The sequence below is a fragment of the Carcharodon carcharias genome, chromosome 31 (assembly GCF_017639515.1).
Source record: "Carcharodon carcharias isolate sCarCar2 chromosome 31, sCarCar2.pri, whole genome shotgun sequence".
NCBI classification, from domain to species: Eukaryota; Metazoa; Chordata; class Chondrichthyes; order Lamniformes; family Lamnidae; genus Carcharodon; species Carcharodon carcharias.
The window spans coordinates 20,580,099-20,868,456 of NC_054497.1; the positions used below are offsets into that span (position 1 = coordinate 20,580,099).

Consider the following 288,358-nt stretch of genomic DNA (forward strand, 5'->3'; position numbering starts at 1 on the left):
GCAGCACTCCCTCAGTACTGACCCTCCAACAGTGCAGCGCTCCCTCAGTACTGACCCTCCAACAGTGCAGCACTCCCTCAGTACTGACCCTCTGACAGTGCAGCACTCCCTCAGTACTGACCCTCCAACAGTGCAACGCTCCCTCAGTACTGACCCTCCAACAGTGCAGCGCTCCCTCAGTACTGACCCTCCAACAGTGCAGCACTCCCTCAGTACTGACCCTCCAACAGTGCAGCACTCCCTCAGTACTGACCCTCCAACAGTGCAGCACTCCCTCAGTACTGATCCTCCAACAGTGCAGTACTCCCTCAGTACTGACCCTCCAACAGTGCAGCACTCCCTCAGTACTGACCCTCCAACAGTGCAGCACTCCCTCAGTACTGACCCTCCAACAGTGCAGCACTCCCTCAGTACTGACCCTCTGACTGTGCAGCACTCCCTCAGCACTGACCCTCTGACAGTGCAGCACTCCCTCAGTACTGACCCTCCAACAGTGCAGCACTCCCTCAGTACTGACCCTCCAACAGTGCAGCACTCCCTCGGTACTGACCCTCCAACAGTGCAGCATTCCCTCAGTACTGACCCTCCAACAGTGCAGCACTCCCTCAGTACTGACCCTCCAACAGTGCAGCACTCCCTCAGTACTGACCCTCCAACAGTGCAGCACTCCCTCAGTACCGACCCTCCGACAGGGCGGTGCTCCCTCAGTACTGACCCTCCAGCAGTGCAGGACTCCCTCAGTACTGACCCTTCGACAGTGTGGCGCTCCCTCAGTACTGACCCTCCAACAGTTTGGCACTCCCTCAGTACTGACCCTCCAACAGTGTGGCGCTCCCTCAGTACTGACATTTCGACAGTGCAGCGCTCCCTCAGTACTGACCCTCTGACAGTACAGTGCTCCCTTAGTACTGACATTTTGACAGTGCAGCGCTCCCTCAGTACTGACCCTTCAATTGTGCAACGCTCCATCAGTTCTGATCCTCCGACAGTGTAGCACTCCCTCAGTACTGACCCTCCAACCGTGTGGTGCTCCCTCAGTACTGACATTCCAGCAATGCAGGGCTCTCTCAGTGCTGACCCTCTGACAATGCAGCGCTCGCTCAGCACTGACCCTTCGATTATGCAACGCTCCATCAGTCCTGATCCTCTGACGGTGCAGCAGCCCCTCAGTACTGACCCTCCAACAGTGCAGCATTCCCACAGTATTGACCCTCCGACAATGCAAGGCTCCCTCAGTACTGACCCTTTGACAGTGCAATCTGCGGTGGGAGATGATGAGGGGTGTACAGAGGAAGGGGTGGGGAAGGAAGGATATGTCTAGCCTGGAGAGCATGGTACAGTCTGTAGGAATGATTGCAAGAAATTAACAATTGAAACTGGAGCAGCACAAAACAGATTTTATTTAAACCTTCAAAATAATGTTTCTCCCATTGACTCTGGAGACTGCCCTGTGTTAACATCATGGTGCCCACCTCGGGTGGTGTGAGTGCGCACGAGGTTGGGAGAGGGGCTTTGGACAGGAGTTTCTGAAAGAGCGGTGGGGAATATGGGGTTCAGTAATTTGGGGGAAAAGCAGTGTGTGGGGTGCAGGACAGGTCAGTTTGTGTGTGTCAGAGATCAGGTACATCCGTACGAGAGTCACAACATCAATAACACAGAGATAAAAACAAAAAACTGCGGATGCTGGAAATCCAAAACAAAAACAGAATTACCTGGAAAAATTCAGCACGTCTGGCAGCATCGGCGGAGAAGAAAAGAGTTGACGTTTTGAGAATATTGAGTTCAACAACTTTAGATCTTGAACTCCCTCCTCCATCCCCACCCCCTTTCCGTTTCTTCCCCCTTCCTTTTGTTTTTTCCCAATAATTTATATAGATTTTTCTTTTCCCACCTATTTCCATTATTTTTAAATCTATACCTTTTATGCCCTTTTAGTCTTATTTCACCCCACCCCCATTAGAGCTATCTGCATCTTGCTTATCCTGCCATCCATTCTTAATTAGCACATTCTTTTAGATAATATCACCACCTTCAACACCTCTTTGTTCTTTTGTCTGTGACATCTTTGGGTTACCTGCTCCTATCACTGCTTGCTTGTCCCTACAATCACCAACACCCCCACTTCTCTCCCCCCACCCTCCCCCCACCTTAAACCAGCTTATATTTCACCCGTCTCCTATTTTTACTTAGTTCTGTTGAAGGGTCATGAGGACTCGAAACGTCAACTCTTTTCTTCTCCGCTGATGCTGCCAGACCTGATGAGTTTTTCCAGGTATTTCTGTTTTTGTTATCAATAACACAAAGCCTCCTCTACACCGCACCCACCCCCCCTAAAGTGTGACCCAAGAGCACCCCCTTGTTAGTGCCTGGGAGACCAAGCTTTCAGATCATTCTGCAGCACTCTGTGTTCGCCATGCTGACTGATACAGTCCTTAGTGGTTTCCAGGATGGTGGATAGCCTGCGGTTAAGAGCGATGAGATGAGGCTCACTCAGGATGGGGGAGAGTGGGTCACTCAGCAGCGATTCCCGCATCACGTCACTGAGTTTATAGCTCTCGGTGGCTAAAAGCTGCAGCCGGAGAAATGTTCCCCTCCACATCCTGTAAAACAGCAACAAATATCAAATGGCAGAGCAGCATCAGCACAGAAGAAACACCAGAAATAGTTCAACAACAATATCTGTCTCCACTGTGGTCCTGGGCTTCAGGCTGTGGAATAGGTGTAAGAGCACAGATTCTCTGGAGCCAAAGGGCAAGGCCTGTGGACGGTCAAAAGGCAGTGACTATGGGGAGTCAAAGGGCAGTGTCTCCGGGGAGTCAAAGGGCAGTGTCTCCGGGGAGTCAAAGGGCAGTGTCTCCAGGGAGCCAAAGGGCAGTGACTATGGAGAGTCAAAGGGCAGTGTCTCCAGGGAGTCAAAGGGCAGTGTCTCCGTGGAGTCAAAGGGCAGTGTCTCCAGGGAGCCAAAGGGCAGTGACTATGGAGAGTCAAAGGGCAGTGTCTCCAGGGAGTCAAAGGGCAGTGTCTCCGTGGAGTCAAAGGGCAGTGTCTCCAGGGAGCCAAAGGGCAGTGACTATGGAGAGTCAAAGGGCAGTGTCTCCAGGGAGTCAAAGGGCAGTGTCTCCGTGGAGTCAAAGGCAGTGGCTATGGAGAGTCAAAGGGCAGTGTCTCCAGGGAGTCAAAGGCAGTGGCTATGGAGAGTCAAAGGGCAGTGGCTCCGGGGAGTCAAAGGGCATGTCTCCGGGGAGTAAAAGGGCAGTGTCTCCGGGGAGTCAAAGGGCATGTCTCCGGGGAGTCAAAGGGCAGTGACTGTGGGAGTCAAAGGGCAGTGTCTCTGGGGAGTCAAAGGGCAGTGTCTCTGGGGAGTCAAAGGGCAGTGTCTCCAGGGAGTCAAAGGGCAGTGTCTCCGGGGAGTCAAAGGGCAGTGTCTCCAGGGAGTCAAAGGGCAGTGTCTCCGGGGAGTAAAAGGGCAGTGTCTCCGGGGAGTCAAAGGGCAGTGACAGTGGGAGTCAAAGGGCAGTGTCTCTGGGGAGTCAAAGGGCAGTGTCTCCGGGGAGTCAAAGGGCAGTGTCTCCGGGGAGTCAAAGGGCAGTGTCTCCGGGGAGTCAAAGGGCAGTGTCTCAGGGGAGTCAAAGGGCCGTGGCTATGGAGAGTCAAAGCGCAGTGTCTCTGGGGAGTCAAAGGGCAGTGTCTCTGGGGAGTCAAAGGGCAGTGTCTCCGGGGAGTCAAAGGGCAGTGTCTCTGGGGAGTCAAAGGGCATTGGCTATGGGGAGTCAAAGGGCAGCGTCTCTGGGGAGTCAAAGAGCAGTGGCTCCGGGGAGTCAAAGGGCAATGATTGCGGAGGTCAAAGGGCAGTGACTGCGGGAGGTCAAAGGCCAATGACAGGACCTGATCATTCACAAGCAAAAAGGAAAGATGAAATAGGAATGAAAATGGTGGCTGAGGCTGAAGGAAGAAATTTGTTCATTTCGAGCCTGTTTGTGGTGGGAGAGAATAGATGGGCTGAAGGGCCTTTCTCTTTGGAGTGCCTGATGCAGGAACTATAGAGCAGGGAGTGCCAGGACAGGCTCATTCTGAGTTTGGTTCCCAGTATGTCAGCAATGAAGTGCACAGCCCTTGAATCCTCCTCCCTGGGCCTGTTGTAGGGTTACCAACTGGGATTAAGTGTATTCCTGGAGGTTTTGTCACATGACTTGACCCCACACTGCAGACATTAGTCGGCCAACACATCCATCCTTGTGACTTCACTGCCTTCCTACGCCAATTGGAAAGCAAAAAGACTCATTACCCAATTGGATGATGCTCGACTGTCATCCAAACAGTCCTTCTCTCCCATTTTCAATATTTTTATTCCTGGTGAAATGTTCAAAGAAAATGCCAAAAAAACCTATTTTTTTTTAATGTCCCGATGATTTTTCTCTAGGGTTGCACACGGTAATGTCCTGGAGATTGGTCTTCAATTCCTGGAGACTCCAGGCCAATCCTGGAGGGTTGGCAACACTAGTTGTAAATGATAGAGACTCATGTGCAAATGACAGGGGTTATTGTTGTCCTTACCTGCAACATTGCTGGAGAGGGGCCAAGATCGAGACCTCATCCTGAGAGTGTCTCCCAAACCTTGAAAGCAAGGCAAGAAACTGATCAGACACTTGCACCCACACACTCACATCTCTCAGCACAGATTATACCTTCAACTGTAAAACTACAGCAATAGAAACACAAAATGAGAAATTCAATTCACCAACTCTCAGTTGAAGGGCCACTTATGGGAATTTACGAAATGCTGAAAGCAGGGACATTAGGGGAATGGGGGGAGTTGGAATTCTGTCCCTTTATTACTGAGTTTTATAAAAACTACTCCTCTGTTAGTGATTCCTCTCTTTTTATTACTCAATCCCGTTGCTTAAATATTGAAATAAAAACCAAAAACCAAAAATACTCCGCATCTGTGGAGAGAGAAACAGATTTACAGGGTTTCGGGTCGATGACCTTTCAACAGAACTGGGAAAAGTTCACGACGTAACTAGTCTGGAGCAAGGGGTGGGTGGGACAAGGGCAAAAGGAAGGTCTGTGATAAGGTGGAGGACAGGAGAGATTGAGTAATGGAAGATTGGTCCTTAAAGGGCCAAATGGAAAGGAGATGGGGCAAGAAAAGGAACAAAGGAGGTGCCTAGAGCAGGCGTGCCTCTTGTCTGGAAGAAAAATAAGAGGAAAAACCAAAAACATGCAAAGAGAGAACAGAGTTTACAGTCTGAAATTGTTGAACTGGATGTTGAATCTAGAAGTCTGTGAAGTGCCGAATCAAAAGATGACGTGATGTTCCTCAAGCTGATGCTGAGCTTTATTGGAAGAGGACAGACCGAGGACAGAGATGTCAGCACAAAAGCAAGGTGGGGAATTAAAATGGCCAGACGGCTGGTGGTTCGGGTTTGTGCATGCACACTGAGCAAAGGTTTCGCAAAGCAATAATCCAATCTGTGCTTGGTTTCATTTCCATTGGCCACATTGTGATAATCCAAGCGATAATCCAATCTGCATTTGGTTTAATTTCCATTGGCCACATTGTGAGCAGCAAATACAGTTGAAAGAGCTTGTAAAGTGCAAATACAACAGCAAAGAATTGCAGATGCTGGAAATCTGAAATAAAAACAGGAAGCGCTGGAAACACTCAGCAGGTCATAACTTTTCTATTGAAAAGTCGTTGACCTGAAATGTTAATTGTTTCTCTCTCCATGGGTGCTGTCAGACCTGTTGAGTATTTCCAGCATTTTCTGTTTTTAATACAAGTAAAGTTACTGTTTCACCAGGAAGGAGTGTTTGGGTCTTTGGACAGTGACCACGGATGAAAAGTAATCATTTAAAATCTCACCGATGTCCTCCGGCTCAATACACAGATTGTCACTTTGGTCCCTTATGGGCCCTACTCTTTCGCTGGTTATCCCCTTGCCCTTAATGTATTTATAAAATGTCTTGGAATTTTCCTTTCTCTTGCCCATCAGTGTTTTCTCTTGCCCCCTCTTCGCTCTCCTAATTACTTGTTTTTAAGTACCACCCCTTCCCCCCCACACTTTCTATTCTTCTATTCTCCTCTAGGGCTTCCGCTGTTTTCAGCCCCTGTATCTGCCACAAACTTCCTTTCTTCCCTTATCCAATCCTCTATATCCCTGGACATCCAGGGTTCCCTGGACTTGTTGTTCCTACCCTTCACCTTTACAGGAACGTATTGGCCCTGAACTCTCACTAATTCCTTTTTGAATGACTCCCACTGGTCTGATATAGACTTTCCTACAAGTAGCTGCTCCCAGTCCACTTTAGCCAGATCCTGTCTTATCATATTGAAATCGGCCATCCCCCAATTCAGGACCTTTATTTCTGGTCTATCTTTATCCTTTTCCATAACAACCTTAAATCTTACAGAGTTATGGTCACTATCCCCAAAGTGCTCCCCCATTGACACTTATACCACTTGCCCGGCTTCATTCCCTAAGATTAGGTGTAATACCGCCCCTTCTCTTGTAGCACTTCCTACTTGTTGGCTCAACAAGCTCTCCTAGATGCACTTGAAGTATTCCGCCCCCTCTAAGCCTTTCCCAGTGACTATGACTATCCCAGTTAATACCGGGAAAGTTGAAATCTCCTACTATTATTATCTTATTATTTTTATACTTCTCTGAGAGTTGCCTACATATTTGCTCCTCTATCTCCCCCTGACTATTTGGAGGCCCATAGTACACTTCCAGCAAAATGATTGCCCCCTTTTTGTTTTTAAGTTCTACCCATATGGCCTCATTTGAGGAACCCTCTAAGATACCATCCCTCCTTATTGCAGGAATTGACTCCTTGATCAATAGTGCAATGCCACCTCCTCTTTTACACCCACCACCCCCATCCACCACCACCGCTATCACACCTGAAGATTCTATACCTTGGAATATTGAGCTAACAGTCCTGCCCTTTCCTCAACCATGTCTCTGTGATAGCAACAATACCACATTCCCATGTGTTAATCAACACCCTCAATTCTTCTGCCTCACTTGTAAGACTCCTTGTGTTAGAATCGAAGCAACCCAGCCTTGCATTATTCCCTTGTGCCCTAACAGGTCTATATTTGCTCTGCCTTCCAGACTGACTTGATTTCTCTTCTATATTTGGCTGTGCATCACCCCCTACTGTACCTCCATTCTGTATCCCATCCCCTGACAAATTAGTTTAAACCCCCACCCCCAACAAAACTAGCAAAACTCCCACAAGGATGTTGGTCCCGTTCCGGTTCAGGTGCAACCCGTCTGACTTGTACAGGTCCCACCTTCACCAGAAACTAAAGCCCTCCCTCCTGCACCATCTCTTCAGCCATGCATTCATCCTCTCTATCCTCCTATTCCTATACTCACTAGCACATGGCACAGTGAGTGATCCAGAGATTACAACCTTTGAGCTCCTGTTTTTTTAATCTGCTACCTAGCTCCCTAAATTCTTGTTGCAGGACGTCACCCCTCTTTCTACCTATGTTATTGGTATCAATGTGAACCACGACCTCTGATTGTTTGCCCTCACCCTTCAGAATGCCCTGCAGCTGTTCTGTGACATCCTTGACCCTGGCACCAGGGATGCAACAGACCATCCTGCAGTCACGTCTACGGCCACAGAAGTGCCTGTCTGCACCCCTCACTGTTGAGTCTCTTACCACTATTGCTCTGGCACTCTTACTCCTCCCACCTTATACAGCTGAGCCACTCCAGTGAACTTGGCTCTGGCTGCACTCTCCAGAGGAACCTTCACCCTCATCATTTTCCACATAGAAAAATGGTTCTTGAGGGAGATGCACTTTGGGACTTGCCTGACTACCTGCCCCCCTCCCTTCTTCTGACTGGTGGTCACCCATTCCCTCTCTGACTGCACTTCCTTAAGCTATGGAGTGACCACATCTAAAAACGTGCTCTCCATGTAACTCTCAGCCTCACGGATGAATCACTGTGTCTCCAGCTGACACACAAGCTCTGAAACCCATTGCTCAAGCTGGTCAAGCCGGTGGCTCTTCCTGCACATGTGGTCATCCAGACTGCAAGGAGTGTGTAAGAAACCCCACATGCTGCAGGTCGTACAACACACGGACTCAGCTCCCTTGCGATAGGTTTTGTTTGTTTTTAATTAAAAGACTTTCCTTAAATTTAAGCCAAGTAGAAAACTATTTAGTTTTTCTTAAAAAAAACAAATGCTGAGACTCTGACCCTCTGTAATGTCGCTTTAAAGTAGAAATAAAAATTTACCCACTACCCACCAATCAGCTCTCTCCCTGTCCTGACATCACTCCTTTCAAATTCCAGCACTGCCAAGTCCCTCACAGGTAAACCCCGCAACACTCCCTCACAGGTAAACTTCACTCCCTCACAGGTAAACTTCACTCCCTCACAGGTAAACCCCGCACCACTCCCTCACAGGTAAACTTCACTCCCTCACAGGTAAACTTCACTCCCTCACAGGTAAACTCCCCTCCGCTCCCTCACAGGTAAACTTCACTCCCTCACAGGAAAACTCCCCTCCGCTCCCTCACAGGTAAACTCCACTCTGCACCCTCACAGGTAAACCCCGCACCACTCCCTCACAGGTAAACTCCCCTCCGCTCCCACACAGGTAAACTCCACACTGCTCCCTCACAGGTAAACCCTGCACCACTCCCTCACAGGTAAACTCCCCTCCGCTCCCTCACAGGTAAACTCCCCTCCGCTCCCTCACAGGTAAACTCCGCTCCGCTCCCTCACAGGTAAACTCCGCACCACTCCTTCACAGGTAAACTCCACACTGCTCCCTCACAGGTAAACCCCGCACCGCTCCCTCACAGGTAAACCCCGCACCGCTCCCTCACAGGTAAACTCCACACCGCTCCCTCACAGGTAAACCCCGCTCCCTCACAGGTAAACTCCACTCCACTCCCTCACAGGTAAACCCCGCACCCTCACAGGTAAACTCCACACCGCTCCCTCACAGGTAAACCCCGCACCCTCACAGGTAAACTCCCCTCAGCTCCCTCACAGGTAAACTCCCCTCCGCTCCCTCACAGGTAAACTGCACCCCGCTCCCTCACAGGTAAACTCCGCATCGCTCCCTCACAGGTAAACCCCACTCCCTCACAGGTAAACTCCGCACCGCTCCCTCACAGGTAAACTCCACTCTGCACCCTCACAGGTAAACTCCCCTCCGCTCCCTCACAGGTAAACTCCACTCCGCTCCCTCACAGGTAAACTCCCCTCCGTTCCCTCACAGATAAACTCCACTCCGTTCCCTCACAGATAAACTCCACTCCGCTCCCTCACAGGTAAACTCCACTCCGCTCCCTCACAGGTAAACCCCGCACCGCTCCCTCACAGGTAAAATCCACACACTCACAGGTAAACTCCCCTCCGCACCCTCACAGGTAAACTCCCCTCCGCTCCCTCACAGGTAAACCCCGCTCCCTCACAGGTAAACTCCCCTCCGCTCCCTCACAGGTAAACTCCGCACCGCTCCCTCACAGGTAAAATCCACTCCGCTCCCTCACAAATAAAATCCACTCCGCTCCCTCACAGGTAAACTCCACTCCGCTCCCTCACAGGTAAAATCCACTCCGCTCCCTCACAAATAAAATCCACTCCGCTCCCTCACAGATAAACTCCACTCCGCTCCCTCACAGGTAAAATCCACTCCGCTCCCTCACAAATAAACTCCACTCCGCTCCCTCACAGGTAAACTCCACACACTCACAGGTAAACTCCACCCCACTCCCTCACAGGTAAACTCCACTCTGCACCCTCACAGGTAAACTCCACTCCCTCACAGGTAAACTCCACTCCGCACCCTCACAGGTAAACTCCACTCCCTCACAGGTAAACTCCACACCCTCACAGGTAAACTCCACACACTCACAGGTAAACTCCCCTCCGCACCCTCACAGGTAAACTCCCCTCCGCTCCCTCACAGGTAAACTCCACACCGCTCCCTCACAGGTAAACACCGCACCCTCACAGGTAAACTCCACACCGCTCCCTCACAGGTAAACTCCCCTCCGCTCCCTCACAGGTAAACTCCCCTCCGCACCCTCACAGGTAAACTCCACACCGCTCCCTCACAGGTAAACTCCCCTCCGCTCCCTCACAGGTAAACTCCCCTCCGCTCCCTCACAGGTAAACTCCACACCGCTCCCTCACAGGTAAACCCCGCACCCTCACAGGTAAACTCCACTCCGCTCCCTCACAGGTAAACCCCGCACCCTCACAGGTAAACTCCACACCGCACCCTCACAGGTAAACTCCACTCCGCTCCTTCACAGGTGAACACCGCATCGCTCCCTCACAGGTAAACTCCGCACCGCTCCCTCACAGGTAAACTCCCCTCCGCTCCCTCACAGGTAAACTCCCCTCCGCTCCCTCACAGGTAAACTCCGCACCGCTCCCTCACAAATAAACTCCACTCTGCTCCCTCACAGGTAAACTCCACTCCGCTCCCTCACAGGTAAACTCCACTCCGCTCCCTCACAAATAAACTCCACTCCGCTCCCTCACAGATAAACTCCACTCCGCTCCCTCACAGGTAAACTCCACTCCGCTCCCTCACAGGTAAACTCCGCTCCGCTCCCTCACAGGTGAACTCCACACCGCTATCTCACAGGTAAACTGCGCTCCCTCACAGGTAAACTCCACTCTGCACCCTCACAGGTAAACTCCACACACTCACAGGTAAACTCCACCCCACTCCCTCACTGGTAAACTCCACTCTGCACCCTCACAGGTAAACTCCACACACTCACAGGTAAACTCCACTCCCTCACAGGTAAACTCCACTCCCTCACAGGTAAACTCCACTCTGCACCCTCACAGGTAAACTCCACTCCGCTCCCTCACAGGTAAACCCCGCACCGCTCCCTCACAGGTAAACTCCGCTCCGCTCCCTCACAGGTAAACTCCGCTCCGCTCCCTCACAGGTGAACTCCACACCGCTATCTCACAGGTAAACTGCGCTCCCTCACAGGTAAACTCCACTCTGCACCCTCACAGGTAAACTCCACACACTCACAGGTAAACTCCACCCCACTCCCTCACAGGTAAACTCCACTCTGCACCCTCACAGGTAAACTCCACACACTCACAGGTAAACTCCACTCCCTCACAGGTAAACTCCACTCCCTCACAGGTAAACTCCACTCTGCACCCTCACAGGTAAACTCCACTCCGCACCCTCACAGGTAAACTCCACTCCCTCACAGGTAAACTCCACTCCCTCACAGGTAAACTCCACTCCGCACCCTCACAGGTAAACTCCACTCCCTCACAGGTAAACTCCACTCCCTCACAGGTAAACTCCACTCCCTCACAGGTAAACTCCGCACCCTCACAGGTAAACTCCACTCCGCACCCTCACAGGTAAACTCCACTCCCTCACAGGTAAACTCCACTCCCTCACAGGTAAACTCCACTCCCTCACAGGTAAACTCCGCACCCTCACAGGTAAACTCCACTCCGCACCCTCACAGGTAAACTCCACTCCCTCACAGGTAAACTCCACTCCGCTCCCTCACAGGTAAACTCCACTCCCTCACAGGTAAACTCCGCACCCTCACAGGTAAACTCCACTCCCTCACAGGTAAACTCCACTCCCTCACAGGTAAACTCCACTCCGCTCCCTCACAGGTAAACTCCACTCCGCTCCCTCACAGGTAAACTCCACTCCCTCACAGGTAAACTCCACTCCGCTCCCTCACAGGTAAACTCCACTCCCTCACAGGTAAACTCCGCTCCACTCCCTCACAGGTAAACTCCACTCCCTCACAGGTAAACTCCGCACCCTCACAGGTAAACTCCACTCTGCTCTTTATATAGCCGCTCCACTCTTGCTCCTTTTTGTTGTTTCACCTTTATCACTTATTTAATTTCCCCCATCCTTGAACTACTAATTTAAAAATAATAATCAAGTGATAGTTACTCAGCTGCTACTTTAAATCTAAAACAAAGCTCAAAGCTGAAATACTCACCAGCCAATCGCCTGCCTGCTCTCCTGTGACATCACTCTTTGTTTTCTTCAGTGTTGGTTTGAATCGCGGTTTGTGGGGGGGGGGGGTGGGGGGGTGGTCTCTTTCTCTCTCCTGCTCTTTATTCACACTCTCTCTCTTTCTCTCTCCTGCTCTTTATTCACACTCTCTCTCTTTCTCTCTCCTGCTCTTTATTCACACTCTCTCTCTTTCTCTCTCCTGCTCTTTATTCACACTCTCTCTCTTTCTCTCTCCTGCTCTTTATTCACACTCTCTCTCTTTCTCTCTCCTGCTCTTTATTCACACTCTCTCTCTTTCTCTCTCCTGCTCTTTATTCACACTCTCTCTCTTTCTCTCTCCTGCTCTTTATTCACACTCTCTCTCTTTCTCTCTCCTGCTCTTTATTCACACTCTCTCTCTTTCTCTCTCCTGCTCTTTATTCACACTCTCTCTCTTTCTCTCTCCTGCTCTTTATTCACACTCTCTCTCTTTCTCTCTCCTGCTCTTTATTCACACTCTCTCTCTTTCTCTCTCCTGCTCTTTATTCACACTCTCTCTCTTTCTCTCTCCTGCTCTTTATTCACACTCTCTCTCTTTCTCTCTCCTGCTCTTTATTCACACTCTCTCTCTTTCTCTCTCCTGCTCTTTATTCACACTCTCTCTCTTTCTCTCTCCTGCTCTTTATTCACACTCTCTCTCTTTCTCTCTCCTGCTCTTTATTCACACTCTCTCTCTTTCTCTCTCCTGCTCTTTATTCACACTCTCTCTCTTTCTCTCTCCTGCTCTTTATTCACACTCTCTCTCTTTCTCTCTCCTGCTCTTTATTCACACTCTCTCTCTTTCTCTCTCCTGCTCTTTATTCACACTCTCTCTCTTTCTCTCTCCTGCTCTTTATTCACACTCTCTCTCTTTCTCTCTCCTGCTCTTTATTCACACTCTCTCTCTTTCTCTCTCCTGCTCTTTATTCACACTCTCTCTCTTTCTCTCTCCTGCTCTTTATTCACACTCTCTCTCTTTCTCTCTCCTGCTCTTTATTCACACTCTCTCTCTTTCTCTCTCCTGCTCTTTATTCACACTCTCTCTCTTTCTCTCTCCTGCTCTTTATTCACACTCTCTCTCTTTCTCTCTCCTGCTCTTTATTCACACTCTCTCTCTTTCTCTCTCCTGCTCTTTATTCACACTCTCTCTCTTTCTCTCTCCTGCTCTTTATTCACACTCTCTCTCTTTCTCTCTCCTGCTCTTTATTCACACTCTCTCTCTTTCTCTCTCCTGCTCTTTATTCACACTCTCTCTCTTTCTCTCTCCTGCTCTTTATTCACACTCTCTCTCTTTCTCTCTCCTGCTCTTTATTCACACTCTCTCTCTTTCTCTCTCCTGCTCTTTATTCACACTCTCTCTCTTTCTCTCTCCTGCTCTTTATTCACTCTCTCTCTCTCCTGCTCTTTATTCACTCTCTCTCCGAGTCTTTATTCACTCTCTCTCTCTCCTGATCTTTATTCACTCTCTCTCTCTCCTGCTCTTTATTCACTCTCTCTCTCTCCTGCTCTTTATTCACTCTCTCTCTCTCTCCTGATCTTTATTCACTCTCACTCTCTCTCCTGCTCTTTATTCTCTCTCTCTCTCTCCTGCTCTTTATTCACTCACTCTCTCTCCTGCTCTTTATTCATTCTCTCTCTCTATCCCGCTCTTTATTCACTCTCTCCCACTTTTTATTCACTCTCTCTCTCTCCCACTTTTTATTCACTCTCTCGCTCTCCCACATTTTATTCACTCTCTCTCTCTCTCCCGCTCTTTATTCACTCTCTCACTCCCGCTCTTTAGTCACTCTCTCTCTCTCCCAATTTTTATTCACTCTCTCTCTCTCTCCTGCTCTTTATTCACTCTCTCTCTCCCACTTTTTATTCACTCTCTCTCTCTCCCGCTCTTTATTCACTCACTCTCTCTCCTGCTCTTTATTCACTCTCTCTCTCCCGCTCTTTATTCACTCTCTGTCTCTCTCCAGCTCTCCATTCACTCTCTCTCTCTCTCTCCTGTTCTTTATTCACTCTCTCTCTCCTGCTCTTTATTCTCTCTCTCTCCCGCTCTTTATTCACTCTCTCTCTCTCTCCCACTCTCTATTCACTCTCTCTCTCCCGCTCTTTATTCACTCTCTCTCTCCTGCTCTTTATTCACTCTCTCTCCTGTTCTTTATTCACTCTCTCTCCCGCTCTTTATTCACTCTCTCTGCCTCTCTCCCACTGTCTATTCACTCGCTCTCTCTCTCTCTCCTGCTCTTTATTCACTCTCTCTCTCTCTCTCCTGCTCTTTATTCTCTCTCTCCCCCACTCTTTATTCACTCTCTCTCTCTCCCGCTCTGTATTCACTCTCTCTCTCTCTCCCGCTCTTTATTCACTCTCTCTCTCTCCCGCTCTTTATTCACTCTCTCTCTCTCTCCCGCTCTTTATTCTCTCTCTCTCCCACTCTTTATTCACTCCCTGTTTCTCTCCCACTCTTTATTCACTCTCTCTCTCCCTATCCAGCTCTTTATTCACTTTCTCTCTCCCATTCTTTATTCACTCTCTCTCTCTCTCCCGCTCTTTATTCACTCTCTCTCTCCCGCTCTTTATTCACTCTCTCACTCCCGCTCTTTATTCACTCTCTCTCTCTCCCAATTTTTATTCACTCTCTCTCTCTCTCTCCCGCTCTTTATTCACTCTCTCTCTCCCACTTTTTATTCACTCTCTCTCCCGCTCTTTATTCACTCAGTCTCTCTTCTGCTCTTTATTCACTCTCTCTCTCTCTCCCGCTCTTTATTCACTCTCTCTCTCTCCCGCTCTTTATTCACTCTCTCTCTCTCCCGCTCTTTATTCTCTCTCTCTCCCACTCTTTATTCACTCCCTGTTTCTCTCCCACTCTTTATTCACTCTCTCTCTCCCTATCCAGCTCTTTATTCACTTTCTCTCTCCCATTCTTTATTCACTCTCTCTCTCTCTCCCGCTCTTTATTCACTCTCTCTCTCCCGCTCTTTATTCACTCTCTCACTCCCGCTCTTTATTCACTCTCTCTCTCTCCCAATTTTTATTCACTCTCTCTCTCTCTCTCCCGCTCTTTATTCACTCTCTCTCTCCCACTTTTTATTCACTCTCTCTCCCGCTCTTTATTCACTCAGTCTCTCTTCTGCTCTTTATTCACTCTCTCTCTCTCTCCCGCTCTCTATTCACTCTCTCTCTCTCTCCTGCTCTTTATTCACTCTCTCTCCTGTTCTTTATTCACTCTCTCTCCCGCTCTTTATTCACTCTCTCTGCCTCTCTCCCGCTCTCTATTCACTCTCTCTCTCTCCTGCTCTTTATTCACTCTCTCTCTCTCTCCTGCTCTTTATTCTCTCTCTCTCCCGCTCTTTATTCTCTCTCTCTCCCACTCTTTATTCACTCCCTGTTTCTCTCCCACTCTTAATTCACTCCCTCTCTCTCTATCCAGCTCTTTATTCACTTTCTCTCTCCCACTCTTTATTAACTCTCTCTCTCTCCCGCTCTTTATTCTCTCTCTCGCTCCTGCTCTTTATTCACTCTCTCTCTCCTGCTCTTTATTCTCTCTCTCTCTCCCGCTCTTTATTCTCTCTCTCTCCCGCTCTTTATTCACTCCCTGTTTCTCTCCCACTCGTTATTCACTCTCTCTCTCTCTATCCAGCTCTTTATTCACTTTCTCTCTCCCACTCTTTATGCACTCTCTCTCTCTCCCGGTCTTTATTCTCTCTCTCGCTCCCACTCTTTATTCTCTCTCTCCCGCTCTTTATTCTCTCTCTCGCTCCCGCTCTTTATTCACTCTCTCTCCCGCTCTTTATTCTCTCTCTCTCTCCCGCTCTTTATTCACTGTCTGTTTCTCTCCTGCTCTTTATTCACTCTCTCTCTCTCTCACTCTTTATTCACTCTCTCTCCGCACTGTTTTTGCCCAGGGCTGCTCTTGCTCCTGCCACTGATGGACACTTGGACGTTTACAGCACAAAAGGAGGCCATTCGGCCTATCGTGTCCATGCTGGTCAACAAAGATCTGACTGCACTGATCCCATTTTCCAGCGCTTGGCCCATAGCCTGTGAGCTCACTGTAACCCTACTGAACCATGCATTTCATTGCTGAACCCCATGTTTTATTACTGAGGCCTGTGTTTTATTACTGAGCTCTGCATTTCATTACAGAGCCCTGTGTTTTATTAGCAAACACTTTAGTTTATTACTGAGTCCTGTGTTTTATTACAGAGCTCTGCGTTTTATTACTAAGCCTGTGTTTTATTACTGAGCCTTGCATTTTATTACCAAGCCTGTGTTTTATTACTGAACCCTATGTTGTATTACCGAACCCTGCATTTCAGTACTTAGCCGTATCCATTTATTACTGAGTGACCAGGGTCTCAGAGAGACACACAGTGGGACTGTCTGATCCGGGCAATACTTAGGGTTTTCTCCTGTTACTCACCCTCGGCCATTGTCTAAGTGAAGGATAAAGCTCTCATTCTTAAATTTCTGGAATGTTTCAAAATGATGTCGGTCCATGTTGCCTACAGAAAGGACACAGAGACCAGGAGAGCAGTTAGTCCTGAATGGGAACTGAGGGTCAAATGGAGAAGTATCTCATTCACCACTCAGGGAATTTTTTGGTAAACACACAGAGACGGTGGGGGTGTGGGGGGGCAGGATTGGAGCCTGGGCAGTTTTTAAAGGACAACATCAGGGTGGCAGTAGCTCTTATCGTTGCATTCGATCGGCAGCCGTGCAGTGAGGCTTTTTATATTCCGGCTCGGGATGGAGCTGGGCATCCTCTGAATGGGGTCGAGGCCCCATCAGGGAGACCTGCCTACTGAATGTTCCGGGGCAAGGGTGGTTACTGGCTAGAGGATGTTGTGGAAGAGGTGGAGGTCACTGGCTGCTGGATGTTGTGGGAGGGGTGGGGGTCACTGGCTGCTGGAGGTTAGGGGAGGTCACTGGCTGCTGGATGTTAGGTGGGCTCACTGGCTGCTGGATGTTAGGTGGGGTCACTGGCTGCTGGAGGTTAGGGGAGGTCACTGGCTGCTGGAGGTTAGGGGAGGTCACTGGCTGCTGGAGGTTAGGGGAGGTCACTGGCTGCTGGAGGTTAGGGGAGGTCACTGGCTGCTGGAGGTTAGGGGGTCACTGGCTGCTGGATGTTAGGTGGGGTCACTGGCTGCTGGGAGGTTATGGGAGGTCACTGGCTGCTGGATATTAGGGGGATCACTGGCTGCTGGATGTTAGGGGGATCACTGGCTGCTGGAGGTTAGGGGAGGTCACTGGCTGCTGGATGTTAGGGGGTCACTGGCTGCTGGAGGTTAGGGGGTCACTGGCTGCTGGATGTTAGGGGGATCACTGGCTGCTGGAGGTTAGGGGAGGTCACTGGCTGCTGGATGTTAGGGGAGGTCACTGGCTGCTGGAGGTTAGGGGAGGGCACTGGCTGCTGGATGATAGGTGGGGTCACTGGATGTTAGGCAGGATCACTGGCTGCTGGAGGTTAGGGGAGGTCATTGGCTGCTGGATGTTAGGGGAGGTCACTGGCTACTGGAGGTTAGGGGAGGTCACTGGCTGCTGGAGGTTATGGGAGGTCACTGGCTGCTGGATGTTAGGTGGGGTCACTGGCTGCTGGAGGTTAGGGGAGGTCACTGGCTGCTGGAGGTTAGGGGAGGTGACTGGCTGTGGATGTTAGGTAGGGTCACTGGCTGCTGGAGGTTAGGGGAGGTCACTGGCTGCTGGAGGTTAGGGGGTCACTAGCTGCTGGATGTTAGGTGGGGTCACTGGCTGCTGGGAGGTTATGGGAGGTCACTGGCTGCTGGATGTTAGGGGGATCACTGGCTGCTGGATGTTCGGGGGATCACTGGCTGCTGGAGGTTAGGGGAGGTCACTGGCTGCTGGAAGTTAGGGGGATCACTGGCTGCTGGGAGGTTATGGGAGGTCACTGGCTGCTGGATGTTAGGGGGATCACTGGCTGCTGGATGTTAGGGGGATCACTGGCTGCTGGAGGTTAGGGGAGGTCACTGGCTGCTGGATGTTAGGGGAGGGCACTGGCTGCTGGATGATAGGTGGGGTCACTGGATGTTAGGCAGGATCACTGGCTGCTGGAGGTTAGGGGAGGTCACTGGCTGCTGGAAGTTAGGGGGATCACTGGCTGCTGGAGGTTAGGGGAGGTCACTGGCTGCTGGATGTTAGGGGAGGGCACTGGCTGCTGGATGATAGGTGGGGTCACTGGATGTTAGGCAGGATCACTGGCTGCTGGAGGTTATGGGAGGTCACTGGCTGCTGGATGTTAGGTAGGGTTACTGGCTGCTGGATGTTAGGCGGGGTCACTGGCTGCTGGAATTTAGGGGAGGTCACTGGCTGCTGGATGTTAGGCGGGGTCACTGGCTGCTGGATGTTAGGTAGGGTTACCGGCTGTTGGATGTTAGGAGGGGTCACTGGCTGCTGGATGTTAGGCGGGGTCACTGGCTGCTGGATGTTAGGTGGGGTCACTGGCTGTTGGATGTTAGGCGGGGTCACTAGCTGCTGGATGTTAGGCGGGGTCACTGGCTGCTGGATGTTAGGCGGGGTCACTGGCTGTTGGATGTTAGGCGGGGTCACTGGCTGCTGGATGTTAGGCGGGGTCACTGGCTGCTGGATGTTAGGTGGGGGTCACTGGCTGCTGGATGTTAGGCGGGGTCACTGGCTGCTGGATGTTAGGCGGGGTCACTGGCTGCTGGATGTTAGGTGGGGTCACTGGCTGCTGGATGTTAGGCGGGGTCACTGGCTGCTGGATGTTAGGTGGGGTCACTGGCTGCTGGAAGTTAGGGGAGGTCACTGGCTGCTGGAGGTTAGGGGAGGTCACTGGCTGCTGGAAGTTAGGGGAGGTCTGGCTGCTGGATGTTAGGGGAGGTCACTGGCTGCTGGATATTAGGGGAGGTCACTGGCTGCTGGATGTTAGGGGAGGTCACTGGCTGCTGGATATTAGGGGAGGTCACTGGCTGCTGGAGGTTAGGGGAGGTCACTGGCTGCTGGAAGTTAGGGGAGGTCACTGGCTGCTGGATGTTAGGGGAGGTCACTGGCTGCTGGCTATTAGGGGAGGTCACTGGCTGCTGGATGTTAGGGGAGGTCACTGGCTGCTGGAAGTTAGGGGAGGTCACTGGCTGCTGGAAGTTAGGGGAGGTCACTGGCTGCTGGAGGTTAGGGGAGGTCACTGGCTGCTGGATGTTAGGCGGGGTCACTGGCTGCTGGATATTAGGGGAGGTCACTTGCTGCTGGATGTTAGGCGGGGTCACTGGCTGCTGGATGTTAGGCGGGGTCACTGGCTGCTGGATGTTAGGCGGGGTCACTGGCTGCTGGAAGTTAGGGGAGGTCACTGGCTGCTGGAGGTTAGGGGAGGTCACTGGCTGCTGGAAGTTAGGGGAGGTCTGGCTGCTGGATGTTAGGGGAGGTCACTGGCTGCTGGATATTAGGGGAGGTCACTGGCTGCTGGATGTTAGGGGAGGTCACTGGCTGCTGGATATTAGGGGAGGTCACTGGCTGCTGGAGGTTAGGGGAGGTCACTGGCTGCTGGAAGTTAGGGGAGGTCACTGGCTGCTGGATGTTAGGGGAGGTCACTGGCTGCTGGATATTAGGGGAGGTCACTGGCTGCTGGATGTTAGGGGAGGTCACTGGCTGCTGGAAGTTAGGGGAGGTCACTGGCTGCTGGAAGTTAGGGGAGGTCACTGGCTGCTGGAGGTTAGGGGAGGTCACTGGCTGCTGGATGTTAGGCGGGGTCACTGGCTGCTGGATATTAGGGGAGGTCACTTGCTGCTGGATGTTAGGCGGGGTCACTGGCTGCTGGATATTAGGGGAGGTCACTGGCTGCTGGATGTTAGGGGGTCACTGGCTGCTGGAGGTTAGGGGAGGTCACTGGCTGCTGGATATTAGGGGAGGTCACTTGCTGCTGGATGTTAGGCGGGGTCACTGGCTGCTGGATGTTGTGGGGGGAGAGGTCATAAGAACATAAGAAATAGGAACAGGAGTAGACCATTCGGCCCCTCAAGCCTGCTCCACCATTCAACTAGATCATGGCTGATCTTCTTGTGTTTCAATTTCTACATTCCCATCTAACCCTGATAACCTTTGATCCCCTTGCCTAACAAGAATCTATCTACCTCTGCCTTAAAAATATTCAGTGACCCCCACCTCCACCACCGTCTGAGGCAGAGAGTTCCAAAGTCGGACAACACTCTGAGAAAAAAAATTTCTCCTCATCTCTGTCCTAAAAGGGCGGCCCCTGATTTTAAAACAGTGCCCACTAGTTCTGGACTCACCCACAAGAGGAAACATCATTTCCATGTCCACCTTGTCAAGGCCATTCAGGATCTTATATACTTCAATCAAATAACCCCTCACTCTCCTAAACTCCAGTGGAAACAAGCCCAGTCTGTCCAAACTTTCCACATAAGACAACCCACTCATTCCAGGTATCAATCTAGTAAACCTCCTCTGAACCACCTCCAACACATTTACATCCTTCCTTAAATAAGGAGATCTAAACTGCACACAATATTCAAGGTGCAGTCTCACCAATGCCCTGCATAACTGAAGCATAACATCCTTACTTTTATGTTCAATCCCTCTCGTAATAAAGGATAACATTCCATTAACCTTCTTAATTACTTGCTGTACCTGTATACTAACTTTTCGTGACTCATGTACTAGAACACCCAGATCCCTCTGCACCTCAGAATTATGCAGCAGTTCTCCATTTAAGTCATACTCTGCTTTTTCGTTCATCCTGCCAAAGTGAACAACTTCACATTTTCCCACATTAAACTCCATTTGCCAGATCTTTGTCCACTCACTCAACCTATCTATATCCATCTGCAACCTCCTCACAATATACTTTCCTACCTATCTTTGTGTCATTTGCAAATTTAGCTACCATGTCTTCACTCCCCTCATCCAAGTCATTGATGTAAATTGTAAAAAGTTGAGGGCCCAGTACAGACCCCTGTGGGACTCCACTCATCACATCCTGCCAATCAGAAAAAGACCCATTTATGCATACTCTCTGCTTTCTGCCGGCCAACCAATCTTCTATCCATGTTAATATGTTACCCACTACACCATGAGCTTTTATTTTCCATAATAATCCTGGATGTGGCACCTTATCAAATGCCTTCTGGAAACCCAAGTACAGCACATCTACAGGCTCCCCTTTATCTACTGTGCATGTTACTCCTTCAAAAAACTCCAATAAATTGGATAAACATGACGCTGACTCTTCCCAATTGCCTTGAGCTCTTCTAAGTGCCCAGCTATAACCTCCTCAATGATCAATTCTAATAACTTCCCCACGACAGATGTCAAGCTAACTGGCCTATAGTTTCCTGTTTTCTGCCTCCCTCCCTTCTTGTAGAGGGGTTATATTTGCTACTTTCCAATCCGATGGAACCTTTCCGGAATCTAGTGAATTTTGGAAAATTAATACCAATGCATCAACCACCTCATTAGCCACCTCTTTTAAGACACTAGGATGTAGTCCATCAGGACCCGGAGACTTGCCAGCCTACAGCTCCATCAATTTGCTCGGTACTGTTTCCCTAGTGATTTCAATTTCACCAAGTTCCTCTCTCCCGGTCACCTCCTGATTTGCAGCTATTACTGGAATTTTTTTTGTATCCTCTATAGTGAAGACAGAAGCAAAATATTTGTTCATTTCTTCTGCCATTTCCTTATTATCTACTATTAACTCCCCAGTGTCACTCTAGAGAGGACCAACACTCACTTTACTTACTCTTTTCTGTTTTAAATACCTGTAGAAACTCTTGCTACCCGTTTTTTCATTTCTAGCTAGCTTCCTCTCATACTCTCATTTCTTTCTCCTGATTAACCTTTTAGTCATTCTCTGCTGTTCTTTATATTCTGCCCAAAATCTGACACTGGCTCTGGATGTTGGTGGGGGTCACTGGCTCTGGATGTTGGTGGGGGTCACTGGCTCTGGATGTTGTGGGGTGGGGGGGCACTGGTTCTGGATGTCGGGGGGTTACTGGCTCTGGGTGTTGGGAGGGTCACTTGCTCTGGGTGTTGGGATGGTGCTGGTTGGTAGATGTTGGGGGGGTCACTAGCTACTGGGTGTTGGTGGCGGGGGACGGGGTCACTGGTTGCTGGATGTTGGTGGGGGGGGTCACTGGCTGCTGGGTGTTGGTGGCAGGGGAGGAGTCACTGGCAGCTGGGTGTTGGGGGTGGGTCACTGGCTGCTGGATGTTGGGGGTGGGTCACTGGCTGCTGGATGTTGGGGGTGGGTCACTGGCTGCTGGATGTTGGGGGAGAAGTCACTGGCAGCTGGATTTGGAGTCAGAGCCGGGGGCTGCAGTCTGGTCCAATCCCAGGCAGCTGCCAGGGACAGGGATGAAGTTGGTAGGTGAGGAACCAAAGTTTGTGGTCGGGTCTGAAGACAATGGCAGCCCCAATTGCCCTCACTCGTGTAGACTCACCCTCCCAATGCAGACACAGCCCCTCCACACAAACTCACCCCCCCACACACAAACTCACAACCCCACACAAACTCACCCCCCACACAAACTCACCCCCCCACACAAACTCACCCCCCCAACACACAGACACAGCCCCCCCACACAAACTCACAACCCCACACAAACTCACAACCCCACACACAAACTCACCCCCCCACACAAACTCACCCCCCCAACACACAGACACAGCCCCCCCACACAAACTCACAACCCCACACAAACTCACCTCCCACACAAACTCACCCCCCGACACAAATTCACCCCCCACACAAACTCACCCCCCACACAAACTCACCCTCCACACAAACTCACCCCCCAACACAAACTTACCCCCCCCAGACAAACTCACCCCCTCACACAAGCTCACCCCCCCACACAAACTCACCCCCCCACACAAACTTACCCCCCACCACACAAACTCACTCCCCCACACAAACTCACCCCCCCACACAAACTAACCCCCACCCACACAAACTCACCCCCCCACAGAAACTTACCCCCCGCAACACAGAGACACAGCCCCTCCACACAAACTCACCCCCCCCACACAAACTCACAACGCCACACACAAACTCACAACCCCACACAAACTCACCCCCCCACACAAACTCAGCCCCCAACACAAACATACCCCCCCACACAAACTTTCCCCCCCACACAAACTCACCCCCCAACACAAACTTACCCCCCCCACACAAACTCACCCCCCCACACAAACTCACCCCCCCACACAAACTAACCCACCCCACACAAACTCACCCCCCACACAAACTTACCCCCCCCAACACACAGACACAGCCCCTCCACACAAACTCACCCCCCCCCACACAAACTCACAACCCCACACACAAACTCACAACCCCACACAAACTCACCCCCCCACACAAACTCAGCCCCCCACACAAACTTACCCCCCCACACAAACTTACCACCCCACACAAACTCACCCCCCCACACAAACTCACCCCCCCACACAAACTCACCCCCCCACACAAACTCACCCCCCCACACAAACGTACCCACCCCCACACAAACTCACCCCCTCACGCAAACTCACCCCCCGACACAAACTCACCCCCCAACACACAGACACAGCCCCTCCACACAAACTCACCCCCTCACGCAAACTCACCGCCCCACACAAACTCACCCTCCGACACAAACTCACCCCCTCACGCAAACTCACCCCCCCACACAAACTCACCCCCCCAACACACAGACACAGCCCCTCCACACAAACTCATCCCCCACACAAATTCACCCCTTCACACAAACTCACCCCCCCCCCCACACAAACTGACCCCCACACAAACTCACCCCCCCCCACACAAACTCACCCCCCACACAAACTCACCCCCAAAACACAAACTCACCCCCCACACAAACTCACCCCCTCACGCAAACTCACCCCCCCACACAAACTCACCCCCCACACAAACTCACCCCCCGACACAAACTCACCCCCCCCAACACACAGATACAGCCCCTCCACACAAACTCACCCCCCCCACACAAACTCACCCCCTCGACACAAACTCACCCCCTCACGCAAACTCACCCCCTCGACACAAACTCACCCCCTCACACAAACTCACCCCTTCACGCAAACTCACCCCCCCCACACAAACTCACCCCCCCCACACAAACTCACCCCCACACAAACTCACCCACCCCACACAAACTCACCCCCCACACAAACTCACCCCCTCTCACAAACTCACCCCCCCACACAAACTCACCCCTTCACGCAAACTCACCCACCCCACACAAACTCACCCCCCACACAAACTCACCCCCTCGACACAAACTCACCCCCTCACGCAAACTCACCCCCTCGACACAAACTCACCCCCCACACAAACTCACCCCCCACACAAACTCACCCCCCCACACAAACTCACCCCCCCCAACACACAGATACAGCCCCTCCACACAAACTCACCCCCTCACGCAAACTCACCCCCCCACACAAACTCACCCCCTACACAAACTCACCCCCCCCACACAAACTCACTCCCTCACACAAACTCACGCCTTCACGCAAACTCACCCACCCCACACAAACTCACGCCCCACACAAACTCACCCCCTCGACACAAACTCACCCCCTCATGCAAACTCACCCCCTCGACACAAACTCACCCCCTCACACAAACTCACCCCTTCACGCAAACTCACCCTTCCCACACAAACTCACCCCCCCCACACAAACTCACCCCCACACAAACTCACCCACCCCACACAAACTCACCCCCCACACAAACTCACCCCCTCTCACAAACTCACCCCCCCACACAAACTCACCCCTTCACGCAAACTCACCCACCCCACACAAACTCACCCCCCACACAAACTCACCCCCTCCACACAAACTCACCCCCTCACGCAAACTCACCCCCTCTCACAAACTCACCCCCCCACACAAACTCACCCCTTCACGCAAACTCACCCACCCCACACAAACTCACCCCCCACACAAACTCACCCCCTACACAAACTCACCCCCTCACGCAAACTCACCCCCCCGCACAAACTCACCCCCTCACGGAAACTCACCCCCCGACACAAACTCACCCCCCCAACACACAGATACAGCCCCTCCACACAAACTCACCCCCTCACGCAAACTCACCCTCCCACACAAACTCACCCCCCCACACAAACTCACCCCCCCCCACACAAACTCACCCCCTCACACAAACTCACCCCTTCACGCAAACTCACCCCCCCCCCCCACACAAACTCACCCCCCACACAAACTCACCCCCTCGACACAAACTCACCCCCTCACGCTAACTCACCCCCTGACACAAACTCACTCCCCCCAACACACAGATACAGCCCCTCCACACAAACTCATCCCCTCAGGCAAACTCACCCCCCCACACAAACTCACCCCCTCAGGCAAACTCACCAACTCCACACAAACTCACCCCCCACGCAAACTCACCCCCTCCACACAAACTCAGCCCCCACACAAACTCACCCCCCACGCAAACTCACCCCCTCCACACAAACTCAGCCCCCACACAAACTCACCCCTTCACGCAAACTCACCCCCCACACAAACTCACCCCCCACACAAACTCACCCCCTCACGTAAACTCACCCCCCACACAAACTCACCCCCCACACAAACTCACCCCCTCACGTAAACTCACCCCCCACACAAACTCACCCCCTCTTGCAAACTCACCCCCCCCACACAAACTCACCCCTTCACGCAAACTCACCCCCCACACAAACTCACCCCCTCACGCAAACTCAACCCCCACACAAACTCATCCCCTCACGCAAACTCACCCCCCGACACAAACTCACCCCCTCCAACACACAGATACAGCCCCTCCACACAAACTCACCCCCTCACGCAAACTCACACCTCCACGCAAACTCACCCCCCCCCACACAAACTCACCCCCCACACAAACTCACCCCCTCAAGCAAACTCACCCCCTCACGCAAACTCACCCCCCACACAAACTCACCCCCTCACGCAAACTTAGCCCCCCCACACAAACTCACCCCCCACACAAACTCACCTCCTCACGCAAACTCACCCCCCCCACACAAACTCACCCCCTCACGCAAACTCACCCCCTCACGCAACTCACCCCCCCCACACAAACTCACCCCGTCACGCAAACTCACCCCCTCACACAAACTCACCCCCCAACACAAACTCACCCCCCCACGCAAACTCACCCCCTCACGCAAACTCACCCCCTCACACAAACTCACCCCCTCGACGCAAACTCACCCCCCACACAAACTCACCCCCCCACACAAACTCACCCCCCACACAAACTCACCCCTTCACACAAACTCACCCCCCACACGAACTCACCCCCCACACAAACTCACCCCCCACGCAAACTCGCCCCCTCACGCAAACTCACCCCCCACACAAACTCACCCCCCACACAAACTCACCCCCTCACGCAAACTCACCCCCCACACAAACTCACCCCCTCACGCAAACTCAACCCCCACACAAACTCATCCCCTCACGCAAACTCACCCCCCGACACAAACTCACCCCCTCCAACACACAGATACAGCCCCTCCACACAAATTCATCCCCTCATGCAAACTCACCCCCCCCCACACAAACTCACCCCCTCACGCAAACTCACACCTCCACGCAAACTCACCCCCCCCCCACACAAACTCACCCCCCACACAAACTCACCCCCCCACACAAACTCACCCCCTCACGCAAACTCACCCCCTCACGCAAACTCACTCCCCCACACAAACTCACTCCCCCACACAAACTCACCCCCCCACACAAACTCACCCCCTCACACAAACTCAACCCCTCACGCAAACTTACCCCCGACACAAACTCACCCCCCCAAACACACAGATACAGCCCCTCCACACAAACTCATCTCCTCATGCAAACTCACCCCCCCACACAAACTCACCCCCTCACGCAAACTCACCCCCCACACAAACTCACCCCCTCACGCAAACTTAGCCCCCCCACACAAACTCACCCCCCACACAAACTCACCTCCTCACGCAAACTCACCCCCCCCACACAAACTCACCCCCTCACGCAAACTCACCCCCTCACGCAACTCACCCCCCCCACACAAACTCACCCCCTCACGCAAACTCACCCCCTCACACAAACTCACCCCCCACACAAACTCACCCCCCACACAAACTCACCCCCCACGCAAACTCGCCCCCTCACGCAAACTCACCCCCTCACACAAACTCACCCCCCACACAAACTCACCCCCTCACGCAAACTCACCCCCTCACGCAAACTCACCCCCTCACGCAACTCACCCCCCCCACACAAACTCACCCCCTCACGCAAACTCACCCCCCACACAAACTCACCCCCCACACAAACTCACCCCCCACGCAAACTCGCCCCCTCACGCAAACTCACCCCCTCACGCAAACTCACCCCCTCACGCAAACTCACCCCCCGACACAAACTCACCCCCTCACGCAAACTCAACCCCTCACGCAAACTCACCCCCTGACACAAACTCAACCCCCAAACACATAGATACAGCCCCTCCACACAAACTCACCCCCTCACACAAACTCACCCCTTCACACAAACTCACCCCCCACACAAACTCACCCCCCACACAAAGTCACCCCCGACACAAACTCACCCCCCCACTCAAATTCACCCCCCACACAAACTCACCCCCTCATGCAAACTCACCCCCTCACACAAACTCACCCCCTCACACAAACTCACCCCCTCACGCCAACTCACCCCCCCCCACACAAACTCAACCCCCTCGCAAACTCACCCCCTCACACAACCTCACCCCATCACGCAAACTCACCTCCACCTCACAAACTCACCTCCACCTCACAGAGACACCCCCATGCAAACTCACCCCCCCCAAGCAAACTCACCCCCATACAAACTCACCCCCCCAACACAAACTCACCCCCCATACAAACTCACCCCCCCGCACAGATACAGCCCGCCCACACAAACTCACCCCCCTCACACAAACTCACCCCCTCCACACAAACTCACCCCCCACACAAACTCACCCCCTCACGCAAACTCACCCCCCCACACAAACTCACCCCCTCACGGAAACTCACCCCCCGACACAAACTCACCCCCCCCAACACACAGATACAGCCCCTCCACACAAACTCACCCCCTCAGGCAAACTCACCCCCCCCCCCACAAACTCACCCCCCTACACAAACTCACCCCCCCCACACAAACTCACTCCCTCACACAAACTCACCCCTTCACGCAAACTCACCCACCCCACACAAACTCACCCCCCACACAAACTCACCCCCTCGACACAAACTCACCCCCTCACACAAACTCACCCCTTCACGCAAACTCACCCCCCCCCACACAAACTCACCCCCTCACGCAAACTCACCTCCTCGACACAAACTCACCCCCTCACACAAACTCACCCCTTCACGCAAACTCGCCACCCCCCACACAAACTCAACCCCCACGCAAACTCACCCCCTCACACAAACTCACCCCCTCACGCCAACTCACCTCCACCTCACATACTCACCTCCACCTCACAGAGACACCCCCATGCAAACTCACCCCCCCCAAGCAAACTCATCCCCATACAAACTCACCCCCCCAACACAAACTCACCCCCCATACAAACTCACCCCCCCGCACAGATACAGCCCGCCCACACAAACTCACCCCCTCACACAAACACACCCCCTCCACACAAACTCACCCCCCACACAAACTCACCCCCTCACGCAAACTCACCCCCCCACACAAACTCACCCCCTCACGGAAACTCACCCCCCGACACAAACTCACCCCCCCCAACACACAGATACAGCCCCTCCACACAAACTCACCCCCTCAGGCAAACTCACCCCCCCATCACAAACTCACCCCCACACAAACTCACCCCCCCCACACAAACTCACTCCCTCACACAAACTCACCCCTTCACGCAAACTCACCCACCCCACACAAACTCACCCCCCACACAAACTCACCCCCTCGACACAAACTCACCCCCTCACACAAACTCACCCCTTCACGCAAACTCACCCCCCCCCACACAAACTCACCCCCTCACGCAAACTCACCTCCCCACACAAACTCACCCCCCACACAAACTCACCCCCCACACAAACTCACCCCTTCACGCAAACTCACCCCCCACACAAACTCACCTCCCACACAAACTCACCCCCTCACGTAAACTCACCCCCCACACAAACTCACCCCCTCACACAAACTCACCCCCTCCACACAAACTCACCCCCTCACACAAACTCACCCCCTCCGCACAAACTCACCCCCTCACACAAACTCACCCCCTCCACACAAACTCACCTCCTCCACACAAACTCACCCCCTCACACAAACTCACCCCCCCACACAAACTCACCCCCCCACACAAACTCACCCCCTCACACAAACTCACCCCCCCGCACAAACTCACCCCCTCACACAAACTCACCCCCTCGACATAAACTCACCCCCTCCACACAAACTCACCCCCTCACACAAACTCACCCCCTCCACACAAACTCACCCCCCCACACAAACTCAGCCCCTCACACAAACTCACCCCCTCCACACAAACTCACCCCCTCACACAAACTCACCCCCTCACACAAACTTACCCCCCCCACTCAAACTCACCCCCTCACGCAAACTCACCCCCCCCCCACACAAACTCAACCCCTCAGGCAAACTCACCCCCTCCACACAAACTCACCCCCCACGCAAACTCACCCCCTCCACACAAACTCACCCCCCACACAAACTCACCCCTTCACGCAAACTCACCCCCCACACAAACTCACCTCCCACACAAACTCACCCCCTCACGTAAACTCACCCCCCACACAAACTCACCCCCTCACACAAACTCACCCCCTCCACACAAACTCACCCCCTCACACAAACTCACCCCCTCCGCACAAACTCACCCCCTCACACAAACTCACCCCCTCCACACAAACTCACCTCCTCCACACAAACTCACCCCCTCACACAAACTCACCCCCCCACACAAACTCACCCCCCCACACAAACTCACCCCCTCACACAAACTCACCCCTTCCGCACAAACTCACCCCCTCACACAAACTCACCCCCTCGACATAAACTCACCCCCTCCACACAAACTCACCCCCTCACACAAACTCACCCCCTCCACACAAACTCACCCCCCCACACAAACTCAGCCCCTCACACAAACTCACCCCCTCCACACAAACTCACCCCCTCACTCAAACTCACCCCCTCACGCAAACTCACCTCCACCTCTGAGAGACACCCCCACACAAACTCACCTCCACCATGCAAACTCACACCCCCCACGCAGACACAGCCCTACCTCACAGACACACCCCCACGCAAACTCACCCCCTCCACACAAACTCACCCCCACCTCAGACACATCACCCCGACATAAGCTCACGCCCACCCCCCACACACAGACACACCCCCCTGATGACACACCCCACATGCAGAGTCATCTCCACCCGCCCCCAAAGACATGCCCCTCCCAATTCCCTCCCGCCCATATACACTCACCCATCAAAAAGTCCAGGATGGTCATGTCTATCACATCGAGCAGCCGGGTTCCAGTCTTGTATGGTGGGGTTTTCTTAATTTGATCACAGTAGCTGGGGTCTATCTCCCACCTGAAATACAGAGTGAGAACTGATGAGAGTGCGAGGGAGGGGGCGGGGTGAGGGAGCAGGGAGGGTGAGGTAGAGGCACGTGAGGGTTAGTGGGAGGTGTGGTGGGGGAGGAAGAGGCGGGGAGGGAGGGAGAAGTGGGGAAGGGGAAGAGTGGGGAGGGGGGAGGGAAAGGCACAGGAGGGAGAGGCAGGTGAGGAAGGGTGGGGAGGGAGAGGTGGGGATAGGAGAGGTGGGGAGGGTGAGGTGATAAAGTTGGGTGTTGGTGATTTGGGGTACAGGGAGTGTTGGTGTCCTGGGGTACAGTGGGGTGGTTTGGGGGTAACGGGGGTCTTTGTCTTTTGGGGGCAGTGGAGTTGTTTTGGGGTAGGGTATAATGCTTGTGGGGTACAGGGGGGCTGTTGTTGTTTTGGGTACCAGTGATGGTCTGGTGCATAGGAGGTCGGTTTTGAGGTACAGGGGATGACTTTGGGGCGCAGGGGTTGGTTTTGGGTGAAGGGTATGGTTCTGGGGTGCAGAGGGTGATTTGGGGTACAAGGGATTGGTATTGGGGTACAGGGGGTGGTTTTAGGTGAGGAGTGTGTTTCCGGGGTGCAGAGGGGTGTTTGGGATATAGGGGTAGTCGTTTTATTATGTTTAATTCATTTACAGGATGTGGCCGTCCATCACTGGCTAAGCCAACGTTTATTGCCCATCCCTATTTGCCCTTGAGAAGGTGGTGGTGAGCTGCCTCCTTGAACCTATGCAGTCCATGTGGTGTAGGTACACCCACAGTGCTGCTAGGGAGGGAGTTTCAGGATTTTGACCCAGCAATGGTGAAGGAATGTCGATATATTTCCAAGTCAGGATGGTGAGTGGCTTGGGAAGATCTTCCAGGTGGTGGTGTTCCCATGCGTCTGCTGCCCTTGTCCTTCTAGGTGGTCACAGTTGCGGGTTTGGAAGGTGCTGCCTAAGGAGCCTTGGTGAGTTGATGCAGTGCATCTTGTAGATGGTACACGCTGCTGGCACTGTGTGTTGGTGATGGAGGGAGTGAATGTTTTTGGATGGGTGCCAATTAAGCGGGCTGCTTTGTCCTGGATGGTGTCAAGCTTCTTGAGTGTTGTTAGAGCTGCACCCATCCAGGTAAGCAGAAAGTTTTCCATCATACTCCTGATTGGTGCCTTGTAGATGGCGGACAGGTTTTGGGGAGTCAGGAGGTGAGTTACTCACTGCAAGATTCCTAGCCTCTGACCTGTTCTTGTAGCCACTGTGTCTATATGGCTGGTCCAGTTCAACTTCTGGTTAAACAATTCCCAGTTGTTAGTGGGGGATTCAGTGATGGTAATGCCATTGAATGCCAAGGGGTGATGGTTCAAATCTCTCTTGTTGAAGATGGTCATTGCCTGACAATTGTGTGGTGCGAATGTTATTTGCCACTTGTCAGCCCAAGCCTGGATATTGTCCAGGTCTTGCTGCATTTGGACATGGACTGCTTCAGTATCTGAGGAGTCATGAATGCTGCTGAACATTGTGCAAATCAGCGATCATCCCCACTTCTGACCTTATGGTGGAAAGAAGGTCATTGATGAAGCAGCTTAAGATGGTTGGGCCTAGGACACTACCCTGAGGAACTCCTGCAGTGATGTCCTGGAGCTGAGATGACTGACCTCCAACAACCACAACCATCTTCCTCTGTGCTCGGTATGAATCCAACCAGCGGAGAATTTTCCCCCTGATTCCCACTGACTCCAGTTTTGCTTGGGCTCCTTGATGCCACACTCAGTCAAATGCTGCCTTGATGTCAAGGGCAGTCACTCTCGCCTCACCTCTGGAGTTCAGCTCTTTTGTCCATGTTTGAACCAAGGCTGTAATGAGGTCTGGTGTACAGGGGGTTGGTTTGGGGGGGGTCAGGGGGGGGGGTCAGTGACTCACCCCTTCCTCCAGCTGTTATCTAGTTTTTGGGTGGAGAATATGGTTCCAGAGTGGAGAGGGGTAGTTTGGGATGCAGGAGGTGTGGCCTGGTGTATAGAGGGTTGGCTGGGGGTGCGGTGGGTGATTTTGGGGTACAGAGGTTGCACTCACTTTGCTTTCTTGCTCTTGTGGTATGACCGCCTCCAGGGGTTCCTCCAGGACTGTCGCTTGGCCAATTTAACATCAGGCAGATAGGCGGCCATGGATCCCTCCATTAACTGAGGTTTTCCACACAGAGGATGCTCCATGTTACAGTAATAGGAGCAGTCGCCATAGAAACAAACATTGTTTGCTGAGAGAGAAAGACAACTGTTAACTTCCATTTTCCCAGACAGGTCTCTACCCCTCTCCCCTTGTCTCTATCCTGCTCCCCCAATTCTCTACCCTCCTCCCAATATCTCTGCACCCCTCCCTTCCTTCTCTCTAACCCCCTCTTAGAGTCTCTGTCTCCTCCCTGTCTCTCTACCTCCCTCCCAATATCTCTAACCCCTCCTCCCTTGTGTTTAACCCCCCACCCCCATTGCGTCTCTTTCCCCCTTCCAACTGCTACACCCACACCCTCATGTCTCTACCTCACTCCCAGTGACTCACCCCTTCCTCCAGCTGTTATCTAGTGTCCCTCTGCACGCCCCACCCCCCACCTAGGCCTGCCTCCTCATCTCTCTGTGCGTCCACCCCCTCTCCGACCCAGCCCCGTGCCACCTCCCCCCAACCCCGTGCCTCCTCCCTCCCTCCCTCTCTGTCTCCTGTCCTGTTGTCTCTCACTCCTCTGCCCTGTTACCTGGGGAGATGAAGAATGTCCTCTCCAGGTGTCTGTCACTCAGCTGGTCTCTAATCTCTGTCACCAGGTTAACCTGACGACCAGAGACTGGGGGAATTCGTCGGAAACCTAAAATTCTTCCAAACACAAACATTGCAGATTAACTCACAACAGCCCACACCCCAACTCCAATAGCCCAACTCCCACACCCCAAACCAATAACCCTACCCCCACACCCCACTCCAATAGCCCTACCCCCACACCCCACTCCAATAGCCCTACCCCCACACCCCACTCCAATAACCCTACCCCCACACCCCACTCCAATAGCCCTACCCCCACACCCCACTCCAATAACCCTACCCCCACACCCCAACTCCAATAGCCCAACTCCCACACCCCAAACCAATAACCCTACCCCCACACCCCACTCCAATAACCCTACCCCCACACCCCTCTCCAATAACCCTACCCCCACACCCCACTCCAATAACCTTACCCCCACACCCCACTCCAATAGCCCTACCCCCACACCCCAAACCAATAACCCTACCCCCACACCCCACTCCAATAACCCTACCCCCACACCCCACTCCAATAATCCTACCCCCACACCCCACCCCAATAGCCCTACCCCCACACCCCACCCCAATAGCCCTATCCCCACACCCCACCTCAATAGCCCGAGATCCACACCCCACCCCAATAGCCCCACACCCTCACCCCACCCTAATAGCTCTGCCCCCACACCCCACCCCAATAGCTCTAACTCTCCTCCACTCCCCATCCCAATATCCCATCACCCACCCCAAGCCCCTCTCCAATACCCCTAAACCTCCCCACACTCACCCTAATACACCTAAACCAGCCCAGCCCTCACCCCCAATACCCCTAAACCTCCCCCACCCTCACCCCAATACCCCTAAACCTCCCCACCCTCACCCCAATACCCCTAAACCTCCTACCCCTCACCCCAATACCCCAAAACCTCCCCCACCCTCACCCCAATACCCCTAAATATCCGCACGCTCATCCAATACCCCAAACCTCCCCACCTTCACCCCAATACCCCTAAACCATTCCACCCTCATCTCAATACCCCAAACCTCCTAACCCTCACCCCAATACCCATAAACCTCCCCCGCCATCACCCCAATACCCCTACACCACCCCACCCTCATCCCAATACTCCTAAACCTCCCCACCCTCACCCCAATAAACCAAAACCTCCCCGCTCTCACCCCAATACCCCTAAATATCCCCACGCTCATCCAATACCCCAAACCTCCCCACCCTCACCCCAATACCCCTAAACCATTCCACCCTCACCTCAATATCCCTAAACCTCCCCACCCTCACCCCAATACCCCAAATCCTTCCCCGCCCTCACCCCAATACCCCTAAATCTCCCCAATCTCACCCCAAAATCCCTAAACCTCTGCCACCCTCACCCCAATACACCTAAACCTCCGCCACCCTCATCCCAATACCCCTAAACCTCCCCCGCCCTCACCCCAATACCCCTAAATGTCCGCCACCCTGACCCCAATACCCCTCAAGCTCCCCACCCTCACCCCAATATCCCTATACCACCCCACCCTCACGTCAATACTCCTAAACCTCTGCCATCCTCATCCCAGTACCCTTAAACATCCCCATCCTCACCCAAATACCCCAAAACCTCCCTACCCTCACCTCGATACCCCTATACCTCCTCCATAATCACCCTGATATCCCAAACATCCCCACCCTCACCCCAATACCCCCAAAACCTCCCCACCCTCACCCCAATACCCCTAAACCCTACCCTCACCCCAATACCCCTAAACCTCCTCCACCCTCACCCCAATACCCCTAAACCACCTCCACCCTCACCCTGATACCCCTAAACCTCCTCCACACTCACCCTAATACCCCAAAACCTCCCCACCCTCACCCTGATACCCCTAAACCTTCTCCACACTCACCCCAATACCCCAAACATCCCCATCCTCATCCCGATACCCCTAAACCTCCCCACCCTCACCCCAATACCCCTAAACCTCCCCACCCTCACCCCAATACCCCTAAACCCCACCCTCACCCCAATACCCCTAAACATCCCCACCCTCACCCTGATACCCCTAAACCATCCCATCCTCACCCCAATACCCCTAAACCTCCTCCACCCTCACTCCAATCCCCCAAAACCTCCCCACCCTCACCCCTATACCCTTAAACTTCCCCACCCTCACCCCAATACCTCTAAACCTCCCCACCCTCACCCCAATATCCCTAAACCCCACCCTCACCCTAATACCCCAGTGTAATACATCTCCCCTGCTGAAAGCATGGTGCCCAGAATTGAATACAATATCCCAACCAAGGCCCAAAGCTTTAACAAAGCCACATTGCTTTTGTAATTAAAGACTCGATTTATGAAGTTAATGGATCTCGTGGGCTTTTACTTAAAGAGCCTTCTCAACCTGTCCCGTCACCTTCAACGAATTGTGCCAATACCCACACCCCCTCCCAGCTCTCTCTCTCTGATCCTGCACCCCTTTAGAATAGTGTTCTTCATTTTATATTTGTCTCTCCCCGTTCTTAAAAGTAAAGTGCATCACTTCACACTTCTCTGTTTTAAATTCTGTCCGCCACATATCTGCTTGTTTCACCACGTGAAGTCTGTAACTTATCTCCTCACCGTTGCTTCTCTGAGTATCGAGTCATTGGCAAACTTTGATATTAGGCCCTGTGTACCCAAGTCCAGGTCATATCAAAAATATCAGTGTCTCCAATACCAAGGAGACACTCTCTATACTTCCCTCCAGTCCAAGCAGGAACCACTGCATTCCGCATGGCTCAAAACCCTGGCCCACTTTATCCAGCTTGACCTCCTCCACAGCCTGTGAACCTCTGGTCAGTTGCTGCCCACCTGCCTCTCAGTCACAGAAGTTCAATACGTGAGTGTGGTATAGATTTTCAGAAAGCTTTTGATTAGCCCCCCTCTCTCCGGATATCGAACACTCACCGATCCAAGTGAAAGGCAGCTATCTCCGCATTGTGACGTTCAAAGTCAGAAAAGTAGAAAAGGTCGATAGATGTTTCCTCATCCCGTGTCTGTCTGAAAGCACCAAAGGTAATTACCTAATGAAACAACGGGCATAAAAATCCAGAGACACTAGCTCTGAGAGCCAGAGAGAGAGAAACTAGCACTGAGAGCCAGAGAGAGAGAGAGAGAAAGAGGCTGGAAATAAGAGTCAGAGAGAGAGAGAGAGAGGGAGAGAGAGAATGGCACTGAAAGACAGAGAGAGAGCAAGAATGGCAGTGAGAGTTAAAGAAAGAGAGAATGAGAGAGAAAGAAAGAGAGACTGGCACTCAAAGTCGGTGAAAGAGAAAGAGACTGGCACTGGGAGCCAGAGAGAGAGAGAGACTGGCACTGAGAGTCAAAGAAAGAGAGAGACTGGCAGTGGGAGCCAGAGAGAGAGACACCAGCATGGAGAGTCAGAGAGAGAGTGAGAGAGAGTGAGACCAGCACTGAGAGTCACAGAGTGGGAGACCAACACTGAGAGCCAGAGAGAGGGAGAGAGAGACTGGCACTGACAGTCAAAGAAAGAGAGAGAATGAGAGAGAGAGAGAGAGAGATAGTGAGACTGGCATTGAGAGTCAGATAGAGAGAAAGCGAGAGAGAGACTGGCACTGAGGTCCAGAGAGAGAGAAAGAGAGAGAGAGACTGGTACTAAGAGTCAGTGGGAGTGAGAGAGAGAGACTGGCACTAAGAGTCAGATGGAGAGAGAGAGAGAGGGAGGGAGAGAGAGAGAGACACTGGCACTGACAATCAAAGGGAGAGAGAGAGAGACTGGCACTGAGAGTCAAAGAACAAGAGAGAATGAGAGAGAGAGATTAGCACTGGGAGTCAGAGGGGGAGAGATAGAGATAGAGAGAGAGAGAGACTGGCACTGACAGTCAAAGAAAGAGAGAGAGAGAGCGAGAGAGAGAGAGACTGGCACTCAGAGCCAGTGAAAGAGAGAGAGACTGGCACTGACAGTCAAAGAAAGAGGGAGAATGAGAGAGAGAGACAGAGATAGAGAGAGAAAGAGAGACAGAGAGAGACTGGCGCTGAGCCAGAAAGGGAGCAGGTGGATGGGACTTGTTGGTTCAGGTCAGTCTGGTAATGATGCTCTCCTCAGGCCGACAGCTCCACATTGGGAGCCAGGAACCTGACCCTGGGGCAACCCAACTCATCCTTTCTGTACTGTCAGGCACAGGGATCTCCTGGTTATTCAGACATGTCTGCACTCTCAGTGACACACTGGCCTGGATGATGGGTGGTGGGTGAGAGATGTGGTCCGGTCTGGGTCCTGCCAGGGTCCATCAGTGGCCACTCCCCCTGGTCACAAGGCCTCAGCCTCTTTCCAGCTTCAGCCTAATGGGCCTGTTCTCAGTTTCACTTACTTCATTGGTTTAAACAAGGCTTTCCCGTAGTCCTGTAATGTTATTGTCAACTTCAACTGGGTCCCGCCATGCTTCTGAACTGGAAAAACAAAAGTCAAAAGTTACCGTCCTGTTAACTCAGCTCCTCCACTTTAACCACTGGCCCCCTCATCTAGCAAGTGCACTCCATCCCCCCCCTGCTCTCCTCCCAGTGCTAGTGTCCAACACAGACTGCAGGATGCCTCTGGAGTCTGAGCCTGCTGGTCCTCAATCTCACTCTCCCACCGCCCAGGCATTCTTCACTTCTGAATTCTGAGCTCATCACCCCTTGAGACGTTGGCCCTCAGATAACAGGTGAGATGGAAGTCACCAGTCTGATGGCCCTCAGCACCTCATGGGTGCCCAGTTTTGGATCTGTTCCGAATCTATCCCATTTAGCAGGGTGGTAGTGCCACACAACGCACAGAGCGAAGACAGGACTTTGTCGTGTGGTGATCACTCCTACCAACACTGTCACGGGCAGCTGCACCTGCGATAATCCTGTTCCTAATTCTTACATCGCAGATGCAGCTGCCCGTGACAGTATTGGTAGGAGTGATCACCACACGACAAAGTCCTGTCTTCACATTGAGCGTACCCTCCATTGCATTGTGTGGCACTACCACCCTGCTAAATGGGATAGATTCAGAACAGATCAGAACAGAAGCAGCTCAAAACTGGGCATCCATGAGGCGCTGAGGGCCATCAGCAACAGAGCAATAGAAACAACCACAATCTGTAACCTCATGGCCCAGCATATCCCCCACTCTACCATTGCCATCAAGCCAGGGGATCTACCCTGGTTCAATGAAGAGTGCAGGAGGGCATCCAGGAGTGGCACAGTTTTAAAGTGTTTTGCAAAAGGAGCAAACGTGAGGTGAGAAAAAACTTTTTCACACAGCGAGTCTGGAATGGACCCCCAAACCCAATCGCACCAATGCAGCATTAGCAGAGGAGAACTATAAAAGCCTCCTTACCGACACGGACAATCTTGCTGGCACTGAGTTCCCGCAATAAGGGACCGAGAATGTTGCTGTTTTGTGAGTACAGCTCATAACGATTAATTCCAAGGAAGAATTTCATCCAATTTGGATATCCGTCAGGAGAATCGACAACTGGCAGGGCATATTCCTGCCCATGACTAACCCTGGGAATGAAAAAAAACACTTCAACCATTGCAGAGCCTGGGTATCAGAACAATATACAACCAGTCATTAGAGTATCGTGGATTACACATTGGATTATATCAGAGTACTGTGCACAACTACCACTTATACTTATATAGCACCTTTAAGGTAATATAGCTTTCAAGATACTTCAACGGAACATTATTGAACAAAATATGACACTGGGACACATAAGAAGATATTGGGCCAGATTACCAAAAGCTTGGTCAAAGTGGTATGTTTTAAGGCGTGTTTTAAAGGAAGCAAGTGAGGTGGAGAGGCAGAGAGGTGTAGGATGGGAATTCCAGAGCTTGAGGCCTAGGCAACTGAAGGCTCGGCCACCAGTGGAGTGATTAAACTCAGGGAAACTCAAAGAGGCAAGAATTAGAGGAGCACAGAGATCTCAGAGAGTTGTGGGTCTGGAGATTACGGAGATAGAGAGGGAAAGGCCGTGGGGGGGTTTCAAAATAAGGATGAGAATTTTCAAAGCAAGACATTCTTTGACCCGGAGTTAACGGAGGTCATTGAGCACAGAAGTGGCAGGGGAATGGGACTTGCTGCGGGTTTAGGCATGGCAGCAGAGTTTTGGATCACCTCAAGTTTACAGCGGGTAGAATGTGGGAGAGCAGCCAGGAGTGTGTTAGAACAGTCCATCTAGAGGTGATGTAGGTAACAATGAGAGAGGGTTTCAGCAGCAAATGGGCTGACTCCAGGGTGACGTTGGGCCATGTTACAGAGGTGGAAATAGACAGTCTTAGTGATTGCATGACAATGTGGTCAGACACTCATCGGGGTCAAAAATAAAACAGAGATTGCAAACAAGTTTACTTTCAGGCTATTGCCAGGGAGAGGGATGGAATCTGTATCTAGGGGATGGAGTTTGGAGTGGGTGCCAAAAACAATGGCTCCTCATCCAGTGCTGGATGTCAGATAAGCAGTCTCATAGTTTAGCAACAGTGGAGGAGTGAAGAGAAGCGGTGGTGAGGTAGAGCTGGGTGTCATCAGTGTATGTGTGAAAACTAATGCTGTACCCTCCAATTATATCAACTAGGGGCAAATGTAGATGGGAAACAGGAGGGGGCCAAGGAGATGTCCATGGGGGAACACCAGAGGTAATGGTGTGGGGACAGGAAGCCATTGCAAGTGATACTCTGGCTATGATTATATAGATGGAATGGAATCAGATGAGAGCAGTCCTGCCCATCTGGGCAAGAGTGGAGAGGTGTTGGAGGAGGATGGTGTGGTCAAACGTGTCAAAGGCTAAGACAGGTTGAGAATGGTCAAGGAGGAATAGTTTGCCTTTGTCACGATCACATAAAATGTCATTTATAATTTTGCTAAGAGCTGGTCCAGTGCTATGGGAGGGGCAGAAACCTGATTGGACAGGTTCAAACATGGAGCTCTGCGAAAGGTGGGCACAGATCGGGGAGGTAACAACACGTTCAAGGGCTTTGGAGAGGAAAGGGAGGTTACAGATGCAAGGATGGTGGGGTCAAGAGTTTCTTTTATGGAAAGGGGTAATAATGGCAGATTTAAAGGAGAGCTAGAACTGTGGACTAGCAGCTAACATAGGGACCAGGAGGTTGATCAGCAGTTTAGTGGGAATGGGGCCAAGGGAGTGGGAGCTGGGACTCAGGGACAAGATGAGCTCGATCAGGATACGAGGGAAAATAGGAGAGAAACCTCCTTCTGTGCTGTAACTATTCTATGATTCTACATAAGGAGGCTATTTTGCCCATCATGTTCATCTCAGCTCTGTGCAAGAGAAATACAGCTTGTCCCACTCTCTCACCCTGCCCCCTAATCTTTTTCCTATGGCCCTGAATATTTTTTCTTTTCAGATAATTATCCAATTATATTTTGGAATCTATAATTGAATCTGCCTCCACCACACACTCATGCAGTACATTCCAGATTCTAACCACTCGCTGCATAAAAAAAGTGTATTCTAATGTCGCCTTTTGTTCCTCTGCCTGTCTATGTCCTCCTTGAAATTTATCTTTATCCTCCTCACAGCTCACAATACTTTTGTGTCATCTGCAACTTTTGAAATTATGCCCTGTTTACCCATGTCTAGATCATTAATATGGAAATTTATCAGGCCTATGTCCTAACAATGAGCCCTGGGGAACCCCACTATCTACATTCCTCCAGTCCAAAAAATATCCGTTCACCACTACTCTCTGTTTCCTGTCACTCAGCTGATTTCGTACCCATCCTGTCGCTATCCCTTTTATTCCATGGGCTTTAACTTTGCTGACAAGCCTGTTATGTGGCACTTTATCAAACTTATTTTGGAAGTTCATATACATCATATTAACTCCATTACACTCATCAACCCTCTGCTACCTCATCAATAAACTAAAGCAACTTTGTTAAACATGATTTATCCTTAACAAATCTGTTCTGGCTTTCCTTAATTAATTCACATTTCTCCAAGTGACTCCTTAATTTTGTCCCAGATTATTGTTTCTAAAAGCTTTCCCACACTGAGGTTAAACCTTCAAAGAGCACCTTCCAAACCTATGATCTCAACACCTAGAAGGACAAGGGCAGCAGATGCATGGGGACACCATCCCCTGTTCCCTTCCAAGTCACACACTGTTTCTTATTACATATGAACATAAGAAATAACAGCAGAGTAGATCGTATTCTGCTTTTCTATTCTTGGAACCTAAGTTTCACACTTCCCCACATTATACTCCATCTGTCACCTTGTTGTCTACTCTCCTAACTTGTCTATATCTCTTTACATCCTTCTTGTGTCCCCCTCTCGCATTTCCACTTAGATTTGTATCATCAACAAACTTAGATGCGTAATTTTCTGTCTCTTTGTCTAGGTCATTAATATAGATTGTAAACAGTTGAGGCTCCAGCACTGATCCTTGTGGCAGCCCGCTGGTCACAGCCTGCCAACTTGAAAATGCCCCATTTATCCCTACCCTCCTGTCTGTTAACCAATCTTCTATCCGTGCCAATACATCAACAGAACCCCATGAACCTTTACCTTATGTATTAACTTTTTGTGTGGCATTTTATTGAATGCCTTTTGGAAATCCAGGAATATGAAATCTCCAATTTCCCCTTTACCTACCGACTAGTCACATCCTCACAAAACTCTTGTCAACCACCATTTTATTTTTGTAAAACCATGTCGACTTTGTCTGATATTACAATGATTTTCCAAGTGTACTGTTAAGGTTTCCTTAATAATAGATTCCAGCATTTCCCAGATGATGGATGGCAGGCTAACTGGCCTGTGGTTCCCTGGTTTCTTTCTCTCCCTTTCACATTTGCTAATTTCTAATCCACAGGGACCACTCTGGAATCTAGGAAGTTTTGTAAAATCATAACCAGAGCACCCACTATTTCTGCAGCTAACTCTTTTAGAACTCTAGAATGTAGGCCATCAGGTCACAGGGATTTGTCAGCTTATAACCCCTTAAGGTAAATAATACGAACATGCATATGAACATACGAAATTGGAGCAGAAGTAGACCTTTTGGCCCCTCGAGCCTGCTCTGCCATTCAATAAGATCATATGTTTCAAATTCCACTTTCCTATCCACCTCTGATAACCTTTGATTCCCTTGCCTGACAAGAATCCATCTACCTCTGCCTTAAAAATATTCAATGACCCTGCCTCCATTGCCTTCGGGGGCAGAGAATTCCAAAGTCACAAAACCCTCTGAGAGAAAAAAAATTCTCATCTCTGTCCTAAAAGGGCGAGCCCTAATTTTAAAGCAGTGCCCCACCCCCCCAGTTCTGGACTCGCCCACAATAGGAAACATCCTTTCCACATCCACCTTGTCAGTACCGTTCAGGATCATATATACTTCAATCAAGTCACCCTTCACTCTTCTAAACTTTAGTGGAAAGAAGCCCAGCCTGTCCAACCTTTCATCATAAGAGAACCCACTCGTAAGACCAGGTATCAACCTAGTAAACCTCCTCTGAACCGCCTCCAACACATTCACATCTTTCCTTAAATAAGAAGGCCAAAATTGCACATAATATTCAAGATATGGTCTCACCAATGCCCTGTACAACTTTCATGTTCAATTCCTCATAATAAAGAATAGCATCCATTTGCCTTCTTCATTACTTGCTGTACCTGCATAATAGCTTTTTGTGACTGGTGCGCTAGAACATCCAGATCCCTCTGCACCTTGGAATTCTGCAGCTGTTCTCCGTTTAAGTATTATTCTGCTTTTTTTATTCCTCCTACCAAAGTGAAGAAATTCACATTTTCCTACAGTATACTCCATCTGCCAGACTTTTGCCCACTGACTCAGCCTATTCATATCTGTCTACAATCCTTTTGGCCTCTTCACAACATACATTCCTACACACCTTTGTGTCATCCGCAAACTTAGTCACCATGCCTTCACTCCCCTCATCTAGGTCATTGATGGGCCTATTATAAATTGTAAAAGGTTGAGGTCCCCGTACAGACCCCTGAGGGACTCTGCCAATCAGAAAATGACCCATTTATGCATACTCTCTGTTTTCTGCCAGCCAGCTAATCTTCTATCCATGCTAATATGTTACCTACACCATGAGCTTTTATTTCCCGCAATAATCTTTGATGTGGCACCTTATCAAATGCCTTCTGGAAATCCAAGTACAGCACGTCTACAGGCTCCCCTTTATCCACAGACCATGCTACTCCTTCAAAGAACTCCAATAAATTGGTTAAACATGATTTCCCTTTCACAAAACCATGCTGACTCTCCCCAATTATCTTGAGTTTCTCTAAGTGCCGAGCTATAACCTCCTGAATGATTGATTCTAATACCTTCCCCATGACAGACATCAAGCTAACTGGCCTATAGTTTCCCATTTTTTGCCACCCTCCCTTCTTGAATAGAGGGGTTATACTTGATACTTTCCAGTCTGATGGAACCTTTCCAGAATCCAGTGAATTTTGAAAAATTAACACCAACGCATTTACTACCGCATTAGCGACCTTTTTTAAAACCTGAGGATGAGGTTCTGGAGACTTGCCAACCACAGCTCCATCAGTTTGCTCAGTATTGCTTCCCCAGTGATTGTAATTTCACCAAGTTCCCCTTTCCCTTCCACCTCCTGATTTGCAGCTATTCCTGGAATGCTTTTTGTGTCCTCTTTAGTGAAGACAGAAGCAAAATATTTGTTCATTTCATCCACCATTTCCTTACTAACTACTATTAACTCCCCACTATCACTCTCTAGAGGACCAACGCTCACTTTACTTACTCTTTCCATTTTTAAATGCCTGTAGAAACTCTTGCTATCCATTTTTTTCATTTCTAGCTAGCTTCCTCTCATACTCTAATTTCTTTCTCCTGATTAACCTTTTAGACATTCTCTACCATTCTTTATATTCAGACCAATCATCGGACCTGCCACTCACCTTTGCGCAGTTATATGCTTTTTCCTTAAGTCTGATGCTTTCCTTAAGTTAACCACGGATGGTGGGTCACCCACCCCCCCCACCACAACCTTAGAATTTTTCTTAAGAGTAGGAATGTGCTCATTCCCAGCATTTTGAAATGCCCCCTTAAATGTCTGCCACTGCTTCTCTATTGTTATAACCCCCAGCCCAGTATCCCAGTTCACTTCAGCTAGCGCAGCTTTCACACCCACATGGGCCAGGGTTCTCCAGTCGCCGGATGGGCTCAGTGGGAGGTGGCCGGGACCACCGGCCCACATTCCGGCCCTGACCGAGATTTCACGCTGGGGCTGGCCAATTAACGTCCAGCTAGCGTCAAGCATGAGCTGCAGCGCTCGGCCCTGCTGGGTGAGAGGGGCCGGAGAGTCATGAGCGGTAAAAGCTCCCTGAGGCACGGAGCAGCCTCAGGGAGCTGAAGATTTTTTTATCACTAAAAGTAAAAGAATTTGAAAATATTGAAAACATGTCCCACCGGGGGACATGTAAAATATGAGTGCAAAATGTTTCTTTTTTTAATCACTGGACAAAACCCCCATCCCACCCGTGGGTGAGGTTTCGCCAAAAGTGCAAAGGCCTCTTGGCCTTTCCACCCGTCCGCCAACCGAGCAGTTGGACGGGCAACAAAAAATTCCCATCAATTAGCTGCTTAAGGGCCTTAATAGGCCACTTAATTGTCAGCGGGCATGCTGCCAACTCCCACGCATGCCCGCTGGCTGAAATATTGCGCGAGTGTGCGATGGTGCAGCATGCCCTGCCCAACATCCTCGCGCGTTGTTGTACGCACATTTGGGTCGGGCACACGCCTGCCCGATGAGCCAAAACTTCTGGCCACAGCTGCCCTTAGAGAAGTTAAGATACTAGTCTTAGACCCACCCTTCTACCTTTCAAACTGGATGTAAAATTCAATCGTATTGTGGTCACTGCTCCCTAGCAGTACCTTCACTCTGAGGTCATTAATTAATCCTGTCACCTTACACAACACCAAGTCTAATATAAACCTGCTCTCTGGTTGGTTCCAGAACATGCTGCTCTAAGAAACTATCTCGAAAGCATTCTATGAACTCCTCACCCCGGCTACCACTGCCAATCTGATTTTTCCAGTTTACATGTGGATTAAAATCACCCGTGATTTTGCTGTCCCTTCATCACGAGCACCTAATATTTTTTCTTGTATACTTTGTCCTACATTGTGGTTACTGTTAAGGGGCCTGTAGAGCACTCCCACTAGTGATTTGCTTCCCCTACTATTTCTCATGACACCCAAACCAATTCTACATCCTGATCTCCTAACCCGGGCCCAGACCCCTGTTATTAACTGGACAGCCAGCATGAAAGTCACACTGAGAAGCTCAGAGCTGCAGTGGGGTGAGGGGTGTGGGGTGTGGGGTGGGGGCAGGAAGAGTGCAAGCGCAAAAAACTGGGCATGCATGGGGGAGAGTGCACTGAACGCTCCCTGAAGGCAGGGAACTGCCTCAGGGAGCTAAAGGATTGTAAGGTCAACAATAAAGATTTTGAGACTGTGAAAAACATGTTCCCACGTAGGACTCAGTCACATGAACAAGGACGTAGCAAAGATGTCATCAAAACATTTTTATATTCTTTAAATTAATGTTTGAAACCTCATTCCGCCCCTGGATGAGGTTTCCTAAGAACTCCAAAGGCCACCTGGCCAATTTGCCCAACTGTAAGCCGTAAGGGCTGCGGGCACGCTGCCAACTCTCACGGGCATACACCCACAAAACGAAATATCACTCGAGTGCGCAATGACATCAGGACGCTCGCCCAACGACAGAGCGTGCTATTGTTCGCCCGATCAGGTAAGACAAGTGCCGGGCCACGGGATGTAAAATCCAGCACAATGTAAACACTGCATTATATTAGAGTACCATGTACACACTGTATTATATTAAAATACCACGTACACACTGTGTTACATTAGACTACAATGTACACACTGTGTTACATTAGACTACCATGTAAACACTGTTATATTAGAGTACAATGCACACACTGTGTTTTATTAAAGTACCATGTACACAGTGTTTTATATTAGACTACAATGTACACATTGTGTTACGTTAGACTACCATGTAAACACAGTTATATTAGAGTACAATGCACACACTGTTATATTAGAGTACAATGCGCACACTGTGTTATTTTAGAGTACTATGCACACACTGTGTTATATTGGAGTACAATGCACCTATTGTGTTATATCAGAGTACAATGCACACGCTGTGATATATTATAGTACAATGCACACAATGTGTTATATTAGAGTACAATGCACACGGTGTAATATTAGAGTATAATGCACACACTATGTTATATTAGAGTACAATGTGCACACTATGTTATATCAAAGTACATTGCACACACTATGTTATATTAGAGTACAGTATACACTCTGTGTATATTAGGGTACAATGAGCACGCTGTGTTATATTAGAGTACAATGCACACAGTGTGTGATATTAGAGTACAGTGTGCACGCTGTGTTAAATTAGAGTACAATGCACACACTGTGTTATATTAGAGTACAGTGTGCACACTGTGTTATATTAGAGTACAATGCAAACACTGTGTTATATTAGAGTACAATGCACACACTGTGTTATATTAGAATACAATGCACACACTGTGTTATATTAGAGTACAATGCACACACTGTGTTATTTTAGAGTACTATGCACACACTGTGTTATATTAGAGCACAATGCACATATTGTGTTATATCAGAGTACAATGCACACGCTGTGATATATTATAGTACAATGCACACAATGTGTTATATTAGAGTACAATGCACACGCTGTTATATTAGAGTATAATGCACACACTATGTTATATTAGAGTAAAATGTGCACACTATGTTATATCAGAGTACATTGCACACACTATGTTATATTAGAGTACAGTATACACTCTGTGTATATTAGGGTACAATGAGCACGCTGTGTTATATTAGAGTACAATGCACACAGTGTGTGATATTAGAGTACAGTGTGCACGCTGTGTTAAATTAGAGTACAATGCACACACTGTGTTATATTAGAATAGAGTGTGCACACTGTGTTATATTAGAGTACAATGCAAACACTGTGTTATATTAGAGTACAATGCACACACAGTGTTATATTAGAATACAATGCACACACTGTGTTATGTTAGAGTACAATGCACACACTGTGTTATATTAGAGTTCAATGCACACGCTGTTAGATTAGAGTACAAAGCACACGCTGTGTTATATTAGAGTACAATGCACACACTATGTTATATTAGAGTACAATGCACACACTATTTTATATTAGAGTACAATGCACACACAGGGTTATATTAGAGTACTATACATGCTTTGTGTTATATTAGAGTACAATGCACACACTGTGTAATATTAGATTACAATGTACACATTGTGTTATATTAGAGTACAATGCACACACTGTGTTATATTAGAGTACAATGCACATATTGAGTTATATTAGAGTACTATGTACACACTGTGTAATATTAGAGTACAATGAACAAGCTGTGTTATATTAGCATACAATGCACACACTTTGTTACATTAGAGTACAATGTACACTCTGTGTTATATTAGTGTACAATGCACATGCTGTGTTATATTAGAGTACAATGCACACACAGTGTTATATTAGAGTACAATGCACAGTGTGTGTTAAGTTAGAGTACAATGCACACACTGTTTTATATTAGTGTACAATGCACACGCTGTGTTATATTAGAGTACAATGCACACGCTGTTATATTAGAGTACAATGCACACACTATGTTATATTAGAGTACAATGTGCACACTATGTTATATCAGAGTACATTGCACACATTATGTTATATTAGAGTACAGTATACACTCTGTGTTATATTAGGGTACAATGTGCACGCTGTATTATATTAGAGTACAATGCACACAGTGTGTTCTATTAGAGTACAATGCTCACACTGTGTTATATTAGACTACAATGTACACTCTGTGTTATATTAGAGTACAATGCACACGCTGTGTTATGTTAGAGTACAATGCACACGCTGTGTTATATTAGAGTACAATGTACACATAGTGTTATATTAGAGTATAATGCATACACTGTGTTATATTAGTGTACAATGCACATGCTGTGTTATATTAGAGTACAATGCAAACACTATGCTATACTAGAGTACAATGCACATACTGTGTTATATTAAAGTACAATGCACACACTGTTATATTAGAGTACAATGCACACACAGTGTTATATTAGAGTACAATGCACACTGTGTGTTATGTTAGAGTACAGTATACACTCTGTGTTATAAAGGGTACAATGTGCACGCTGTGTTATATTAGAGTACAATGCACACACTGTGTTATATTAGAGTACGTTGTGCACGCAGTGTTATATTAGAGTACAATGCATACACTGTGTTATATTAGTGTACAATTCACACACTGTGTTATATTAGAGTACAATGCACACACTGTGTTGTATTAGAGTACAATGCACACACTGTTATTATTAGAGTACAATGCGCACACTGTGTTATATTAGACAACAATGTACACTCTGTGTTATATTAGAGTACAATGCACATGCTGTGTTATATTAGAGAACAATGCACACACTGTGTTATATTAGAGTACAATGCTCACACTGTGTTATATTAGACTACAATGTACACTCTGGGTTATATTAGAGTACAATGCACACGCTGTGTTATGTCAGAGTACAATGCACACGCTGTGTTATATTAGAGTACAATGTACACACTGTGTTATATTAGAGTACAATGCACACACTGTGTTATATTAGTGTACAATGCACATGCTGTGTTATATTAGAGTACAATGCAAACACTATGCTATACTAGAGTACAATGCAGGCATTGTGTTATATTAGAGTACAATGCACACGCTGTGATATATTAGAGTACAATGCACACACTGTGTTATATTAGAGTACAATGCACACGCTGTTATATTAGAGTACAATGCACACACTATGTTATATTAGAGTACAATGTGCACACTATATTATATCAGAGTACATTGCACACACTATGTTATATTAGAGTACAGTATACACTCTGTGTTATATTAGGGTACAATGTGCACGCTGTGTTATATTAGAGTACAATGCACATAGTGTGTTATATTAGAGTACATTGTGCACGCTGTGTTATATTAGAGTACAATGCACACACTGTGTTATATTAGAGTACAATGCACACACAGTGTTATATTAGGATACAATGCACACACTGTGTTATATTAGAGTACAGTGTGCACACTGTGTTATATTAGAGTACAATGCACACACTGTCTTATATTAGAGTACAATGTACACAATGTGTTATATTAGAGTACAATGCACACACTGTGTTATATTAGAGTACAATGCACACGCCATGTTATATTAGAGTACAATGTACACTTTGTGTTATATTAGTGTACAATGCCCACACTGTGTTATGTTAGTGTACAATGCACACGTTGTGTTATATTGGAGTACAATGCACACGCTGTGATATATTATAGTACAATGCACACAATATGTTATATTAGATTACAATGTGCACACTGTGTTATATCAGAGTACATTGCACACACTATGTTATATTAGAGTACATTTACACTCTGTGTTATATTAGAGTACAATGCACACACTGTGTTATATTAGATTACAATGCACACACTGTGTTATATTAAAGTACAGTGTGTACGCTGTGTTATATTAGTGTACAATGGACTTGCTGTGTTATATTAGTGTACAATGCCCACACTGTGTTATGTTAGTGTACAATGCACACGTTGTGTTATATTGGAGTACAATGCACACGCTGTGATATATTATAGTACAATGCACACACTATGTTATATTAGATTACAATGTGCACACTGTGTTATATCAGTGTACAATGCACATGCTGTGTTATATTAGAGTACAATGCACACACAGTGTTATATTAGAGTACAATGCACAGTGTGTGTTAAGTTAGAGTACAATGCACACACTGTTTTATATTAGTGTACAATGCACACGCTGTGTTATATTAGAGTACAATGCACACGCTGTTATATTAGAGTACAATGCACACACTATGTTATATTAGAGTACAATGTGCACACTATGTTATATCAGAGTACATTGCACACATTATGTTATATTAGAGTACAGTATACACTCTGTGTTATATTAGGGTACAATGTGCACGCTGTATTATATTAGAGTACAATGCACACAGTGTGTTCTATTAGAGTACAATGCTCACACTGTGTTATATTAGACTACAATGTACACTCTGTGTTATATTAGAGTACAATGCACACGCTGTGTTATGTTAGAGTACAATGCACACGCTGTGTTATATTAGAGTACAATGTACACATTGTGTTATATTAGAGTATAATGCATACACTGTGTTATATTAGTGTACAATGCACATGCTGTGTTATATTAGAGTACAATGCAAACACTATGCTATACTAGAGTACAATGCACATACTGTGTTATATTAAAGTACAATGCACACACTGTTATATTAGAGTACAATGCACACACAGTGTTATATTAGAGTACAATGCACACTGTGTGTTATGTTAGAGTACAGTATACACTCTGTGTTATAAAGGGTACAATGTGCACGCTGTGTTATATTAGAGTACAATGCACACACTGTGTTATATTAGAGTACGTTGTGCACGCAGTGTTATATTAGAGTACAATGCATACACTGTGTTATATTAGTGTACAATTCACACACTGTGTTATATTAGAGTACAATGCACACACTGTGTTGTATTAGAGTACAATGCACACACTGTTATTATTAGAGTACAATGCGCACACTGTGTTATATTAGACAACAATGTACACTCTGTGTTATATTAGAGTACAATGCACATGCTGTGTTATATTAGAGAACAATGCACACACTGTGTTATATTAGAGTACAATGCTCACACTGTGTTATATTAGACTACAATGTACACTCTGGGTTATATTAGAGTACAATGCACACGCTGTGTTATGTCAGAGTACAATGCACACGCTGTGTTATATTAGAGTACAATGTACACACTGTGTTATATTAGAGTACAATGCACACACTGTGTTATATTAGTGTACAATGCACATGCTGTGTTATATTAGAGTACAATGCAAACACTATGCTATACTAGAGTACAATGCAGGCATTGTGTTATATTAGAGTACAATGCACACGCTGTGATATATTAGAGTACAATGCACACACTGTGTTATATTAGAGTACAATGCACACGCTGTTATATTAGAGTACAATGCACACACTATGTTATATTAGAGTACAATGTGCACACTATATTATATCAGAGTACATTGCACACACTATGTTATATTAGAGTACAGTATACACTCTGTGTTATATTAGGGTACAATGTGCACGCTGTGTTATATTAGAGTACAATGCACATAGTGTGTTATATTAGAGTACATTGTGCACGCTGTGTTATATTAGAGTACAATGCACACACTGTGTTATATTAGAGTACAATGCACACACAGTGTTATATTAGGATACAATGCACACACTGTGTTATATTAGAGTACAGTGTGCACACTGTGTTATATTAGAGTACAATGCACACACTGTCTTATATTAGAGTACAATGTACACAATGTGTTATATTAGAGTACAATGCACACACTGTGTTATATTAGAGTACAATGCACACGCCATGTTATATTAGAGTACAATGTACACTTTGTGTTATATTAGTGTACAATGCCCACACTGTGTTATGTTAGTGTACAATGCACACGTTGTGTTATATTGGAGTACAATGCACACGCTGTGATATATTATAGTACAATGCACACAATATGTTATATTAGATTACAATGTGCACACTGTGTTATATCAGAGTACATTGCACACACTATGTTATATTAGAGTACATTTACACTCTGTGTTATATTAGAGTACAATGCACACACTGTGTTATATTAGATTACAATGCACACACTGTGTTATATTAAAGTACAGTGTGTACGCTGTGTTATATTAGTGTACAATGGACTTGCTGTGTTATATTAGTGTACAATGCCCACACTGTGTTATGTTAGTGTACAATGCACACGTTGTGTTATATTGGAGTACAATGCACACGCTGTGATATATTATAGTACAATGCACACACTATGTTATATTAGATTACAATGTGCACACTGTGTTATATCAGAGTACAATGCACACACTATGTTATATTAGAGTACAGTGTGCACACTGTGTTATATTAGAGTACAATGCATACACTGAGTTATATTAGAGTACAATGCACACACTGTGTTACATTAGAGTACAATGCACACGCTGTGTTATATTAGAGTACAATGTACACACTGTTATATTAGAGTACAATGCACACGCTGTGTTATATTAGAGTACAATGTGCACACTGTGTTATATCAGAGTACATTGCACACACTATGTTATATTAGAGTACATATACACTCTGTGTTATATTAGAGTACAATGTACACACTGTGTTATATTAGCGTACAGTGCGTACACTGTGTTATATTAGAGTATAATGCACACACTGTGTTATATTAGAGTACAATGCACACACAGTGTTATATTAGAAAACAATGCACACACTGTGTTATATTAGAGTACAATGCACACGCCATGTTATATTAGAGTACAATGTACACTTTGTGTTATATTAGTGTACGATGCCCACACTGTGTTATGTTAGATTACAATGCACACACTGTTATATTAAAGTACAGTGTGTACGCTGTGTTATATTAGCGTACAATGGACTTGCTGTGTTATATTAGTGTACAATGCCCACACTGTGTTATGTTAGTGTACAATGCACACGTTGTGTTATATTGGAGTACAATGCACACGCTGCGATATATTATAGTACAATGCACACACTATGTTATATTAGTGTACAATGAGCACACTGTGTTATATTAGAGTACAATGCACACACTGTTATTATTAGAGTACAATGCACACACTGTGTTATATTAGAGTACAATGTACACACTGTGTTATATTAGAGTACAATGCACACACTGTGTTATATTAGAGTACAATGCACACACTGTGATATATTAGAGTACAATGCACACACTGTGTTATATTAGAGTACAATGTGCACACTATGTTATATCAGAGTACATTGCACACACTATGTTATATTAGAGTACAGTATACACTCTGAGTTAGACTAGGGTACAATGTGCACGCTGTGTTATACTAAAGTACAATGCACACAGTGTGTTATGTTAGAGTACATTGTGCATACTATGTTATATTAGAGTACAATGCACACACTGTGTTATATTAGAATACAAAGCACACACTGTGTTATATTAGAGTACAATGCACACGCAGTGTTATATTAGAGAAAAGTGCACACACTGTGTTATATTAGAGTACAATGCTCACACTGTGTTATATTAGATTACAAATGTACACTCTCTGTTATATTAGAGTACAATGCACACGCTGTGTTATATTAGAGTACAATGCACACATGTGTTATATTAGAGTACAGTGTGCACACTGTGTTATATTAGAGTACAATGCACACACTGTCTTATATTAGAGTACAATGTACACACTGTGTTATATTAGAGTACAATGCACACACTGTGTTATATTAGAGTACAATGCACACGCCATGTTATATTAGAGTACAATGTACACTTTGTGTTATATTAGTGTACAATGCCCACACTGTGTTATGTTAGTGTATAATGCACACGTTGTGTTATATTGGAGTACAATGCACACGCTGTGATATATTATAGTACAATGCACACACTATGTTATATTAGAGTACAATGCTCACACTGTGTTATATTAGATTACAATGTACACTCTGTGTTATATTAGAGTACAATGCACACGCTGTGTTATATTAGAGTACAATGCACACACTGTGTTATATTAGAGTACAATGCACACGCTGTGATATATTAGAGTACAATGCTCACACTGTGTTATATTAGAGTACAATGCACAAACTATTATATTAGAGAACAATGCACACACTGTGTTATATTAGAGTACAATGCTCACACTGTGTTGTATTAGAGTACAATGCACAAACTATTATATTAGAGTACAATGCACACACTGTGTTATATTAGAGTACAATGCACACACTGTATTATATTAGAGTACAATGCACAAACTGTGTTATAATAGAGTACAATGGACTTGCTGTGTTATATTAGAGTACAATGCACAAACTGTGTTATATTAGAGTACAATGCACAAACTGGGTTATATTTGAGTACAATGGACACGCTGTGATATATTAAAGTACAATGCACACACTATGTTATATTAGAGTACAATGTGCACACTGTGTTATATCAGAGTACATTGCGCACACTATGTTATATTAGAGTACATTTACACTCTGTGTTATATTAGAGTACAATGCACATGCTGTGTTATATTAGATTACAATGCACACACTGTGTTATATTAGATTACAATGTACACTCTGTGTTATATTAGAGTACAATGCACACGCTGTGTTATATTAGAGTACAATGCACAGACAGTGTTATATTAGAGTACAATGCACATGCCATGTTATATTTGTGTACAATGCACACGCTGTGTTATATTAGAGTACAATGCACACACGGTGTTATATTAGAGTACAATGCACAAACTGTGTTATATTAGAGTACATATACACTCTGTGTTATATTAGAGTACAATGTACACACTGTGTTATATTAGCGTACAGTGCGTACACTGTGTTATATTAGAGTATAATGCACACACTGTGTTATATTAGAGTACAATGCACACACAGTGTTATATTAGAATACAATGCACACACTGTGTTATATTAGAGTACAATGCACACGCCATGTTATATTAGAGTACAATGTACACTTTGTGTTATATTAGTGTACAATGCCCACACTGTGTTATGTTAGATTACAATGCACACACTGTGTTATATTAAAGTACAGTGTGTACGCTGTGTTATATTAGCGTACAATGGACTTGCTGTGTTATATTAGTGTACAATGCCCACACTGTGTTATGTTAGTGTACAATGCACACGTTGTGTTATATTGGAGTACAATGCACACGCTGCGATATATTATAGTACAATGCACACACTATGTTATATTAGTGTACAATGAGCACACTGTGTTATATTAGAGTACAATGCACACACTGTTATTATTAGAGTACAATGCACACACTGTGTTATATTAGAGTACAATGTACACACTGCGTTATATTAGAGTACAATGCACACACTGTGTTATATTAGAGTACAATGCACACACTGTGATATATTAGAGTACAATGCACACACTGTGTTATATTAGAGTACAATGTGCACACTATGTTATATCAGAGTACATTGCACACACTATGTTATATTAGAGTACAGTATACACTCTGAGTTAGACTAGGGTACAATGTGCACGCTGTGTTATACTAAAGTACAATGCACACAGTGTGTTATGTTAGAGTACATTGTGCATACTATGTTATATTAGAGTACAATGCACACACTGTTATATTAGAGTACAGTGTGCACACTGTGTTATATTAGAGTACAATGCACACACTGTGTTATATTAGAATACAAAGCACACACTGTGTTATATTAGAGTACAATGCACACGCTGTGTTATATTAGAGAAAAGTGCACACACTGTGTTATATTAGAGTACAATGCTCACACTGTGTTATATTAGATTACAAATGTACACTCTCTGTTATATTAGAGTACAATGCACACGCTGTGTTATATTAGAGTACAATGCACACATGTGTTATATTAGAGTACAGTGTGCACACTGTGTTATATTAGAGTACAATGCACACACTGTCTTATATTAGAGTACAATGTACACACTGTGTTATATTAGAGTACAATGCACACACTGTGTTATATTAGAGTACAATGCACACGCCATGTTATATTAGAGTACAATGTACACTTTGTGTTATATTAGTGTACAATGCCCACACTGTGTTATGTTAGTGTATAATGCACACGTTGTGTTATATTGGAGTACAATGCACACGCTGTGATATATTATAGTACAATGCACACACTATGTTATATTAGAGTACAATGCTCACACTGTGTTATATTAGATTACAATGTACACTCTGTGTTATATTAGAGTACAATGCACACGCTGTGTTATATTAGAGTACAATGCACACACTGTGTTATATTAGAGTACAATGCACACGCTGTGATATATTAGAGTACAATGCTCACACTGTGTTATATTAGAGTACAATGCACAAACTATTATATTAGAGAACAATGCACACACTGTGTTATATTAGAGTACAATGCTCACACTGTGTTGTATTAGAGTACAATGCACAAACTATTATATTAGAGTACAATGCACACACTGTGTTATATTAGAGTACAATGCACACACTGTATTATATTAGAGTACAATGCACAAACTGTGTTATAATAGAGTACAATGGACTTGCTGTGTTATATTAGAGTACAATGCACAAACTGTGTTATATTAGAGTACAATGCACAAACTGGGTTATATTTGAGTACAATGGACACGCTGTGATATATTAAAGTACAATGCACACACTATGTTATATTAGAGTACAATGTGCACACTGTGTTATATCAGAGTACATTGCGCACACTATGTTATATTAGAGTACATTTACACTCTGTGTTATATTAGAGTACAATGCACATGCTGTGTTATATTAGATTACAATGCACACACTGTGTTATATTAGATTACAATGTACACTCTGTGTTATATTAGAGTACAATGCACACGCTGTGTTATATTAGAGTACAATGCACAGACAGTGTTATATTAGAGTACAATGCACATGCCATGTTATATTTGTGTACAATGCACACGCTGTGTTATATTAGAGTACAATGCACACACGGTGTTATATTAGAGTACAATGCACAAACTGTGTTATATTAGAGTACAATGCTCAAACTGTGTTATATTTGAGTACAATGCACACACTGTGTTATATTAGAGTACAATGCACACACTGTTATTATTAGAGTACAATGCACACACTGTGTTATATTAGAGCACAATGCACACGCTGTGCTATATTAGAGAACAATGCACACTTTGTGTTATATTAGAGTACAATGCACACACTGTGTTATATTAGAGTACAATGCACACACTGTTTTATATTAGTGTACAATCCACGCACTGTGTTATATTAGATTACAAAGTACACGCTGTGTTATATTAGAGTACAGTGTGCACACTGTGTTATATTAGAGTACAATGCACACGCTGTGTTATATTAGAGTACAATGCACACATGTGTTATATTAGAGTACAGTGTGCACACTGTGTTATATTAGAGTACAATGCTCACTCTGTGTTATATTAGAGTACAATGCACACACTGTGTTATATTAGAGTGCAATGCTCACAATGTGTTATATTAGAGTACAATGCACACACTGTGTTATATTAGAGTACAATGCACACACAGTGTTATATTAGGATACAATGCACACACTGTGTTATATTAGAGTACAGTGTGCACACTGTGTTATATTAGAGTACAGTGTGCACACTGTGTTATATTAGAGTACAATGCACACACTGTGTTATATTAGAGTGCAATGCACACACTGTGTTATATTAGAGTACAATGCACACACTATGTTATATTAGAGTACAATGCACACACTATGTTATATTAGAGTACAATGCACAAACTGTTATATTAGAGTACAATGCACAAACGGTGTTATATTAGAGTACAATGCACACACTGTATTATATTAGAGTACAATGCACAAACTGTGTTATAATAGAGTACAATGGACTTGCTGTGTGATATTAGAGTACAATGCACAAACTGTGTTATATTTGAGTACAATGGACACGCTGTGATATATTATAGTACAATGCACACACTATGTTATATTAGAGTACAATGTGCACACTGTGTTATATCAGAGTACATTGCGCACACTATGTTATATTAGAGTACATTTACACTCTGTGTTATATTAGAGTACAATGCACATGCTGTGTTATATTAGATTACAATGCACACACTGTGTTATATTAGATTACAATGTACACTCTGTGTTATATTAGAGTACAATGCACACGCTGTGTTATATTAGAGTACAATGCTCACACTGTGTTATATTAGATTACAATGTACACTCTGTGTTATATTAGAGTACAATGCACACGCTGTGTTATATTAGAGTACAATGCACACACTGTGTTATATTAGAGTACAATGCACACGCTGTGATATATTAGAGTACAATGCTCACACTGTGTTATATTAGAGTACAATGCACAAACTATTATATTAGAGAACAATGCACACACTGTGTTATATTAGAGTACAATGCTCACACTGTTTTATATTAGAGTACAATGCACAAACTATTATATTAGAGTACAATGCACAAACTGTGTTATATTAGAGTGCAATGCACACACTGTGTTATATTAGAGTACAATGCACACACTATGTTATATTAGAGTACAATGCACACACTATGTAATTTTAGAGTACAATGCACAAACTGTTATATTAGAGTACAATGCACAAACTGTGTTATATTAGAGTACAATGCACACACTGTATTATATTAGAGTACAATGCACAAACTGTGTTATAATAGAGTACAAAGGACTTGCTGTGTTATATTAGAGTACAATGCACAAACTGTGTTATATTAGAGTACAATGCACAAACTGTGTTATATTTGAGTACAACGGACACGCTGTGTTATATTAGAGTACAATGCACACACTGTGTTATATTAGTGTACAATGCGCACACTGTGTTATATTAGAGTACAATGCACACACTGTGTTATATTAGAGCACAATGCACACGCTGTGTTATATTAGAGTACAATGTACACACTGTGTTATATTAGAGTACAATGCACACACTGTGATATATTAGAGTACAATGCACACACTGTGTATATTAGAATACAATGCACATGCTGTTATATTAGAGTACAATGCACGCACTATGTTATATTAGGGTACAATGTGCACACTATGTTATATCAGAGTACATTGCACACACTATGTTATATTAGAGTACAGTATACACTCTGTGTTATACTAGGGTACAATGTGTACGCTGTGTTATACTAAAGTACAATGCACACAGTGTGTTATATTAGAGTACATTGTGCACACTATGTTATATTAGAGTACAATGCACACACTGTGTTATATTAGAGTACAGTGTGCACACTGTGTTATATTAGAGTACAATGCACACACTGTGTTATATTAGAATACAATGCACACACTGTGTTATATTAGAGTACAATGCAAACGCCGTGTTATATTTGCGTACAATGCACACGCTGTGTTATATTAGAGTACAATGCACAGACAGTGTTATATTATAGTACAATGCACATGCCATGTTATATTTGTGTACAATGCACACGCTGTGTTATATTAGAGTACAATGCACACACTGTGTTATATTAGAGTACAATGCACAAACTGTGTTATATTAGAGTACAGTGGTCAAACTGTGTTATATTTGAGTACAATGCACACACTGTGTTATATTAGAGTACAATGCACACACTGTTATTATTAGAGTACAATGCACACACTGTGTTATATTAATATACAATGCACACACTGTGTTATATTAGAGTATAATGCTCACACTGTGTTATATTAGAGTACAATGCACACACAGAGTTATATTAGAGTACAATGCACACGCTGTGTTATATTAGTGTACAATCCACACACGGTTATATTAGAGTACAATGTACACTCTGTGTTATATTAGTGTACAATGCACACGCTGTGTTATATTAGATTACAATGCAGACACAGTGTTAAATTAGAGTACAATGCACACTTTGTGTTATATTAGAGTACAATGCACACGCCGTGTTATATTTGTGTACAATGCACACGCTGTGTTATATTAGAGTACAATGCACACACAGTGTTCTATTAGAGTACAATGCACACGCCGTGTTATATTTGTGTACAATGCACAAGCTGTGTTATACCAGAGTACAATGCACACACAGGGTTATATTAGAGTACAATGCACACGCCATGTTATATTAGAGTACAATGTACACTTTGTGTTATAGTAGTATACAATGCACACGCTGTGTTATGTTAGTGTACAATGCACACACAGTGTTATATTATAGTACAATGCACACACTATGTTATATTAGAGTACAATGCACACACTATGTTATATTAGAGTACAATGCACACGCTGTTATATTAGAGTACAATGCACACACAGTGTTATATTAGACTACAATGCACACTGTGTGTTATGTTAGAGTACAATGCACACACGGTTTTATATTAGTGTACAATGCACATGCCATGTTATATTTGTGTACAATGCACACGCTGTGTTATATTAGAGTACAATGCACACACTGTGTTATATTAGAGTACAATGCACAAACTGTGTTATATTAGAGTACAGTGCTCAAACTGTGTTATATTTGAGTACAATGCACACACTGTGTTATATTAGAGTACAATGCACACACTGTTATTATTAGAGTACAATGCACACACTGTGTTATATTAATATACAATGCACACACTGTGTTATATTAGAGTATAATGCTCACACTGTGTTATATTAGAGTACAATGCACACACAGAGTTATATTAGAGTACAATGCACACGCTGCGTTATATTAGTGTACAATCCACACACGGTTATATTAGAGTACAATGTACACTCTGTGTTATATTAGTGTACAATGCACACGCTGTGTTATATTAGATTACAATGCAGACACAGTGTTAAATTAGAGTACAATGCACACTTTGTGTTATATTAGAGTACAATGCACACGCCGTGTTATATTTGTGTACAATGCACACGCTGTGTTATATTAGAGTACAATGCACACACAGTGTTCTATTAGAGTACAATGCACACGCCGTGTTATATTTGTGTACAATGCACACGCTGTGTTATACCAGAGTACAATGCACACACAGGGTTATATTAGAGTACAATGCACACGCCATGTTATATTAGAGTACAATGTACACTTTGTGTTATAGTAGTATACAATGCACACGCTGTGTTATGTTAGTGTACAATGCACACACAGTGTTATATTATAGTACAATGCACACACTATGTTATATTAGAGTACAATGCACACACTATGTTATATTAGAGTACAATGCACACGCTGTTATATTAGAGTACAATGCACACACAGTGTTATATTAGACTACAATGCACACTGTGTGTTATGTTAGAGTACAATGCACACACGGTTTTATATTAGTGTACAATGCACACCCTGTGTTATATTAGAGTACAATGCACACGCTGTTATATTAGAGTACAATGCACACACTATGTTATATCAGAGTACAATGTGCATACTATGTTATATCAGAGTACATTGCACACACTATGTTATATTGGAGTACAGTGTGCATACTGTGTTATATTAGAGTACAATGCACACACTGTGTTATATTAGTGTACAATTCACACACTGTGTTATATTAGAGTACAATGCACACACTGTGTTGTATTAGAGTACAATGCACACACTGTTATTATTAGAGTACAATGCACACACTGTGTTAGATTAGACAACAATGTACACTCTGTGTTATATTAGAGTACAATGCACATGCTGTATTATATTAGAGAACAATGCACACACTGTTTTATATTAGTGTACAATGCACACGCTGTGTTATATTAGAGTACAATGCACACACTATGTTATATTAGAGTACAATGTGCACACTGTGTTATATTAGAATACAATGCACATGCTGTTATATTAGAGTACAATGCACACACTATGTTATATTAGAGTACAATGTGCACACTATGTTATATCAGAGTACATTGCACACACTATGTTATATTAGAGTACAGTATACACTCTGTGTTATACTAGGGTACAATGTGCACGCTGTGTTATACTAAAGTACAATGCACACAGTGTGTTATATTAGAGTACATTGTGCACACTATGTTATATTAGAGTACAATGCACACACTGTTATTATTAGAGTACAATGCGCACACTGTGTTATATTAGAGTACAATGCACACGCTGTGATATATTAGAGTACAATGCACACACTGTGTTATAGTAGAGTACAGTGTGCACACTGTGTTATATTAGAGTACAATGCACACACTGTGTTATATTAGTGTACAATGCACATGCTGTGTTATATTAGAGTACAATGCACACACTATGTTATATTAGAGTACAATGTGCACACTGTGTTATATTAGACAACAATGTACACTCTGTGTTATATTAGAGTACAATGCACATGCTGTATTATATTAGAGAACAATGCACACACTGTTTTATATTAGTGTACAATGCACACACTATGTTATATTAGAGTACAATATGCACACTATGTTATATCAGAGTAAAGTATACACTCTGTGTTATATTAGGGTACAATGTGCACGCTGTGTTATATTAGAGTACAATGCACACACTGTGTTATATTAGAGTACATTGTGCACGCTGTGTTATATTAGAGTTCAATGCACACACTGTGTTATAGTAGAGTACAGTGTGCACACTGTATTCTATTAGAGTACAATGCACACACTGTGTTATATTAGTGTACAATGCACATGCTGTGTTATATTAGAGTACAATGCAAACACTATGCTATACTAGAGTACAATGCACGCATTGCGTTATATTAGAGTACAATGCAGACGCAGTGATATATTAGAGTACAATGCACACACTGTGTTATATTAAAGTACAATGCACACACTGTTATATTAGAGTACAATGCACACACAGTGTTATATTAAAGTACAATGCACACTGTGTTATGTTAGAGTACAGTATACACTCTGTGTTATATTAGGGTACAATGTGCACGCTGTGTTATATTAGAGTACAATGCACACAGTGTGTTATATTAGAGTACATTGTGCACGCTGTGTTATATTAGAGTACAATGCACACACTGTGTTATATTAGAGTACAGTGTGCACACCGTGTTATATTAGATTACAATGCACACACTGTGTTATATTAGTGTACAATTCAAACACTGTGTTATATTAGAGTACAATGCACACACTGTATTATATTAGAGAACAATGCACACACTGTGTTATATTAGAGTACAATGCTCACACTGTGTTATGTTAGACTACAATGTACACTCTGTGTTATATTAGAGTACAATGCACACACTGTGTGATATTAGAGTACAGTGTGTACGCTGTGTTATATTAGTGTACAATGGACTTGCTGTGTTATATTAGAGTACAATGAACACACTGTGTTATAGTAGAGTACAGTGTGCACACTGAGTTATATTAGAGTACAATGCACACGCTGTGTTACATTAGAGTACAATGCACACGCTGTGTTATATTAGAGTACAATGTACACACTGTGTTATATTAGAGTACAATGCACACACTGTGTTATGTTAGAGTACAATGCACAAACTGTGTTATATTTGAGTACAATGGACACGCTGTGTTATATTAGATTACAATGCACACACTGTGTTATATTAGTGTACAATGCGCACACTGTGTTATATTAGAGTACAATGCACACACTGTTATTATTAGAGTACAATGCACAAACTGTGTTATATTAGAGTACAATGCACACGCTGTGATATATTAGAGTACAATGCACACACTGTGTTATAGGAGAGTACAGTGTGCACACTGTGTTATATTAGAGTACAATGCACACACTGTGTTATATTAGTGTACAATGCACATGCTGTGTTATATTAGAGTACAATGCAAACACTATGCTATACTAGAGTACAATGCACGCATTGTGTTATATTAGAGTACAATGCACACACTGTGATATATTAGAGTACAATGCACACACTGTGTTATATTAAAGTACAATGCACACACTGTTATATTAGAGTACAATGCACACACAGTGTTATATTAGAGAACAATGCACACACTGTGATATATTCGAGTACAATGCAAACACTGTGTTATATTAGAATACAATGCACATGCTGTTACAATAGAGTACAATGCACACACTATGTTATATTAGAGTACAATATGCACACTATGTTATATCAGAGTACATTGCACACACTATGTTATATTAGAGTACAGTATACACTCTGTGTTATACTAGGGTACAATGTGCACGCTGTGTTATACTAAAGTACAATGCACACAGTGTGTTATATTAGAGTACATTGTGCACACTATGTTATATTAGAGTACAATGCACACACTGTTATTATTAGAGTACAATGCGCACACTGTGTTATATTAGAGTACAATGCACACGCTGTGATATATTAGAGTACAATGCACACACTGTGTTATAGTAGAGTACAGTGTGCACACTGTGTTATATTAGAGTACAATGCACACACTGTGTTATATTAGTGTACAATGCACATGCTGTGTTATATTAGAGTACAATGCAAACACTATGCTATACTAGAGTACAATCCACGCATTGTGTTATATTAGAGTACAATGCACACGCTGTGATATATTAGAGTACAATGCACACACTGTGTTATATTAAAGTACAATGCACACACTGTTATATTAGAGTACAATGCACACACAGTGTTATATTAGAGTACAATGCACACTGTGTGTTATGTTAGAGTACAGTATACACTCTGTGTTATATTAGGGTACAATGTGCACGCTGTGTTATATTAGAGTACAATGCACACAGTGTGTTATATTAGAGTACGTTGTGCACGCTGTGTTATATTAGAGTACAATGCACACACTGTGTTATATTAGAGTACAGTGTGCACACTGTGTTATATTAGATTACAATGCACACACTATGTTATATTAGAGTACAGTATACACTCTGTGTTTTACTAGGGTACAATGTGCATGCTGTGTTATACTAAAGTACAATGCACACAGTGTGTTATGTTAGAGTACATTGTGCATACTATGTTATATTAGAGTACAATGCACACACTGTGTTATATTAGAGTACAGTGTGCACACTGTGTTATATTAGAGTACAATGCACACACTGTGTTATATTAGAATACAAAGCACAAACTGTGTTATATTAGAGTACAATGCACACGCCGTGTTATATTTGTGTACAATGCACACGCTGTGTTATATTAGAAAACAATGCACACACGGTGTTATATTAGAGTCCAATGCACAAACTGTGTTATATTAGAGTACAATGCTCAAACTGTGTTATATTTGAGTACAATGCACACACTGTGTTATATTAGAGTACAATGCACACACTGTTATTATTAGAGTACAATGCACACACTGTGTTATATTAATGTACAATGCACACACTGTGTTATATTAGATTATAATGCTCACACTGTGTTATATTAGAGTACAATGCACACGCTGTGTTATATTAGAGTACAATGCACACACTGTTTTATATTAGTGTACAATCCACGCACTGTGTTATATTAGATTACAAAGTACACGCTGTGTTATATTAGAGTACAGTGTGCACACTGTGTTATATTAGAGTACAATGCACACGCCGTGTTATATTAGAGTACAATGTACACTTTGTGTTATATTAGTGTACAATGCATACACTGTGTTATATTAGCGTATAATGCACACACAGTGTTATATTAGAGCACAATGCACAAACTGTGTTATATTTGAGTACAATGCACACACTGTGTTATCTTAGAGTACAATTCACACACTGTGTTATATTAGTGTTCACTGCACACACTGTTATTATTAGAGTACAATGCGCACATTGTGTTACATTAGACTACAATGTACACTCTGTGTTATATTAGAGTACAATGCTCACACTGTGTTATATTAGATTACAATGTACACTTCGTGTTATATTAGAGTACAATGTACACATGTGTTATATTAGAGTACAGTGTGCACACTGTGTTATATTAGAGTACAATGCTCACTCTGTGTTATATTAGAGTACAATGCACACACTGTGTTATATTAGAGTACAATGCTCACAATGTGTTATATTAGAGTACAATGCACACACTGTGTTATATTAGAGTACAATGCACACACAGTGTTATATTAGGATACAATGCACACTGTGTTATATTAGAGTACAGTTTGCACACTGTGTTATATTAGAGTACAGTGTGCACACTGTGTTATATTAGAGTACAATGCACACACTGTCTTATATTAGAGTACAATGTACACACTGTTTTATATTAGAGTACAATGCACACACTGTGTTATATTAGAGTACAATGCACACGCCATGTTATATTAGAGTACAATGTACACTTTGTGTTATATTAGTGTACAATGCCCACACTGTGTTATGTTAGTGTATAATGCACACGTTGTGTTATGTTGGAGTACAATGCACATGCTGTGATATATTATAGTACAATGCACACACTATGTTATATTAGAGTACAATGTGCACACTGTGTTATATCAGAGTACATTGCGCACACTATGTTATATTAGAGTACATTTACACTCTGTGTTATATTAGAGAACAATGCACACACTGTGTTATATTAGAGTACAATGCTCACACTGTGTTATATTAGAGTACAATGCACAAACTATTATATTAGAGTACAATGCACAAACTGTGTTATATTAGAGTGCAATGCACACACTGTGTTATATTAGAGTACAATGCATACACTGTGTTATATTAGAGTACAATGCACACACTGTGTTATAGTAGAGTACAATGCACACATTGTTTTATATTAGTGTACAATCCACACACTGTGTTATATTAGATTACAATGCACACACTGTGTTATATAAGAGAACAATGAACACACTATGTTATATTAGAGTACAATGCTCATACTGTGTTATATTAGATTACAATATACACTCTGTGTTATATTAGAGTACAATGCACACGCTGTGCTATATTAGAGAACAATGCACACACTGTGTTATATTAGAGTACAAAGCTCACACTGTGTTATATTAGAGTACAATGCACAAACTTTTATATTAGAGTACAATGCACAAACTGTGTTATATTAGAGTGCAATGCACACACTGTGTTATATTAGAGTACAATGCATACACTGTGTTATATTAGAGTACAATGCACAAACTGTGTTATATTAGAGTACAATGCACACACTATGTTATATTAGAGTACAATGCACAAACTGTTATATTAGAGTACAATGCACACACTATTATATTAGAGTACAATGCACAAACTGTGTTATGTTAGAGTACAATGCACAAACTGTGTTATATTTGAGTACAATGGACACGCTGTGTTATATTAGAGTACAATGCACACACTGTGTTATATTAGTGTACAATGCGCACACTGTGTTATATTAGAGTACAATGCACACACTTATTATTAGAGTACAATGCACACACTGTGTTATATTAGAGTACAATGCACACGCTGTGATATATTAGAGTACAATGCACACACTGTGTTATAGTAGAGTACAGTGTGCACACTGTGTTATATTAGAGTACAATGCACACACTGTGTTATATTAGAGTACAATGCACATGCTGTGTTATATTAGAGTACAATGCAAACACTATGCTATACTAGAGTACAATGCACGCATTGTGTTATATTAGAGTACAATGCACACGCTGTGATATATTAGAGTACAATGCACACACTGTGTTATATTAAAGTACAATGCACACACTGTTATATTAGAGTACAATGCACACACAGTGTTATATTAGAGAACAATGCACACTGTGTGTTATGTTCGAGTACAATGCTCACACTGTGTTATATTAGAGTACAATGCACAAACTATTATATTAGAGTACAATGCACAAACTGTGTTATATTAGAGTGCAATGCACACACTGTGTTATATTAGAGTACAATGCACACACTATGTTATATTAGAGTACAATGCACACACTATGTAATATTAGAGTACAATGCACAAACTGTTATATTAGTGTACAATGCACAAACTGTGTTATATTAGAGTACAATGCACACACTGTATTATATTAGAGTACAATGCACAAACTGTGTTATATTAGAGTACAATGCACAAACTGTGTTATATTTGAGTACAATGGACACGCTGTGATATATTATAGTACAATGCAAACACTATGTTATATTAGAGTACAATGTGCACACTGTGTTATATCAGAGTACATTGCGCACACTATGTTATATTAGAGTACATTTACACTCTGAGTTATATTAGAGTACAATGCACATGCTGTGTTATATTAGATTACAATGCACACACTGTGTTATATTAGATTACAATGTACACTCTGTGTTATATTAGAGTACAATGCACACGCTGTGTTATATTAGAGTACAATGCTCACACTGTGTTATATTAGATTACAATGTACACTCTGTGTTATATTAGAGTACAATGCACACGCTGTGTTATATTAGAGTACAATGCACACGCTGTGTTATATTAGAGTACAATGCACACGCTGTGATATATTAGAGTACAATGCTCACACTGTGTTATATTAGAGTACAATGCACAAACTATTATTTTAGAGAGCAATGCACACACTGTGTTATATTAGAGTACAATGCTCACACTGTGTTATATTAGAGTACAATGCACAAACTGTGTTATATTAGAGTGCAATGCACACACTGTGTTATATTAGAGTACAATGCATACACTGTGTTATATTAGAGTACAATGCACAAACTGTGTTATATTAGAGTACAATGCACACACTATGTTATATTAGAGTACAATGCACAAACTGTTATATTAGAGTACAATGCACACACTATTATATTAGAGTACAATGCACAAACTGTGTTATGTTAGAGTACAATGCACAAACTGTGTTATATTTGAGTACAATGGACACACTGTGTTATATTAGAGTACAATGCACACACTGTGTTATATTAGTGTACAATGCGCACACTGTGTTATATTAGAGTACAATGCACACACTTATTATTAGAGTACAATGCACACACTGTGTTATATTAGAGTACAATGCACACGCTGTGATATATTAGAGTACAATGCACACACTGTGTTATAGTAGAGTACAGTGTGCACACTGTGTTATATTAGAGTACAATGAACACACTGTGTTATATTAGAGTACAATGCACATGCTGTGTTATATTAGAGTACAATGCAAACACTATGCTATACTAGAGTACAATGCACGCATTGTGTTATATTAGAGTACAATGCACACGCTGTGATATATTAGAGTACAATGCACACACTGTGTTATATTAAAGTACAATGCACACACTGTTATATTAGAGTACAATGCACACACAGTGTTATATTAGAGAACAATGCACACTGTGTGTTATGTTCGAGTACAATGCTCACACTGTGTTATATTAGAGTACAATGCACAAACTATTATATTAGAGTACAATGCACAAACTGTGTTATATTAGAGTGCAATGCACACACTGTGTTATATTAGAGTACAATGCACACACTATGTTATATTAGAGTACAATGCACACACTATGTAATATTAGAGTACAATGCACAAACTGTTATATTAGTGTACAATGCACAAACTGTGTTATATTAGAGTACAATGCACACACTGTATTATATTAGAGTACAATGCACAAACTGTGTTATATTAGAGTACAATGCACAAACTGTGTTATATTTGAGTACAATGGACACGCTGTGATATATTATAGTACAATGCAAACACTATGTTATATTAGAGTACAATGTGCACACTGTGTTATATCAGAGTACATTGCGCACACTATGTTATATTAGAGTACATTTACACTCTGAGTTATATTAGAGTACAATGCACATGCTGTGTTATATTAGATTACAATGCACACACTGTGTTATATTAGATTACAATGTACACTCTGTGTTATATTAGAGTACAATGCACACGCTGTGTTATATTAGAGTACAATGCTCACACTGTGTTATATTAGATTACAATGTACACTCTGTGTTATATTAGAGTACAATGCACACGCTGTGTTATATTAGAGTACAATGCACACACTGTGTTATATTAGAGTACAATGCACACGCTGTGATATATTAGAGTACAATGCTCACACTGTGTTATATTAGAGTACAATGCACAAACTATTATATTAGAGAACAATGCACACACTGTGTTATATTAGAGTACAATGCTCACACTGTGTTATATTAGAGTACAATGCACAAACTATTATATTAGAGTACAATGCACAAACTGTGTTATATTAGAGTGCAATGCACAAACTGTGTTATATTAGAGTACAATGCACACACTATGTTATATTAGAGTACAATGCACACACTATGTAATATTAGAGTACAATGCACAAACTGTTATATTAGAGTACAATGCACAAACTGTGTTATATTAGAGTACAATGCACACACTTTATTATATTAGAGAACAATGCACACACTGTGTTATAATAGAGTACAATGGACTTGCTGTGTTATATTAGAGTACAATGCACAAACTGTGTTATATTAGAGTACAATGCACAAACTGTGTTATATTTGAGTACAATGGACACGCTGTGTTATATTAGAGTACAATGCACACACTGTGTTATATTAGTGTACAATGCGCACACTGTGTTATATTAGAGTACAATGCACACACTGTGTTATATTAGAGCACAATGCACACGCTGTGTTATATTAGAGTACAATGTACACACTGTGTTATATTAGAGTACAATGCACACACTGTGTTATATTAGAGTACAATGCACACACTGTGATATATTAGAGTACAATGCACACGCTGTGTTATATTAGAGTACAATGCTCACACTGTGTTATATTAGATTACAATGTACACTCTGTGTTATATTAGAGTACAATGCACACGCTGTGTTATATTAGAGTACAATGCACACACTGTGATATATTAGAGTACAATGCACACACTGTGTTATATTAGAATACAATGCACATGCTGTTATATTAGAGTACAATGCACACACTATGTTATATTAGAGTACAATGTGCACACTATGTTATATCAGAGTACATTGCACACACTATGTTATATTAGAGTACAGTATACACTCTGTGTTATACTAGGGTACAATGTGTACGCTGTGTTATACTAAAGTACAATGCACACAGTGTGTTATATTAGAGTACATTGTGCACACTATGTTATATTAGAGTACAATGCACACACTGTGTTATATTAGAGTACAGTGTGCACACTGTGTTATATTAGAGTACAATGCACACACTGTGTTATATTAGAATACAATGCACACACTGTGTTATATTAGAGTACAATGCACACGCCGTGTTATATTTGCGTACAATGCACACGCTGTGTTATATTAGAGTACAATGCACAGACAGTGTTATATTATAGTACAATGCACATGCCATGTTATATTTGTGTACAATGCACACGCTGTGTTATATTAGAGTACAATGCACACACTGTGTTATATTAGAGTACAATGCACAATCTGTGTTATATTAGAGTACAATGCTCAAACTGTGTTATATTTGAGTACAATGCACACACTGTGTTATATTAATGTACAATGTACACTCTGTGTTATATTAGTGTACAATGCACACGCTGTGTTATATTAGATTACAATGCACACACAGTGTTAAATTAGAGTACAATGCACACTTTGTGTTATATTAGAGTACAATGCACACGCCGTATTATATTTGTGTACAATGCACACGCTGTGTTATATTAGAGTACAATGCACACACTGTGTTATATTAGAGTACAGTGTGCACACTGTGTTATATTAGAGTACAATGCACACACTGTGTTATATTAGAATACAATGCACACACTGTGTTATATTAGAGTACAATGCACACGCCGTGTTATATTTGCGTACAATGCACACGCTGTGTTATATTAGAGTACAATGCACAGACAGTGTTATATTATAGTACAATGCACATGCCATGTTATATTTGTGTATAATGCACACGCTGTGTTATATTAGAGTACAATGCACACACTGTGTTATATTAGAGTACAATGCACAATCTGTGTTATATTAGAGTACAATGCTCAAACTGTGTTATATTTGAGTACAATGCACACACTGTGTTATATTAATGTACAATGTACACTCTGTGTTATATTAGTGTACAATGCACACGCTGTGTTATATTAGATTACAATGCACACACAGTGTTAAATTAGAGTACAATGCACACTTTGTGTTATATTAGAGTACAATGCACACGCCGTATTATATTTGTGTACAATGCACACGCTGTGTTATATTAGAGTACAATGCACACACAGTGTTATATTAGAGTACAATGCACACAAAGTGTTATATTAGAGTACAATGCACACGCCGTGTTATATTTGTGTACAATGCACACGCTGTGTTATATCAGAGTACAATGCACACACAGGGTTATATTAGAGTACAATGCACACGCCATGTTATATTAGAGTACAATGTACACTTTGTGTTATATTAGTATACAATGCACACGCTGTGTTATATTAGTGTACAATACACACACAGTGTTATATTAGAGTACAATGCCCACACTGTGTTATATTAGTGTACAATGCACACACAGTGTTATATTATAGTACAATGCACACACTATGTTATATTAGAGTACAATGCACACACTATGTTATATTAGAGTACAATGCACACGCTGTTATATTAGAGTACAATGCACACACAGTGTTATATTAGAGTACAATGCACACTGTGTGTTATGTTAGTGTACAATGCACACACTGTTTTATATTAGTGTACAATGCACACCCTGTGTTATATTAGAGTACAATGCACACGCTGTTATATTTGAGTACAATGCACACACTATGTTATATCAGAGTACAATGTGCATACTATGTTATATCAGAGTACATTGCACACACTATGTTATATTAGAGTACAGTGTGCATACTGTGTTATATTAGACAACAATGTACACTCTGTGTTATATTAGAGTACAATGCACATGCTGTATTATATTAGAGAACAATGCACACACTGTTTTATATTAGTGTACAATGCACACGCTGTGTTATATTAGAGTACAATGCACACACTATGTTATATTAGAGTACAATGTGCACACTGTGTTATATTAGACAACAATGTACACTCTGTGTTATATTAGAGTACAATGCACATGCTGTATTATATTAGAGAACAATGCACACACTGTTTTATATTAGTGTACAATGCACACACTATGTTATATTAGAGTACAATGTGCACACTATGTTATATCAGAGTAAAGTATACACTCTGTGTTATATTAGGGTACAATGTGCACGCTGTGTTATGTTAGAGTACAATGCACAGCTTGTGTTATATTAGAGTACATTGTGCACGCTGTGTTATATTAGAGTACAATGCACACACTGTGTTATAGTAGAGTACAGTGTGCACACTGTATTATATTAGAGTACAATGCACACACTGTGTTATATTAGTGTACAATGCACATGCTGTGTTATATTAGAGTACAATGCAAACACTATGCTATACTAGAGTACAATGCACGCATTGTGTTATATTAGAGTACAATGCACACGCTGTGATATATTAGAGTACAATGCACACACTGTGTTATATTAAAGTACAATGCACACACTGTTATATTAGAGTACAATGCACACACAGTGTTATATTAGAGTACAATGCACACTGTGTTATGTTAGAGTACAGTATACACTCTGTGTTATATTAGGGTACAATGTGCACGCTGTGTTATATTAGAGTACAATGCACACAGTGTGTTATATTAGAGTACATTGTGCACGCTTTGTTATATTAGAGTACAATGCACACACTGTGTTATATTAGAGTACAGTGTGCACACCGTGTTATATTAGATTACAATGCACACACTGTGTTATATTAGTGTACAATTCAAACACTGTGTTATATTAGAGTACAATGCACACGCTGTATTATATTAGAGAACAATGCACACACTGTGTTATATTAGAGTACAATGCTCACACTGTGTTATATTAGACTACAATGTACACTCTGTGTTATATTAGAGTACAATGCACACACTGTGTTATATTAGAGTACAATGCACACACTTATTATTAGAGTACAATGCACACACTGTGTTATATTAGAGTACAATGCACACGCTGTGATATATTAGAGTACAATGCACACACTGTGTTATAGTAGAGTACAGTGTGCACACTGTGTTATATTAGAGTACAATGCACACACTGTGTTATATTAGAGTACAATGCACATGCTGTGTTATATTAGAGTACAATGCAAACACTATGCTATACTAGAGTACAATGCACGCATTGTGTTATATTAGAGTACAATGCACACGCTGTGATATATTAGAGTACAATGCACACACTGTGTTATATTAAAGTACAATGCACACACTGTTATATTAGAGTACAATGCACACACAGTGTTATATTAGAGAACAATGCACACTGTGTGTTATGTTCGAGTACAATGCTCACACTGTGTTATATTAGAGTACAATGCACAAACTATTATATTAGAGTACAATGCACAAACTATTATATTAGAGTACAATGCACAAACTGTGTTATATTAGAGTGCAATGCACACACTGTGTTATATTAGAGTACAATGCACACACTATGTTATATTAGAGTACAATGCACACACTATGTAATATTAGAGTACAATGCACAAACTGTTATATTAGTGTACAATGCACAAACTGTGTTATATTAGAGTACAATGCACACACTGTATTATATTAGAGTACAATGCACAAACTGTGTTATATTAGAGTACAATGCACAAACTGTGTTATATTTGAGTACAATGGACACGCTGTGATATATTATAGTACAATGCAAACACTATGTTATATTAGAGTACAATGTGCACACTGTGTTATATCAGACTACATTGCGCACACTATGTTATATTAGAGTACATTTACACTCTGTGTTATATTAGAGTACAATGCACATGCTGTGTTATATTAGATTACAATGCACACACTGTGTTATATTAGATTACAATGTACACTCTGTGTTATATTAGAGTACAATGCACACGCTGTGTTATATTAGAGTACAATGCTCACACTGTGTTATATTAGATTACAATGTACACTCTGTGTTATATTAGAGTACAATGCACACGCTGTGTTATATTAGAGTACAATGCACACTCTGTGTTATATTAGAGTACAATGCACACGCTGTGATATATTAGAGTACAATGCTCACACTGTGTTATATTAGAGTACAATGCACAAACTATTATATTAGAGTACAATGCACACACTGTGTTATATTAGAGTACAATGCTCACACTGTGTTATATTAGAGTACAATGCACAAACTATTATATTAGAGTACAATGCACAAACTGTGTTATATTAGAGTGCAATGCACAAACTGTGTTATATTAGAGTACAATGCACACACTATGTTATATTAGAGTACAATGCACACACTATGTAATATTAGAGTACAATGCACAAACTGTTATATTAGAGTACAATGCACAAACTGTGTTATATTAGAGTACAATGCACACACTTTATTATATTAGAGAACAATGCACACACTGTGTTATAATAGAGTACAATGGACTTGCTGTGTTATATTAGAGTACAATGCACAAACTGTGTTATATTAGAGTACAATGCACAAACTGTGTTATATTTGAGTACAATGGACACGCTGTGTTATATTAGAGTACAATGCACACACTGTGTTATATTAGTGAACAATGCGCACACTGTGTTATATTAGAGTACAATGCACACACTGTGTTATATTAGAGCACAATGCACACGCTGTGTTATATTAGAGTACAATGTACACACTGTGTTATATTAGAGTACAATGCACACACTGTGTTATATTAGAGTACAATGCACACACTGTGATATATTAGAGTACAATGCACACGCTGTGTTATATTAGAGTACAATGCACAAACTGTGTTATATTAGAGTACAATGCTCAAACTGTGTTATATTTGAGTACAATGCACTCACTGTGTTATATTAGAGTACAATGCACACACTGTTATTATTAGAGTACAATGCACACACTGTGTTATATTAATGTACAATGTACACTCTGTGTTATATTAGTGTACAATGCACACGCTGTGTTATATTAGATTACAATGCACACACAGTGTTAAATTAGAGTACAATGCACACTTTGTGTTATATTAGAGTACAATGCACACGCCGTATTATATTTGTGTACAATGCACACGCTGTGTTATATTAGAGTACAATGCACACACAGTGTTATATTAGAGTACAATGCACACAAAGTGTTATATTAGAGTACAATGCACACGCCGTGTTATATTTGTGTACAATGCACACGCTGTGTTATATCAGAGTACAATGCACACACAGGGTTATATTAGAGTACAATGCACACGCCATGTTATATTAGAGTACAATGTACACTTTGTGTTATATTAGTATACAATGCACACGCTGTGTTATATTAGTGTACAATACACACACAGTGTTATATTAGAGTACAATGCCCACACTGTGTTATATTAGTGTACAATGCACACACAGTGTTATATTATAGTACAATGCACACACTATGTTATATTAGAGTACAATGCACACACTATGTTATATTAGAGTACAATGCACACGCTGTTATATTAGAGTACAATGCACACACAGTGTTATATTAGAGTACAATGCACACTGTGTGTTATGTTAGTGTACAATGCACACACTGTTTTATATTAGTGTACAATGCACACCCTGTGTTATATTAGAGTACAATGCACACGCTGTTATATTTGAGTACAATGCACACACTATGTTATATCAGAGTACAATGTGCATACTATGTTATATCAGAGTACATTGCACACACTATGTTATATTAGAGTACAGTGTGCATACTGTGTTATATTAGACAACAATGTACACTCTGTGTTATATTAGAGTACAATGCACATGCTGTATTATATTAGAGAACAATGCACACACTGTTTTATATTAGTGTACAATGCACACGCTGTGTTATATTAGAGTACAATGCACACACTTGTTATATTAGAGTACAATGTGCACACTGTGTTATATTAGACAACAATGTACACTCTGTGTTATATTAGAGTACAATGCACATGCTGTATTATATTAGAGAACAATGCACACACTGTTTTATATTAGTGTACAATGCACACACTGTGTTATATTAGTGTACAATGTGCACCAACTATGTTATATCAGAGTACAATAGTGCACACTATGTTATATCAGAGTAAAAGTATACACTCTTGTATTTTAGGGTACATGTGCACGCTGTTTTATGTTAGATACAATTCACAGCTTGTGTTATATTAGAGTACATTGTGCACGCTGTTATATTAGAGTACAACTGCACCCCTGTGTTTATAGTATAGTCAGTGTGCACACTTTTAATATTGAGTACAATGCACACCTGTGTTATATATTAGTGTACAATGCACATGCTGTGTTATATTAGAGTACAATGCAAACCTATGTATACTAGAGTTACAATGCACGCATGTGTTATATTAGAGTGCAATGCACACGCTGTGATAATATTAGAGTACAAATGGCCCACACTGTGTTATAGTAAAGTACAATCACACACTGTTATATTAGAGTACAATGCCACACAGTGTTTTATTAGAGTACAATGCACAACTGTGTTATATTAGAGTACAATGCACACACTGTGTTATATTAGAGTACAATGCACACACTGTGTTATATTAGAGTACAATGCACACACTGTGTTATATTAGAGTACAATGCACACTGTGTTATATTAGAGTACAATGTCACACTGTGTTATATTAGAGTACAATGCACACACTGTGTTATATTAGAGTACAATGCACACACTGTGTTATATTAGAGTACATTGCACACTCTGTGTTATATTAGAGTACAATGCACACACTGTGTTATATTAGAGTACAATGTCACACCTGTGTTATATTAGAGTACAATGCACACACTGTGTTATATTAGAGTACAATGCACACACTGTGTTATATTAGAGTACAATGCACACACTGTGTTATATTAGAGTACAATGCACACTCTGTGTTATATTAGAGTACAATGCACACACTGTGTTATATTAGAGTACAATGTGCACACTGTGTTATATTAGAGTACAATATACACTCTGTGTTATATTAGAGTACAATGCACACTGTGTTATGTTAGAGTACAATGCACAACTGTGTTATATTAGAGTACAATGCACACACTGTGTTATATTAGAGTACAATGCACACAGCTGTGTTATATTAGAGTACAATGCACACACTGTGTTATATTAGAGTACAATGCACACACTGTGTTATATTAGAGTACAATGCACACACTGTGTTATATTAGAGTACAATGCACACACTGTGTTATATTAGAGTACAATGCACACACTGTGTTATATTAGAGTACAATGCACACACTGTGTTATATTAGAGTACAATGCACACACTGTGTTATATTAGAGTACAATGCACACACTGTGTTATATTAGAGTACAATGCACACTATGTTATATTAGAGTACAATGCACACACTGTGTTATATTAGAGTACAATGCCACACTGTGTTATATTAGAGTACAATGCACACACTGTGTTATATTTGAGTACAATGCACACACTGTGTTATATTAGAGTACAATGCACACACTGTTTTATATTAGTGTACAATGCACACACTGTGTTATATTAGAGTACAATGCACACACTGTGTTATATTAGAGTACAATGCACACACTATGTTATATCAGAGTACAATTGCACACACTGTGTTATATTAGAGTACATTGCACACATACTGTTATATTAGAGTACATGCGCACACTGTGTTATATTAGAGTACAATGCACACACTGTGTTATATTAGTGTACAATGTCACCACTGTGTTATATTAGAGTACAATGCACACACTGTGTTATATTAGTGTACAATGCACACACTGTGTTATATTAGAGTACAATGCACACACTTGTTATATTAGAGTACAATGGCACACTGTGTTATATTAGACAACAATGTACACTCTGTGTTATATTAGAGTACAATGTACACTGCTGTGTTATATTAGAGTACAATGCACATACTGTATTATATTAGAGAACAATGCACACACTGTTTTATATTAGTGTACAATGCACACACTATGTTATATTAGAGTACAATGTGCACACTGTGTTATATTAGACAACAATGTACACTCTGTGTTATATTAGAGTACAATGCACATGCTGTATTATATTAGAGAACAATGCACACACTGTTTTATATTAGTGTACAATGCACACACTATGTTATATTAGAGTACAATGTGCACACTATGTTATATCAGAGTAAAGTATACACTCTGTGTTATATTAGGGTACAATGTGCACGCTGTGTTATATTAGAGTACAATGCACACACTGTGTTATATTAGAGTGCATTGTGCACGCTGTGTTATATTAGATTACAATGCACACACTGTGTTAGAGTACAGTGTGCACACTGTATTATATTAGAGTACAATGTACACACTGAGTTATATTAGTGTACAATGCACATGCTGTGTTATATTAGAGTACAATGCAAACACTATGCTATACTAGAGTACAATGCACGCATTGTGTTATATTAGAGTACAATGCACACGCAGTGATATATTAGAGTACAATGCACACACTGTGTTATATTAAAGTACAATGCACACACTGTTATATTAGAGTACAATGCACACACAGTGTTATATTAGAGTACAATGCACACTGTGTTATGTTAGAGTACAGGATACACTCTGTGTTAGATTAGGGTACAATGTGCACGCTGTTATATTAGAGTACAATGCACACAGTGTGTTATATTAGAGTACATTGTGCACGCTGTGTTATATTAGAGTACAATGCACACACTGTGTTATATTAGAGTACAGTGTGCACACCGTGTTATATTAGAGTACAATGCACACACTGTGTTATATTAGTGTACAATCCACACACTGTGTTATATTAGAGTACAATGCACACGCTGTATTATATTAGAGAACAATGCACACACTGTGTTATATTAGAGTACAATGCTCACACTGTGTTATATTAGACTACAATGTACACTCTGTGTTATATTAGAGTACAATGCACACACTGTGTTATATTAGAGTACAGTGTGTACGCTGTGTTATATTAGTGTACAATGGACTTGCTGTGTTATATTAGAGTACAATGCACACACTGTGTTATAGTAGAGTACAGTGTGCACACTGAGTTATATTAGAGTACAATGCACACGCTGTGTTACATTAGAGTACAATGCACACGCTGTGTTATATTAGAGTACAATGTACACACTGTGTTATATTAGAGTACAATGCACACACTGTGTTATATTAGAGTACAATGCACACACTGTGTTATATTAATGTACAATGCACACACTGTGTTATATTAGAGTACAATGTACACACTGTGTTATATTAGAGTACAGTGCGCAAACTGTGTTATATTAGAGTACAACGCACACACTGTGTTATATTAGAGTACAATGCACACGCTGTGTTATATTAGAGTACAATGCACACTTTGTGTTATATTAGAGTACAATGCACACACTGTGTTATAGTAGAGTACAATGCACACATTGTTTTATATTAGTGTACAATCACACACTGTGATATTAGAGTACAATGCACACACTGTGTTATATTAGAGTACAATGCACACACTGTGTTATATTAGAGTACAATGCACACACTGTGTTATATTAGAGTACAATGCACACACTGTGTTATATTAGAGTACAATGCACACACTGTGTTATATTAGAGTACAATGCACACACTGTGTTATATTAGAGTACAATGCACACACTGTGTTATATTAGAGTACAATGCACACACTGTGTTATATTAGAGTACAATGCACACACTGTGTTATATTAGAGTACAATGCACACACTGTGTTATATTAGAGTACAATGCACACTCTGTGTTATATTAGAGTACAATGCACACACTGTGTTATATTAGAGTACAATGGACACACTGTGTTATATTAGAGTACAATGCACACACTGTGTTATATTAGAGTACAATGCACACGACTGTGTTATATTAGAGTACAATGCACACACTGTGTTATATTAGAGTACAATGCTCACACTGTGTTATATTAGATTTCAATGTACACTCTGTGTTATATTAGAGTACAATGCACACGCTGTGCTATATTAGAGAACAATGCACACACTGTGTTATATTAGAGTACAATGCTCACACTGTGTTATATTAGAGTACAATGCACAAACTATTATATTAGAGTACAATGCACAAACTGTGTTATATTAGAGTGCAATGCACACACTGTGTTATATTAGAGTACAATGCATACACTATGTTATATTAGAGTACAATGCACAAACTGTGTTATATTAGAGTACAATGCTCACACTATGTTATATTAGAGTACAATGCACACTATGTTATATTAGAGTACAATGCACACAGCTGTTATATTAGAGTACAATGCACACACTGTGTTATATTAGAGTACAATGCACAAACTGTGTTATATTAGAGTACAATGCACACACTGTTATATTAGAGTACAATGCACACCTGTGTTATGTTTAGAGTACAATGCACACACTGTGTTATATTAGAGTACAATGCACACACTGTGTTATATTAGAGTACAATGCACACACTGTGTTATATTAGAGTACAATGCACACACTGTGTTATATTAGAGTACAATGCGCACACTGTGTTATATTAGAGTACAATGCACACTGTGTTATATTAGAGTACAATGGCACACACTGTGTTATATTAGAGTACAATGGCACACACTGTGTTATATTAGAGTACAATGCACACACTGTTATATTAGAGTACAATGCACACACTGTGTATATTAGAGTACAATGCACACACTGTGTTATATTAGAGTACAATGCACACACTGTGTTATATTAGAGTACAATGCACACACTGTGTTATATTAGAGTACAATGCACACACTGTGTTATATTAGAGTACAATGCTCACACTGTGTTATATTAGAGTACAATGCACACACTGTGTTATATTAGAGTACAATGCACACACTGTGTTATATAGAGTACAATGCACACACTGTGTTATATTAGAGTACAATGCACACACTGTGTTATATTAGAGTACAATGCACACACTGTGTTATATTAGTGTACAATGCACACACTGTGTTATATTAGAGTACAATGCACACACTGTGTTATATTAGAGTAACAGTGGCACACACTGTGTTATATTAGAGTACAATGCACACACTGTGTTATATTAGAGTACAATGCACACGCTGTGTTATATTAGAGTACAATGCACACACTGTGTTATATTAGAGTACAATGCACACACTGTGTTATATTAGAGTACAATGCACACATGTGTTATATTAGAGTACAATGCCACACTGTGTTATATTAGAGTACAATGCACACGCTGTGTTATATTAGAGTACAATGCACACTGTGTTATATTAGAGTACAATGCACACAGCTGTGTTATATTAGAGTACAATGCACACACTGTGTTATATTAGAGTACAGTGGCACACTGTGTTATATTAGAGTACAATGCACACACTGTGTTATATTAGAGTACAAGTGCCACTCTGTGTTATATTAGAGTACAATGCACACTGTGTTATATTAGAGTACAGATGCACACGCTGTGTTATATTAGAGTACAATGCACACACTGTGTTATATTAGAGTACAATGCACACACTGTGTTATATTAGAGTACAATGCACACACTGTGTTATATTAGAGTACAATGCACACACTGTGTTATATTAGAGTACAATGCACACACTGTGTTATATTAGAGTACAATGCACACACTGTGTTATATTAGAGTACAATGCTCACACTGTGTTATATTAGACTACAATGTACACTCTGTTATATTAGAGTACAATGCACACACTGTGTTATATTAGAGTACAATGCACACACTGTGTTATATTAGAGTACAATGCACACACTGTGTTATATTAGAGTACAATGCACACACTGTGTTATATTAGAGTACAATGCACACGCTGTGTTATATTAGAGTACAATGCACACACTGTGTTATATTAGAGTACAATGCACACACTGTGTTATATTAGAGTACAATGCACACACTGTGTTATATTAGAGTACAATGCACACACTGTGTTATATTAGAGTACAATGCACACACTGTGTTATATTAGAGTACAATGCACACCGTGTTATATTAGAGTACAATGCACAGCAGTGTTATATTAGAGTACAATTGCACACACTGTGTTATATTAGAGTACAATGCACACACGTGTTATATTAGAGTACAATGCACACACTGTGTTATATTAGAGTACAATGCACAACTGTGTTATATTAGAGTACAATGCACAACTGTGTATATTAGAGTACAATGCACACAGCTGTGTTATATTAGAGTACAATGCACACAGTGTGTTATATTAGAGTACAAATGCACAAACTGTGTTATATTAGAGTACAATGCACACACTGTGTTATATTAGATGTACAATGCACACACTGTGTTATATTTAGAGTACAATGCACACACTGTGTTATATTAGAGTACAATGCACACACTGTAGTTATATTAGAGTACAATGCACACACTGTGTTATATTAGTGTACAATGCACAAACTGTGTTATATTAGAGTACAATGTCACACGCTGTGTTATATTAGAGTACAATGCACACACTGTGTTATATTAGAGTACAATGCACACACTGTGTATATTAGAGTACAATGCACACACTGTGTTTATATTAGAGTACAATGCACACACTGTGTTATATTAGAGTACAATGCACACACTGTGTTATATTAGAGTACAAGTGCCACACTGTGTTATATTAGAGTACAATGCACACGCTGTGTTATATTAGAGTACAATGCACACACTGTGTTATATTAGAGTACAATGCACACACTGTGTTATATTAGAGTACAATGCTCACACTGTGTTATATTAGAGTACAATGCACAATCTGTGTTATATTAGAGTACAATGCACACACTGTGTTATATTAGAGTACAATGCACACACTGTGTTATATTAGAGTACAATGCACACACTGTGGTTATATTAGAGTACAATGCACACACTGTGTTATATTAGAGTACAATGCACACACTGTGTTATATTAGAGTACAATGCACACACTGTGTTATATTAGAGTACAATGCACACTCTGTGTTATATTAGAGTACAATGCACACTCTGTGTTATATTAGAGTACAGGTGCACACCTGTGTTATATTAGAGTACAAGTGCTCACACTGTGTTATATTAGAGTACAATGCTCACACTGTGTTATATTAGAGTACAATGCTCACACTGTGTTATATTAGAGTACAATGCACACACTGTGTTATATTAGAGTACAATGCACACACTGTGTTATATTAGAGTACAAGGCAACACTGTGTTATATTAGAGTACAGTGGCACACTGTGTTATATTAGAGTACAGTGTGCACACTGTGTTATATTAGAGTACAGTGTGCACACTGTGTTATATTAGAGTACAATGCACACACTGTGTTATATTAGAGTACAATGCACACACCTGTGTTATATTAGAGTACAATGCACACACTGTGTTATATTAGAGTACAATGTACACTTGTGTTATATTAGTGTACAATGCCCACACTGTGTTATGTTAGTGTATAATGCACACGTTGTTTATTTGGAGTACAATGCACACGCTGTGATATATTAGAGTACAATGCACACACTATGATAGTATTAGAGTACAAGTGCACAATGTGTTATATCAGAGTACATTGCGCACACTATGTTATATTAGAGTACATTTTCACTCTGTGTTATATTAGAGTACAATCCACATGCTGTGTTATATTAGATTACAATGCACACTACTGTGTTATATTAGATTACAATGTACACTCTGTGTGATATTAGAGTAACAATGGCACACGCTGTGTGTATATTAGAGTACAAATGCTCACGACTGTGTTATATTAGATTACAATGTACACTCTGTGTTATATTAGAGTAAAATGCACAGGCGTCTTGTGTTATATTAGAGTACCAATGCACACGCTGTGTTATATTAGAGTACAATGCACACCTGTGGATATATTAGAGTACAATGCTCACACTGTGTTATATTAGAGTACAATGCACACTCTAGTGTATATTAGAGTACAATGCACACACTGTGTTATATTAGAGTACAATGCACACACTGTGTTTATTAGAGTACAATGCACACACTGTGTTATATTAGAGTACAATGCACAAACTGTGTTATATTAGAGTACAATGCACACACTGTGTTATATTAGAGTACAATGCACACACTGTGTTATATTAGAGTACAATGCACACCTGTGTTATATTAGAGTACAATGCACACACTGTGTTATATTAGAGTACAATGCACACACTGTGTTATATTAGAGTACAATGCAAACACTATGTTATATTAGAGTACAATGCACACTGTGTTATATTAGAGTACAATGCACACACTGTGTTATATTAGAGTACAATGCCACACACTGTGTTATATTAGAGTACAAGTGCTGCACACTGTGTTATATTAGAGTACAATGGCACTCAGCTGTGTTATATTAGAGTACAATGCTCACACTGTGTTATATTAGTGTACCAATGACACACTGTGTTATATTAGAGTACAAGTGCACCACTGTGTTATATTAGAGTACAATGCACACACTATGTTATATTAGAGTACAATGCACAAGCTGTGTTATATTAGAGTACAATGAACACACTGTGTTATATTAGAGTACAATGCACACACTGTGTTATATTAGAGTACAATGCACACACTGTGTTATATTAGAGTACAATGCACCACTGTGTTATATTAGAGTACAATGCACAAACTGTGTTATATTTGAGTACAATGGACACGCTGTGTTATATTAGAGCACATTGCGCACGCTGTGTTATATTAGTGTACAATGCACACACTGTGTTATATTAGAGTACAGTGTGCACACTGTGTTATATTAGATTACAATGCACACACTGTGTTATATTAGTGTACAATTCACACACTGTGTTATATTAGAGTACAATGGCACACTGTGTTATATTAGAGTACAATGCACACACTGTGTTATATTAGTGTACAATGCACATGCTGTGTTATATTAGAGTACAATGCACACGCTGTGTTATATTAGAGTACAATGCACACACTGTGTTATATTAAAGTACAATGGCACACGCTGTGTTATATTAGAGTACAATGCACACACTGTGTTATATTAGAGTACAATGCACACAGCTGTATTATATTAGAGTACAATGCACACACTGTGTTATATTAGAGTACAATGCACACACTGTGTTATATTAGAGTACATGCACACACTGTGTTATATTAGAGTACAATGCACACACTGTGTTATATTAGAGTACAATGCACACACTGTGTTATATTAGAGTACAATGCACACACTGTGTTATATTAGAGTACAATGCACACACTGCTGTTATATTAGAGTACAATGCACACACTGTGTTATATTAGAGTACAATGCACACTCTGTGTTATATTAGAGTACAATGCACACACTGTGTTATATTAGAGTACAATGCACACACTGTGTTATATAGAGTACAATGCACACGCTGTGTTATATTAGAGTACAATGCACACACTGTTATATTAGAGTGCATTGTGCACGCTATGTTATATTAGAGTACAATGCACACACTGTGTTATATTAGTGTACAATCCACACACTGTGTTATATTAGAGTACAATGCACACGCTGTGTTATATTAGAGAACAATGCACACACTGTGTTATATTAGAGTACAATGCACACACTGTGTTATATTAGTGTACAATCCACACACTGTGTTATATTAGAGTACAATGCACACGCTGTGTTATATTAGAGAACAATGCACACACTGTGTTATATTAGAGTACAATGCACACACTGTGTTATATTAGAGTACAATGCACACACTGTGTTATATTAGAGTACAATGCACACACTGTGTTATATTAGAGTACAATGCACACCTGTGTTATATTAGAGTACAATGCACACACTGTGTTATATTAGAGTACAATGCTCACACTGTGTTATATTAGAGTACAATGCACACACTGTGTTATATTAGAGTACAATGCACACCTGTGTTATATTAGAGTACAATGCACACACTGTGTTATATTAGAGTACAATGCACACACTGTGTTATATTAGAGTACAATGCACACACTGTGTTATATTAGAGTACAATGCACACACTGTGGTTATATTAGAGTACAATGCAACACACTGTGTTATATTAGAGTACAATGCACACACTGTGTTATATTAGAGTACAATGCACACTGTGTTATATTAGAGTACAATGCACACACTGTGTTATATTAGAGTACAAGTGCACACTGTGTTATATTAGAGTACAATGCACACACTGTGTTATATTAGAGTACAATGTACACACTGTGTTATATTAGAGTACAATGCACACACTGTGTTATATTAGAGTACAATGCACACACTATGTTATATTAGAGTACAAGTGAACACTTCTGTTATATTAGGGTACAATGGCCACACTGTGTTATATTAGAGTACAATGCACACTCTGTGTTATATTAGAGTACAATGCAGCACGCTGTGTTATATTAGAGTACAATGCACACACTGTGTTATATTAGAGTACAATGCACACCTGTGTTATATTAGAGTACATTGCCACACACTGTGTATATTAGAGTACAATGCACACCTGTGTTATATTAGAGTACAATGCACACTGTGTTATATTAGAGTACAATGCACACACTGTGTTATATTAGAGTACAATGTACACGCTTTGTTATATTAGAGTACAATGCACACCTGTGTTATATTAGAGTACAAGTGCACACGCTGTGTTATATTAGAGTACAATGTACACTCTGTGTTATATTAGAGTACAATGCACACACTGTGTTATATTAGAGTACAGTGTGCACACCGTGTTATATTAGATTACAATGCACACACTGTGTTATATTAGTGTACAATGCTCACACTGTGTTATATTAGAGTACAATGCACACACTGTGTTATATTAGAGTACAATGCACACACTGTGTTATATTAGAGTACATTGCACACACTGTGTTATATTAGAGTACAATGCACACACTGTGTTATATTAGAGTACAATGCACACACTGTGTTATATTAGAGTACAATGGCACACACTGTGTTATATTAGAGTACAATGCACACACTGTGTTATATTAGAGTACAATGCACACACTGTGTTATATTAGAGTACAATGCACAAACTGTGTTATATTAGATACAATGCACACACTGTGTTATATTAGAGTACAATGCTACACACTGTGTTATATTAGAGTACAATGCACACTCTGTGTTATATTAGAGTACAATGCACACACTGTGTTATATTAGAGTACAATGCACACACTGTGTTATATTAGAGTACAATGCTCACACTGTGTTATATTAGTGTACAATGGCACACTGTGTTATATTAGAGTACAATGCACACACTGTGTTATATTAGAGTACAATTGCACACACTGTGTTATATTAGAGTACAATGCACACACTGTGTTATATTAGAGTACAATGCACACAGTGTTATATTAGAGTACAATGCACACACTGTGTTATATTAGAGTACAATGCCACACTGTGTTTATATTAGAGTACAATGCACACACTGTGTTATATTAGAGTACAATGCACACACTGTGTTATATTAGAGTACAATGCACACACTGTGTTATATTAGAGTACAATGCACACACTGTGTTCTATTAGAGTACAATGCACACACTGTGTTATATTAGATACAATGCACACACTGTGTTATATTAGAGTACAATGCCACACACTGTGTTATATTAGAGTACAATGCACACCTAGTGTTATAGTAGAGTACAATGCACACACTGTTTATATTAGAGTGACAATGCACACACTGTGTTATATTAGATTACAATGCATACACGCTGTGTTATATTAGAGAACAATGCACACACTGTGTTATATTAGAGTACAATGGCTCACACTGTGTTATATTAGAGTACAATGCTACACACTGTGTTATATTAGAGTACAATGCACACACTATTATATTAGAGTACAATGCACAAACTGTGTTATAGTAGAGTACAATGCACACACTGTGTTATATTAGAGTACAATGCACACACTGATGTTATATTAGAGTACAATGCACAAACTGTGTTATATTAGGAGTAGCAATGCACACACTGTGTTATATTAGAGTACAATGCACTACACAGTTTATATAGAGTACAATGCACACACTGTGTTATATTAGAGTACAATGCAACATTCTGTTTATATTAGAGTACAATGCACAAACTGTGTTATATTAGAGTACAATGCACACACTGTGTTATATAGAGTACAATGCGCACACTGTGTTATATTAGAGTACATGCACACACTGTGTTATATTAGAGTACAATGTACACTCTGTGTTATATTAGAGTACAATGCACACACCTGTGTATATTAGAGTACAATGCACACACTGTGTTATATTAGAGTACAATGCTCACACTGTGTTATATTAGAGTACAATGCTCACACTGTGTTATATTAGAGTACAATGGCACAACTGTGTTATATTAGAGTACAATGGCACACAGCTGTGTTATATTAGAGTACAATGCAACGCTGTGTTATATTAGAGTACAATGCACACACTGTGTTATATTAGAGTACAAGTGCACACACTGTGTTATATTAGAGTACAATGCACACACTGTGTTATATTAGAGTACAATGCACACTCTGTGTTATATTAGAGTACAATGCACAAGCTGTGTTATTTAGAGTACAATGCACACACTGTGTTATATTAGAGTACAATGTACACACTGTGTTATATTAGAGTACAATGCACACTCTGTTGTTAGATTAGTGTACAATGCAAATGCTGTGTTATATTAGAGTACATGCAAACACTATGCTTATAGTAGAGGACAGTGCAGCACACTGTGTTATATTAGAGTACAATGCACACACTGTGGTATATTAGCGTACACATGTCACACTGCTGTGTTATATTAGAGTACATGCACACGATGATTATATGAGAGTACTATGCACACACATGTTATATTAGTGTACAATGTGCACACTATGTTATATTAGAGTACATTGAGCACACACTATGTTATATTAGAGTACATTATACACTCTGTGTGTTATGTTTTAGAGTACCAGTAGCACGCTGTGTTATATTAGGAGTACAATGCTGCACGCTGTGTTATAGAGAGTACAATGCACACAGTGTGGTTATATTGAGAGTACGTTGCTCTCACGACTCTGTTATATTAGAGTAACAATGCACACACGTGTGTTATATTTAGAGTACAGTGTGGCACACTGTGTTTATATTAGAGTACAATGCACACACTGTGTTATATTAGAGTACAATGCACACACTGTGTTATATTAGAGTACAATGCACACACTGTGTTATATTAGAGTACAATGCACACACTGTGTTATATTAGAGTACAATGCACACACTGTGTTATATTAGAGTACAATGCACACACTGTGTTATATTAGAGTACAATGCACACACTGTGTTATATTAGAGTACAATGCACACACTGTGTTATATTAGAGTACAATGCACACACTGTGTTATATTAGAGTACAATGCACACACTGTGTTATATTAGAGTACAATGCACACACTGTGTTATATTAGAGTACAATGCACACACTGTGTTATATTAGAGTACAATGCACACACTGTGTTATATTAGAGTACAATGCACACACTGTGTTATATTAGAGTACAATGCACACACTGTGTTATATTAGAGTACAATGCACACACTGTGTTATATTAGAGTACAATGCACACACTGTGTTATATTAGAGGTACAATGCACACACTGTGGTTATGTATAGAGTACAATGCTGCACACTGTGTTATATTAGACGTACAATGCACACTGTGTTATATTAGAGTACAATGCACACACTGTGTTATATTAGAGTACAATGCACACACTGTGTTATATTAGAGTACAATGCACACACTGTGTTATATTAGAGTACAATGCACACACTGTGTTATATTAGAGTACAATGCACACACTGTGTTATATTAGAGTACAATGCACACACTGTGTTATATTAGAGTACAATGCACACACTGTGTTATATTAGAGTACAATGCACACACTGTGTTATATTAGAGTACAATGCACACACTGTGTTATATTAGAGTACAATGCACACACTGTGTTATATTAGAGTACAATGCACACACTGTGTTATATTAGAGTACAATGCACACACTGTGTTATATTAGAGTACAATGCACACACTGTGTTATATTAGAGTACAATGCACACACTGTGTTATATTAGAGTACAATGCACACACTGTGTTATATTAGAGTACAATGCACACACTGTGTTATATTAGAGTACAATGCACACACTGTGTTATATTAGAGTACAATGCACACACTGTGTTATATTAGAGTACAATGCACACACTGTGTATATTAGAGTACAATGCACACACTGTGTTATATTAGAGTACAATGCACACACTGTGTTATATTAGAGTACAATGCACACACTGTGTTATATTAGAGTACAATGCACACACTGTGTTATATTAGAGTACAATGCACACACTGTGTTATATTAGAGTACAATGCACACACTGTGTTATATTAGAGTACAATGCACACACTGTGTTATATTAGAGTACAATGCACACACTGTGTTATATTAGAGTACAATGCACACACTGTGTTATATTAGAGTACAATGCACACACTGTGTTATATTAGAGTACAATGCACACACTGTGTTATATTAGAGTACAATGCACACACTGTGTTATATTAGAGTACAATGCACACACTGTGTTATATTAGAGTACAATGCACACACTGTGTTATATTAGAGTACAATGCACACACTGTGTTATATTAGAGTACAATGCACACACTGTGTTATATTAGAGTACAATGCACACACTGTGTTATATTAGAGTACAATGCACACACTGTGTTATATTAGAGTACAATGCACACACTGTGTTATATTAGAGTACAATGCACACACTGTGTTATATTAGAGTACAATGCACACACTGTGTTATATTAGAGTACAATGCACACACTGTGTTATATTAGAGTACAATGCACACACTGTGTTATATTAGAGTACAATGCACACACTGTGTTATATTAGAGTACAATGCACACACTGTGTTATATTAGAGTACAATGCACACACTGTGTTATATTAGAGTACAATGCACACACTGTGTTATATTAGAGTACAATGCACACACTGTGTTATATTAGAGTACAATGCACACACTGTGTTATATTAGAGTACAATGCACACACTGTGTTATATTAGAGTACAATGCACACACTGTGTTATATTAGAGTACAATGCACACACTGTGTTATATTAGAGTACAATGCACACACTGTGTTATATTAGAGTACAATGCACACACTGTGTTATATTAGAGTACAATGCACACACTGTGTTATATTAGAGTACAATGCACACACTGTGTTATATTAGAGTACAATGCACACACTGTGTTATATTAGAGTACAATGCACACACTGTGTTATATTAGAGTACAATGCACACACTGTGTTATATTAGAGTACAATGCACACACTGTGTTATATTAGAGTACAATGCACACACTGTGTTATATTAGAGTACAATGCACACACTGTGTTATATTAGAGTACAATGCACACACTGTGTTATATTAGAGTACAATGCACACACTGTGTTATATTAGAGTACAATGCACACACTGTGTTATATTAGAGTACAATGCACACACTGTGTTATATTAGAGTACAATGCACACACTGTGTTATATTAGAGTACAATGCACACACTGTGTTATATTAGAGTACAATGCACACACTGTGTTATATTAGAGTACAATGCACACACTGTGTTATATTAGAGTACAATGCACACACTGTGTTATATTAGAGTACAATGCACACACTGTGTTATATTAGAGTACAATGCACACACTGTGTTATATTAGAGTACAATGCACACACTGTGTTATATTAGAGTACAATGCACACACTGTGTTATATTAGAGTACAATGCACACACTGTGTTATATTAGAGTACAATGCACACACTGTGTTATATTAGAGTACAATGCACACACTGTGTTATATTAGAGTACAATGCACACACTGTGTTATATTAGAGTACAATGCACACACTGTGTTATATTAGAGTACAATGCACACTGTGTTATATTAGAGTACAATGCACACACTGTGTTATATTAGAGTACAATGCACACACTGTGTTATATTAGAGTACAATGCACACACTGTGTTATATTAGAGTACAATGCACACACTGTGTTATATTAGAGTACAATGCACACACTGTGTTATATTAGAGTACAATGCACACACTGTGTTATATTAGAGTACAATGCACACACTGTGTTATATTAGAGTACAATGCACACACTGTGTTATATTAGAGTACAATGCACACACTGTGTTATATTAGAGTACAATGCACACACTGTGTTATATTAGAGTACAATGCACACACTGTGTTATATTAGAGTACAATGCACACACTGTGTTATATTAGAGTACAATGCACACACTGTGTTATATTAGAGTACAATGCACACACTGTGTTATATTAGAGTACAATGCACACACTGTGTTATATTAGAGTACAATGCACACACTGTGTTATATTAGAGTACAATGCACACTGTGTTATATTAGAGTACAATGCACACACTGTGTTATATTAGAGTACAATGCACACACTGTGTTATATTAGAGTACAATGCACACACTGTGTTATATTAGAGTACAATGCACACACTGTGTTATATTAGAGTACAATGCACACACTGTGTTATATTAGAGTACAATGCACACACTGTGTTATATTAGAGTACAATGCACACACTGTGTTATATTAGAGTACAATGCACACACTGTGTTATATTAGAGTACAATGCACACACTGTGTTATATTAGAGTACAATGCACACACTGTGTTATATTAGAGTACAATGCACACACTGTGTTATATTAGAGTACAATGCACACACTGTGTTATATTAGAGTACAATGCACACACTGTGTTATATTAGAGTACAATGCACACACTGTGTTATATTAGAGTACAATGCACACACTGTGTTATATTAGAGTACAATGCACACACTGTGTTATATTAGAGTACAATGCACACACTGTGTTATATTAGAGTACAATGCACACACTGTGTTATATTAGAGTACAATGCACACACTGTGTTATATTAGAGTACAATGCACACACTGTGTTATATTAGAGTACAATGCACACACTGTGTTATATTAGAGTACAATGCACACACTGTGTTATATTAGAGTACAATGCACACACTGTGTTATATTAGAGTACAATGCACACACTGTGTTATATTAGAGTACAATGCACACACTGTGTTATATTAGAGTACAATGCACACACTGTGTTATATTAGAGTACAATGCACACACTGTGTTATATTAGAGTACAATGCACACACTGTGTTATATTAGAGTACAATGCACACACTGTGTTATATTAGAGTACAATGCACACACTGTGTTATATTAGAGTACAATGCACACACTGTGTTATATTAGAGTACAATGCACACACTGTGTTATATTAGAGTACAATGCACACACTGTGTTATATTAGAGTACAATGCACACACTGTGTTATATTAGAGTACAATGCACACACTGTGTTATATTAGAGTACAATGCACACACTGTGTTATATTAGAGTACAATGCACACACTGTGTTATATTAGAGTACAATGCACACACTGTGTTATATTAGAGTACAATGCACACACTGTGTTATATTAGAGTACAATGCACACACTGTGTTATATTAGAGTACAATGCACACACTGTGTTATATTAGAGTACAATGCACACACTGTGTTATATTAGAGTACAATGCACACACTGTGTTATATTAGAGTACAATGCACACACTGTGTTATATTAGAGTACAATGCACACACTGTGTTATATTAGAGTACAATGCACACACTGTGTTATATTAGAGTACAATGCACACACTGTGTTATATTAGAGTACAATGCACACACTGTGTTATATTAGAGTACAATGCACACACTGTGTTATATTAGAGTACAATGCACACACTGTGTTATATTAGAGTACAATGCACACACTGTGTTATATTAGAGTACAATGCACACACTGTGTTATATTAGAGTACAATGCACACACTGTGTTATATTAGAGTACAATGCACACACTGTGTTATATTAGAGTACAATGCACACACTGTGTTATATTAGAGTACAATGCACACACTGTGTTATATTAGAGTACAATGCACACACTGTGTTATATTAGAGTACAATGCACACACTGTGTTATATTAGAGTACAATGCACACACTGTGTTATATTAGAGTACAATGCACACACTGTGTTATATTAGAGTACAATGCACACACTGTGTTATATTAGAGTACAATGCACACACTGTGTTATATTAGAGTACAATGCACACACTGTGTTATATTAGAGTACAATGCACACACTGTGTTATATTAGAGTACAATGCACACACTGTGTTATATTAGAGTACAATGCACACACTGTGTTATATTAGAGTACAATGCACACACTGTGTTATATTAGAGTACAATGCACACACTGTGTTATATTAGAGTACAATGCACACACTGTGTTATATTAGAGTACAATGCACACACTGTGTTATATTAGAGTACAATGCACACACTGTGTTATATTAGAGTACAATGCACACACTGTGTTATATTAGAGTACAATGCACACACTGTGTTATATTAGAGTACAATGCACACACTGTGTTATATTAGAGTACAATGCACACACTGTGTTATATTAGAGTACAATGCACACACTGTGTTATATTAGAGTACAATGCACACACTGTGTTATATTAGAGTACAATGCACACACTGTGTTATATTAGAGTACAATGCACACACTGTGTTATATTAGAGTACAATGCACACACTGTGTTATATTAGAGTACAATGCACACACTGTGTTATATTAGAGTACAATGCACACACTGTGTTATATTAGAGTACAATGCACACACTGTGTTATATTAGAGTACAATGCACACACTGTGTTATATTAGAGTACAATGCACACACTGTGTTATATTAGAGTACAATGCACACACTGTGTTATATTAGAGTACAATGCACACACTGTGTTATATTAGAGTACAATGCACACACTGTGTTATATTAGAGTACAATGCACACACTGTGTTATATTAGAGTACAATGCACACACTGTGTTATATTAGAGTACAATGCACACACTGTGTTATATTAGAGTACAATGCACACACTGTGTTATATTAGAGTACAATGCACACACTGTGTTATATTAGAGTACAATGCACACACTGTGTTATATTAGAGTACAATGCACACACTGTGTTATATTAGAGTACAATGCACACACTGTGTTATATTAGAGTACAATGCACACACTGTGTTATATTAGAGTACAATGCACACACTGTGTTATATTAGAGTACAATGCACACACTGTGTTATATTAGAGTACAATGCACACACTGTGTTATATTAGAGTACAATGCACACACTGTGTTATATTAGAGTACAATGCACACACTGTGTTATATTAGAGTACAATGCACACACTGTGTTATATTAGAGTACAATGCACACACTGTGTTATATTAGAGTACAATGCACACACTGTGTTATATTAGAGTACAATGCACACACTGTGTTATATTAGAGTACAATGCACACACTGTGTTATATTAGAGTACAATGCACACACTGTGTTATATTAGAGTACAATGCACACACTGTGTTATATTAGAGTACAATGCACACACTGTGTTATATTAGAGTACAATGCACACACTGTGTTATATTAGAGTACAATGCACACACTGTGTTATATTAGAGTACAATGCACACACTGTGTTATATTAGAGTACAATGCACACACTGTGTTATATTAGAGTACAATGCACACACTGTGTTATATTAGAGTACAATGCACACACTGTGTTATATTAGAGTACAATGCACACACTGTGTTATATTAGAGTACAATGCACACACTGTGTTATATTAGAGTACAATGCACACACTGTGTTATATTAGAGTACAATGCACACACTGTGTTATATTAGAGTACAATGCACACACTGTGTTATATTAGAGTACAATGCACACACTGTGTTATATTAGAGTACAATGCACACACTGTGTTATATTAGAGTACAATGCACACACTGTGTTATATTAGAGTACAATGCACACACTGTGTTATATTAGAGTACAATGCACACACTGTGTTATATTAGAGTACAATGCACACACTGTGTTATATTAGAGTACAATGCACACACTGTGTTATATTAGAGTACAATGCACACACTGTGTTATATTAGAGTACAATGCACACACTGTGTTATATTAGAGTACAATGCACACACTGTGTTATATTAGAGTACAATGCACACACTGTGTTATATTAGAGTACAATGCACACACTGTGTTATATTAGAGTACAATGCACACACTGTGTTATATTAGAGTACAATGCACACACTGTGTTATATTAGAGTACAATGCACACACTGTGTTATATTAGAGTACAATGCACACACTGTGTTATATTAGAGTACAATGCACACACTGTGTTATATTAGAGTACAATGCACACACTGTGTTATATTAGAGTACAATGCACACACTGTGTTATATTAGAGTACAATGCACACACTGTGTTATATTAGAGTACAATGCACACACTGTGTTATATTAGAGTACAATGCACACACTGTGTTATATTAGAGTACAATGCACACACTGTGTTATATTAGAGTACAATGCACACACTGTGTTATATTAGAGTACAATGCACACACTGTGTTATATTAGAGTACAATGCACACACTGTGTTATATTAGAGTACAATGCACACACTGTGTTATATTAGAGTACAATGCACACACTGTGTTATATTAGAGTACAATGCACACACTGTGTTATATTAGAGTACAATGCACACACTGTGTTATATTAGAGTACAATGCACACACTGTGTTATATTAGAGTACAATGCACACACTGTGTTATATTAGAGTACAATGCACACACTGTGTTATATTAGAGTACAATGCACACACTGTGTTATATTAGAGTACAATGCACACACTGTGTTATATTAGAGTACAATGCACACACTGTGTTATATTAGAGTACAATGCACACACTGTGTTATATTAGAGTACAATGCACACACTGTGTTATATTAGAGTACAATGCACACACTGTGTTATATTAGAGTACAATGCACACACTGTGTTATATTAGAGTACAATGCACACACTGTGTTATATTAGAGTACAATGCACACACTGTGTTATATTAGAGTACAATGCACACACTGTGTTATATTAGAGTACAATGCACACACTGTGTTATATTAGAGTACAATGCACACACTGTGTTATATTAGAGTACAATGCACACACTGTGTTATATTAGAGTACAATGCACACACTGTGTTATATTAGAGTACAATGCACACACTGTGTTATATTAGAGTACAATGCACACACTGTGTTATATTAGAGTACAATGCACACACTGTGTTATATTAGAGTACAATGCACACACTGTGTTATATTAGAGTACAATGCACACACTGTGTTATATTAGAGTACAATGCACACACTGTGTTATATTAGAGTACAATGCACACACTGTGTTATATTAGAGTACAATGCACACACTGTGTTATATTAGAGTACAATGCACACACTGTGTTATATTAGAGTACAATGCACACACTGTGTTATATTAGAGTACAATGCACACACTGTGTTATATTAGAGTACAATGCACACACTGTGTTATATTAGAGTACAATGCACACACTGTGTTATATTAGAGTACAATGCACACACTGTGTTATATTAGAGTACAATGCACACACTGTGTTATATTAGAGTACAATGCACACACTGTGTTATATTAGAGTACAATGCACACACTGTGTTATATTAGAGTACAATGCACACACTGTGTTATATTAGAGTACAATGCACACACTGTGTTATATTAGAGTACAATGCACACACTGTGTTATATTAGAGTACAATGCACACACTGTGTTATATTAGAGTACAATGCACACACTGTGTTATATTAGAGTACAATGCACACACTGTGTTATATTAGAGTACAATGCACACACTGTGTTATATTAGAGTACAATGCACACACTGTGTTATATTAGAGTACAATGCACACACTGTGTTATATTAGAGTACAATGCACACACTGTGTTATATTAGAGTACAATGCACACACTGTGTTATATTAGAGTACAATGCACACACTGTGTTATATTAGAGTACAATGCACACACTGTGTTATATTAGAGTACAATGCACACACTGTGTTATATTAGAGTACAATGCACACACTGTGTTATATTAGAGTACAATGCACACACTGTGTTATATTAGAGTACAATGCACACACTGTGTTATATTAGAGTACAATGCACACACTGTGTTATATTAGAGTACAATGCACACACTGTGTTATATTAGAGTACAATGCACACACTGTGTTATATTAGAGTACAATGCACACACTGTGTTATATTAGAGTACAATGCACACACTGTGTTATATTAGAGTACAATGCACACACTGTGTTATATTAGAGTACAATGCACACACTGTGTTATATTAGAGTACAATGCACACACTGTGTTATATTAGAGTACAATGCACACACTGTGTTATATTAGAGTACAATGCACACACTGTGTTATATTAGAGTACAATGCACACACTGTGTTATATTAGAGTACAATGCACACACTGTGTTATATTAGAGTACAATGCACACACTGTGTTATTAGAGTACAATGCACACACTGTGTTATATTAGAGTACAATGCACACACTGTGTTATATTAGAGTACAATGCACACACTGTGTTATATTAGAGTACAATGCACACACTGTGTTATATTAGAGTACAATGCACACACTGTGTTATATTAGAGTACAATGCACACACTGTGTTATATTAGAGTACAATGCACACACTGTGTTATATTAGAGTACAATGCACACACTGTGTTATATTAGAGTACAATGCACACACTGTGTTATATTAGAGTACAATGCACACACTGTGTTATATTAGAGTACAATGCACACACTGTGTTATATTAGAGTACAATGCACACACTGTGTTATATTAGAGTACAATGCACACACTGTGTTATATTAGAGTACAATGCACACACTGTGTTATATTAGAGTACAATGCACACACTGTGTTATATTAGAGTACAATGCACACACTGTGTTATATTAGAGTACAATGCACACACTGTGTTATATTAGAGTACAATGCACACACTGTGTTATATTAGAGTACAATGCACACACTGTGTTATATTAGAGTACAATGCACACACTGTGTTATATTAGAGTACAATGCACACACTGTGTTATATTAGAGTACAATGCACACACTGTGTTATATTAGAGTACAATGCACACACTGTGTTATATTAGAGTACAATGCACACACTGTGTTATATTAGAGTACAATGCACACACTGTGTTATATTAGAGTACAATGCACACACTGTGTTATATTAGAGTACAATGCACACACTGTGTTATATTAGAGTACAATGCACACACTGTGTTATATTAGAGTACAATGCACACACTGTGTTATATTAGAGTACAATGCACACACTGTGTTATATTAGAGTACAATGCACACACTGTGTTATATTAGAGTACAATGCACACACTGTGTTATATTAGAGTACAATGCACACACTGTGTTATATTAGAGTACAATGCACACACTGTGTTATATTAGAGTACAATGCACACACTGTGTTATATTAGAGTACAATGCACACACTGTGTTATATTAGAGTACAATGCACACACTGTGTTATATTAGAGTACAATGCACACACTGTGTTATATTAGAGTACAATGCACACACTGTGTTATATTAGAGTACAATGCACACACTGTGTTATATTAGAGTACAATGCACACACTGTGTTATATTAGAGTACAATGCACACACTGTGTTATATTAGAGTACAATGCACACACTGTGTTATATTAGAGTACAATGCACACACTGTGTTATATTAGAGTACAATGCACACACTGTGTTATATTAGAGTACAATGCACACACTGTGTTATATTAGAGTACAATGCACACACTGTGTTATATTAGAGTACAATGCACACACTGTGTTATATTAGAGTACAATGCACACACTGTGTTATATTAGAGTACAATGCACACACTGTGTTATATTAGAGTACAATGCACACACTGTGTTATATTAGAGTACAATGCACACACTGTGTTATATTAGAGTACAATGCACACACTGTGTTATATTAGAGTACAATGCACACACTGTGTTATATTAGAGTACAATGCACACACTGTGTTATATTAGAGTACAATGCACACACTGTGTTATATTAGAGTACAATGCACACACTGTGTTATATTAGAGTACAATGCACACACTGTGTTATATTAGAGTACAATGCACAAACTGTGTTATATTTGAGTACAATGCACACACTGTGTTATCTTAGAGTACAATGCACACACTGTGTTATATTAGAGTACAATGCACACACTGTGTTATATTAGAGTACAATGTGCACACTGTGTTATATTAGAGTACAATGCACACACTGTGTTATATTAGAGTACAATGCACACACTGTGTTATATTAGAGTACAATGCACACACTGTGTTATATTAGAGTACAATGCACACACTGTGTTATATTAGAGTACAATGCACACACTGTGTTATATTAGAGTACAATGCACACACTGTGTTATATTAGAGTACAATGCACACACTGTGTTATATTAGAGTACAATGCACACACTGTGTTATATTAGAGTACAATGCACACACTGTGTTATATTAGAGTACAATGCACACACTGTGTTATATTAGAGTACAATGCACACACTGTGTTATATTAGAGTACAATGCACACACTGTGTTATATTAGAGTACAATGCACACACTGTGTTATATTAGAGTACAATGCACACACTGTGTTATATTAGAGTACAATGCACACACTGTGTTATATTAGAGTACAATGCACACACTGTGTTATATTAGAGTACAATGCACACACTGTGTTATATTAGAGTACAATGCACACACTGTGTTATATTAGAGTACAATGCACACACTGTGTTATATTAGAGTACAATGCACACACTGTGTTATATTAGAGTACAATGCACACACTGTGTTATATTAGAGTACAATGCACACACTGTGTTATATTAGAGTACAATGCACACACTGTGTTATATTAGAGTACAATGCACACACTGTGTTATATTAGAGTACAATGCACACACTGTGTTATATTAGAGTACAATGCACACACTGTGTTATATTAGAGTACAATGCACACACTGTGTTATATTAGAGTACAATGCACACACTGTGTTATATTAGAGTACAATGCACACACTGTGTTATATTAGAGTACAATGCACACACTGTGTTATATTAGAGTACAATGCACACACTGTGTTATATTAGAGTACAATGCACACACTGTGTTATATTAGAGTACAATGCACACACTGTGTTATATTAGAGTACAATGCACACACTGTGTTATATTAGAGTACAATGCACACACTGTGTTATATTAGAGTACAATGCACACACTGTGTTATATTAGAGTACAATGCACACACTGTGTTATATTAGAGTACAATGCACACACTGTGTTATATTAGAGTACAATGCACACACTGTGTTATATTAGAGTACAATGCACACACTGTGTTATATTAGAGTACAATGCACACACTGTGTTATATTAGAGTACAATGCACACACTGTGTTATATTAGAGTACAATGCACACACTGTGTTATATTAGAGTACAATGCACACACTGTGTTATATTAGAGTACAATGCACACACTGTGTTATATTAGAGTACAATGCACACACTGTGTTATATTAGAGTACAATGCACACACTGTGTTATATTAGAGTACAATGCACACACTGTGTTATATTAGAGTACAATGCACACACTGTGTTATATTAGAGTACAATGCACACACTGTGTTATATTAGAGTACAATGCACACACTGTGTTATATTAGAGTACAATGCACACACTGTGTTATATTAGAGTACAATGCACACACTGTGTTATATTAGAGTACAATGCACACACTGTGTTATATTAGAGTACAATGCACACACTGTGTTATATTAGAGTACAATGCACACACTGTGTTATATTAGAGTACAATGCACACACTGTGTTATATTAGAGTACAATGCACACACTGTGTTATATTAGAGTACAATGCACACACTGTGTTATATTAGAGTACAATGCACACACTGTGTTATATTAGAGTACAATGCACACACTGTGTTATATTAGAGTACAATGCACACACTGTGTTATATTAGAGTACAATGCACACACTGTGTTATATTAGAGTACAATGCACACACTGTGTTATATTAGAGTACAATGCACACACTGTGTTATATTAGAGTACAATGCACACACTGTGTTATATTAGAGTACAATGCACACACTGTGTTATATTAGAGTACAATGCACACACTGTGTTATATTAGAGTACAATGCACACACTGTGTTATATTAGAGTACAATGCACACACTGTGTTATATTAGAGTACAATGCACACACTGTGTTATATTAGAGTACAATGCACACACTGTGTTATATTAGAGTACAATGCACACACTGTGTTATATTAGAGTACAATGCACACACTGTGTTATATTAGAGTACAATGCACACACTGTGTTATATTAGAGTACAATGCACACACTGTGTTATATTAGAGTACAATGCACACACTGTGTTATATTAGAGTACAATGCACACACTGTGTTATATTAGAGTACAATGCACACACTGTGTTATATTAGAGTACAATGCACACACTGTGTTATATTAGAGTACAATGCACACACTGTGTTATATTAGAGTACAATGCACACACTGTGTTATATTAGAGTACAATGCACACACTGTGTTATATTAGAGTACAATGCACACACTGTGTTATATTAGAGTACAATGCACACACTGTGTTATATTAGAGTACAATGCACACACTGTGTTATATTAGAGTACAATGCACACACTGTGTTATATTAGAGTACAATGCACACACTGTGTTATATTAGAGTACAATGCACACACTGTGTTATATTAGAGTACAATGCACACACTGTGTTATATTAGAGTACAATGCACACACTGTGTTATATTAGAGTACAATGCACACACTGTGTTATATTAGAGTACAATGCACACACTGTGTTATATTAGAGTACAATGCACACACTGTGTTATATTAGAGTACAATGCACACACTGTGTTATATTAGAGTACAATGCACACACTGTGTTATATTAGAGTACAATGCACACACTGTGTTATATTAGAGTACAATGCACACACTGTGTTATATTAGAGTACAATGCACACACTGTGTTATATTAGAGTACAATGCACACACTGTGTTATATTAGAGTACAATGCACACACTGTGTTATATTAGAGTACAATGCACACACTGTGTTATATTAGAGTACAATGCACACACTGTGTTATATTAGAGTACAATGCACACACTGTGTTATATTAGAGTACAATGCACACACTGTGTTATATTAGAGTACAATGCACACACTGTGTTATATTAGAGTACAATGCACACACTGTGTTATATTAGAGTACAATGCACACACTGTGTTATATTAGAGTACAATGCACACACTGTGTTATATTAGAGTACAATGCACACACTGTGTTATATTAGAGTACAATGCACACACTGTGTTATATTAGAGTACAATGCACACACTGTGTTATATTAGAGTACAATGCACACACTGTGTTATATTAGAGTACAATGCACACACTGTGTTATATTAGAGTACAATGCACACACTGTGTTATATTAGAGTACAATGCACACACTGTGTTATATTAGAGTACAATGCACACACTGTGTTATATTAGAGTACAATGCACACACTGTGTTATATTAGAGTACAATGCACACACTGTGTTATATTAGAGTACAATGCACACACTGTGTTATATTAGAGTACAATGCACACACTGTGTTATATTAGAGTACAATGCACACACTGTGTTATATTAGAGTACAATGCACACACTGTGTTATATTAGAGTACAATGCACACACTGTGTTATATTAGAGTACAATGCACACACTGTGTTATATTAGAGTACAATGCACACACTGTGTTATATTAGAGTACAATGCACACACTGTGTTATATTAGAGTACAATGCACACACTGTGTTATATTAGAGTACAATGCACACACTGTGTTATATTAGAGTACAATGCACACACTGTGTTATATTAGAGTACAATGCACACACTGTGTTATATTAGAGTACAATGCACACACTGTGTTATATTAGAGTACAATGCACACACTGTGTTATATTAGAGTACAATGCACACACTGTGTTATATTAGAGTACAATGCACACACTGTGTTATATTAGAGTACAATGCACACACTGTGTTATATTAGAGTACAATGCACACACTGTGTTATATTAGAGTACAATGCACACACTGTGTTATATTAGAGTACAATGCACACACTGTGTTATATTAGAGTACAATGCACACACTGTGTTATATTAGAGTACAATGCACACACTGTGTTATATTAGAGTACAATGCACACACTGTGTTATATTAGAGTACAATGCACACACTGTGTTATATTAGAGTACAATGCACACACTGTGTTATATTAGAGTACAATGCACACACTGTGTTATATTAGAGTACAATGCACACACTGTGTTATATTAGAGTACAATGCACACACTGTGTTATATTAGAGTACAATGCACACACTGTGTTATATTAGAGTACAATGCACACACTGTGTTATATTAGAGTACAATGCACACACTGTGTTATATTAGAGTACAATGCACACACTGTGTTATATTAGAGTACAATGCACACACTGTGTTATATTAGAGTACAATGCACACACTGTGTTATATTAGAGTACAATGCACACACTGTGTTATATTAGAGTACAATGCACACACTGTGTTATATTAGAGTACAATGCACACACTGTGTTATATTAGAGTACAATGCACACACTGTGTTATATTAGAGTACAATGCACACACTGTGTTATATTAGAGTACAATGCACACACTGTGTTATATTAGAGTACAATGCACACACTGTGTTATATTAGAGTACAATGCACACACTGTGTTATATTAGAGTACAATGCACACTGTGTTATATTAGAGTACAATGCACACACTGTGTTATATTAGAGTACAATGCACACACTGTGTTATATTAGAGTACAATGCACACACTGTGTTATATTAGAGTACAATGCACACACTGTGTTATATTAGAGTACAATGCACACACTGTGTTATATTAGAGTACAATGCACACACTGTGTTATATTAGAGTACAATGCACACACTGTGTTATATTAGAGTACAATGCACACACTGTGTTATATTAGAGTACAATGCACACACTGTGTTATATTAGAGTACAATGCACACACTGTGTTATATTAGAGTACAATGCACACACTGTGTTATATTAGAGTACAATGCACACACTGTGTTATATTAGAGTACAATGCACACACTGTGTTATATTAGAGTACAATGCACACACTGTGTTATATTAGAGTACAATGCACACACTGTGTTATATTAGAGTACAATGCACACACTGTGTTATATTAGAGTACAATGCACACACTGTGTTATATTAGAGTACAATGCACACACTGTGTTATATTAGAGTACAATGCACACACTGTGTTATATTAGAGTACAATGCACACACTGTGTTATATTAGAGTACAATGCACACACTGTGTTATATTAGAGTACAATGCACACACTGTGTTATATTAGAGTACAATGCACACACTGTGTTATATTAGAGTACAATGCACACACTGTGTTATATTAGAGTACAATGCACACACTGTGTTATATTAGAGTACAATGCACACACTGTGTTATATTAGAGTACAATGCACACACTGTGTTATATTAGAGTACAATGCACACACTGTGTTATATTAGAGTACAATGCACACACTGTGTTATATTAGAGTACAATGCACACACTGTGTTATATTAGAGTACAATGCACACACTGTGTTATATTAGAGTACAATGCACACACTGTGTTATATTAGAGTACAATGCACACTGTGTTATATTAGAGTACAATGCACACACTGTGTTATATTAGAGTACAATGCACACACTGTGTTATATTAGAGTACAATGCACACACTGTGTTATATTAGAGTACAATGCACACACTGTGTTATATTAGAGTACAATGCACACACTGTGTTATATTAGAGTACAATGCACACACTGTGTTATATTAGAGTACAATGCACACACTGTGTTATATTAGAGTACAATGCACACACTGTGTTATATTAGAGTACAATGCACACACTGTGTTATATTAGAGTACAATGCACACACTGTGTTATATTAGAGTACAATGCACACACTGTGTTATATTAGAGTACAATGCACACACTGTGTTATATTAGAGTACAATGCACACACTGTGTTATATTAGAGTACAATGCACACACTGTGTTATATTAGAGTACAATGCACACACTGTGTTATATTAGAGTACAATGCACACACTGTGTTATATTAGAGTACAATGCACACACTGTGTTATATTAGAGTACAATGCACACTGTGTTATATTAGAGTACAATGCACACACTGTGTTATATTAGAGTACAATGTGCACACTGTGTTATATTAGAGTACAATGCACACACTGTGTTATATTAGAGTACAATGTGCACACTGTGTTATATTAGAGTACAATGCACACACTGTGTTATATTAGAGTACAATGTGCACACTGTGTTATATTAGAGTACAATGCACACACTGTGTTATATTAGAGTACAATGCACACACTGTGTTATATTAGAGTACAATGCACACACTGTGTTATATTAGAGTACAATGCACACACTGTGTTATATTAGAGTACAATGCACACACTGTGTTATATTAGAGTACAATGCACACACTGTGTTATATTAGAGTACAATGCACACACTGTGTTATATTAGAGTACAATGCACACACTGTGTTATATTAGAGTACAATGCACACACTGTGTTATATTAGAGTACAATGCACACACTGTGTTATATTAGAGTACAATGCACACACTGTGTTATATTAGAGTACAATGCACACACTGTGTTATATTAGAGTACAATGCACACACTGTGTTATATTAGAGTACAATGCACACACTGTGTTATATTAGAGTACAATGCACACACTGTGTTATATTAGAGTACAATGCACACACTGTGTTATATTAGAGTACAATGCACACACTGTGTTATATTAGAGTACAATGCACACACTGTGTTATATTAGAGTACAATGCACACACTGTGTTATATTAGAGTACAATGCACACACTGTGTTATATTATAGTACAATGCACACACTGTGTTATATTAGAGTACAATGCACACACTATGTTATATTAGAGTACAATGTACACACTGTGTTATATTAGAGTACAATGCACACACTGTTATATTAGAGTACAATGCACAAACTGTGTTATATTAGAGTACAATGCACACACTGTGTTATATTAGAGTACAATGCACACACTGTGTTATATTAGAGTACGTTGTGCACGCTGTGTTATATTAGAGTACAATGCACACACTGTGTTATATTAGAGTACAATGCACACACTGTGTTATATTAGAGTACAATGCACACACTGTGTTATATTAGAGTACAATGCACACACTGTGTTATATTAGAGTACAATGCACACACTGTGTTATATTAGAGTACAATGCACACTGTGTTATATTAGAGTACAATGCACACACTGTGTTATATTAGAGTACAATGCACACACTGTGTTATATTAGAGTACAATGCACACACTGTGTTATATTAGAGTACAATGCACACACTGTGTTATATTAGAGTACAATGCACACACTGTGTTATATTAGAGTACAATGCACACACTGTGTTATATTAGAGTACAATGCACACTGTGTTATATTAGAGTACAATGCACACACTGTGTTATATTAGAGTACAATGCACACACTGTGTTATATTAGAGTACAATGCACACACTGTGTTATATTAGAGTACAATGCACACACTGTGTTATATTAGAGTACAATGCACACACTGTGTTATATTAGAGTACAATGCACACACTGTGTTATATTAGAGTACAATGCACACACTGTGTTATATTAGAGTACAATGCACACACTGTGTTATATTAGAGTACAATGCACACACTGTGTTATATTAGAGTACAATGCACACACTGTGTTATATTAGAGTACAATGCACACACTGTGTTATATTAGAGTACAATGCACACACTGTGTTATATTAGAGTACAATGCACACACTGTGTTATATTAGAGTACAATGCACACACTGTGTTATATTAGAGTACAATGCACACACTGTGTTATATTAGAGTACAATGCACACACTGTGTTATATTAGAGTACAATGCACACACTGTGTTATATTAGAGTACAATGCACACACTGTGTTATATTAGAGTACAATGCACACACTGTGTTATATTAGAGTACAATGCACACACTGTGTTATATTAGAGTACAATGCACACACTGTGTTATATTAGAGTACAATGCACACACTGTGTTATATTAGAGTACAATGCACACACTGTGTTATATTAGAGTACAATGCACACACTGTGTTATATTAGAGTACAATGCACACACTGTGTTATATTAGAGTACAATGCACACACTGTGTTATATTAGAGTACAATGCACACACTGTGTTATATTAGAGTACAATGCACACACTGTGTTATATTAGAGTACAATGCACACACTGTGTTATATTAGAGTACAATGCACACACTGTGTTATATTAGAGTACAATGCACACACTGTGTTATATTAGAGTACAATGCACACACTGTGTTATATTAGAGTACAATGCACACACTGTGTTATATTAGAGTACAATGCACACACTGTGTTATATTAGAGTACAATGCACACACTGTGTTATATTAGAGTACAATGCACACACTGTGTTATATTAGAGTACAATGCACACACTGTGTTATATTAGAGTACAATGCACACACTGTGTTATATTAGAGTACAATGCACACACTGTGTTATATTAGAGTACAATGCACACACTGTGTTATATTAGAGTACAATGCACACACTGTGTTATATTAGAGTACAATGCACACACTGTGTTATATTAGAGTACAATGCACACACTGTGTTATATTAGAGTACAATGCACACACTGTGTTATATTAGAGTACAATGCACACACTGTGTTATATTAGAGTACAATGCACACACTGTGTTATATTAGAGTACAATGCACACACTGTGTTATATTAGAGTACAATGCACACACTGTGTTATATTAGAGTACAATGCACACACTGTGTTATATTAGAGTACAATGCACACACTGTGTTATATTAGAGTACAATGCACACACTGTGTTATATTAGAGTACAATGCACACACTGTGTTATATTAGAGTACAATGCACACACTGTGTTATATTAGAGTACAATGCACACTGTGTTATATTAGAGTACAATGCACACACTGTGTTATATTAGAGTACAATGCACACACTGTGTTATATTAGAGTACAATGCACACACTGTGTTATATTAGAGTACAATGCACACACTGTGTTATATTAGAGTACAATGCACACACTGTGTTATATTAGAGTACAATGCACACACTGTGTTATATTAGAGTACAATGCACACACTGTGTTATATTAGAGTACAATGCACACTGTGTTATATTAGAGTACAATGCACACACTGTGTTATATTAGAGTACAATGCACACACTGTGTTATATTAGAGTACAATGCACACACTGTGTTATATTAGAGTACAATGCACACACTGTGTTATATTAGAGTACAATGCACACACTGTGTTATATTAGAGTACAATGCACACACTGTGTTATATTAGAGTACAATGCACACACTGTGTTATATTAGAGTACAATGCACACACTGTGTTATATTAGAGTACAATGCACACACTGTGTTATATTAGAGTACAATGCACACACTGTGTTATATTAGAGTACAATGCACACACTGTGTTATATTAGAGTACAATGCACACACTGTGTTATATTAGAGTACAATGCACACACTGTGTTATATTAGAGTACAATGCACACACTGTGTTATATTAGAGTACAATGCACACACTGTGTTATATTAGAGTACAATGCACACACTGTGTTATATTAGAGTACAATGCACACACTGTGTTATATTAGAGTACAATGCACACACTGTGTTATATTAGAGTACAATGCACACACTGTGTTATATTAGAGTACAATGCACACACTGTGTTATATTAGAGTACAATGCACACACTGTGTTATATTAGAGTACAATGCACACACTGTGTTATATTAGAGTACAATGCACACACTGTGTTATATTAGAGTACAATGCACACACTGTGTTATATTAGAGTACAATGCACACACTGTGTTATATTAGAGTACAATGCACACACTGTGTTATATTAGAGTACAATGCACACACTGTGTTATATTAGAGTACAATGCACACACTGTGTTATATTAGAGTACAATGCACACACTGTGTTATATTAGAGTACAATGCACACACTGTGTTATATTAGAGTACAATGCACACACTGTGTTATATTAGAGTACAATGCACACACTGTGTTATATTAGAGTACAATGCACACACTGTGTTATATTAGAGTACAATGCACACACTGTGTTATATTAGAGTACAATGCACACACTGTGTTATATTAGAGTACAATGCACACACTGTGTTATATTAGAGTACAATGCACACACTGTGTTATATTAGAGTACAATGCACACACTGTGTTATATTAGAGTACAATGCACACACTGTGTTATATTAGAGTACAATGCACACACTGTGTTATATTAGAGTACAATGCACACACTGTGTTATATTAGAGTACAATGCACACACTGTGTTATATTAGAGTACAATGCACACACTGTGTTATATTAGAGTACAATGCACACACTGTGTTATATTAGAGTACAATGCACACACTGTGTTATATTAGAGTACAATGCACACACTGTGTTATATTAGAGTACAATGCACACACTGTGTTATATTAGAGTACAATGCACACACTGTGTTATATTAGAGTACAATGCACACACTGTGTTATATTAGAGTACAATGCACACACTGTGTTATATTAGAGTACAATGCACACACTGTGTTATATTAGAGTACAATGCACACACTGTGTTATATTAGAGTACAATGCACACACTGTGTTATATTAGAGTACAATGCACACACTGTGTTATATTAGAGTACAATGCACACACTGTGTTATATTAGAGTACAATGCACACACTGTGTTATATTAGAGTACAATGCACACACTGTGTTATATTAGAGTACAATGCACACACTGTGTTATATTAGAGTACAATGCACACACTGTGTTATATTAGAGTACAATGCACACACTGTGTTATATTAGAGTACAATGCACACACTGTGTTATATTAGAGTACAATGCACACACTGTGTTATATTAGAGTACAATGCACACACTGTGTTATATTAGAGTACAATGCACACACTGTGTTATATTAGAGTACAATGCACACACTGTGTTATATTAGAGTACAATGCACACACTGTGTTATATTAGAGTACAATGCACACACTGTGTTATATTAGAGTACAATGCACACACTGTGTTATATTAGAGTACAATGCACACACTGTGTTATATTAGAGTACAATGCACACACTGTGTTATATTAGAGTACAATGCACACACTGTGTTATATTAGAGTACAATGCACACACTGTGTTATATTAGAGTACAATGCACACACTGTGTTATATTAGAGTACAATGCACACACTGTGTTATATTAGAGTACAATGCACACACTGTGTTATATTAGAGTACAATGCACACACTGTGTTATATTAGAGTACAATGCACACACTGTGTTATATTAGAGTACAATGCACACACTGTGTTATATTAGAGTACAATGCACACACTGTGTTATATTAGAGTACAATGCACACACTGTGTTATATTAGAGTACAATGCACACACTGTGTTATATTAGAGTACAATGCACACACTGTGTTATATTAGAGTACAATGCACACACTGTGTTATATTAGAGTACAATGCACACACTGTGTTATATTAGAGTACAATGCACACACTGTGTTATATTAGAGTACAATGCACACACTGTGTTATATTAGAGTACAATGCACACACTGTGTTATATTAGAGTACAATGCACACACTGTGTTATATTAGAGTACAATGCACACACTGTGTTATATTAGAGTACAATGCACACACTGTGTTATATTAGAGTACAATGCACACACTGTGTTATATTAGAGTACAATGCACACACTGTGTTATATTAGAGTACAATGCACACACTGTGTTATATTAGAGTACAATGCACACACTGTGTTATATTAGAGTACAATGCACACACTGTGTTATATTAGAGTACAATGCACACACTGTGTTATATTAGAGTACAATGCACACACTGTGTTATATTAGAGTACAATGCACACACTGTGTTATATTAGAGTACAATGCACACACTGTGTTATATTAGAGTACAATGCACACACTGTGTTATATTAGAGTACAATGCACACACTGTGTTATATTAGAGTACAATGCACACACTGTGTTATATTAGAGTACAATGCACACACTGTGTTATATTAGAGTACAATGCACACACTGTGTTATATTAGAGTACAATGCACACACTGTGTTATATTAGAGTACAATGCACACACTGTGTTATATTAGAGTACAATGCACACACTGTGTTATATTAGAGTACAATGCACACACTGTGTTATATTAGAGTACAATGCACACACTGTGTTATATTAGAGTACAATGCACACACTGTGTTATATTAGAGTACAATGCACACACTGTGTTATATTAGAGTACAATGCACACACTGTGTTATATTAGAGTACAATGCACACACTGTGTTATATTAGAGTACAATGCACACACTGTGTTATATTAGAGTACAATGCACACACTGTGTTATATTAGAGTACAATGCACACACTGTGTTATATTAGAGTACAATGCACACACTGTGTTATATTAGAGTACAATGCACACACTGTGTTATATTAGAGTACAATGCACACACTGTGTTATATTAGAGTACAATGCACACACTGTGTTATATTAGAGTACAATGCACACACTGTGTTATATTAGAGTACAATGCACACACTGTGTTATATTAGAGTACAATGCACACACTGTGTTATATTAGAGTACAATGCACACACTGTGTTATATTAGAGTACAATGCACACACTGTGTTATATTAGAGTACAATGCACACACTGTGTTATATTAGAGTACAATGCACACACTGTGTTATATTAGAGTACAATGCACACACTGTGTTATATTAGAGTACAATGCACACACTGTGTTATATTAGAGTACAATGCACACACTGTGTTATATTAGAGTACAATGCACACACTGTGTTATATTAGAGTACAATGCACACACTGTGTTATATTAGAGTACAATGCACACACTGTGTTATATTAGAGTACAATGCACACACTGTGTTATATTAGAGTACAATGCACACACTGTGTTATATTAGAGTACAATGCACACACTGTGTTATATTAGAGTACAATGCACACACTGTGTTATATTAGAGTACAATGCACACTGTGTTATATTAGAGTACAATGCACACACTGTGTTATATTAGAGTACAATGCACACACTGTGTTATATTAGAGTACAATGCACACACTGTGTTATATTAGAGTACAATGCACACACTGTGTTATATTAGAGTACAATGCACACACTGTGTTATATTAGAGTACAATGCACACACTGTGTTATATTAGAGTACAATGCACACACTGTGTTATATTAGAGTACAATGCACACACTGTGTTATATTAGAGTACAATGCACACACTGTGTTATATTAGAGTACAATGCACACACTGTGTTATATTAGAGTACAATGCACACACTGTGTTATATTAGAGTACAATGCACACACTGTGTTATATTAGAGTACAATGCACACACTGTGTTATATTAGAGTACAATGCACACACTGTGTTATATTAGAGTACAATGCACACACTGTGTTATATTAGAGTACAATGCACACACTGTGTTATATTAGAGTACAATGCACACACTGTGTTATATTAGAGTACAATGCACACACTGTGTTATATTAGAGTACAATGCACACACTGTGTTATATTAGAGTACAATGCACACACTGTGTTATATTAGAGTACAATGCACACACTGTGTTATATTAGAGTACAATGCACACACTGTGTTATATTAGAGTACAATGCACACACTGTGTTATATTAGAGTACAATGCACACACTGTGTTATATTAGAGTACAATGCACACACTGTGTTATATTAGAGTACAATGCACACACTGTGTTATATTAGAGTACAATGCACACACTGTGTTATATTAGAGTACAATGCACACACTGTGTTATATTAGAGTACAATGCACACACTGTGTTATATTAGAGTACAATGCACACACTGTGTTATATTAGAGTACAATGCACACACTGTGTTATATTAGAGTACAATGCACACACTGTGTTATATTAGAGTACAATGCACACACTGTGTTATATTAGAGTACAATGCACACACTGTGTTATATTAGAGTACAATGCACACACTGTGTTATATTAGAGTACAATGCACACACTGTGTTATATTAGAGTACAATGCACACACTGTGTTATATTAGAGTACAATGCACACACTGTGTTATATTAGAGTACAATGCACACACTGTGTTATATTAGAGTACAATGCACACACTGTGTTATATTAGAGTACAATGCACACACTGTGTTATATTAGAGTACAATGCACACACTGTGTTATATTAGAGTACAATGCACACACTGTGTTATATTAGAGTACAATGCACACACTGTGTTATATTAGAGTACAATGCACACACTGTGTTATATTAGAGTACAATGCACACACTGTGTTATATTAGAGTACAATGCACACACTGTGTTATATTAGAGTACAATGCACACACTGTGTTATATTAGAGTACAATGCACACACTGTGTTATATTAGAGTACAATGCACACACTGTGTTATATTAGAGTACAATGCACACTGTGTTATATTAGAGTACAATGCACACACTGTGTTATATTAGAGTACAATGCACACACTGTGTTATATTAGAGTACAATGCACACACTGTGTTATATTAGAGTACAATGCACACACTGTGTTATATTAGAGTACAATGCACACACTGTGTTATATTAGAGTACAATGCACACACTGTGTTATATTAGAGTACAATGCACACACTGTGTTATATTAGAGTACAATGCACACACTGTGTTATATTAGAGTACAATGCACACACTGTGTTATATTAGAGTACAATGCACACACTGTGTTATATTAGAGTACAATGCACACTGTGTTATATTAGAGTACAATGCACACACTGTGTTATATTAGAGTACAATGCACACACTGTGTTATATTAGAGTACAATGCACACACTGTGTTATATTAGAGTACAATGCACACACTGTGTTATATTAGAGTACAATGCACACACTGTGTTATATTAGAGTACAATGCACACACTGTGTTATATTAGAGTACAATGCACACACTGTGTTATATTAGAGTACAATGCACACACTGTGTTATATTAGAGTACAATGCACACACTGTGTTATATTAGAGTACAATGCACACACTGTGTTATATTAGAGTACAATGCACACACTGTGTTATATTAGAGTACAATGCACACACTGTGTTATATTAGAGTACAATGCACACACTGTGTTATATTAGAGTACAATGCACACACTGTGTTATATTAGAGTACAATGCACACACTGTGTTATATTAGAGTACAATGCACACACTGTGTTATATTAGAGTACAATGCACACACTGTGTTATATTAGAGTACAATGCACACACTGTGTTATATTAGAGTACAATGCACACACTGTGTTATATTAGAGTACAATGCACACACTGTGTTATATTAGAGTACAATGCACACACTGTGTTATATTAGAGTACAATGCACACACTGTGTTATATTAGAGTACAATGCACACACTGTGTTATATTAGAGTACAATGCACACACTGTGTTATATTAGAGTACAATGCACACACTGTGTTATATTAGAGTACAATGCACACACTGTGTTATATTAGAGTACAATGCACACACTGTGTTATATTAGAGTACAATGCACACACTGTGTTATATTAGAGTACAATGCACACACTGTGTTATATTAGAGTACAATGCACACACTGTGTTATATTAGAGTACAATGCACACACTGTGTTATATTAGAGTACAATGCACACACTGTGTTATATTAGAGTACAATGCACACACTGTGTTATATTAGAGTACAATGCACACACTGTGTTATATTAGAGTACAATGCACACACTGTGTTATATTAGAGTACAATGCACACACTGTGTTATATTAGAGTACAATGCACACACTGTGTTATATTAGAGTACAATGCACACACTGTGTTATATTAGAGTACAATGCACACACTGTGTTATATTAGAGTACAATGCACACACTGTGTTATATTAGAGTACAATGCACACACTGTGTTATATTAGAGTACAATGCACACACTGTGTTATATTAGAGTACAATGCACACACTGTGTTATATTAGAGTACAATGCACACACTGTGTTATATTAGAGTACAATGCACACACTGTGTTATATTAGAGTACAATGCACACACTGTGTTATATTAGAGTACAATGCACACACTGTGTTATATTAGAGTACAATGCACACACTGTGTTATATTAGAGTACAATGCACACACTGTGTTATATTAGAGTACAATGCACACACTGTGTTATATTAGAGTACAATGCACACACTGTGTTATATTAGAGTACAATGCACACACTGTGTTATATTAGAGTACAATGCACACACTGTGTTATATTAGAGTACAATGCACACACTGTGTTATATTAGAGTACAATGCACACACTGTGTTATATTAGAGTACAATGCACACACTGTGTTATATTAGAGTACAATGCACACACTGTGTTATATTAGAGTACAATGCACACACTGTGTTATATTAGAGTACAATGCACACACTGTGTTATATTAGAGTACAATGCACACACTGTGTTATATTAGAGTACAATGCACACACTGTGTTATATTAGAGTACAATGCACACTGTGTTATATTAGAGTACAATGCACACACTGTGTTATATTAGAGTACAATGCACACACTGTGTTATATTAGAGTACAATGCACACACTGTGTTATATTAGAGTACAATGCACACACTGTGTTATATTAGAGTACAATGCACACACTGTGTTATATTAGAGTACAATGCACACACTGTGTTATATTAGAGTACAATGCACACACTGTGTTATATTAGAGTACAATGCACACACTGTGTTATATTAGAGTACAATGCACACACTGTGTTATATTAGAGTACAATGCACACACTGTGTTATATTAGAGTACAATGCACACACTGTGTTATATTAGAGTACAATGCACACACTGTGTTATATTAGAGTACAATGCACACACTGTGTTATATTAGAGTACAATGCACACACTGTGTTATATTAGAGTACAATGCACACACTGTGTTATATTAGAGTACAATGCACACACTGTGTTATATTAGAGTACAATGCACACACTGTGTTATATTAGAGTACAATGCACACACTGTGTTATATTAGAGTACAATGCACACACTGTGTTATATTAGAGTACAATGCACACACTGTGTTATATTAGAGTACAATGCACACACTGTGTTATATTAGAGTACAATGCACACACTGTGTTATATTAGAGTACAATGCACACACTGTGTTATATTAGAGTACAATGCACACACTGTGTTATATTAGAGTACAATGCACACACTGTGTTATATTAGAGTACAATGCACACACTGTGTTATATTAGAGTACAATGCACACACTGTGTTATATTAGAGTACAATGCACACTGTGTTATATTAGAGTACAATGCACACACTGTGTTATATTAGAGTACAATGCACACACTGTGTTATATTAGAGTACAATGCACACACTGTGTTATATTAGAGTACAATGCACACACTGTGTTATATTAGAGTACAATGCACACACTGTGTTATATTAGAGTACAATGCACACACTGTGTTATATTAGAGTACAATGCACACACTGTGTTATATTAGAGTACAATGCACACACTGTGTTATATTAGAGTACAATGCACACACTGTGTTATATTAGAGTACAATGCACACACTGTGTTATATTAGAGTACAATGCACACACTGTGTTATATTAGAGTACAATGCACACACTGTGTTATATTAGAGTACAATGCACACACTGTGTTATATTAGAGTACAATGCACACACTGTGTTATATTAGAGTACAATGCACACACTGTGTTATATTAGAGTACAATGCACACACTGTGTTATATTAGAGTACAATGCACACACTGTGTTATATTAGAGTACAATGCACACACTGTGTTATATTAGAGTACAATGCACACACTGTGTTATATTAGAGTACAATGCACACACTGTGTTATATTAGAGTACAATGCACACACTGTGTTATATTAGAGTACAATGCACACACTGTGTTATATTAGAGTACAATGCACACACTGTGTTATATTAGAGTACAATGCACACACTGTGTTATATTAGAGTACAATGCACACACTGTGTTATATTAGAGTACAATGCACACACTGTGTTATATTAGAGTACAATGCACACACTGTGTTATATTAGAGTACAATGCACACACTGTGTTATATTAGAGTACAATGCACACACTGTGTTATATTAGAGTACAATGCACACACTGTGTTATATTAGAGTACAATGCACACACTGTGTTATATTAGAGTACAATGCACACACTGTGTTATATTAGAGTACAATGCACACACTGTGTTATATTAGAGTACAATGCACACACTGTGTTATATTAGAGTACAATGCACACACTGTGTTATATTAGAGTACAATGCACACACTGTGTTATATTAGAGTACAATGCACACACTGTGTTATATTAGAGTACAATGCACACACTGTGTTATATTAGAGTACAATGCACACACTGTGTTATATTAGAGTACAATGCACACACTGTGTTATATTAGAGTACAATGCACACACTGTGTTATATTAGAGTACAATGCACACACTGTGTTATATTAGAGTACAATGCACACACTGTGTTATATTAGAGTACAATGCACACACTGTGTTATATTAGAGTACAATGCACACACTGTGTTATATTAGAGTACAATGCACACACTGTGTTATATTAGAGTACAATGCACACACTGTGTTATATTAGAGTACAATGCACACACTGTGTTATATTAGAGTACAATGCACACACTGTGTTATATTAGAGTACAATGCACACACTGTGTTATATTAGAGTACAATGCACACACTGTGTTATATTAGAGTACAATGCACACACTGTGTTATATTAGAGTACAATGCACACACTGTGTTATATTAGAGTACAATGCACACACTGTGTTATATTAGAGTACAATGCACACACTGTGTTATATTAGAGTACAATGCACACACTGTGTTATATTAGAGTACAAGCACACGCTGTGTTATATTAGAGTACAATGCACACACTGTGTTATATTAGAGTACAATGCACACACTGTGTTATATTAGAGTACAATGCACACTCTGTGTTATATTAGAGTACAATGCACACACTGTGTTATATTAGAGTACAATGCACACAGCTGTGTTATATTAGAGACAATGCTCACACTGTGTTATATTAGAGTACAATGCACACACTGTGTATATTAGAGTACAAGCACACACTGTGTTATATTAGAGTACAATGCACACGCTGTGTTATATTAGAGTACAATGCACACACTGTGTTATATTAGAGTACAATGCACACACTGTGTTATATTAGAGTACAATGCACACACTGTGTTATATTAGAGTACAATGCACACACTGTGTTATATTAGAGTACAATGCACACACTGTGTTATATTAGAGTACAAGTGCACGCTGTGTTATATTAGAGTACAATGCACACACTGTGTTATATTAGAGTACAATGTACACTCTGTGTTATATTAGAGTACAATGCACACACTGTGTTATATTAGAGTACAATGCACAAGCTGTGTATATTAGAGTACAATGCAACACGCTTGTGTTATATTAGAGTACAATGCACACACTGTGTTATATTAGAGTACAATGCACCACTGTGTTATATTAGAGTACAATGCACACACTGTGTTATATTAGAGTACAATGGAACACACTGTGTTATATTAGAGTACAATGCACACACTGTGTTATATTAGAGTACAATGCACACCTGTGTTATATTAGAGTACAATGCACACACTGTGTTATATTAGAGTACAATGCACACTGTGTTATATTAGAGTACAATGCACACACTGAGTTATATTAGTGTACAATGCACAAACTGTGTTATATTAGAGTACAATGCACACCTGTGTTATATTAGAGTACAATGCACACAGCTGTGTTATATTAGAGTACAATGCACACACTGTGTTATATTAGAGTACAATGACACACTGTGTTATATTAGAGTACAATGCACACACTGTGTTATATTAGAGTACAAGTGCACACGCTGTGTTATATAGAGTACAATGAACACTCTGTGTTATATTAGAGTACAATGACACACTGTGTTATATTAGAGTACAATGCACACACTGTGTTATATTAGAGTACAATGAACACTCTGTGTTATATTAGAGTACAAGTGCACACACTGTGTTATATTAGAGTACAAGTGCACACTGTGTTATATTAGAGTACAATGCACACTCTGTGTTATATTAGAGTACAATGCACACGACTGTGTTATATTAGAGTACATTGTGCACACTGTGTTATATTAGAGTACAATGCACCACTGTGTTATATTAGAGTACAGTGCACACTGTGTTATATTAGAGTACAATGCACACACTGTGTTATATTAGAGTACAATGCACACACTGTGTTATATTAGAGTACAATGCACACACTGTGTTATATTAGAGTACAATGTACACTCTGTGTTATATTAGAGTACAATGCACACACTTGTGTATATTTGAGTACAATGGACACGCTGTGTTATATTAGAGTACAATGCACACACTGTGTTATATTAGTGTACAATGCGCACACTGTGTTATATTAGAGTACAATGCGCACACTGTGTTATATTAGAGTACAATGCCCACACTGTGTTATATTAGAGCACAATTCACACGCTGTGTTATATTAGAGTACAATGCACACACTGTGTTATATTAGAGTACAATGCACACACTGTGTTATATTAGAGTACAATGCACACACTGTGTTATATTAGAGTACAATGCACACACTGTGTTATATTAGAGTACAATGCACACACTGTGTTATATTAGAGTACAATGCAACACTGTGTTATATTAGAGTACAATGCACACACTGTGTTATATTAGAGTACAATGCACAACTATGTTATATTAGAGTACAATGCACACTCTATGTTATATTAGAGTACAATGCACCGCACTATGTTATATTAGAGTACAATGCACACTGTGTTATATTAGAGTACAATGCACCACTGTGTTATATTAGAGTACAATGACACACTGTGTTATATTAGAGTACAATGCACACACTAGTTATATTAGAGTACAATGCACACTATGTAATATTAGAGTACAATGCACACGTGTTATATTAGAGGTACAATCGCACAAACTGTGTTATATTAGAGTACAATGACACTGCTGTGTTATATTAGAGTACAATGCACAAACTGTGTTATATTAGAGTACAATGCACACACTGTGTTATATTAGAGTACAATGACACGCTGTTTATATTAGAGTACAATGCACACACTGTGTTATATTAGAGTACAATGCTTCACACTGTGTTATATTGAGTACAAGTGCACACACTGTGTTATATTAGAGTACAATGCACACACTGTGTTATATTAGAGTACAATGCACACACTGTGTTATATTTGAGTACAATGACACTCTGTGTTATATTAGAGTACAATGCACACTCTGTGTTATATTAGTGTACAATGCACACACTGTGTTATATTAGAGTACAATGCACACTGTGTTATATTAGAGTACAATGCACACACTGTGTTATATTAGAGTACAATGTACACACTGAGTTATATTAGAGTACAATGCACACACTATGTTAGATTAGAGTACAATGTCACACTATGTTATATTCAGAGTACATTGCCACAGCTATGTTATATTAGAGTACAATGCACTCTCTGTGTTATATTAGAGTACAATGCACACCTGCTGTGTTATATTAGAGTACAATGCACACACTGTGTTATATTAGAGTACATTGCACACTAGGTTATATTAGAGTACAATGCACACGCTGTGTATATTAGAGTACAATGCGCACACTGTGTTTATATTAGAGTACAATGCACACTCTGTGTTATATTAGAGTACAATGCACACGCTGTGTTATATTAGAGTACAATGCACACACTGTGTTATATTAGAGTACAATGCACACACTGTTATATTAGAGTACAATGCACACACTGTGTATATTAGAGTACAATGCACACACTGTGTTATATTAGAGTACAATGCACACACTGTGTTATATTAGAGTACAATGCACACACTGTGTTATATTAGAGTACAATGCACACTGAGTTATATTAGAGTACAATGCACACACTGTGTTATATTAGAGTACAATGCACACACTGTGTTATATTAGAGTACAATGCACACTCTGTGTTATATTAGAGTACAATGCACACACTGTGTTATATTAGAGTACAATGCACAAACTGTGTTATATAGAGTACAATGCACAAACTGTGTTATATTAGAGTACAATGCACACACTGTGTTATATTAGAGTACAATGCACACACTGTGTTATATTAGAGTACAATGCACACACTGTGTTATATTAGAGTACAATGCACACACTGTGTTATATTAGAGTACAATGCACACACTGTGTTATATTAGAGTACAATGCACACGCTGTGTTATATTAGAGTACAATGCACACACTGTGTTATATTAGAGTACAATGACACACTGTGTTATATTAGAGTACAATGCACACACTGTGTTATATTAGAGTACAATGCACACACTGTGTTATATTAGAGTACAATGCACACACTGTGTTATATTAGAGTACAATGCACACACTGTGTTATATTAGAGTACAATGCACACACTGTGTTATATTAGAGTACAATGCACACACTGTGTTATATTAGAGTACAATGCACAATCTGTGTATATTAGAGTACAATGCACACACTGTGTTATATTAGAGTACAATGCACAACTGTGTTATATTAGAGTACAATGGCACACCTGTGTTATATTAGAGTACAATGACACACTGTGTTATATTAGAGTACAATGTGCAACTGTGTTATATTAGAGTACAATGCACACACTATGTTATATTAGAGAACAATGCAGCACACTATGTAATATTAGAGTACAATGCACAAACTGTTATATTAGTGTACAATGCACAAACTTGTTATATTAGAGTACAATGCACACACTGTATTATATTAGAGTACAATGCACAAACTGTGTTATATTAGAGTACAATGCTCCCCTGTGTTATATTAGAGTACAATGAACACTCTGTGTTATATTAGAGTACAATGCACACACTGTGTTATATTAGAGTACAATGCACACGCTGTGTTATATAGAGTACATGCTCACACTGTGTTAGATTAGAGTACAATGCACACACTGTGTTATATTAGAGTACATCGCACATGCTGTGTTATATTAGGAGTACAATGCACACACTATGTTATATAGAGTACAATGCACACTCTGTGTATATTAGAGTACCATGCACACGCTGTGTTATATTAGAGTACAATGCTCACACTGTGTTATATTAGAGTACAATGCACACACTGTGTTATATTAGAGTACAATGCACACACTGTGTTATATTAGAGTACAATGCACACACTGTGTTATATTAGAGTACAATGCACACACTGTGTTATATTAGAGTACAATGCACACACTGTGTTATATTAGAGTACAATGCACACACTGTGTTATATTAGAGTACAATGCACACACTGTGTTATATTAGAGTACAATGCACACACTGTGTTATATTAGAGTACAATGCACACACTGTGTTATATTAGAGTACAATGCACACACTGTGTTATATTAGAGTACAATGCACACACTGTGTTATATTAGAGTACAATGCACACACTGTGTTATATTAGAGTACAATGCACACACTGTGTTATATTAGAGTACAATGCACACACTGTGTTATATTAGAGTACAATGCACACACTGTGTTATATTAGAGTACAATGCACACACTGTGTTATATTAGAGTACAATGCACACACTGTGTTATATTAGAGTACAATGCACAGCTGTGTTATATTAGAGTACAATGCACACACTGTGTTATATTAGAGTACAATGCTCACACTGTGTTATATTAGAGTACAATGCACACACTGTGTTATATTAGAGTACAATGCACACACTGTGTTATATTAGAGTACAATGCACACACTGTTTATATTAGAGTACAATGCACACACTGTGTTATATTAGAGTACAATGCACACTGTGTTATATTAGAGTACAATGCACACACTGTGTTATATTAGAGTACAATGCACCAGCTGTGTTATATTAGAGTACAATGCACACAGCTGTGTTATATTAGAGTACAATGGACACGCCTGTGTTATATTAGAGTACAATGCACACACTGTGTTATATTAGAGTACAATGCACACACTGTGTTATATTAGAGTACATGCACACACTGTGTTATATTAGAGTACAATGCACACACTGTGTTATATTAGAGTACAATGACACAGCTGTGTTATATTAGAGTACAATGCACACACTGTGTTATATTAGAGTACAATGCACACACTGAGTTATATTAGAGTACATTGCACACACTGTGTTATATTAGAGTACAATTGCACACACTGTGTTATATTAGAGTACAATGCACACACTGTGTTATATTAGAGTACAATGCACACACTGTGTTATATTAGAGTACAATGCACACCTGTGTTAAATTAGAGTACAATGCACACGCTGTGTTATATTAGAGTACAATGCACACACTGTGTTATATAAGAGTACAATGCTCACACTGTGTTATTTAGAGCTACAATGTACACTCTGTGTTATATTAGAGTACAATGCACACACTGTGTTATATTAGAGTACAATGCACCGCTGTGTTATATTAGTGTACAATGACAAGCTGTGTTATATTAGAGTACAATGCACACACTGTGTTATATTAGAGTACAGTGCACACTGGATGTTATATTAGAGTACAAATGCACACGCTGTTATATTAGAGTACAGTGCTACACTGTGTTATATTAGAGTACAATGCACACTCTGTGTTATATTAGAGTACAATGCACACACTGTGTTATATTAGAGTACAATGCACACACTGTGTTATATTAGAGTACAATGCACACACTGTGTTATATTAGAGTACAATGCACACACTGTGTTATATTAGAGTACAATGCACACACTGTGTTATATTAGAGTACAGTGTACACTCTGTGTTATATTAGAGTACAATGCACACACTGTGTTATATTAGAGTACAATGCTACACACTGTGTTATATTAGAGTACAATGCACACACTGTGTTATATTAGAGTACAATGCACACACTGTGTATATTAGAGTACAATGCACACACTGTGTTATATTAGAGTACAATGCCACACTGTGTTATATTAGAGTACAATGCACACACTGTGTTATATTAGAGTACAATGCACACACTGTGTTATATTAGAGTACAATGCACACACTGTGTTATATTAGAGTACAATGCACACTCAGTGTTATATTAGAGTACAATGCACACACTGTGTTATATTAGAGTACAATGCGCACACTGTGTTATATTAGAGTACAATGTACACTGTGTTATACTAGAGTACAATGCACACACTGTGTTATATTAGAGTACAATGTACACACTGTGTTATATTAGAGTACAATGCACACACTGTGTTATATTAGAGTACAATGCACACACTGTGTTATATTAGAGTACAATGCACACACTGTGTTATATTAGAGTACAATGCACACACTGTGTTATATTAGAGTACAATGCACACACTGTGTTATATTAGAGTACAATGCACACACTGTGTTATATTAGAGTACAATGCACACACTGTGTTATATTAGAGTACAATGCACACACTGTGTTATATTAGAGTACAATGCACAACTGTGTTATATTAGAGTACAATGCACACTGTGTTATATTAGAGTACAATGCACACACTGTGTTATATTAGAGTACAATGCACACACTGTGTTATATTAGAGTACAATGCACACACTGTGTTATATTAGAGTACAATGCACACACTGTGTTATATTAGAGTACAATGCACACACTGTGTTATATTAGAGTACAATGCACACACTGTGTTATATTATAGTACAATGCACACACTGTGTTATATTAGAGTACAATGCACACACTATGTTATATTAGAGTACAATGCACACACTGTGTTATATTAGAGTACAATGCCACACTGTGTTATATTAGAGTACAATGCACACACTGTGTTATATTAGAGTACAATGCACACACTGTGTTATATTAGAGTACAATGCACACACTGTGTTATATTAGAGTACAATGCACACACTGTGTTATATTAGAGTACAATGCACACACTGTGTTATATTAGAGTACAATGCACACACTGTGTTATATTAGAGTACAATGCACACTATGTTATATTAGAGTACAATGCACACACTGTGTTATATTAGAGTACAATGCACACCTGTGTTATATTAGAGTACAATGCACACGCTGTGTTATATTAGAGTACAATGCACACACTGTGTTATATTAGAGTACAATGCACACACTGTGTTATATTAGAGTACAATGCACACACTGTGTTATATTAGAGTACAATGCACACACTGTGTTATATTAGAGTACAATGCACACACTGTGTTATATTAGAGTACAATGCACACACTGTGTTATATTAGAGTACAATGCACACACTGTGTTATATTAGAGTACAATGCACACACTGTGTTATATTAGAGTACAATGCACACACTGTGTTATATTAGAGTACAATGCACACACTGTGTTATATTAGAGTACAATGCACACACTGTGTTATATTAGAGTACAATGCACACACTGTGTTATATTAGAGTACAATGCACACACTGTGTTATATTAGAGTACAATGCACACACTGTGTTATATTAGAGTACAATGCACAAACTGTGTTATATTAGAGTACAATGCACACACTGTGTTATTTTAGAGTACAGTGCACACACTGTGTTATATTAGATTACAATGCACACGCTGTGTTATATTAGAGAACAATGCACACACTGTGTTATATTAGAGTACAATGCTCACACTGTGTTATATTAGAGTACAATGTACACTGTGTTATACTAGAGTACAATGCACACGCTGTGTTATATTAGAGTACAATGTACACACTGTGTTATATTAGAGTACAATGCACACACTGTTATATTAGAGTACAATGCACAAACTGTGTTATATTAGAGTACAATGCACACACTGTGTTATATTTGAGTACAATGGACACCTGTGTTATATTAGAGTACAATGCACACACTGTGTTATATTAGAGTACAATGCACACACTGTGTTATATTAGAGTACAATGCACACACTGTGTATATTAGAGTACAATGCACACACTGTGTTATATTAGAGTACAATGCACACGCTGTGTTATATTAGAGTACAATGCACACACTGTGTTATATTAGAGTACAATGCACACACTGTGTTATATTAGAGTACAATGCACCAATGTGTTATATTAGAGTACAATGCACACTCAGTGTTATATTAGAGTACAATGCACACACTGTGTTATATTAGAGTACAATGGCACACTGCTGTTATGTTAGAGTACAATGCACACACTGTGTTATATTAGAGTACAATGGCACACTGTGTTAATTAGAGTACAATGACACTCTGTGTTATATTAGAGTACAATGTGCACACTGTGTTATATTAGAGTACAATGCACACACTGTGTTATATTAGAGTACAATGTGCAACACTGTGTTATATTAGAGTACAATGCACACACTGTGTTATATTAGAGTACAATGCACACTGTGTTATATTAGAGTACAATGCTCACACTGTGTTATATTAGAGTACAATGCACACTCTGTGTTATATTAGAGTACATTGCACACACTGTGTTATATTAGAGTACAATGCACACACTGTGTTATATTAGAGTACAATGGCACACTCTGTGTTATATTAGAGTACAATGCACACAGCTGTGTTATATTAGAGTACAATGCACACGCTGTGTTATATTAGAGTACAATGCACACACTGTGTTATATTAGAGTACAATGCACAAGCTGTGTTATATTAGAGTACAATGCACACACTGGTTTATATTAGAGTACAATGCACACACTGTGTTATATTAGAGTACAATGCACAAAGTATTATATTAGAGTACAATGAACAAACTGTGTTATATTAGAGTGCAATGGCACAAAGCTGTGTTATATTAGAGTACAATGCACAACTGTGTTATATTAGAGTACAATGCACACACTGTGTTATATTAGAGTACAATGCACACGACTGTGTTATATTAGAGTACAATGCACACACTGTGTTATATTAGAGTACAATGCACACACTGTGTTATATTAGTGTACAATGCACACACTGTGTTATATTAGAGTACAATGCACACACTGTTATTATTAGAGTACAATGCGCACACTGTGTTATATTAGAGTACAATGCGCACACTGTGTTATATTTGAGTACAATGGACACGCTGTGTTATATTAGAGTACAATGCACACACTGTGTTATATTAGTGTACAATGCGCACACTGTGTTATATTAGAGTACAATGCACACACTGTGTTATTATTAGAGTACAATGCACACGCTGAGTATATTAGAGTACAATGCACCACGTGTGTTATATTAGAGTACAATGCACACACTGTGTTATATTAGAGTACAATGCACACACTGTGTTATATTAGAGTACAATGCAACAGCTGTGTTATATTAGAGTACAATGCACACACTGTGTTATATTAGAGTACAATGCACACATTGTGTTATATTAGAGTACAATGCCACACACTGTGTTATATTAGAGTACAATGCACAATGCTGTGTTATATTAGAGTACAATGCACACACTATGTTATATTAGAGTACAATGCACACACTGTGTTATATTAGAGTACAATGCTACACACTGTGTTATATTAGAGTACAATGCACACACTGTTATATTAGAGTACAATGACACACTGTGTTATATTAGAGTACAATGCTCACACTGTGTTATATTAGAGTACAATGCACACACTGTGTTATATTAGAGTACAATGCACACACTGTGTTATATTAGAGTACAATGCACACACTGTGTTATATTAGAGTACAATGCACACACTGTGTTATATTAGAGTACAATGCACACACTGTGTTATATTAGAGTACAATGCACACACTGTGTTATATTAGAGTACAATGCACACACTGTGTTATATTAGAGTACAATGCACACACTGTGTTATATTAGAGTACAATGCACACTGTGTTATATTAGAGTACAATGCACACACTGTGTTATATTAGAGTACAATGCACACTCTGTGTTATATTAGAGTACAATGCACACACTGTGTTATATTAGAGTACAATGCACACACTGTGTTATATTAGAGTACAATGCACACACTGTGTTATATTAGAGTACAATGCACACACTGTGTTATATTAGAGTACAATGCACACCTGTGTTATATTAGAGTACAATGCACACGCTGTGTTATATTAGAGTACAATGCACACACTGTGTTATATTAGAGTACAATGCACACACTGTGTTATATTAGAGTACAATGCACACACTGTGTTATATTAGAGTACAATGCACACACTGTGTTATATTAGAGTACAATGCACAACTGTGTTATATTAGAGTACAATGCACACACTGTGTTATATTAGAGTACAATGCACACACTGTGTTATATTAGAGTACAATGCACACTGTGTTATATTAGAGTACAATGCACACACTGTTATATTAGAGTGCATTGTGCACGCTGTGTTATATTAGAGTACAATGCACACACACTGTTATATTAGTGTACAATCCACACACTGTGTTATATTAGAGTACAATGCACACACTGTGTTATATTAGAGTACAATGCACACACTGTGTTATATTAGAGTACAATGCACACACTGTGTTATATTAGAGTACAATGCACACACTGTGTTATATTAGAGTACAATGCACACACTATGTTATATTAGAGTACAATGCACACACTTGTTATATTAGAGTACAATGCACAAACTGTTATATTAGAGTACAATGCACAAACTGTGTTATATTAGAGTACAATGCAAACACTGTGTTATATTAGAGTACAATGCACAAACTGTGTTATATTAGAGTACAATGCACAAGCTTTGTTATATTAGAGTACAATGCACAAACTGTGTTATATTAGAGTACAATGCACAAACTGTGTTATATTAGAGTACAATGCACACGCTGTGTTATCTTAGAGTACAATGCACACTGTGTTATATTAGAGTACAATGCACACACTGTGTTATATTAGAGTACAATGCACACACTGTGTTATATTAGAGTACAATGCACACACTGTGTTATATTAGAGTACAATGCACACACTGTGTTATATTAGAGTACAATGCACACACTGTGTTATATTAGAGTACAATGCACACACTGTGTTATATTAGAGTACAATGCACACACTGTGTTATATTAGAGTACAATGTGCACACTGTGTTATATTAGAGTACAATGCACACACTGTGTTATATTAGAGTACAGTGTGCACACTGTGTTATATTAGAGTACAATGCACACACTGTGTTATATTAGAGTACAATGCACACACTGTGTTATATTAGAGTACAATGTGCACGCTGTGTTATATTAGAGTACAATGCACACAGCTGTGTTATATTAGAGTACAAGTGCACACACTTTGTTATATTAGAGTACAATGCACACACTGTGTTATATTAGAGTACAATGGCACACCTTGTTATATTAGAGTACAATGCACACACTGTGTTATATTAGAGTACAATGTGCACACTGTGTTATATTAGAGTACAATGCACACTGTGTTATATTAGAGTACAATGCACACTCTGTGTTATATTAGAGTACAATGTACACTCTGTGTTATATTAGATTACAATGCACACACTGTGTTATATTAGAGTACAATGCACACACTGTGTTATATTAGAGTACAATGCACACACTGTGTTATATTAGAGTACAATGCACACACTGTGTTATATTAGAGTACAATGCACACACTGTGTTATATTAGAGTACAATGCACACACTGTGTTATATTAGAGTACAATGCACACACTGTGTTATATTAGAGTACAATGCACACACTGTGTTATATTAGAGTACAATGCACACACTGTGTTATATTAGAGTACAATGCACACACTGTGTTATATTAGAGTACAATGCACACACTGTGTTATATTAGAGTACAATGCACACACTGTGTTATATTAGAGTACAATGCACACACTGTGTTATATTAGAGTACAATGCACACACTGTGTTATATTAGAGTACAATGCACACACTGTGTTATATTAGAGTACAATGCACACACTGTGTTATATTAGAGTACAGTTTGCACACTGTGTTATATTAGAGTACAATGCACACACTGTCTTATATTGGAGTACAATGTACACACTGTGCTATTTTAGAGTACAGTGCACACACTGTGTTATATTAGAGTACATTGTGCACGCTGTGTTATATTAGAGTACAATACACACACTATGTTATATTAGAGTACAATGTGCACACTGTGTTATATCAGAGTACATTGCGCACACTATGTTATATTAGAATACAATGCTACACTCTGTGTTATATTAGAGTACAATGCACGCTGTGTTATATTAGAGTACAATGCACACACTGTGTTATATTAGAGTACAATGCACACACTGTGTTATATTAGAGTACAATGCACACACTGTGTTATATTAGAGTACAATGCACACACTGTGTTATATTAGAGTACAATGCACACTGTGTTATATTAGAGTACAATGCACACACTGTCTTATATTAGAGTACAATGCACACACTGTGTTATTTTAGAGTACAATGCACACACTGTTATATTAGAGTACAATGCACACACAGTGTTATATTAGAGTACAATGTCACACTGTGTTATATTAGAGTACAATGCACACACTGTGTTATATTAGAGTACAATGCACACACTGTGTTATATTAGAGTACAATGCACACTGTGTTATATTAGAGTACAATGCTCACACTGTGTTATATTAGAGTACAATGCACACACTGTGCTATATTAGAGTACAATGCACACTGTGTTATATTAGAGTACAATGCACACACTGTGTTATATTAGAGTACAATGCACACACTGTGTTATATTAGAGTACAATGCACACACTGTGTTATATTAGAGTACAATGCACACACTGTGTTATATTAGAGTACAATGCTCACACTGTGTTATATTAGAGTACAATGCACACACTGTGTTATATTAGAGTACAATGCACACACTGTGTTATATTAGAGTACAATGCACACACTGTGTTATATTAGAGTACAATGCACACACTGTGTTATATTAGAGTACAATGCTCACACTGTGTTATATTAGAGTACAATGCACACCTGTGTTATATTAGAGTACAATGCACATGCTGTGTTATATTAGAGTACAATGCACACACTGTGTTATATTAGAGTACAATGCACACACTGTGTTATATTAGAGTACAATGCACACGCTGTGTATATTAGAGTACAATGCACACACTGTGTTATATTAGAGTACAATGCACACACTGTGTTATATTAGAGTACAATGCACACACTGAGTTATATTAGAGTACAATGCACACACTGTGTTATATTAGAGTACAATGCACACACTGTGTTATATTAGAGTACAATGCACACACTGTGTTATATTAGAGTACAATGCACAAACTGTGTTATATTAGAGTACAATGCACAACTGTGTTATATTAGAGTACAATGCACACACTGTGTTATATTAGAGTACAATGCACAAACTGTGTTATATTAGAGTACAATGCACAAACTGTGTTATATTTGAGTACAATGGACACGCTGTGTTATATTAGAGTACAATGCACACACTGTGTTATATTAGAGTACAATGCACATACTGTGATATATTAGAGTACAATGCACACACTGTGTTATATTAGAATACAATGCACATGCTGTTATATTAGAGTACAATGCACACACTATGTTATATTAGAGTACAATGTGCACACTATGTTATGTCAGAGTACATTGCACACACTATGTTATATTAGAGTACAGTATACACTCTGTGTTATACTAGGGTACAATGTGCACGCTGTGTTATACTAAAGTACAATGCACACAGTGTCTTATATTACATTACATTGTGCACACTATGTTATATTAGAGTACAATGCACACACTGTGTTATATTAGAGTACAGTGTGCACACTGTGTTATATTAGAGTACAATGCACACACTGTGTTATAGTAGAGTACAGTGTGCACACTGTATTATATTAGAGTACAATATACACACTGTGTTATATTAGTGAACAATGCACATGCTGTGTTATATTAGAGTACAATGCAAACACTATGCTATACTAGAGTACAATGCACGCATTGTGTTATATTAGAGTACAATGCACACGCAGTGATATATTAGAGTACAATGCACACACTGTGTTATATTAAAGTACAATGCACACACTGTTATATTAGAGTACAATGCACACACAGTGTTATATTAGAGTACAATGCAAACTGTGTTATGTTAGAGTACAGTATACACTCTGTGTTATATTAGGGTACAATGTGCACGCTGTGTTATATTAGAGAACAATGCACACAGTGTGTTATATTAGAGTACATTGTGCACGCTGTGTTATATTAGAGTACAATGCACACACTATGTTATATTAGAGTACAATGTGCACACTGTGTTATATCAGAGTACATTGCGCACACTATGTTATATTAGAGTACATTTACACTCTGTGTTATATTAGAGTACAATGCACATGCTGTGTTATATTAGATTACAATGCACACACTGTGTTATATTAGATTACAATGTACACTCTGTGTTATATTAGAGTACAATGCACACGCTGTGTTATATTAGAGTACAATGCTCACACTGTGTTATATTAGAGTACAGTGTGCACAATGTGTTATATTAGATTACAATGCACACACTGTGTTATATTAGTGTACAATTCACACACTGTGTTATATTAGAGTACAATGCACACGCTGTATTATATTAGAGAACAATGCACACACTGTGTTCTATTAGAGTACAATGCTCACACTGTGTTATATTAGACTACAATGTACACTCTGTGTTATATTAGAGTACAATGCACACGCTGTGTTATGTTAGAGTACAATGCACACGCTGTGTTATATTAGAGTACAATGTACACACTGTGTTATATTAGAGTACAATGCACACACTGTGTTATATTAGTGTACAATGCAAATGCTGTGTTATATTAGAGTACAATGCAAACACTATGCTATATTAGAGTACAGTGCACACATTGTGTTATATTAGATTACAATGCACACACTGTGATATATTAAAGTACAATGCATACACTGTGTTATATTAGAGTACATTGCACACGATGTTATATTAGAGTACAATGCACACACTATGTTATATTAGAGTACAATGTGCACACTATGTTATATCAGAGTACATTGCACACACTATGTTATATTAGAATACAGTATACACTCTGTGTTATATTAGGGTACAATGTGCACGCTGTGTTATATTAGAGTACAATGCACACACTGTGTTATATTAGAGTACAATGCACACACTGTGTTATATTAGAGTACAATGCACACACACTGTTATATTAGAATACAATGCACACACTGTGTTATATTAGAGTACAGTTTGCACACTGTGTTATATTAGAGTACAATGCACACACTGTCTTATATTAGAGTACAATGTACACACTGTGTTATTTTAGAGTACAGTGCACACACTGTGTTATATTAGAGTACAATGCACACGCCATGTTATATTAGAGTACAATTTACACTTTGTGTTATATTAGTGTACAATGCCCACACTGTGTTATGTTAGAGTACAGTGTGCACACTGTGTTATATTAGAGTACAATGCACACACTGTCTTATATTAGAGTACAATGTACACACTGAGTTATTTTAGAGTACAATGCACACACTATGTTATATTAGAGTACAATGTGCACACTGTGTTATATCAGAGTACATTGCACACACTATGTTATATTAGAGTACATTTACTCTCTGTGTTATATTAGAGTACAATGCACACACTGTGTTATATTAGATTACAATGCACACACTGTGTTATATTAGAGTACAGTGTGTACGCTGTGTTATATTAGTGTACAATGGACTTGCTGTGTTATATTAGAGTACAATACACACACTGTGTTATATTAGAGAACAATGCTCACACTGTGTTATATTAGACTACAATGTACACTCTGTGTTATATTAGAGTACAATGCACACACTGTGTTATATTAGAGTACAGTGTGTACGCTGTGTTATATTAGTGTACAATGACACTCTGTGTTATATTAGAGTACAATGCACACACTGTGTTATATTAGAGTACAATGCTCACACTGTGTTATATTAGAGTACAATGCACAAACTATTATATTAGAGTACAATGCACAAACTGTGTTATATTAGAGTGCAATGCACACACTGTGTTATATTAGAGTACAATGCACACACTATGTTATATTAGAGTACAATGCACACACTATGTAATATTAGAGTACAATGCACAAACTGTTATATTAGAGTACAATGCACAAACTGTGTTATATTAGAGTACAATGCAAACACTGTATTATATTAGAGTACAATGCACAAACTGTGTTATAATAGAGTACAATGGACTTGCTTTGTTATATTAGAGTACAATGCACAAACTGTGTTATATTAGAGTACAATGCACAAACTGTGTTATATTTGAGTACAATGGACACGCTGTGTTATATTAGAGTACAATGCACACACTGTGTTATATTAGAGTACAATGCACAAACTGTGTTATATTAGAGTACAATGCACACACTGTGTTATATTAGAGTACAATGCACACACTGTGTTATATTAGAGTACAATGCACACACTGTGTTATATTAGAGTACAATGCACACACTGTGTTATATTAGAGTACAATGCACACACTGTGTTATATTAGAGTACAATGCACACACTGTGTTATATTAGAGTACAATGCACACTGTGTTATATTAGAGTACAATGCACACACTGTGTTATATTAGAGTACAATGCACACACTGTGTTATATTAGAGTACAATGCACACACTTGTTATATTAGAGTACAATGCACACTCTGTGTTATATTAGAGTACAATGTGCACACTGTGTTATATTAGAGTACAATGCACACACTGTGTTATATTAGAGTACAATGCACACTGTGTTATATTAGAGTACAATGCACACACTGTGTTATATTAGAGTACATTGCACACTGTGTTATATTAGAGTACAATGCACACACTGTGTTATATTAGAGTACAATGCACACTGTGTTATATTAGAGTACAATGCACACACTGTGTTATATTAGAGTACAATGCACACACTGTGTTATATTAGAGTACAATGCACACTCTGTGTTATATTAGAGTACAATGCACACACTGTGTTATATTAGAGTACAATGCACACACTGTGTTATATTAGAGTACAATGCACACACTGTGTTATATTAGAGTACAATGCACACACTGTGTTATATTAGAGTACAATGCACACACTGTGTTATATTAGAGTACAATGCACACACTGTGTTATATTAGAGTACAATGCACACACTGTGTTATATTAGAGTACAATGCACACACTGTGTTATATTAGAGTACAATGCACACACTGTGTTATATTAGAGTACAATGCACACACTGTGTTATATTAGAGTACAATGCACACACTGTGTTATATTAGAGTACAATGCACACACTGTGTTATATTAGAGTACAATGCACACACTGTGTTATATTAGAGTACAATGCACACCTGTGTTATATTAGAGTACAATGCACACACTGTGTTATATTAGAGTACAATGCACACACTGTGTTATATTAGAGTACAATGCACACACTGTGTTATATTAGAGTACAATGCACACACTGTGTTATATTAGAGTACAATGCACACACTGTGTTATATTAGAGTACAATGCACACACTGTGTTATATTAGAGTACAATGCACACACTGTGTTATATTAGAGTACAATGCACACACTGTGTTATATTAGAGTACAATGCACACACTGTGTTATATTAGAGTACAATGCACACACTGTGTTATATTAGAGTACAATGCACACACTGTGTTATATTAGAGTACAATGCACACACTGTGTTATATTAGAGTACAATGCACACACTGTGTTATATTAGAGTACAATGCACACACTGTGTTATATTAGAGTACAATGCACACACTGTGTTATATTAGAGTACAATGCACACACTGTGTTATATTAGAGTACAATGCACACACTGTGTTATATTAGAGTACAATGCACACACTGTGTTATATTAGAGTACAATGCACACTGTGTTATATTAGAGTACAATGCACACACTGTGTTATATTAGAGTACAATGCACACACTGTGTATATTAGAGTACAATGCACACACTGTGTTATATTAGAGTACAATGCACACGCTGTGTTATATTAGAGTACAATGCACACACTGTGTTATATTAGAGTACAATGCACACTGTGTTATATTAGAGTACAATGCACACACTGTGTTATATTAGAGTACAATGCACACACTGTGTTATATTAGAGTACAATGCACACACTGTTTATATTAGAGTACAATGCACACACTGTGTTATATTAGAGTACAATGTGCACACTGTGTTATATTAGAGTACAATGCACACACTGTGTTATATTAGAGTACAATGCACATGCTGTGTTATATTAGAGTACAATGCACACACTGTGTTATATTAGAGTACAATGCACACACTGTGTTATATTAGAGTACAATGCACACACTGTGTTATATTAGAGTAAAGTATACACTCTGTGTTATATTAGGGTACAATGTGCACGCTGTGTTATGTTAGAGTACAATGCACAGCTTGTGTTATATTAGAGTACATTGTGCACGCTGTGTTATATTAGAGTACAATGCACACACTGTGTTATAGTAGAGTACAGTGTGCACACTGTATTATATTAGAGTACAATGCACACACTGTGTTATATTAGTGTACAATGCACATGCTGTGTTATATTAGAGTACAATGCAAACACTATGCTATACTAGAGTACAATGCACGCATTGTGTTATATTAGAGTACAATGCACACGCTGTGATATACTAGAGTACAATGCACACACTGTGTTATATTAAAGTACAATGCACACACTGTTATATTAGGGTACAATGTGCACGCTGTGTTATATTAGAGTACAATGCACACAGTGTGTTATATTAGAGTACATTGTGCACGCTTTGTTATATTAGAGTACAATGCACACACTGTGTTATATTAGAGTACAGTGTGCACACCGTGTTATATTAGATTACAATGCACACACTGTGTTATATTAGTGTACAATTCAAACACTGTGTTATATTAGAGTACAATGCACACGCTGTATTATATTAGAGAACAATGCACACACTGTGTTATATTAGAGTACAATGCTCACACTGTGTTATATTAGACTACAATGTACACTCTGTGTTATATTAGAGTACAATGCACACACTGTGTTATATTAGAGTACAATGCACACACTTATTATTAGAGTACAATGCACACACTGTGTTATATTAGAGTACAATGCACACGCTGTGATATATTAGAGTACAATGCACACACTGTGTTATAGTAGAGTACAGTGTGCACACTGTGTTATATTAGAGTACAATGCACACACTGTGTTATATTAGAGTACAATGCACATGCTGTGTTATATTAGAGTACAATGCAAACACTATGCTATACTAGAGTACAATGCACGCATTGTGTTATATTAGAGTACAATGCACACGCTGTGATATATTAGAGTACAATGCACACACTGTGTTATATTAAAGTACAATGCACACACTGTTATATTAGAGTACAATGCACACACAGTGTTATATTAGAGAACAATGCACACTGTGTGTTATGTTCGAGTACAATGCTCACACTGTGTTATATTAGAGTACAATGCACAAACTATTATATTAGAGTACAATGCACAAACTGTGTTATATTAGAGTGCAATGCACACACTGTGTTATATTAGAGTACAATGCACACACTATGTTATATTAGAGTACAATGCACACACTATGTAATATTAGAGTACAATGCACAAACTGTTATATTAGTGTACAATGCACAAACTGTGTTATATTAGAGTACAATGCACACACTGTATTATATTAGAGTTCAATGCACAAACAGTGTTATATTAGAGTACAATGCACAAACTGTGTTATATTTGAGTACAATGGACACGCTGTGTTATATTAGAGTACAATGCACACACTGTGTTATATTAGTGTACAATGCGCACACTGTGTTATATTAGAGTACAATGCACACACTGTTATTATTAGAGTACAATGCGCACACTGTGTTATGTTAGAGTACAATGCACATGCTGTATTATATTAGAGTACAATGGACACGCTGTGTTATATTAGAGTACAATGCACACACTATGTTATATTAGAGTACAATGTGCACACTATGTTATATCAGAGCAAAGTATACACTCTTTGTTATATTAGGGTACAATGTGCACGCTGTGTTATGTTAGAGTACAATGCACAGCTTGTGTTATATTAGAGTACATTGTGCACGCTGTGTTATATTAGAGTACAATGCACACACTGTGTTATAGTAGAGTACAGTGTGCACACTGTATTATATTAGAGTACAATGCACACACTGTGTTATATTAGTGTACAATGCACATGCTGTGTTATATTAGAGTACAATGTGCACGCTGTGTTATATTAGAGTACAATGCACACAGTGTGTTATATTAGAGTACATTGTGCACGCTTTGTTATATTAGAGTACAATGCACACACTGTGTTATATTAGAGTACAGTGTGCACACCGTGTTATATTAGATTACAATGCACACACTGTGTTATATTAGTGTACAATTCAAACACTGTGTTATATTAGAGTACAATGCACACGCTGTATTATATTAGAGAACAATGCACACACTGTGTTATATTAGAGTACAATGCTCACACTGTGTTATATTAGACTACAATGTACACTCTGTGTTATATTAGAGTACAATGCACACACTGTGTTATATTAGAGTACAGTGTGTACGCTGTGTTATATTAGTGTACAATGGACTTGCTGTGTTATATTAGAGTACAATGCACACACTGTGTTATAGTAGAGTACAGTGTGCACACTGAGTTATATTAGAGTACAATGCACACGCTGTGTTACATTAGAGTACAATGCACACGCTGTGTTATATTAGAGAACAATGCACACACTGTGTTATATTAGAGTACAATGCTCACACTGTGTTATATTAGATTACAATGTACACTCTGTGTTATATTAGAGTACAATGAACACGCTATGCTATATTAGAGAACAATGCACACACTGTGTTATATTAGAGTACAATGCTCACACTGTGTTATATTAGAGTACAATGCCCACACTGTGTTATGTTAGTGTACAATGCACACACAGTGTTATATTATAGTACAATGCACACACTATGTTATATTAGAGTACAATGCACACACTATGTTATATTAGAGTACAATGCACACGCTGTTATATTAGAGTACAATGCACACACAGTGTTATATTAGAGTACAATGCACACTGTGTGTTATGTTAGAGTACAATGCACACACTGTTTTATATTAGTGTACAATGCACACCCTGTGTTATATTAGAGTACAATGCACACGCTGTTATATTAGAGTACAATGCACACACTATGTTATATCAGAGTACAATGTGCATACTATGTTATATCAGAGTACATTGCACACATTATGTTATATTAGAGTACAGTGTGCATACTGTGTTATATTAGAGTACAATGCACACACTGTGTTATATTAGTGTACAATTCACACACTGTGTTATATTAGAGTACAATGCACACACTGTGTTATATTAGTGTACAATTCACACACTGTGTTATATTAGAGTACAATGCACACACTGTGTTGTATTAGAGTACAATGCACACACTGTTATTATTAGAGTACAATGCGCACACTGTGTTATATTAGACAACAATGTACACTCTGTGCTATATTAGAGTACAATGCACATGCTGTATTATATTAGAGAACAATGCACACACTGTTTTATATTAGTGTACAATGCACACGCTGTGTTATATTAGAGTACAATGCACACACTATGTTATATTAGAGTACAATGTGCACACTGTGTTATATTAGACAACAATGTACACTCTGTGTTACATTAGAGTACAATGCACATGCTGTATTATATTAGAGAACAATGCACACACTGTTTTATATTAGTGTACAATGCACACACTATGTTATATTAGAGTACAATGTGCACACTATGTTATATCAGAGTAAAGTAGACACTCTGTGTTATATTAGGGTACAATGTGCACGCTGTGTTATATTAGAGTACAATGCACACACTGTGTTATATTAGAGTGCATTGTGCACGCTGTGTTATATTAGATTACAATGCACACACTGTGTTAGAGTACAGTGTGCACACTGTATTATATTAGAGTACAATGTACACACTGAGTTATATTAGTGTACAATGCACATGCTGTGTTATATTAGAGTACAATGCAAACACTATGCTATACTAGAGTACAATGCACGCATTGTGTTATATTAGAGTACAATGCACACACTGTGTTATATTAAAGTACAATGCACACACTGTTATATTAGAGTACATTGCACACACAGTGTTATATTAGAGTACAATGCACACTGTGTTATGTTAGAGTACAGGATACACTCTGTGTTAGATTAGGGTACAATGTGCACGCTGTTATATTAGAGTACAATGCACACAGTGTGTTATATTAGAGTACATTGTGCACGCTGTGTTATATTAGAGTACAATGCACACACTGTGTTATATTAGAGTACAGTGTGCACACCGTGTTATATTAGATTACAAAGCACACACTGTGTTATATTAGTGTACAATTCAAACACTGTGTTATATTAGAGTACAATGCACACGCTGTATTATATTAGAGAACAATGCACACACTGTGTTATATTAGAGTACAATGCTCACACTGTGTTATATTAGACTACAATGTACACTCTGTGTTATATTAGAGTACAATGCACACACTGTGTTATATTAGAGTACAGTGTGTACGCTGTGTTATATTAGTGTACAATGGACTTGCTGTGTTATATTAGAGTACAATGCACACACTGTGTTATAGTAGAGTACAGTGTGCACACTGAGTTATATTAGAGTACAATGCACACGCTGTGTTACATTAGAGTACAATGCACACGCTGTGTTATATTAGAGTACAATGTACACACTGTGTTATATTAGAGTACAATGCACACACTGTGTTATATTAGAGTACAATGCACACATTGTGTTATATTAATGTACAATGCACACACTGTGTTATATTAGAGTACAATGTACACACTGTGTTATATTAGAGTACAGTGCGCAAACTGTGTTATATTAGAGTACAACGCACACACTGTGTTATATTAGAGTACAATGCACACGCTGTGTTATATTAGAGTACAATGCACACTTTGTGTTATATTAGAGTACAATGCACACACTGTGTTATAGTAGAGTACAATGCACACATTGTTTTATATTAGTGTACAATCCACACACTGTGTTATATTAGATTACAATGCACACGCTGTGTTATATTAGAGAACAATGCACACACTGTGTTATATTAGAGTACAATGCTCACACTGTGTTATATTAGATTACAATGTACACTCTGTGTTATATTAGAGTACAATGCACACGCTGTGCTATATTAGAGAACAATGCACACACTGTGTTATATTAGAGTACAATGCTCACACTGTGTTATATTAGAGTACAATGCACAAACTATTATATTAGAGTACAATGCACAAACTGTGTTATATTAGAGTGCAATGCACACACTGTGTTATATTAGAGTACAATGCATACACTGTGTTATATTAGAGTACAATGCACACACTGTGTTATAGTAGAGTACAATGCACACATTGTTTTATATTAGTGTACAATCCACACACTGAGTTATATTAGATTACAATGCACACGCTGTGTTATATAAGAGAACAATGCACACACTGTGTTATATTAGAGTACAATGCTCACACTGTGTTATATTAGATTACAATATACACTCTGTGTTATATTAGAGTACAATGCACACGCTGTGCTATATTAGAGAACAATGCACACACTGTGTTATATTAGAGTACAAAGCTCACACTGTGTCATATTAGAGTACAATGCACAAACTATTATATTAGAGTACAATGCACAAACTGTGTTATATTAGAGTGCAATGCACACACTGTGTTATATTAGAGTACAATGCATACACTATGTTATATTAGAGTACAATGCACAAACTGTGTTATATTAGAGTACAATGCACACACTATGTTATATTAGAGTACAATGCACAAACTGTTATATTAGAGTACAATGCACACACTATTATATTAGAGTACAATGCACAAACTGTGTTATGTTAGAGTACAATGCACAAACTGTGTTATATTTGAGTACAATGGACACGCTGTGTTATATTAGAGTACAATGCACACACTGTGTTATATTAGTGTACAATGCGCACACTGTGTTATATTAGAGTACAATGCACACACTGTTATTATTAGAGTACAATGCGCACACTGTGTTATGTTAGAGTACAATGCACAAACTGTGTTATATTAGAGAACAATGCACACACTGTTTTATATTAGTGTACAATGCACACACTGTGTTATATTAGTGTACAATGCGCACACTGTGTTATATTAGAGTACAATGCACACACTGTTATTATTAGAGTACAATGCGCACACTGTGTTATATTAGAGTACAATGCACACACTGTGCTATATTAGAGTACAATGCTCACACTGTGTTATATTAGTGTACAATGCACACGCTGTGATATATTAGAGTACAATGCACACACTGTGTTATAGTAGAGTACAGTGTGCACACTGTGTTATATTAGAGTACAATGCACACACTGTGTTATATTAGTGTACAATGCACATGCTGTGTTATATTAGAGTACAATGCAAACACTATGCTATACTAGAGTACAATGCACACACTGTGTTATATTAAAGTACAATGCACACACTGTTATATTAGAGTACAATGCACACACAGTGTTATATTAGAGTACAATGCACACTGTGTGTTATGTTAGAGTACAGTATACACTCTGTGTTATATTAGGGTACAATGTGCACGCTGTGTTATATTAGAGTACAATGCACACAGTGTGTTATATTAGAGTACGTTGTGCACGCTGTGTTATATTAGAGTACAATGCATACACTGTGTTATATTAGAGTACAGTGTGCACACTGTGTTATATTAGATTACAATGCACACACTATGTTATATTAGAGTACAGTATACACTCTGTGTTATACTAGGGTACAATGTGCACGCTGTGTTATACTAAAGTACAATGCACACAGTGTGTTATGTTAGAGTACATTGTGCATACTATGTTATATTAGAGTACAATGCACACACTGTGTTATATTAGAGTACAGTGTGCACACTGTGTTATATTAGAGTACAATGCACACACTGTGTTATATTAGAATACAAAGCACACACTGTGATATATTAGAGTACAATGCACACGGCGTGTTATATTTGTGCACAATGCACACGCTGTGTTATATTAGAGTACAATGCACAGTGTTATATTAGAGTACATTGCACATGCCATGTTATATTTGTGTACAATGCACACGCTGTGTTATATTAGAGTACAATGAACACACGGTGTTATATTAGAGTACAATGCACAAACTGTGTTATATTTGAGTACAATGCACACACTGTGTTATATTAGAGTACAATGCACACACTGTTATTATTAGAGTACAATGCACACACTGTGTTATATTAGAGTACAATGCACAGTGTTATATTAGAGTACAGTGCACATGCCATGTTATATTTGTGTACAATGCACACGCTGTGTTATATTAGAGTACAATGCACACACGGTTTTATATTAGAGTACAATGCACAAACTGTGTTATATTAGAGTACAATGCTCAAACTGTGTTATATTTGAGTACAATGCACACACTGTGTTATATTAGAGTACAATGCACACACTGTTATTATTAGAGTACAATGCACACAGTGTGTTATATTAGAGTACAATGCACAAACTGTGTTATATTAGAGTACAATGCACACACTGTGTTATATTAATGTACAATGCACACACTGTGTTATATTAGATTATAATGCTCACACTGTGTTATATTAGAGTACAATGCACACACAGAGTTATATTAGAGTACAATGCACACGCTGTGTTATATTAGTGTACAATCCACACACGGTTATATTAGAGTACAATGTACACTCTGTGTTATATTAGTGTACAATGCACACGCTGTGTTATATTAGAGTACAATGCACACGCTGTGCTATATTAGAGCACAATGCACACTTTGTGTTATATTAGAGTACAATGCACACACTGTGTTATATTAGAGTACAATGCACACACTGTTTTATATTAGTGTACAATCCACGCACTGTGTTATATTAGATTACAAAGTACACGCTGTGTTATATTAGAGTACAATGCACACGCCGTGTTATATTAGAGTACAATGTACACTTTGTGTTATATTAGTGTACAATGCATACACTGTGTTATATTAGCGTATAATGCACACACAGTGTTATATTAGAGCACAATGCACAAACTGTGTTATATTTGAGTACAATGCACACACTGTGTTATCTTAGAGTACAATGCACACACTGTGTTATATTAGTGTACAATTCACACACTGTGTTATATTAGAGTTAAATGCACACACTGTTATTATTAGAGTACAATGCGCACACTGTGTTATATTAGACTACAATGTACACTCTGTGTTATATTAGAGTACAATGCACACGCTTTGTTATATTAGAGAAAAGTGCACACACTGTGTTATATTAGAGTACAGTGTGCACACTGTGTTATATTAGAGTACAATGCTCACTCTGTGTTATATTAGAGTACAATGCACACACTGTGTTATATTAGAGTACAATGCTCACAATGTGTTATATTAGAGTACAATGCACACACTGTGTTATATTAGAGTACAATGCACACACAGTGTTATATTAGGATACAATGCACACTGTGTTATATTAGAGTACAGTGTGCACACTGTGTTATATTAGAGTACAGTGTGCACACTGTGTTATATTAGAGTACAATGCACACACTGTCTTATATTAGAGTACAATGTACACACTGTGTTATATTAGAGTACAATGCACACACTGTGTTATATTAGAGTACAATGCACACGCCATGTTATATTAGAGTACAATGTACACTTTGTGTTATATTAGTGTACAATGCCCACACTGTGTTATGTTAGTGTATAATGCACACGTTGTGTTATATTGGAGTACAATGCACACGCTGTGATATATTATAGTACAATGCACACACTATGTTATATTAGAGTACAATGTGCACACTGTGTTATATCAGAGTACATTGCGCACACTATGTTATATTAGAGTACATTTACACTCTGTGTTATATTAGAGTACAACGCACATGCTGTGTTATATTAGATTACAATGCACACACTGTGTTATATTAGATTACAATGTACACTCTGTGTTATATTAGAGTACAATGCACACGCTGTGTTATATTAGAGTACAATGCACACGCTGTGATATATTAGAGTACAATGCTCACACTGTGTTATATTAGAGTACAATGCACAAACTATTATATTAGAGAGCAATGCACACACTGTGTTATATTAGAGTACAATGCTCACACTGTGTTATATTAGAGTACAATGCACAAACTATTATTTTAGAGTACAATGCACAAACTGTGTTATTTTAGAGTGCAATGCACACACTGTGTTATATTAGAGTACAATGCACACACTATGTTATATTAGAGTACAATGCACACACTATGTAATATTAGAGTACAATGCACACACTGTGATATATTAGAGTACAATGCACACACTGTGTTATATTAGAATACAATGCACATGCTGTTATATTAGAGTACAATGCACACACTATGTTATATTAGAGTACAATGTGCACACTATGTTATGTCAGAGTACATTGCACACACTATGTTATATTAGAGTACAGTATACACTCTGTGTTATACTAGGGTACAATGTGCACACTGTGTTATACTAAAGTACAATGCACACAGTGTCTTATATTACATTACATTGTGCACACTATGTTATATTAGAGTACAATGCACACACTGTGTTATATTAGAGTACAGTGTGCACACTGTGTTATATTAGAGTACAATGCACACACTGTGTTATAGTAGAGTACAGTGTGCACACTGTATTATATTAGAGTACAATGTACACACTGTGTTATATTAGTGAACAATGCACATGCTGTGTTATATTAGAGTACAATGCAAACACTATGCTATACTAGAGTACAATGCACGCATTGTGTTATATTAGAGTACAATGCACACGCAGTGATATATTAGAGTACAATGCACACACTGTGTTATATTAAAGTACAATGCACACACTGTTATATTAGAGTACAATGCACACACAGTGTTATATTAGAGTACAATGCAAACTGTGTTATGTTAGAGTACAGTATACACTCTGTGTTATATTAGGGTACAATGTGCACGCTGTGTTATATTAGAGAACAATGCACACAGTGTGTTATATTAAAGTACATTGTGCACGCTGTGTTATATTAGAGTACAATACACACACTATGTTATATTAGAGTACAATGTGCACACTGTGTTATATCAGAGTACATTGCGCACACTATGTTATATTAGAGTACATTTACACTCTGTGTTATATTAGAGTACAATGCACATGCTGTGTTATATTAGATTACAATGCACACACTTTGTTATATTAGATTACAATGTACACTCTGTGTTATATTAGAGTACAATGCACACACTGTGTTATATTAGAGTACAATGCTCACACTTTGTTATATTAGAGTACAGTGTGCACACTGTGTTATATTAGATTACAATGCACACACTGTGTTATATTAGTGTACAATTCACACACTGTGTTATATTAGAGTACAATGCACACGCTGTATTATATTAGAGAACAATGCACACACTGTGTTCTATTAGAGTACAATGCTCACACTGTGTTATATTAGACTACAATGTACACTCTGTGTTATATTAGAGTACAATGCACACGCTGTGTTATGTTAGAGTACAATGCACACGCTGTGTTATATTAGAGTACAATGTACACACTGTGTTATATTAGAGTACAATGCACACACTGTGTTATATTAGTGTACAATGCAAATGCTGTGTTATATTAGAGTACAATGCAAACACTATGCTATATTAGAGTACAGTGCACACATTGTGTTATATTAGAGTACAATGCACACACTGTGATATATTAGAGTACAATGCACACACTGTGTTATATTAGAGTACATTGCACACGATGTTATATTAGAGTACAATGCACACACTATGTTATATTAGAGTACAATGTGCACACTATGTTATATCAGAGTACATTGCACACACTATGTTATATTAGAATACAGTATACACTCTGTGTTATATTAGGGTACAATGTGCACGCTGTGTTATATTAGAGTACAATGCACACACTGTGTTATATTAGAGTACAATGCACACACTGTGTTATATTAGAGTACAATGCACACACACTGTTATATTAGAATACAATGCACACACTGTGTTATATTAGAGTACAGTTTGCACACTGTGTTATATTAGAGTACAATGCACACACTGTCTTATATTAGAGTACAATGTACACACTGTGTTATTTTAGAGTACAGTGCACACACTGTGTTATATTAGAGTACAATGCACACGCCATGTTATATTAGAGTACAATTTACACTTTGTGTTATATTAGTGTACAATGCCCACACTGGGTTATGTTAGAGTACAGTATGCACACTGTGTTATATTGGAGTACAATGCACACACTGTCTTATATTAGAGTACAATGTACACACTGAGTTATTTTAGAGTACAATGCACACACTATGTTATATTAGAGTACAATGTGCACACTGTGTTATATCAGAGTACATTGCACACACTATGTTATATTAGAGTACATTTACTCTCTGTGTTATATTAGAGTACAATGCACACACTGTGTTATATTAGATTACAATGCACACACTGTGTTATATTAGAGTACAGTGTGTACGCTGTGTTATATTAGTGTACAATGGACTTGCTGTGTTATATTAGAGTACAATACACACACTGTGTTATATTAGAGAACAATGCTCACACTGTGTTATATTAGACTACAATGTACACTCTGTGTTATATTAGAGTACAATGCACACACTGTGTTATAGTAGAGTACAGTGTGCACACTGAGTTATATTAGAGTACAATGCACACGCTGTGTTACATTAGAGTACAATGCACACGCTGTGTTATATTAGAGTACAATGTACACACTGTGTTATATTAGAGTACAATGCACACACTGTGTTATATTAGAGTACAATGCACACACTGTGTTATATTAATGTACAATGCACACACTGTGTTATATTAGAGTACAATGCACACACAGTATTATATTAGAGTACAATGCACAAACTGTGTTATAATAGAGTACAATGGACTTGCTGTGTTATATTAGAGTACAATGCACAAACTGTGTTATATTAGAGTACAATGCACAAACTGTGTTATATTTGAGTACAATGGACACGCTGTGTTATATTAGAGTACAATGCACACACTGTGTTATATTAGTGTACAATGCTCACACTGTGTTATATTAGAGTACAATGCACACACTGTGATATATTAGAGTACAATGCACACACTGTGTTATATTAGAATACAATGCACATGCTGTTATATTAGAGTACAATGCACACACTATGTTATATTAGAGTACAATGTGCACACTATGTTATGTCAGAGTACATTGCACACACTATGTTATATTAGAGTACAGTATACACTCTGTGTTATACTAGGGTACAATGTGCACGCTGTGTTATACTAAAGTACAATGCACACAGTGTCTTATATTACATTACATTGTGCACACTATGTTATATTAGAGTACAATGCACACACTGTGTTATATTAGAGTACAGTGTGCACACTGTGTTATATTAGAGTACAATGCACACACTGTGTTATAGTAGAGTACAGTGTGCACACTGTGTTATATTAGAGTACAATGCACACACTGTGTTATAGTAGAGTACAGTGTGCACACTGTATTATATTAGAGTACAATGTACACACTGTGTTATATTAGTGAACAATGCACATGCTGTGTTATATTAGAGTACAATGCAAACACTATGCTATACTAGAGTACAATGCACGCATTGTGTTATATTAGAGTACAATGCACACGCAGTGATATATTAGAGTACAATGCACACACTGTGTTATATTAAAGTACAATGCACACACTGTTATATTAGAGTACAATGCACACACAGTGTTATATTAGAGTACAATGCAAACTGTGTTATGTTAGAGTACAGTATACACTCTGTGTTATATTAGGGTACAATGTGCACGCTGTGTTATATTAGAGAACAATGCACACAGTGTGTTATATTAGAGTACATTGTGCACGCTGTGTTATATTAGAGTACAATGCACACACTATGTTATATTAGAGTACAATGTGCACACTGTGTTATATCAGAGTACATTGCGCACACTATGTTATATTAGAGTACATTTACACTCTGTGTTATATTAGAGTACAATGCACATGCTGTGTTATATTAGATTACAATGCACACACTGTGTTATATTAGATTACAATGTACACTCTGTGTTATATTAGAGTACAATGCACACGCTGTGTTATATTAGAGTACAATGCTCACACTGTGTTATATTAGAGTACAGTGTGCACACTGTGTTATATTAGATTACAATGCACACACTGTGTTATATTAGTGTACAATTCACACACTGTGTTATATTAGAGTACAATGCACACGCTGTATTATATTAGAGAACAATGCACACACTGTGTTCTATTAGAGTACAATGCTCACACTGTGTTATATTAGACTACAATGTACACTCTGTGTTATATTAGAGTACAATGCACACGCTGTGTTATGTTAGAGTACAATGCACACGCTGTGTTATATTAGAGTACAATGTACACACTGTGTTATATTAGAGTACAATGCACACACTATGTTATATTAGAGTACAATGTGCACACTATGTTATGTCAGAGTACATTGCACACACTATGTTATATTAGAGTACAGTATACACTCTGTGTTATACTAGGGTACAATGTGCACGCTGTGTTATACTAAAGTACAATGCACACAGTGTCTTATATTACATTACATTGTGCACACTATGTTATATTAGAGTACAATGCACACACTGTGTTATATTAGAGTACAGTGTGCACACTGTGTTATATTAGAGTACAATGCACACACTGTGTTATAGTAGAGTACAGTGTGCACACTGTATTATATTAGAGTACAATGTACACACTGTGTTATATTAGTGAACAATGCACATGCTGTGTTATATTAGAGTACAATGCAAACACTATGCTATACTAGAGTACAATGCACGCATTGTGTTATATTAGAGTACAATGCACACGCAGTGATATATTAGAGTACAATGCACACACTGTGTTATATTAAAGTACAATGCACACACTGTTATATTAGAGTACAATGCACACACAGTGTTATATTAGAGTACAATGCAAACTGTGTTATGTTAGAGTACAGTATACACTCTGTGTTATATTAGGGTACAATGTGCACGCTGTGTTATATTAGAGAACAATGCACACAGTGTGTTATATTAGAGTACATTGTGCACGCTGTGTTATATTAGAGTACAATGCACACACTATGTTATATTAGAGTACAATGTGCACACTGTGTTATATCAGAGTACATTGCGCACACTATGTTATATTAGAGTACATTTACACTCTGTGTTATATTAGAGTACAATGCACATGCTGGTTATATTAGATTACAATGAACACTCTGTGTTATATTAGTGTATCAACGCACACACTATGTTATATTAGAGTACAAGTCACACTATGTTAAATCAGAGTAAAGGATACACTCTGTGTTTATATTAGGGTACAATGTGCACGCTGTGTTATATTAGAGTAACTGCACACCACTGTGTTATATTAGAGTGCATTGTCACGCTGTGTTATATTAGAGTACAATGCATACCCTGTGTTATATTAGAGTACAATGCACACACTGTGTTATATTAGAGTACAATGCACACACTGTGTTATATTAGAGTACAATGCACACACTGTGTTATATTAGAGTACAATGCACACGCTGTGTTATATTAGAGTACAATGCACACACTGTGTTATATTAGAGTACAATGCACACACTGTGTTATATTAGAGTACAATGCACACACTGTGTTATATTAGAGTACAATGCACACACTGTGTTATATTAGAGTACAATGCACACACTGTGTTATATTAGAGTACAAGTGCACACCTGTGTTATATTAGAGTACAATGCACACACTGTGTTATATTAGAGTACAATGCACACACTGTGTTATATTAGAGTACAATGCACACACTGTGTTATATTAGAGTACAATGCACACACTGTGTTATATTAGAGTACAATGCAAACACTATGCTATACTAGAGTACAATGCACGCATTGTATTATATTAGAGTACAATGCACACGCAGTGATATATTAGAGTACAATGCACACACAGTGTTATATTAGAGTACAATGCACACTGTGTTATGTTAGAGTACAGTATACACTCTGTGTTATATTAGGGTACAATGTGCACGCTGTGTTATATTAGAGTACAATGCACACAGTGTGTTATATTAGAGTACATTGTGCACGCTGTGTTATATTAGAGTACAATGCACACACTGTGTTATATTAGAGTACAGTGTGCACACTGTGTTATATTAGATTACAATGCACACACTGTGTTATATTAGTGTACAATTCACACACTGTGTTATATTAGAGTACAATGCACACGCTGTATTATATTAGAGAACAATGCACACACTGTGTTATATTAGAGTACAATGCTCACACTGTGTTATATTAGACTACAATGTACACTCTGTGTTATATTAGAGTACAATGCACACGCTGTGTTATGTTAGAGTACAATGCACACGCTGTGTTATATTAGAGTACAATGTACACACTGTGTTATATTAGAGTACAATGCACACACTGTGTTATATTAGTGTACAATGCAAATGCTGTGTTATATTAGAGTACAATGCAAACACTATGCTATATTAGAGTACAGTGCACACATTGTGTTATATTAGAGTACAATGCACACACTGTGATATATTAGAGTACAATGCACACACTGTGTTATATTAGAGTACATTGCACACGATGTTATATTAGAGTACAATGCACACACTATGTTATATTAGAGTACAATGTGCACACTATGTTATATCAGAGTACATTGCACACACTATGTTATATTAGAATACAGTATACACTCTGTGTTATATTAGGGTACAATGTGCACGCTGTGTTATATTAGAGTACAATGCACACACTGTGTTATATTAGAGTACAATGCACACACTGTGTTATATTAGAGTACAATGCACACACACTGTTATATTAGAATACAATGCACACACTGTGTTATATTAGAGTACAGTTTGCACACTGTGTTATATTAGAGTACAATGCACACACTGTCTTATATTAGAGTACAATGTACACACTGTGTTATTTTAGAGTACAGTGCACACACTGTGTTATATTAGAGTACAATGCACACGCCATGTTATATTAGAGTACAATTTACACTTTGTGTTATATTAGTGTACAATGCCCACACTGGGTTATGTTAGAGTACAGTATGCACACTGTGTTATATTGGAGTACAATGCACACACTGTCTTATATTAGAGTACAATGTACACACTGAGTTATTTTAGAGTACAATGCACACACTATGTTATATTAGAGTACAATGTGCACACTGTGTTATATCAGAGTACATTGCACACACTATGTTATATTAGAGTACATTTACTCTCTGTGTTATATTAGAGTACAATGCACACACTGTGTTATATTAGATTACAATGCACACACTGTGTTATATTAGAGTACAGTGTGTACGCTGTGTTATATTAGTGTACAATGGACTTGCTGTGTTATATTAGAGTACAATGCACACACTGTGTTATAGTAGAGTACAGTGTGCACACTGTGTTATATTAGAGTACAATGCACACACTGTGTTATATTAGAGTACAATGCACACGCTGTGTTATATTAGAGTACAATGTACACACTGTGTTATATTAGAGTACAATGCACACACTGTGTTATATTAGAGTACAATGCACACACTGTGTTATATTAGATGTACAATGCACACACTGTGTTATATTAGAGTACAATGTACACACTGTGTTATATTAGAGTACAGTGCGCACACTGTGTTATATTAGAGTACAATGCACACACTGTGTTATATTAGAGTACAATGCACACGCTGTGTTATATTAGAGTACAATGCACACTTTGTGTTATATTAGAGTACAATGCACACACTGTGTTATAGTAGAGTACAATGCACACATTGTTTATATTAGTGTACAATGCCACACACTGTGTTATATTAGAGTACAATGCACACGCTGTGTTATATTAGAGTACAATGCACACACTGTGTTATATTAGAGTACAATGCTCACACTGTGTTATATTAGATTACAATGTACACTCTGTGTTATATTAGAGTACAATGCACACGCTGTGCTATATTAGAGTACAATGCACACACTGTGTTATATTAGAGTACAATGCTCACACTGTGTTATATTAGAGTACAATGCACACACTGTGTTATATTAGAGTACAATGCACACACTGTGTTATATTAGAGTACAATGCACACACTATGTTATATTAGAGTACAATGCACACACTATGTTATATTAGAGTACAATGCACACACTGTGTTATATTAGAGTACAGTGTGCACACTGTGTTATATTAGAGTACAATGCACACACTGTGTTATATTAGAGTACAATGCACACACTGTGTTATATTAGAGTACAATGCACACACTGTGTTATATTAGAGTACAATGCACACACTGTGTTATATTAGAGTACAATGCACACACTGTGTTATATTAGAGTACAATGCACACGCTGTGTTATATTAGAGTACAATGCACACACTGTGTTATAGTAGAGTACAGTGTGCACACTGTATTATATTAGAGTACAATGTACACACTGTGTTATATTAGTGAACAATGCACATGCTGTGTTATATTAGAGTACAATGCAAACACTATGCTATACTAGAGTACAATGCACGCATTGTGTTATATTAGAGTACAATGCACACGCAGTGATATATTAGAGTACAATGCACACACTGTGTTATATTAGAGTACAATGCACACACTGTTATATTAGAGTACAATGCACACACAGTGTTATATTAGAGTACAATGCACACTGTGTTATGTTAGAGTACAGTATACACTCTGTGTTATATTAGGGTACAATGTGCACGCTGTGTTATATTAGAGAACAATGCACACAGTGTGTTATATTAGAGTACATTGTGCACGCTGTGTTATATTAGAGTACAATGCACACACTATGTTATATTAGAGTACAATATACACACTGTGTTATATTAGATTACAATGCACACACTGTGTTATATTAGAGTACAATGCACACACTGTGTTATATTAGAGTACAATGCACACACTGTGTTATATTAGAGTACAATGCACACACTGTGTTATATTAGAGTACAATGCACACACTGTGTTATATTAGAGTACAATGCACACACTGTGTTATATTAGAGTACAATGCACACACTGTGTTATATTAGAGTACAATGCACACACTGTGTTATATTAGAGTACAATGCACACACTGTGTTATATTAGAGTACAATGCACACACTGTGTTATATTAGAGTACAATGCACACACTGTGTTATATTAGAGTACAATGCACACACTGTGTTATATTAGAGTACAATGCACACACTGTGTTATATTAGAGTACAATGCACACACTATGTTATATTAGAGTACAATGCACACACTATGTAATATTAGAGTACAATGCACAAACTGTTATATTAGAGTACAATGCACAAACTGTGTTATAATAGAGTACAATGGACTTGCTGTGTTATATTAGAGTACAATGCACAAACTGTGTTATATTAGAGTACAATGCACAAACTGTGTTATATTTGAGTACAATGGACACGCTGTGTTATATTAGAGTACAATGCACACACTGTGTTATATTAGTGTACAATGCTCACACTGTGTTATATTAGAGTACAATGCACACACTGTGATATATTAGAGTACAATGCACACACTGTGTTATATTAGAATACAATGCACATGCTGTTATATTAGAGTACAATGCACACACTATGTTATATTAGAGTACAATGTGCACACTATGTTATATCAGAGTACATTGCACACACTATGTTATATTAGAGTACAGTATACACTCTGTGTTATACTAGGGTACAATGTGCACGCTGTGTTATACTAAAGTACAATGCACACAGTGTCTTATATTACATTACATTGTGCACACTATGTTATATTAGAGTACAATGCACACACTGTGTTATATTAGAGTACAGTGTGCACACTGTGTTATATTAGAGTACAATGCACACACTGTGTTATAGTAGAGTACAGTGTGCACACTGTATTATATTAGAGTACAATGCACACACTGTGTTATATTAGTGTACAATGCACATGCTGTGTTATATTAGAGTACAATGCAAACACTATGCTATACTAGAGTACAATGCACGCATTGTGTTATATTAGAGTAAAATGCACACGCAGTGATATATTAGAGTAAAATGCACACACTGTGTTATATTAAAGTACAATGCACACACTGTTATATTAGAGTACAATGCACACACAGTGTTATATTAGAGTACAATGCACTCGGTGTTATGTTAGAGTACAGTATACACTCTGTGTTATATTAGGGTACAATGTGCACGCTGTGTTATATTAGAGTACAATGCACACAGTGTGTTATATTAGAGTACATTGTGCACGCTGTGTTATATTAGAGTACAATGCACACACTGTGTTATATTAGAGTACAGTGTGCACACTGTGTTATATTAGAGTACAATGCACACACTGTGTTATATTAGAGTACAATGCACACACTGTGTTATATTAGAGTACAATGCACACGCTGTGTTATATTAGAGTACAATGCACACACTGTGTTATATTAGAGTACAATGTACACACTGTGTTATATTAGAGTACAATGCACACGCTGTGTTATATTAGAGTACAATGCACACGCTGTGTTATATTAGAGTACAATGTACACACTGTGTTATATTAGAGTACAATGCACACACTGTGTTATATTAGAGTACAATGCACACACTGTGTTATATTAGAGTACAATGCACACACTGTGTTATATTAGAGTACAATGCACACACTGTGTTATATTAGAGTACAATGCACACACTGTGTTATATTAGAGTACAATGCACACACTGTGTTATATTAGAGTACAATGCACACACTGTGTTATATTAGAGTACAATGCACACACTGTGTTATATTAGAGTACAATGCACACACTGTGTTATATTAGAGTACAATGCACACACTGTGTTATATTAGAGTACAATGCACACACTGTGTTATATTAGAGTACAATGCACACACTGTGATATATTAGAGTACAATGCACACACTGTGTTATATTAGAATACAATGCACATGCTGTTATATTAGAGTACAATGCACACACTATGTTATATTAGAGTACAATGTGCACACTATGTTATATCAGAGTACATTGCACACACTATGTTATATTAGAGTACAGTATACACTCTGTGTTATACTAGGGTACAATGTGCACGCTGTGTTATACTAAAGTACAATGCACACAGTGTCTTATATTACATTACATTGTGCACACTATGTTATATTAGAGTACAATGCACACACTGTGTTATATTAGAGTACAGTGTGCACACTGTGTTATATTAGAGTACAATGCACACACTGTGTTATAGTAGAGTACAGTGTGCACACTGTATTATATTAGAGTACAATGCACACACTGTGTTATATTAGTGTACAATGCACATGCTGTGTTATATTAGAGTACAATGCAAACACTATGCTATACTAGAGTACAATGCACGCATTGTGTTATATTAGAGTACAATGCACACGCAGTGATATATTAGAGTACAATGCACACACTGTTATATTAGAGTACAATGCACACACAGTGTTATATTAGAGTACAATGCACTCTGTGTTATGTTAGAGTACAGTATACACTCTGTGTTATATTAGGGTACAATGTGCACGCTGTGTTATATTAGAGTACAATGCACACAGTGTGTTATATTAGAGTACATTGTGCACGCTGTGTTATATTAGAGTACAATGCACACACTGTGTTATATTAGAGTACAGTGTGCACACTGTGTTATATTAGATTACAATGCACACACTGTGTTATATTAGTGTACAATTCACACACTGTGTTATATTAGAGTACAATGCACACGCTGTATTATATTAGAGAACAATGCACACACTGTGTTCTATTAGAGTACAATGCTCACACTGTGTTATATTAGACTACAATGTACACTCTGTGTTATATTAGAGTACAATGCACACGCTTTGTTATGTTAGAGTACAATGCACACGCTGTGTTATATTAGAGTACAATGTACACACTGTGTTATATTAGAGTACAATGCACACACTGTGTTATATTAGTGTACAATGCAAATGCTGTGTTATATTAGAGTACAATGCAAACACTATGCTATACTGGAGTACAGTGCACACATTGTGTTATATTAGAGTACAATGCACACACTGTGTTATAGTAGAGTACAGTGTGCACACTGAGTTATATTAGAGTACAATGCACACGCTGTGTTACATTAGAGTACAATGCACACGCTGTGTTATATTAGAGTACAATGTACACACTGTGTTATATTAGAGTACAATGCACACACTGTGTTATATTAGAGTACAATGCACACACTGTGTTATATTAGAGTACAATGCACACACTGTGTTATATTAGAGTACAATGTACACACTGTGTTATATTAGAGTACAGTGCGCAAACTGTGTTATATTAGAGTACAACGCACACACTGTGTTATATTAGAGTACAATGCACACGCTGTGTTATATTAGAGTACAATGCACACTCTGTGTTATATTAGAGTACAATGCACACACTGTGTTATAGTAGAGTACAATGCACACATTGTTTTATATTAGTGTACAATCCACACACTGTGTTATATTAGATTACAATGCACACGCTGTGTTATATTAGAGAACAATGCACACACTGTGTTATATTAGAGTACAATGCTCACACTGTGTTATATTAGATTACAATGTACACTCTGTGTTATATTAGAGTACAATGCACACGCTGTGCTATATTAGAGAACAATGCACACACTGTGTTATATTAGAGTACAATGCTCACACTGTGTTATATTAGAGTACAATGCACAAACTATTATATTAGAGTACAATGCACAAACTGTGTTATATTAGAGTACAATGCACACACTGTGTTATATTAGAGTACAATGCACACACTGTGTTATATTAGAGTACAATGCACACACTGTGTTATATTAGAGTACAATGCACACACTATGTTATATTAGAGTACAATGCACACACTGTTATATTAGAGTACAATGCACACACTGTGTTATATTAGAGTACAATGCACACACTGTGTTATATTAGAGTACAATGCACAAACTGTGTTATATTAGAGTACAATGGACACTCTGTGTTATATTAGAGTACAATGCACACACTGTGTTATATTAGAGTACAATGCCACACTGTGTTATATTAGAGTACAATGCACACACTGTGTTATATTAGAGTACAATGCACACACTGTGTTATATTAGAGTACAATGTCACACTGTGTTATATTAGAGTACAATGCACACACTGTGTTATATTAGAGTACAATGCACACACTGTGTTATATTAGAGTACAATGCACACACTGTGTTATATTAGAGTACAATGCACACACTGTGTTATATTAGAGTACAATGCACACACTGTGTTATATTAGAGTACAATGCACACACTGTGTTATATTAGAGTACAATGCACACACTGTGTTATATTAGAGTACAATGCACACACTGTGTTATATTAGAGTACAATGCACACACTGTGTTATATTAGAGTACAATGCACACACTGTGTTATATTAGAGTACAATGCACACACTGTGTTATATTAGAGTACAATGCACAAACTGTGTTATATTAGAGTACAATGCACATGCTGTGTTATATTAGAGTACAATGCACACACTGTGTTATATTAGAGTACAATGCACACACTGTGTTATATTAGAGTACAATGCACACACTGTGTTATATTAGAGTACAATGCACACACTGTGTTATATTAGAGTACAATGCACACACTGTGTTATATTAGAGTACAATGCACACACTGTGTTATATTAGAGTACAATGCACACACAGTGTTATATTAGAGTACAATGCACACTGTGTGTTATGTTAGAGTACAATGCACACACTGTTTTATATTAGTGTACAATGTGCACACTATGTTATATCAGAGTACATTGCACACACTATGTTATATTAGAGTACAGTATACACTCTGTGTTATACTAGGGTACAATGTGCACGCTGTGTTATACTAAAGTACAATGCACACAGTGTCTTATATTACATTACATTGTGCACACTATGTTATATTAGAGTACAATGCACACACTGTGTTATATTAGAGTACAGTGTGCACACTGTGTTATATTAGAGTACAATGCACACACTGTGTTATAGTAGAGTACAGTGTGCACACTGTATTATATTAGAGTACAATGCACACACTGTGTTATATTAGTGTACAATGCACATGCTGTGTTATATTAGAGTACAATGCAAACACTATGCTATACTAGAGTACAATGCACGCATTGTGTTATATTAGAGTACAATGCACACGCAGTGATATATTAGAGTACAATGCACACACTGTGTTATATTAAAGTACAATGCACACACTGTTATATTAGAGTACAATGCACACACAGTGTTATATTAGAGTACAATGCACACTGTGTTATGTTAGAGTACAGTATACACTCTGTGTTATATTAGGGTACAATGTGCACGCTGTGTTATATTAGAGTACAATGCACACAGTGTGTTATATTAGAGCACATTGTGCACGCTGTGTTATATTAGAGTACAATGCACACACTGTGTTATATTAGAGTACAGTGTGCACACTGTGTTATATTAGATTACAATGCACACACTGTGTTATATTAGTGTACAATTCACACACTGTGTTATATTAGAGTACAATGCACACGCTGTATTATATTAGAGAACAATGCACACACTGTGTTCTATTAGAGTACAATGCTCACACTGTGTTATATCAGACTACAATGTACACTCTGTGTTATATTAGAGTACAATGCACACGCTGTGTTATGTTAGAGTACAATGCACACGCTGTGTTATATTAGAGTACAATGTACACACTGTGTTATATTAGAGTACAATGCACACACTGTGTTATATTAGTGTACAATGCACAAGCTGTGTTATATTAGAGTACAATGCAAACACTATGCTATATTAGAGTACAGTGCACACATTGTGTTATATTAGAGTACAATGCACACACTGTGTTATATTAGAGTACAATGCACACACTGTGTTATATTAGAGTACAATGCACACGCTGTGTTATATTAGAGTACAATGCACACACTGTGTTATATTAGAGTACAATGTACACACTGTGTTATATTAGAGTACAATGCACACACTGTGTTATATTAGAGTACAATGCACACTCTGTGTTATATTAGAGTACAATGCACACACTGTGTTATATTAGAGTACAATGCACACACTGTGTTATATTAGAGTACAATGCACACACTGTGTTATATTAGAGTACAATGCACACACTGTGTTATATTAGAGTACAATGCACACACTGTGTTATATTAGAGTACAATGCACACTGTGTTATATTAGAGTACAATGCACACACTGTGTTATATTAGAGTACAATGCACACGCCATGTTATATTAGAGTACAATGTACACTTTGTGTTATATTAGTGTACAATGCCCACACTGTGTTATGTTAGAGTACAGTGTGCACACTGTGTTATATTAGAGTACAATGCACACACTGTCTTATATTAGAGTACAATGTACACACTGAGTTATTTTAGAGTACAATGCACACACTATGTTATATTAGAGTACAATGTGCACACTGTGTTATATCAGAGTACATTGCACACACTATGTTATATTAGAGTACATTTACTCTCTGTGTTATATTAGAGTACAATGCACACACTGTGTTATATTAGATTACAATGCACACACTGTGTTATATTAGAGTACAGTGTGTACGCTGTGTTATATTAGTGTACAATGGACTTGCTGTGTTATATTAGAGTACAATACACACACTGTGTTATATTAGAGAACAATGCTCACACTGTGTTATATTAGACTACAATGTACACTCTGTGTTATATTAGAGTACAATGCACACGCTGTGTTATATTAGAGTACAATGTACACACTGTGTTATATTAGAGTACAATGCACACACTGTGTTATATTAGAGTACAATGCACACACTGTGTTATATTAATGTACAATGCACACACTGTGTTATATTAGAGTACAATGTACACACTGTGTTATATTAGAGTACAGTGCGCACACTGTGTTATATTAGAGTACAATGCACACACTGTGTTATATTAGAGTACAATGCACACGCTGTGTTATATTAGAGTACAATGCACACTTTGTGTTATATTAGAGTACAATGCACACACTGTGTTATAGTAGAGTACAATGCACACATTGTTTTATATTAGTGTACAATCCACACACTGTGTTATATTAGATTACAATGCACACGCTGTGTTATATTAGAGAACAATGCACACACTGTGTTATATTAGAGTACAATGCTCACACTGTGTTATATTAGATTACAATGTACACTCTGTGTTATATTAGAGTACAATGCACACACTGTGTTATATTAGAGTACAATGCACACACTGTGTTATATTAGAGTACAATGCACACACTGTGTTATATTAGAGTACAATGCACACACTGTGTTATATTAGAGTACAATGCACACACTGTGTTATATTAGAGTACAATGCACACACTGTGTTATAGTAGAGTACAATGCACACACTGTGTTATATTAGAGTACAATGCACACTGTGTTATATTAGAGTACAATGCACACACTGTGTTATATTAGAGTACAATGCACACACTGTGTTATATTAGAGTACAATGCACACACTGTGTTATATTAGAGTACAATGCACACACTGTGTTATATTAGAGTACAATGCACACACTGTGTTATATTAGAGTACAATGCACACGCTGTGTTATATTAGAGTACAATGTACACACTGTGTTATATTAGAGTACAATGCACACACTGTGTTATATTAGAGTACAATGCACAAACTGTGTTATATTAGAGTACAATGCACAAACTGTGTTATATTTGAGTACAATGGACACGCTGTGTTATATTAGAGTACAATGCACAAACTGTGTTATATTAGTGTACAATGTGCACACTGTGTTATATTAGAGTACAATGCACACACTTGTTATATTAGAGTACAATGCACACACAGTGTTATATTAGAGTACAATGCACACGCTGTGTTATATTAGAGTACAATGCACACACTGTGTTATATTAGAGAATAATGCACACACTGTGTTATATTAGAGTACAATGCACACACTGTGTTATATTAGAGTACAATGCACACGCTGTGTTATATTAGAGTACAATGCACACTCTGTGTTATATTAGAGTACAATGTGCACGCTGTGTTATATTAGAGTACAATGCACACACTGTGTTATATTAGAGTACATTGCACAGCTGTGTTATATTAGAGTACAATGCACACACTGTGTTATATTAGAGTACAAGTGCCACACTGTGTTATATTAGAGTACAATGCACACACTGTGTTATATTAGAGTACAATGCACACACTGTGTTATATTAGAGTACATTGCACACGCTGTGTTATATTAGAGTACAATGCACACACTGTGTTATATTAGAGTACAATGTGCACACTGTGTTATATTAGAGTACATTGCACACACTGTGTTATATTAGAGTACAATGCACACTGTGTTATATTAGAGTACAATGTACACGCTGTGTTATATTAGAGTACAATGCACAAACTGTGTTATATTAGAGTGCAATGCACACACTGTGTTATATTAGAGTACAATGCATACACTGTTATTATTAGAGTACAATGCGCACTCTGTGTTATATTAGAGTACAATGTACACTGTGTTATACTAGAGTACAATGCACACACTGTGTTATATTAGAGTACAATGTACACACTGTGTTATATTAGAGTACAATGCACACACTGTGTTATATTAGAGTACAGTGTGCACACTGTGTTATATTAGAGTACAATGCACACACTGTGTTATATTAGAGTACAATGCACACACTGTGTTATATTAGAGTACAATGCTACACTCTGTGTTATATTAGAGTACAATGTGCACACTGTGTTATATTAGAGTACAATGCACACACTGTGTTATATTAGAGTACAAGTGCACACACTGTGTTATATTAGAGTACAATGCACACACTGTGTTATATTAGAGTACAATGCACACTCTGTGTTATATTAGAGTACAATGCACACACTGTGTTATATTAGAGTACAATGCACACACTGTGTTATATTAGAGTACAATGACACACTGTGTTATATTAGAGTACAATGCACACACTGTGTTATATTAGAGTACAATGCACACACTGTGTTATATTAGAGTACAATGCACACCTGTGTTATATTAGAGTACAATGCACACACTGTGTTATATTAGAGTACAATGCACACTGTGGTTATATTAGAGTACAATGCACACACTGTGTTATATTAGAGTACAATGCACACACTGTGTTATATTAGAGTACAATGCACACGCTGTGTTATATTAGAGTACAATGCACACACTGTGTTATATTAGAGTACAATGCACACACTATGTTATATTAGAGTACAATGCACACACTGTGTTATATTAGAGTACAATGCACACGCTGTTATATTAGAGTACAATGCACACACTGTGTTATATTAGAGTACAATGCACAAACTGTGTTATATTAGTGTACAATGCGCACACTGTGTTATATTAGAGTACAATGCACACACTGTTATTATTAGAGTACAATGCGCACACTGTGTTATATTAGAGTACAATGTACACTGTGTTATACTAGAGTACAATGCACACGCTGTGTTATATTAGAGTACAATGTACACACTGTGTTATATTAGAGTACAATGCACACTCTGTTATATTAGAGTACAATGCACACACTATGTTATATTAGAGTACAGATGCACACACTGTGTTATATTAGAGTACAATGTGCACACTGTGTTATATTAGAGTACAATGCACACACTGTGTTATATTAGAGTACAATGCACACTGTGTTATATTAGAGTACAATGCACACACTGTGTTATATTAGAGTACAATGCACACTGTGTTATATTAGAGTACAATGCACACACTGTGTTATATTAGAGTACAATGCACACACTGTGTTATATTAGAGTACAATGCACACACTGTGTTATATTAGAGTACAATGCACACACTGTGTTATATTAGAGTACAATGCACACACTGTGTTATATTAATGTACAATGCACACACTGTGTTATATTAGAGTACAATGCACACACTGTGTTATATTAGAGTACAATGCACACACTGTGTTATAGTAGAGTACAATGCACACACTGTGTTATATTAGAGTACAATGCACACACTGTGTTATATTAGAGTACAATGCACACACTGTGTTATATTAGAGTACAATGCACACACTGTGTTATATTAGAGTACAATGCACACACTGTGTTATATTAGAGTACAATGCACACACTGTGTTATATTAGAGTACAATGCACACACTGTGTTATATTAGAGTACAATGCACACACTGTGTTATATTAGAGTACAATGCACACACTGTGTTATATTAGAGTACAATGCACACACTGTGTTATATTAGAGTACAATGCACACACTGTGTTATATTAGAGTACAATGCACACACTGTGTTATATTAGAGTACAATGCACACTGTGTTATATTAGAGTACAATGCACACACTGTGTTATATTAGAGTACAATGCACACACTGTGTTATATTAGAGTACAATGCACACACTGTGTTATATTAGAGTACAATGCACACACTGTGTTATATTAGAGTACAATGCACACACTGTGTTATATTAGAGTACAATGCACACGCTGTGTTATATTAGAGTACAATGCACACACTGTGTTATATTAGAGTACAATGCACACGCTGTGTTATATTAGTGTACAATCCACACACTGTGTTATATTAGAGTACAATGCACACGCTGTGTTATATTAGAGTACAATGGACACGCTGTGTTATATTAGAGTACAATGCACACACTGTGTTATATTAGTGTACAATGCTCACACTGTGTTATATTAGAGTACAATGCACACACTGTGATATATTAGAGTACAATGCACACACTGTGTTATATTAGAATACAATGCACATGCTGTTATATTAGAGTACAATGCACACACTATGTTATATTAGAGTACAATGTGCACACTATGTTATATCAGAGTACATTGCACACACTATGTTATATTAGAGTACAGTATACACTCTGTGTTATACTAGGGTACAATGTGCACGCTGTGTTATACTAAAGTACAATGCACACAGTGTGTTATATTACATTACATTGTGCACACTATGTTATATTAGAGTACAATGCACACACTGTGTTATATTAGAGTACAGTGTGCACACTGTGTTATATTAGAGTACAATGCACACACTGTGTTATAGTAGAGTACAGTGTGCACACTGTATTATATTAGAGTACAATGCACACACTGTGTTATATTAGTGTACAATGCACATGCTGTGTTATATTAGAGTACAATGCAAACACTATGCTATACTAGAGTACAATGCACGCATTGTGTTATATTAGAGTACAATGCACACGCAGTGATATATTAGAGTACAATGCACACACTGTGTTATATTAAAGTACAATGCACACACTGTTATATTAGAGTACAATGCACACACAGTGTTATATTAGAGTACAATGCACACTGTGTTATGTTAGAGTACAGTATACACTCTGTGTTATATTAGGGTACAATGTGCACGCTGTGTTATATTAGAGTACAATGCACACAGTGTGTTATATTAGAGTACATTGTGCACGCTGTGTTATATTAGAGTACAATGCACACACTGTGTTATATTAGAGTACAGTGTGCACACTGTGTTATATTAGATTACAATGCACACACTGTGTTATATTAGTGTACAATTCACACACTGTGTTATATTAGAGTACAATGCACACGCTGTATTATATTAGAGAACAATGCACACACTGTGTTCTATTAGAGTACAATGCTCACACTGTGTTATATTAGACTACAATGTACACTCTGTGTTATATTAGAGTACAATGCACACGCTGTGTTATGTTAGAGTACAATGCACACGCTGTGTTATATTAGAGTACAATGTACACACTGTGTTATATTAGAGTACAATGCACACACTGTGTTATATTAGTGTACAATGCAAATGCTGTGTTATATTAGAGTACAATGCAAACACTATGCTATACTAGAGTACAGTGCACACATTGTGTTATATTAGAGTACAATGCACACGCCATGTTATATTAGAGTACAATGCACACACTGTGTTATATTAGAGTACAGTGTGCACACTCTGTTATATTAGAGTACAATGCACACACTGTGTTATATTAGAGTACAATGTGCACACTATGTTATATCAGAGTACATTGCACACACTATGTTATATTAGATACAGTTACACTCTGTGTTATATTAGAGTACAATGCACACAGTGTGTTATATTAGAGTACATTGTGCAAGCTGTGTTATATTAGAGTACAATGCACACACTGTGCTATATTAGAGTACAATGCACACACTGTGTTATATTAGAGTACAATGCACACACACTGTTATATTAGAATACAATGCACAAACTGTGTTATATTAGAGTACAGTGTGCACACTGTGTTATATTAGAGTACAATGCACACACTGTCTTATATTAGAGTACAATGTACACACTGTGTTATTTTAGAGTACGATGCACACACTGTGTTATATTAGAGTACAATGCACACGCCATGTTATATTAGAGTACAATGTACACTTTGTGTTATATTAGTGTACAATGCCCACACTGTGTTATGTTAGAGTACAGTGTGCACACTGTGTTATATTAGAGTACAATGCACACACTGTCTTATATTAGAGTACAATGTACACACTGAGTTATTTTAGAGAACAATGCACACACTATGTTATATTAGAGTACAATGTGCACACTGTGTTATATCAGAGTACATTGCACACACTATGTTATATTAGAGTACATTTACTCTCTGTGTTATATTAGAGTACAATGCACACACTGTGTTATATTAGATTACAATGCACACACTGTGTTATATTAGAGTACAGTGTGTACGCTGTGTTATATTAGTGTACAATGGACTTGCTGTGTTATATTAGAGTACAATGCACACACTGTGTTATAGTAGAGTACAGTGTGCACACTGAGTTATATTAGAGTACAATGCACACACTGTGTTACATTAGAGTACAATGCACACGCTGTGTTATATTAGAGTACAATGTACACACTGTGTTATATTAGAGTACAATGCACACACTGTGTTATATTAGAGTACAATGCACACACTGTTATATTAATGTACAATGCACACACTGTGTTATATTAGAGTACAATGTACACACTGTGTTATATTAGAGTACAGTGCGCACACTGTGTTATATTAGAGTACAATGCACACACTGTGTTATATTAGAGTACAATGCACACGCTGTGTTATATTAGAGTACAATGCACACACTGTGTTATAGTAGAGTACAATGCACACATTGTTTTATATTAGTGTACAATCCACACACTGTGTTATATTAGATTACAATGCACACGCTGTGTTATATTAGAGAACAATGCACACACTGTGTTATATTAGAGTACAATGCTCACACTGTGTTATATTAGATTACAATGTACACTCTGTGTTATATTAGAGTACAATGCACACGCTGTGCTATATTAGAGAACAATGCACACACTGTGTTATATTAGAGTACAATGCTCACACTGTGTTATATTAGAGTACAAAGCATACACTGTGTTATATTAGAGTACAATGCACACAGTGTGTTATATTAGAGTACAATGCATACACTGTGTTATATTAGAGTACAATGCACACAGTGTGTTATATTAGAGTACAATGCACACACTATGTTATATTAGAGTACAATGCACAAACTATTATATTAGAGTACAATGCACAAACTGTGTTATATTAGAGTGCAATGCACACACTGTGTTATATTAGAGTACAATGCACACACTGTGTTATATTAGAGTACAATGCACACGCTGTGTTATATTAGAGTACAATGCACACACTGTGTTATATTAGAGTACAATGTACACACTGTGTTATATTAGAGTACAATGCACACACTGTGTTATATTAGAGTACAATGCACACGCTGTGTTATATTAGAGTACAATGCACACTTTGTGTTATATTAGAGTACAATGCACACACTGTGTTATATTAGAGTACAATGCACAAACTGTGTTATATTAGAGTACAACGCACACACTGTGTTATATTAGAGTACAATGCACACAGTGTGTTATATTAGAGTACAATGCACACACTGTGTTATATTAGAGTACAATGCACAAACTGTGTTATATTAGAGTGCAATGCACACACTGTGGTATATTAGAGTACAATGCACACACTGTGTTATATTAGAGTACAATGCACACACTGTGTTATATTAGAGTACAATGCACACACTGTGTTATATTAGAGTACAATGCACACACTGTGTTATATTAGAGTACAATGCACACACTGTGTTATATTAGAGTACAATGCACACACTGTGTTATATTAGAGTACAATGCACAAACTGTGTTATATTAGAGTACAATGCACACACTGTGTTATATTAGAGTACAATGCACACGCTGTGTTATATTAGAGTACAATGCACACACTGTGTTATATTAGAGTACAATGCACACACTGTGTTATATTAGAGTACAATGCACACACTGTTTATATTAGAGTACAATGCACACACTGTGTTATATTAGAGTACAATGCACACACTGTGTTATATTAGAGTACAATGCACACGCTGTGTTATATTAGAGTACAATGCACACACTGTGTTATATTAGAGTACAATGTCACACTGTGTTATATTAGAGTACAATGCACACACTGTGTTATATTAGAGTACAATGCACACACTGTGTTATATTAGAGTACAATGCACGCTGTGTTATACTTAGAGTACAATGCACACACTGTGTTATATTAGAGTACAATGTGCACACTGTGTTATATTAGAGTACAATGCACACACTGTGTTATATTAGAGTACAATGCCACACTGTGTTATATTAGAGTACAATGCACACACTGTGATATATTAGAGTACAATGCACACACTGTGTTATATTAGAGTACAATGCACAAACTGTGTTATATTAGAGTACAATGCACACACTATGTTATATTAGAGTACAATGCACACTATGTTATATTAGAGTACAATGCACACACTGTGTTATATTAGAGTACAATGACACACTGTGTTATACTAGAGTACAATGCACACGCTGTGTTATACTTAGAGTACAATGCACACACTGTGTTATATTAGAGTACATTGTGCACGCTGTTTTATATTAGAGTACAATGCACACACTGTGTTATAATAGAGTACAGCGTGCACACTGTGTTATATTAGAGTACCATGCACACACTGTGTTATATTAGAGTACAATGCACACACTGTGTTATTTTAGAGTACATTGCACATGCCGTGTTATATTTGTGTTCAATGCACACGCTGTGTTATATTAGAGTACAATGCACAAACTGTGTTATATTAGAGTACAATGCACAAACTGTGTTATATGAGAGTACAATGCTCAAACTGTGTTATATTTGAGTACAATGCACACACTGTATTATATTAGTGTACAATATACACACTGTTATTATTAGAGTACAATGCACACACTATGTTATATTAGAGTACAATGCACACACTGTGTTCTATTAGAGTACAATGCACACGCTGTTATATTAGAGCACAATGCACACACAGTGTTATATTAGAGTACAATGCACACTGTGTGTTATGTTAGAGTACAATGTACACACTGTGTTATATTAGAGTACAATGCACACACTGTGTTATATTAGAGTACAATGCACACACTGTGTTATATTAGAGTACAATGCACACGCTGTGATATATTAGAGTACAATGCACACACTGTGTTATAGTAGAGTACAGTGTGCACACTGTGTTATATTAGAGTACAATGCACACACTGTGTTATATTAGTGTACAATGCACATGCTGTGTTATATTAGAGTACAATGCAAACACTATGCTATACTAGAGTACAATGCACGCATTGTGTTATATTAGAGTACAATGCACACGCTGTGATATATTAGAGTACAATGCACACACTGTGTTATATTAAAGTACAATGCACACACTGTTATATTAGAGTACAATGCACACACAGTGTTATATTAGAGTACAATGCACACTGTGTGTTATGTTAGAGTACAGTATACACTCTGTGTTATATTAGGGTACAATGTGCACGCTGTGTTATATTAGAGTACAATGCACACAGTGTGTTATATTAGAGTACGTTGTGCACGCTGTGTTATATTAGAGTACAATGCACACACTGTGTTATATTAGAGTACAGTGTGCAGACTGTGTTATATTAGATTACAATGCACACACTGTGTTATATTAGTGTACAATTCACACACTGTGTTATATTAGAGTACAATGCACACGCTGTATTATATTAGAGAACAATGCACACACTGTGTTATATTAGAGTACAATGCTCACACTGTGTTATATTAGACTACAATGTACACTCTGTGTTATATTAGAGTACAATGCACACGCTGTGTTATGTCAGAGTACAATGCACACGCTGTGTTATATTAGAGTACAATGTACACACTGTGTTATATTAGAGTACAATGCACACACTGTGTTATATTAGTGTACAATGCACATGCTGTGTTATATTAGAGTACAATGCAAACACTATGCTATACTAGAGTACAGTGCACGCATTGTGTTATATTAGAGTACAATGCACACACTGTGATATATTAGAGTACAATGCACACACTGTGTTATATTAGAGTACATTGCACACGCTGTTATATTAGAGTACAATGCACACACTATGTTATATTAGAGTACAATGTGCATACTATGTTATATCAGAGTACATTGCACACACTATGTTATATTAGTATACAGTATACACTCTATGTTATATTAGAGTACAATGCACACAGTGTGTTATATTAGAGTACATTGTGCAAGCTGTGTTATATTAGAGTACAATGCACACACTGTGTTATATTAGAGTACAATGCACACACTGTGTTATATTAGAGTACAATGCACACACACTGTTATATTAGAATACAATGCACACACTGTGTTATATTCGAGTACAGTGTGCACACTGTGTTATATTAGAGTACAATGCACACACTGTCTTATATTAGAGTACAATGTACACACTGTGTTATTTTAGAGTACGATGCACACACTGTGTTATATTAGAGTACAATGCACACGCTATGTTATATTAGAGTACAATGTACACTTTGTGTTATATTAGTGTACAATGCCCACACTGTGTTATGTTAGAGTACAGTGTGCACACTGTGTTATATTAGAGTACAATGCACACACTGTCTTATATTAGAGTACAATGTACACACTGAGTTATTTTAGAGAACAATGCACACACTATGTTATATTAGAGTACAATGTGCACACTGTGTTATATCAGAGTACATTGCACACACTATGTTATATTAGAGTACATTTACACTCTGTGTTATATTAGAGTACAATGCACACACTGTGTTATATTAGATTACAATGCACACACTGTGTTATATTAGAGTACAGTGTGTACGCTGTGTTATATTAGTGTACAATGGACTTGCTGTGTTATATTAGAGTACAATGCACACACTGTGTTATAGTAGAGTACACTGTGCACACTGAGTTATATTAGAGTACAATGCACACACTGTGTTACATTAGAGTACAATGCACACGCTGTGTTATATTAGAGTACAATGTACACACTGTGTTATATTAGAGTACAAAGCACACACTGTGTTATATTAGAGTACAATGCACACACTGTTATATTAATGTACAATGCACACACTGTGTTATATTAGAGTACAATGTACACACTGTGTTATATTAGAGTACAGTGCGCACACTGTGTTATATTAGAGTACAATGAACACACTGTGTTATATTAGAGTACAATGCACACGCTGTGTTATATTAGAGTACAATGCACACTTTGTGTTATATTAGAGTACAATGCACACACTGTGTTATAGTAGAGTACAATGCACACATTGTTTTATATTAGTGTACAATCCACACACTGTGTTATATTAGATTACAATGCACACGCTGTGTTATATTAGAGAACAATGCACACACTGTGTTATATTAGAGTACAATGCTCACACTGTGTTATATTAGATTACAATGTACACTCTGTGTTATATTAGAGTACAATGCACACGCTGTGCTATATTAGAGAACAATGCACACACTGTGTTATATTAGAGTACAATGCTCACACTGTGTTATATTAGAGTACAATGCATACACTGTGTTATATTAGAGTACAATGCACACAGTGTGTTATATTAGAGTACAATGCATACACTGTGTTATATTAGAGTACAATGCACACAGTGTGTTATATTAGAGTACAATGCACACACTATGTTATATTAGAGTACAATGCACAAACTATTATATTAGAGTACAATGCACAAACTGTGTTATATTAGAGTGTAATGCACACACTGTGTTATATTAGAGAACAATGCATACACTGTGTTATATTAGAGTACAATGCACACAGTGTGTTATATTAGAGTACAATGCACACACTATGTTATATTAGAGTACAATGCACAAACTGTTATATTAGAGTACAATGCACACACTGTATTATATTAGAGTACAATGCACAAACTGTGTTATATTAGAGTACAATGCACAAACTGTGTTATATTTGAGTACAATGGACACGCTGTGTTATATTAGAGTACAATGCACACACTGTGTTATATTAGTGTACAATGCGCACACTGTGTTATATTAGAGTACAATGCACACACTTATTATTAGAGTACAATGCGCACACTGTGTTATATTAGAGTACAATGTACACTGTGTTATATTAGAGTACAATGCACACGCTGTGTTATATTAGAGTACATTGTACACACTGTGTTATATTAGAGTGCAATGTGCACACTATGTTATATCAGAGTACATTGCACACACTATGTTATATTAGAGTACAGTATACACTCTGTGTTATACTAGGGTACAATGTGCACGCTGTGTTATACTAAAGTACAATGCACACAGTGTGTTATATTAGAGTACATTGTGCACGCTGTGTTATATTAGAGTACAATGCACACACTGTGTTATAATAGAGTACAGTGTGCACACTGTGTTATATTAGAGTACAATGCACACGCTGTGATATATTAGAGTACCATGCACACACTGTGTTATATTAGAATACAATGCACACACTGTGTTATATTAGAGTACAATGCACATGCCGTGTTATATTTGTGTTCAATGCACACGCTGTGTTATATTAGAGTACAATGCACAAACTGTGTTATATTAGAGTACAATGCACAAACTGTGTTATATGAGAGTACAATGCTCAAACTGTGTTATATTTGAGTACAATGCACACACTGTATTATATTAGTGTACAATATACACACTGTTATTATTAGAGTACAATGCACACACTGTGTTATATTAATGTACAATGTACACACTATTATATTAGAGTATAATGCTCACACTGTGTTATATTAGTGTACAATGCAAACGCTGTGTTATATTAGAGTACAATGCACACACAGTGTTATATTAGAGTACAATGCACACGCCGTGTTATATTAGAGTACAATGCACACGCCGTGTTATATTTGTGTACAATGCACACGCTGTGTTAGATTAGAGTACAATGCACACGCAGGGTTATATTAGAGTACAACGCACACGCCATGTTATATTAGAGTACAATGTACACTTTGTGTTATATTAGTATACAATGCACACGCTGTGTTATATTAGTGTACAACGCACACACAGTGTTATATTAGAGTACAATGCCCACACTGTGTTATGTTAGTGTACAATGCACACGTTGTGTTATATTATAGTACAATGCACACACTGTGTTATATTAGAGTACAATGCACACACTATGTTATATTAGAGTACAATGCACACACTGTGTTCTATTAGAGTACAATGCACACGCTGTTATATTAGAGCACAATGCACACACAGTGTTATATTAGAGTACAATGCACACTGTGTGTTATGTTAGAGTACAATGCACACACTGTTTTATATTAGTGTACAATGCACACGCTGTGTTATATTAGAGTACAATGTACACAATGTGTTATATTAGAGTACAATGCACACGCTGTTATATTAGAGTACAATGCACACACTATGTTATATTAGAGTACAATGTGTACACTATGTTATAACAGAGTACATTGCACACACTATGTTATATTGGAGTACAGTGTGCATACTGTGTTATATTAGAGAACAATGCACACACTGTGTTATATTAGTGTACAATTCACACACTGTGTTATATTAGAGTACAATGCGCACACTGTGTTATATTAGACAACAATGTACACTCTGTGTTATATTAGAGTACAATGCACACGCTGTATTATATTAGAGAACAATGCACACACTGTTTTATATTAGTGTACAACGCACACACTGTGTTATATTAATTTACAATGCACACACTGTGTTATATTAGAGTACAATGCACACACTGTTATTATTAGAGTACAATGCACACACTGTGTTATATTAATGTACAATGCACACACTGTGTTATATTAGAGTATAATGCTCAAACTGTGTTATATTAGAATACAATGCACAAACTGTGTTATATTAGAGTACAATGCACAAACTGTGTTATATTTGAGTACAATGGACTTGCTGTGTTATATTAGAGTACAATGCACAAACTGTGTTATATTAGAGTACAATGCACACGCCGTGTTATATTTGTATACAATGCACACACAGTGTTATATTAGAGTACAATGCACATGCCGTGTTATATTTGTGTACAATGCACACACTGTGTTATATTAATGTACAATGCACACATTGTGTTATATTAGAGTACAATGCGCACACTGTGTTATATTAGAGTACAATGTACACTCTGTGTTATATTAGAGTACAATGCACACGCTGTGTTATATTAGAGTACAATGCACACACTGTATTATATTAGATTACAATGCTCACACTGTGTTATATTAGAGTACAATGCACAATCTGTATTATATTAGAGTACAATGCGCAAACTGTGTTATATTAGAGTGCAATGCACTCACATGTGTTATATTAGAGTACAATGCACAAACTGTGTTATATTAGAGTACAATGTACACACTGTGTTATATTAGAGTACAATGTACACGCTGTGTTATATTAGCGTACAGTGTGCACACTGTGTTATATTAGAGTACAATGCACAATCTATGTTATATTAGAGTACAATGGACACGCTGTGTTATATTAGAGTACAATGCACACACTGTGTTATATTAGAGTACAATGCACACACTGTGTTATATTAGAGTACAATGCACACACTTATTATTAGAGTAAATTGCACACACTGTGTTACATTAGAGTACCATGCACAAACTGTTTTATATTAGAGTACAATGCACACACTGTGTTATATTAGAGTACAATGTACAAACTGTGTTATATTAGTGTACAATGTACACACTGTGTTATATTAGAGTATGTGTAGACTTTATTTTACACTGGTGTAACTGATTTTACATTAATGATTGATACGTCACAGTTCGCCCTGTCTATATGTCATTTTGTGACATAATGTCTGTTTTGTATAAGACTATGCCCCCCACCACCACCAATGTTTCCACCGACTAACTGAGCAGTGTTCCACTCACCAACCATCACTGTTGCTGCTTTTTGGATTGAATTTTTGTGCTGAGTTTTCAGAGAAGAGCTGATCATCAGGTGTCAGTGCTGGAATAGGTATGTTATAGAGCGGATGTTTAAATAGTGCAGCCAGCTTGGATATGTTCTGGGGTTCACTGCCTGACTGTGAATGTTGCTTTTGGCGGAACGATTGGCTCTTATTGTTTGAATTTGCCACCGTTTCCAGGGATTGAGATGTGCAGCTCGATGCCCTGTTGTTGGCGTAATTCTTAAGTTCTCTGTTCACCTTTGATGACTTTCCCTTTATCGCTGGTCGGTTTGTGGGTAGAGCAACCGTCTGGTCTCTAGCCTGTCTGCGATGGTCACACCTTTCCTGCTTGCTTATCTCCTTTAAGGGCATCAGAGCTATCAAGACATGCAGCACCAGGCTGATTAGAATTAAAATCAAGAGCATCAGTTTGGATCTCCAGAACATCAGCAACGGGACTCTTCGATTCATCATGGCAAATCCTTAGAATTTCCTGATTATGAATTTTGAGAATAATTGATGTTGAAATATTGTTTGTTTGCACATCTGTTCAGTCCTCTACTCAATTTAGACTGGATAACTCGCAGACTGTGTTACTGGGTTTGCTCACAGCAGCTCCGGTCAGTATGACCGTTCCGGCTTATCACACTGCAAACAGAGATCAGTTAATGTCCAAAGGTGACTTGGAATCAGGCGTGGAGACTGTACATCTCATCAGGCTCCTCATATCTGCAGCTAAGGACAGAAGCAGTAACAGGCCGACTGTTTCACATCACTCCCCAGAACGTGGATGCTCGTAAGATGAAAGAGCCTTAGAATCACTTGATATCAAGGAAGGAGGAGGACATTCACCTGTGCCAGGGTTGGCCCATAAACTGCAGTTAGTCCCAAACCTGTCCTCTTCCTGGATCCTTTCATATTACACAATACCTACAGCAGAGTAACAAGCCATTCAGCCCGACAGGTTCACACCAGAGCCTCCTCCCACCTCACATCATTCATCTCCATCAAGACATCCTTCTGTTCCTTTCCTTTCCAAATGATGATCCAATTAATTCTTAAATGATATTCTAGTCTCTGCCTTAATAGCTTGATAATTGGTGGTGAGTGCACAATCCTCAGTGACTCGGCTCAGTGAAGCTTTCTCGACACTGTCCCCCTCAAACACACCCAAGGCAGCTACAGCACAGGTTAAATACAGAATAAAGCTTCCTCTACACTGCCTCATCAAACACTCCCAGGGCCGACTCAGCATGAGTTAGATACAGAGTATAGCTCCCTCTACACTGTCCCCCTCAAACACACCCAGAACAACTACACTACAGGTTAAATACAGAGTAAAGCTCCCTCTACACTGCCCTATCAAGCACTTCCAGGACAGTTACAGCATGGTGTTAGATATAGAGTATAGCTCTCTCTACACTATTCCCCTCAAACACACTCAGAGCGACTACAGCACAGGTTAAATACAGAGTAAAGCTCCTTCTACACTGTCCATGTCAAACACACTCAGGGCAGCTACAGCACAGGTTAAATACAGAATAAAGCTCTGTTGGGACTTTTGAATCCCAGTTGCACACTTGTTGTGGGATGGCCAAGTTGGTACTATAGATAGAAAACAAAAACAGAATTACCTGGAAAAACTCAGCAGGTCTGGCAGCATCGGCGGAGAAGAAAAGAGTTGACGTTTCGAGTCCTCATGACCCTTCGACAGAACTTGAGTTCGAGTCCAAGAAAGAGTTGAAATATAAGCTGGTTTAAGGTGTGTGGAGGAGGGGGGAGGGAGAGAGAGAGAGAAGTGGAGAGGGTTGGTGTGGTTGTAGGGACAAACAAGCAGTGAAATAAGCAGATCATCAAAAGATGTCAACAACAATGGAACAAAAGAACACATAGGTGTTAAAGTTGGTGATATTATCTAAACGAATGTGCTAATTAAGAATGGATGGTAGGGCACTCAAGGTATAGCTCTAGTGGGGGTGGGGAGAGCATAAAAGATTTTAAAATATTTAAAAATAATGGAAATAGGTGGGAAAAGAAAAATCTATATAATTTATTGGAAAAAAACAAAAGGAAGGGGGAAGCAGAAAGCGGGTGGGGATGGGGGAGGGAGCTCAAGACCTAAAGTTGTTGAATTCAATATTCAGTCCGGAAGGCTGTAAAGTGCCTAGTCGGAAGATGAGGTGTTGTTCCTCCAGTTTGTGTTGGGCTTCACTGGAACAATGCAGCAAGCCAAGGACAGACATGTGGGCAAGAGAGCAGGGTGGAGTGTTAAAATGGCAAGCGACAGGGAGGTTTGGGTCATTCTTGCGGACAGACCGCAGGTGTTCTGCAAAGCAGTCGCCCAGTTTACGTTTGGTCTCTCCAATGTAGAGGAGACCACATTGGGAGCAACGAATGCAGTAGACTAAGTTGGGGGAAATGTAAGTGAAATGCTGCTTCAATTGAAAGTTGTGTTTGGGCCCTTGGACGGTGAGGAGAGAGGAAGTGAAGGGGCAGGTGTTGCATCTTTTGCGTGGGCATGGGGTGGTGCCATAGGAGGGGGTTGAGGAGTAGGGGGTGATGGAGGAGTGGACCAGGGTGTCCCGGAGGGAGCGATCCCTACGGAATGCCGATAGGGGGGGTGAAGGGAAGATGTGTTTGGTGGTGGCATCATGCTGGAGTTGGCGGAAATGGCGGAGGATGATCCTTTGAATGCTGAGGCTGGTGGGGTGATAAGTGAGGACAAGAGGGACCCTATCATGTTTCTGGGAGGGAGGAGAAGGCGTGAGGGCAGATGCGCGGGAGATGGGCCGGACACGGTTGAGGGCCCTGTCAAAAACCGTGGGTGGAAAACCTCGGTTAAGGAAGAAGGAGGACATGTCAGAGGAACTGTTTTTGAAGGTAGCATCATCGGAACAGATGCGACGGAGGCGAAGGAACTGAGAGAATGGGATGGAGTCCTTACAGGAAGTGGGGTGTGAGGAGCTGTAGTCGAGGTAGCTGTGGGAGTTGGTGGGTTTGTAATGGATATTGGTGGACAGTCTATCCCAGAGATTGAGACTGAGAGGTCAAGGAAGGGAAGGGAAGTGTCAGAGATGGACCACGTGAAAATGATGGAGGGGTGGAGATTGGAAGCAAAATTAATAAATTTTTCCAAGTCCCGACGAGAGCATGAAGCAGCACCGAAGTAATCATCGATGTACCGGAGAAAGAGTTGTGGAAGGGGGCTGGAGTAGGACTGGAACAAGGAATGTTCCACATACCCCATAAAGAGACAGGCATAGCTGGGGCCCATGCGGGTACCCATAGCCACACCTTTTATTTGGAGGAAGTGAGAGGAGTTGAAGGAGAAATTGTTCAGCGTGAGAACAAGTTCAGCCAGACGGAGGAGAGTAGTGGTGGATGGGGATTGTTCGGGCCTCTGTTCGAGGAAGAAGCTAAGGGCCCTCAGACCATCCTGGTGGGGGATGGAGGTGTAGAGGGATTGGACGTCCATGGTGAAGAGGAAGCGGTTGGGGCCAGGGAACTGGAAATTGTTGAAGTGACGTAAGGTGTCAGAGGAATCACGGATGTAGGTGGGAAGGGACTGGACAAGGGGAGAGAGAAGGGAGTCAAGATAACGAGAAATGAGTTCTGTGGGGCAGGAGCAAGCTGAGATGATCGGTCTACCGGGGCAGTTCTGTTTGTGGATTTCGGGTAGGAGATAGAAGCGGGCCGTCCGAGGTTGAGCGACTATCAGGTTGGAAGCTGTGGGAGGAAGATCCCCAGAGTTGATGAGGTCAGTGACAGTCCTGGAAACAATGGCTTGATGTTCAGTGGTGGGGTCATGGTCCAGGGAGAGGTAGGAGGAAGTGTCTGCGAGTTGACGCTCAGCCTCCACGACGTAGAGGTCAGTGCGCCAGACAACAACAGCACCACCCTTGTCAGCGGGTTTGATGACAATGTCAGGGTTGGACCTGAGAGAATGGAGTGCAGTAATTTCAGAGAGAGACAGGTTAGAATGGGTGAGAGGAGCAGAGAAATTGAGACGACTAATGTCGCGCCGACAGTTCTCAATGAAAAGATCAAGAGAAGGTAAGAATCCAGAGGGAGGCATCCAGGTGGAGGGAGAATATTGGAGGTGGGTGAAAGGATCCGTTGAATGGGGAAAGGACTCCTGCCCAAAGAAGTGAGCCCTGAGACGAAGACGGTGGAAGAAGAGATCAGCATCATGCCAAGCCCGAAATTCATTGAGGTGAGGGCGTAAGGGTATGAAACTAAGTCCTTTGCTGAGCACTGAACGTTCAGCATCGGAGAGGGGAAGGTCAGGGGGTATAGTGAATACACGGCTGGGGTTGGGATTGGAAGAAAGGGTGGGGACGGAGGAACAGGCAGGGGTGGAGGGTCCTAGATGGGTGTTGGTGTCAATGAGTTGTTGCAGCTTGCGTTCCTTAGCACTTGAGAGAAAGAGAAAAAGTTTCTTGTTGAGGCGTCGGATGAGCCGAAGAATAAAATGAAACTGGGGGCACGCGCAGCTTTGAAAAAGGGTACGGCGGTGCTGCTGGAGGGAAAGGTCGAGTGTGTTCATATGGCGGTGTTGGCACTGAGTGTGGATTTCAGAATGTGACGGGAACAGCAGTCCGAGAAACATTTTATGTCCCAGAGATAACTATAATCCTGGGTGGGTGCAAAACATGAGGGGTGGAATTTCAGTTGAAATCCACGTGGGGTAAGTCGGAGATGGAGACAGTCACTGAGAAAGGAGATATGGCTGTGAAAGCGGGTTTTAGTAAACACCTTGTCAAACACCAGGAGGGAAATGGAAAGCAATGAAGGTGAGCAAGGCAAAAGAGAGGTACGGAAATCTTGTCGCAGAGAAGAACAGAACTTCTTCAAGGAGGTAGGCATTTCTTGAAGAGCAGTGGCAGTCAATTAAACACAGAGATTCTCCTCCCTCCCAGAAACATGATAGGGTCCCCCTTGTCCTCACTTGTCACCCCACCAGCCTCCGCATTCAAAGGATCATCCTCCACCATTTCCGCCAACTCCAGCATGATGCCACCACCAAACACATCTTCCCTTCACCCCCCCTATCGGCATTCCATAGGGATCGCTCCCTCCGGGACACCCTGGTCCACTCTTCCATCACCCCCTACTCCTCAACCCCCTCCTATGGCACCACCCCATGCCCACGCAAAAGATGCAACACCTGCCCCTTCATTTCCTCTCTCCTCACCATCCAAGGGCCCAAACACTCCTTTCAAGTGAAGCAGCATTTCACTTGCATTTCCCCCAACTTAGTCTACTGCATTCGTTGCTCCCAATGTGGTCTCCTCTACATTGGAGAGACCAAACGTAAACTGGGCGACCGCTTTGCAGAACACCTGCGGTCTGTCCGCAAGAATGATCCAAACCTCCCTGTCGCTTGCCATTTTAACACTCCACCCTGCTCTCTTGCCCACATGTCTGTCCTTGGCTTGCTGCATTGTTCCAGTGAAGCCCAACGCAAACTGGAGGAACAACAACTCATCTTCCAACTAGGCACTTTACAGCCTTCCGGACTGAATATTGAATTCAACAACTTTAGGTCTTGAGCTCCCTCCCCCATCCCCACCCGCTTTCTGCTTCCCCCTTCCTTTTGTTTTTTTCCAATAAATTATATAGATTTTTCTTTTCCCATCTATTTCCATTATTTTTAAATATTTTAAAATCTTTTATGCTCTCCCCACCCCCACTAGAGCTATACCTTGAGTGCCCTACCATCCATTCTTAATTAGCACATTCGTTTAGATAATATCACCAACTTTAACACCTATGTGTTCTTTTGTTCCATTGTTGTTGACATCTTTTGATGATCTGCTTCTATCACTGCTTGTTTGTCCCTACAACCACACCAACCCTCTCCATTTCTCTCTCTCTCTCTCTCCCTCCGCCGCACCCACCACCCCCCCCCCCCCCCCCCACCCCCCCGCCACACGCCTTAAACCAGCTTATATTTCAACTCTTTCTTGGACTCGAACTCAAGTTCTGTCGAAGGGTCATGAGGACTCGAAACGTCAACTCTTTTCTTCTCCGCCGATGCTGCCAGACCTGCTGAGTTTTTCCAGGTAATTCTGATACTATAGATAGAGTTGGTCAGCAGACACTTCTTAGGTGGAACACATTCTGTTTATTTACAAAGGTACTCAACACCTACTTATGTGTGCTTTCACATCAAACCCTATTTCCATACTTGTGACTACTAATTACAGACTACTGACTACAGAGGTAGCCCATGCTACTCTTCTATTGGTTAAACAAGATCATGTGATCTTCCTTTACAACATTCTTCTTAAAGGTATACTACACATTTAGATAAAACCATACTTACCACAAGCTCCCTCTGCATTGCCTCATCAAACATGCCCAGGGCAAGTACAGCTTGAGTTAGATACAGAGTAAAGCTCCCTCTACACTGTCCACATCAAACACTCCCAGGACAGGTACAGCTTGAGTTAGATACAGAGTAAAGCTCCCTCTATACTGCCAAATCAAACACTCACAGGGCAGGAACAAACTTTTAAAAATCATACCTAGGTTATCCAATTGAATTGGGCAGCCAGATTTTGTTTGAATGCACACAGCCACAGAGCACTGGCCCTCAATTCAAATTATAAATATAGGAAAATGCTCCAGGTGTAAGTAACCTGAATCATTTAAAATTAGAAGCTCTTTTTATTCTTTCACAGGATGTGCATGTCACTGGCTAGGCCAGCACTTTTATTGCCCATCCCTAACTGCCCTTGCACTGCTGCAGTCCACCTGGTGTAGGTACACTCACAGTGCTCTTAGGAAGGGAATTCCAGGATTTTGACTCAGTGACAGTGAAAGAGTGGCCAATATAGTTCCGAGTCAGGATGGTGAGTGGCTTGGAAGGGAGCTTGCAGGTAGTGGTGTTCCCATGCATCTGCTGCCCTTGTCTGCCAGTCGGTAGAGGCCGTGGGTTTGGAAGGTGCTGTTGAAGGAGCCTTGGTGAGTTGCTGCAGTGCATCATGTAGATGGTACACACACTGCTGCTACTGTGCATCAGTGGTGGAGGGAGTGAACGTTGGAGGTGATGGATGTGGTGCCGATCAAGCGGGCTGCTTTGTCCTGGATGGTGTCGAGCATTGTGAGTTTGATGAAGTTGCACTCATCCATGCAAGTGGAGAGAATTCCATCACACTCCTGAGGTGTGCCTTGTAAATTGTGGACAGGCTTTGGGAAGTCAGGAGGTGAGTCACACTCTGCAGAATCCCCAGCTTCTGACCTGCCCTTGTAGCCACAGCATTTATACGGCTAGTCCGCTTCAGTTTCCAGTCAATGGTAACCCCAGTATATTGATAGTGGGGGATTCAGCAAGGGTAATGCCATGGAATGTCAAGAGGCGATGGTTAGATTCTCTTTTATTGGAGATGGACATTGCCTGGGACTTGGGTGCCATGAATGTCATGAATGTTACTTGCCGTTTGTCAGCCCAAGCCTAAATGTTGTCCATGTTTGCTGCCTTTGGGTATGGACTGCTTCAATATCTGAGGAGTCATGAATGGTGATGAACATTGTGCAATCATCAGCGAACATCTCCACTTCTGACCTTATGATGGAAGGAAGGTCATTGATGAAGCAGCTGAAGATGGTTGGGCCAAGGACACTCCATGAGGAACTCCTACAGTGATGTCCTGGAACGGAGATGATTGACCTCCAACAACCACAACCATCTTCCTTAGTGCTAGGTAATACTCCAACTAGTGGAGAGTTTTCCCCAATTCCCATTGATTCCAGTTTTGCTAGGGCTTCTTGATGCCACACCTAGTTTAAACAGTTTTAGTCTGTTCAGTCTCTAGGTGCTAATGCACTGTATTCCACTCACCAGCTTTATGTTATAAAATGTTCCATTTCTGATATGCTATCCATGCTGTAACATTGACCAAATATACATTGCTAAACACAATTCGGTGGTAAATCATCAGTGGAAGCTTCAAATAGCTGAACAACACAGCACCAATTTAACTGTCCAAATATTCATCTAAGGGTTAAACTGCAGCTATTTATTTCAATAAGTGGAGATCAAAAGGATCAATAATTTGCCTCAGCTCTAATCCAATTGATTTGTGAACTCCAGTGCTATCAATATTGAGTAGGATTATAATGGGGAAAGTCCAATGATTAGAGAAAAACATTAGAACCCAGACACTAGAGTTTTTTTGTATTTATTCACGGGATGTGGGCTTCGCTGGCTGGGCCCAGCATTTATTGCCCATCCCTAGTTGCCCTTGAGAAGGTGGTGGTGAGCTGCCTTCTTGAACCGCTGCAGTCCATGTGGTGTAGGTACACCCATAGTGCTGTTAGAGTGAACCAATCATGGGCAGGTCCAGTCAGGCACCAGTTTGTTTCTGTACAAACACAGCTCCTGGGATAGAGACAGGTGCCCTGCAATCACTGGGTCAGTGTGACCAGCTCTGTACTTTGAGCATCTCTCCAGTCGATACAGTTCAAGCTTGCATGTGGTAAGAGTTGGTGAGAGATGTTGGCACTAAGAAATGTGATTAAATAGGCAAGGAAGAGCCATCAATATTCATTTTATCCATTTGTACAACCTTGTGTATCTCCCTCCCCAAGAATGAGTTTACACAAAAATACAGAGAGGTCACAACATGGAAGCAGGCCATTTGGCTCAGTCACACCATGCCCTGTTTACTCCACATATATGAACAAATGGCCCTGAATCACATTCACTCACCCCCTTCCTATATCCTTTTCTCCCCTTTTCCTCCATTCACCTATATAATCTTCAATATCCACAGATGTTGCTTCAACCACTAATCCTGAAAGAGAATGCTACAGCCTCACAGCTCAGTGTAAAAAAAATTTCCTTGCTCTTTTTTAAATCTCTTACCTTTAATCTTGTTTCTATGACTTTGTGCTTGATCCCTCAAATATTAGTCTGCTGCTATCTACCCTATTCCATCCTGTCATTTTCCTCTAGCATTTTGTATATAATTTGTGGCATTCTAATGGAAAAGTCCTCCCATCAGGAAGCATCTCATGAGTATCCATCTCCGGAGCTTCAAGTTCCTTACTGCTCCATATTGCACACAGTACTCGAGCCAACTGCTTACCCAACACCCAGTACTAGGTGAGAAAAATTTCCTCCAATTAAATATTGGGGAGGCCAAAGCCAGGATTTTCCGATCCCTCCCGCCGATGGGATCTTCTGGTCCCACCAAAGTCAGCAGGACCTGCCATGCCGGGACTGGAAAATCCCGGCCGTTATCTTTGGTCCCCGGCACCAACACCTTATCCCAGCGTTACATCTGCCTTGGCTAAAAACTCCACTCCCTCGCCACTGATTTCATTCCTCTCCCTGGCAACTGTTTGTGGCTCAGCCAGGCTGTTCATAACCTTGGTTTGACATGGGACCCAAAATGATCTTCCAGCCAGATATCTGTGATCACTAAAGCCTCTGTAACACCTCTGGACTCAGCTCACTTTCTGCTGAAACCATCACCCACAACTTTGTAGCCTCTGGATTGATTACTCCAACACACTCCTGGCCAGCCTCCCATTCCCTACTCTCCATAAACTTGAGGTTATTAAAACTCTGCTGCCTGTGTCCTAACTTGCACCTAGACCTGATCAACCATCACCCCTTTCCGACCCACATTGGCTTCCAACTAAGCAGCTGCATTTTTAACATTCTCATCTTTTCAAATCCCTACATGGCCTCAACCACCACCCCCCACCCCCCTTCTCTACAAACCTCCCAGATCCCCGCACTCCTCTAATTCTGTGCTCTTCAACACCCGATTTTAATCGCTTTGTCTTTTGTGGCTCTGCATTCAGCTACCATGGCCTCAAGCTCTGAAATTCACTCCCTAAACCCTTCAGTCTCTCTCTACGTCTTTCCTCCCTACCATGTTTCCTGCATTGTAACAGTGTCGACACTTCAAAAGTACTTCATTGGTTATAAAGTGCTTTGGGACACCCTGTGGTTGTTCTCAGAATCACAGAATTTAATGGCACAGAAGGAGGCCATTCAGCCCAACATGTCTGCACCAGATCTCCAAATGAGCATTATGACCTAGTGCCATTGCCCTGCCTTTCCCCCATACCCCTGCACATTGTTTCTATTCAAATAATCATCTAATGCCTTCTTGAATGCCTCGATTGAACCTGCCTCCACCACACTTCCAGGCAGTGCATTCCAGACTTGAACCACTCATTGTGTGAAAAAGTTTTTCTCATGTCACATTTGCTTCTTTTGCAAATCACTTTAAGTCTGTGCCCTCTCGCCCTTGATCTTTTTACAAGCAGAAACAACTTCTCTCTATCTACTCTATCCAGCCCCCTCATGATTTTGAACATCTCTATCAAATCTCCTCTTAGACTTCTTCTCTCCAAGGAGAACAGTCCCAATCTCTCCAACCTATCCTCATATCTCAAGTTTCTCACCCTGGAACCATTCCTGTAAACCTCTTCTGCACTCTCTCCAATATGTTCACATGCTTCCTATAATGTGGAACCCAGAACTATACACAATACTCCAGCTGAGGTCTAACAAGTGTCTTACATTAATTCAGCATAACCTCCTTGATCTTGTACTCCACGTCCCTATTAATAAAGCCCAGGATACTATATGCTTTATTAACTGCTCTCTCCACTTGTCCTACCACCTTCAATGATCTATGCACATATACACCCAGGTCTTTCTGCTCCTGCACCCACTTCAAATTTCACCCCTTATTTTATATTGTCTCCTTTTTCATCCAGGGAGCTCTGGATTTGCCCTACCTTTCCCCTTTTGATGGATTATATCTTGATTGTGTCTGAACCAATTCTTTTTTGAAGGTAGCCCATTGTTCAGCTATAGTTTTTCCCACCAATCTTTCGTCTCTTTCGCTCTATAAATACAGGCCTTTTTTTTCAGTTACCTGATGGATTTCAGTTACCATAATCGTATCCAGCAACATCACCTCATAGGCTGACTGACCTCTTCAAGGAAGGAGCCCTGTACAGAGTTTCACAATTCCATTCCCTTTTCTCCCTCTCTGTCCCAATCGATAAGTGGATGATTGAAACCTCACAGAACAATAATCTGGTTAATTCATCTCTCTAGTCGGACTGTAGGTTTCCTCTTCCATTTCCTCCCCACAATCTGGAGCTCTGAGATACACCCCGACCGGAGCATCAAACCCCCTTTATCTTGCAGCTCCAAACATATTGACTCAGCTCGCTCCCTTCCTTGTATGCATCACCCTCTCTGCAGCATGGATCCATGTTCTACCTATCAAAATGCATCAACTCATACAGCTCCACATTGAACTTCATCTGCCACCTATCTGCCCACTCCAGCAACTTGTCTATGTCCATTTGAAGTTCTACACTGTAGTCCTCACAGTTTACAGCACTCCCAAGCTTTGTATTGTTCACAAACTTTGAAATTGTCCCCTGCACACCAAGATCTAGATCATTAATATAAATCAGGAAAAGCAAGGGTCCCAATACCAACCCCTGGGGAACTCAACTACAAACCTTCCTCCAGCCTGAAAAACATCCATTGACCATTACTCTCTGCTTCCTATTTTTCAGCCAATTTTGTATCCACGTTGCTACTGTCCCTTTTATTCCATCAGCAATAACTTTTCTCACAAGTCTGTTGTACGGCACTGTATGAAATGCCTTTTGAAAGTCTATATACACCATATCAACAGCATTACTCTCATCGAACTTTTCTGTTTCCTACCTCTTCAAAAAACTCAAGCGAGTTAGTTAAACACGATTTTCCCTTATGAAGCCATATTTTTCCATGTGGCTACTAATTCTATCCTGAATAATTGTATCTAGAATCTTGCCCACCACTGAAGTTAAACCAACTGGCCTGTAATTGCTAGACTTATCCTTACAACTTTTTTTGAACAAGGGCATAATGTTTGCAATTCCCCAGTCCTCTGGCACCTCCCTGTGTCTAGGGAAGCCTGAAAGATTATGGCTGGTGCCCCTACAATTTCTACTCTCACTTCCTTCAATATCCTTAGATGCATCTCATCCAGTTCCAGTGCCTTGTCAACTTTAGGTACTGACAGTCTGTTCAACACTTCCTCCTTATCAATTTTGAACCCTTCTAGTGACAGAGTTTCCTCATCTGTCACCATGGCCTGGGTAGCAGCTGCCTCCTTGGTAAAGATGGATGCAAAGTACTCATTTAATACCTCAGCCCCTTCGTCCATGTGTAAATTCCCATTTAGGTCCCTAATTGGCCCCACTCCTCCTTTTACTATCGTTTTACTATTTGTATGCCGATAGAAGACTTTGGGATTCCCCTTTATGTTGGCTGCCAGCCTTTTCTCATAATCCCTCTTTGCTTCTTTAATATGCTTTTTTCATCTCCCCTCTGAACCTTGTGTATTCCTCTTGGTTTTCAATTGTATTTTCTACCTGACACCTGTCATAAGCGCACATTTTCTTCTTTATCTTAATTTCTATCTCCTTTTTCATCCAGGGAGCTCTGGATTTGCCCTACCTTTCTTCTTTTGATGGATTATACCTTGACTGTGTCTGAACCAATTCTTTTTTGAAGGTAGCCCATTGGTCAGCTACAGTTTTTCCCACCAATCTTTCGTCTCTTTCGCTCTATAAATACAAGCCTTTTTTTCAGTTACCTGATGGATTTCATTAACCATAATCATATCCAGCAACATCACCTCATAGGCTGACTGACCTCTTCAAGGAAGGAGCCCTGTACAGAGTTTCACAATTCCATTCCCTTTTCTCCCTCTCTGTCCCAATCGATAAGTGGATGATTGAAACCTCACAGAACAATAATCTGGTTAATTCATCTCTCTAGTCGGACTGTAGGTTTCCTCTTCCATTTCCTCCCCACAATCTGGAGCTCTGAGATACACCCCGACCGGAGCATCAAACCCCCTTTATCTTGCAGCTCCAAACATATTGACTCAGCTCGCTCCCTTCCTTGTATGCATCACCCTCTCTGCAGCATGGATCCCCCCTTCCACTAATATTGCTCTCAGTCCCCTTTAACTTTTTTCTACCTCCTAAAAATATTGAGATATATTTAGTTACCATTCTTGTCTAGTTTGTTGCTGGTTTCAGGTAATACTTTAAATCCAGACCTTACTGTGAAATAAACGCTTTCAGTCGTCAACCTATTTCACAAATTCTTATGGACACAAAATAATATACACATTTGAAGTTTCTTTCCCCTCAAACACCATTCCTTATCCCATTTTTTTGTCTAAACTACCTTCAAGTTTACTTCAGTCTTTTCCCCATTTATGACTACTCCATGTCTCCCTCCCTACCTATTTACTCAACTTGCCAGTACAGTAACGCCCTCCATGTTAAAGTGGAGCACATCCTTGTGAGAAAGCTGCTAGGTGTCCCAGAACTGATGCCAATGCGCAAAGTGCGTCTCTCTCCCTGGCACTTTGACTCCTCTAATCCAGGCTTGTCCAACCTTTTTGAGTGCGGGTGCAGGGGATGGGGGGCACATTTCAATTTTTTTCTCACTCAAGATGAGCAAATTTTGGAAGGATAATGTTTGGCACATTAAACTGAATTTTAAACTAACGTTGAGGTTTGAAGAAAACAAACTGCTGAGCAAAAATAAAGCAATAAATAGATAATTTAAAATAAAAGTAATTAATAAAGATGACCATTGGAGTGTGAGAGGGTCAGTGTGTGTGTCCGGCTCACTCCCAGTCTCAGGGTGGCTCACTCACTCACCCTCACGCACTGTATGTGCTGGTGTGTGGAGGGTGAGGGAGAGTGAGAAACTTGAGATATGAAGTGAGCCAGATACACACACACACATACACTCGCACTCCCACACTCACCCCCTCTCCCACACACACCCCAACTCTCTCTCATTCCCACACAAACCGCCTCTCCCACACACACCCCCACTCTCTCCCATTCCCACACAAACCCCGGCTCTCACGCAAACCCCCTCTCCCACACACACCCCCACTCTCTCCAACTCCCACACAAACCCCCTCTCCCACACACCCTCACTCTCTCCCACTCCCACACAAACCCCCTCTCCCACACACCCTCACTCTCTCCCACTCCCACACAAACCCCCTCTCCCACACACCCCCACTCTCTCCAACTCCCACACAAACCCCCTCTCCCACACACACCCCCTGTCCCACACACACCCCCACACCCACACACACCCCCACTCTCTCTTGCGCTCACACACCCCCACTCTCACACACCCCCTTTCCCACATACACTCTCACTTTCTCCCACTCCCACACAAACCCTCGCTCCCACACACACCCCCACTCTCTCCCACTCCCACACAAACCCCCTCTCCCACACAGACCCCCACTCCCACACAAACCCCCACTCCCACACAAACCCCCATGCTCCCACTCCCACACACACCTCCTCTCCCACACACACCCCCACTCACTCCCACTTCCACACACACCCCCACTCATTCCCGCTCCCCCACACACACCCCCACTCACTCCCACTTCCACACACACCCCCACTCATTCCCGCTCCCCCACACACTCCCAGTCTCTTCCGCTTCCCCACGTACCTCCACTCTCTCCCGCTCCCCCACACACCCCCACTCTCTCCCATTCTCTCACGTGCCCCCTCTCACCCCCATTTCCACACACACACCTACTCACTCTCCCACACACCCCCAATCTCTAGCACACCCCTTCTCTCTCCTATTCACTCACACACCCCATCTCCCTCCTACTCTCTCACACACTGAAAAAAATCCATGTTGATGGTTTATGTCAGGAGTGTGGGGATGGACTCCTGCAATTGGTGGAGCATGTTTTACTAAGTTTTACTGCACTAAGTTTGCAGCTGAAAGGTGTGCTATGCAGTCTAATTCACATCAGAAGGGTATACAATCTGACATGGTGGCTAGTATTTTAGAAGTAAGATTTGGGTAATGGGATATTTATGAAGTAGAGTTGTCTTTTTTTTATATTTCACAGGATTAGCGCATAGAATTTAGGTGTTTTCTCTGAAATTGCACTTCTTCCTCCGATACAGTAAGTGGCAGTAATACACCAATTTGTCAGAACCAAAAGAAAAAAAAACACACACCCACTCTCTCCCCCTCCCCCACTCACCCCCACTCTCTCCCCCTCCCCCACTCACCCCCACTCTCTCCCCCTCCCCCACACACACCCACTCTCTCCCCCTCCCCCACTCTCTCCCCCTCCCCCACTCTCTCCCCCTCCCCCACACACACCCACTCTCTCCCCCTCCCCACACACACCCACTCTCTCCCCCTCCCCCACACACACCCACTCTCTCCCCCTCCCCCACACACCCCCACTCTCTCCCACTCCCCCACACACCCCCACTCTCTCCCCCTCCCCCACACACCCCACTCTCCCACTCCCCCACACACACCCACTCTCTCCCCCTCCCCCACTCTCTCCCCCTCCCCCACACACACCCACTCTCTCCCCCTCCCCCACACACACCCACTCTCTCCCCCTCCCCCACACACCCCACTCTCTCCCACTCCCCCACACACCCCCACTCTCTCCCCCTCCCCCACACACCCCACTCTCTCCCACTCCCCCACACACACCCACTCTCTCCCCCTCCCCCACTCTCTCCCCCTCCCCCACACACACCCACTCTCTCCCCCTCCCCCACACACCCCCACTCTCTCCCCCTCCCCCACACACCCCACTCTCTCCCACTCCCCCACACACCCCCACTCTCTCCCCCTCCCCCACTCTCTCCCCCTCCCCCACACACACCCACTCTCTCCCCCTCCCCCACACACACCCACTCTCTCCCCCTCCCCCACACACCCCCACTCTCTCCCCCTCCCCCACACACACCCACTCTCTCCCCCTCCCCCACACACCCCCACTCTCTCCCACTCCCCCACACACCCCCACTCTCTCCCCCTCCCCCACACACCCCCACTCTCTCCCCCTCCCCCACACACCCCCACTCTCTCCCACTCCCCCACTCTCTCCCCCTCCCCCACACACCCCCACTCTCTCCCCCTCCCCCACACACCCCCACTCTCTCCCCCTCCCCCACACACACCCACTCTCTCCCCCTCCCCCACTCTCTCCCCCTCCCCCACACACCCCCACTCTCTCCCCCTCCCCCACTCTCTCCCCCTCCCCCACACACACCCACTCTCTCCCCCTCCCCCACACACACCCACTCTCTCCCCCTCCCCCACTCTCTCCCCCTCCCCCACACACACCCACTCTCTCCCCCTCCCCCACTCTCTCCCCCTCCCCCACACACACCCACTCTCTCCCCCTCCCCCACACACACCCACTCTCTCCCCCTCCCCCACTCTCTCCCCCTCCCCCACACACACCCACTCTCTCCCCCTCCCCCACTCTCTCCCCCTCCCCCACACACCCCCACTCTCTCCCCCTCCCCCACTCTCTCCCCCTCCCCCACACACACCCACTCTCTCCCCCTCCCCCACACACACCCACTCTCTCCCCCTCCCCCACTCTCTCCCCCTCCCCCACACACACCCACTCTCTCCCCCTCCCCCACTCTCTCCCCCCTCCCCCACACACCCCCACTCTCTCCCCCTCCCCCACACACACCCACTCTCTCCCCCTCCCCCACACACCCCCACTCTCTCCCCCTCCCCCACACACACCCACTCTCTCCCCCTCCCCCACACACCCTCCACTCTCTCCCCCTCCCCCACTCTCTCTCCCCCTCCCCCACACACCCCCACTCTCTCCCCCCTCCCCCACACACACCCACTCTCTCCCCCTCCCCCACACACACCCACTCTCTCCCCCTCCCCCACTCTCTCCCCCTCCCCCACACACCCCCACTCTCTCCCCCTCCCCCACACACCCCCACTCTCTCCCCCTCCCCCACTCTCTCCCCCTCCCCCACACACCCCCACTCTCTCCCCCTCCCCCACACACCCCCACTCTCTCCCCCTCCCCCACACACACCCACTCTCTCCCCCTGCCCCACACACCCCCAGCTCTCTCCCCCTCCCCCACACACCCCCACTCTCTCCCCCTCCCCCACACACACCCACTCTCTCCCCCTCCCCACTCTCTCCCCCTCCCCCACACACACCCACTCTCTCCCCCTGCCCCACACACCCCCACTCTCTCCCCCTCCCCCACACACCCCCACTCTCTCCCCCTCCCCCACACACACCCACTCTCTCCCCCTCCCCCACTCTCTCCCCCTCCCCCACACACACCCACTCTCTCCCCCTCCCCCACTCTCTCCCCCTCCCCCACACACACCCACTCTCTCCCCCTCCCCCACTCTCTCCCCCTCCCCCACACACCCCCACTCTCTCCCCCTCCCCCACACACACCCACTCTCTCCCCCTCCCCCACACACCCCCACTCTCTCCCACTCCCCCACACACCCCCACTCTCTCCCCCTCCCCCACACACCCCCACTCTCTCCCCCTCCCCCACACACCCCCACTCTCTCCCCCTCCCCCACACACCCCCACTCTCTCCCCCTCCCCCACTCTCTCCCCCTCCCCCACACACCCCCACTCTCTCCCCCTCCCCCACTCTCTCCCCCTCCCCCACACACCCCCACTCTCTCCCCCTCCCCCACTCTCTCCCCCTCCCCCACACACCCCCACTCTCTCCCCCTCCCCCACACACCCCCACTCTCTCCCACTCCCCCACACACACCCACTCTCTCCCCCTCCCCCACTCTCTCCCCCTCCCCCACACACACCCACTCTCTCCCCCTCCCCCACACACCCCCACTCTCTCCCCCTCCCCCACACACACCCACTCTCTCCCCCTCCCCCACACACCCCACTCTCTCCCCCTCCCCCACTCTCTCCCCCTCCCCCACACACCCCACTCTCTCCCCCTCCCCCACTCTCTCCCCCTCCCCCACACACACCCACTCTCTCCCCCTCCCCCACTCTCTCCCCCTCCCCCACACACACCCACTCTCTCCCCCTCCCCCACACACCCCCACTCTCTCCCCCTCCCCCACTCTCTCCCCCTCCCCCACACTCCCCCACTCTCTCCCCCTCCCCCACACTCACCCACTCTCTCCCCCTCCCCCACTCTCTCCCCCTCCCCCACACACCCCCACTCTCTCCCCCTCCCCCACACACCCCCACTCTCTCCCCCTCCCCCACTCTCTCCCCCTCCCCCACACACCCCCACTCTCTCCCCCTCCCCCACACACCCCCACTCTCTCCCCCTCCCCCACACACACCCACTCTCTCCCCCTCCCCCACTCTCTCCCCCTCCCCCACACACCCCCACTCTCTCCCCCTCCCCCACTCTCTCCCCCTCCCCCACACACCCCACTCTCTCCCCCTCCCCCACACACCCCCACTCTCTCCCCCTCCCCCACACACCCCCACTCTCTCCCCCTCCCCCACACACCCCCACTCTCTCCCCCTCCCCCACACACCCCCACTCTCTCCCCCTCCCCACACACCCCCACTCTCTCCCCCTCCCCCACACACCCCCACTCTCTCCCCCTCCCCCACTCTCTCCCACTCCCACATACCCCCACTCTCACACACCCCCACTCTCTCCCCCTCCCCCACAAACCCCCACTCTCTCCCCCTCCCCCACACACCCCCACTCTCTCACACACCCCCACTCTCTCCCACTCCCACATACCCCCACTCTCACACACCCACACACACCCACACTCTCTCCCACTCCCCCCCACACACCCCCACTCTCTCACACACCCCCACTCTCTCCCACTCCCCCACACACCCCAACTCTCTCCCACTCCCCCACACACCCCCACTCTCTCCCACTCCTCCCACACACCCCAACTCTCTCCCACTCCCCCACACACCCCCACTCTCTCCCACTCCCACACACACCCCCACTCTTTCCCACTCCCACACACACCCCCACTCTCTCCCACTCCCACACACACCCCCACTCTCTCCCACTCCCCCACACACCCCCACTCTCTCCCACTCCCCCACACACCCCCACTCTCTCCCACTCCCACACACACCCCCACTCTTTCCCACTCCCACACACACCCCCACTCTCTCCCACTCCCACACACACCCCCACTCTCTCCCACTCCCACACACACCCCCACTCTCTCCCACTCCCACACACACCCCCACTCTTTCCCACTCTCTCGCACATCCCATCACTCCCACACTCACTCCCACCCCCACTCTCTCTCTCTCCCACAAGCCAGTCTCTTCCCCCACCCCCCGGCAGCCTTTATTCCCCATCATCCCGACAGTAAGAAATCCCCATGGCCCTGACAACAAGAACTCCGTGTGGCCCGGAGACTCTCTCTCTCTCTCCCCATCTGCCCTCACCCACCCCCCATGAAAACCTCTTTCTTTCCAGCAAATTCACCACCACCGGTGTTTGCTGCTACTCCTATCAGAGACTGTTTCTCTCACATATTAGCTGCGGATAGGCTCCCTGATTGACTAGTGAGCCTATCAGTAGCAAATGCAGGAGAGAACTAGTCTCTGATTGAAGGAGCAGCTCCTCAAACTTCTAACCTACCTGTCTTGTGGGCATTCTGGACAGCAGCTCCGGGAGCCACAGAGAGGGGCTTTGTGGGCCGGGGGTTGGACAAGCCTGCTCTAACCTTTCTGTCCCTTTACCTATTCTAGCACACGGCTGGGAAGGGATGATGGGAATTCTGCCCAAGAAATTCAGCTCCTGATTCGTTTCCTAATCCCCTCAAATTTACAACAGGGAAAAGCTCAGATGCCTGTGTGAGTTATTGCAACTCACAGGAAGCACTTGGTTGAACTGGACAGAAAACAAACTGGAAACTGATGCAGCAGTTCTCCCTAACATCCCTCGATCCCATATAGCTCTGCACTAAGCTGCTTTTGTCACTAACAATTGGACTAATCCCGTATAAGCTCCGTGCTAAGTGTCATCAATAGCACTGCTCAATCTAATCCCAATACTCTCCTTTTTCACATTCATTCATGGGATGCGGGTGTTGCTGGTAAGGCCAGCATTTATTGCCCATCTCTAATTGCGCTCAAATGTTAGAATCTCAGTATTAGGGGTCGATCATTTGGCCTCTCGATTCTGTTCCACTTTGCTGCCTGTTCTCCTCACCCGGTCCCTCCAACCCCACACCCACCCCACCCTCATCTTCATTATAGATGAAAATTGTTTAACTCAGCCTTGCCTATATTCAATGACCCAGCCTCCACTGCTTTCTGGGGTAGAGAACTCCAAGTGTTAAAAACTCACTGAAGAAATTCCTCCTCATCTCCAACTCAAATGGGAGACCCCTTATTCTGAAAAATTGTGCCCCCTAGTTCTAGATTCCCCAGCGAGGGGAAACATCCTCTCAGTATCTAGCCTGTCAAACCCCCTCAGAATCTTATATATTTCAATAAGATCACCTCTCATTCTTCTAAACTCCAATGAGTCCAGGCCCATACCACTCAACCTTTCCTCATAAGACAACCCCTTCATCCTAGGAATGAACCTTATGAATCTTCTCTGAACTGCCTCCAAAGAAAGTATGTTCCTCCCTAAATAAGGAGACCAAAGCTGTATACAGTACTCCAGGTGTGGTCTCACCAATGCCCAGCCATAGCAAGACTTCCCTACTTTTATACTCCATCCCCCTCACAGCAAAGGCCAATGTTCCATTTGCCTCCCCAATTACTTGCTGTACCTGCACATTGACTTTTTGTGATTCGTGTGTGAGACACCCAGATCCCTCTGTACCGCAGCATTCTGCAGTGTCTCCATTAAAATAATCTGCTTTTCGATTCTTCCCATCAAATTGGACAACCTCACATTTTCCCACCTTATACACCATCTGCCAAATTTCTGCCCACTCACAGCCTATCTATATTCCTTTGCAGACCCTTTGTATCCTCCTCACAACTTGCTCTCCTTTCAAACACTGTAACATCAGCACATTTGTCGACAATATACTTGGTCTCTTCATCCAAGTCATTACCATAAATCGTAAATAGTTGAGGTCCCAACACTGATCCCTATGGCACTCCATTGGTTATAGTTTGCCAACCTGAAAATGACCTATTTATCTTGACTCTGTTTCTTGTGAACCAATCCTCCTCTATCCATGCTAATATATCACTCCCAAAACCGTGAACGTTTGTCTTCTGTAGTAACCTTTTATGTGGTACCTTATTAAATGCCGTTTGGGAATCCAAATGCATGACAACTACTGGTTCCCCTTTATCCACTCTGCAAGCGTTACATCCCCAAAGAACTCTAATAACTTTGCCAAACATGATTTCTCTTTCACAAAGCCATGTTAACTCTGCCTGACTGCATTATGATTTTCTAAATGCCTTGACACTACTTCCTTAATAATGGATTCCAATATTTTCCCAATGACAGACGTTAGACTAACAGACCTACAGTTTCCTGCTTTCTGTCTCCCTCCTTTCCTGAACAGAGGTGTTTCATTTGCTTTCCAATTCACAGGGACATTTCCAGAACTTATGGAATTTTGGAAAATTACAACCAGTGCACCCACTATCTCTGCAGCCACTTCTTTTAAGACCCTAGGATGAAGGCCATCAGGGCCAAGGAACTTGTCAGCCTTTAGTCTCATTAGCTATCCTGGTACTTTTTCTCTATTGATAATGATTGTTTTAAGTTTTGTCCATTGATTTACTCATCACTGTTGTTAAATGTCCTTTCTTGAATAAGGGTGTCACATTTCTGACTTTCCCATTCTCTGGCAACTTTTCTCCCCACCCAGTATCTAGGGAATTTATGGCAAGCACTTCCGCCAGCTCCACTTTCTCAAGGGCAATTAGGGATGGGCAACCAATGCTCGCCTTGCCAGCGGCGCCCACATCCTGTGACTTTGACAACCTGGGATGCAAGCCATTCAGGCTAGGCGACATGTCCCCTCTAAGCAGAACCAGCCTTTCCAGTACATTGCACTGAATACAGTCAACCACATCGCTGTGGGTCTGGAGTCACATGTAGGCCAGGACAGCAGATTTCCTTCCCTAAAGGGCATTAATGAACCAGATGGGTTTTGACAACAATCAATGATAGTTTCAAAGTTACCATCACTGAGACATTCAATTCCAGATTTTATTAACTGAATTCACATTGCCCCATCTGCTGTGAACCTGTGACCCCAGGGCATTAGCCTGGGCCTCTGGATTACCAGTCCAGTGACATCACCACTACACCACCATCTCCCCTAGTGAACAGGGGTGAACAATGAGATGTTGAACTAAGACCTGTGTGAGTATTAGTGAGAAATTCCACATCACTATTGGGAGAGTAACGAGTTCTCTTAGTATCTTGGTCAACATTCAACCCTAAATCACCACCACCCATTCACCTTGTGCTTGCTTGCAAGGTGCTGCTGACACATTTACCTACATATATAATTACTGAACTCCAAAAGCAACACTCTACTTTTCCCCATGCTAAACCAGGACAGAAATGCTAGGATTTATAACTTACTCAAAGTGCAGAATTCACAAAAAACTGCAGATGCTGGAAATCCAAAACAAAAACAGAATTACCTGGAAAAACTCAGCAGGTCTGGCACCCTCTCCTTGGATTCACCTAGTTCTGTTGAAGGCTCATGAGGACTCGAAACGTCAACTCTTTTCTTCTCCGCCGATGCTGCCAGACCTGCTGAGTTTTTCCAGGTAATTCTGTTTTTGTGCAGAATTCACAATCTACTGAACTCCATCCCCAGCAGTAGATTTTTCTGTCAAAAAGCCCCACTCTCTATAGTCCCTCCCTTCAAACAGAAGCAGCAGTTACCGATGCTGGATTAATAAGAGACATAGGAGGGTGGCTTTGAAATCAGCTGGTGTTTTAATTACAACCTGAAAGAGACAGATACAATCACACAGAAACAAAGCTTTAACTAATAGTTTAGCTCCTGGACACTCTGCCCTAGAACCATCCTTACAGCCCTTATAAATCAAGAAAACCAATTGGTTAGCATCCCCTACAAGCCAAGCTTATAAAACAGCAGCAAGTGATGGATAACTTGGTTTGTGTTTTAGTATTACAGAAACACCTTGGAGGAAACAAAGATGTGCAGAAATTTGGAGATGGTTGAAAGGAGAAATGGTAATGGGGCATTGGGTGGGGCAAGCAGGAAAGTGAAGGTAAAGCCACAATCAGATCAGCCATGATCTTACTGAATGGCAGGCTTGAGGGGTCGAATGGTCTACTCCTGCTCCTAGTTCTTCTGTTCTTACGGTCCACTCGAGCAGAGGAGCAAATGAACACAAACTACCTCAGCACCTTGCTGCTGCTCTGTGTTAAGATCAACAGTCCCATTCATTCTCCATGCGAAGGCACCATGCAGGTGCAGAGAATTTAGCCTCTGTCACCTGCACACAAACCATAGCAGTTGTGGGATAGAAGGAGAGAGCTCCACTGGGACTGAAAAGGGTTTTAAAAGCTATGACTTAATGAGGATAATGGATAAAAAAATAAATATCATTGCAGAGATAAATGTTGAGATAAACCTTTTCGTGGGGGAGAAAAGAGAAATATACACTGGGTTTTGGGAACTACTGCCAATGACATTGCACAACCTTCCTGCACAGTTACCAGGAGTCTGAAATGGGCAGTTCCCCATAACCCTACCCACTCAGTTCCACATTGAACACAAAAGATTCCTATGCATGGATTCCTGTTATCAGTCCATTCAGAGGTGTTTCCAATGGAGTTGACTTCAGATGTTTTCAGCAGCTGATGAACTGAATGTCGATTGAAAATTTGAGCTCAGAGTGTGTGGGGTACATTGTGCTTAGTCCATCATGTCGTTCATTCACTGGGCATTATAGTGCACACAAGGAAAGTTTTGTGAAACTGACTGTCTCAACAACATTCCTGATTTTCCCAGAAAGTCATCCTTTCTCCCCAGGGTGAGGATGTAGGCCTGCGTAATGGGTGGTGGGTCCCACCTCCTAGGTCTGATTGGAGATACGAAGCAGAAATCTCCATGTCTCCAAACAGACCTGTTGTACACACTTCAACCTTTTCCTATTGTTGTTCAGTTGCTCTTCCTCTACCCGCTCCCCCCCAACCCCCGCAGTCCCACTGTGATGCACATTTTTCACTTCATCTTCCAGTCTTATTGCAATCTCTCATTTCCTCTTGCGGTTATGGGTTTTCAGTTCCTCCAACTCCTTCTCCATCAGGTGTGATTCTGCCGTTGTTTCAGATAACTGCAAGAAAATGATTTATCACTCAGGGTTCCTCCAATCACTCCTCATTACTCCTAACGCTCTCTTGCCCCCCGCCCCCCCACCCCCCTTCTCTCCCCACCAACGCTATCCATGTCCCCAACATTCCCAAACACTCAGCGGTCATTGTCCCCATTACCTCGTTACCGAGTTTTGCTCTGACCCCCAACAACACAGTGACTTTGTATGTCAGGTTGGCACTCACCATGTCCAACAGAATGTCAATTTTTAGCCGTAAAAGGTTATTCTCCTCTTCCAGCTGCTGGTTACGTCTCCGCAAGCGCTGAACCTCCTTCTGTGTGCTGCCGTCACCCACAGACTCTACAACACAAGAAGTAGTGAGAGGTAAACACATGTACTGGGAAGAGGGGTTAAAGAGAGGAGGAAGAGTGGGAGGCAGAAGAGAGAGGGAAGGAGGGAGAGAGGGATCAAAATCCCACAGCACAGAAGGATGCCTTTAGGCCCATCATGCGTGTGCTGCCTCTTCAAGAGGAGCTCTCTGGTTAGTCCCATTCCCCTAGTCTTTCCCCATAGTCTTATCTAATTGTCTTGCTACCGGTTTCTGTGCATAAACCCCCAGATATCTCTGTCCTTGGACCTGTTTTAATATTAGACTGTTTAGTTTATATTGCCTCACCTCATTCTTTCTTCCAAAATGCATCATTACACTTCTCTGCATTAAATTTTGATCTGCCATGTGCCTATTTCACCACAGTAACATCGGAACAGGAATAGGCCATTCAGTCCCAACCCATTCTGTCATTCAGTTAGATCATGGGTGATGTGCCTATTTGCTCCATGCATGTATCTTGGCTCCATAGCATTTAATATCCTTGTCTAACAAAAGTGATAGGACAGAGAAAAGCAATTGGAGAGAGAAAGAGCAGGGGGGGAGGGAGAAAGAGGAAGAAATAGGGAGAAAGAGGAAGGGGGAGAAAAAGGGGAGAAAATAGGGGTGGAGAAAGAGAGAGGGGGGAAGAGGGCATGCAGGGAGAGAGAGCTGGGGGTATATGTACAAAATCCTTTGAAGGTTGCAAGACAAATTGAAAAGGCTATTTAAGTAAAGCCAAGGATTCCCTATTGTAAAGAACATATCTTTTTATTTCTGTTTGACTGTGGATTAAAATTACAATGGCTGTTGTTTGAAAGCCATGTTTACTGGAATAGTGTGAGGGATGTATACAGTGTTGCTGTACTGGAACAGAATGTGCCATGAAAGACAGGATGGTGCTGAGGAGGAGTCAGGTCTAACGGGGAACTGTCTGGCAACAACATTGTAATTGGCTCCTAATCAGGTGACCAAGGTTTTGTGTGAGAGCAAGAAAAGACCTAAAATCTCTTTCTCCTGTAATTCTATACCAGCTAGCTGTTTTGTTTTCTCCTATCTCTAAAAACCTGTTCTGTCTCTGAAGAACCTTCTGTCAAAAAGGAAAGGGGAAAATCACCATTAGAGATCTTGAAAAGCAAGTGCTCAACCAGTAAACTAAAGTCTGAAAGTGCTGAGAAGACCACCTCATGTCATCAGCAAAGAACTGAAAGGAATTTGGAAGGCATCAATCTAAATCAACCCATCGAATCCTGTACTTCAGTATTAGTGCTATTAAACTGTTTTATCCTTAAAATCTATATTTTTGTGTGTCTTGTATGTATGTGTCTAGGGATTTAAGAAGGGGTAGAGTTTAGGTTACAGAGTTAGAAATTAACAGTTCATATTTCTCTTTTGCTGCTGGTTAAAGACAATTTGTTCAATAAACAGTTTTTTACTTATTAAGTTTATAAACCTGTTGCTTGTATTCTATTAACCTAAATTAAACAATTAGGTGGTTTAATCAAACTTTTCACATTTGTCATGGCTCAGGGAGCAGTGGGGTTTGATATTGCAGCGCACTCTCCCCAGTGAGTCGTGGCAGTATACTTCTCTTTAAAGAGAAATAGAGTGCTAAAGTAAGAAAGGTAAACCTTTACAAATGATTGGTTAGGCCCCGGCTGCAGTACTCTGTCCAATTATGGGCATCATATTTTAGGAAAGATGTCAAGGCCTTGGAGAGATTCACAGGAGTGGTTCCAGCGACGAGAAACTTCATTTGTTTGGAGAGACTGGAGAAATTAGGGTCATTTTCCTTGAAGCGGAGGTTTAAAAACAAGTCCTACAAACCTGACACCCACTGGCCGTTGTCAAACTTCAGGCTCTGTCCTCCAATATTCATCACAGGAGCACCATGATCCAAGCCTAGCTCAACTTCACGGCTCACGCGATCGAGCTGTAACAGACACAGGCCCATACATTATAGCACTCAAACCACATAGCAATACTAACTGCCCCACAGACCAGGATCCACACAGGATTAATACAAACCACTATCCAGGTTACACTATCAGAGAGGTAATGACAGCCCTCCATCCCATTCCTAAAGGAGCAGCCCTCCACCCTCCCACCATAGTGTGTAGTCAGTGACCTGGACCGGCATGCACTTAGTGAGTCAGACAGTTTGAGGGCTGATGCAATGTTCTGATCTCTCCACCACCTTCATACTATGCAGCTGGGAGTGGAAGAGGTTCCCTCCAATCCAGGAGGGATTGACACAGGTACAAGGTACACAATGTGTGAGACAGTAATTCTAACTGAGTGATCATACACAGGTGACATTGCTCAGCAGCTGGATGTGGCAAGCTGTCCATTTCCCCAAGCCCCCACTGTACCGTGTGTAAACTGGAGAGAGAAGCCGACTTCCTAGGTGGAGTTTTCTTCGGACTGAAGACATTCCCAAACAGAGGCATGGCTTCAGTTTGGACCCCGTTGCCTGTAAATGTACAAAGAAGATCATCAGGCAAAGCAGAGCAGTGCACAAATAGAGGGCACAGTGACAGGTCAAAGCAGGGCTTGGAGAATTTCCGGAAATATCCCGCGTAGGAGGAGGAGTTAGGCCTGAAGAAGAGGATCAAACTTCAGAAAAGAGCAGAGTAAGAACATCAGAAATAGGAGCGGGAGCAGCCCATTCAGCCCCTTGAACGTACTCCTCCTCTCAATATAATCATGGCGGATCCTCAGCCTCAACTCCATTTTCCCACCTGCTCCCCATAACCCTCGATTCCCTGAGACACCAAAAATCTGTCTATCTCAGTACTAAATATACTCAACGATGGAGCATCCACAAACCTGTGGGGTAGAGAATTCCAAGGATTCAAAACCCTTTGAGTGGAAAAATTTCTCATCTCAGTCTCCTCCAAGTGCCCTGTAGTTCAGCCCGGGTCTGTGAAGTACCCAGTTAACACATGCCGCCAAGGGAAGACACTACGTCGGGCTTGCTGATGAAGAGGTTATGTGCTGACAGGAGAGGCTTACACACTCAGTTCCCTTTCTCGCAATAGTCATACTGTTGGCCAGCGGTGAGAGCTGAAAGCAAGAGGTGACAGGCAGACAGACCACTAAGCACCACCCACTAGGCTAACACACTTGACGCACTGCATCAGCTGGAGACATGTTGGATTCTAGGAGAATGAAGCCTGATGGAAAATCCAGAATGGAGTCCTGTAGGCTGTAATTAGAGTTGAAATACTTGCAATTCCTGGAATGCTTTTTTTGAATCTATCAGGCAGCTTTCCGGCAATCCCCGCAGCCAAGCTGGCATCAAACAGTACCGGATTCATCCGTTCCTTTGGATAATCCTAGAAATGCTGGGGGGTGGGGGAGGTGCCCTGATACCTCAGCAACTCTCCATTCTATCTGCCCAGGCCTGACCAAGGATGCCCTGAGAAGGACGCTCTAGCTTCATGGTTTAACGCTGGCACTACACAGGGAGAAACAGTTACCGGTTATAAGCTCTCGCTCGATTGGTGTAGAGCGAGCCCCCGGGGTTATTTCCAATGGCAGGTGAGATCACCGCATCTCATTGGATAGCTGCTGCCCATCTCAAGCTGGGCAGCCCCCAGTCAGTTGGGTGGTGTCCCACCTCGGCCTGTTTACTTCAATGGGTTCTTGGAGCTTAGAGAATTATATCTCAATAGGAGGGTCGCTAATCTACGCACCAGGCAAGACAAACTTACCTGTCAATGTTTCTTCATGCCCCCTTTTTGCTCTCCTAATTTCCTTTTTAAGGTCCCCCCTACACATTCTATACTCCTCTACGGCTTCCGCTGTTTTGAGCCTTCGGTATCTGCCATAAGCCTCCCTTTCTCTCCTTATCCAGTCCTGTATACCCTCGACATCCAGGGTTCCCTGGATTTGTTGGTCCCTCCCTTTGTCTTTACCAGAATATGTTGGCCCTGTAACTCTCCCTATTTCCTTCTTGAATGAGTCCCACTGCTAAGATGCAGATTTACCTAGAAGTAGCTGCTCCCAGTCCACTCTGGTCAAATCATATCTGATCTTATTAAACTCATCCTTCCCCCAATTTAGAATTCTGACTTCTGGCCCATCCTTGTCCTTTTCCATAACAACCTTGAACCTAACAGAGTTATGATCACTATCTGCAAAATGCTCCCCCACTGATACCTCTACCACTTGCCTGGCTAAATTCCCTAAAATTAAGTGCAGGACCACCCCCTCTCTTGTAGGACCTTCTACGTACTGGCTTAAAAAGCTCTCCTGGATGCATTTTAAGAATTTCTCTCCCTCTAAACCTATCAGACCATGACTAACCCGGTTAATGTTGGGGAAGTTGAATATTCAACTTTTTCAATTCAATATTTCTCCCATTTCACCGTCATTACTTGAGAGCTTATGTGTGGATCCCCTAGAGGTCCCAATCCCAATCCCAATCCTGATTACTTGTTTCTGTAAATACTTAACTATTTATTTACCTACCAAATTGTTTTTTTTCACTTATTTCATAACCTTTTCATATTTACTTTGGTCATCCTCTCATTTTGTCTAAATGTAGGCCATTTGATTTTTAAAATCAATTTTGCCTTTAACATTGCAGAAAAAAGACTATCAATGCTTTCCGTCTTGCACTCAGGACAGATTCGAAGAATACTAATAGGAAAGGGAACAATTTATACTGCATGAGAAGAGTGTACTGATTAGTTGCCGAGTAGACTCAAATTGGTAGAGATGTTGGCATGGAGAATGCACAAGGCAACAATTAAATGCCAAGCTTTCCAATCAGAGTCAACCTGCCTGGTTTGAATTTAAGCAAAAGCTCCCAATTTCCACCCCTTTCTCATCCTCACATGGTCCCTCTCCGACACATCGCTCCCCTTACTTGACCTCTCTGTTGCCATTTCTGGTGGTAGATTGTCCATAAATATTCATTACAAGCCCACCGACTCCCACAGCTACCTTGACTACAGCTCCTCACACCCTGTTCCTGTAAGGACTCCATTCTCTCAGTTCCTCTGCCTCCGTTGCATCTAATGATGCCACCTTCCAAAATGGCGCTTCTGACATGTCTTCCCTTTCTCTTAACCGAGGGTTCCCCCCACTGCAGTTGACCGGGCCCTCAACATGACGGACCCATCTCCCACATCTCTGCCCTCACCAGAACCCTCCCTCCCAGAACCACGATAGGATCCGCCTGGTCCTTACTTTTCATCCCACTAGCCTCTGCATTCAAAGGATCATCCTCTGCTATTTCTGTCACTTGTTTCCATATTGTGCTTTCACAGAACACTGACCCTTGTTCTGCTATTAACACCTTCTGCTATCTTATCTTTATGCCACTATCAGCACCTTCTTTAGTTTTTAACACTACCATTAACAATCCCTGTGTCTTGTGTCCATGACATCTTTGTCAATCTCTCCTTAGCTGTCACCTATCCCTGACCTTTCATCTTGCTCCACCTGTTCCACCCCCTCTTAAACAGTATAAAATCCATCATGTCACATTTCTACTTCTCTTCAGCTCCTGAAGAAGTCATAAGGACTCTGTTTCTCTCTCCACAGATGTTGCCAGACCTGCTGAGTTTTTACCAGCATTTTCTGTTTTTATTTCAGATTTTTAAAAAACACGTTCCTTGGTGCATTCTCCATGGAAATGCCTCTATCAATCAGAGTCCACTTGCCAACCAATCAGCAGTCTTCTCATGCAGTATAAATTGTTGTTCCCTTTAAGATTGGTATTCTTGCAATTCTGTCCTGATGAGTGTAAGACAATAAACTTTGACAGCATGTCTCTTTTATCAGCAATATTCTGCACTACCAAATGACAATTTTGCCTTTATTCATCCATGCTGTGCCATTTTTGGTTCATTTGTTTCTGCTTTTTAGTGGGATATATTGCTCCTGGACTCTACTGATCACTGTTATAAATTTTTCACACTGCTGTTCTTTGTTCTATTTGTCAATAAATTTTTGCAGTTTATTTTGCCCAAGTTCCATTCTTGTCACCTTAAAAACCTTAAAAACAAGCTTTTTGCTCCCAATTTATTTCTTTGATCTTTAACTTATTTATGTCCTTCTCAACATTTATCTGATATGAAATGAAAATGCACTTAACTAACACAGCATAGGAGATACATCAACGGTCCCATCTCAGAGTTTATAACTAGGCTTCATATCATCAACCTGATAGGTTAATGCTGTTTCCCTATCCATAAATGAGTATTTTCAGCATTTTCTGTTTTTCTCTCCAATACCAGGTCCTGTTTCAGTGCATATAGTCGAGGATCTTGTTATTGAACAGTCGACTCCATAGTCCCAGAGATCGTTTACATAGAGAATGTTATTCAATCACAATCCCTACAACCCCTCTTCCTCCCCAGGACCGCTGTCTCTCTCTCTCTCTCTCGCTACATCGCCCATCCCACCTTCTCCTCTCCCTCCCTCCTTCCAAATTCTCCCTCCTTCGCTCCCTACCCCTCACTCCCTCATTCCTTCCCCACCCCCTCCCACCTTCTTCCCCCTCGCTCCACACCAGCCCCCTCACTCCCTCCTCCCTCCAACCCCTCACTCCCTCCGCCTCCATCCCCTTCAAACTCACCTTCCACCCCCTCATTCTCCCCCTCCCCCATGCCCTCCCTTCCTCTCCCCCTCCCCCATGCCTTCCCCTCCCTCATACCCTCTCCTCCCCTCCCTCATAGCACCTCCTCTCCCCTCCCTCATACCCTCCCCTCCTATCCCCTCCCTCTTACCACCTCCTCTCCCCTCCCTCATAACCTCCCATACCCTCCCACCCTCCTCTCCCCTCCCTCATACCCTCCCCTCCTATCCCCTCCCTCTTACCACCTCCTCTCCCCTCCCTCATACCCTCCCCTCCTATCCCCTCCCTCTTACCACCTCCTCTCCCCTCCCTCATACCCTCCCCTCCTATCCCCTCCCTCTTACCACCTCCTCTCCCCTCCCTCATACCCTCCCCTCCTATCCCCTCCCTCTTACCACCTCCTCTCCCCTCCCTCATACCCTCCCCTCCTATCCCCTCCCTCTTACCACCTCCTCTCCCCTCCCTCATACCCTCCCCTCCTATCCCCTCCCTCTTACCACCTCCTCTCCCCTCCCTCATACCCTCCCCTCCTATCCCCTCCCTCTTACCACCTCCTCTCCCCTCCCTCATACCCTCCCCTCCTATCCCCTCCCTCTTACCACCTCCTCTCCCCTCCCTCATACCCTCCCCTCCTATCCCCTCCCTCTTACCACCTCCTCTCCCCTCCCTCATACCCTCCCACCCTCCTCTCCCCTCCCTCATACCCTCCCCTCCCTCATACCCCCTCCCCTCTCCCTATTTCTTTTTCTTTTCCTCACCTCCTGTTTTCCTCCAGTTTCGGTAGATTCTGCGCCTGCGCCGCCGGCGGCCGAGTCCATGATCTCGGGGAGGGGGGGTACATTCTGTAAACCGCCTGAATCCTTGGGAATCACACTCTCGCTGCTTTATCCGATCACACAGACCTCAGCTTCCTAACTGCAACAGTCTGTCTCCGACCATCTGCCCAAAGCCTCGGGATCGCAGCGCCCGCCAGAAATATTCCAAACACCATCTCCCCCCCCCCAGCCACTGTGGACTCGCCCAGTAACCAGAGCAACAGCTTCAACAATGGAGAGAGGGAGTGAGAAAACAGTGGAATAGAGAGAGAGAGAGTGAGTGTGAGAGAGGGATAGAGAGAGAGTGAGTGTGAGAGAGGGATAGAGAGAGAGAGTGAGTGTGAGAGAGGGATAGAGAGAGAGGGATAGAGAGAAAGAGAGAGTGAGTGTGAGAGAGGGATAAAGAGAGAGAGTGAGTGAGTGTAAGAGAGGGATAGAGAGAGAGAGAGTGAGTGTGAGAGAGGGATAGAGAGAGAGAGAGTGAGTGTGAGAGGGATAGAGAGAGAGAGAGTGAGTGTGAGAGAGGGATAGATAGAGAGAGAGAGTGAGTGTGAGAGAGGGATAGAGAGCGAGGGATAGAGAGAAAGAGAGAGTGAGTGTGAGAGAGGGATAAAGAGAGAGAGTGAGTGAGTGTAAGAGAGGGATAGAGAGAGAGAGTGAGTGAGTGTGATAGAGGGATAGAGAGAGTGAGTGAGTGTGATAGAGGGATAGAGAGAGAGAGTGAGTGTGAGAGAGGGATAGAGAGAGAGAGTGAGTGAGTGAGAGAGGGATAGAGAGAGTGAGTGTGAGAGAGGGAGAGAGAGAGAGTGAGTGTGAGAGAGGGATAGAGAGAGAGAGTGAGTAGTGAGAGAGGGATAGAGAGAGAGTGAGTGAGTGTGAGAGAGGGATAGAGAGCGAGGGATAGCGAGAAAGAGAGAGTGAGTGTGAGAGAGGGATAAAGAGAGAGAGTGAGTGAGTGTAAGAGAGGGATAGAGAGAGAGAGTGAGTGAGTGTGATAGAGGGATAGAGAGAGAGAGTGAGTGTGAGAGAGGGATAGAGAGAGAGAGTGAGTGAGTGTGAGAGAGGGATAGAGAGAGAGAGTGAGTGAGTGAGAGAGGGATAGAGAGAGTGAGTGTGAGAGAGGGAGAGAGAGAGAGTGAGTGTGAGAGAGGGATAGAGAGAGAGAGTGAGTAGTGAGAGAGGGATAGAGAGAGAGTGAGTGAGTGTGAGAGAGGGATAGAGAGCGAGAGTGAGTGTGAGAGGGATAGAGAGAGAGAGTAGTGAGTGTGAGAGAGGGATAGAGTGAGTGTGAGAGAGGGATAGAGAGAGAGGGATAGAGAGAAAGAGAGAGTGAGTGTGAGAGAGGGATAAAGAGAGAGAGTGAGTGAGTGTAAGAGAGGGATAGAGAGAGAGAGTGAGTGAGTGTGATAGAGGGATAGAGAGAGAGCGAGTGTGAGAGAGGGATAGAGAGAGAGAGATAGTGTGAGAGGGATAGAGAGAGAGAGAGTGAGTGTGAGAGAGGGATAGAGAGAGAGAGTGAGTGTGAGAGAGGGATAGAGAGCGAGGGATAGAGAGAAAGAGAGAGTGAGTGTGAGAGAGGGATAAAGAGAGAGAGTGAGTGAGTGTAAGAGAGGGATAGAGAGAGTGAGTGAGTGAGTGTGATAGAGGGATAGAGAGAGAGCGAGTGTGAGAGAGGGATAGAGAGAGAGATAGTGTGAGAGAGGGATAGAGAGAGAGAGAGTGAGTGTGAGAGAGGGATAGAGAGAGAGAGAGTGAGTGTGAGAGAGGGATAGAGAGAGAGAGTGAGTGTGAGAGAGGGATAGAGAGAGAGAGAGTGAGTGTGAGAGAGGGATAGAGAGAGAGAGGGAGTGAGTGTGAGAGAGGGATAGAGAGAGAGAGATAGTGTGAGAGAGGGATAGAGAGAGAGAGTGAGTGAGTGTGAGAGAGGGATAGAGAGAGATAGAGTGAGTGTGAGAGAGGGATAGAGAGAGATAGAGTGAGTGTGAGAGAGGGATAGAGAGAGAGAGTGAGTGAGTGTGAGAGAGGGATAAAGAGAGAGAGTGAGTGTGTGAGAGAGGGATAGAGAGAGTGAGTGAGTATGAGAGAGGGATAGAGAGAGAGTGAGTGTGAGAGAGGGATAGAGAGAGTGAGAGGGATAGAGAGAGAGAGTGAGTGTGAGAGAGGGATAGAGAGAGTGAGATAGAGAGAGAGTGAGTGTGAGAGAGGGATAGAGAGAGAGTGAGTGAGTGTGAGAGAGGGATAGAGAGAGAGAGAGTGAGTGTGAGAGAGGGATAGAGAGAGAGAGTGAGTGAGTGTGAGAGAGGGATAGAGAGAGAGAGTGAGTGAGTGTGAGAGAGCGATAGAGAGAGAGTGAGTGTGAGAGAGGGAGAGAGAGTGAGTGTGAGAGAGGGATAGAGAGTGAGTGTGAGTGTGAGAGGGATAGAGAGAGAGTGAGTGTGAGTGTGAGAGAGGGATAGAGAGAGTGTGTGAATGTGAGAGGGTTAGAGAGAGAGATTGTGTGAGAGAGGGAGAGGGATTGAGTGTGAGAGAGGGATAGAGAGAGAGGGAATGAGTGTGACAGAGGGATAGAGAGAGAGAGTGAGCGTGAGAGAGAGAATAAGAGAGAGGGAGTGTGAGAGAGGGATAGAGAGAGAGAGAGTGAGAGAGGGATCGAGAAAGAGAGTGAGTGAGTGTGAGAGAGGGATAGAGAGAGATAGAGTGAGTGTGAGAGAGGGATAGAGAGAGATAGAGTGAGTGTGAGAGAGGGATAGAGAGAGAGAGTGAGTGAGTGTGAGAGAGGGATAAAGAGAGAGAGTGAGTGTGTGAGAGAGGGATAGAGAGAGTGAGTGAGTATGAGAGAGGGATAGAGAGAGAGTGAGTGTGAGAGAGGGATAGAGAGAGTGAGAGGGATAGAGAGAGAGAGTGAGTGTGAGAGAGGGATAGAGAGAGTGAGATAGAGAGAGAGTGAGTGTGAGAGAGGGATAGAGAGAGAGTGAGTGAGTGTGAGAGAGGGATAGAGAGAGAGAGAGTGAGTGTGAGAGAGGGATAGAGAGAGAGAGTGAGTGAGTGTGAGAGAGGGATAGAGAGAGAGAGTGAGTGAGTGTGAGAGAGCGATAGAGAGAGAGTGAGTGTGAGTGTGAGAGAGGGAGAGAGAGTGAGTGTGAGAGAGGGATAGAGAGTGAGTGTGAGTGTGAGAGGGATAGAGAGAGAGTGAGTGTGAGTGTGAGAGAGGGATAGAGAGAGTGTGTGAATGTGAGAGGGTTAGAGAGAGAGATTGTGTGAGAGAGGGAGAGGGATTGAGTGTGAGAGAGGGATAGAGAGAGAGGGAATGAGTGTGACAGAGGGATAGAGAGAGAGAGTGAGCGTGAGAGAGAGAATAAGAGAGAGGGAGTGTGAGAGAGGGATAGAGAGAGAGAGAGTGAGAGAGGGATCGAGAAAGAGAGTGAGTGTGAGAGAGGGATAGAGAGAGAGTAAGTGTGAGAGAAGGATAGAGAGAGAGGGAGTGAGTGAGTGTGACAGAGGGATAGAGAAAGAGAGTGAGCATGAGAGAGGGAATAAGAGAGAGGGAGTGAGTGTGAGAGAGGGATAGAGAGAGAGTGAGTGTGAGTGTGAGAGAGGGATCGAGAGTGAGTGTGAGAGAGGCAATAAGAGAGAGGGAGTGAGTGTGAGAGAGGTATAGCGACACTGAGTGGGAGAAAGGAATAGAGGGAGGAAGTCAGTGAGTGATGGAGAGAGAGAGAGGGATAGAGAGATAGGAATAGATAGACAGAGTGAATGAGAGAGGCTTAGAGTGAGAGAGGGAGAGAATAAGAGAGGGATAGAGGAAGTGAGTGATGGAGAGAGAGGGATGGAGAGAGAGGGGCTGATAGAGTGAGTGAGAGTGAAAGAGAGTGTGAGTGAGAGGGATAGATAGAGACACAGAATGAGTGAGAGAGGGATGGAGAGAGAGAGGGATGGAGAGAGAGGGATGGAGAGAGAGAGGAATAGAGAGAGGGATAGAGAGAGAAGGATACAGAGATATTGATAGACAGTGAGAGAGGGATGGAGAGAGAGGTGAGGGGATCAACAGAGGGTTCGAGAGAGAGAGGTAAGGGAGGAAGGGGAGGGTTTGGAGTGAGGGGTGGATGGGGATGGGGAGGAGGGACATGAAAGAGAGAAGCAGACGGGGGAATGTGAGGGATTGGTGCGGAGCAGGAAGGGAATGGGTGAGGAGAGAGGGAAGGGGATGGAGAGGTGGGAAAGGGAATGGTAAGGGGGTAGGGGAGAGGGAAGGAGAGTGGATAGAGTAGGAGGGGGAGGGAAGGCAAGAGTGGGTGGAGGTGGAGGACAGAGGGGTGGGTAGCATGCCAAATTCCTTTTTCCTTCCCCATTGTCCGATCCCTTCCTTACCTCTCCATACTATGGACACCACCCTCCCCACAGGGTAGAAGCCCCTCTTTTCCCTATGCTCACCTGCCCACATTTCAGACATTCCCTCTCCTCCCCCCACCACCCCCACCCACCCCGCTTTCCCCCCACCCAATGTTCCAGATCTCCCCTATGCTCCGTGCCCCTCTCCCCTCCCTCCCTCCCTCTCCACGCTCTGGGTCCCGTTTTACTCCGCACAATCTGAACTTCCCCACCCACCCCGCACCACCAACTCACGCAGAGTCTGCAACAGGCTATGATGAGTCTGATTTCTTCTGTATTCCTCCCCCAGTGTGTGAGCAGGGTGAAGATGGTTGAGCTGAACACAGTCCTCACTCCATTAGAACTCTATGAAGAAGATATGGATCTACCAATGAAGCTGGCATCCAGGCAGAAGCAGATGGTGAAGCAGCGCCTGCAGGACTCACCCGCATGCATCCTTCCCTTGCTACGTCCAATAGCATAGGGAAAATGTGGTGACACTGAGATGTGAGGGAGAAAGAATACGGTGTGAGAAAGCAGCTCGTCACCGTTTGTTAGGGAACAGACAGTTGGGGTTTGTGTTTGAGGAATCGCTTTCGGTGAGGGCTGAAGGTGAATGCCTCTAGGTAACAGGCTTTAGCCTGGCTGATATTTAATGGCTTCCTCATTCAAGCTGACAAAGATATGGGAAGTGGCTTGACAATCAGAAGAATCCTGGCCTATCGCTTCATGCACACAGTCCTCCCAATAATTTTGGAAAGCAAAATGCTTTTGCCCAGGTTCCTGAAGATTGTGGGCAGAATTTTACCCTGGCAGGATTTTATAGTCCCGCTGGAGTCAATGGACTTTTGAATGGCTCACCCTATTTTACAGCCCTACCGTGACAGGTCTGTAAAATGCCACCATGTTTCTCAGAGGCTTGGCAGTGAAGAGTGAACTCTTTGTATCTTATGCGTGCTGTACCTGTCCTGGGAGTGTTTCATGGGTCAGAGTAGAGGGAGCTTTACTCTGTATCTAACCCCATGCTGTACCTGTCCTGGGAGTGCTTCATGGGTCAGAGTAGAGGGAGCTTTACTCTGTATTGAACCCCGTGCTGTACCTGCCCTGGGGGTGTTTGATGGGGACAGTGTAGAAGGAGATTTACTCTGTATCAAACCCCGTGCTGTACCTGCCCTGGGAGTGTTTGATGGGGACAGTGTAGAGGGAGCTTTACTCTGTATCTAACCCCGTGCTGTACCTGCCCTGGGAGTGTTTGATGGGGACAGTGTAGAGGGAGCTTTAATCTGTATCTAACCCCGTGCTGTGCCTGTCCTGGGAGTGTTTGATGGGGACAGTGTAGAAGGAGCTTTACTCTGTATCGAACCCCATGCTGTACCTGCCCTGGGAGTGTTTGATGGGGACAGTGTAGAGGGAGATTTACTCTGTATTTAACCCTGTGCTGTACCTGCCCTGGGAGTGTTTGATGGGGACAGTGTAGAGGGAGCTTTACTCTGTATCTAACCCCGTGCTGTACCTGCCCTGGGAGTGTTTGATGGGGACAGTGTAGAGGGAGCTTTAATCTGTATCTAACCCCGTGCTGTACCTGCCCTGGGAGTGTTTAGTGGGTCTGTGTAGAGGGAGCTTTCCTCTATATCTAACCATGCACTGTGCCTGCTTTTGGTGTGTTTGGATTGGTTCAGAGCAACTTGAATGTACAGCCAGTAATGTAAACAAAAGATGCACAGAAATTCATATTTATATAGCTGTGTTCATATCCTTCAGACTATCTAAGGTGCTTTATGGCCAATTAAATACTTTTGAAGTATAGATACTGTAACAAGACAGCCAATTTGTGCACAGCAGGCTCCCACATCCAGTATGACCAGCAAAATTCGGTTTATTTGGTGTTGCCTTGGTGTTAAATATTGGCTCGGGCACTAGGGAGAACTCGCAATTCTTCTTTTGAATTGTGCCATGGGATCATTGATGTCTACCTGAGGGGGTAGACAGTGTCTTGATTTAACCCCTTATTCAAAGGACAACACTTCTGACAATGCAGCACTCCATCAGTACGACAGTGTGTCACCTTGGATTATATATACCAATCTCTGGAGAGAGGTCTTTAAGGCAGGGGAGAGCGTCATCAACTAAGCCATGCTGGCACCTCTCCAGGGGTTGGCTGACGGTGATGCAGGCAGCAGGAATGGGTGATATCTGCAGGGTTTGGCTTTGCACTCGATGTAGCTGTCTGAAATAAGACATAGTCACAAATGGAGACAGGATTGGAACCTGGAATGGAGGGTGGGGGAGACGAGGTGGAGGGTCGAAGTGACGGGCAGAAAGATATTTGGCCAGACTGCTGCTGGAACTGGTCGCCAATTTTTTTTTACTTAACTAATTACGTGCAGCTTTTGTGATTGGCTCAATAAACCTGGTGAACAAGAGGATTCAGCACTTAAGTGGGACACTGCAGGCACACCCTCATGCTTTGGTGAGTCAAATTATCTTGGTTTGGTGTATGAAGCTGGGTGAGGGAGCGCATGACCCCAGTCAGAAACAGGAGTGACCGAGTGCATGACCCCAGTCAGAAACAGGAGTGACCGAGTGCATGACCCCAATCAAAAACAAGAGTGACCGAGTGCATGACCCCAATCAAAAACAGGAGTGACCGAGCGCATGATCCCGATCAAAAACAGGAGAGACCGAGCGCATGACCCCAATCAGAAACAGGAGTGACCGAGCGCATGACCCCAGTCAAAAACAGGAGTGACCGAGCGCATGATCCCAATTGGAAACAGGAGTGACCGAGCAAATGACTCCAGTCGGAAACAGGAGTGACCAAGCACATGCACTCAGCAACGGTTCCTGGAAACCTTTTTAGTGTGCCGGGGCTGTTCATTTAGTGCCTTTAATTTATTTGCACGCTGCAGATGCGCATTTTCTTAATCAGTGCAACATATGAGTCACCTGCGCAGTAGCCTCTGAGTTACTGTGCATAAACACAAGTGTGCATCTTTTGATAGGGCATTGGCCCACAGTCAGAAAGAGTACTGGCCTTATGACCACCATCGGAAACTAAAATAACCAACAGCTGGCATCCTGGTTTTGTTTGTCTCTAATCACCGTCGATAATTGTACCTCCTTTAATTCTCTACAGGTGATTGAGACTCGAGGTATGCACCCAACCGGCATACAGCCAGAGAGTAAGTATATGCAAGAAATATTAAATTATTTCTTGGGCTAAAGTAGGGGAGAGGATTATCTAAGAGATCCAGCCACTTGATATATATTAATAGCAGATGCAGTCATCCACTCCCTTGTCACTGATGCTGTTACTAACTATCATTACTGTGTCACCAATACCAGTACCAACTGTCATTACCATGTCACCGATACCGGTACCGACTGTCATTACCGTGTCACCGATATTGACTACCATTACTATTTTACCAATCAATACCGACTGTCATCACCGTGTCAATGATATGGGTACTGACTGTCATTACCATGTCACCAATACCGACTGCTGTTACCATGTTACCAGCACCAACTGTTGTCACTGTGTCACTGGTCCTGGTACCGATTGTCATCACTGTGTCATCGATACCCGTGCTAACTGTTATCACTGATACCGGTACCAACTATCAACACGGTGTCACCAATACCAGTACCAACTGTTATTACCATGTCACCGATACCGGTACCAACTGCCTTTACCATGTCACCGATACTGACTGTCTTCACTGTGTCACCGATACTGGTATCGAATGTTGTCACCATGTCACCAATAGCGACTGTCATTACTGTGTCATTGATATCGGTAGACTGTCACCACTGTGTCACCGATACCAGTACCGACTATCATCACCGTGTCACTGATACTGGTACTGACTGTCATCACCATGTCACTGATACTGTGACTGTCTGTCATCACCATGTCGCTCGGACCAGTACCGACTGTGATCACTGTGTCACTGATACCAGTACCGGCTGTCATTACTGTGTCACCAATACTGATTGTTGTCGTCAACTCTTTTCTTCTCCGCCGATGCTGCCAGACCTGCTGAGTCTTTCCAGGTAATTCTGTTTTTGTTTTGGATTTCCAGCATCCGCAGTTTTTTGTTTTTATCTCTGATTGTTGTCACCGTGTTTCTGGGACTTAATGATCACAATACACCAGCTGAAGCCTAACAAGCTATTTATAAACGTTTTTGCATAATTTCCTTGGTTTTGTACTTTGTCTCTATTTGTGAAGCCCTGGATCCCAAGGACTTTTTTATCAGACTAATTAACTTGTTCTGCCAACTTCAAAGGCATGCAGACATGTACATCTGCTATTGTTACTCCGTCACTAGTAGTGGTAGCTACCCCACTCGCTGGAGGTTCAATGTGGAGGCACCCCCTCTCACTGCAATAACCCATGTCATTCTCACTTATTCCTGGTGTTTATCGATTTTTCCAGAATTGAGACCACACGCTATGCCGAAATTTCCTCAGATATATTTGGAGAAAGGCCCAAAGATCAAGGTTTGTACTTTTTCACCAGGTTTCCTTACATTTGACAATGTTGGGAGAAAACTTGCCTGAAGTTCTTGTTCATCACAGAGAGAGAGAGACAGTCAGTTTTATAAATGGGAGGATTTCTCACAGTGAGGCTCCAACTGACTGTCCCACTGACATTTGGAGTCTGTAGTTACCACTGAGGAGTTTTGTTAATTTTCTAGAGATCGGTTTTGAAAGGGTTGATGGGATGGCGGGGGTGGGGTAGGGGGTTGTCCGTGAGGTATTGCAAAGATTGGACTCTTGATAACTTGCACTCATCCCTGGTGACGTCTCACTAATGACAGTGTCACCAGCTCCACACGATGCCCAGGTTGTGTTTTTATTTTGTTCTGTAACTGTGTCTCCCACTTTTTAAATGCTAATTCCTGTCGAACCCTAGCATTCAGACGTAGAGCCAAAGCTGGTAGAGCTTCAGCAGTACCCAGGGTTCAAAGCAGAGGAACCCACGTGGCTGCCCAACGACACAGCACTGGACCTGATCTGGGAGAATGTGCGGCAGGCTCGCGGACAGCTGATGAAGCAGGTCAGTGGGTAAGAGGGCTCCATCAGCCAATAATTCTTTCCATTTATAAATCACAGAACATCCCAGGAAGCTTCAATGCTGTGGCCCCAAATCGTGTGTTGACCAGACCAGGGGAGGTTAGAAAGTTAGTTTTATGAAGATTGGAGAGCTGATAGACAGCAATGGGGTTAGGAAGAGAGCTGGGACATAAAGGTTCTGCCACTGCTAGAGGAGCAGAGGGCGGAGAAAACACAATCAGCCAGATGCAGAGCTGATAGGTTATGAGCTGGGATATAGGAGTATAGGGGGTTGCAGGGAGTTGGGGAATGAACTCAGTGATGGTCGGACGATAGCTGGAGAGTGGGACTGGAGAGTTGGACCGGTGATGGCTGTGGAGACGTTAAGCTTGTAAAAAAGATATTGATGTGGGCTTCAGCAGCAGTTCGATGAGGGAATGGTTAAAGCAGGGGATGGGTGGCAGCGGAGAGAGAGTGTGAACTGTCATGGGAGAGAGTGTGAACTGTCACAGGAGAGAGTGTGAACTGTCATGGGGGAGAGAGTGTGAACTGTCACGGGGGAGAGTGTGAACTGTCACGGGGGAGAGAGTGTGAACTGTCACAGGGGAGAGAGCGTGAACTGTCACAGGGGAGAGAGCGTGAACTGTCACGGGGGAGAGAGCGTGAACTGTCACGGGGGAGAGAGCGTGAACTGTCACGGGGAGAGAGCGTGAACAGTCACTGGGAGAGTGTGTGAACTGTCACGGGGAGAGAGCGTGAACTGTCACGGGGAAGAGAGCGTGAACTGTCACGGGGGGAGAGCGTGAACTGTCACGGGGGAGAGAGCGTGAACTGTCACGGGGGAGAGAGCGTGAACTGTCAGGGGGAGAGAGTGTGAACTGTCAGGGGGAGTGAGTGTGAACTGTCAGGGGGAGTGAGTGTGAACTGTCAGGGGGAGTGAGTGTGAACTGTCAGGGGGAGTGAGTGTGAACTATCACGGGGGAGAGAGCGTGAACTGTCACGGGGAGAGAGCGTGAACTGTCAGGGGGAGTGAGTGTGAACTGTCAGGGGGAGTGAGTGTGAACTGTCAGGGGGAGTGAGTGTGAACTGTCAGGGGGAGTGAGTGTGAACTATCACGAGGAGAGGGTGTTAACTGTCAGGGGGGAAAGAGAGTGTGAACTGTCAGGAGGAAAGGGTGTGAATTGTCGGGGTAGAGAGAGTGTGAACTGTCAGGGCAGAGAGAGTGTGAACTGTCAGGGCAGAGAGTGTGAACTGTCAGGGCAGAGAGTGTGAACTGTCGGGGCAGAGAAAGTGTGAACTGTCAGGAGACATGAGTGTTCTGCCTCTCTGAGAGGAGCAGAGAGAGGAGGGGAGGAACACCTCAAAATGGAAATGCTCACAAAGATCTGCCTCTTTAGTGGGAAAAGCATTACAAAGTACAATGAGCGACCTCAGAGTGGAGCGTTAAACCTTCCCATAGAGGATTGGCCCCTGCAGTTAAGTGCCTACAGTTACTTCTGGACCCAGGTGAGCATTACATCCACTGATGCTGCCAAATTATCCGACTATGCATGGCCCACCAACCTTCAGGGAAGAGGCCCGCCGTGTTGCTGGTCTCCCAAAGCAGCAGGATGCCCGTACGACACCAGGAATGTTATGTTGCCGGGGGGCGGGAAATAGCCCTTCATTGGAGCTTTACCTGGCTTTGTTGCCTGCCAATATTCCTGTGGCAGTGCACCCCTGAGAATCTTGCCTGGAGGTGGGACAGCATTGGGAAACTATCCTAACGGGATTCCAGGAACTTCCCCAGCCGCACAGCTTCCAAACCTATCTGCACAGGGCCATGAGAATTCCCCTCATTGAGAGCAGTCAGACACTCTGACCATGACATTAATGAGTAGGTAGAGAGGGCACTGGGGAAGTGTGAAACCATGGGGAGACCCAGCAAATACTGTGGACTTGGAAACCTTGCGATCTTAACAACAGGGCCTCATTAAAATAAAGTGCTGGAATTCCCACCCGAGAGCCAAGCAGATTGACAGCTTGGCTGGCAGGAGGTCACAGGAAGGCTGAGAGATCAGGGCTGTGATGGATGATGACAGAGGATGAGAGTGCAATACCTCGACTGGGAGCAGGAGTGCAGGGTGTTAGCTGGATATATGGGAACCCCTCTGAATTTTAAACTCAGCTTCAGGATCCAGCTCCAACCTGGCCTGCTGGAGAAAACAACACTTCCCCGTCCCAAATCCTTCTGTTGAAAGTCACAGGTTGGGTTCTGATTACACCATCAGGCGTGATCTGAGTACTTAATGCAGCTTCCTCATGGTCAGTGTCCTGCCCCCTGGTTCAAAAGAGCAGGTTAATAATGCGGATGGAAGTGGAAGCAGGGAGTAAATTATTTTAATCACCAATTCCACCCCCGCCCAGTTTCCACCAGGTGGGGGCAATTAACGTCATGGCTGCTGCTTTCCCTCTAACATTGATCCTTTCCCCACATTCCCTCACAAGATTCTCCTCTCTCCACCAGGCTGAACTCACATAGACTAACTCCTTTCCCCCTCTCTAGACCGGCTACCTGGCTGTGTTCCAGCAGTTGCTCAGTTCCAGACTGATGCGGCACCTCCTACTGGACACCTTCTGGTGGCTTTTTCTGCACATGTACCAGGTGAGGTTTGGCGTCACCAAGAATTGGTGATCATGGGGTCAGCCTGCAAACTGCAAATTGTTTACGTGTTTCGATTATAACTTGTTTCCATGGGCTCGGACCTTCCCCAGTGGCTGGGCGGGTGTGTGCAAACTGACACTGCCAGCCTGTGAATGACAGACCAACACTCAGCCCACATGAAAATATTGCACCTAGCAGTCACTGTTTATATTGCTGCGCTGGGTTAAGAACTTAAGAGCATAAAAATAGGAGCAGGAATAAGCCATATGGCTCCTTGAGTCTGCTGCTCCATTCAAGATGATCATGGTTGATCTTCTACCCCCGCTTTACTTTCCTGCCTATCTCAGGGGATCAAGACATATGGGGATATCTCTTGATCCCCTGAGAGATCAAAAATCCCAGCCCTGAATAAACTCAATGACTGAGTTTCTGCAGCCCTGTGGGGGAGAGAATTCCAAAAATTCACAATCCTCTGAGTGAAGAAATTTCTCCTCATCTCAGTCCTAAATGATCGGAAAGGACGCGAGTGAACCAAGTGTGTTTTTATGACAATTCAACAGCTTCATGGTCACTTATACCAAAAGTGATTTTTTTTTTCTTTTAAAGCTGAACTCAAATTCCCAAAATTTGAACTCCGATTATCTGGTTTCTGTCGTGGTAGACTCCTCGTTGCTCTCGATTGTGTCCAAGCTGTAATCGATTTCATCATCTCCATGGGTCCTCTCAATACTGAGGAATCTGATGTGGGATGGGCTTGACTGTCCACAGAACCAGCAGTTCATATTGGTGTTTGGGGGGGGGGACTTCTGCAGCTGTGCCGTCTCCAGCCTTCCTCCGGGCACACCAGATGTTGCAAGTTTGGCATGGATGGTCCTCGAAACATGCTGAAATAAATTCTGCCGCTTGTCTCCACATGGGCTGGTCGACTACAGTGTTTTCCTGAGACAGGTGGTCAGCAATGTGGGAGATTGTAAGGCTTTTTTTTTTTAGAGTGTCCTAATATCATTTATACGGACTACCTTGGTATTGTTTGCCCTGAGACAGTTCCCCATAGAAGATCTGCTTGGGGATTCTGTCATCATCCATGCCAGAGACATGGCCTGCCTGTCTAAGCTGAATTTTCTGGAGGGTGGTCTCCATGCTGTCGAGCCCAGCACAATACTCCTCATTTTTTGTGACATTGTCCTGCCATCGAGCTCTCACGATGGACTGAGGGTGCCTTTGGTGGAAGCATTCAGAGCTTTGATGTGGAGCCGATGGCAGGGCCAGGATTCTACACCACACAGCACAATGGAAGGACAGTGACCTAGTAGAATTTTATTTTAGTCTTCAGTTTAATACCGCGCTGCTTCCAGATACGACCATGGAGTCAGCCGTTGGGAGAACTTGCTTTCTGGATATCTTCATCAATAGTCGTGTCACTAGAGAGAACATTGCCAAGGTATGAGAATCAGGAGACTTGTGTGCATAGCTATTCTGCAGTAACTGCAGCAAGTGACTTGGCTGCACTGCTGCTGGCTATACATGGTTTTACAAATGATTTTGCCACATTGCGTGAGTTAAAAAGACAGAAACTGGGAATTAATAGCAGCAGACTTGGCTGATGAATTTAGCTTAGTTCAGTGAGAATAGTGAGCACCGGCCAGGGTCTGTCACTGAGAATAGTGAACACCAGTCATGGTCTGTCACTGAGAATAGTGAGCACTAGTCAGGCTCTGTCTCTGAGAATAGTGAGCGCCAGTCAGGCTCTGTCACTGAGAACAGTGAATGCCAGTCAGGCTCTGTCACTGAGAACAGTGAACACCAGTCAGGACCTGTCACTGAGAATAGTGAGTACCAGTCAGGGCCTGTCACTGAGAATAGTGAGCACCAGTCAGGGTCTGTCACTAAGAATAATGAGCACCAATTGCCCAATCAGACTTTGTCACTTAGAATGGTAAGCACCAATCAGACTTTGTCACTGAGAATAGTGAGCACCAGTCAGGCTCTGTCTCTGAGAATAGTGAGTACCATTTGGGCTTTGTCACTGAGAATAGTGAGCACTATGCAGGCTCTGTCACTGAGAATAGTGATCACCAATCAGGCTCTGTCACTGGGAATAGTGAGCACCAATCAGGCTCTGTCACTGGGAATAGTGAGCACCAGTCAGGCTCTGTCACAGCATAGTGAAGGCTAATCAGGCTCTGTCACTGAGAATAATGAGAACCAGTCAGGCTCTGTCACTGAGAATTGTGAGCACCATTCAGGGTCTGTCACTGAGAATAGTGAGCACCAATCAGACTTTTTCACTGAGAATAGTGAGAACCAGTCCGGCTTTGTCACTGAGAATAGTGAGCACCAGTCAGGGTCTGTCACCCACAGTCTGTTGGAGTTTACTGTACAGGTCTTCATAAATGTAATTTTCCTTGCAGACTAATTACGCTGTGCAGTGTCAACTGTTCGATCGTATATCAAAAAATTATGTTCAGCTGATCATGAAGTGTCAGAGCTATCACTATGGAGACCGTTTTCTCCAGGTTAGTGTTGGGAAATATTTTTTATCATGCAGTTACGCAATGTGCCTCATCCATTGGGCATTAACTCAGTAACTTGCTCACATTGCTATCAACAGCTGTAACAGGCTCATGTCTAGAGGTGTTTCGAGGCAGTACAGGGGACACTGTCACCACCTCCCATCCCTGCACCTTTTACTGCGGTGGATTTTCACTTTGTTCTTCTCCCAATCCCTACCTGTTCTTCCTCTTGTTTTCCTGTACTTGTTCCTGATTCTGAATCAGGGGCATTGATTTTAAACTGCTTCTCCCCACCACCAACGTCCATGTACTTTGTGTTAGGGACCACTCCCACAGCTCCCCAACTGCCTCCTGCCCCATGAATTCCTGCTTTTGCCTGCCAGAGAGTGATTCCCACCAGATCTGGCTTGGAGTCAGACATGGATATGGAAACGTGGCTTCGTACGCAGACCTGTCACACCCTGACTGTCCAGGCTCCTCACACAGACCAATTCCACTCTGAATGTGCAGGCCCTTCGCACAGAGCGATTCCACTCTGACTGTCCAGAGCCCTCACATAGACCAATCCCACTCTGACTGACTGTCCAGGCCTATCACACAGAGCGATCCCACTCTGACTGACTGTCCAGGCCTATCACACAGACCAATCCCACTCTGACTGACTGTCCAGGGCTATCGCACAGAGCGGTCCCACTCTGACTGACTGTCCAGGCCTATCACACAGAGCGATCCCACTCTGACTGACTGTCCAGGTCTATCACACAGACCAATCCCACTCTGACTGACTGTCCAGGTCTATCGCACAGAGCGATCCCACTCTGATTGACTGTCCAGGCCTATCGCACAGACCAATCCCACTCTGACTGACTGTCCAGGCCTATCACACAGAGCGATCCCACTCTGACTGACTGTCCAGGCCTATCGCACAGAGCGATCCCACTCTGACTGACTGTCCAGGCCTATCGCACAGAGCGATCCCACTCTGACTGACTGTCCAGGCCTATCGCACAGAGCGATCCCACTCTGACTGACTGTCCAGGCCTATCGCACAGAGCGATCCCACTCTGACTGACTGTCCAGGCCTATCGCACAGAGCGATCCCACTCTGACTGACTGTCCAGGCCTATCGCACAGAGCGATCCCACTCTGACTGACTGTCCAGGTCTATCGCACAGAGCGATCCCACTCTGACTGACTGTCCAGGCCTATCACACAGAGCGATCCCACTCTGACTGACTGTCCAGGCCTATCACACAGAGCGATCCCACTCTGACTGACTGTCCAGGCCTATCGCACAGAGCGATCCCACTCTGACTGACTGTCCAGGTCTATCGCACAGAGCGATCCCACTCTGACTGACTGTCCAGGCCTATCGCACAGAGCGATCCCACTCTGACTGACTGTCCAGGCCTATCGCACAGACCAATCCCACTCTGACTGACTGTCCAGGTCTATCACACAGAGCGATCCCACTCTGACTGACTGTCCAGGTCTATCGCACAGAGCGATCCCACTCTGACTGACTGTCCAGGCCTATCGCACAGAGCGATCCCACTCTGACTGTCATTATTAGCAGACTGACTATCACTAACACAGCAGATGTTAATTGCTGAGCAAACCAAATGGCTTACAGGCCATACCCTTTTTTTCCTATTCTGAAAATGAAAAGGAAATGTGCTGATCTCAGCAGCAAGAAGTCCAGTAACACATTTGAGATTTTAAAAATTAAAAGTAAAAGTTTTATTACCAAGAAGAAAAGAAAACTTAAGCACACAAGATTACAGTTACACAGTTAAAATTAGTCTTACAAAACACTCCCCCAAAAGACTCCCTACTTGGTCAGACCCACAAGTAAACACCTTCCAGGCAACACTCCCTTATAGATGCTTAATTATAAAAGTCCAGTATTATTACCCAAGGCAAACTGCTGTATCTTTAATAAAGGCATACCACATGATCTCTTAAACTCTCTCCACTTTGCTGTGGAAACCCAAAACTCAGAACAAGACTGCTTTGTGCAGCCCACGACCTTTCTGACTTGAGTTGGATGGCTGATTCAAATGCCATCTTCTCCCAGCCTAGAGCAGTTTCCAGGAGATCTTTCTCACACAGCCAACAGCTAACCCCTAAGCTCTCCACTATAACTCTAAAATACCATTTCCCTCCTTTCAACTCAGGATCTATTGTCCTCATACCTCTTTGAAACTTAAAATCATCCAAATATAAAAGCTTTCATGTTTCTATTTTGTCTCTGATTTTGGGTCAATAAAATGTAAAATACCCTCTTCAGTTTACCCATGGAACTCCTGTAAGATGCAAAAATGTTACTTGTCACCTCTGACTTCCCTTCGATATTCAAACGAAATCTCAACTTATCTAAAAATGCAAATGTTAGATTCAACTACTTACTTGTACCTCAAAGCTACCATAATATCTCATTACCAATGCACAAACCTAATGCCTCTATCCTTTCATGTCTTAAACCTCCCAGACAACCTGTTTCTCGTAACCTTTCCCCAGCTTAATTAAATCATTTACACACAGACACACAGCTTTCTTCACAAATTAACACCATATTCCCCAAAAATATTTACGATCCATTCTCTGTCTAGGCCCATAGCACAGACTGGTCCCACTCTGACTCTTCAGAGCCCTTGTGCAGACTGATCTCAATCTGACTAACTGTCTAGAACCATCGCACAGACTGATCCCACTCCAGGCTGGGGAATCAGGAGATAAATCATTCCTTTGTGTAACACAATTCAGGCTCTGCATTTGCAAAACATTCTGGTTTTTAGAATTTCATAAATGTTTGCCTGTGTGTCTGGGTTGGATTTTTCCACAGGCTTTTGGGACCTTGAAGTTAGGACCAGATATAGCTCTTGCAACTGGGATCGACTCGGTCATTTTACCGGAGGCCGCCTCCTATTTAAGGATGGCAGGGGGGCTCCCAATCACAAGCCAGCAGCTTTGAAGCCTCAGGAGTGCCACCAGGAGGGGTAAGACCTCGAGGCTCAAAGCCTGGGTGGCTCTGTTGGTAATGCTTCTGTCTCTGAATTGGAAGGCCCCAGGTACTGCACTGCCTGAAAGTGCGGCAGAGGCAGGTTCAATTCGGGCATTCAGGAGGGAATTGGATTAATATCTGAGAAAGAAGAATGTGCAGGGTTATTTGGGGAGAAGGTGAGGGAGCAGCACTTGGTGAATTGCTCCTTCAAAGTGACAGCACAGACATATTGGGCTGAATGGCCTCCTTCTATCTAAGTTCAAATAAAAGATTTAGGGGGCCAAGCGCAGAAGGCCCTTGCAATTGGAGGGGAAACCCCCACGTGGGCGGTGGTGGGGGAGGGGGAGGCATGGGGGTGGTGGGGTGGTGGGGGGTTGATCATTGGCACCGTGGAAGCAGGCTTTCCTCCTCCAGCCTCTTCTGTATGTGAGCCCAGCTCCACTGGTCCCCGTGGGCTGCCACAGGGAGGCCACCTCCATGAAGCTGACGACATCCCCTAAACAGGAGGGGAGGTTACTCTGCAGCCATCAAAATGCCAGCAGCCCTGCTTACTGGCCTCTAAATGGCGCCTTTAATATGAAAATCAGCTGCTCACCCCCATGGATTGGGCAGCCAATCTGCACCCTGGCCTATTTCCTGGCCACTGCTGGAAGACTTACTGGCAATGGGACGCATTGCAGAGCCATCCCAAAGCAGCTCTCCACTATTTTACCAAACATGCCCCCCCACACCACCCCCCCTCCACACCACCCCCCCTCCACACCCACCCCCCCTCCACATCCACCCCCCTCCACACCCACTCCCTCCACACCCCACTCCATTCCTGCCACCCAAGGACTGGTAAAATTCAGCACTGGATTTTTGACTGTTTTTTCCCAATGCACCTTCCTCTGTCGGTTGAGGGATTTCACAGTGCCCTTTATTAGCTAGTTCGTGAGACCCTAAACACTCTAGAGCAGGAGCCTCATTCTCAGCATATGGCTGAACAAAGCCAAACTGACCAATTAGAGTGACAAACCTGACTTAAGCAGAAGTACCAAAAGAAAATAGCTCTCAGGTGAAGTGGGATAGGAACTGAGCTCAATGAAGTGCGGGAAAAGCTGCTATTGGAATGGTTAAAGGTGATAGTGGAGAACTGCAAGAGCAATAGGAAAATCTTAAGTTACATCAGGAGACCTGTGAGTAGGAATGCTGAAGGGTTCCTCAGGGCATGCTGGTAGATCCCCAGGATATGGCAGAGGTTTTAAGTGACTACTTGGTAACAGCCTTCACTCCAATAGATGATGTTCAGACACCAATAATGCATCAGATAGTGAAGAGCTAGGTTGGAACTGTCATGGTGAAGGATCTCAAAATTAATTGACTTGTAGTTGCTGAGAGCATTCTCTTGAGGGTGCTCAAAGGAATGGTTTGGTGAGTCCTTGTGCTTCCATTAACAGTTCATTGGGATCAGGATTTGCTCCTCAGAACCACTATGAGGCTCATGCAAACTAGTATTCAAATAGAGCTACATTAGAATCAGGAAATCGCAGGCCATTGGCTTCACTTCAGGTAAACGCAAATTGCTGGAAGAGGTCATTAGAGATACTCTGTATGGCCACCTGGATAGAGAGGGATTAGGGATCAAGAATGGATCTAACCTTCTCTATTGCCTACCAGTGTAGGGATCTTGCCATTAGACAGGGCTATCTGACCAAGATTCTACATAATACTCCTATATAATTAACACTGAGAGGATTTTCCTCCTCATCAATCCCCACACTCCGCCCCAAGTAATCAAATCATTGCATGCTGTCCCTGTACAGAAATTTGTTGAGGGTCTTATCCACAGCCTGCACTGCCCAAGCCTGGCCCCTGTGTGGCAGACACCCAACTGTACCCAAAGCAGGCTGCTGAGAGAGAAAATCTGTGATTGATGCTACAGGTCAGAAGGGGACTGAAAGAGAAAAGGCAAGTGTGTGTCTCGGTCGGGACCTTTCATGATCCATCCCTTCTCTTTTTTTTTACAGGTGCTGATAGTCATGTTGCCTGAGACAAAATTCCAGTGGCAGTTGTCGCCTCCAAGTCCTCGATGTTTTTGCTGTTATTTCTCACTGTTACTCTTATTACCCTCAGGAGCTGTCCAGTACTCTCTGCCAGGCTGTGTATGTCAGTTTCTGCTGCAGTTTCCCCCAGTCCTGGAATCAGTTCCACAACAACGATTTCAGATCTGAACTGTGCAACATTGTGTACCAGTGGTTCAGAGGTAAAGAATTGGAGTTGGACATTGTGTGTGGGTGTGTGCACAGGGTGCTGTGTATGGGCAGACCAGGAGTTTGGAGGTTTGGGAGTGCGCAGAGTGATGTATGGGTAGATGATGAGGGAGTATACAGACAGACGGTGGGGTGCAGTATCATCTATTTATTCAAGGTAAGGCAGGCCCAGGACCCAATGGTGAATAAGGGATGCAGACTGGAACTGAAAACAAGTTTTATTCACCCAAGGTAATTGTGTCTTTATGTGCAACAAGACAGTAATGGCAATTACCTTCCAGCCCTGCACTTTCTCACTCTCAGTCCCTTCTTCTCAAATGAACTATTTCCCAATTTCCCGACCTTTACTATCTGGGGGAAGGGGTAGGAGGTGAATTAAAGGCAATTAAGGTCAACAGTTACTTAAAACTATACTGCCTTTCCTCGTTCATTCTGACACTTTATATAACTTCTTACAGTTGAACCCCTATTACAGATAGACAGCTGCCAAAAGGCTGTGGTTCACATAATGTTCCTCTAGCACTCGGTTACTTGCCTCAAGGGCCAGGGGCTTGAGCAAGTCCTGTTATAAGACATGATACTCAGGAGAGGACAACCTTGTTCCCATGTACTAACGCAGCTCTGCACACAACAACAACGTGGTTAGAGGGACCAAAGCCAATGTGTAGCCCTCCTTTCTTTTCTGGGTTCACTTACACTCAGGGGAGCTGAGTGTGGGCATGATCCATTACCCAGAGGTTCTCCATTAGAGCTAATCCTTCAGTGTCTCTCCCACCATTGGATCACTAAATACTCCTTCTCGATTATACCAAAGTTTCCTTTGATACAGCAATTTTCTTCACGTATACATTATGGATGCTAGGTTCCTTTGATAATCTGGGATCTTTCTACTCTTAGCCCAATATCTGATGCATCCACTTGGCGAATGAACGCTTAAGAGGAATCCAGAACGATCCTGGGACTGAGCAAAAGGTATCCCGAAGGTCCCTGAATGCTGATTCCTCTCCATCAGACCATATTCTCTCCCTGAAATTTGAATGGATTTGGCTCCCTGGTGGTGAACTCTGGAATAAGCTGCTTGCTTGCTTGTTTATTTATTTATCTATCCATCTAATCTATCCATCTAATCTATCTAGCTAATCTATCTATCTATCTAATGCAAACCCTTGAAGCCAAGTGATGGCCTCCTCATTTGCTGAGTTTGAGGTGATTAGTCCACCACTGTAGATGGGATGCTCCTCAGTAATGCGCAGCATTGTTTGTGTCTTTCCACAAGTGCATAAGGTGTTTGTACTGAAGCCCCAGTGGTGGAGGCTGGCTGCACAGGGACCTTGGCCTGTCCTGAACCTGTTTAGGAAGGACCACTCTTGTCATGGCAGTTCAAAGCCTGTCATTTGACAGGTGGGGTTTGTCATAAGGAACTTGTTAATGACTTTCTGTGTTTCCCATTCCTTGATCCAAAGGATGTTTGCTGGTAGATCTTGCTCAGGAATGGTGCTCCATATGAAGCATGAAGACGGAAGGCAGGCAGGTTGAACAGGTCATCATGGAATGGTGAGTGAGGTGCAGCACAGATGGTTTCAACCAGCTTGTGGATTTTCATCAGTCAGCGGATGTGTGGCAGAGCGATGTTTGCAAGGACAAGAAGCCAGGGGAGGGGTGCTGAGCGGAGAGTTCCAGTTATGATTGAATGTCAACAAGATGTGTGTGTGATTACCTTTACTGAATAGTTACACAGTACTCTGCTCCGGAGCATGATAGGTCAAGTGCTGAGGTCCAGAGTGCTGTGGCAGCAGCACCTCATATAGATCCAGCAAGTTTGGTTATTAGATTGTTTTTGGTTTTGATCTTTGCTGCTGTTTTCTTTGGATGTTCCTGAACGACAGAGTCCTACCCAGAGTCATTCCCATGTATGTTGGGTTGGGATCATGCTTTAGTTTCTGGCCACCTATGTGGATATGCAGATCTTTTTGGCACTGGCATTATGGAGGGGGAATACACTGGATATGGTTTTGGAAGGATTCCGTGTGAGATGCCATGTGCTGCAGTAGTCTGTCAACTTTGCAACGTCTTCATCAATAACTTGCTGACAATATCTGAGGCCCAGAAAAGTTCTTAATTTTGTTTTGTCACGGGTTTCAGCCATTTTGTAATATCCATTCCTTTTTTAATGTGGGGCTTAGACCACCCCTACTACATATACTAATGTGCCTTTGACAAACCCAAATGGCATTTCCTAGACCATCAAAGCAGCCTTTCAGCTATCCACTGACTGCCTCTAATTTTTGATACATAGAATATAAAACATGGAACCAGATCATCCAGCCTAACTAGTTCAGGCTGGCCTTCATGCTCCACTCGGGGCTCCTCCCATTTAAGTAGTTGGCATTTCTCAGACACTCCATTACCTGTCCATCCCAGGCAAGGGGTAAGCATCAAACTTGGAAGCGTTATTTAATTTTCTACAAGTATTTCGGAATCTCTGCGACCCATAACTATATGATTTGCTGCTGGTCTGCTTGATTAGTCCCCTCTAGCATTGCCCTGACCCCTTGGCAAGCCTCCTTTCTTCATCTCAGAGATCCAGTGAAGTTTCACTGAGATAGCTCTCCCCAGTGGCATTACAACACCATATTTAATAACATAAGTGTTCCCTATTTATTTCAAGTAAAGGAACTATTAATAAATGGTGTATTTTATAGGCCACCAAATAGTGGAAGGGAGATAGAGGAGCAGATTGGAGAAATTATTGACAAGTAAAAGAACTATAGGGTAGTGATAATGGAGACTTTAACTGCCCTAGGATTGAAAGGGGCAGTGGTTGTGTTAGGGCTGAGGGGGGATTTCTGAAATGTATTCAAGCACATTTTCTTGATCAATTCAACATGGAAGGAGGCATTGCTGGATCTAGTCCTGGGAATGAAATAGGTCAAATGGAGAATCTTGGGAATGGTGATCATAGTATCATAAGATTTAGATTAGTTATGGAGAAGCCACAAGGAGCAACCTAGAATAAAAACACTTAACTAGAGGAGAACTAATTTCTGCAAGCTGAGGAAGGATTTGGCCTGAGTGAATTGGTGTCAAAGACTGGTTGGATAGACTTGGGTTGTTTTCATTGGAACAGTGAAGACTGAGGGGCGACCTGATCGAGGTGTACAAGATTATGAGGGGCATGGACAGGGTGGATAGGGAGCAGCTGTTTCCCTTAGTTGAAGGGTCAGTCATGAGGGGACATAAATTCAAGGTGAGGGTCAGGAGGTTTAGGGGGGATGTGAGGAAAAACTTTTTTACCCAGAGGGTGGTGATGGTCTGGAATGCGCTGCCTGGGAGGGTGGTGGAGGCGAGTTGCTTCACATCCTTTAAAAAGTACCTGGATGAGCACCAGGCACGTCATAACATTCATGGCTATGGGCCAAGGTCAGGTGTTTCCTCACGTGTCGGTGCAGACGCGATTTGCCGAAGGGCCTTTTCTGCACTGTGTGATTCTGTGATTCTGTGACTGACAGGCAGAAATGTAATGGAACAATGGATGGCCTTTACAGCGGAGATGGTTGGGTGCAGTCTAGGTACCATGCCAGAAGGGGTCAGGGAGGTCAACCAAAGCCAGAGGTCCCTGCTGTTCCATTCCAGAAAGTTGGTAACTGGTGCCAATCTTTAGACACTTCTATATTTATTTACTTAATTACACACTGTAAGCACACACCTTGTAAATCAACAGCCACAATTTCAGTCTATGTCTATTCATAGGCTCATCAATTAATGCCCACCAATTTTGTTACAATGAACCAAATTAAAATACAATTAACAAATTCCTTCTGTCTCTTGAAATGAATATTAGAGTTAATATATACAACACAAAATTTCAAAAGAAATTAAATTTTAAAAAGCTCCATATTCTGCGCAAACATTATTGTGAGGTATCCCTCCTTTAGGACCACTGACAATTCTTCATACATGCATTTATTTTTGTAAAACAATAAGAGAGTTGATGACTTGCATCCATCCATTTAATTTTTGAGATTTCCTTTCTCAAGCCAGCAAGGTCAACCTGTAACCTTTTCTCATTCACACATTTCGTAGTGTGGACATTATTCCACAATGAATGACTATCTACAAAACATTGTACAGAATCTCACTTGAAACGTTTGACAAATCATGTACTGCCTCCACAAGAACTAGTGTTTCAGCAGCCAAAGTAAACAATCCCTTTTCCTATCTTCCCAAGCTAAAGGACATTATTTTCACCGATCAAAAATATTATGAAACCAGCTCCACTAGAATACCCATTCGGAGGATTAGCATGCGGAGCATTGCTAAAAGTGTTCTTGTTCTTCATGTCCTTTGGGTCATCTAAGGATGGGAACTTAAATACACATGTCTCCAGATTTTTAATGCTTTGTATGTCCTTAAAACGTTCTCAAATTTAGAGTGTTTCGTCTTGGTACTTAACTCCAAAACATCAAAACCAGCATCTGGTCTAGTCTGAATATCCAACCAGTTCAACTAACCAACCAAGCTATGCAGTTGCTCTCCCTATTACGATTAAGGAGGATGGGAGTAAGACTTTCTAAATAGATCCTTGATTTAAAGCTATTCTGGACCTACTCTACTCAATATCTAGACCAATATATTTGACAGCTCCACAAACTTGACTACCAGTTTGAAATTCTACTTTAATGTTATTAACAACTCATTTCTCAAATTCTGCAGTACCACCCTTTAAGAAATCATCAACATGCATCATGAAGGTACCTGAAAATTTTCCTTTCTGATACCAATAAAACATGTGACATCATCACCAAACCTAAAGCAAGTAACACTTTAATATTCCTTAACCTTGTGTCAATCCTTACTACTTAGTGAAAATGTAACATTTTAACCAATGTGTTCCACATACTGCTGAAGTGCAAATACTACCTATTACTATACAGTTAAAAAAGTCTGCAACTAACACATTCATCATGTGACTAAAACTCCTTATGACCAGTATAATTTATTTGGATTTATCATTATTTGCATTCGCTTCCTCAGAATTCTCCAGGTCAAGTGTCATTTCGAGGACTCTGCCTCTCCACTCTGGGTAGTTCACCATATAATAAAGATTGCAAGAGATCAAAGGGAGTAGCAAATAATGTTGCCAGAAAAAGTGGTAATCTCAAGGACTGGGAGCAATTTAGAATTCAGCAAAGGAGGACTAAGAAACTGATGAAGAAAGGGAGAAGGGAATATGAATGCAAGCTAGTGAGGAACATAAAAGTGGACTGTAAAAGCTTCTTTAGGTATGTGAAAAGGAAAAGATTAGCAAGGACAAATGTGGGTCCACTACAGGTGGAGACAGGAGAATTTATAGTGGAGAATAGGGAATTGGTGGAGAAACTAAATAAGTATTCTGTGTCTGTTTTCACAGAAGAAGATACAGAAAATCTCCCAGAAATACTAGGCAACCAAGGGGCTTGCAAAAATAAGGAACTGAAAGAAATTGCTATTAATAAAGAGATAGTACATGAAAAAAAAATTAGATTGAAGTATCATAAATCCCTTGGGCCTGATGAGCTACATCCCAGAATGTTGAAGAAGGTGGCTATAGAGGTAGTGGTCATTGGTGGTCATCTTTCAAATTTCTATAGATTCTGGAAAGGTTCCTGCAAATTGGAAAGTAGGAAATGTAACCTTACTATTTAAGAAGGGAGAGAGAGAGAAAACAGGTTATCAGACCTGTTAGTTTGACGTCAGTAGTAGGGAAATTGTTAGAGTCTGTTATAAAGGGTATGATAACTCGACACTTGGAGAATAATGATATTATTGGACAGCGTGAACATGGAGTTATGGAAGGGAAATCATGTTTGACAAACCTGTTGCAGTTTTATGAGCATGTTACTTTATGAGGATATAGGATAGATAAAAGGAGAACCAGTGGATGTGGTGTGTTTGGAGTTTCAGAGGCTTTTGATAAAGTCCCACACAGGAAGTTAATAAACAAAATTAGAGCACATGGGATTGGGGGTAATATGCTGGTATGGATTGAGAATTGGTTAACAGACAGAAGACAGAGAGTAGGAATAAAAAGGTAATTCTCAGGATGGCAGGCTATTAGTAGTTGGGTACCTCAAGGATCAGTACTGGAGCCACATCTATTCACAATCTATATAAATTATTTGGATGTGGGGATCAAATGTAATATTTCCAAGTTTGCTAATGACACAAAGCTAGGTGGGAATGTAAGTTGTGAGGCGGATGAAAGGAGGCTTCAAGGGGATTTGGACAGGTTAAGTGAATGCGCAAGAACATGGCAGATGGAATATAATGTGAATAAGTGTGAAGTTATCCACTTTGGTAGAAAAACCGAAAGGCAGAGTATTTTTCAAAAGGTGAGAGGCTGGGAAGTGTAGGATGAAGCAGAAAAAGGGATTGTATGACAGGTGCCATGTTGATAACACAAGCAGAATTAGGCTGAATGTAGAAAGTCCAGAGTGGAAGCGAGAAAGGAAATAAGAAGAGCAAGAGATAGCACAAGAATAGATTGGCGGCTTATATGATAAGGAATCCAAATGGTGAAAAGATTGTCAGAGGAGCAGTGGGGCTACAGGAGTATCATCTCTACCCTCTCCTTCATTCTTACCACATTCCCTGAGGCCTATTCTGTTCCTCACATTTCACTAATAATATTGAGAAGCCCACTGGGTTCCCTTTTAGAGATGCTAGAAAGGTGAAACTGCTTGGGAAACTTTGATTTCAAAGGCATCCCAGTCTTTGGAACCCCTGTCCTACTTTCCTTAGCTTACCTTTCAAAATTTTGTTGGATTTCTGTAACAACCCAGCAATATTACCAGGTTCATAGAGCTTTAGTCTTGAACAACACACACATCTTCCATTAGTTTGGAAATGAACACAATACCCTGATCTGTTAGAGTTGCTTTTGGAATTACTATCCTGGAAACACCTTACCAATTCTTTGGCAGTGCTCTTCAGTGCTGTGTTACATAGGAGAACTTAAGTTGCCAGATGATTGCATATTGAGCTATCAGTAGAACCTATGGGTATCCCTTGACAGATGTCTCCAAAGGCTCTTCCAATTCATGATCTGGAAAGGAGGGAGGCTTTGAAGTATGCCAATGATAATCCCTGATTTCTGCCATTATATGCTAATGTCACCATGGTTGTGGATGTGGTGTGTTTGGACTAGGTTGGCAGCTACTAAAGTCATGGCGCTGCCATAATCAACCAGTGCGCGGTATCTTTATTGTTTAATTTTATGAGCTTTAAGGAATAGTTGACCTCCACGTGACTCTCAATTTGCACTTTGCCAATTAAATAATCCTGATGGGGGAGGGGGGTCACTCAGCCAGGAGCCCCCACTCCAATAGTCGGGGTGTCACTTGGTGTGGAAAGAAGCCAGGGTGTCGCTTGGTACAGGCCAGGATTTCTCCATTTAGCGTCTGGTGCATCCATCGGTTCCAAGTCAACGTTTGCCTTCTGGGCATCTCCAATGAAGAAAAAAGCACAATCCCATCTCGCTCAGCACATCTTTTGAAAACCAATAGGGTCATTTCCACATCAGTGTCCAAAGTTGTCTTTTGTAATGTCAAGCTAGTCTGGAACTGGCAACTATCTGTCCCCTGGGATTCTTCTTACACCAGTCTCTGCATCATATGCTGGCTCATGACTTCAGTTCTTCCAACTTTTGCTGTGGTGATTTGATTTGTTCCTTGCTAGAGCTACAGAGCCAGGTTAGCCAGTACCTGTTGTGTCAGTGTGCCCTGCAACAATACTGTCAGTATTTCCTTCATGATGACCAAGTCTTTCTCAGACAACCAAAATCCTAATCCTGTTGTGTAACAACCTAAAGCAGGCCTAGAACCCAGTGATCAATTGAACATGTCAACTGGAGCTTAAAATAAGTGAGGTATATTCACCCATAGCCACGATGAACAAGATTACATTCCAACCTGTACATTCTCACTCTCAGTTCCTTCCTCTCCAAAGTCATAGAAACAGAAATTTTACAGCACAAAAGGAGGCCATTCAGCCCATCTTCTCTGTGCCAACTGAAAATGAGCTATCCAGCCTAATCCCAGCTTCCAGCTTTCACTTTGGAGCCCTGCCAATTGCAACACTTCAAGTGCATATCTAAATATTTTCTTTAAATGTGATGACGGTTTCTGTCTCTAACAACTTTTCAGGCAGTAACTTCCAGATCCCCATCAACCTCTGGGTGAAGCATTCTTCGTCATTGTCTCAGTGTCATGTGGAGTGTAGTAGGCAACCATGGTCTCCCAAACTTTCCAATCACAGCAACAGTAGATTACCTTGCTTTTGGAGTTCTGGTTAAGCTGGTCTTTAATGTTGTCCAGCTGCTTCCTTCACTGTTGGCCTCTTGCTCTTCTTCCGTTAATGTTTCCAGTGGCGATTAGACACACCAACTCTTCTGCATGGATAACATGCCTATTTAGGCCCCTCATAATCTTATACACCTCAATTAAATCTCCCCTCAGCCTCCTCTAATCCAATGAAAACAACCCCAGCCGAACCAGTCTTTCCTCATGGCTAAAATTCTCCAGTCCTGTAACATCCTTGTGAACCACATCTGTGTGCTATTTAATGTGATCACATGCTTCCTGTGATGTGGTGACCAGAAACATATGCAGTGCTCTCCCAGTGCCCTAATTTGTGTTTTATACAGTTCCAACATAACCTCCCTGCTCTTATATTCTGTGCCTCAGCTAATAAAGTATAATATCCTGTGTGCCTCCTTAACCATCTTATCTAGCTGCCTTGTTATCTTCAGGTATCCGTGGACATACACTCCAAGAGCTCCTCTCAGTTTCCCACCCTTTTATCATGACATGTTGCGGTCATTCTTGATGAAAATCAATGATATCTTAAAGCTTATACCATCTAGCTTGTTCTTTCTGATACGTTTTATATAACCTCTTGAAATTGCATCCCTATCACAAAGACAGAGCTCTCAAAGGTTTATAGATCACTGACTCCCTCCCTCAGGTACCAATGGGGTTGGGGGGGGTGCGGTGGAGGTGTGTGTGTGCATGTGTGTTCGTGTTCTCTCTCCCATCTACATCTTTGCCTCCTTCTGCATCTGACCCTTTTCCTGTCCTTCCCTCCTCACATTCCCCACTTCTGGCTTTCTTGCCGCTCCCTTGTCCACCCTTTCTCTCTCAATTTTTCTTCCCCATTTCTCACCCTCTCATTTTTTTGCCTCACTTCTCCTGCTCTTCTTCTCCTCTCTCTCTTCCCCCTCACTGCTCTCTGTTGCCTCTCCCTTCCCTTGACCCTCACCACTCTCTCTCACCCTCCCCTCACTTCCCCTCCACTTCCATCTCCCCAGCTCCTCCTTTCTCTTCCCCCTAACTCCCCCTCCCGCTTCCTCTTCCCCCTCACTCCCCTTCCCCCCTCTTTCTCCCCCAACCCTCTTCCCCCACCCTCTCTCCCTTACCCCTATTTTCCTACCCCCTTTCCCCTCCACTGCTCTCACCCCCTAATCTGTGTCCACCCCATCCCTCTCTGTTTCGCCCTGCCACCCTTTCTCTCTCCCTTTGTCCAGCTCCTCTCTACCCCTCCAACCACTCTGCCCTTTCTCATTCCTCCTTTTTTCTCTCTACCACCTTTGTCCCTCGCCTGATCTCTGTGTCAGTCCCAATCCTTTTGCCCCCCTGGTCCATAATAAACCTCATTTCTTTTTTCCAGGGATGCGTCCAACACCAAGAGTTTATAATAACTGGAATTACGATGTTTTACTGCCACAGGAGGTGAAAGATATGAAATCCCGGACAACACCAGACAGCGAGCAAGATAAAAAGAAGGGTAAACAGGAGGGGGAGATGGAAGGAGGGGGAAAGCATGAGGAAGGGGGAGGGAGAGGGGAGTTGGGGGGAGAGGGTGGGAGGGAGTGGGGGTAGAGGGAGAGGGAGGGAGAAAGCATGAGGGAGGGGAAGGGAGGAGGAGAGGAAAGGGAGAGGCAGGGGAGGGGAGAGGGTGGAAGAGAGACAGTATGGGAGGGGAAAGGAGAAGAGGCAGGGAAAGAGAGGGGAGGAGGGGAGAGAGTGGGAGAGAGAGAAAGGGTAGAGGAAGGGGAGAGGGAGGGAAGGGGAAAGGTAGTGAGGGATGAGGGGAGGGGAGAGGAGAGGGAGGGAAAGATGGAGGGAGAGGAGGAGAGAGAAGGGAGAAAAAGAGGGAGGGGGAAAAGGGAAGAGAGCTGGAGATGGAGCTGGAGAGGTAGCTGGAGTGGGAGGGGATGGGAAGAGGGCCTCAATTGAAATAACTCTGCCTGAATTCCTTGTTTCCTTGGTATTCCCAATTTGAAAATGTCAGGCCTTACTGTTCGAGTTATTTAATTAGTTATGTGAATGAGCATTGTGCATCCTGAATGAACAGTCTGCAAAAAGACACTTTCTGTCCAAAACATTGGATTTATCTGTATTGTAGGAACTAGGCTGTCCCTGACTGACTTTCATCGGTTGTCCAGGGAGAGCTGTGGTTCAGGAAGCAAAAAATCTTCATCGACATCAGACAGCAGCAAGGTAAGGAGTAGAGAAAAGATAGACCATTCCCTGTGAGCCTTCTGTCCTGTAGTATTAACATTACATTGAACTGGGGCATGACTTATTGAGGGAATTACTCCTCTCTGTTTTACAGAGCACTCTGACTCACCCCTCTGTTATGGAAAGCCCACGATATCATTCCCCCTCTTAAAAAATGACATATAATTATGACCCTAGTTTGAATTCTCACAAGTGGAATCATCTTCTCTATGTTTATCCTATCAAACCCCTTCATAATCTCTGGCAGGTCCCCCTCAGCCTTCTCTCTTCTAGAGAAAAAAGCCTCAGTCTATTCATATTTCCTGATAGCTATATCCGCTCTGTTCTGGACTTAACCTAGTAAATAATTTTTCACCTTCTCCAGTGATTTTAATGTCCTTTTTGTAAGATGGGGACCGGGACTGTACACCGTATTCCAAATGTGTTTTCACCAAGGTCCTATACAACTCCTCTGCTTTTCAAATCTATCCCTCTAGAAATAAACCACAGAGCTTTGTTGGCTTTTTTTTTTTGGCATTAACCTGTGTTGCTACTTTTATTGATTTGTGTATCTGCATCCCCAGATCCCCCTGTTCACCTTACCCATTTAAACACTATCTTCCAGAGAGTATCTGGCTCCTATTCTTCCTGTCTAAATGAACCACCTCACACTTATCTATAATTGAAGTTCATTTATCAATTGTAAGCCCATTCTGCAAATTTATTAAAGTCTTCCTATATTTTTCCACAGTCCTCCTCTGTATTAACTACAACCGCCCCCTCCCTCCGCCACCGATTTGATGTCCACAAATTTTCAAATTGTATTTCCAATTCTGTGCACACACATGCACCTAACAACTGGTGGCTGAGTACAGGGCAAGCAGTTTCTGATGTTAATCAGCAGGCAATGCTGATCTGACACCAGCGCTACCATTTTCCTGAAACAAAAGATGCTGTGAACCCTCAGCGTGGGATCAAAGGGTGGGGCATCATGCAGGTGAACACCCATGATTCCCTCATTCTGTGACAGCCCTCTGTGCCAGTTGCATTTAATCCCACACAGCAAGTCAAGACTATTGAGCGACAAGCATTATCTACTTATGACATGGCTCATGATTCTGAAGTCCGGAACCCATGCAAACATGCACAGCCGGCCTCCAATCAGAGCCATGCTGCCTTAAAGAACATTATAGAACACATCATTGGCATCATCAAGCAATGTTTCCACTGACTTGACTGCTCTGGAGGAGCTCCATAGCACTCAGCTGAATGGATATTGAGATTTGTGGTAGTATACTGCAGGCTGCACTACCTTGTTTTTATGTGGAATGGCCCTTGCCGTTTATTAGGTGAGAAGCTGAGAAAGTGCAACAAAGAGTAGAGGAAAAGCACACTATTGAGGATGAACTCACTGACAACTTGTTTGAGATCACTGAATCCCTTCCTACACTGCATCCATGTTTGAGGAGCAACACTCCTGGCATCAACCACAACTTTATCCCACTGCCTCCTGAACATATATCTGGAGGGCCACATGACTGACAGCCACCCAGACTCCACCCCCACCCCTCTCCACAGATCCAGACCACCTTTTCTCCACACCGTCTCTTCCACCAAGGCCTCCAGTGCATCATCAGAAAACCTTGATACAAGCTCCCAACCAGGTTCAGCCATTCTTCACTCTTTCACTGTTGAAATACACCAATTCCAGCCACAAAGCACCTTCCCCTTTAAGAGATGCAGGCTGCCTTTAAATCACAATGGGCACTCGTGATTTTGGACCCCTGCTGATGTGAGCAGCCATTGCTTCCTATGCTGCTCATTGGCTGCGCCCAACAATCATTTAAAACAACAGGGGACAGTTTAAAAATAAAGGGTCTGCCACTTAAAATGGAGATGAGAAGAAATTGTTTTCTCTCAGCGGGTTGTGAATCTTTGGAACTGTCTTCCCCAGACAGTGGCGGAGTCAAGGTCAATGAGTATTCTTAAGGCAGAGGTAGATAGATTCTTGACCAACAAGGGAGTCATAGGTTATCGGGGATAGTTCAGAACGTGGAGTTGAGGCCACAACCAGATCAACAATGATCTTATTGAATGACGGAGCAGGCTCAAGGGGCTGAATGGCCTACTCCTACTCCTAACTCATCTGTTCATATGTAACAGGCGGCACAAATTTGACATCAAAATCTTGCTGCCTTTATTGCAAAGAGCAGACACAAGTTAATTATGTATCATTATCCCTGAGCCTGTTTCCAATGCTTATCCAATTTAACTCCAAATTAACCCTCTTGCTGCTAGAGTTATGCTGCCATTGCAGTAAAGAGGCAAATCAGCCCTTGTGTTCGTTCCTCTACTTCCCTTGAGCAATAAAACAAACTTTTGTTAATGTCCTTCGACCTCCCCCCCCCCCCACCCCCCAAACCTCTTCCCAACTGATCTCGATTTATCTCCTTTAAAAATGGCAATTGAGCTCCATTCAACTCCCTTCTCTAAGTGTCTGTTTCTCATTCTTCTGTCCTTTTCTAATCCATGACCTGACTCAAGATTTGGGAGTTCTGGTCTCATGCCTCCTATTTGGCTCAGTGTCCCAGTTCTATATAATTTGTTTATTTCTTCCCTCCCTTTAGTTACTTAAAGAACATGTAAAATGGGGTGGGCACCGATCCCACCACCTTCCTGCCCACCCCGAGCTCACCCCCATAACCCAGGGAGCATATGTACGCCAAAATCGGCGGCCTGCCTGCCATAGTTAGATGAACAGTTAAGGGTCAATTAGCCATAAAAGCAGGAGCGGGAAGCCTGATTTTTTTTTTACCTCACGCTTAAAGGGCAGGAAGGAAGGGTAAGGGGTTCGATCCTCGGGGGCTGCTGTTTGCCGATCCCAGAGCAACTCACCCTTAGGTTGAACCCCACCTTTCTTCCTACCAGCTTTCTTCCTTAAACCCACCCGCCCTCCCCGCTATCCCTCTCCCTAACCACCCAAACCCTTAAAGGACTTTAACTGCTCCGGGGATCCAAGGCCTTGGGGTCCTTTCTTCACCAGCAGTCCCAACACCTTCCTTCCTGATGCTGCCAGGACTGATGGAGTTGCCAGCCGTATTGGGGGTGACTGAGGAGTGGACCAGGGCACTAGAGAGAATAGTTCCTTTAGAATGCTGAAAGGGGAGGAGAGGGGAGTTCAACAATTTCAGACCATAATCTGTGTTCCATTTTGTTTCCTTTTATTTTGTTTGTTTTGATATTTTTCTTTCAGTTGGGACACCTGCTCTAGGCACATCTTTTGCTTCTTGTCCATCACCATTCCTTTTGCCCTGGAAGACTAACTCTTCTGTCATTTAGTCTTCCTGTCTTCCACCTTATCACCGACCTTCATTTTGTCCTTGTCCCACCCACCCCTTGCTCAAAATTACATCTCTAATTTCCCCAGTTCTGATGAAAGGTCATCAACCTCAAACATTAACTCTGTTTTTCCATCCACAGATGCTGCTATAACCTACTGAGTATTTCCAGCATTTTCTGGGTTTATTTATTTCAGATTTCCAGCATCCACAGTGTCCTGCTTTTCATTTATTCTCTTGAGCCTTTCCTCTTACTTCAGTCTCCCAGGGTCATGAGCCACACTGGTCTCTCTCTTCTCTGAAAATGTACTCCTCACCCTCAATCTGCACAATATCAGGAGAGCACTAAGGAATTTTAGTGAGGTACTGCCTGCACCCCCCCCTCCCCCCATCAACTACATACCACCCCACCCCATGCTTTTCCAGTTTGACATCTCACCTGCATATCAAGTTTAAATTCCAAGAAAGAACAGTTTAGAGTGTCTGAGATGATTTAGAAAGGATTTCTATGATTGAATTGTTTATTTGGTTATTGCATTTTGGGGTAGAATGGCAGGCTTGCTTGAGATTGCTTTGGTTCTGGTATTGGCTTATTCCACCTGACAAGTAATGCTGCTTTTCCTTGTTCAGCAATCTATAGCCAGAGTATCTTTCAACAAGCCTATGAAGTCACAAAACTCTTTAGCTACAATAAAGAAAAGTTCCAAGGTTCAGCTCAACTCTTCTGTGGAAGTCGAGAGCCAACAACTCAACAGATCATCCAGCTCTTTAGGTGAGTTATGGAAGTGTGTTTTCCAATGGCCAGTACCTATCTCAGCAAGTCTTGTAAAATGGACAGCCATTTGCATTTGGCTGCGAAAGGGGTCAGATAGGTACAGCACAAATAGCTGAAGATTAAAGCACACTCTTTCTGCGTGAGACTTCTCACTCTTTCTCTCTCCTGCTTTGAGTGAGAGATCCCCCCCTCCCTCCATCCGTGGGAGTGCGAGTTCCGATTAATGACACATTGAGGACAGTGTTTGACAAGAGAGCATGGGTAGAATTTTCGCCCCAATTGGGGGGAGGTTGTGCGGGGGGGCAGGCGCGGACAGGCATGCCGCCATTTTACATGGGCGAGCCAATTAAGGCCCACCCAGCGTGACGCACACACGAAAGCCCTGCGCTCCCTGTGTGGGTGTTGTGGTGGTGGGTGGGGGGGGAGGTTGTAGGTGGGGTTCCCTGAGTCAGGAGCACAGAGGTGCCTCAGGGAGATCAGTTCTAAGTTTTAACAGTTCAATAAAGTATTGAAAAAATTTGAATCATGTGAAACTGTCACATGAGCTGGGACAAGTGCATTAATTTCAATAAAAATTTTTGAGAAATTTTAAAATCATTCATGAAACCTCGTCCCGCCCACGGATGAGGTTCTATGAGAAATGTGGAGGCTGCCTGGGCTCTTTGCCTGCTCCCCCCCCCCCGCCACCGCCAACCTTAAGGTTGGATGGGCAGCTCTGTTGATTATTTTAATTGTCAGTTAAATGTCCTTAATAGGCCTTTGACAGTTCGGCGGGCACGCAGCCGACTCAGCTGCGCACCCGCCGAACTGAAAATCTAAATCACGCACGGTGATGTCGGGACGCAGGCCCAAAGTCACCCTGCGTCACTTTGCGCCTTGGTGAGTGGGCCCTGCCCACACTCGCCGAGCTGAAGATTCAGCCCCATAGAAAGTGAGTTGAGGCAGCACAAAAATGTCTTTTTCAGATCAGAAGGAGCCTTGTGTCCTAGACTAGATTGTAATCCAGGTCCATGATTACTTTCTATCCAAGGAGGGTAGTTAAGTTAACTTTCTGTAAAATTATTGTGAACTCAATGCATCTGTTCTGTAGTTTATAGCCTAAGCTATGGTTAAACTAGGGCTTGTGTCATAACCAGTAAGGTAATTTGAAGGACAGATGTTTCCAATCATTTCTGGGGCTTTTCTGCACTTTTGTTTTTGCTGTAGATATATTTGGATTCTTTATTTCACACTCTTTGTCGGTGATCCCTAGCACCCCATCTCCTAGACAGGCTCCCTGTTGTCCAACTATCTTAATACATTCATAATGTGTGCTAGGAATGAACCTTCAAAGGTTTGTATCAAAGCTGTGGGAGGTTGGGATAAATGGACAAGCAACTGATGGGAGGGTAGAAATCAGCAAGTACTCATTCGTGCAGTTCTGTTTGTGTCTGTGTGTGAGAGAGAGGGAGCACTGAGCGAGGGCCTAGACTCGCTACTGGGACCCCAGCTTTTATTCCGTTACTTAATAATACCTGGGCACAAACTCAATGCAAAGTGCTCAGATTTGCTGCTATTGCCAAACTGAGTGATGAGGCAGAATTAAAGAAAGCATCTCAGCAGTTCTTTTTATTTATTCATTCATAGGATGTGGATATTATTAATAAAGCCAGCATTTATTGCCCATCTCTAATTGCCCTTGAGAAGGTACTTAATGAGCTGCTTTCTTGAACCGCTACAGTCCATGTGGTTTACGTTCATGATGCTGCCAGGGAGGGAGATCTATCAACAATGAAGGAACAGCAATATAGTTCCAGATAGGGAGACGGTGGCATAGTGGTAATATTACTGTACTAATATTCCAGAGACCCAGGCTAATGATCTGGGAATGTGAGTTGAAATCCCAAAATGGCAGCTGGTGGAATTTAAACTCAGTTAGTAAAATAGGGAATTGAAAGCTAGGCTCAGTAACCGGTGACCACGGAAAAGAAACCTGCCATCCTTACCTGGTCTGGCCTACATGTGACTTGAGACCTATAGAAATTGGATAACTCTTAACTGCCCTCTGTAATGGCCTGACAAGCCATGCAGTTCAAGGGTAATTAGAGATGGGCAACAAATGCTGGCCTTGCCAGCGAGACCACATCCCATGAAAGAATGAATAAAAATAAAGATCACCATGGCGTGTGACTTAGAGGGGAACTTAAATGTACATGAATATTTGGACAATTGGGGGCCTGTCTTTAGTGGTGTTCCCATGCAACTGCTGTCTTATCCTTCTAGGTGAGTTCTTCCCGAACCTTTCCCTAGTGTGACCCCATTTTAATGCCTCAGACTTCATGTGACCCCAAAATAATAATTTGGAGGATGGGGGTTTAAGAAAGTTGTTGAGTGGTGGGGGAAATCTTCAGCTGTTAAGCGGTGGTGGGGGAAAAGGCTTTAGTTCTTGACCGGGGGGGTCGGGGGAACTGGAGTTGATGAAAAGACATGTACTAGCATTCTGACTTATGAAATAATAGGACTCTTATGAATGCAATAGGAGTCTCATTAATGCACTAGGATTCTAGTTATTAATGTCATGGGACTCTGATTAATGTAATAGGAGCCACATTATTGATGCAATAGGTTATGCATTATTGAAAATGTATGGATTATTAACTTATTTGGACTCTGATTATTAATAATAAGCATCCTGATTATTAATCTTGGAAGATCATGATTATTGACACAATTGGCTTTAATGTAATAGGATTCCGATTATTGATGCAATAGGATTCTGGTTATTAATTGAAATAATTCTAATTATTAATGTATTAGCATCCTAATTATTGATGCATTAATTTCCCAATTATTGAAGCAATTGGCAGCTGATTATTAATACAATAGGAACCGAGTAATTAATGTAATTAGATTCTGATTAATGTAATATAACCCTAATTATTACATAATTGGACACTGATTATTTGTGTAATAAGATCCTGATTGTTGATGTAATAGGCAGACTGTTAATGTGATAGTATCCTGATTCTTAATGTAGTAATTTCAGAACGCACAGAGTTTTTACATTCCAAGGAGAAGGAAAAATTTCGAGGGGAGAGGACCATCCATGGTTAACTAAAAACTTCAAAGATAGTATGAAACTTAAAGGAAAAGGATATAATTGCACAAAGATGGGTGGCAGGTCAGAAGATTGGACAGAATATAAAAAACAGCAAAGAATGACAAAAGATGAATAAGAAGGGAAAAATTAGAGTGCGAGAGGAAGCTAGCTAGAAATATGAAGACAGTAAGAGTTTCTGTAGCTATTTAAAAAAGAGAGTTGACAAAGTGAGCATTGGTCCTATAGAAAGTGAGTCTGGGGAATTATTAATAGAAAATAAGGATATGGCACATGAATAGATATTTTGCATTGGTCTTTATAGAGGATACAAGTAACATAGCAGAAATAGCTGTAAATCAGGAAATGGAGGGGAGGGAAGAACTCAAGAGAATTACAATCACCAGGGAAATGGTACAGAGCAAATTGCTGGAGCTGCGGGCTGATGGACTTCATCCTAGGATCTTGAAAGAAGGGGCTGGTGAGATAGTTGAGGTGTTGGTATTCATTTTTCAAAATTCCCAAGATTTGGGGAAGGTTCCATTGGATTAGAAAACAGCAAATGTAACTCACTTATACAAAAAGGGAGACAGAAAGCAGGAAACTACAGGCCAGTTAGCTTAACATCTGTCATAGGGAAAATGTTAGAAGCTATTATTAAAGTCGTCATAGAGTGCACTTAGATAAATTCAAGGTAATCAGGCAAAATCAACATGGTTTTGTGAAAGGGAAATCATGGGCAGAATCTTCTGCCTGTTGGGTGGGCCGGTCAGGAGCTGGCGCGGGCGGGTGCAGAGCCGATTGCCGCCCGCGATCAGCTGCATGCCAGTTAAGGCCCACCCCGTGTGACGCTTATTCGGTAGCCTCAGCACTACCTGTGCAAACTGGGAGAGGAGGGAGAGTCCGGGCACGGAGCTGCCTCAGGGAGATTAAGTTCACGTTGAAATTTTGGAAAAAAAAAGAAAGATTAAAATTATTAAATTAACATTATTCAGACATGTCCCCTCATGTGACAGTGTCTGGGACGTGTTTATAAATTGAGAAAAATTTATTTATTCACTTAATAAAACCTTCATGGAACCTCATCCCGCCCGTGGATGAGGTTTCATGAAAAACGCCAAAGCCACTCGAACTCTTCGCCTGCCCTATCAACTTAAGGTTAGACAGGCAGCCCTATCAGTTACCTAAATTGGTTTACTAACGGCCTGAACAGGTCTTTGGCAGTTCAGTGAGCATGCAGCCGTCTCCGGCACACGCCCGCTGAACAGAAGATCGGAAAGATACACGGTGATGTCGGGATGCACACCCAACGTCACCATGCGTCATTTTACACATCGGCATGTGGGCCCCACCCCCGCATGCCGACGGGAAAATTCTCCCCCATGTTTAACCAACTTATTGGAGTTCTTTGAAGAAGTAACGTGTGCTGTGGATGAAGGGGAAATCGGTGGATGTACTGTTCTTAGATTCCAAGAAGGCATTTGATAAGGGGCCACATCAAAGGCTATTGCGGAAAATAAAAGCTCATGGTGTAGGGGGGGTAACATGTTGGCATGGATAGAAGATCGTCCAGCTAACAGGAAACAGAGAGTAGACATAAATGGGTCATTTTCTGGTTGGCAAGATGTAACGATTGGTGTGCCACAGGGATCAGCGCTGGGGCTCAACTCTTTACAATATATATAAATGACTCGGATGATGGAATTGAAGTTGGCTAAATTCACGCACGACGCAAAGATAGGTAGGAAAGTAAGTTGTGTAGAGTACATAAGGAGGCCACATAGGGATATAGACAGGCTAAGCAAGTGAGCAAAGATCTGTCAAATAGAGTGTAATGTAGGAAGATGTGAAATTGTCCATTTTTGTCGGAAGAATAAAAAAGTATATTATCTAAATGGCGAGAGATTGCAGAGCTCTGAGATGCTTGGGTGTCCTAGTGCATGGATGGCAAAAGGTTGATATGCAGGTACAGCAAGTAATTAGGAAAGCTAATAGAATGTTATCATTTATTGTGAGGGGAATTGAATACAAAAATATGGAAGTTATGCTTCAGTTATACAGGGCATTGGTGGGACCACAACTGGAGTACTGTGTACAGTACTGGTCTCCTTATTTAAGGAAGGATGTAAATGCGTCTGAAGCAGTTAGAGAAGGTTTACTAGACTGAAACCTGGAAGGGGTGGGTTGTCTTATGGGGAAAGGCAGGCTAGGCTTGTATCCGCTGGAGTTTAGAAGAATAAGAGGTGACTAGATTGAAACCTTTAACATCCTGAGGGGTCTTGATAGGGTGGATGTAGAAAGGATGTTTCCTCTTGTGGGAGAATCTAGAACTAGGGGGGGTCACTGTTTAAAAATCAGGGGTTGCCCTTTTAAGACAGAGATTAGGAGAATGTATTTCTCTCAGAGGGTCATGAGTCTTTGGAACTCTTCCTCAAAAGATGGTGGAAGATTTTTGATAAGCAAGGGGTTAAAAGGTTATCAGGAGTAGTAGGCAGGAATGTGGAGTTGAAGTTACACTCAGATCAGCCATGATCTTGTTAGGTGGCGGAGCAAGCTCAAGGGGCTGTGTGGCTGACTCCTGCTCCTAATTCATAGTAACATCCTGAATCTTAAAGTAAAAGGACTCTGATTACGAATGCAATAGGAACCTGATTATTAATGTAACAGGACTCTGAGCATTGATGAAGTAGGATCCTCATTATTGATGCAATAGGTTTCCCATTTTAATGTAATAGAAACATGAATTTTAGTGCATTATGACCCTGACTAATGAAGACAAAAAAAAAGAACATGTTTACAGGCTTTTTTTTAACAGCAACAATCGGGGCTCAAAGAGCAGTCCATTAGGCCATGCCTACCAATAGAAAGAAAGTGAGGATTTAAAGGGGCCTCGCAGCTGTCAGAAATCTGTCCAAGCTGCATGGCAACTGTTGCTGCCTCGGAGTTCAGACCCCAAAAATCATGTCTCACAACCCCACTGGAGTCATAACCCACAGTATGGGAAGCCCTGTTCTAGGTGGTAGAGGTCGCGGGTTTGGAAGGTGCTGTCGAAGGAGGCTTAGCAAGTTGTTGCAGCGCATTTCATTGATAGTTCACATTGCTACCACTGTGCATTAGTGGTGGAGGGAGTGCTGTTTTTTCCTGGAACGCTGTCGAGCTTCTTGAGTGTTGTTAGAGCTGCAATCATCCAGGCGAGTGGAGAGTAATCCATCACACTCCTGACTTGTGTCTTGTAAATGCTTTGGGGAGTCAAGAGGTTAGTTAGGTTAGGAAAGCTAATAGAATGTTATCATATATTGCAAGGAGAATTGATTACAAAAATATGGAGGTTATGCTTCAGTTGTGCAGGGCACTAGTGAAACCACATTTGGAGTACTGTGTACTGTATTGGTCATCTTATTCAAGGAAGAATGTAAATGTGTTGGAAGCAGTTCGGAGAAGGTCTACCGGACTAATACCTGGAATGGGTGGGTTGTCTTTTGAGGTAAGGTTGAACAGACTATGCTTGTATCTGATGGAGTTTAGAAGAGTAAGAGATGACTTGATTGAAACCTTTAAGATCCTGAGGAGTCTTGACATGATGGATGTGGAGAGGATGTTCCCTCTTGTAGAAGAATCTGGAACTAGGGGTCACTTTAAAAATAAGCAGTCGCCTATTTAAAACAAGGATGAGGTGAAATTGTTTCATTCAGTGGGTCATGAGTCTTTGGAAATCTCTTGCTGAAAAGGCGGTGGAAGCAGAGTCTTTGCATATTTTTAAGGCAGAGGTGGATAGATTCTTGATAAGCAAGGGGGTGATAGGTTTTCGGCAGCTGGTGGGATGCAGATTTCAGGCTACTATCGGATCAGCCATGATCTTATTAAATGGCGGAGCAGGCTTGAAGGGCTGAATGGCCTACTCCTGCTCTCCTTGTTCGTACGTTTGTACTCACCACAGAATTCCCAGCCCCTGACCTGCTGTTATAGCCACAGTATTTATATGGCAGGTCCAGTCCAATTTCTGATGAATGGTAATCCCCAGAATTTTGATACTGGGGAATTCAGCGATTTTAATGGCAAGGAGAGGGGGTTCGACTCTCTTATTAGAGATGGTCATTTCCTGGCATTTATGTGGTATGAATGTTACTTGCCACATACCAGCACAAACCAGGATGTTATCCAGGCCTTGTTGCTTACAGACATGGACTGCTTCAGTATCTGAGAAATTGTAAGTGAAACTGAACACTTGCAGTCATAAGAAATATTCCCACTTCTGGCCTTATGATCTGGACGTTGATGAAGCAGCTTTGAAGATAGTTGGACCAAGGATACTGCCGTGAGGAACTCCAGCAGTGATGCATTGGGATTGAGATGATTGCCTCTAACAAGCACAACCACCTTCCTTTGTACTCTGTATGACTCCCATCAGTGGAGAGTTTTCCCTCTGATTCCCATTGACCTTGACTTTACTAGGGTTCCTTAATTTTGTATTCCAGAAAGCCAGTTGGTTACACATGACAAGCATACACCACCTGACTTAACATCCAAAGTTTCAGTCTATGTTTATTCATAGGGACACAAGTGATGCCCACCATCTACACACAATTAAACTCAATTAATATGCAATTAACAAATTCCTTCTCTCTCTTGAAAAATAAAAAATAGAGTTTATATGTACATCCAAAATTTCAAAACTAATTAAAAACTTCCATATTCTTTACAAGCATTACCTTGAGGTGTGCCCCTTCTCCAGGACCCATAACAAACTTTTCATTCGACGTGCGCTGCTTTTTGTAAAACAATCAGTTGACGACTTGCATTTACCCATTTAATTTTTCAGATTTCCTTTCTCTCCAGTATTTGTTTCAATCCTCACTCACACTTCGTAGAGTGCACATCATCCCACAATGAACATTTGCTTAACATTTATTGGGTATACTATCTTCAGTACTCCTATTGTACAGAATCACACTTAAAATTTTTGACAAAATTGAATCACATATCCACTACTTCCATAAATGCCAGTGTTTCAGCAGCCAAAGTACTTTTAACAACCCTTTTTATTTTCTTGGCTTTCTAAGATAATTGACAACATTTTACATTCTCACCCATAAGAAAGCAGCTGCACTAGAGTACTCATCAAGGATATTAGCATGTGAAGCATTGCAAAAATACGACTAGCACAATGTTCTTTGGGCCACCTAAATAAGGTAACTTAAGTATGCATTTCTCAGCTGCAATTTTTGAAATGTTTTATTTGCCCTTAAGGCATTCTCAACTTGAGTGTTTCATTGTAGCGCATAATTCCAAATCATTAAAGTTAGCATCTGGTCTAGTCTGAGTGCCCAGCATGTTCAACTGATCAATAAAACTTCACAATTGCCCTATCTCTACTTTAGATATAACATCATCTTTCTGTGAGGATCCAGTACAATTAACCAGGATGGGAGTACCACTCTCTAAATAGGATTGTTGATTTAAAGTTATTCCAGACCTACTCTGCTTAATATCTTAATCAATATGTTTAAACACACCTACGCCTGAGTCCCAATTTTAAATTCTATTCCAATTTTATTATTAACACGTTTCTCAAATTTTGCAGTACCACCCTTTAAGAAATCATCAACATGCATCATGAAGATGCCTGAAAAGTTTCCTTTATGACACCAATAAAACATCGCAGGATCAGCAAAAACAGATCTCACTGAAAAGTACCATAAGACATAGGAGCAGAAATTAAGCCATTCGGCCCATTGAGTCTGCTCCACCATTCAATCATGGCTGATAAGTTTTTCAACCCCCTTTTCCTGCCTTCTCCCCGTAACCTTTGATCCCCTTACCAATCAAGAACCTATCTATCTCGGTCTTAAATACACTCAATGACCTAGCCTCCACAGCCTCCTGTGGCAATGAATTCCATAGATTCATCACTCTCTGGCTAAAGAAGTTTCTCCTCATCTCTGTTCTGAGGCTGTGTCCTCAGGTCCTAGTCTCTCCTACTAATGGAAACATCTTCCCCACGTCCACTCTATCCAAGCCTTTCAGTATTCTGTAAGTTTCAATCAGATTCCCCCTCATCCTTCTAAACTCCATCGAGTATAGACCCAGAGTCCTCAAACGTTCCTCATATGTTAAGCCTTTCATTCCTGGGATCATTCTTGTGAACCTCCTCTGGACCTTCTCCAGGGCCAGAACATCCTTCCTGAGATACAGAGCCCAAAATTGCTCACAATATTCTAAATGTGGTCTGATCAGAGCCTTATAAAGCCTCAGCAGCACATCCCTGCTTTTATATTCTAGTCCTCTCGAAATAAACGCCAACATTGCATTTGCCTTCCTAACTACTGACTCAACCTGCAAGTTAACCTTCAGAGAATCCTGGACTAGGACTCCCAAGTCCCTTTGCACTTCAGATTTCTGAATTCTCTCCCCAATTAGAAAATAGTCTATGCCTCTTCTTCCTACCAAAGTGCATGACTTCACACTTCCCCACGTTGCATTCCATCTGCCACTTCTTTGCTCATTCTCCTAACCTGTCCAAATCCTTCTGCAGCCTCCCCACCTCCCCAATACTACCTGTCCCTCCACCTATCTTTGTATCGTCTGCAAACTTAGCCAGGATGCCCTCAGTTCCTTCATCTAGATCATTAATGTACCACACCCTGGAAACATCATCCAGCCTGTAAACACAATTGTTTAGTTGCCATCATTTTCCTTCTGCATCTGCTACCTCTCTGGGCAATTTCAGAAAAATTTCTCACTGAAAAGCTTCATCATGCAGAAACACAGCTTTTACATTGCTTGATCTATGAATAATATCTGGCCAAAAAAAATTGCTTTACTACGTGTAAAATTGCTTTACCCACTTTAACATCTGCCTTGCTCAGTCACTCTGCAAAACCCATAGCAACCAGCCTCACTTTAGCCTTATAAGTCCAATCTGCAAGCCCATCTACCAAGCTGGTTGCCCCTTACTTGGTACTTCAGAATAAACTCGAAACTCTCTTCAACTATCCAATTCCCTTTATTTTACCTCTCTTAGTTTGCCCAAAAGTTTATCCTCAAGTTTATTGACGGCCACCAAAACTTCACAATCATGAGTACTTCTGCATCTAGTTCTGTTCTGAGACAGTTTTGTGGCCTTTATTTCATTGTCTAACCTGTTCAAGCTATAGCCTCTACTTGCACTTGTATGTCTACTGGTACTACCACTGCGAGATCTCCTTCTTGCACCATTAGTGGGCCTTTCTCTGGCACACTGTCAGTACTTGCTTTCGTACTCTCACTCTTTCATTCCATTCTGCCAGACCATAACATGGATCTCACTCTTGGCCATCACCCTGAACATTCAACTAATATTTAATTGAAATAGTACTTTCCAGAGCAGGAGGATAATCACACAGCAGAGGAGGCAATTTGGCATTTCGCCAAGAGACTAATTGAAGGGGGACCGTAAACCTCCAACCACTGGAACGAACACACTGCAGTCTGATTAATTAGCTAATATTATATGCAGTATTTTATCGATCACCATATGATTTCATTGCTGAAAGGACTTTCAGCTGTGATATTCATGACTTTGGTGTTTATGTTTTCACACGTGTCTCTAAACTTGTTATTGACTGCAACACTGGCAGCTACCCAGCAATATGGAAAATTGCCCAGGTACACCCTGTCCACTAAAAGAAGGACAAATCCAATCCAATCAATTACCACCCCATCAGTCTACTCTCGATCAAACAGCAAAAGTGATGCAAGGTGTCTTTGACAGTGCTATTAAGTGGCACTTACTCAGTAATATCCGAATCACTGACGCTCAATTTGAATTCTGCCAGGGCTACTCAGCTCCTGACCTCATTACAAATTGGTCCAAACATGGACAAATGAGTTGAGCTCGGTGAAGTGAGGGAGTGACTGCCCTTGACATCAAGGCAGCATTTGACCAAGTGTAGCTTCAAGGAGCCCTAGCAAAACTGGAGTCAATGGGAATAAGGAGGAAATATCTTCAGTGGTTAGTCATATCTAGCACAAAGGAAGATTGTGGTTGTTGGAGGTCAATCATCTCAGTTCGAGGACATCATTGCAGGAGTTCCTCAGAGTAGTGTCCTTGGCCCAATCATCTTCAGCTGTTTCGTCAGTGACCTTCCCTCCATCATAAGATCAGAAGTGGGGATACCCGCTGATGATTGAACAATGTTCAGCACCATTTGTGACTCCTCAGATACTGAAGCAGTTTGTGTCCATATGCAGCAAGACCTGCATAACATTCAGCCTTAGGTTCGAAGTGGCAAGTAACATTAATAACACATTAATGACCAGCCATAACATCAGAGAATCTGACCATCTCTCCTTGGCATTCAATGGAATCTTCCACTATCAACATTCTGGGGGCTATCCTTGACCAGAAACTGAATTGGACCAGACGTATAAATACTATGGCTACAAGACCAGGTCAGAGGCTGGGAATTCTGCAGTGAGTAACTTACCTCCTGACTCTCCAGAACCTGTCCACCATCTACAAGGCACAAACCAGGAATATGATGAAATACTCTCCACTTGCCTGGGTGAGTGCAGCTCCAACAACACTTAATTGGCATCCTATCCTTACCTTAAACATTCACTCCTTCTACCACTAACGCACAGTGGCAGCAGTGTGTACCATCTACAAGATGCACTGCAGCAACTCACCAAGGCTCCTTCAACAGCACCTTCCAAACCCAGGAGCTCTACCACCTAGAAGGAATAGGGCAGCAGACTCATGGAACACCACCACCATTATCAATCAAAAACCACCAAGTCCGGTCCCTGTACATTTCTCCATGCTTTTGTCTGTAATAACTTTTTTGTTCTTACCAAGTACTATTGTAAAAAGACTAAATCTGTTCATCAGGGATACAAAAAGTAGAATAAAACTAATTGACTTTGACCCATTCCTTCAGATCTATGGCAACTATCCCATTAAAGTTGTGAACTAATGGAAATCTTACAATAGTACCTGGCGGTGTCCTGCAGTGCTATTTACAGATGTAACACTCTTCACTAAACTCTTCTATTAGGTTCATTTACTCTTCAGCAACCTCACTTCCATCTTTTACCGAATTTTTAACCTTTAACAAGCAGGGTGAACAAGTTGTCTAAGTAACTTTAAGACAATTTGCTTCTCTTTCGTCTTACCACCCTTTAAGAATGGCAGCAGCATTTCAGCTGTCAGGAATTCCTCCCACCTGCCTCTCATTATTGGCCGGCTCCCATGTCTGCTGGCTCTTGTATGGACACAAGTGGCAAAATCCACTGCGATGTCCCGCTTCCCACTCAATGGCCCCACGAACCAATTTGGTCCCTGACATCAGGGCATCCATCCTTCCAGAATGCACCAGGATCAGAGACAACATGTGAAACCTGACGGCTTCTCCTCTACAAATGTAACTTACCATAGCACAAAGCTATCACATCACGGCCTCCTTCAAAATCCAATTATCTCCGCTTGACATTCAATGGCATTACCATTATCAACATCCTGTGGGTTATCATTGGCCAGAAACTGAACTGGACTAGCCACATACCTACTGTAGCTAGACGAACAGGTCAGAGGCTGGGAAATCTGTGGTGAGTAACTCACCTCCTGATTCCCCAGAACCTGCCCACCATCCACAAGACACAAGCCAGGAGTGTGATTGAATACTCTCCACTTGCCTAGATGATTGCAGCTCCAACAACAGTCAAGAAGCTTGACACCACCCACAACAAAGCAGTCCACTTGATCGACACCCCATCCCACCACCCTCAACATTCACATCCTCCACCACTGACGCACAGTAGCAGCAGTGTGTACAATCTGCAAGATGCACTGCAACAACTCACCAAGACTCTTTCGACAGCATCTTCCAAACCTGCAATCTCTGCAACCTAGAAGGACAAGGGCAAAAGATACATGGGAACATCACCACCTGCAAGTTCCCCTCCATCCTGTCACACCATCCTGACTTGAAACTATATCGCCATTTCTTCACTGTTGCATGGGTCAAAATACTGGAACTCCCTCCCTAGCAGCACAGGTCAGAGGCTGGGAAATCTGTGGTGAGTAACTCACCTCCTGATTCCCCAGAACCTGCCCACCATCCACAAGACACAAGCCAGGAGTGTGATTGAATACTCTCCACTTGCCTAGCCAGCAACACTGACATCCTGGGAAAGAAAAAATAAACAAGCTCAGGAGGATCCAACCACAGAAGCCAACTCTCTACACATCACTCCTTAAACAAGTACCCAAAGCTCCTTTTCCAGGTTTTGCCTTAAATCAGCACCAGTTATTTAACAATCCCTTGTGTGGAACTATTATAACACTGAGGTCTCACAGCATTCCATGTCTTTTTTTATTGTAGGTAAGCACCAGTCGGTTAACACAGTGACTACGAGCAGCCAAAGATTGATTCGTGCTTCCACTCACAAACAGGTGAGACACACTAATGTGGGCTTTCTTACATTTACCTGTGCACACACTTAACATGTCAGGGGCCTCAAACCACATTCAATTACCAGCAGGAATACATTGGATGAAAAGTGCAAAACAGAAGTTTTTTTGGCGACAATAAAAGTCAGTTTCACCCACTAAGCATGGCCAGCCATTTTCTCAAATTCCAAAAACACTTACTGTCTCACTATATCCCTCAAACCCACCCTCAGATCCCACACTCACACCCACCTAATCCACCCATTTGCAACAATCCTTAATCCCAACTACCCACCTCACATTGTCCCTTAAACCCACCTCCTTTTCTCACCATATCATTCAGCTCTAACATCCACCTTCTTACCCAACCGTTCAACCTCCCCCTTCTCACCGCAGCCACCAATTTCACATGCCCACTTTCAGCCCACATCCCTCATCCCCTCTTTATTTAGTATGAAGCGGGGCTTCCATCGATCTTCAGGAGGATGCCCCGCTTCATAGATCAGCGGCCAATTGGAGGCCGGCAGCTCTGCACTCCGGCAGCGCCAAGAAGGAGTGATGGTCACCGTTGTACTGCAGGTAGGCCAAGGATGTGGCATGCACCTGGACATTCAGGCAAGGCCGAAATCTTGCAGAGGCTGGGCTGAAAGCCCCAGCAAGAGGCATGTTGGACAGGGCAAGAGGAGAGGGTGGATGTGCGAGGGCAAAACTGTGGGAAAGCGGTCCTCCAATTAGCCTGGGAAGGAGACAACCACCCCCACCTATCTCCTTTCACTGAGCAGCAGCCCATAGGGTTAAATCTGCTGGGTTACATATTGGACGTAGGTTATATCAGAGTGGCAGTAGGATGAGACCCTTAAATGGGCAATAATTTCTCAAAGGGCCTCAATTGGGCCACAGGGATGTGGGCATTCCACCCAATCAACGCCCCTCCGGGTCATCCATAAAGTTATGGAGGGGTGCACAGGTGGACCAGCAACAGATACATCACTGATAGTGCAGCCCTAATTTACAGATCTACCCACATGTTTTTTCACCTGTAAAATTCAGCCCCAATCCCTCAACCTTCCCGACCTACATTCTCACCAATTCCCTCAATCTTACTATCTGAATTCTTACCTCGTCCACCAATCCTACCTCACCACCTTCTCACAGTATTCTGCAGTTCCTTTTCTTCCAGAAACTCTTTTAGTTATCTCTTGACCCCCATTTGCAATGTTGACTTCGATCATTCTCTGGTGACTTTTTCCTCAAATCAATTACCCTTTGGGTAGGAAAATTTCCCCTAGATTTCCTGGCCTCCTGATATCCCGAAACATCCCATACGTTGCCCATCCCATCCTCATTGTCCCCTCCAAGACAGTAATACCCATTCCATTACTGTATGTGGAGTTGGAGCTGAATCTCCATTTGGCCTCCAGCCTAGGTCAGGGATTGGGGTCAGCTGTTAATGTCCCACCCCTAGCTACAGCTCCATCATGCAAGCTATGTCATGTTCGATCTGGACTATGAGGCAATATATTGACCACTCTGACAATATAATTCCCATTTACTAACATATAAGGTTTGGCTCACAGATGCTTTAATGCAGCATCAGCTGCTGACCTGGCAGAGCTTCGAGAATTGGGATCTTACACATGGTGGTGATGTCCCAGTTGAATTCTAAGACATCAGTACTAGAAAATAACCTGATTAATGAAATCTATTAGAAATAGAAACTGACTGACCCACAGACAGAGAGTGAGGAGTCACTGACTGATCCACAGATAGGGAATGGGGAGATACTGACTGACCTGCAGATAAGGAATGAGGAGATACTGACTGACCTACAGATAGGGAATGAGGAGATACTGACTGACCTGCAGATAGGGAATGAGGAGATCCTCACTGACCTACAGATAGGGAATGAGGAGATACTGACTGACCTGCAGATAGGGAATGAGGAGATCCTCACTGACCTACAGATAGGGAATGAGGAGATACTGACTGACCTACAGATAGGGAATGAGGAGATACTGACTGACCTATAAATAGGGAATGAGGAGACACTGACTGACCTGCAGATAGGGAATGAGGAGATCCTCACTGACCTACAGATAGGGAACGAGGAGATACTGACTGACCTGCAGATAGGGAATGAGGAGATCCTCACTGACCTACAGATAGGGAATGAGGAGATCCTCACTGACCTACAGATAGGGAATGAGGAGATACTGACTGACCTGCAGATAGGGAATGAGGAGATCCTCACTGACCTACAGATAGGGAATGAGGAGATACTGACTGACCTGCAGATAGGGAATGAGGAGATCCTCACTGACCTACAGATAGGGAATGAGGAGATACTGACTGACCTACAGATAGGGAATGAGGAGATACTGACTGACCTACAGATAGGGAATGAGGAGATACTTACTGACCTATAGATAGGGAATGAGGAGATACTGACTGACCTACAGATAGGGAATGAGGAGATACTGACTGACCTGCAGATAGGGAATGAGGAGATACTGACTGACCTGCAGATAGGGAATGAGGAGATACTGACTGACCTACAGATAGGGAATGAGGAGACACTGACTGACTCAGGTGATACTGACTGACCAATGTTTGGGGAGGTGGCACGTGGGGAGGTGACAGTGACTGACTAACTGATGGATTGACTGACAGCTGTTTAATAAGCTTTTCCTCTCCACAGTCCCATGTAGCAGGACGTGGGCCTGAGTTCACGAAGAATTTATTTAATTTGTTTGGCCTTAGTCCTCTTGTTCTTAACTTCCTCCACCGTTTAAACCTGGAGCCACGAGCTGGAGAAAACATCTACGTAACAAGAACAGAGATTCAACGCTTGCCTCAATATCCTTTTACCGGTTTCATTCTTCACCACAAGCAAAATAAGGGAATAAGTGGCTCCTCACTTCCTGTAAGGAGAATATTCACAGAATGTAACTGCGGTTTATCTGCACTCTGCTGCCTTACACAGCTCCATGGTGGCAGCAGAACATCACAGTAAAAGCACAGCTTCATTCCCGACCAGGGTGATGAATGGCGGGGGTGAGGTTGGGGGCAGAGGGTGTGAAATACAAGGCAAAACTAGACTGTGTGCATAGAATCATAGAATGGTTACAGCACAGAAGGACAACATTCAGCCTGTCGTGTCTGTGCTGGCCCTCTGAAAGAGCAGTCCGCTGAGTACCACTCTCCTGCCTTTTTCTTGTAGCCCTCCAGATTTTTCCTTTTCAGATAATGAACCCTTTGAAAGCTCCAGTCAACCCTGCCCACACCACAGGCTCAGGAATTGCATTCCAGATACACAGAGTAGAAGAAACAAAACTGGGATCACTGGTTAAAATGAATCTTTGAGATGTAACTGAAACATTTCTGGTGCTGGGTCAGGATTGGCAATTAAATATTCCTGGATGTGAAATTTTCAGGCCGTGTAGAGCAGGAAGAAGAAATTAATTAATTAATGATAATGTCGTAGCACTGGAGTGTAAAGATTTAAATAGAGATGTAGTTTAAACCATAATACTTTGAAAAAAATTGCCAAGTAGTAAGATATTAGCCATAAGAGGAGACAGTGTCGTAGTGGTAATTTCACTGCGCTAGTAATCCAGAGGCTCAAGCTAAAGTTCTGGGGACAAGGGTTCAAATCCCACCACGGCAGCAGCTGGTGGAATTTAAATTCAATTATTAATCTGGAATTGAAAAGCTAGCCTCAGTAATGGTGATCTTGAAACCACTGTTGATTGTTGTAAAAACCCATCGGGTTCACTAATGTCCTTTGCCATCCTTACCCAGTCTGGTCTACATGGGACTCCAGACCCACAGCAATGTAGTTGACTCTTAGCTGCCCTCCAAAATGAGTTCTGAAATGAACACTCAGTCCAAGGGTGATTAGGGAAGGGGCAAGAAATGCTGGCCTTGCCAGCAATGCCCATAGCCCATGAAAGAATACATTTTTAAGAAAACATTAAAATACTAGGAGTCTATCATTTACTGAACATTGGAGAGGGAATTGAAGATGAAATCTGCAAATAAATGGAAGAAGTATCTACTTGTATTAACAATAGAATTATAATTATTTGAAATATCCTGGGATGGGAGAACCATTTGGGTTCTCAGGTGCTACTCCAATATGAAGGAAATAATATTTGACCTGGCTTCTGAAGCAGAGCAAGTAGCAATTCTAGAAGTAGGGGAAGCTTTGGGAAACATTGGCCACCATATAATTAGGGTCCATGTAAGAATAGAAAAAGAAAATTTGAAGACAAGGATACTTGACCATCCAAAAAATTAAATTAGATTGAGATGGAAAGGAATCTTTCCCAGATTAAATGGAACGGTAAATAGAAGGTGGGGAATGTTTTATCAGGGAATGGGAAAATTACAAATCCAAATACATTCCAGTAAGGATAAGGAAGAATGTGTTCAAGCTGGGGTATAGATGGTTAGAAAAATGATCAAATTTGATATTAGAAAAATAATTATTTAGCATATGACACCACCCAGGACAAAGCAACCCACTTGATTGGCACCACATCCACAAACATTCACTCCCTCCACCAACAACACACAGTAGCAGCAGTGTGTACTGTCTACAAGATGCACTGCAGGAATTCACCAAGGCTGCTTCAACAGCATCTTCCAAACTACCACCTAGAAGGACAAGGGCAGCAGACACATGGGAACACCACCATCTGGGAGTTCCCCTCCAAGTCACTCACCATCCTGACTTGGAAATATATCACTGTTCCTTCACTATCACTGGGTCAAAATCCTGGAACTCTTCCTAACAGCACTGGGGGTATGCCTACACCACATGGACTGCAGCTTATCACCACCTTCTCAAGGGCAACTAGGGATGACAAGAAATTTTTCAATGAACAGCATGGCACTAGGAAGTTCTGAGGAACAAAGGGATCTTGGCGTGTGTCTCCATAGATCTCTGAAGGCGGAGGTGCATGTTAGTGGGGTGGTGATAAAGGCATATGGGACACTTGCCTTTATCAATCGAGGCATAGATTACAAAAGTAGGGAGATCATGTTGGAGTTGTATAGAACCTTGGTGAGGCCATAGCTGGAGTATTGTGTGCAGTTCTGGTCACTACATTATAGGAAGGATGTGATTGCACTGGAGGGGGTGCAGAGGAGATTCACCAGGATGTTGCCTGGGATGAAACATTTAAGTTATGAAGAGAGGTTGGATAGACTTGGGTTGTTTTTGTTGGAGCAGAGAAGACTGAGGGGCGACCTGATCGAGGTGTACAAGATTATGAGGGGCATGGACAGGTTGGATAGGGAGCAGTTGTTCCCCTTAGTTTAAGGGTTAATCACAAGGGGGCATAAGTTCAAGATGAGGGGCAGGAGGCTTAGGGGGGATGTGAGGAAAAACTTTTTTACCCCGAGAGTGGTGATGGTCTGGAATACGCTGCCTGGGAGGGTGGTGGAGGCGGGTTGCCTCACATCCTTTGAAAAGTACCCGGATGAGCACTTGGCACGTCATAACATTCAAGGCTATGGGCCAAGTGCTGGTAAATGGAATTAGGTAGGTAGGTCAGGTGTTTCTCACGTGTCGGTGCAGACTCGATGGGCCGAAGGGCCTCTTTTGCACTGTGATTCTGTGATGGGCAATAAATGCTGGCCCAGCCAGCGAAACCCACGTCCCATGGAGGGAAAAAAAATATGAAAAGCAGGTTAAATATAGAGAATATATAGCGCTACTGAATATATGAGAGAAAATTAACAAATAATACACAAAGCACAATAAAAAGACATTCTACAGTAACATCAGTAATAAGATTAGTAAAGGATATTCTCAGCAGTGTTTTTTCTGCAGAGGACTATATTCCAAGGTAGTCAGCTAGTGGAACACCAGGAGGAGGAGAATGCACCCTTACAAGGGTAGCAGAGTCTTGTAGTGTTTTCTTTGTAAGTTTGACAAGGTTGGCTATGAGACAAGCAAAGTCTAAACATAGGTAATGGAGAGAGAGAGAGGACCCCACTCCTTGCCTAGGCCCCACCACCAAGATCCTAAATGGAGTTGTCATTCCTGCCCTGGGGTCAGCAATGGCAGGGAGGGAAATTGGGCAAGCACCCAGCATCTTCCCCCCCCCCCCAACCCCGCCTCCCCCAATCCCGTGCCCCCTTGCTGCACCAAGAGGATTTGGGCTTGAGGGAGAAGGGGGAGGGTTGGATTTTTGGGGCCTGTGGTAGAGGAGTGAGGAGGGTGGGGAAGAACAGGTGAGGGTGAGGCTAAGCTGATTGGTTCTTCATCCGATCTCCACTGTCTTCTCCAGGGGTTGTGAATAAAAATCCTCCTCACTTAAATAGGATAGAACCTACATCAAACTCCAGCCGAGTCTTATACAGCCTGGTTATTAAGAGGCGACACATGGTACAACAAGATATGTCCACCCCTGTCATTAATGTTATGGCTTTTCTGTGGCCTGGGCTTATAAATTTTAAAAACATGTTTTAATGCAGTGGTGTACTCTCTCTCCAGTTTGGTAGCCTTTATTCTGGACCACCTCCCCTTGCTTGGTGAATCCATATTGCTGCCCTGTCCTATCATGATCCTCTTTTCACAGACATATTGGGGCCACGTCCCCGGTTCTCTCATTTTGTAAATGGCACTGGACTTCGGGATCAATAGAGGAAGCAAAGAAGCATTCATGTGCCGCCAACATTATCAAATCACAATTCCTGGCCTAGTTTGCAAGGATGAACAGGAGAAGAGTAAGCTTTGATCCAGTGTGAATGAATCCTTTCAAGTTCCCACCCTCCCTGCATTTTCTCTAACTGGCAGTTTTACAGATGATGCTCCCACATACAGCGATGTGATTAAAGCAGGATTTCAGAACCTGCTGAAGCTGAAAGAGATGAGACAGAAATTATTGCAGCAGCAGCCCAACAGGTTAGTGACACAGCACACTGAGCAAGAGAGTCAACTCTGGGAGGTTCCCCTCCAAGTCACTCACCATCCTGTCTTGGAAATATGTCCCTGTTCCTTCACTGTCACTGGGTCAAAATCCTGGAACTCCCTTCCTAACAGCACCGTGGGTGTACCTACACCACATGGGCTGCAGCGGTTCAAGAAGGCAGCTCACCACCTTCTGAAGCACAATTAGAGTTGGGCAATAAATGCTGGCCCAGCCAGCGAAGCCCACATCCTGTGAATGAATAAAAAAAAAACTGGTAAGCAGACAGTCCTGGTAGTTTCAGCTGGTATGTTAGTACCAGCAGTGGGCAGCCTGCAAGTGACAGAGAGCCACCCAATTGACTGCACCTCCTGACACTGCTCGCTGGGATCTTTCTGTAACATTTTGTTCGATGATTTGTTAAGCAGTGATAATCGCTAATTATTGAGGATTGTTACCAATCATTCTTACCTCTCCCCTAAAGCCCCGTCAATGCCTCACAATTCCTGGGCAGAATTTTACGCCCAGCTTGCGGGCGGCCCACACACCCAAGCGTAAACTAATGCGCGATGATATCGGGCGTGTGTCCCGACGTTATCGCGCACTTGTGCGATATTTCATTCGGCGGATTCACGCCTCAGTCAGCTGAGCGCCCGCCGATAATTAAAAGGCCTATCAAGGCCACTAACAAGCTAATTAAATTCAACTCTACGCTGCCCGTCCAACCTTACAGTCGGCGGGGTGGGCGAAAAGGCCAAGCGGCCTTTACATTTTTTAGGAAACCTCAGCCACGGGTGGGATGAGGCTTCCGAAAGCAAATAAACATTAAATAAAATCTTTATTTCGGAATTAAAAACGTGTCCCATCTCACCCCACAGTCACATGAGGGGACATGTTTTATTAAATTTTTACTGTCTTTGTTAATTTTTTTATAAAAGCGCTTCAGTCTCCCCTGATGTAGCTCCGTGGCTCAGGGCGATTGAGGCGCTCTCTCTCAGGCCTGTGCGAACGGCGCACTAGGCCCGGCTCTCCCTCCTCCCTCCTCCCTCCTCCCGCACAGGCAGCACCCAGCACTGCCAATCGCGATCCACGCAGGGCGGGCCTTAGTTGGCCCGCGTGAAATCGCAGTGCGGAGCCGATCACAGGCAGCTGCCCGACACCCCCCCCCCCACCCACCCTCGCCGAGCACCCCCGCCAAGGGCAAAATCCTGCCCCCTGTTCCCCCCAACCCAGTAGCAGGAAGTGGACAGCCAGGTGCACAGAAAAGAGAATGACTCTCTCCATATTGGTTTTTATTTATTTTTACATTTCACACTACAAGCTAGAGCTTAGAAACATCCTGGAAACGTCAGCTTGTTAAAATTGCAGTTTGAAAGTAAATAAGTTAATAGGAGCTGCTTGACGAGTGAGAGCCAGGTGTGAAACTAGCCAAGGCTGGAGGGATGAAAGCCTCCCATGTCCTCTGACTTTTTTTATTTGTTCATTCATGGGATATAGACATTGCTGGTAAAGCCAGCATTTATTGCCCAAGCCTAATTATCCTTGGGAAGGTGGTGGTGCCAACTGAGTGACTTACTAGGCCATTTCAGAGGACAGTTAACAGTCATCGACATTGCTGTGAGTCAGGAGTCACACATAGGCCAGACCAGGTAAGGACAGCAGATCTCCTTCTCCGATGGACATTTATGAATCAGTTGGATTTTTCCAACAGCCCGGGCACTAGATTTTTATTGCAAATTTAATTAAGTGAATGTAAATTCCCCAACTGCCGTGATGGGATTTGAACTCATTGGTGAATATTTATTTCAGTAGTAGTTTAATACTCACATATGTAGAGGAATGGCAGGGCAGCTTGTGGAGTGCACATCCTGTTCCATGTGGAAACTCCAGGACATCTCTAGTGTCTTGGATAACCATATGTACAACTGGCAGTGTCATCATCTGCAGCTGCTCGCGCTCTGGGTTTCAGAGCTTGAGCAGCAATTGGTGTCACTGCAGTGCATCCATGAGGCTGAGAGCTTGCTGGATGCACACTTATGGATGCAGTCACCCCGCAGCTTAAGGGTTTGCAGGCAGAGAGGGAATAGGTGACAGCCAGACAATCAAGAGAAACAGGCAGGTGGAGTAGGAGTCCCCCAAGAGCATCTCACCCACCAACCAGTATTCAGTTCTGAATACCGGTGAAAGTCATGTTTCACCTGGAGAGTGCAGCCAGAGCCAATTCCGTGGCACGGTGGCTGGAATACTGGCAGGGGATTCAATAATTAGGGGAACAGACAGGCGTTTCTGTGACCACACACGTGAATTCAGGATGGTATGTTGCCTTCATGGTGCCTGGATCAAGGATATCATTGAGCGGCTGCAGAGCATTCTAATGAGGGAGGGTGAACATCCAGTGGCTGTTGTTAAAGACATAGGGCAGAATTTTCCCCCCATCGGGGGGGAAGTTGAAGAGCGGGCGTGTGCAGAGGCGTGCTTCCGATCGGCGCCCCCATTAGTGGGGGTGGGGAGGGGGAGCGCCATTTTACATGGGTGGGCCAATTAAGGCCCACCCAGCATGACCCGCTATGCATACCCTGTGCGGAGAGGGTGGGGGGAAGTCCCTCAGCCGAGAGTGCACTCTTTCGCGCATGCACACAAAAGAACGCCCTCATCTCCCTGAGGCTAAGTGCTGCCTCAGGGAGATCGGCTGTACATTAAAAATATTAAAAATAGAAAAAAAAAAATTCCCTGACATGTCCCCTCAAATGACACTGTCACATGAGTTGGGACATGTCCATAACTTTTAAAAACACTTTATTTAAATTTTTAAAAAGCTACATGAAAGCTCCTCCCGCCTGTGGATGAGGTTTGATGCTTTTTCTGGTTCCCGCCAGGGTTCCTGGACTGTCCGCCACCTTAAGGTTGGACATGCAGGTCCATTAGTTACTTCAATGACTCTATCAATGGCCTCAATTGGTCATTGACAGGTCGGCGGGCGCACAGCTGACTTTGCTGAGCCCCCTCCTACCTGAAAATTTAACTGGGGCGCGATGACGTTGGGAGTTCCTCCCGACTTCGGGAGTTCCGCCCAACGTCACTTTACACATCGGTGAGTGGGGGGATCGGTGTGTGGGCCCCACCCCCCCCCCAGTCGCCGACGGGAAAATCCTGGCCAAAGGCAGAAAGAGGGATGTTGTCCTTCAGACAGACTTTACGGAGCTGGGAAGGAAACTAGCAGCATCACGAAGGTAGTAATCTCCAGATTACTCCCAATACCACACTCGAGCAAATATAGATATAGGAGGATAGAGCAGATGAATGCATGGCTGAGAAATGGTGCAAGAGGGAGAGACATTGGGATCAGTTCTGGGGGAGATGGAACCTGTTCAGGCACATGGGTTGCACCTGAATAGAACTGGGCCCAATTTCCTTGCGGGGTGATTTGCAAGTGCTATTGGGGAGGGGTTAGACTAACATGGCAGGAGTGTGGGAACCAGGAGGTAATATTAGTGAGGGAAAATAAGGTAGGCAAAGAATTGGGAAAGGCAGTTAACACTAGAGTACGAAATAGTAACGTATTAGGTGGGGTCAAAGTAAGAAGGATTGTAATAAGGTCTAAATTAGTGTTATTGTGCATGTATGTGAATGCATGGAGTTGGTAAATAGGATTGGTGAGTTGCAGCCAATTGGAAATATGGTGCCATGGCAATAATGGAGACAGGGCTCAGGGAAGGGCAGGACTGAGTATTAAATATTCCTAATTCAAGGTGTTCGGGAGAGATAGAGGATGAAAGAAAAGAGGAGGGTAGCAGGTAATTGATTAAGGATAACTTTACAGTGCTGGAGAGAGAGGAAATTCCAGGGAGGCCGAGGGCAGAATTTATTTGGTTTGAGCTGTGAAAGAATAGAGGTGTCATTACATTGCTGGAGTTCTAGATGAGGTAACAGAGAGGACTGATGAGGGTAATGCGGTTGATGTGATGCACATGGACTTCCAAAGACATTTGATATAAGTGCCACATAATAGGCTTGTGAATAAAGTTAGAGCATATGGAATAAAAGGGACAGTAGCAACATTGGTATGAAATTGGCTGCATTGAGGTAGTCTCTCGATCACCAACTAATGGGAAAGATGTAGAGGATCAAATTTGCAAATAAATTATAGAATAATAGAATAGTTATAATGGAAAACTTTAATTATCCTAATATACACTGGTTAGTAATAGTGTGAAGGGCAGAGAGAGGCAAGGGTTTCTAAAGTGTGTTCAGGAGAATTTTCTACATCAGTGTGTCTCTAGTCTGACGTGAAAGGAGAAACTTTTGGATCTGGTTCTTGGGAATGAGGTGGGTCAATGGATCAACTGTCAGTAGGGGATCATTTAGGAGACAGTGACATTGGATCATAAGACTTGGGTTGGCTATGTGAAAAGACAAGGGGCAGTCCAGAATAAGAATAAGTAGTCGGGAGTAAACCAACTTCAGTGGGGCAAGAAGGGATCTGGGCCAGATAAAGTGGTATCAAAGGTTGGCAGGCAAAACTGTAATGGAAAAATGGGCTGCCTTTAAAGAGGAGACAGTTTGGGTACAGTCAGGGTATATTCCCACAAGGGGGAAAAGGTAGGGCAAACAAATCCAGAGCTCCCCTGGATGCTGAAAGAGATGGAGAGTGAGATGATGCACAAAAAGGATGCATATGACAGATGTCAAGTGGATAATGCAATTGGGAATCAGGCTGAATACAGAAGGTTTTGAGGAGAAATGAAAAAAAACAGTTAAGAGAAAGAAAGAAAGAGCACAAGAAGAAACTGGCAGCTAACATCAAAAGCAATCTAAAAGCCTTCTGTACGCATATAAATAATAAAACATTTGATTAATGGAGAAGCTGGGCAGTTTAGGGACCTAAAAGAGGATTTACGCATGGAGGCAGGGGGCATGGCTGAGGTACTAAATGAGTACTTTACATCTGTCTTTACTGATGAAGAAAGTGCTGCTCAGATCAGAGTGAAAGAGGAGGGAACTGAGATACTTGGCGGGTTAAAATAGATAAAGAGGATGTATTAGATAGGCTGGCGGTACTTAAAGTTGATGAGTCACCAGGCCTGGATGAGATGCATCCAAGGATATGGAGGCATTGGCCATAATTTCTCAATCCTTCTTAGTTACAGAGGTGGTGCCAGAGGACTGGAGAATTCCAAATGTTACGCCCTTGTTCAAAAAAAGGTGAAAGGATAAGCCCAACAACGACAGGCCAGTCAGTTTAGTCTCCGTGGTGGGAAAGCTTTTAGAACCAATGATCTGGAACAAAATTAACAGTCACTTGGCTAAATGTGGATTAATTAGGGAAATCTAGAATGAATTTGTTAAGGGCAAATCATGTTTCAAATGTTTGCTTGAGTTCTAAATGAGGTAACAGAGAGGGTTGATGGAGGTAATGCAGTTGATGTGGTGTACATGGACTTCCAAAAGGCATTTGATGAAGTGCTACATAATAGGCTTGTGAACAAAGTTGGAGATCATTGAATAAAAGGGACAGTAGCAACATAGATATGAAATTAGCTGAGTGACAGGAAGCAGAATAGTGGTGAATGGCTGTTTTTCAGACTGGAGGAAGGTTTATAGTGGAGTTCCTCTAGCGTCAGTGTTAGGAACCCTGCTCTTGCTGATATATATTAATGAGCTAGACCTTGGTGTACAGGGTACATTTTCAAAATTTACAGATGACACAAAACTTGGAAGTATTGTGAACCGTGAGGACTATAGTGTTAAACTTGAAAAGGACGTAGGCAGGTTGGTGGAATGGGTGAGCAAGTGACAGATAAAATTTAATTCAGAGAAGTGTGAAATGATTCATTTTAGTAGGAAAAATAGGGAGAGGCAATATAAAATAAAGTGTACAATTCTAAAGGGGTTGCAGGAGCAGAGGGACCTGGGGGCATATATGCACAAAGCGTTGAAGGTGACAGGGCAGGTTGAGAGCACAGTTAATAAAGTATAGAGTCTTGGGCTTTACGAAAAAGAAGCATTGAGTACAAAAGCAAGGAATTTATGATAAACCCGTAAAAATAAAACACTTGTTCAGCTTCAACTGGAGTATTGTGTCCAGTTCTGGCTGCCACACTTTAGGAAGGATCTGAAGACATTAGAGACAGGGCAGAAAAGTTTCATGAGAATAGTTCCAGGGATGAGGAACTTCAGTTACATAGATAGATTGGAGAAGTTGGGATTGTCTTCCTTAGAGAAGAGAAGGTTGAGAGGAGATTTGATCGAGGTATTCAAAATCATGTTGGGCCTAGGCAGAGATGATAGAGAGAGACTGTTCCCATTAGTGGAAGGATCACGAGCCAGAGGACACCAATTTAAGATAATTGGCAAAAGAACCAACGGCGACAAGAGGAAAATCTTTTTTGCGCGGTGAGTGGTTAGGATCTGGAATGCACTGCCTGAGAGTGTGATGGAGGCAGATTCAATCAGGGCTTTCAAAAGAGTAATGGCTAATTACCCGAAGACAAAAAAATTGCAGGGCTACAGGGTGGGGGGGGGGGGGGGGGGGGGGGGGGGGGGGGTGGGTGTTGATGGTGGGGGGGTTGGTGAGTGGCTCTTGGTGAATTGCTCCTTCAGAGAGCCAGCATAGACACAACGGGCCATAACAATGAGCTTCTTCTGTACTGTAACCTTTCTATGCTTCTATTCTATGTCTCCTGATTATTAGTCCAGGTTTCAGGATTACAAGTACAGCAACACAACCACTATGCTACCATACCCAATACCTGGGGTCCAGACCCCAACTGCACCAGGGATTGGAGGTCCTGACTGTGCCTAGAGTCAAGTTGTATATGGACTTTCAAAAAGCATTTGATAAAATAACTGATTTATTCAGAAAATAGAAATATGTGCTTTTAAAAGGATGGTGTTAACTTGGGTACTTAATTGGTGAAGGGATAGGAGGCAGAGAGTGGACAGATGTTTATCTGACTGGAGGGATTCCCCCCAGCGGTTTTTTGTTCCATATTAATGACCTCACCCTGGGTGTACAGGGCACAATTTCAAAGTTTGCAAATGATGCAAAACCTGTATGATGTAAATAACAGACTTCCAAGTGAACATTGATAAATGAAATGTGCAGACATGTGGTGGTTACAAGTTAGCACAGTTCTGTGTGAAGTGATCATTTTGGAAGGAACAACATGGGGAGGCAGAATCATCTAAATGGTGCTATTTTGAGGTGGGCTGCTAAAGCTGAGAGACTTGGGATGCATATTCACAAATCCTTGATGGTGGCAGTTTAAAAAACATAAGTGATACTTGATTTTTTAAATAAGAGTGTAAGAAATAGGAGCAGGAGTAGACCATATGGCCCATCGAGCCTGCTTCCTCATTCAGTAAGATCAGAGCTATCTCCTGCCTCAACTCCACTTTCCCCATAATCCTTGCCTTCCCTGGTGTCCAAAAATCTATCAAATGCACACTTGAATATACTCAACAACTGAGAATCCACAGCTCTCTAGCATTGAGATTCTGAAGATTCACAACACCTGAACGAAGAAATTTCTCCTCATCTGAATCCAAAATGGTTGACCCCTGATCCTGAGACTGTGCTCCCTAGTTCTCAGCATCCACCCTGTGAAACTCTCTCAGAATTTTGTTTCAATGAGATCATCTCTCACTCTTTTAAATCTCCAGCGAATACAGGCACATTACCGTCAGTAGAGCTGTTGAATACAAAAGCAAGGAAGCTATGACCTCAGTTATATGGAAAGATTGGCAAAGGTGGGATTGTTCTCCTTAGAGCAGAGAAGGTGCGTGGAGACCTAATAGAGGTATTCAGAAGTGTGAGGTACTTTGGTCAAGCAATAAGGAAGGTGAAACTTTCTTCCTGTAAGTGGATCGGTGGAGGTCATAGATTTAAAATAACTGGTGAAGGAACTGAAAGAGGAATGAGGAGAAATGTTTTCATACAGTAAGTTGTTAAGATCTGGGTCATACGATCTGAAAGTCGGATGGGATCAGATTCCAAAGGAACTTCCAATGTTCCTGCAGGATTATGGGAAAAAATCTGCGAGTGTGAGACTAAATTGGATAGCTCTTTCAGACACAGGTGTGATAGGCCGAATGGTTTCCATCTGCAATGCAAGATTCTATGAGGCCCAGGTTGTGGATCCACCACAAGCACTGAGTCTATGTGTTCCTCTTTGCTGCCCCTTGCTGTTTCTAAGTTGACCCCCACCCATCGCCCACTACCAAATGTTAGAAACCAGGAATCCCTGAGCCATGGGGTAGCTGTCCTTTCCTGCTAATACTCCACTGCACATTGATTGAGAGGTGTACACCTCCCAGTACCAGAAGTCAGTATAATACCTACTGCCATGTTCTCTCCCAAATCTCTACTTTCACACAGGGCACAGTAGCTGGTACAGTCAAGTTAAATGCTAGGGCAGACTCCTACACCCACCAAGTTGAGTAGGCCCATAACAAGGAAGAAGCAGTTTCCGGAAGAGTATTACAGCAAGGGGTGTGGGGTTAATGTTATAATGTGGAGTAATTGTTTCAATATAGGGAATGGGCTCAATCTTATGTTGAGGGGTCTGAGATCAATGTTACATTCTGTGGTTTGCGTAAAGAACAAGGGTGTAGAGGAAATGTTATATTGAGTGTGTGGAGTAAGTATTACAGTGAAGGATGTGGAGTATATCCGAGAGTGTTACAGTGAGGGATGTGGGCTATATCAGACTGTTACAGTGAATGGTGTGGGGTATATCAGTGTGTTACAGTGAGAGGTATGAGGTATTTAAGAGCGTTACAGTGAAGGGTGTGGAGTGTACCAGAGTGTTTTAGTGAGGAATTTGGGGTATATCAGAGTGGTACAGTGAGGGCTGTAGGCTTTAGCAGTGTCAGAGTGTTATACTGTGGGCTATGGAGTTATAATATTATAGAAATTCTGCCCCTTGAGGCTGCACTGCCATTTAATAAGATTTTGGCTGATCTGTTTGTGGCTTTAACTCCACTCTCTTGCCTGCCCCACCCCATCTCCCCCCCTCCCCCCCACAAACCCCCACCCCTTAAGGCTCGACTACCTTGTTCATCAATAATCTGTCTAACTCAGCTTTGAATAGATTTAATGACCCAGCCTCCACTGCTCTCAGAGGAGGAGAATTCCAAATTCTAACAACCCTCTGACAGAAAAAAATCTCCAGCTCCGTCTTAAATGGGAGCTCCCTTATTTTTAAACTGTTTCCCCTAGTTCTAGATTTCCGCACAAATGAAAACATCCTCTCAGCTTCCATCCTGTCAAGTCTCCTCAGAATCTTACATGTTTCAATAAGATCTCCTCTCATTCTTCTAAACTCCAATGAGTCTAAGCCCAACCTTCTCAACCTTTTCTCAAAAGACAAAGCCTTCATCCTAGGGATCAGCCAAGTAAACCTTCCCTGAACTATATGCTAGCTTTTTGTGATTCATGTATCAGGACACCCAGATCTCTCTCTAACACATATTTCTGCAGTTTCTCTCCGTGTAAATAATATTCTGCTTTTTTAAGTTCTTCCTGCCAAAGTGGACCAGCTCACATTTTCCCACATTATAGTCTATCTGTCAAACCTTTGCCCAGTTACAGCCCATCTATCTCCCATTGCAGGCTCCTTGTGTCCTTTTCACAACTTGCTTTCCTACCTCTCCTTGTGTCATCAGCAAATTTAGCTACCAAACACTTGGTCCCATCATCCAAGTTATTAATATAGATTGTAAATAGCTGAGGCCCCAGCACTGATGGTGTGGCACTCCGCAAGTTACAGTTTGCCAACCCAAAAATGATCCATTTACCCCGACTCTCTGCTTCCTAGTGGCTAATCAATCCTCTGTTCATGCTAATATATCAGCCCGACGTCATGGGCTCTTACCTTGTGTTGTAACCCGTTATGTGGCACTTTATCGAATGCCTTTTTGAGATCCAAATACATCACATCCACTGTTTCCTCATTAACCACCCTGTGTGTTACTTCCAAAAGAACTCTAATAAATTATTCAGACGTGGCTTTCCTTTTACCTCCTGAATAATGGATTCAAGCATTTTCCCAATGATAGATGTTAGCCTAACTGGCATATAGTTTCCTGCTTTCTGTCTCTCTACTTCCTTGAACAAACATTTGTGATTTTCCCATCTGCTGGGACCATTCCAGAATCTAGGGAGTTTTGGTAGATTACAACTAATTCACCGACTATCTCTGCAGCCACCTTTTTTTTAAGACCCTAGAATTCAGATCATCAGGTTGAAGGGACTTGTCATCCTTTAGTCCCATTAGTTTTCCCAGTACTTTTTCCCTAGAGTTTGAGATTGTTTTAAGTTCCTCCCTCCCTTTTGTTTTTGATTTTCAATTATTCTTGGGAAACTTTTTCTGTCTTCTACAGTGAAGACAGACAGAAAAATGCTTCCACCATTTCCTTGTTTCTCATTATTAATTCCCCAGCCTCATCCTCTAAGGGACCAATGCTCACTTTAGAAACTCTCCTTTTTTAATACTTGCAGAAACTCCAACAGACGGTTCTTATATTTCTAGCTAGCTTCCTCTCATACTCTAATTTCTCCCTCCTTTTAGTTATTCTTTGCTGGTTACTAACATTTGTCCAATCATCTGACCTACCACTAACCTTCACAATATTGTACACGTTTTCTTTCAATTTGATACTGATGTGGGAAATAAAGGATTAATACGATTACTATGGCCTGAATTTTTCCCACGTCAGGTGGCAATCGGCTCCGCACCGCCATTTTATGCATGCCGGCCAATTAATGCCTGCCTAGGGTAATACACAAGCCGTAGCGCTGAGCGCTACCTGTGCGGGCGGGGGAGGAGGGAGAGTCAGGTTCAGCGCTCTTTCGCACATGCGTGTCAAAGAGCGCTTCAATCTCCCTGAGGCATGGAACTCCCTCACAAGTGAAGCACTTATGAAAAAAGTAATTAAATGCAATAAAAAATTTAATGAAACACGACTGCGTCACATGAGATGGGACATGTTTTTATATTTTTATAAAAGTTTTTATCCTATTTGTAAAAGCTTTAGGTAACCTCATCTCACTCGTGGGTGAGGTTTGCTGAGAAATATAAAGGCCACGTAGCCTTTTTGCCTGCCCACCAACCATTAGGTTGGAAGGCCAGCTTAAATTTGAAATGAATTAGTTCCTTAATCGCCTTCATAGGTCTTTTAGTTATCGGCAGGCGTGCAGCCGACTCCGGTGTATGCCCACTGAACGAAACATCACGAGACAGCGCGATGATATCGGGACACACGCCCGACATCGTCAAGCGTCATTTTACGTGTCAGGCCCACCCGTACACGCCTACTGTAAAATTCTGGCCTGTGAGTTATAAAGTGAGTTATACTTATGAAAGCTGTTTCTTTCGCTGTGTTTTTCCATAACCCTCAGCTTGCACACCTTGTCTGTCTTTCCTTTTGTTAGTCTGGAATCCACTCGGGGTCCCAACCAGCCTTTATCATATTATTCTTTACTTTTGCATATTTCCCTAGCAGATATTCTGTGATGGGCCCCCTGAGTGTTCACCTCCTCCCCTGCCACACTTTCAGGTTACGTTCTGTAGTGCGACTAGCTCCCACCTATCAATCGCTTGCAACCTGTCTCTTCTCCTGGGTCCCCGCCCCAGTGCACAAGCTCTTCACCTTTGGTTGCTAAGTATTCCCACCATAACCCTGTTGGGGTGACTAACAGTTGTGGGGCCCTTCGCCTCCGAAGAGTACCCATTAAGCCCCCACCCCCTAGCTCACAGCGATACCATACACAATGTTGACTCCTCACTTCTATTATTTATTTTCCCTTACTTTCAGCCACTTGGACTCAGCTCAAATGTCCGTAATCCCTGAGGTTCTGAGGAGGCCTCAGCAGTCAGTTAGACCTAACCAAACACGGGTGGTATAAAGTAAAGAATGCTCATCCTCTGATGCCTGCTTTCTGCAAGGATTCTCCTTTAAGTGGAGCCGTCAGTGGATCCTGTTCATGACACCAAGTTGTTGTGGGACAAAGACAGTCAGAGTCCAGAGATGGTTAAAATCTTTAACAAAAACAAAAATACCTGGACAAGCTCAAGCAGGTCTGACAGCCTCTGCGGAGAGGAATACAGTTAACGTTTCGAGTCCGAATGACTCTTCATCAGAACTAAGAAATATAGAAATGAGGTGGAATATAAGCTGGTAGAGGGGAGCGGGACAGGTAGAGCTGGATAGCGGGCCAATGATAGGTGGAGGCAAAGGAGAAATGGCCAAAGATGTCATAGACAAAAGGACGAAGGGGTGTTGACAGTGTGACATTAGCTGAGGAATGTGCTAATGGTGACATTAAGCAGGACAAGCAAGGTACAGATAGCCCTAGTGGGGGTGGGGTGGGGGGAAGGGATCGAAATAGGCTAAAAGGTAGAGATAAAACAATGGGTGGAAATACATTTAAAAATCATGGAAACAGGAGGGAAAAGAAAAATATATATATAAAAAAAATATAAAAAATTATAAATTATTGGAAAAAGGGAGATGGGAAAGGGGATGGGGATGGAGCAGAGAGTTCATGATCTAAAATAGTTGAACTCAATATTCAGTCCAGAAGGCTGTAAAGTGCCTAGTCAGAAGATGAGGTGCTGTTCCTCCAGTTTGTGTTGAACTTCACTGGAACATTGCAGCAGGCCAAGGACAGATGTGTAGGCATGAGAGCAGGGTGGTGTGTTGAAATGGCGAGCGACAGGGAGGTCTGGGTCATGCTTGCGGACAGACCAAAGGTGTTCAGCAAAGTGGTAACCCAGTCTGCGTTTGGTCTCTCCAATGCAGAGGAGACCACATTGGGAGCAGCGAATGCAGTAGACTAAATTGAGGGAAGTGCAAGTGAAATGCTGCTTCACTTGAAGGGAGTGTTTGGGCCCTTGGACAGTGAGGAACGGGGAAATAAAGGGGCAGGTTTTGCACCTTCTGCGGTTGCATTGGAAGGTGCCGTGGGAGGGGTTTGAGGTGTAGGGGGTGATGGAGGAGTGGACCAGAGTGTCCCGGAGGGAACGATCCCTGCGGAATGCCACCAGGGGGAGTGAAGGGAAGATGTGTTTGGTGCTGGCATCATGCTGGAGTTGGTGGAAATGGCGGAGGATGATCCTTTGAATGCGGAGGCTGGTGGGGTGATAAGTGAGAACAAGGGGGACCCTATCATGGTTCTGGGAGGGAGAGGAAGGTGTGAAGGCAGATGAGCGGGAGATGGGCCGGACACGGTTGAGGGCCCTGTCAACCACTGTGGGTGGAAAACGTCGGTTAAGGAAGAAGGAAGACATGTCAGAGGAACTGTTTTGGAAAGTGGCATCATCAGAACAGATGCGACGGAGGCAAAGGGATTGAGAGAATGGGATGGAGTCCTTACAGGAAGCGGGGTGTGAGGAGCTGTAGTCGAGGTAGCTGTGGGAGTCGGTAGGCTTATAATGAATATTGGTGGACAGTCTATCACCAGAAATTGAGACCGAGAGGTCAAGGAAAGGAAGGGAAGTGTCAGAGATGGACCACGTGAAAATGATGGAGGGGTGGAAATTTGAAGAAAAATTAATAAATTTTTCCAGGTCCAGACAAGAGCATGAAGCAGCACCGAGCAGTCATCGATGTACCGGAGAAAGAGTTTTGAGAGGGGGCCTGAGTAGGACTGGAACGAGGAATGTTCCACATACCCCATAAAGAGACAGGCATAGCTGGGGCCCATGCGGGTACCTATAGCCACACCTTTTATTTGGAGGAAGTGAGACGAGTTTAAGGAGAAATTGTTCAGTGAGAGAACAAGTTCAGACAGACGGAGGAGAGTAGTGGTGGATGGGGATTGTTCGGGCCTCTGTTCGAGGAAAAAGCGGAGAGCCCTCAGACCATCCTGGTGGGGGATGGAGGTGTAGATGGATTGGACGTCCATGGTGGGGCCAGGGAACTGGAAATTGTTGATATGATGCAAGGTGTCAGAGGAATCACGGATGTAGGTGGGAAGAGACTGGACAAGGGGAGAGAGAATGGAGTCAAGATAGCAAGAAATGTGTTCCGTGTTGCAGGAACAGACTGACACGATCGGTCTGCCGGGACAGTCCTGTTTGTGGATTTTGGGTAGGAGGTAGAAGCGGGCTGTCCGAGGTTGGGAGACTATGAGGTTGGAAGCTGTGGGAGGAAGATCTCGAGGAGGTGAGGTTAGTGACAGTCCTTGAAACAATGGCTTGATGTTCAGTGATGGGGTCATGGTGCAGGGGAAGGTAGGAGGAAGTGTCTGCGAGTTGACGCTCAGCTTCCGCAAGGTAGAGGTCAGTGCGCCAGACAACAACAGCACCACCCTTGTCAGCGGGTTTGATGACAATGTCAGGGTTGGACCTGAGAGAACTGAGTGCAGCAAGTTCAGAAAGAGACAGGTTAGGGTGGGTGAGAGGAGCAGAGAAATTGAGACAACTGATGTCTCAAAATCTTTGTTTTGAGCAAGGAAAAGATTCAAGCTACAGAATCTCTCAAAGAGCAGTTATAATAACATACATCGATACACAATACAGCTTCAGCTAGACACATGTCTGAGCATTTTGTATACTCAAGGCCTTTATGTCTCCCTGGTAAACATGTCCCAATATATTCTCACAGACAAGCAATTTAGTGGGACAGTATGAAATGTAATGGAAATAAATAAATGTCCCAAGCTTATTGGCTACAGTAACTTCATCTCAACAAAACACGTCTAGAAAAACAGGCCAAGTGTGTAAGCTAAGGCTTATGGAACAATACAGTGAAAGAAACAGCTTTCATAAGTATAACTCACTTTATAACTCATAGTAATTGTATTAACCCTTTATTTCACACATCAGATACTAGGCTTAACTTCCTTAGTTAGTCACAAAAGGCGCATCCTTCCCCTAGAGTCTTTCTTTCTCAATGGAATACATCTTTGCTGAGAGTTATGAAATATTTCCTTAAATGTCAGCCACTGCACCTCTTCTCTCCTACCTTTTTAAACTATTTTTCAGAGTCCACTTTAGCCATCTCTGTCTTCATACCCTTGTAGTTGCCCTTATTTAATTGTAAGACACTAGTCTTAGACTTGGATATATCAAAGTATTACAGTGAGGATATGGGTATATCAGAGTGTTACAGTGAGGGGTGTGGGGTATATCAGAGTTCTACAGTGAGGGGTGTGGAGTATACCAGAGTGCTATGGTGAGGGGTTTGGGGTATATCAGACTGTTACAGTGAGGGCTGTGGGGTTTATCAGAGTGTTACAGTGAGGTGTGTGGGTTTTTCAGAGTGTTACAGTGAGGTGTGTGGGTATATCAGAGTGTTACAGTGAGGGGTGTGGGCATATCAGAGTTTTATAGTGAGGGGTGTGAGGTATATCAAAGTGTTACAGTGAGGATGTGGGATATATCAGAGTGCTACAGTAAGGTTGTGGGGTATATCAGAGAGTGTTACTGTGTGGGTGTGGGGTATATCAGAGCATTACAGTGATGGGTGTGGGGTATATCAGACTGTTACAGTGAGGTGTGCGGGATATATCAGAGTGTTACAGTGAGGTGTGTGGGTATATCAGAGTGTTACAGTGAGGGGTGTGAGGTATATCAGAGTGTTACAGAGAGGGGTGTGGGCATATCAGAGTTTTATAGTGAGGGGTGTGAGGTATATCAAAGCATTACAGTGAGGATGTGGGATATATCAGAGTGCTACAGTAAGGTTGTGGGATATATCAGAAAGTGTTACTGTGTGGGTGTGGGGTATATCAGAGTGTTACAACTGAGGAGTATGAACTATATCAGAATGTTACAGTGAGGGGTGTGGAGTATATCAGATTGTTACAGTGAGGGGTATGGGGTATATCAGAATGTTACAGTGAGGGAGATGGAATAAGAGTGTTACATTGAGGGGTGTGGGATATATCAAATTGTTACAGTGAGGGGTGTGAGGTATATCAGAGTGTTACCATGAGGATGTGGGGTATATCATAGTGTTACAGTGAGGGGTGTGAGATATATCAGAGAGTGTTACAGTGGGGGGTGTGGAGTATATCAGAGTGTTACAGTGAGGGGTGTGAGATATATCAGAGAGTGTTACAAGTGAGGGGTGTGAGGCACATCAGAGTGTTAGAATGAGGGGTGTGGGCTATATCAAACTGTTATGGTGAGGGATGTGAGGTATATCAAAGAGTTACAGTGAGGATGTGAGGTATAACAGAGTGTTACAGTAAAAGGTGTGGGCTATATCAAACTGTTACAGTGAGGATATAGGTATATCAGAGTGTTACAGTGAGGAGTGTGGGGTATATCAGAATGTTACAGTGAGGAGTGTGGGGTATATCAGAGTGTTACAGTGAGGAGTGTGGGGTATATCAGAATGTTACAGTGAGGAGTGTGGGGTATATCAGAATGTTACAGTGAGGAGTGTGGGGTATATCAGAGTGTTACAGTGAGGAGTGTGGGGTATATCAGAATGTTACAGTGAGGAGTGTGGGGTATATCAGAATGTTACAGTGAGGAGTGTGGGGTATATCAGAGTGTTACAGTGAGGAGTGTGGGGTATATCAGAATGTTACAGTGAGGGATGTGAGGTATATCAAAGAGTTACAGTGAGGAGTGTGGGATAAAGCAGAGTGTTACAGTGAGGGGTGTGGGGTATATCAGAATGTTACAGTGAGGAGTGTGAGGTATATCAGAATGTTACAGTGAGGGATGTGAGGTATATCAAAGAGTTACAGTGAGGAGTGTGAGGTATAACAGAGTGTTACAGTAAAAGGTGTGGGCTATATCAAACTGTTACAGTGAGGATATAGGTATATCAGAGTGTTACAGTGAGGAGTGTGGGGTATATCAGAATGTTACAGTGAGGAGTGTGGGGTATATCAGAGTGTTACAGTGAGGAGTGTGGGGTATATCAGAATGTTACAGTGAGGAGTGTGGGGTATATCAGAATGTTACAGTGAGGAGTGTGGGGTATATCAGAGTGTTACAGTGAGGAGTGTGGGGTATATCAGAGTGTTACAGTGAGGAGTGTGGGGTATATCAGAATGTTACAGTGAGGAGTGTGGGGTATATCAGAATGTTACAGTGAGGAGTGTGGGGTATATCAGAGTGTTACAGTGAGGAGTGTGGGGTATATCAGAATGTTACAGTGAGGGATGTGAGGTATATCAAAGAGTTACAGTGAGGAGTGTGGGATAAAGCAGAGTGTTACAGTGAGGGGTGTGGGGTATATCAGAATGTTACAGTGAGGAGTGTGAGGTATATCAGAATGTTACAGTGAGGGATGTGAGGTATATCAAAGAGTTACAGTGAGGAGTGTGGGATAAAGCAGAGTGTTACAGTGAGGAGTGTGGGGTATATCAGAGAGTGTCACAGTGAGAGGTGTGGGGTATATCAGAGATTGTCACAGTGAGAGGTGTGGGGTATATTAGAGAGTGTTACAGTACAGAGTATGGGATATATCAAATTGTTACAGTGATGGGTGTGAGGTATATCAGAGTGTTAGAGTAAGAGTTGAGGTGTATATCTGAGTGCTACAGTAAAGGGATACAGGGTGTATCACTGGTAGAGTGACTGCTGTGGGATGCAGCAGCTAAAGTTACTCTGAGGGGTGTTTGGGCTCATCTTGCCCATGTGACCAACCTTTTGCTCTGTTGTTTCTGTTGAAAGGTCACTGACATTAACTCTGTTTCTCTCTCAACAAGTGTTGCCACAGCTGCTGGGTATTTCCAGTATTTTCTATTTTGATCACTTGCTTTCTAGATCCTCTTCCGATTAAGCATCTGAACACTCCACTTCTCGTCCTGGTTGCTATGTTAGCTAACATTATTAATGCTTCTGTCTCCTCTTGTACTGTCTCCTTTTCTTTCAATCTGCTGTCATCACCCTTCTGCTCAAAAAAAAACAACCCTTGATCTCTCCATCTTAGAAATTACTGCCCCATCTTGAACCTCCCTCTCCTCTCCAAAGTCCTTGAACGTGTTGTCATCTCCAAAATCTGTACCCATCTTTCTCAGAGCTCCATGTTTGAATCCCCCAATCAGATTTCTGCCCCTTGCCATGGTGCTGAAATGGCTCTTATCCAAGTCAGAAATTACATCCTATGTGACCGTGACAAAGGTAAACTATCCCTCCTTGTCCTTCTCAACCTTTCTGCATGCTTTTATACTGCTGACTATGAAATTCTGTTCCAACCCCTCGCCAGTATCGTCAGGCTGAGTGGGACTACACTTGCCTGGTTCCATTCTATCTATCCTGTCATAGCCAGGTTTCTGCTACTTCTCAAAACTCTCTGACTGCTTGCCTAACATCTAGTATTAGATAAGCAGAGGTTTTGTCCAGTTAAATATTGGAAATATGGAAGCTATTGTTTTCAATCCCCATCATAAATTCCATTCACTAACCTCCAATTCCATCCCTCTCCATAGCAACTGGAAAACCTGAGAGAATAGATGCTGGAGTCAGCCATTTAGCCCTCAGATCTTGCTCTGCCATTCAACAAAATCATGGCTGATCTTCTATCACAGCTCCTCCTTCCCGCACTACCTCCATAAGCCATTAGTACCCAAAATCGATCAACTTCTGCCTTGAATGTACTCAATGACAAAGCACCCACAGTTGTCTATGTTAGAGAATTCCAAAAATTCACAAATATTTGCGACTGAACCAGTCTGTCCACAACCTTTGTGTTATATCTGATCCTGAGATGAGCTTCCAACCGCACATCCGCACCATCACTAGGACCGCCTTCCAACATTGCCTGACTTCGTCCTTGCCTCAGCTTGTCTGCTGCTGATACTCTCCTCCATGCTTTTACCACTTCTACTCTTAATTAATCCAACACAATCCTGGCCAGACTCTATCCTCTGCAAACTTGAGATCAGTAAAAGCTCTGTTGCCTGTGTCTTGTAAGTCACGTCGACTCCTGCTCACTCACCTACCCTGCGCTCGCTGATTTACATTGAATCCTGGTCAAACAATGCCTCGACTTTAAAATTCGCATCCTTGTTTTCAAATCACCCCATGGCACTGCCCTCCCTTTCTTATAATCTCCTTTAGCCCTATAACCCTAGCCTAACCCCCTAGATCTCTGCCAATTCTGGCCTTTTGAGCATTCCCGATTTGAATCACTCCACCAGAGGCGGCTATGCCTTCAGCTGCTTGGGTCCTAAGCTCTGGAATTCTTTCCCTAAGCCTCTCCACCTGTCTTGCTTTCTCTTCTCCTTCAAGATGCTCCTTAAAATTTACCTCTTTGACAAAGCCTTTGGTCATCTAACTTAATATCTCCTTGTGTAGCCCAATGTCAAACTTCATTCCAGAACATTCCCGTAAAGCATCTTCTTTTATTACATATAAGAGGCTGTATAAATACAAGTTTTGTATATCAGTGTGTTACAGAAACGTGTTACAATGATGATGTGTGCTTCAGGTGGACTGAGCTCCCAGGATTGGAGAGTGGGAAGAGGGCTAACAGGTAAAGGGTTTGAGGTTGCAGGCTGATTTTGACCCTGTGAGAAGTCTGGATTCAGCTCCTAGCAGACAATTATTGACTTGTTTTCCAGAATCCTCAATGATGTGTGACTGGAAGTTGCCGGCTCCATATTCGGCTTGCTCTGACCTTGCTGGCACACGAAACCTAAACATTCTAGCAGCTGCCTAAACATACTGAAGATGGAAATAAAGAAGATTGGAGAAGTGTCCTGTAGCCTGGTCTCCTACTCCGCACCATAGCTGATTCATAATAAATTTTAGATTGACAATCCAGAGATGGCATAATGTTTGCAACCTGGGATGCTGGGGAAGTGACTTCAAAACCCAACATATGGGGCACATCCATCCCCACATCACCCAACTCAAGCACACACACCATCCCAGCACAGCCTGTCCCTGTAATCACCATCCCCATAGACACACAATTCATCCCAGTAGAGACAGGGTCCACTTGCACAGATTCACACTCCATCTCAGAGCACCCTCTAAAAAACTCACCACCCTCTCAGATTGGAAAAAAAAAGAATGACCTGCATTTATATAGCAATTTTCACAACACCAGATGTCTCAATGTGCTTCACAGCCAATCAAATACTTTTGAAAGAAGTCACTGTTGCAATGTAGGAAACACGGCAGCCAATTTGCACCCAGAAAGCTCTCACTAATAGCAATGTGATAATGACCAGATAATCCGTATCTGTGATGTTGAATGTTGACCTGGACATCAGGGATAACTCCCCTGCTCCTCTTTGAAATAGTGCCATGGGATCTTTTACATGACAGGGCCTCAGCTTAACAGCTCACCCAAAAGGCAGCACCTCCAACAATGCAGCATTCCCTCCATTGTGCATTGGAGCATCAGTCTCAATTTTTGTGCTATACTCCTGGAGTGGGATTTGAACTCAGAGCCTTTTAACCTTAGGGTAAGCCACAGCTGACACTGCAGCATATAGAGGGTCATTCCAAGGGTCCATTGATGTTCCAGCTGAGCTTCCACTCATCACACTGGTGCATACATAGATTCAGCTTAGCCCATATCTTGTGTGGAGTGTGTATGGTGGGTGGAGCATGTCTGCTGAGATGGAATGTAACATTTGCTGGGATGGAAGGCAAAAGCCATGTGTCTTGGGAACGAATATGGGTTGTGGCGATAGAGTGTGGGTCGCTGGGATGGTGCTGTGCTGATGCTCAGGGTGGCTGTGCTGCAATTTGAAGGAAAATTGTGTGAGTTTTACAACAAATGGGAGATCCATATTATCGAATTACCGCCAGACAACAAAAATGAAAATTTAGCCCTGGTGTGGTAGAGGATGTGAGGTATTGCAGTGCAGTGGATAGTGTCCCTGCCACTGAGCCAGAAGCTCTGGGTTCGAGTCCTACCCCAGGACTTGAAGGTATGCTCATCACATGGCCAAACAAGCTACGTATCAACTTGTAAACCATTCCAACACGCCTATCGCAGGTGGTCAGAGCAGGAGAGTCTCCTGGTCAGCCATGATTGACGAGGAGTGGTGCCCCCCAAGCTATAGCCTCTGGCAGGCTGGAAAATATAATAATTTTCATAATGTTATTGGAATTTATTGTAAGGTAGAAATTGTGTGTTTGTGGGACTTAATTGAATTAAAGACAGCCGGTCTGATGGTTTTGATGTGCCAGAAGAGAAGCTAGATTTGAAATGTTAAATACATAAACATGGCTGAACATTTAGAATGCAAGATG

The 288,358-nt window shown here is 41.6% G+C and overlaps 2 protein-coding genes across 4 annotated transcripts; both read right to left on the bottom strand.

Moving 5' to 3' along the window:
- Positions 1–2,316: 2,316 nt before the first annotated feature.
- Positions 2,317–191,390, bottom strand: LOC121271720 (extracellular serine/threonine protein kinase FAM20C-like). 2 transcript variants are annotated; one of them, XM_041177906.1, is made up of 11 exons: positions 191,265–191,390; positions 180,338–181,287; positions 38,787–38,956; positions 37,792–37,870; positions 36,368–36,460; positions 33,379–33,494; positions 32,709–32,889; positions 30,541–30,650; positions 16,445–16,526; positions 4,555–4,614; positions 2,317–2,600 (listed from the first exon to the last, which is right to left on the bottom strand). In XM_041177906.1, exons 2-11 carry the CDS (start codon positions 180,829–180,831, stop codon positions 2,360–2,362), a joined length of 1,626 nt encoding a protein of 541 aa, XP_041033840.1. In that variant the 5' UTR covers positions 180,832–181,287; positions 191,265–191,390; the 3' UTR covers positions 2,317–2,359. The 2 variants fall into 2 exon arrangements, with proteins under 2 accessions (XP_041033840.1, XP_041033841.1); XM_041177907.1 differs by having other exon boundaries at positions 180,338–181,209; positions 191,265–191,332.
- Positions 191,391–203,129: 11,739 nt separating this feature from the next.
- On the bottom strand, positions 203,130–212,240 carry cby1 (chibby homolog 1 (Drosophila)). 2 transcript variants are annotated; one of them, XM_041177831.1, is made up of 5 exons: positions 212,202–212,240; positions 207,224–207,324; positions 206,679–206,784; positions 204,729–204,844; positions 203,130–204,505 (listed from the first exon to the last, which is right to left on the bottom strand). In XM_041177831.1, the coding sequence occupies exons 2-5, from the start codon at positions 207,299–207,301 to the stop codon at positions 204,425–204,427; spliced, it is 381 nt and encodes a 126-aa protein (XP_041033765.1). In that variant the 5' UTR covers positions 207,302–207,324; positions 212,202–212,240; the 3' UTR covers positions 203,130–204,424. The 2 variants fall into 2 exon arrangements, with proteins under 2 accessions (XP_041033765.1, XP_041033764.1); XM_041177830.1 differs by lacking the exon at positions 212,202–212,240 and adding an exon at positions 210,965–211,223.
- Between the last annotated feature and the right edge of the window lie 76,118 nt (positions 212,241–288,358).

Bases quoted from the DNA above. Each gene is read 5' to 3' on its own strand.
- LOC121271720 (XM_041177906.1), bottom strand. From the start codon at position 180,831: ATGATGAATCGAAGAGTCCCGTTGCTGATGTTCTGGAGATCCAAACTG. The intron at 38,957-180,337 runs GTGAGTGGAACA...TTTCATTCCCAG, and splicing joins AGCAGCAACAGTGATGGTTG to GGTTAGTCATGGGCAGGAAT. The intron at 37,871-38,786 runs GTAAGGAGGCTT...TTGTTTTTCCAG, and splicing joins CAGCAAGATTGTCCGTGTCG to TTCAGAAGCATGGCGGGACC.
- cby1 (XM_041177830.1), bottom strand. The intron at 206,785-207,223 runs GTACAGTGGGGG...TGTCTGTTACAG, and splicing joins CTCTCTCCAGTTTACACACG to CTCGATCGCGTGAGCCGTGA. The intron at 204,506-204,728 runs GTGAGTGCCAAC...ATTTTCTTGCAG, and splicing joins TTGACATTCTGTTGGACATG to TTATCTGAAACAACGGCAGA.